Source organism: Xyrauchen texanus, chromosome 26, assembly GCF_025860055.1.
Source record: "Xyrauchen texanus isolate HMW12.3.18 chromosome 26, RBS_HiC_50CHRs, whole genome shotgun sequence".
Taxonomy (NCBI): domain Eukaryota; kingdom Metazoa; phylum Chordata; class Actinopteri; order Cypriniformes; family Catostomidae; genus Xyrauchen; species Xyrauchen texanus.
Window position 1 is genome coordinate 8,393,874 of NC_068301.1, and position 288,358 is coordinate 8,682,231.

General features: G+C 37.7%; 9 protein-coding genes, 1 long non-coding RNA gene and 1 pseudogene across 16 annotated transcripts in view; 4 read left to right on the forward strand and 7 right to left on the reverse strand.

Annotated features, from left to right (window-relative positions):
- Positions 1 to 19,838, forward strand: part of LOC127620224 (ephrin-A1-like) — a 22,150-nt gene extending 2,312 nt beyond the window's left edge. Inside the window, exons 2-5 of the mRNA XM_052093371.1 lie at positions 15,683 to 15,978; positions 16,927 to 16,992; positions 17,109 to 17,198; positions 17,762 to 19,838. Of these exons, the coding sequence (XP_051949331.1) occupies positions 15,683 to 15,978; positions 16,927 to 16,992; positions 17,109 to 17,198; positions 17,762 to 17,886 (577 nt within the window). The 3' untranslated portion in view covers positions 17,887 to 19,838. The remainder of the gene's footprint in view (positions 1 to 15,682; positions 15,979 to 16,926; positions 16,993 to 17,108; positions 17,199 to 17,761) is intronic.
- A 13,780-nt stretch (positions 19,839 to 33,618) lies between these two features.
- On the reverse strand, positions 33,619 to 36,140 carry LOC127620120 (dolichol-phosphate mannosyltransferase subunit 3-like). Of its 2 annotated transcripts, none has more exons than XM_052093224.1 (2): positions 35,180 to 35,405; positions 33,619 to 35,109 (listed from the first exon to the last, which is right to left on the reverse strand). In XM_052093224.1, exon 2 carries the CDS (start codon positions 35,054 to 35,056, stop codon positions 34,778 to 34,780), a length of 279 nt encoding a protein of 92 aa, XP_051949184.1. In that variant the 5' UTR covers positions 35,057 to 35,109; positions 35,180 to 35,405; the 3' UTR covers positions 33,619 to 34,777. The 2 variants fall into 2 exon arrangements, with proteins under 2 accessions (XP_051949184.1, XP_051949183.1); XM_052093223.1 differs by lacking the exon at positions 35,180 to 35,405 and adding an exon at positions 36,093 to 36,140 and having other exon boundaries at positions 33,622 to 35,109.
- Positions 36,141 to 59,808: 23,668 nt separating this feature from the next.
- LOC127619460 (tripartite motif-containing protein 46-like) lies at positions 59,809 to 75,948 on the reverse strand (annotated as a pseudogene).
- Positions 75,949 to 78,757: 2,809 nt separating this feature from the next.
- Positions 78,758 to 80,399, forward strand: LOC127620025 (protein S100-A1-like). The gene is made up of 2 exons (XM_052093091.1): positions 78,758 to 78,948; positions 79,417 to 80,399. The coding sequence occupies exons 1-2, from the start codon at positions 78,808 to 78,810 to the stop codon at positions 79,579 to 79,581; spliced, it is 306 nt and encodes a 101-aa protein (XP_051949051.1). The 5' UTR covers positions 78,758 to 78,807; the 3' UTR covers positions 79,582 to 80,399.
- Positions 80,400 to 83,249: 2,850 nt separating this feature from the next.
- Positions 83,250 to 103,106, forward strand: LOC127620076 (sorting nexin-27-like). The gene is made up of 13 exons (XM_052093172.1): positions 83,250 to 83,673; positions 90,503 to 90,734; positions 91,971 to 92,163; positions 92,431 to 92,495; positions 92,606 to 92,710; positions 92,881 to 92,959; positions 93,621 to 93,784; positions 95,984 to 96,073; positions 96,821 to 96,970; positions 97,233 to 97,361; positions 98,393 to 98,452; positions 98,539 to 98,587; positions 100,206 to 103,106. The coding sequence occupies exons 1-13, from the start codon at positions 83,348 to 83,350 to the stop codon at positions 100,271 to 100,273; spliced, it is 1,710 nt and encodes a 569-aa protein (XP_051949132.1). The 5' UTR covers positions 83,250 to 83,347; the 3' UTR covers positions 100,274 to 103,106.
- A 20,972-nt stretch (positions 103,107 to 124,078) lies between these two features.
- Positions 124,079 to 157,185, reverse strand: LOC127620135 (neuronal acetylcholine receptor subunit alpha-7-like). Its single transcript, XM_052093241.1, has 10 exons — positions 157,044 to 157,185; positions 152,286 to 152,425; positions 152,156 to 152,200; positions 151,843 to 151,952; positions 149,049 to 149,128; positions 140,882 to 141,049; positions 138,826 to 139,020; positions 129,366 to 129,452; positions 128,430 to 128,539; positions 124,079 to 125,071 (listed from the first exon to the last, which is right to left on the reverse strand). The coding sequence occupies exons 1-10, from the start codon at positions 157,093 to 157,095 to the stop codon at positions 124,286 to 124,288; spliced, it is 1,773 nt and encodes a 590-aa protein (XP_051949201.1). The 5' UTR covers positions 157,096 to 157,185; the 3' UTR covers positions 124,079 to 124,285.
- Positions 157,186 to 164,491: 7,306 nt separating this feature from the next.
- On the forward strand, positions 164,492 to 168,288 carry LOC127620372 (uncharacterized). The gene is made up of 3 exons (XR_007967698.1): positions 164,492 to 164,582; positions 165,398 to 165,449; positions 166,508 to 168,288. It is a non-coding gene; the product is annotated as an uncharacterized LOC127620372 (long non-coding RNA).
- A 6,018-nt stretch (positions 168,289 to 174,306) lies between these two features.
- On the reverse strand, positions 174,307 to 179,842 carry LOC127620357 (40S ribosomal protein S27). Its single transcript, XM_052093567.1, has 4 exons — positions 179,799 to 179,842; positions 179,106 to 179,214; positions 178,799 to 178,909; positions 174,307 to 174,540 (listed from the first exon to the last, which is right to left on the reverse strand). Exons 1-4 carry the CDS (start codon positions 179,802 to 179,804, stop codon positions 174,512 to 174,514), a joined length of 255 nt encoding a protein of 84 aa, XP_051949527.1. The 5' UTR covers positions 179,805 to 179,842; the 3' UTR covers positions 174,307 to 174,511.
- A 7,859-nt stretch (positions 179,843 to 187,701) lies between these two features.
- LOC127619884 (ceramide synthase 2-like) lies at positions 187,702 to 209,838 on the reverse strand. 3 transcript variants are annotated; one of them, XM_052092907.1, is made up of 11 exons: positions 209,461 to 209,838; positions 205,289 to 205,462; positions 203,407 to 203,524; positions 201,277 to 201,395; positions 199,814 to 199,871; positions 198,795 to 198,845; positions 198,502 to 198,594; positions 193,472 to 193,600; positions 192,977 to 193,083; positions 192,335 to 192,488; positions 187,702 to 190,526 (listed from the first exon to the last, which is right to left on the reverse strand). In XM_052092907.1, exons 2-11 carry the CDS (start codon positions 205,459 to 205,461, stop codon positions 190,374 to 190,376), a joined length of 1,155 nt encoding a protein of 384 aa, XP_051948867.1. In that variant the 5' UTR covers position 205,462; positions 209,461 to 209,838; the 3' UTR covers positions 187,702 to 190,373. The 3 variants fall into 3 exon arrangements, with proteins under 3 accessions (XP_051948867.1, XP_051948868.1, XP_051948865.1); XM_052092908.1 differs by having other exon boundaries at positions 209,457 to 209,838; XM_052092905.1 differs by lacking the exon at positions 209,461 to 209,838 and adding an exon at positions 207,217 to 207,254.
- A 3,087-nt stretch (positions 209,839 to 212,925) lies between these two features.
- On the reverse strand, positions 212,926 to 250,975 carry celf3a (cugbp, Elav-like family member 3a). 2 transcript variants are annotated; one of them, XM_052092644.1, is made up of 14 exons: positions 250,828 to 250,975; positions 248,994 to 249,271; positions 248,623 to 248,705; positions 232,217 to 232,265; positions 231,136 to 231,261; positions 229,466 to 229,545; positions 229,012 to 229,155; positions 225,458 to 225,602; positions 225,217 to 225,366; positions 223,627 to 223,686; positions 223,143 to 223,247; positions 222,732 to 222,875; positions 218,891 to 219,027; positions 212,926 to 213,941 (listed from the first exon to the last, which is right to left on the reverse strand). In XM_052092644.1, exons 2-13 carry the CDS (start codon positions 249,136 to 249,138, stop codon positions 218,900 to 218,902), a joined length of 1,359 nt encoding a protein of 452 aa, XP_051948604.1. In that variant the 5' UTR covers positions 249,139 to 249,271; positions 250,828 to 250,975; the 3' UTR covers positions 212,926 to 213,941; positions 218,891 to 218,899. The 2 variants fall into 2 exon arrangements, with proteins under 2 accessions (XP_051948604.1, XP_051948603.1); XM_052092643.1 differs by having other exon boundaries at positions 223,627 to 223,710.
- The window catches only part of LOC127619691 (regulation of nuclear pre-mRNA domain-containing protein 2-like), a 38,999-nt gene continuing 1,526 nt past the window's right edge, over positions 250,886 to 288,358 (reverse strand). The window contains exons 2-12 of one of the 3 annotated variants that reach the window (XR_007967594.1): positions 276,890 to 277,019; positions 269,607 to 269,740; positions 269,322 to 269,380; positions 269,067 to 269,193; positions 268,780 to 268,955; positions 265,538 to 265,892; positions 265,122 to 265,331; positions 264,528 to 264,722; positions 259,328 to 261,372; positions 253,681 to 253,812; positions 250,886 to 251,048 (exon numbers count right to left, since the gene is read on the reverse strand). Coding sequence is in view for 2 of the 3 variants with exons in the window: in XM_052092641.1 (XP_051948601.1) it covers positions 259,709 to 261,372; positions 264,528 to 264,722; positions 265,122 to 265,331; positions 265,538 to 265,892; positions 268,780 to 268,955; positions 269,067 to 269,193; positions 269,322 to 269,380; positions 269,607 to 269,740; positions 276,890 to 277,019 (3,050 nt within the window). In the remaining variant the exon portion in view is untranslated. Of the gene's footprint in view, positions 251,049 to 253,680; positions 253,813 to 258,637; positions 261,373 to 264,527; positions 264,723 to 265,121; positions 265,332 to 265,537; positions 265,893 to 268,779; positions 268,956 to 269,066; positions 269,194 to 269,321; positions 269,381 to 269,606; positions 269,741 to 276,889; positions 277,020 to 288,358 lie in introns of those variants that run through there. The other 2 variants (XM_052092642.1, XM_052092641.1) reach the window with 2 other exon arrangements.

Genomic DNA, 288,358 nt, shown 5'->3' on the forward strand with positions numbered 1-288,358 from the left:
CCAAAACGACATTTGCATTTCAAAGTAATTACGAACATAGAAGCATAAAATTATAAACCGTCAAATAAAGTGAAATAACAATAGTCCAATTGTTTAAACTAAATAGGTAAAGTTTGCCAAGACCAACTAGTTTTAAAAGTGTGATGGTTACACCGTAATTGCAGGGACGGATGGATGGATGGATGGATAGACGGACAGACAGACAGACAGACAGATTGATTACAGAATGGATGGATATATAGATTAATTACTGGATGGATGGATTGATTGATTACAGAATGGTTGGATGGATATGTAGATTAATTACAAGATATATAGATGGATAGATACTGATCGATTGCTGAAAGTTTCACTTACACTGTTTTTCTCTATTTAAACCATTTGAAAGGACCACTATACAGCCAGGGATTCAGTGTAATTCATTAATATCAATTCTATGGTTTTTGTTGCTCTTGTTTTTGTATCAGGCAGCTCTCAAAGACTTATAGAGATTCCTTTGGTTTCAGTTTGCTCTTTCTCTTTCCCTTTTTTCTCTTTTTCTGTCATTGGTCTCTACCTGTCTTTGCTAAACCTCCTCCCTTTTCCCTGGCTCCATGCCCTGTACCGCATGGTTTACTGGTACACTCTCTTCTTCTTTTTCTTTAACTCTTTCCCTCAATCATTTCACACTCTTCCTATCCATATGTATCCCAAAACTCTCCGACCTCCTTGTATTTTTTTTCTTTTTCGCTTGTGTGACGTCACCCCCATTGTGTTACTGTTTCACCCCGCAAAAGAGCCCTTTTACACAGTTTAATTCAGCTAATAACAGGGCTTTTTTGCATTTCTACCTAAAATGTCCCATTCAGTGCTATTTTTTTAGGGAACGGGGCCTTGCTTGTTGGGTTTAGCCAGCTAAGTGCTTTTTTTGTTATATGTTACAGCCAAATTAGCTTGCTCCCTCTGCAGATCTGCAGCGGAACAAAATCAGGGCTAGTGTGACCAATCGTGGGGCAGAGTTCACTGGCGAAATGAAGTGCCATTCATGCAGTGTGTCTGTCACTGTGTGCATCTGTGTGTAAGGAGTGGAGAAGTGGAGATAGAAACTGGTGATAAATTGCAATTTTGCTTTTGTCTACATGTCATTTAGCATTAAACTCTTCAGATCTGTGTGTATGCATGTTAGAGCGACAGTAAGAGAGTGAGTGATGTAGTGCCATTCACTTTATGTAGTCACTGGTGGTCTTCAAATAAGGAGGCCGCCACTCAAGCCCACCTCTCTCCCCTCCTTACTGGTCTCTACTTCATTCTTCTGGCCTCTCTGGCTTCACCCTCGTTCCCTCTCTACCTTTTATCTCACCCTTACATGCTATTGCTTTTCATCCTTTTATTCAGTTCCTGTCCTTATTTCCTTTCCCTCTGTGAAAGAAGGATGAATGAAATGAAAGAGGTTTAGATTTTCTTTTTTTCTTTTCCATGGTCTTATCGGTTTTGGCAGGCATAACCACCAGAGCCTGTATCTCTCACTTTTTCTCCTCTCTGTCACTTTCTCCATGCTGTGCTGAAAAAGACCCCCCCCATCTCTTTGACCTAAATTTATTATGACTATACGTTTAAATGCGTGTATGTATGATCACTCACATGGCATTGCTTCAGGTGTTCCAGTCGATAAAGCTCGAGTCAAATGGAACCGTTCCACTTTTCATTCCATTCCCTGATGGGGAAAAACACTTTTTTTCTCTACTTTCCTCAGGTACATTTCTTCTCTAGCTTTTGTACTTCTCTGGTTTACTCTTGAACTTTGGTATTACAGTACTGCTAAAATGGTATAATATATTGCTTCAGGTTTCCCACTGTCATGGAAAACTTTTATGTTGTGTTAATGTTGTGTTTTCCAGGACTGGAAAAGTAATGGAAATGAGTAATGTTTCAGAAGAAATGGAAAAGTCATGGAAATATCTACATTTTTCTAGTTATGCTCTGCACTGATATTTCATTGACAAAATGTTCCTCTTGTGTAGAGCTTATATAGAGTAAAGCTTGCTTCCGATTTGTGAACAAAACATTATTTTATTCAGTTGAAGTCAATAAATGTAAAAAATTCACAAATCGGTCTAGATGATTAATTTGGGAATCAGTGTGAATCAAAATTATTTTTTTAAATCCTGATCTAGTTTTCGCATACAACTGCTAAGCTCATAGAATAGTTGTCAAAATGTCCTTGAAATTTACTGGTTGAAAATTCACAAATCGATCAAGATGATTTGTTTGTGAATCAGTGTGAATGAAAATATTGAAGAAAAAAAAAATCCTGATCCAGTAATCACATGTGACTGGAAAGGTCATAGAAAGGTAATTAAAATGTCCTTTAAATTCACTGGTTGAAAAAAAAACACAAATTGGTCTGGATGATTCGTTTGTGAATCAGTGTGAATCATAATTATTTGAAAATATCCTGATCCAGTAATTACATATGATTGGAAAACTTATTAAAATGTCCTGAGTCTGCTAAATTATTAAAAGTAAAACGTATTTGTCAGATTTCCACCAAGTTTGCACACCAGACATTCAGATAAAAACAGTTAGTCTTTCTTGTTGTATGTTTCCACTGGTGCGTAGTGAGCGAATGTGAGCGAGCACTATCAGTTCCTTCCTACGGAAGACGAGTGTCAAGCTCGCGAGGAGGATTCTAAAATTGATAGCAGCGCGGGGCAAGCGGTTCCTTAGGGTTGGGAGTGGATTTGTGCAGATTTCTTCCGCTTCAGTGGAAATGCAGCCTCAGACTGCATAAAGTTGCTTATGTCCCCGCTACGCAGGTCACCGCGTTCCGGATCCGGACCCCAGATTGATTCCATCTCGACTGAAAGCATCATGACGACGGTTACACCCTCTCCTCGTCTCTAGTGAGCAGCGCGACAAAACAACAGTGCCGGTTACATCATATCTGATCTTTCTGTGCTGTATTCTTGAATATTTTTCTCTAGCACTGAAACACGCTCCACTGATGCCCTGTCCCATGCCGCACCCGCATTCTCTTTTCCCCACATGTGCGTAAACATGACACCACTGGATTGGTGGTGTCTGGGCCCCCAACGCAGTTTTGTAAAGACTATTTAGACTTTTTAGGATTTTGGGGGAAATTAAAAAAAATGTGCAAATGTGATTCAATATCTTGATAAATATCGATATCGAATGATATGAAAAAGAATATTGTTATAATATTTTTTGATATCATGCAGCCCTATTGTCAAATCATGAAAGATTTACTTGACCTGAACTGATTTGCTCACACCATATTGAGATTACAGACCCGATTGAGCAAGCGAATTAGTGAACTGAACCCAAAGGTTTTCACATGGGCATTATGTATATCTGTGTCTCACGAAGAGACTGCCATTTCCTTGTTAAGCGTGAGTTTCCTGGCCAAGTGTTTTCCCGGGAAAACTGCACATCCTGCGTGCACAGTAAACAATACCTTTCTCACACACTCACGCACGCAAGCAGCCTGATTTTTACACAAGTCTCAGACACTTCCTTATACACACGTACTCAATGAGTTATTATTCACACAAGTTAAAGGGCTTGAGAATGTGATAGAGTATTATCAACTGCTAAATATTGGAAAAACACTTGTTAATACACCATTTCCACCATATATCTCTCTCTCTCTGCGTCTTGAAAGAGACTATCCCATTTTTTTACACCTGCAGTAAAGCTGTTATCTTTTTATACTACAACTGCGCTCTAATTTATTTCACTCCCTGAAAATTCCCAGAATCTTTCCCTCCATTGAACCACATTTTTTAGACTTTTTTGACTATCTTTCATATAGGTTCCTCTTGCATTTAACAATACAGATCAAGTTGAATGTCTAATCTTTTTAATAAAGCCCGTCCTACGAATAGCCAAGGTTCCCACGGTCATGGAAAACCTGGAAACATGGATTTTAAATAAAAATTACATTATTCAGACCTGGAAAAGTCACAGAAATCCTAAAGTCAGGGAGAAGTCATGGAAATTTCTATAAGGTATAGACATTTTTCTAGTTATGCCGTCTCTAAAATATTAGGGGTGGGTAAAAAATATAAATTTTCCGATGCATCACAATCTAATTTGAACAATCTCTATATCGATTCTTAAATCCCGAAATTGATATCTTTCTTTATGCGCAACTCTCCCCTACAATGAGAGGAAACCACTCACATAAATGTATATATTTGGCAACTGGCTGGTAAATGATTACATTTTACTCAGCAGTAATTTTGTAGTATTGTGGTGGAGTATTCAGCAGCGAAATCCTTTCACTGTGTGTTGAGTGTAAAAGTTGTTCCATGTAATGCATGTCCAAAGACGAGATCCACGCAAATAATTTTTCATTGAATAATGTCTCTTTTAATACCCAGTTATTGATCAAAAACATAAAAAATAAACATTAAATTCTAATCACACATAGCACGGATGAGATAAAGCCATTAGAGTCTCTCTCGTTAACATGCACTTATTTACAGACAGTCTTTTCAGAAATGCCTGTTTTCTTAAAGAGGCAGTGCCGGTTTTAGTACATGTTAGATGAATCAGAGAGAAAAACAAGAGGGTTAATCCGGGCAGGTGTAAACAATGAAACCATAACGAGCAAACGAGGAGGCGGGGTGTGACGTCAGACCGAGAAGCATGTGGCACTCTAGAAACAACAACAAAGCCACATGCTCTCACAAGCAGGCAAAGCATCCGATTGGCATGAGCGCACATCGCCAAGACAATGAGGCGAAATACACTCATGCCAATTGACAAACAAGACGAGAGCAGATTTTGTGTGAGATTTCGGCCACACACACACCTGACACCTTACCAAAGTTACCGAATCTCAAGTCAAACAAGAAGACAGGTTGCGACGCGGACACGCCCGGAGAAACACGCGCACAGAGCAATGCAAGAAACAGGCAAGGAGTATGAATGTCTCGGTCCCGACACAGACCAGAACTGAACTAGACAGAAAGTCAGGACCCAGACACCGTACTCCAGACATAAAACACAACACAACAGACAGAAGAGCACCCGCCAGGAATAAAACAGAGGCCTCATGCTCACTCAAAGACAGACATGGTCGGATAATGCCGTGACCCCGTCAGACCAAAACCCAGACTGACAGAGAGACAGGACCGTGACAATTGATTAAATACATGGATTTGTTCATTTTTGAAAAGCCAAAATGTGACTCAAATTATGAAAACTAATAAAATATGTAATTAGTCAAATTAATATTTTCGTAATGTACCTTAGCTGAGGAGAATTTCTTCATATGTAAGCAAAAGAGACATTATAACTAATGGTCGATATCGCCAAGGCTGAGAATTGCCTGCTTGCATGGTAAGCGACTGAGACATGTAAACGACCAGTCACGGTTTGTTTTATTGTTATGCGCCATCGTGTTGCTACAATAATAGACCGGTGTGCAACAAAGTCTCATTTAAATGGTCCGCAAATCAGAGCATCGGCAGATGTGTTTGAGCTCATAATGTTAAAGTATTCGCCTGTTTCATTCTCCCTCTCTCTCCTCAACAGTTCCATGTAACTTTTAACTGTCTTGCCTAATGATAAAAATGCAAATATCAATAAAACTAATATCATATACTTTCTACAAATGCGCATATCTCGTTTAAACAGATGTAATAAACCAACCTCACACAACTTCAGCTGATCCAGCATCCTGTGGAACACTCATGAATCTTCATCTGAAGAGTTAACAGTCTATCATCAACAGTTTCCTGTAGCTTTTCTAATGATAAAAGGCAAATATCAATAAAACATCTTTTCTATACCATCTACAAATATGCAGATACCTCGTTTAAAAAGATGTAATTCACGAACCTCATGAAAATCCAGCGTTTTCTTCCCATCAAGCACTCATCTAATATTCCATGAGCAAGAATCAAGGATTAGAAACACGAGTTTTTCTGATTCACAAATCATGACGGTCAGTCCATGACAATCCAAGCAGGCGATTCAAGCAGTTTAAACTGTCAGGGGATTGCTGAGTGAGAGCAATTTCTAAGTAAAAGCGTCACATGTGCTATAAGTAAATGTCTTATTCACTATGAACTGTATGTACAATTGGTTGATTCTGTATATTTGGAGAAAATGCGATTGGTAACGTGGACATGCCATCCATGGTTGCATATTTTACAAGTTATTGCTCTTGGGCTGTCTGATTTGTGAATTAATCTCTCTTTGGAGTTATTCTTTTTGATGAATTGGTCAAACGAGTTCACAAATCGGTCTGAATTTAAGTGACTTTTTTTAAAAAACATTATCCAGACCAGTAATCACAAATGACTGGAAAGGTCAAGCTCAATAACTTTGGAAACCCTGAATACTTGAATACCATTTTACGGTTTATGTGCATAATGATTTTAACAGTCATTTGCTATCATATGCTTAGTTATTTTAGGCAACACAAAGGATGGTAGGGAGCCGTGAAGTTTGTGTGAGTGTATCGGTATGTTTGTGTTGCATTTTGTTGTGTTGGGATCTTGTTGTCATAATCACAGCCCCAGCGTGTGGTTTTGGGTCCACAGTCTTTTTGTTTGTCCTGCTCTTGAATGGGACTGTTTTTTAGATGAAGGTCCATTCCCACGACAAGTCGCACGCATGTTATTACAGTTTGTGGTGACAGGACGGTGTAAGAGGCGGTTAGTACAGTTGAATTGCTAGGTCTCTTATTAGTATGACAGATTGGACAAATAAGGAATTAGACAACAAATTCCAAAGATACCTTAAGGAAAGTCACATATAAGGAGTTAAAAAATGTAGCACTTGTTATCGTACACACTTTATCTTATGGGATTATATTAAGCTAAAAAATAATGATTTGAATTTGTAAAAATGGCAAAACTTTGTAAATAAAACCTGTAAATTGACAGTGCTGTTTTTACGGATCATTGAATGAGAATGCAAAGACTGATCTTTGAGTAGACCTTCATCAGGCACTACTCAGTCATTCCTTAATGAAAGAAAGTAGACTTCGTTTGAAAAGGCAAATCTGACAACTTGATCAATGAAGCAGGCGAACAAAAGGTTGAGCGATTTGAAGGAAAAGAAAAAAGATTGATGAGGATAGGATGTGTGTAAACAAGATGAATTGAAGAAAAAAAACCCTGGTGTGGAATATGGGCTTGTTAAATGGCGAACTGGTCGGATTTGGTTGTCATGGCAATTGCAAGTGCCAGAGTTAGTGTCCATAAAACGTAGGTCACTAACTAACATACCTTGAAATTCCAGCGAGTAGGATTCTGATTGGATGAGAACATCTGGTTTGCCGGGAGAATGAATGGGGGATCAAACTGCTTATTGAGAGCTGAGAGACAGACTGAGGGAGGCAAGAGGGAGTGGACAGAGATGGATGGATGAATGGATGGATAGGAGAAAAGATGAAAGAGTTGGGACTGGTCCGAGTCAGGGCCAGGACAGGCACAAGAGCAGCCTGTACTGCTGTATCAAAGGATTCTTCTCTCTACTTTTTTTTCCTTTCTTCCCCCTATACTCTTTGTTTATCTCTTGTACACCTGCACAGTATAAAGCACATTTTTGAGAAAAGCCAGACATAATATAGTTTTCATTTTCAAACCAAAATTCTTTCCTAATTTTCCAAACCTTCCTGTCTTTTGGTTTCCTTTCCTTTATTCCTTTCAAAACATAACAAAACTTTAAATTTCAAATTTTCCTTTCCTTCAAACCGTTTTACTTTCCTATCACTTTTCCTTTCTTTCATTTTCAAACCAAAGCTTCCCCTTTACTAACTTTCCCCAACCTTTTTTCCTTTGCTATTCCTTTTTAAACCAAACTTGTCATTTTCCTTTCCATTTCCTTTCCTTGCCAAATATTTAATTAATTTTTCTACCCTTTCCTTTGCAAACCAAATCTTTTTATTCCTAACTATTCCAAGCTTTTTACCTTTTTTTCTTTTCAAACCAAAACTTCCCATTTACTAACTTTTCCCAACCTTTTTTTCCCTTTCCATTTGTTTTTTTTTTTTTTGTTGTTGTTGTTTTGTTTTTTCAAACCTTTCATTTTCCTTTCCCATTTGAAACCAAAATGTCCTTTCCTTTTCCAAACCAAATCTTCCCTTTCCTAACTTTTCCAAACTTTTTTATTTTCCGATATTTTTTCCTTTTCCTATTCAAACCAAACCTTTTGCTTTTCATTTCCTTTTCTTTTCTTTGCCTTTCCTTTTTTCTTTTCAAACAAAAACTTTCCTTCCTTTCCTTTTCAAACCAATCCAAACCTTCTCTAATTTTTCCAAACCTTTCTTTCTTTCCTTTTCTTCCCTTTAATAATGTCTCTCTATTCTTTTCCATCACTCTCTTTTTTTATCTCTTTTGGCAGCCTTTGTTCAATTTGCATCCGAACCACTCCAGTGTAATGCTTCAACTGTGTAGCAGTACAATGAAAGTGCTTGCTATGGGCCCCTCTGCTTGCTCTCTCTTTCTGCCTGCACTAAGCCAAATGAGGCCCCTGGCCCCCTCGGCAATCTAGGCAGAGTAATCCTGGAGCATAGAGCACCTCAATGATCCAGCTGCACTGCATTCCAAACCAGTCACCCAGAACGATGTTGCTTGCATTAGCGGTGAATTAAAACGGCACAGAGAAGACGATCGGCATGAGGTTTTTGGGCTAATGACATAGTCACTTTAGCCAGTCAACGCAGGTGTTCAGAGGGGTTGGACAGAGTAGCGTGAATGATGGATATTCAAACAGATTCGGTTGAGAATTTTGTTAATTACCTTTAGACTGTAGTATCAGATGGTAAAAGTTACAAAAGATCACAGATCGGATGACAGGGATGTTGGCAGACCTATTGGTGTGTTTGTGTGGGGATTTACCCAGCTATACTTTGAGGACAAATTGTCCCAAGAAGTTAACTAAATCTGACAAAACCACTCTAGCAAACCTACCCCAAGCAGGTGAATAGGAAAAGAATGTAAACCCTGCATCATTTGGTAATGAGTGTATTAAGGTCTATGCTGCTAACTCCAAACATTTCCTCAACCTCTCACCCCCCACTGATCACCCACCCCTTTGCAAGCTCCAACATTCCAGTGAGTGATAGAGTGTTGAAATGAGAGAGGGAGAGGGAGGAGAGGCCAACAGAAAGACTTAGAAAGGGGGTAAAAAAGAACAACAACAATAAACTTTGAACTAAAGATTAAGAGACCCCAGATTAACCCTTCAGTTGCCCTTTTGGTACCAAATCAGGTCTCTTAACTGGGTGATCTGCTGATGATTTTGCCGGAAAGTGAGTTCAGGATTAAAGAACATTTGCTATTCAAGTATTCTGGTAAGAAGGGACGTGACTCACAATCACCCACATATTTGTCTGCCAGGTTTGAGTTTGATTGAGTTTGATTCTTATGATTCATTCATTCTCATTTCCTTAAAAAAAAAATTGAGATATGGGTGGTATTGAGACGAAGAGCATGTTTGACATCACTACTGCCTCTGACTTTTTTTTTTATAAATTGGCAATAGGTGAATCTCGCAAAACCTACATGTTTGTTTAAATAAAAATTAAGCCTTTTTTTAGGACCTTTGAGATTTTTTGCATTCCAAAAATATTTTCATAACAAATAAGGCAAATAAGGGAGTGCAAAAGAAAGATTTGTTTGAGAATAAAGCAATTAAACATGATCACAATCCAAAATGTCATGGCTGGGGTGTCCAGAATTATTTTATTGTTGATTTTATGCAAGCTGAATGTTTGGGGAAAAAATGTATTATTTAAATACTTTAAATAAATCAATCGATATGTTGCATGCATCTAATCTAATGAGTCCCCATTGAGAATAATGGGAATTACAATTGCAAAAGATGCATTACGATATTGAGAATTTGGGTAGAAATGTGCTTACTTGTAATGAAAATAGTGTCACAATGTAAAAATCCCATTGGATAATTTTCAATTTTCTTTATGCAAAACACATGTTTCCTTCTGATTTTTTGATGAAATGTGCCAGAAATTGTGAAAACACAAAACATGGATGAGCAATGAACATCGATTGCTCTGTATGCAATGTAAGGAATGAATCAAAATGAGCAAATGGCATGACTGCATGAATAAAGCCATTGATAAAGTAACTGTAGCTACAGAAAAGACACTGGCGTGGGGAGCACCCTCTGACCCCTCTATTGAGGGACATTCCATCCCCCACTGATTTCTCCCACCCTCCCCTCTGACTCCCAGCCCCCAGGGGCAGAGGGGGTAGCTGCATAATTGCCCCCCTCTGGGGCAAGTTTAATTCTACTCTTTGTGTTTTAATTACCCACCTTTTGATGAACACATTGGGGCCATACCACAAACAGATTTTAATCAGGGTTTCAACAGGGTGCGTGTGTGTGTGTGTGTGTGCGTGTGTGTGTGCGTATGTGTTGAAGTGCCAGATGACTGCTCTTAAGCATCTGGTGATAGAATGTGAGACATGTAAATTGTTATTGGGGATGGAGTATATTTGCTTCATTCATCAAACAAAGTCATCATCACCCGGATCAGTGTGCGACAGGCGTACAAAGCCCCAAGAGAATTGTAGTGAGTGGCAATGCTAAGTTTGGCATTATGTGTAGAACTGTGTGTAAGTGTGTGTGTGTGTGTGTTTGCTTCTGCAGTGAGTGAAAGCAGCAGGCCAATTAAAAGGGCTGTGTGTATGTGTAAGAGTTGAAGGGGTCTGGAGCCAGATCGTCTGTCCTAAGACCAGGGGGTCCCACCGTCAACAAACGAAAAAAAAAAAAAAAGAGACCCACTTACAGACTTTGATCATAGAGCAGACATGTGGATGTTGTCGCACATGGACCGAAACACCCACTCTAGGTAATAAAGCTACTGTTGTGTCCACCAGACTGGGAGGAATGCTGAAATTCCGCAGGAGGGAAAGTAGGAGGATTCCACTTTGTGTGACTGTGTTTTCTGTGCTTGGTTAGGCCCTTGAAAGATTTTCGGATCCAATATTTCAACATCAACGGAACCATTGCAGTGTTAATTAGGGATGTTGCTGGGGTAATTATCAGTATTATGATTGCTCATAATTAAGGTCAGAGATTTGAACAAATTATATCCATAAGTATTAAACTTAAGGCCTATTCATACCAATATCAAGATGCATTTGCAAACTGAACTGCAGACAAAAGGCCTATTCACACCAAGAATGAGACAGCTCATTTTCTTGTTCGTTTTCTCGGGCTATATGAAAATCAGATGTATTCCTGAACAATAGGTGCCACTTAATTTTAAATTTTATTAGGTGGCAATATTAGTTGGTATTTTAATTTCATGTCCTCCACTGAAACATTATTGAAAACTTTAGTAAAAACCCTGCAAACTATTTAATTATTGCAAGACTATTTAATAAATACATTTTATAAAAACTCACCATTGATTTCGATTTTGTTCTGCAATTCCTTGCCATAATAACTTCTCTTCTGTATTTTTGTAGCCGCTGTGGCCTTTTTAAATAATTCCTTGTGCTCACATACCAAAGACAAGAGCAGCTCCACATCCATCTTCAATACCTGCTTCCAGATGTTCTTCTTTAGGTGTTTAATGTCTGTTTGCTGAATAACTTTTGGTGCATTGGTGCTCCCAACACACTGGATTTTGTAGCTGCAGTGGCTCGGGCAAGGATGGATTAAGAACTGAGAGGCCCATGGGCCGGTACACCATGGCCAATGTTTTTTTTCCCCACCTTTTGCTCTGGTGTGCAGACAATAATTACACAAGTTAAATGCTGAATCATTAAAAATGTCCTATAAACCATATAGTTCGTTGCCTCATGGACAGTGAACGCATTTTCCATTTATTAAGAATGGGTCTACTGTGTTGCAGGTAGTGACAGTGATTGTTTTTGTTTGAATTTAATGTGATTTTATCATTTGAAGATCTGTGTTTTGTGCTATTTTGGCCCATACCTCACTGTGCACTTTATTCCCTGCTAATCTGAGATTGTGTTTGACGCATCCATGGCAATAAACGTTCTTTAGTCCCGACTCCCTACAAATAACAGTAACCATTCGTGAACACTTGCGGTTAACCAAATATTACAAAAGGTTACAATGCACATATTTAGGGTATTAAGGCATCTTTTGCTTTATCAGTAAACATGAAATCCATGCAGGACTTAAACATTAAACCATCAGCTTTGTACACAGCCTGGGTAAATGGCAGTTTATCTTTTTGTTTGGAAGCGATTTGTGAATTAGACGCTGTTCTCTGTAGTCCTTCAAATAAACGCGTTGCACCTGTGAGTTGCAGATTCTCTGAGCGCGCACTGGAGGGCCTATGCTCATGCTGCTGTAGTCCAGCATGCATTCAGCCAAACAAATGGCATTTCACATTTACGTGGATTTATAATAGATATCTCAAAATAAATAAATAATTTATTTAGAGCTTGGGGCCCTTTGGGTTTAGAGACCCCTGGGAAATGGCAACAATCAGCCCAGTGGCTAATCTGTCCTTGGGCTCGGGATATGTGACTAAAACACTTATTACAATTGTCAATCAGTTTTATTTGCAATTCAAAGGAAAATAAAACCCTTTGTCATTGGACAATTTGTTGGACCCACTGTGAATAGCACGATGGGAATCCATTGTTCCTATTCAAAAGCTTCTTCGCAACTAGCATTCTCACCGAAGATTCGGGCTTGGTGTGAATGGTGTTTTAGGCGGTAACTTCTAACGTCCTGTACCATTTGTGCTATGGGTGTAAATGGTACCTCAAATCATGCGGCTTGTTGAGGAGAGTTATATTTTTACATTTCCTAGAGATCCAACTTATAATATTCGCATGGTAGGTGATAAAAAAAAAATCTATTGAGGAAATCTATAGAGATTGCTAAGACATGTGACCAACTGGGCGGCAACGTCATCAGAACGCAAAGAATTATGGGTATGTTTGGCCCGTTTACATAGGCTGGCATCGCATAGCAGGCTAGTGGCATGAAAATAATAAAAAAATTAGCGTGAAAAACAGAATATAATCCTACAAAATGCAGCGGGCTAAAGAAAACATTGTCGGACCATACCGCCTAAAACTACATCCTAATGCAAAGACGAGATATGACGAGAAAATAAAGGGAATCAAAGGACTGGATTCTTACGAGCATAGTGACTGGTCAGGGGAGGTCAACCTGAAAAGGCTGTGTTGTGGTGCTTTTGCAGACAGCCTGAATGTTTGCAGACATGGTTGCTTGCGATAATCAGAACTGTCCTATACAGTGGTTCCATCTAGGTTGCGTGGGATTCAGCAGCGCACCAGCCAGAGAAGAGTTATGGCAATGCGATGCTTGTACATGTCTGTGACTTATCACCCACAACCTACCTCATACATTTCCAGTTATCTTTTCTATGGACTCTTTATAAATGTCTTCATCTAAATGTATTTACATGTTAAATATGTAAAGAAACTGAAATTAAGTTGGTTGTTACTACCATTTAAGTTATGTAATTGTGTATTGCAATCCAAACTGATTTTGCACAATTCTTCCCTAATACAGATAAAGGAGGCAGAATTTCATTCAGTCTTTGTGTATTTTATTTACAGAGATGGCTAAAAATCATTACATGTGAGAAGTGACATTACAAAACCTTTTGAAAAAAAAAACAAATTTACATATTAGATGTGAGCATCGTGTATAATTCTAACACGATGGCTTCACAACATATTGGTCAAAGCACAGCACACAATCACAATTTTATCCAGCAAAGTCTTATCCTCCCCCTCACAAGGCACCACATATCCCAGGCCCAGTCAGGATCACACTCCAACATTTCATAGGCAGGTTTGCCTGCAAACACAGTCACCAAATAAATAGCTATGTAGCCTAGATGTACAACATTTAAAACTGATTAACGTTACGCTTTAGTACATTGGTAACTTAAGCTCATTTTCTAGCCATTTCATTCTAGTTAACGGTTAACATTGGCCTAACGTCAAATCTAATGGTCTGGTTAAATCAAACAAAACACGCTGGTTATTTGTCCACAACATAACATTTACAATTACTCTCTGTAATTTAACTTTGTGAAAATGCTTTGAACACACCATCATGTGTGGTGGAGTGTTATCGAAGGTAATCTTGGGCCTCCTTACTGCTGCTATCCATGCCATTCGTCGCACTTTTTGTCACCTCTGAAACATGGCTTGTACTATTATTTTTCCACGCTGGAAAACGATAAAAGGATTTTCCGTTCTTAAGCTTTATGCCACTTCTATCGTGAGAACGACTATTGCAGTTTATAACACAGCAGGTAGACGGCACCTTGAACACTGCGTTCTTCCCTCCATGCAATCAAGTCTGGCGCCTTCTGTTTGTGCCGCGGATTCCCAAAATGCTTTGCGTTCACCACTGGTAATACGTCACGATGACGTCACATTAGCAATCTCTATTGAGGAAAGGACTCTGGGCTATCTTTACTTGGGAACATTTAACAAACTACTCAACCTGCTGAAACTAAGCTGATCTCAGAAACCTACATGGAATCCGATGATGGATGAATAAACACACAAGGGCATTCTTCTATCAGTGGGCAGCACATAAACCGATAGTATATTGCCTGCAGAACAGAGAATGAACCAAATGATAGAGGGAGGAATAAGGAAGAGCAGACTGTCTCCGTTGCCTCCCTCAGTGTGTCAAATGAAAGGGAGGAGCATGGCATAGATGGGGTGTGTATGACTCTTGTCAGCCAAAGTGTGTGTGTTTATCTATAATAAGTAAGGGAGTGTGTCAAAGGCTGTAGACGAAATGCAGATTTATTTCTCTGTTTGTGTTACTTTGTGTGTGTGTGAGCATGTGTATCTGAGCATAGTCAATAGTCATCACCTGGTAATGCAGCCATACATATTACTGATGCTCAAATAAGTCTCTGCTCTCATGAGACGATAAAACTCAAACATTTATGCAAATGCATCAATGTTCCTGTCATTCCTGCTGACTCTGATATATTCGTGAATACGGACAGCAGTTAAATCGATGTTTAGAATAATCCATATTCATGCATCTGTCCCATCTCTTGTTCTGTAAAGTAATCAAGGTACTCATCTGTCTCTCCTTTGTTCCCTATTTATGCTTTCGGTTTTTCTTCTCTGGCTCTGTCCCTTTGTGATTTGCTGGTCGTCTTTGAGATGTCATCTCGATCAATGCAAGGGCAATTGAAAATGTGATTGCATCAGGCTTGGCATTCAAGTCAGACACTCCATTTAAGTTTTCTAAATGAAGAATTCTTCTTGTCACCAACAGGAGTTTTTCTTGTTTTCTTGCTTAGTTTTAGGCCATCTCTGGTGTTAGATAATCTTGTCACATAAATGTACTTTTTTATTGATATAAAATGCTTTTTTGTTTATATCTCATATTTAGCTTTGAAGCTAGTTCACATTGCCCCAACAAATGTTAACAAATCAAATTTCAACAGTTGTTATGTTTTGTTGGATCAGTGTGTTAATAATGTTGGTGTTTATTGGGGCAGTGTGAAATTGATTTATGTTTCCTAACATTCAGTATCCAAAAGCAAACTTTAAAATGTTTGAAATGTTGGCATTTGTTTGTTGTAGTAGTATAACCAGTGTTTAACCAGAAATCATTGGTATGAGGTTTTTCTTTAATCATACAACTAGGATTTTTCATACAAAAAGTATTTACAGATACTTACTTATTCTTTTAGCTTCCGATGGGACGACTATGCAGTTGAGGTACACCTGAACGACTATCTGGACATTGTTTGCCCGCACTACCCACTGGGCGAGGTGCCATCACAGGACGCAGAGCGCTATGTGCTCTACATGGTTGAACGTGAAGATTACGACTCCTGCCGTCCGCTGTCCTATGACCAGATGCGCTGGGAATGTGGCCACCCTTTCGCCCCGCATGCACCTGAGAAGTTTTCTGAGAAGTTCCAGCGCTTCACTCCGTTCACTCTGGGAAAAGAATTCCGACAGGGTGAAAGCTACTACTATATCTGTGAGTATAGGCTTTAAAAAGTTTTCTGAACTATTTGCACCTAAACTACTGAATGTATGTCAAGACAATATATTTTATGGTGGATTGTCTAAAAAAATAAGTATATTAAGAGGGAATCTTGCAACCAGCACACTTATAACTCCAGTTATAGATTTTATTGTCCCACTAACCATGCAATGAATACTAAGACTGTGAGTCACATTAGAGCTGTATTAGCATCACAGTAATGGATACATGCATTGCATTTGAAGCCAGTCCATGTTGTGGAGGGCTAAACTGGCAACAAATCTGCTATGTGTCTGTTTTGGCAACCCCATAGGCTATGCTTGGGCAGTTGAAAACACAAGGAGCACATTTTAGCGAGCTTGTGGTCTGGAATATGGAATTCTAGAATTAACAATGGCAGAGTCGAGAACCAAAACCAGACCCCTCGTGGAAAGAGTATTACTAAAATTTGTTCAGTTTGCTAATTTAAACATTGTGCCATTTTAAATGGAACAGTTAATGGATTTTGCACACTAGAGGAAGCTTTGACATTTCAGAGAGTGGAACAAGTAGGAATTCGAATTGGATTTCCAAAAACAAAACTAGACCTGCCTATCAGAAATTCTCATTGGTCAATGGATGCCTACACCTGCACACTACAATACACCATCCCAATTGATATCAATGGACATGCAGCATTCTCCAGTGCAGTGTAAAATCTATCACGTAGGCCCCCTAAGAATTGGAGTACAGTTGGTTCCCTGTAGTAAGACCGATCAGACATAGGTCACTTGTCCAGATGGCTACAACTTAAACCTCTAGTAATCTAAGGGGAAATGGATTATCCATTACAAGTCTAACACTATTACTCTTGTTTCTAATTAAGCTGTCTGCAACACTTAACCTCCTTCTATCATCCTTTAATCTACCTCCATCTTGACACTCTTCCTCTTTACATTACAGCCAAACCACTGCATCACCATGGACAGGAGTGTATGAGGCTCAAAGTGAATGTAGTTGCCAATGATGGTGAGTATTGCCTCCCTGGTGGTCTGTAAGTGAATTGCAGATCTCAAAAAAGCATGTCTTGCCATTTAGTTGCCATGTGTTTTAAGTTTGGTGGGTTTTTTTCCCTTTCTATTCAGGCTCTCAAGAAGCCAGGGTTGGCACAGGAGGCAAAGCCAAGGTGGGCACAGGGGGAGGAGCTCACACGCCGTCCAATCGGTTACCAGCAGGTATGGTAACACTGATTAACATTCAATAATCAGTCTCTGTGAGGCCCAAAATATACTCTATGCGAGAACAAGAAAATAGATGCCTCTAGCACCTCCAGCTCAATTTCATGTATTTTTGCGTTGTTTCAGAATGCAATTCAGAAGTGCACTTGGCATTTGTTATTTTAATTTGACTATAATGGTGGAGCAACTGTTTGAAGAATCATGCTGAGCAAGTAAGATTATATTAACAGGTTTATAGCTAGCTACCTGAATAATAAAACCTGGTTTAATGACACAGATATTCGAAAGTACGTTTATTGCCCCCTTGAGGACTGAGATTTGTTAATGTAGAAGTTGTGCAAGAACAGAATATAAGTATGTACATTTGGGTGTGACTGCATGCTTGCAATGCATTGGCCAACTACTTGTGTAAAGTATGTTTCTGGCCTTGAATACTGAGGTTTTTTTACTGAGTTACACAAGAATACAGGTTAAGTATGTATGTTGCATTGGGCAAGATTCTGTTGTTTGTGTGCTTCTCTAACTATAAAAAACTGAAATAGCTGTTTTTTCTGCAACAGATGATCCAGTCGTGGATCTTCCTGAAATACAGAAAAGCATGCGGTCGAACTCCGCCTTGTCAACAGCATCCTGGACCGTTCTCACAACGTTACTTCCCCTTTCATTATTGCTGGTCTTACACTGAGACATTATTGGACTCCAATTTACACTTACAAAAGACTACAATGACAGTGTCCTGTGTTGATAAAAACACACAGGGGAAACCCAGTGCTGGCCATTGGGGGAAACGGACAGGAAGTAGAGCTCTCTAACACAGCTGGTGCAAACTGAGAAAGCGCATCTGGGATGAAGAGGGCTTCGAATTTTCTTACTTATGGACACTTCTAAAGAAAAAAACTATGAGACGTCAGAGTTTTCTGGAAAGATTACTCATGTAAAGGGAGATTTTCATTCCCCTTTTCCTTTTTATTGACGTATAAATGTCTGGACTACACAAAACCTGGAAAAGACCAACTGAAACAATAGCACAATTGGAATTGTAATAGCTTGTTCTTCAGATATGGACAACCCCTTTATTTGAGTGTCATAATTAGGAGATGCTAGCCAAGAATGAGCCAAAGACAACAGAGCTTCTCATGAAGGAGTAGAGCGATCAAAACTTTAATTGTTTTCCTCTTTTTGTTGATCCAGAGAAATATTTGATATATGTATTAATTTATGTAGCAGCAGTTCAGTGGGGTTTATTCTCATTCTTTCATGATTTTACAAGACTGTGTGCTGTACTAGGCATTCAATCAATACACACTCCAATACTGTTTACCAAACCCACTGACATACTTGCTAATCCAGAATTGCTGTGTTGTTTTTGTACATTGATTGTTTAAAGAGTTAGTAAATTATTAGGTTTGCTACAGAACAATTTACTATATATAGCAAACAAAAAATTTGACTGTGCGAAATACAATATATAATTGGCTATCAGCCTTCCAGCTCCCTAAATATCAGTGTTGGCCATCTGCAAACCCATATTGGTCAACCACTAATATATTCCAATATTTAGCTTAGTTCAATTGCAGTAAAACATTTATTTACATTTACATTTATGTATTTGGCAGACGCTTTTATCCAAAGTTACTTACAGAGCCCTTATTACAGGGACAATCCCCCCGGAGCAACCTGGAGTTAAGTGTCTTGCTCAAGGACACAATGGTGGTGGCTGTGGGGATCGAACCAGCGACCTTCTGATTACCAGATTGCCAGTGATGTGCTTAGACCACTACACCACCACCTCTCTAAAACAAATCTGTTAATATACTTCTCTATTTTTACACCATTTGACCTAAATGTTAAATATATATACATACAATTTAAAACTAAAAAAATCACAACAAACTGAAAAGTGCATTATTTATTGAATATGGGTAGTTTGGCACAAAAGCCAATCGGCCAAACAGGCAGATAACGACCATTCAATAATCTCAAAGTGGCTGACTACAATATACACATTCAATAAACAATTTTAAGATTTATGCATTTAAATTTCATAACACACTTCTATCAAATTGAATTGAGTAATCTGTAAAAAAAAAAAGAAGAAGAAAAAATTATTATATATATATATATATATATACACACACACGTCTTATTAATTTTAGTTTGTTAAAAATTACACAAACATTTTTGGCTATGAAATTGGAATGCATAAATAAAAAGAAAAGTGACTAATTTTAGATTTTTTCATTTAGATTTGTTTTACAGTGAATAGCTTAATATGGAGAAACTGGACCAGGTTTAAAATTTTGCAAAGACACACGCGTATAACATTAATCTGCTAAAACTACAGCACTATGAACAAACACAACACACTCTGACTGGTGACAGAGCATTCAATGTAACAGTTTAAGCTCACTTCTGAGCAGTTGTTCATACGACTAACTTTAGATCCCTCTGATTTGTTTTTTCCAGTTTGTTTTTTATTCTCTTATGTAATTCTCATATTCTTATTTTGTACATGTGTTGTGTAAAATGTATATTATGTATATAAAGAAGATTATATGTAAAAAAGAGACATTTGATAAAGAAAAAAACAAGTTAATGTGAAAATTCTTATGTGAAAATAAATGATATTTTTGGAAAATGTGATCTTGCTGACCTTCATGTGTTTATTGCAGATATGTGTGATGTCACTTCAAGTGCCTTATGCTTTGAACCCTTATGTTGTGTTCTGGTCATTTTGACACTAACTTTTTTTTCTTCCTATTCTTTTTGTTGCTTAATCCAGTTGGAATAAAATTCCTTGACTTTGTTCACATATCTGAAAACACAAAAATTATTTGGACCATTTTCTTTTTTTTAAATTTATTTCACTTTTTTGTACTTGTGTTCCCAGTCAATAATCAACGGCCATTGGAAATTAATGGATTAGACTACAAAATACAGAAATTCAGGAGCATCCCAATCCTTTAGATGAGAACATAATGTGTGTGGATGTGTGTTTCCACGCACAAAGTCCTTGGACACGTGCACACACACACACACACACACACATTGTGTGTTAAGCGCCCTCTTGTGCATCCATGTACACTCTTTGAGGAATGTTTTCAGATCTACTTATTATATTATGTTGCGTTTGGGCTAGTTTGAATCGGGATAGTTTGCTGTAAACTATGATATGTCATTTTCTATGTTACATGTATGTTTCAGAATGTAATAAGGAAAAACGTGACAAAAAGACACTATATATGTTTATTATATTTATGTGTCAGTGGGAATTTCATACACTAATACTCCTTGCAGTTTGGTTTTTGAGTGAAAACAAATGCTCATTGCGTTCTACTAAATGAGACCTTTCCAACGATATATAACACATGGATCTCATTTTTAATAAAAAAAAAAAGATTTATGGTTTTACCAACTCTGAATATAATTGTTGTGATAACAAATGTGCAAATGATGAGAGCGAAACAGTTCTAACTTTAGAACTACTTCTAAAGCATTATTTAAGAATTGGCAGGATCAGCTATACGCATTGTGAAGTCCAGATTCTAGGCTTTAAAACGACACCTATTTTATTCAGATAATCAAATGGTTATTCATTTATTATTTTTTTTGTTTTCCGCAGGGAGTGCTGACCCAGTATAAGCTCAGTTCAATTAAACCTATCAATAAAAATATATATATTTATATTAAATGTGTTCAAAAAAGGAGTACAAAACTTTTTGTCATAAATACAAAAAAAAGAAGTTGATAAAAAGATCTAATGCAATATCTTGTGATAATACATGGTATATGCAATATGAAAGATTTATAAACAATATTCGTGGACCGGTCATTTTTGACTGGGCACACAAAACGTGTTCGAGCACAACACAAGGGCTAAAACATAATAAGATTAAGAAAATTAATTAACTACCATTCTTTCATTAGTACATTTAGTCCCTTACATATAAACTTAGGTTAATAGTTGGTTTTCCTGTTGAACACATTCTGCACATGCACTGTAAATTGCTTTGGATAAAAGTGTTTGCCAACGCTATCTGTTTATGTAGAACATTTAGACTTCCCAGGCTGAATGAATGCACATATTTTCCTCTTCGTGTGTCAATAGATGAAGTGTTTTGTCTCTCAGGGTTAATGTTACACCAGTGACAGGAAAAAAATAACAATGGTCGGAGGTCAGAGGCATCAGTTTGACCGTGTGTGGTTTAGGAGGATAATGCACAGGTTTGACTCTTCCCTTTGTACTTTATCTAAACTTGGGGCCGTGCCATTCGCCTCAGTTAACATACACACACCTCTTCTGTTATTGTTTTCCGTTTTTAGAACTTCTCAATCTCTGCAGACTCGCTTTCTCACATCACCTCGTTCTTACTCTTCCCCAATTCTCCTGAAATGTTTCTAGTGACTGTTTTTGAATACAGCTTGTTTTTAAACCATTAAAAAAAGAGTCAAATATATATATATATATTATAAAATAATATCCTATTTTAGGTAAACTTTTTAAATCACTGTAGTAAATATATATATATATATATATATATATATATATATATATATATATATATATATATATATATATATATATTAAAGGAATATTCTGGGTTTAATACAAGTTAAGCTCAATCGACAGCATTGGTGGCATAATGTTGATTACCACCAAAAATTTTACTGACTATTTGCTGAAAAACCAAAATCACACCTATCATTTTCTCCATCTCATTTTGTCTCTCTGCATCTCTTTCAGTCTCAGCTCTTCATTTACCTTCCCTAAAGGTCTCTAAAGCTCTCTCTCTCTCTCTTTCCATCTTTCTCTGTCTCGTACACACCATTGTTCCTCCCTTCCTCCAGCTCATCTCCAGAGGCCTTTTCTTTTTTTATTCTTTTTTTTATGGCTGTGACCGTAAAAGCAGCTGTCACGCTGCAGATGGGTTTCGCAGCTCACACCCTGGCCGTGTGTCTTCAGAGCTTTGACCCTATGACTGTAAATCAGATCCTCTCTTAACCATTTGAACTCCTCTGAAGGGTTTAAGGAGTTTAAAGAGAATGAATGGCTCTTCACTGGAGGACTTTTCCTCTAAATAGTCATTATTATTGAAGAGCCAGTCGAAAGAGTCACAAAACACAACAACAGGAGCCAGAGTGAAAAATGATGTCTGGAGACAAAGAAATCAGTATGTTGTGGGAAAAGGACATCTGTTTAGGTAGAGATACCACAAAAAGTGTGAAATTGTGTGGAAAGTGTGTCTAAATCGATTGTTATTTCTTTGAAGTAGCAGATTGGGATGAAAGTGGTTGTCAATAAGCTTAATAGTTTCAAATTAGAATGCCAGCATGGATTTGAACCATTGTCGGTCAAAAGCAGATCATACTTGACTGTCCTTTGTGAATGTATCAGAACTGTAAGTACTGTTTCCTGATTATATTTTCAATTATACTACAATGCATTATTTTGGGGGTTCAGTTTGTTTTTGCTAGATTTGTTGAAACATGTGAATGAGAGAAAAGTTCTGGGTTTCCACAAACTAGATTTGTGGCATGTCGATTACACTAGAAAAACATTTTGAACAAAAAGGTCTCGGATACGGTATTGCACCAGGATAAACATTCAAATAATTATACAGCCCCGTGCACAGGGCAGCTGTAGCTCAGGTCGTAGAGCGGGTTGGCCGCTAATTGGAGGGTTGGCGGTTCGATTCCCAGCCCACATGACTCCACATGCCGAAGTGTCCTTGGGCAAGACACTGAACCCCAATTTGCTCCCAATGGCAGGCTAGCGCCTTGCATGGCAGCTCTGCCATCATTGGTGTGTGAATGTGTGCGTGAATGGGTGAATGAGATGCAGTGTAAAGCGATTTGAATACCGCTAAGGTTAAAAAGGCGCTATATAAGTGTAGACCATTTACCAAAATACACCAATTTGAAAGTACATGGTAATGAAACTATTGTGAAAAAATAGCTTATACCTTGTCTGTGTTATATCCCATTTTATTTTTCAACTCATGTCATGACAGGACCATATAAAGTTGATACACCCTGTAACTTCCACACAATACGCTTAAAGAAAGAGGCTAATCCACCCACAGTATTTACTTTCGGAATTACTTAAAATACTTGACAAGAATTTCAATCCTCTGAAGTAAACACCCCTAAAAGAACTACTTAGACAACTTAACAGCTCAAATAACATTTTCATATTGAATAATTAATATTAATGCTTTAACAAATATACAAGCTTCACATTTCTGCCTTTAAACCCTCTGGAATACCTTGCCATAGACTTACATTGTAAGTGCATTAGTGAAACATCAGAAAACTGTAAGCAGATGAACTGCAACCGTGTAGCATCCAAGAGACTGAGAAAACAAAAGGGGCAATATATCTCCTTCCTTCCTGCATATTATTCATCTCACTAGTGTGATGAATGTTGGCCCTCTTTTATCAGCTCTTCATGTCTAATAAAGTTTGAGAATGTTACTTTGTTATTTTTGTTTTTGCAAAATGATGTATTAAGTTATTCCAGCACATCTGTTTCTGTGCTTTATGATAAACATGTTAAGCATTTGTCCTTGAGATCCAAATTAAATTTGAAAGAGTGCTTGAATTAAACACGCCAGACACACTTTGTATGCTTTATCCTTTTGCAAGTTGATTGTGTCTTGGTTTTCCATATCTGTTATTTGATAAAATATGCTGTGAGAGACCAAGACAATTCATTAAATGATAACACACTTTATTTATTCTTGCCTTTTTGTAAAATGACTATACAATCACAACAACATGAAATGACTGGATGGATAGAAGCTTGAATGAAAGCCACATAACTTAAAAGTTGTGTTTTGAGGCAGGACTATCTGTTTATTTGACCATGGAAGATGAGTAGATATGTATCTGTAGCCCGGAGATCTCCAAATGGGGGCAGAAACTCCAAAATAGGGTGGGGTAACTCACGAATGGGTCGGGGTTACTCCAGAAGGGGGTAGGGGAAACTATAAAAGTGGGCGACACTTCCACACAAGGCCACTATAGCAGGTCACCTCAGAAATCTGTTGAACCACTCATAATAAATGAATGCATCTATTTTACAGGTAAAATAAAATAAAGCAAAGGCTTTGATTAAAAGATGAAAATAAGGCTCCTAGTGTCACTCAGCCAATTGCATAATTTTAAGCTATTGAGTGAAGGTTAAAATATGTTCTCCTATCCCAGCCTAAAATACAGAAACAAATTGACATAAGCAATTAGTATATTGATTCCATTGAAAAATATAAACACTGTGGCTCTGTGGCATCATCAAAACATTGTTTGTTTGAGAAACCGAGCCAGTTGACACATCAAGAGTTTTGAGGTAGGACTATCTGTTTATTTGACCAATGGAAGATGAGGACAATTAGGTATAGATGCAACCCTTAGCTCACCAAACAGAGGTGGAAATTCATAAATAGGGCAGGGTAAATCCATAAGGGGCGTGGTTACTCCAGAAGTGGGTGGGGCTTACTTGAAAATGGGGCGACACTTCCACACACAGTTAGGGTTAGGGAAAGGATTAGGTTAAGGCAGTATCATTTCAAACCATTCCTGCACCCTATGTGAGATCCTATTGGCAGGGGTAGGGTATGGTAGGGGAGGCCTCCAAAATGTGGTAGCACTTTCACCCACGGTTATGGTAAGGATGAGGGTTGGATTAGGGGCTGTGTATGTCTTTGCTGGCAGTTTGGAGCTCCTGCCGACCTTTGAGGGGAATTGAACTATGAAATCAAAATAGACTGTTCATGTAGGTGCTTCATTTTCTGATCTAAGATTATATAAGCTTATTCCTGAATGGGGCCATTCACACAGGATGCATTTGGCATCCATTTGTGCTGTTGTGGAATTATTTTGTCTATGTAAACATGAGCTAGACTGACATCTTTGGCCCTTGTAGGGCATCTCGCTGCTTTTTCAGTGTCTGGAGACAATTCTGTTCTGGTTTTTGTGCTCTGTCTTGCTTTTTTAAACACAAAATGCATTCTGTGTCAGTCTCCCCTAAAAAGTGATGTTCAGTCCTCGATGGAGGGAGCAGGTTGGAGAACAGCAGCTACTTGTCTGGACACAGCATGGAGATCATGGAGAGAGAAATATGGCACAACTCTTCCTCAGACAGCATATGTTTCATACTGTTATCCAACATGCACAGGGTGTTGGAAAGACTCCTCACTGAGAAAAGAATGATGACATTAAAGTGGAAGCAGGAAAGAGGACAAAACCTCTGAGGTTTCTATTAATCCTCCAAAAATACGATTCATTAAAATGAATTGAACTTCCCAATGCTTCATAGGAGATGGAAGGAAGAGAACGGTTTTGGTGAGCTTCATACACATGAGTCGTCCAAACGAACCGACTCACTAAAATGAATCAGACTTTCTAAATATTCACATGAGAGAGCGTTTTATCAGAGCATGTTTGAACCGTCTAATCAAATTCTGGGATATTTTGGGAATGGAACGTTATTTTCCAGGACAGACGACCAAAAACCGGAACGAACCTGGGAAATCATGGACGGGTGCAACTCGACATGAGCGCTCTTTATAGCAGACGCAGACATAAGCACACATGTGAGAGTTTGAAAGCAGCCCCTACTGTCATTATTCCAAAGCTTCTTTGAAGAGTCCATCATTGTTTCTATGTTCTTTGTATGCTGTGGCTTATATAAAGCTGTGAATACATTTAGACCGCAAGGTTTGCACACAACTAGGGTAAATTGTATCCTATCTGTGCGTTTGGATTGGAAGCGCATTTAGGCTTGTTTACAGGAGCAATGTGTACCATTGACATCAAGTGTTTAAAATGGGTACTGCAGTCCAAATTCTAAATATTGGAGAGTTATCTCCCCCGTCCCCTCCTACCCAGACTCAAAGCTCACAAGGAGACGCAACAGGAACGAGCAAACTGACAATAACAAGTGACAAGCCTTACACTGTAACTTGATCAGCTAATGTATACGTTTGCAATGTTTTTATTGTTTGCAAATTATAAATCAGCTCATGTGGACTTTTTATAACTCTGTCAATGTTAGCTAGATATATTGCTGGCTTCCATTTCTGCAGTGTGCTGTGTTTGCCTGCTAACTTGTGTCAAATCTGGCAACCCGGGAAATGGGCAGTGGGCGGGATCACACAGGCCAAAACACAAACATTTCAAAGTAGAATATACTGGCTGTTGCATTGTTTTCAGAGAAGCCATTATTTCAACTTGCCATGTTTCCTAAATCTCTGATAACATATTATGATAATGTTGTGCTTTAGTACAGTAAATAGATAAATAGATACAAATTACATATTGCACCTTTAAGTTTAGACATTCGCTAAAGACCTTCATAAAAGTGTGCAGAGCTAGTCTGAGACAGGCTTAATGAGCACAAGAGTGTCTGAGCGAGTGTAATATGGGTAATGTGTAACAAGTGGGTCTGTATCAGAGTGAAATGTATTTATTTGTAAAAGTTACAACAAATGTATATTCTCAAGAAAGTACAAGTTTTGAAAAAAGCTACTTAAGTACAGTAACAAAGTACTTGAACTTCGTTACTTTACACCACTGTTTGCACCATTAATCTCATGATTTTTGTAGTTAATCACAGATTTTGAATGTGCTGAAATCTGACTATATATAGGCCTGCTTCTTTTCCTGTCAAACTGCATTTTTTTCCATCTAAGGAAAGAAAAGAACATTTAACAATATAATGCTTTGTTAACATTTTCCAAACAAAGCCTTCCACAGTAAAGATAGATCTGCACTAAAATAGCACCAGTTCAAGTAACATTAAACGTTTCCAAAATTCTAAGTTGTGTCTTCCCATTTGTTGCATATTCATTGCAATGGGCATTAAATCTCTTAAACTGTCATCCTCCACAATATGAATCTATAGGAAGACTGTGGCTATTCGCTTTGCAACAGCAATCTTGAAGCCATGTTTGTGATTTGCATCAGGGCAGTACCGCCCATAGAATGTTTTTGGGACCGCCGCATTATACTATTTAATGCTAAGCTTATAGACTACATTGGTAGAAGGGCTCTGGCACTGTAATGTATCTTCTGTTTGTGTGTATCAGTGTAATGACTCTGGGCAAACACATTACAAAGATTCCACCCTTCACACAAGTGTTTATGCTGTATTAACGGTTATTAACAGATAATCGCAATTAAGAAAAATCAACGTAATAAGCTTTTTAAATTAATCAAATGCATTGACCCGTTAATTCTGACAGCTCATTTTTAAGCAAAAATGTTTTTTTGGTTGTGAGATTTATAAGTATGATAGTCAACTCACCTTACAAAAAAATCGAAACTAGTCGTAAATTTGCCGCAAATGTTTGCCAGAAGTTTGCAGCTCTTTGCTGGTAGTGCTGCACCTCTGGCAAACCTTTGGCAACATTGGGCAATTTGCTGCGAGTTTGCCGCAAAGCTCACCTGCATGTGAACATTTTCAGTGTTGAATTTGTGGCAAGTTTGCGGCACATTTTCCATGAACTCTTGATTTTCGTAATTTAATCATGAAGGAAGTTAGTGAGTTAGATTATAATTATGTTAATGCAACATGCTATCAATAGCTACTACAATCTAAAACATGCCATCAATGCCTAGAAACATGCTAGTAACACCTAGCAACATGCTAAAACTTGTTAGCATCTATCTATCTATCTATGCGTCTGCCTGCCTGTATATCGGTTTATCTAGCTAGCTTGTTCTAGCTAGCTTTACTGTAATGTCTGCATAAACTTAAAACTAGTTTAAACTGTCAAAGAAGTCTTTTTCAATCCAACATCAAAGTTTGGCAACAAACTTTATCAATCTGTTTATGTTGGCTTGACTAAGCCAATAATCTGCTTTACATAGCTAGTTTTGTTTGATATAATCTCACACAGCAATTGGCTTTTAATAGAGTAATATAACATTTTATAGTAGGCTTACATATAGTCTATAGTACTATAGAAATGCATAAAATACAGAGTATAACAATTAGATTTTGTATATGTTGGTGCCTGTTCTATAGATCGTTCAAATTATGATGGGCACTTTATTTCTACCAATGCTATTAATCAAGTAGTTAAAAATAAAAGAAAACAAGGAGCAACTCTGAAAATGCATCAGAATAGCATTAGCCAACAGTTTTCTATTAATAAATGATTTCCCACTGGCAACTCGTCATTTTATGTTGCAAGTGGGAAAAAATATTTGAATAAGCATTTGAAAGCAAATCAAAATGTGTATTTAGCTTAAACATTTCTCAACAACTTATACAAAGGCGAATCTGGTCTCATAGATTAGCATTACTGTAACTGATTTTAAGTCTACCAGCATTTAAGCAAAAGTTAAATGCTGGCCTATAATGAAATGTTACCTAACCTAGATTTCTAAATATCTAAATGCGGTTGAGATATCTGGAAAAATTGAGAAATCATATTTTGACCACATTTGGTCTTAAAAGCAGACAGCTCATTGTACATTGGCAAGCGAGCACAATACATATCCAATGACACAGTTCTCAAAACAAATGAAATATAGTTATGATTCTTACTAATAAGTTAATCCTGGATGAATACCAAAACTGATTTTGCCTTTTTAAATTATGGATGCAATCAGTTCTTATGAGTGTTGAGTAAAACCTGGAATTCTTAGATCATTCTTTGGATTCATTGGGGAATAAGAGAAAGGGAATTTATACAGTAAGTTTCCTATTTCAAACATACAGAGCCAAACACAGAGACATATTATATCCATCCAATGATATAAAAAAAGATTCATTCTTAAACCCCATCATTATTATCAAGCCATTCAAAAACCAGTGACTGTCAACTAGCCTCTCAGAATGGGGTCGAGGGCCACTCTGTCCTGATTAGACAAAAAATCTTCTCCAGGAGAATCCAAAATGTGATTGAATTCCAAGCTTAGCTTGCAAGAAATTTCTGAATAAATTAGCCATGACACTTCTGTGTTTGATACAGCCACTATTGTAGGTCACCTCAGACATCTGTTGAACCATTCATAATACATAAATTCATACATTTTACAGGCTAAGTAAAATGAAAATTTTACTAAAGGTGAAAATAAAGCTAGACTCAGCCTAAAGCTAAATTTGGGATTTTATTTTATTATAGGTAATTGTTACAATGATTGCAGATTTTAAGTCATGGCAACCTGACTGAACTTCAGATGTTTAACATGTTTTTTTATTTTTAAACGTTCTACAACTCTTCACAAGGACCTACTGTATATGTGTTTGATGTGAGCTGAACAGGATGGTGCTCATAAGTTGGTGATCTCATAGTTTCTATATCTTCTATACACTGTCCTCTTGAATAGATGGTCTCTACAATTTCCTGTCTTGAATAAGGACATCTTTGTGTGGAAAGGAACTTCTGGGTTGCAGAGAAAGAAATCTGGAATTACTGGAATTCTGTCATGTTCTCAGATTATTTGACAACCAAAGAAGAAAGGTACATACTGTACTCTCTGTTGAACGCTGCCTCACACATACTAGCTAGCACATGTTACTGACTTTCCAAGCTAATTAGCATAAACAATAAGGTTTACATTCACTGACATACCTAGCTTCAGAGGAGGTCATTTGTTCAGGCATTACTCTACACTTTCATTCATTTTTCTGTCTTTCTTTTACATATGTATTTATTTAACTGACTGACCAAGTGAATATTTGGCACCTGGCACTTCAGATAGTATTTCTCTTTGTTCAGAGTTGAAGCTTGGCAGCACATTGCTGAGACGCTTTTAAACATTTCAAGCAATCCAGAGGTTTGGTGAACTTGAAGTTGTATTTAATCTCATTTTGAACCATGAGAAAGACTAGTATAATAATATATGAAGCTCAAATTGGTTAAATGAGTTATTTATGGGAAAAGGTGTTGCTGTAGTGGTCCCAAAAATATTTGGAAACTTCAAAGAATGTTATGGGTTTAACACTAGTTAAGCTTAATTGACAGCATTAGTGGCATAATATTGGCTACCACTCAAATACATTTTGAAATGATCCTCCTTTTCTTTAAAAAAAAAAAAAGAAAGAAAAAATCTGGGTTACATTATTATTATTATTATTAATGAGGCACTAACAATGGGGCAATCTGTAAACATTAAAATACTCACTGTTTTTTGCAATTAATATTAGTCTACTGGTCATTTTTAATGAATGTGTGAAGTCGCATCTCCTCGAGTTCACGCAGAGTAACCACAGGTGCTGTTCATCACTTTAACTAGAAATTGCTCAAGTACGTTTTAATCTTAATGTTGAACATTATAAACCGTTTTGTAAATTAAAACCTAATAAACTTTGTTTTGTGAAATATTTTTCTTGGAAAGTGGGCTTGGAGTTTCTGTCTTTAATATAAATGCCTCTTGGTTTGATATTTTTGTTATCTAATGCAATGACATTCATATATTTTTAAATGTGACAAAAGTGTCCAAATTGTTATTGGGGTCACTGTAGGTTTGATTGATAATCATTTATCCTAGCTAAATGAGGCTTGAACGGTTCATTCACCTAACAATAACAGAGCTTATGAGGTATTATATTGCATAACAGATAAATGTGAAACATTGGGGCATAAAGGTCTCTTGACAGGCAACAGCAGTATGACCTGCTGTCTTATATTTCATGAAATGTGGTGTCTCTACCCCTAGAGGAAGTGTTGAAATAGGCCAGCATAGACAAATGTGCTTGTTTTTCTATGTTTTGCCGTCCAGTTTAGGCCTAGAAATGACCTATGATGACAATCTGTAATCAAATTCACATACAAATGTGCAAATTCCCGTGCAAATATGTGCTTTTAAAGACACGACAATTTACACTTTACAATAAGGTTCCATTCATTAACATTAGTTAATGCATTCAGTGTCATGACAAACAATAAACAATATATTTTTTACAGTATTTATTAATATGTGTTAATGTTAGTTAATACAAATATAATTGTTCATTGTTAGTTCACTGTTAGTTCATAGTGCATTAACTAATGTCAACTAATACAACTTTTGATTTTAAAATGGATTAGTATATGTTGAAACTAACATGAACTAAGATTAAGAAATGCTGTAAAAGTATTGTTCGTTGTTAGTTAATGTTAATGAAGGTTAGCAAATGGACACTTATTGTAAAGTGTTACTTAATGAAATTAATTATTTCATTAATTAATTAAAATCACTGTTGTTGTACCATGGTTCAGTAAACATATCAGATAGTAATCCCATAGTATTTACAGAGTAAAGTACTACTTCAAAGAGTTACCTAGATGTTTTACCATAGTCTATATTTAAAAGTAACACTGAGATTCTTTATTTTTTTTAGAGGGAGATTTTGAATGCTCTCATTGTAACCAAAACCAACAATCAAAACATAACTTTATCAATACTGGCGCCTAACTGTTGGACTGACAATGTTCTATTGTTCAGATAAATATAACTAAAGGATTAGTTCACCCAAAAATACAATTCTGTCATTACTAGACCTCATGTCATTCTAAAGTCACATTATTATTTCTTCTGTGAAACACAAAAGGAGATATTTTGTAATTTATGTTGCTCTCAAACCTCAATTGCTCATTCAAACTTGGCAACTCGAGACAAACTCAACAGGTTTGACAACAAACATCACCCATTTTCACAAAACTAAATAAAAGGGACAGTTCACTAAAAATTCAAATTCAGATTTCAGCTTTAAGATTAAAAGTGAAAGTAGAGATTTACTATAAAAGAAAATTACTTAAAATTTTATCTGTTTCACACCTACATTTATCATATCACTTCTGAATAAATCGATTTAACCACTAGAGTCATATGGTTTACATTTATGACTGCTTTATGTGATTTTTGGAGCTACAACGGTCTGATCACCATTCACTTGAATTGTATGGAAAAATCTTAATTTGTGTTCAGCAGAAGAAAGTCATACACATCTGGGTGAGTAAATGATGATGGAATTTTCATTTTTGGATGAGCTATCCCTTTAAGGGGTGCTCAGGGACATTGCCACCAGTTGTGATAAAACTGACCCTGTATTGAATTCCTGTTTTTTATTTTTTGAAACATTTGATGTACATTCTTCATGGAATTTTCCAGGTTCAAAACAAGTTAAGCTGAATGAATTGAACAATGTTGACCATCCAAAAAAAGCCATTCCTTTTCTTTAAAAAAAAAAAAAAAAAAGCAAAAATCTGGGTTACAGTGACGCACTTACAATGGAAGTGAATTCATTCACAGTGCATCGTGGGAGTGGGCGGTCGATCCGAGGCAAGTTTTGGAGGCCTGGTTGGCCACGGTTCTCATGTTGAATTTCTCTGCTGGACCATGGGTAAAGTAGTCGTTCACCACGAATTCTGCAATTAAACATGATTTTTAACAATGAAGTTGAAATAATGTGGACCGATGGCTTCTACGGAAGCATATACCATCGAGAGCCTCAGAGCTCACTGTAGGTCTGTCTTTAAAGGTTTATAAGTTATCCTTGAAAATCAATTAGTCTATTGAAAATATTACGGTAATGGGATTTTTACTCCGGAACCAGGCTGTTGCTCTCTATATGCATGCAACTTCATTGCCATGACAACATAACACCATTAACCCTGTAAATGACCATTTAAACGTCTTTACAGCTCAAATAATACACTAGTTTAAACAGAAGAATTTGAAATCATCCAAAAATTGTCCCCATTCACTTCCATTGTAAGTACCTCACTGTAACCTCAATTTGTTTATATTTTTTATAAGTAGAGAAAAGTCAAAATCATATTTGTGGAAATCAACATTATGCCACAAATGCTGTCGATTGATCCTGACTTGTACTGAACCCAGAATATTCCAATAAGATTACATTTTAGGCCTATTTATACATAGTATTGCATAAAATATGAGTTTTAAATTGAAGTACTTGTAAATATGTGATGACATGTGGTATCTTTGATGTTTAAAAAAAAATAAATAAAAAAAATAACCTTAAAAAATGAAATCCAGAATTTGCAGTAATTTAAGTATTTGGAGACTGAAAATGTATGAATTTCATTGCATTACAAAACAAAATATCAAACCATTGGCATCTGCAAACAAACGATGCAAGCCAGTTTCTCAAAGCTGGTCACATGGTCATTTTTTATATTTGTTAGAAATGTGATATTTGTTTTATCGAATACAATGACATACATGTTATAATGTGCCTTGATTGTTACAGTGGGTCCACTGAAAACCACTTGCACAATTTCTTAACAGTTTGGTCTGCATCTCAAAGCTTAAACTTGGTAACAATATTTAATTAACCTGTGGTTTCAATGTCATAAAATGCTGAAACTCTGCAACCTTTGTGAAAAACAAGCAACAGCTTGCAGGAGGTGACATCACAGAGCTTTAAACAGTAGCCAATCAGTATCTGGGCAGAGCCTCATTATATGAGAAAATGCTAACTCTACCTCACTTTTTGGTTTTGAAGCCCTTTATAGGCCTGTTTCGACAGGGGGTAGAAGGGGCCTGAAAAAAAAACCAAGGCTCCAGCAGCCTACTTTGAGCCTGGAAAGAACGAATGAGCTTTGCTTGCCAAAAATATCAGATTAATTCAGCACTATATACAGCACTCATGTGCACTTAGTGGCTTTGGGATTAGTGTTTTAAGAGCCAAAACATGGACACACATCATATTTTAAGCATTTTAATGCACAGGACTCCATTTTTCTTTATCATAAAAAGACAGAACCAACAGTAGTATTCCATAGACAGCCTGAGGGTACGAGCTCACACAGACTTATATCAGTTGAGAATAAAACAGTGTTTTTTGTATCAAAGACACCACTTTTGAAAATGAACTCATTTAGCTGCATCATGTGGAATGTCGTATGTTTAATTCAGGTAAAAAGACCTAAAGATCCTGTGTGTTGTCTATTACCTCAACGTCTATGTCATTGATGGCATATCAACCCCATCCTGATATTTGAAATCAAGATTCTAGTGCTTATCTTAAGATTGCAAATGTTGTCCTACTTTGTAGGGCTGCAGACTTGTACAAATGAGAGTCTACATAGTGGGTTTGTTTCTAAATCTGACTAAGAATTCTGACTCTGCTAAAAACAACTGGGTCAAAAACAGATGTATTAACTCCCATGCCAATGCAAATACACACACTCTCTGGATGTTGCACAAAAATAGCACTGCTCTCCACTGACAATATATGAATCTGTCTGTAAAGTTTAAATGGACTGACATAATGCTGGAAATAGATCATAGGTGTGCAGCAGATCTCAGGGCTTACAATTTGCATGACAAACTTTCAACAATAATTTTAGTAGAGAAAAGAAAAACTTGAACATAAAAAGGCGGGAAGCTTTGTGAACCAACTTCACACATGGATAACTGTAGTTCTGAGCGTATAACACAGTGCTGAGGTCCACATAACTGGGCTAATCTGTATCAATGTGACCCAAAACAAAACATGAGACCAGGTTTGGATCTGTGTATGAAGGTGATGAGAGAGAGAGAGAGAGAGAGAGAGAAAAAATAAACCCTGCTAATATGTAGTAGTATGTGTGAAACGTAGTATTCACAAACACTTCTTACATCTTCAACCCTTTCTTCCTCAAGTCCTCTTTGGCTTCCTGTATCTGTGCCTGCAGCTCCTTTGCTGCGTCCTCACAGTCATTAAACGTGGCCACACGGTAGCCCACAGTCGCCAGTGAATAACACCCAAATGCCACAAGCAGATACACAGGCATCGGCCAGGCCATCTCCTTATACTGTGGAGGCAACTGCAAATCAAGAAGGTCAAAGGTAACAAGTCCCCATGCGATGCCAATCAGCAACACACCAAGAAGCCACTCCAGAAGCTTGGTCATGGTGAGAAGGATAGTGGGACGGTGGAAGGCAAAATTACAACTGGAAAATCCACCTGCAAGGATAATTGTGATTATGATGTTAGACAAAAATACTGATTATTGTTACTGCTTATTATGCCTTACATATGGCTGTGGCTCAGGTGGTAGAGCAGGTTGGACATTAATCGCAGGGTTGGCGGTTCGATTCCTGGCACACATGACTCCACATGCCGAAGTGTCCTTGGGCAAGACACTGAACTCAAGTTGCTCCCAATGGCAGGCTAACGCCTTGCATGTCAGCTCTGCTGTCATTGGTGTGTGTGTGTGTGTGTGTGTGTGTGTGTGTGTAAGAATGAGTCACAGTGTAAAGTGCTTTGAAAACCACTAAGGTTATAAAAAAAAATTGCTATATAAGTGAAGACCATTTTCCTTACAATATTTTAAACGAGTGAAGACAATAGAATGTTTTAAACCCAAAAAAAGGCAATTCAGATTTAGAAAAAAAAAAATGCAAATACTGAGACATAACTTATAAGAATGTTATAAGAATGACATAACAAATAGAATGTTAATTTGAATTTAAAATTACTGTATCAAGTGGATATTAAACAGTTCTCATAACCTGACACGTTGTAGGCTTTTAAAACGATTATTAATATATTCATTAGGACCATTCCTGTACATTCCTGCACTTTCAGAAACATATTCATTCAATGCATCAGATTTAAAGTTGAAATTTATTTAGCTGCCTTCAAAACATACTTTCTAGTAGTTGCTAGATTTGGCTTGATACTGGAAAAATGTATCACAAATATTACAGAGATCCGATCTTTACGACATAAACAGAGAGAGTTGTTATAATATTTACATTGATCTGCAGTCGGGTTGAACAGGTAGCAAGATGGCTAATAGCTATCAGTAGTTACAATTAAAGCTGACAGTCATCGCAAAACAGATGCAATGTTTGTAACTTAGTAAAATTAACAGTCCCTAAATATAACTTACTCAAGATAACCATTTGAAATATACTGATGTAAATAAATCTATACTTTCTCACCTGCAAGCCAAAGCCAGCTCACCAGTTTAGAAAATACGGCGTGGGATGATGACGTCACACTACTGAAATGCATGTTGGAACATGTAGTTGCTCTATCGCTCTCTCTCGCTGCATTTTATTTGGAATCTTTTGATATTATTTAGAACATTTCAAAGGCAAAAAAAATAAATAAAAATTGTGCAAGTCTTACCTGTCAATTAAATTATTATTAAAATAAAGTTAAGTTTATTGATTCTCTTGGGCACATACGTACTAAGAAATCAATATATACTATTATATGTGAAAGAGCTGAAAATATTTTAAGCTCAACGGTTTGTCATTATTTATTTAATAATTTATTTATTTCTTACTTATATTTTATTTAGCTTTTTCGATCATTATTATAGCTTGAAAAAAATAGCAGCCTCTTTATATTGTTATTGTAGTTTATATTTTACCCCACTATAAATGTCCATGGCTTGCATGATTCTTAGTCTATTTTTTAAAAGGGCAATTGAATACAAGATTGTATGTGAAATAGATGTTCATGCCAAATATACGCCCTTGTCTGCACTATGTAAGTCTGTAAGTTGTTTTTGTCTCTATTTCACTTGCGTTTGCACAGGTCAGTGTCTTGTAGATGCCACGGGTGACCTCCTCACCAGCCAAGACGTTGTGAACATTACTCACCCTGAGAGGGCACAAACACTGAGGCTCCTGACAAACAAACATCACCCTTACAGCAAATGCGAGTTTATTCTTAGTGATGTTTACACTCCATGAGTGCCTCTTTCAAAAGCGCAAGTGGTTGTAAAGAAGAAGCATGGCTATAATCAGGCATTTGTGTGAGGGTTTGGGGCACATACAGTCATCTCTTTATTTCAACACTTCAGTGATTGTATTAAATCAATCAATCTATCTATCTATCTATCTATCTATCTATCTATCTATCTATCTATCTATCTATCTATCTATCTATCTATCTATCTATCTATCTATCTATCTATCTATCTATCAGTCTGTAAAGCTCAGCAATGGTTGTGATTCCTTTCATAATCTGTGTTATTTTTTGTTGCCTGGGTGTTTGTGTAGGAGTATGTGTGCAGTGAGCTGAACGTTCACGAATCACAGTTGGAAAAAGGCGAGTTGGCCATTCACAGTGTTTCAGACTGCCAGTCCCCTGTTCTCCATCTCAGGAAACCTGTGATCTAGCAGAGAGCAGTTGGCAGACACAACATAACAGCCTGCACTGAGACACAGGGGGTGGCGGGGTGCAGAGTGAACAACAATGATGCTGGATTGAGAGACTCTATTGCCACAGGACTAGGGCGGTGGACATTGTTGTAAGTACAACTTTAAGACATACATAGACTGTGGGTGAATGTGCAAGTATGCATGTTTGCAATGTACATTCAGTACAACATACACTAAACAATAAAATGTATATATATATATATATATATATATATATATATATATATATATATATATATATATATATACAGAAATACAATACTGCTGTGGTTCTCAACCTTTTTGAGTCCAAGGCAACATTCGAAGACTCCCATCCCCCAGAAATGATATTTTTCATCAAAATGGGGTCTTAATAAATAAATAAATAAAACCTTTAATCAAATGAAAATAGAACAATACATTTTTGGGGGTTATTCTAAATGAGAACGCCCCCAAAGTTGAAAAGGTGCCCACCCTGCAAGATGCCATCCTGGGTGACTGCCCATGTCACCCATGCCTAAATCCGCCACTGCATAAAAGGATTGTTACCTCCTATACATGACCCTTAAAAAGGATCAGACTATAAAACCATTTTTGTTCTACTTGGAAACTATAGAGAGTGGGAGCTTCTTGGATGAAATGACCGAGAAAAAGAGAAGAAATAGTGTGCAATGGCAGTAGAAAGAGAGGAGGGTGTTGGGTTTGGCGTGGAGTGCTACAGGTGCAAGCTGGTCAGCAGTTGACCTTCATGGTGCATTAAATCCAGATGTTTAAATGGCTTACATGCTTAAATGGTGGTCCCCTGCCACCACCCAGCAAGACGAGATCTAGACTATGTGTGTGTGAGTTTACTTAGCAATACTTTTGGGACAAAATTGTCCAGAGAAGGGACAGAATTGTACAGAATATTTGAGGACATCTCTGGACATCCTCAATTGGAAAAAAACTAATATTGTTTCTTTAAACTATAAAAGTGCAAAAAGTTTATTTTTAGGGTTATGATTAGTCATAATCATAGAGCATTTTTTACATGCACAATCTTGATATGCTTAATAAGACTAATGTGTGTGTGGACATGTGATTGCCTAAAAGGGATAGTTCCCCAAAAAGGAAACTTCTCTCGTCATTTACTCACCCTTATGCCATCCCAGATGTGTATGACTTTGTTTCTTCTGTTGAACACAAACAAAGATTTTTTGAAGAATATTTCAGCTCTGTTGGTCCATACAATGCAAGTGAATGTTGGCGGGAACTTTGAAGGTCCAAAAAGCACATAAAGGCAGCATAAAAGCAATCCATACGACTCCAGTGGTTCAATCCATAATTTCAGAAGTGATATGAAATGTTTGGGGGGAGAAACAGATATATTTTTGTCCTTATTTACTATAAATCTCAACTTTCACTTTCACATTCCTTCTTTTGTTTTTGTCTCTTTGCATTCTTTGTGCATTTCGCCTACTGGATTTTATAGTAAAAAAGGACTTACATATTGATCTGTTCCTCACCACACCTTTTATATTGATCCTGAAGACATGGATTAAACTACAGGAGTCGTATGGATCACTTTTAGTCTGCCTTTATGTGCACTGTTTTAATGCGCTTCAGATTTTTGGAATTAACAGATTTTTTGTAATTATCAGTATATGTTTGTGCATGTAAACACACTCATAATTAGTTTTATATCAAAACAATAGATGTCTATGGTATGTCCTCATTTAGATTACTTAAGTAACCGTGTGTGTGCGTGTGCGTCTGTGTGTGTGCGCGTGTGTGCGCGTGTGTGTGCGTGTGTGTGCGTGTGTGTGTGTGTGGAAGAGGTAAGTTGGCAGGAGTGGAAATGTCCTTGAAATTACCAGTGTTCATATAAGCCACAGTAACACTAGGAAGGATGTTGGAACATTTCAGACCCAACTATATAAAACTGCAATTGACAAGCATAAGAGAAGTGCAAAGAGGGTGAAAAAGAATACAAGGTTAAAGATGCGCCTCCATTGTGGGGTTTAAAAGGAGGAATGGCTGTACCATGGCACCAGCATGAGTATTTTAGATGGGACAGACAAAATATGATTTAAATGGAACAATTGCAGATAATGGTGTTTATGAGAGAGAGAGAGAGAGAGAGAGAGAGAGAGAGAGAGAGAGAGAGAGAGAGAGAGAGAGGAGGGAGACAATAGCTCTTAGTTCACAAACAGGAACCCTCTGTTTCCTGTGCCACTACTCTCATTATTATACACACACATAATCAGAGAGAGTCACTCTAGTCATCCGAGTTCATGCAATGACAGTATATTTGGGGGTTATTTATATTAGTCCATGTTTATTTGCAATGTATATTAGCATTGTTTAAACTTTTATAGTGTTGCTTGCTAAAGCAATTATCTATATTACTATTAGGGTAAGGGTTTTCAATAAACCTTAACTCTAAGTATTATACTTTTTTGCATTACTCGTCTCACGCCTTTTGCATTCTCTTCTGGAAATGAAACAATCTATTGTGCGAGTTTTATTATATTAAGATGAGATATTTTTTAAATGTAGCTGACACAAACAGATGTGCTTTAGATGGTGTGTTCAGGGTTGACCTGGTGTTCCAGTATCTGTGTATGTTGGAAGAATAGTGTCATCATTCTTGTCTTGTCTTTGAAAGCTATTCCTCAGTACTGGCCAAACCTTGACACTTTCCAATTCTTTGATGTCATGGAGTTTTTATTTTTTTTGGTCAATGCTTTGATGTCATATGCAATGTGTTTGTAGGATTTTGTTTTACCTAAGCAGTTAAGAAACTTCTATGTACATGTCAAATGCTCCATTAATGAAGACAATTGAGCAAGCGACAGATGGGCTCATAAATATTCACGCTATAGGAGCAATATAAACAGCATAAATTCCAACCTGACATTCTGTGCCTAAACTCAAGAGTCAGAAGGTGTATGTGAGTGTAAGTGAGGGAATTGTGCCCTTCCTGTCAAAGTCCACCTGTTTCTGCTTCAGCCATGGAAAAAGACCAAAGAGAAACAAAGGATGGAAAGAAAGACATGTGGAAACAGGAATGTGCTTTTCTCAGTTGCCCCTGTCAGCATTTTTCTGGGTTATATACATTTATAACATCATCTACATCACATGCAAAAATGAAGCTTTATATTGCTGGGTTAATTCAAACTAAATACACCAATACATGGTTGACAATACATATAAATATTGTGTTCTGAGTCATGCAGATTACGTTTTTATACATGTGAGAAAAAACAAGTGTCACGTTTAATTTACATGCACTTTTTTATTTTTGTATTTGGGATGTAACCCTCTTGTGAAATGACAGCATGCAGTTAAAGTTTATTGGATTAGTAACATAGAAATCTTAAGTATTTTCAAATTTTACATCATAAAATGTTTTTAAATTTTTAGCATGTTGAGTCCAAGATTTTCAATGTGGTCTCACACTTCTGGACCTCACTTTACCATCCATCCATCTTCAACCGCTTATCCGAAGTCGGGTCTCGGGGGCAGCAGCTCCAGCAGGGGGCCCCAAACTTTCCTCTTCCGAGCCACATTAACCAGCTCTGACTGGGGGACCCCGAGGTGTTCCCAGGCCAGTGTGGAGATGTAATCTCTCCACCTAGTCCTGGGTCTTCTCCGAGGCCTCCTACCAGCTGGACGTGCCTGAAACACCTCCCTAGGGAGGCGCACAGTGGGCATCCTTACCAGATGCCCAGACCACTTCAACTGGCTCCTTTCGACGCAAAGGAGCAGCGGTTCTACTCCGAGCTCCTCACCCTATCTCTAAGGGTGAGCCGCCACCTTTCTGAGTAACCCCATTTCGGCCGCTTGTACTTGCGACCTAGTTCTTTCAGTCATGACTCAGCCATCATGACCATAGGTGAGGGTAGGAACTAAAATTGACCAGTAGATCGAGAGCTTTGCCTTCCGGCACAGCTCTCTTTCGTGACAACGGTGCGATAGAGCAAGTGCAATGCCGCCCCCGCTGCCCCCCGATTCTCCGGCCAACCTCCCGCTCCATTGTACCCTCACTCGTGAACAAGACCCCGAGGTACTTGAACTCCTTCACTTGGGGCAATACCTCCTTCCCTACCCGGAGTACGCACTCCATCGGTTTCCTGCTGAGAACCATTGCCTCAGATTTAGAGGTGCTAATCCTCATCCCAGCCGCTTCACACTCGACTGCCAAGCGATCCAGTGAGAGCTGAAGGTCACGGACAGATGATGACATGAAGATCCCCAGCCCACCGAACCACACACCATCCCCACCCCGCCTACGCCTCGATATCCTGTCCATGAATATCACAAAAAATAACCATTTAAAGGAAATTCCAGAAAAACAAATAACACATCATAATGAATCAAATAAGATATTTCTCAAAAAAGTTATGTTTTTGAAACAGGAAATACTACTCCCATCATCAGTTTTTGGCAGTAACATTTTCTGCTGTCATTAGTAATGGCTCATCATCAGCAACTGCACAGAAATAGATCACATGTCTCAGCAATATTTTGAATGTCATATTCTTTTAACTTCTTTTAAAACATCCCTTAATGAAGGTTTCACATTGTTCCGAACCCATTACATTGACATTAAAATCTATCGTTTTTCTGTGGATGATGAATCCAAAAGGAGAAAATGTTTAGAATGTTGCATAATGCAGCACTGACCGTGGCCTGTCAAGCTCTAAAAGGACAAAAAAACAAAATAAAAGAACCTTAAAAGCTGTCTATGCGACTTGTGCACTATATACTCTATTAGCTCGACAAACCAAAAGAACACCATGTCCTGGTGAACAAACCTCAAACTGAGTGAAAAATTATTTCATAGACAGATTAGTTTTTTATATTAATAATAGCTGTTTAAATCCTACTTTGGTTTCAGTTCTGTTCCATGAACGGATACAATGTAAACAAGTGTACTTGTTTGGTGTTTCAAATATTGTGTATAATAATCATCACAGTGCATTGTTTCAACACCTTCAGATAAATACTGTGTTTGGGGACATTTGGAGACAGTGCTCTTATTGTTTGTTACTGATGAATTTGAGGTCAATGCCTGTGTTAGAAAAAGTCTACTGCCATACCAAGAACATTTGAAAGAAATTCAGTATGAAGTACACATACCGTGCATTGTCTGAACATTTTATGTTGGTCATGCATCTCTCTGATGACATATTAAATTTGACAGAACTTGCTGGCTATAGTGCTCTTTGAGCACCCACAATGCAATGTGTTAGTCTCTAAACGTCTGTTTCACATGAAATTGAAACTTTTTTATCAAACTTGGATTATCTCCAGGGATGTGGATGATTGAAGGCCATGTGACAACAGTTTTGTATAGGTGAAAGCATGATTGGTTGGCACACATTTTCATTCTTTGTTGAATATTTAAATTGATCTCGAATTGAACATATTTTCTCAAGTATGTGTTCTAAGTTTTTGTGTGTGCGTGTGTGTGTGTGTGTGCGCGCGTGTGTGTGTGTGTGTGTGTGTGTGTGTGTGTGTGTGTGTGTGTGTGAGCATGTATTTATCACTTTGTGGGGACCAAATGTCCCCATAAGGATAGTAAAACCCGAAATTTTTGACCTTGTGGGGACATTTTGTCGGACCCCATGAGGAAAACAGCTTATAAATCATACTAAATTATGTTTTTTGAAAATGTAAAAATGCAGAATGTTTTCTGTGAGGGTTAGGTTTAGGGGTAGGGTTAGGTTTAGGGGATAGAATATAAAGTTTGTACAGTATAAAAACCATTATGTCTATGGAAAGTCCCCATAAAACATGGAAACACTACATGTGTGTGTGTGTGTGCGTGTGTGTGTGTGTGTGCGTGTGTGTGTGTGTGCGTGTGCGTGTCTGTGCGTGTGTGTAAAGGTAAAGGCTCAGATCTGCTATGAATTGTAGTTTGTTTTTACATTCCATGTTTTGTACCAACCAACCCCAAAACCAGTCTGCCAACCATTCCAACTTCCATTTATCCAGCATTCTTTTCATTTAATCATTTCATTGAATTTGGAGCAACTTCTCCTCTATTGCAAAATTTGGAACGTGAACTGTATTTATCACTGTAAAACACTTGAAACACTTTAAAGTCACAAATCTTTTCAGTGCGATTTGACAGTGATTTTAAAATGTGTTGGCACTAAACGCCATATAAAACACTTTAATATTAATATTAAATTGCTGTAGGAGTCTAAGAGCGTGGCTTGAATGTGTAAAATGCCCCAGAGATGTTTTATTTTATAATTGAATATAACCCGATATGACAGCACGTATCGAGAGCTCTTTTCTTCTGGTCATTTCACGCTGAATGAACAAAAATAAACCCTTTGGAAATGACATACAGTGGGACAGGAAATGCTCTGGGCTTGTACAAATCCTTTAAATTGAAAATCTCATTATTAGCTGCTAGGCCAATCATCTCATTCCATTACTTAGCTGCTCTGGGTTGAGCCCAAAGTCATGCCAGGTCTCCTTCTCAAAACTCAATATCACATCTGTGGTCCTAAAGCCAGCCTTCTCCAAAATAATAAACTAAAACACTGTGACAATTTTGGCTCAAACTTTTGTTTTGATTGGCATAAGCTTATGTGTATAAAGTGACATATTAAAATGGAAAAAGCGAGTTGGGAAAATATGTTAAATTCGAGAAAAATGGAAAGAATAATCTTTGACCAATAAACATTTGCTAACAGAAGCTACTTTGAAATGAATATTATTCATTGTTCAGACATTTTTAATAATGGTTACTATTTAAAAATGTCATATATAGGGTTAATTCAGGTAAAGTGGGACAATTGGTAAAGTGGGACGCTGAATCTTACACTAGTATAGCATGACATTGATATAGCCATTTGTATCATATTTGAAAAAAGATTCAGAAAGTGCCCCACTTTACCTATTTTACCCATACTATTTATTTCTATGCAATTTATTTTTAGTAAACCGAATGTTTGCAATTGGAAATGTTTGCAAATCAAGTCCAATCTGTCCAGCCATTTGAAAGCCTATAAATACTTAGTATGCTTTTAGCTCATTTTGTAAATAGCTAGAATTGATTTTACAGCCAATAGCAAAACACATTAACACGGATCCCTTATTAACTCAATGTACAGTTCGCTTTCTGCTGTTACCAAACGCAACGTGACAGCATGCATATACATAGATTTTGCATAAACTCATGTAGCCCAGACTGCCTTTCATGCCCTATTAATTATAGCAATTGACATCTTCAATAATTGGCAAATGTTGTGAAAGGCCTCTAGCTGGGACAGTTATTTCTAGCATCTGTTAGCACACAGGACTGCAACAGACATCAATTTTAATGAGCTAATGTTGGGAAGACCGCCGTGACCTCTGTAGGTAGGAGTTCACTGATGGCTTTAATCTAGACGGGAAGAAACCTGCCACTGTTAATAAAAGGGTGGGGTTTTTCAAATCTGTCTCGATTCGCGATCGATGGCTTGTGAGGTCCAGTTACTGAACGTTGGTATCTGATTGGTTGACATTTGCATTCAGTGACCTTGATGGAAATGATGTCATGAATTAATCAAATATTTAGTCTCTTGTGTATGTCATGGCATTTATTGTTTGTTTTGGTGCCGTGACCCAGAACCATGGTGGTCAACATGTACAATAAATGTCCTCTCTTGTATTGATTTATAACACAGGAATGCATTGCTGTGGTCGTGTAGAAAGTTTAGTGAATTGAATTAAGCTCTAAGTCCATAACCAGATCAGAGGCTGTTTAACCTGTGATGGAGCACTTGTTTTAAAATGAATTGGAGAAATTGGAACAACCAATATTAAGGATGTAAAAAAGGAAGTCACACCATACAGATAAAAGAGCCAATCTCCTTTTAGATCACTGTCAGTCAACTAGAGAATGAGTTTTTGACGATTCTGGTCCCTTAACGGTTCCTTTAACGATTCTTTTAGTACTTTTAAAAAATATATGTATTTGGAAATAAGAAATGCAATTCTTTTGAACTACACTTTGTCATTTACATTCAGTAACTACACTGCATGAAGTCTCACAAGCATGAAGAACAACATTATATAACACTGCCACAGTTCTTATTGTATTTAGAGTCAGACAAAACTCATTACTTGCCTGACAATAAGATTAATTCAGTAACCGCTCTGATTGATGTAGCTTATAAGTGTATTTGATTCACTAAGAAGAGAAAGCTCATAAGAGTCATTTATTTGGGAATTGGATTACACTGGTCACTTCTGTATTGTTTTTGGTTCACTAAAAAGAACCGGTTCACAAGAGTCGGTTTGTTCGAGAATCAGACTACAATGGTAGCACTCTGTGCATTGCGCTTTAGATTCAAAAGAACCATCTCATAAGGGTCATTCATTCGGGAATCGGACTACTCTGGTCCCCTGTTTGACAGTGTAGATTCAATAAAGGGGCTGGACTGTCACTTAATTGCACTGTATGAAACAATGTCAAAATATTTTAGTACGGCGTTCCATCAGTATCGCTGAAAAATTGCAAGTTCTGGAACGTTAACGGAAACGAAAGTCATGAAAATTTTAAGGTGCAAGTATTTTTTTCAAAATAGAACAGGTGCTGAACAAAAACAAGTAACAACATTACTAATTACTTTACGTATAAATCACTTTGTAAAACACTTTTCCGCTCAACAAATTCAAAATTAGTTATATATTTCGTTCTTGTTCATTGTTACCAGTGCTGGGTGGATTACTTGTTAATTGTAATCAGGTACTGAATACAAATTACATGACAAAAATGTAATCAGTAACGTAATCTCATAGATTACATTTGTGGGGTAATCTAATCTGATTACTTTTGGATTACTTTCAACCTAATTCTATGTTATTTTATGTCACATGCATTTGAGTAGGAGAATCATTTTAACATAAAAGTACAAAAACGAAGATGTATTACATTCTTTATTGCTAACAAAAAGAGCTAAAACGTGCATTAAACATTACATGAATGAAATAAACATTAAATCTAACAGCAATGAAAACAGCAAGATGTTGCCTTGGTCAACACTTTCATCTAAAAACATTAAAACACTTTTAACCCTTACTGCTTACTGCTCATCTATTCCATAACTGAGGTGCAAGATATTATCTTTTGAACAGCAAGAGTATTCTAAAAGAGCAGAACATTTTAAAACAGCAGAGTTCCACCGAGTCACACAAGGAACAATTGTGTCAAATGTCATGCAGTGGACTCCACTGCATCAGCACTATCAGTAGAGTGATGGGCTTTGTTCCATATTGCTGCACATTTCGCAGTTGAACTATTGGGTACTCTGCAGGCAGGACTCTTAGAGATGGCATCCACAAGATCCTTTGAAGCAATTGAGTTCAATGTGTGAGATGCACACTATTGGTGAGGCAGTAAGAAATAACAAAGATTGTATTTAACTGTCACGATTCCTTGTCTGCCCCGTGTTTTCCGTTTCACCCTTCACTGATCATATTCCATGTCATGTTTTCCTTGTTGTCCGCCCCAAGTCTCACTGTCCTTGTAGAAAACTACAATTCCCACAATTCACGGCCTCCCTCACTGCCTGCACTCATCATTGCTCTCACCTGTGTCTCGTTTAGTCTTTATTTTGTCCTTGTGTATTTAAACCCTGTTTGTTCCTCCATTCCCTTGTCGGTCGTTTGTTGAATGTTATCGTTGCATGTTCGCTTCTCCTGTTCCTCTGGTTCTCTGTGTTCGTTCGAGGTTTCCCTGCCCTTCATGGATGTTTTCCCCAACCTGTGTAGCCCCTTTATGTTTTCCCGTATTTAGTTCTTTTTTTCCCCTTGCTTCAGGCAGAGCAGGCGATAGTTGGCTTGCTGAACCGCTGGATTCATTGTTTTGATCGGTTGTTCTGTAATGACGTGAGGAAGAGGCAGACGGGAAGTGCGGATCCAAAAGCGGCTTTATTTGGCAAGCATGAAACAGATAAATAAATAAACTCAGGAACAAATGAAAAGTCCACGATGGGAAAAAATAACAAAATACGGGAAAACATAAAGGGGCTACACAGGTTGGGGAAAACATCCATGAAGGGCAGGGAAACCTCGAACGAACACAGAGAACCAGAGGAACAGGAGAAGCGAACATGCAACGATAACATTCAACAAACGACCGACAAGGGAATGGAGGAACAAACAGGGTTTAAATACACAAGGACAAATAAAGACTAAACGAGACACAGGTGAGAGCAATGATGAGTACAGGCAGTGAGGGAGGCCGTGAATTGTGGGAATTGTAGGAAAACATGACATGGAATGTGATCAGTGAAGGGTGAAACGGAAAACACGGGGCAGACAACAAGGAATCGTGACATTAACATAGTTCATTTTAAGTGCATAAAACAATAGAAACATTACATGAACAAACAGTAATGAACCTGAAATGAACATCAACTACATTTCTAGGTCAAAGCTAACAGCTCAAAACTCTGACACACTTACTAGTTTTAACCCTTACAAGTTAGAAATAGTCCATCACCTATTCCATAGCTGAGGTGCATATCGTCCTGGTATAACATAACATAAACATTTTGGCGTAAGAATATGATGGTATTAATATGAAAATGATCAATAAATTATTTACAATTTACAACCATTGCCTTGGTAATAATATGTTACATGTAATCTATAAAAAGGTAACTGTTGTTCGATTACAAGTATATTAAAATGTAATTTAATCCAATTACAAGTACATCATTTTTGTATTTTATTACATAATCTAGATTACATGTAATCTGTTACTCCACGTGGTCGCTATAATATGGTTGTTGCTCTCGGTGGGGCGTGTGGTGAGTTGTGCTGCATGGATGCCACGGAGAATAGCTTGAGCCTCCACATGCGCTAGGTCTCCGCGGTCACTCGCTCAACAAGCTGAGTGATTAAATGTGCGGATTGACTGTCTCAGACACGGAGACAACTGAGATTTGTCCTACGCCACCATGAGGGCTTAGAGCGCATTGGGAATTGGGCATGCGAAATTGGGTAGAAAAAGGGAAAAAAGAAATTAGCATAGCCCTATTATGTACTTAAAAGTACTTCAATTAATTGAAAGTCAGTAACTGTTATCTGATTACAAGAATTTAAAATGTAATGGATTACATTTATGCATTTACATTTATGCATTTGGCAGACGCTTTTATCCAAAGCGACTTACAGTGCACTTATTACAGGGACAATCCCCCCGGAGCAACCTGGAGTTAAGTGCCTTGCTCAAGGGCCCAACAGTGGCATCTTGGTGGTGCTGGGGCTTGAACCCCTGACCTTCTGGTCAGTAACCCTGAGCCTCAACCACTGAGCCACCACTGCCCTGGATTACATAATCAGATTACAAAAAAGCAGGCGAGAATCACCCAAACCTGTAACTTTCACTTTATACATGTGATGATACTAGGACAGGACTGTTTACAAAGGTTAAAATACTCCGATTAAATACTTCGGAAACTGCATCATGGTGAAGGTGATTTGTGTTTGTTTTTTCTAAAGGACCAGTCAAATTATTGTCTATCAACAGCATACCACAGGTGCTTGTTGAAAGAGCCTAACTTGTTTGAAACCCTGCACATTCTATTTATATGCAAGACACCTGTTGTTATTATCTTGAGTTTTATTGAGTTAGTGAGTTTGACACCAGAACTTCTTTCATTTTCTATACCTTGCTTGCCCTCCCTACTTCTTGCATCTGTCAACCTTTGACCTTTAACCCTACAGGAATGTCAGGGAGGAGTAAAGGAGCATGTGTTGACCGTGAAATAGATATCATCACTCTTTTCTCTGTCCCTCATATTCTCTCCTCTGTAAAGGTCAACTGTTTTGACCTCTTCAGCTTCATTTTATCTCTGTCTCCATCTGCTTTCTGTCTCTCCTCCTGATCTTTATCTGTCTCACTCTCTGTCCATCCATTGGATCACCTCCCCCTCCAGACCTCCTACATATGACAGTGTGCCTTCAGTGTTTACTTCTTTATCTCTTTCACTGTCTTTTTGTCACATCCCTTTTTGTCTCTCCATCAGTCTCTCAGAGACCATTCAGTATTGTGATATATGCACAGCTGTTCTTGACAGAGGGCTGTAGAAAAACATGTGTTTTCTGTACAAACCCCCTGTTGCCAATGTGTCTTGCCGTGCCTTTCTGCTTTTTATGGGACCTGGGATTTTTACAACCACAGTGTTTTTGACAAGTGTTTAGAACAAAGCTAAAATTCACGGTAAAATGAGTTGAAACCACAAACCGTTGAGTTCAAAACTCTTGTGAAAATGCTTATATTGTGTATTTTTCTAATTACATTTTCCCATTAAAAATAATATTAGCACCATAACAATTTGAGTGAAATGTTAACAGAAATTTAGTATACCCCCATTATGTACCAAAAAAGTTGCAGTACAGTTGGTCTGCTTATTTGCAGCAATATTTTTAATGCTACTCACATTATAATACATAGTAAAGAGAGTGTGAGGAAGTCTTATCAGCTATGCACAGAGAATTATTGCCCTGTTCCGAATGGCACCCTATTTGCTTCGAGTCCAGACTTTGGTGACATAAGCTAATACAGACTGATGGGGTGCTAGTCAGCAAGGCCATCAGGTTGCATGAAAACTGCATAAAATACTGTATAAAAGCGTGCATTTGGGACAGACCTCAAGACTTCAATCAGATAATCTATTTTCATGAGTACGCAGAGCACTGCGCAATGTGATACACCCGTGCGCAACGTCTTAACCAATTTTCATGAGAACGCTAATTCTGAGTGCAGTTTTCGTGCCAGCACAAAATGTATGTGGGCATGGGTGGGTGTTTGTGCTATCCGTGGGTGTCTGCATGCAAACTGTGGATGTATTTTATGTAAATTATGTGACGCAAAGCGCATTTTGCTATTTTCCTGAGAAATCTCAATAAAAAAGACATTTCGATACCACGCCTGTTTTCAGCACAAAGTCTAAACTCCCAGCATTTGCAGTTTGGAGATTCCACCAGCAGGTGGTAAAAAAGTTCATGTCCAGACTCTGAAAATATGGTGTAACTTGATATTATGTCCCTGACAATCACTGTTGTAGCCATTTAATGAAACAAAAATGTATGATATTTGTGTTAAACTATCTTTAGGTGATGGTTTATTTTGATTATTATGATATTATGATCTAATTTATACCTGTATTTTTCCACCTGTTGTCGTAGAGTGATTTTGCAAGAGGGGTCGGTGGAAGAAGTTGGAGACAGAAAAAGTTATTGGAAGGATTTGGTATGATCTTTTTGAGCACATCATTATTTTTGATTATATTTTAGTTTCGTTTGATGTATAATTTGAATTCAGAAATATTTTTGGTTTCATTTTTGTATATTTGTGGTTTGATCTTCAAAATCGACTGGTAGAAGTGAAGTATGTGCAGATGCAATCTCTGTTAACACTAGCCATGATTTGTGTGTCAGTAGATGAAAATTATTCATAATACTTACTTTCTCTATAATTTAACAGAGCGTAAATCCAAATTCTGACAAGAACCACATTTTTCATGCGTATAAAAGGAGCGTGTCACTGTCATAGGAATATGACTGACATTCAACAAGGATGCAGTTAATGCACAAAAGAATGCTAATCTACACTCACCTAAAGGATTATTAGGAACACCTGTTCAATTTCTCATTAATGCAATTATCTAATCAACCAATCACATGGCAGTTGCTTCAATGCATTTAGGGGTGTGGTCCTGGTCAAGACAATCTCCTGAACTCCAAACTGAATGTCAGAATGGGAAAGAAAGGTGATTTAAGCAATTTTGAGCGTGGCATTTCACAATCTGCTCAGTTACTGGGATTTTCATGCACAACCATTTCTAGGGTTTACAAAGAATGGTGTGAAAAGGGAAAAACATCCAGTATGTGGCAGTCCTGTGGGCGAAAATGCCAAGTTGATGCTAGAGATCAGAGGAGAATGGGCCGACTGATTCAAGCTGATAGAAGAGCAACTTTGCCTGAAATAACCACTCGTTACAACCGAGGTATGCAGCAAAGCATTTGTGAAGCCACAACGCGCACAGCCTTGAGGCAGATGGGCTACAACAGCAGAAGACCCCACCGGGTACCACTCATCTCCACTACAAATAGGAAAAAGAGGCTACAATTTGCAAGAGCTCACCAAAATTGGACAGTTGAAGACTGGAAAAATGTTGCCTGGTCTGATGAGTCTTGATTTCTGTTGAGACATTCAGATGGTAGAGTCAGAATTTGGCGTAAACAGAATGAGAACATGGATCCATCATGCCTTGTTACCACTGTGCAGGCTGGTGGTGGTGGTGTAATGGTGTGGGGGATGTTTTCTCGGCACACTTTAGGCCCCTTAGTGCCAATTGGGCATCGTTTAAATGCCACGGCCTACTTGAGTGTTGTTTCTGACCATGTCCATCCCTTTATGGCCACCATGTACCCATCCTCTGATGGCTACGTCCAGCAGGATAATGCACCATGTCACAAAGCTCGAATAATTTCAAATTGGTTTCTTGAACATGACAATGAGTTCACTGTACTAAAATGGCCCCCACAGTCACCAGGTCTCAACCCAATAGAGCATCTTTGGGATGTGGTGGAACGGGAGCTTCGTGCCCTGGATGTGCATCCCACAAATCTCCATCAACTGCAAGATGCTATCCTATCAATATGGGCCAACATTTCTAAAGAATGCTTTCAGCACCTTGTTGAATCAATGCCACGTAGAATTAAGGCAGTTCTGAAGGCGAAAGGGGGTCAAACACAGTATTAGTGTGGTGTTCCTAATAATCCTTTAGGTGAGTGTATATTTCTATTCTTTCAATTTTTGCACACAGCCCATTTGCATGATCAACTTCTTATGAATGTGCTGTCTTTGTTTATGTCGCTGGTGCTTGACAGGGAATGGACTATATTATAGGATGCAAACAGTGCCGGAGAAGAAACTCCAAGTTAAATTGCACTTGACCCAGCCCATTAGCGCTTTGCATGCAATTTCGCCAAACCCACTTGCGCCTAGACTTATGACTTATATAGTGCTAGCGCTCTTAAAATAGGGCCCATTATGATTTTCTTATACATAGAATTTTACAAATTATTATTTGATATTGATAGGGTAAACATATGGTCAATGTCACAAATTACCTGATTAATGATCAAATATTTTTATTTTATTTATTATGCTTAGTATAAATATTAACTATAATATTTATTAACAATAAAATGAAAAACTATTGATATCAATCTCTTAAAAAGTAGTTGTTATATCTGCAGTTAGAAGCAGGTGAACACCTCTAAATAACTATTTCTGTTATTGTACACCATGAGAACAGCGTTAACCTGCTCACAGTGAGTTATGGGCCCATATTACCCGTCTGTCTGAGGTTACACCTTTACTCAATCAGCAACTAAAATCTGCCGTAACAGTCTTTTAACACTCTGGGAACCGACTGTATAATACATAAAGAGCAATACAAATAAAGATAAAGATGATTGAAGTCTTCAGACTGATATGTCTGCCTTCCCAGGGGGTCTCTCTGCTTGAATGCTTATCGTTGTGAATTGGTTAACCTACAGTTCTTTAACTCACAATGCTGTTCAGCAGAAAAGGGTTTATGAGGAAAGCAAGCTAAAAATAAAACAGATGCAGAGCTGAAACATAACTTCATAGCTTGATGCCTCCAGATGTGATCCAAGACAAATGAACTTTGGGGGGAAAACTGAAATATTTAGCAGATGCACGTTATATGTTAGAAGATGTAAAACTGGCTTTTTGCAAAGTCTACCTTAGATGGCAAACAGTCAAGGGGCGGTTGACAAAGATTAAGGTATTTTTTCACCAGTTTATCTATGACGACTGATATTAAAGTGAAATGACAGTACCGGGCTTAGTTGGTTCATGGCACCCTGCTTAAAAATCTGGTATCATTTTGGTTGTCACTGAATGTTTGCTCATGTTTACATCACTTTTTAATTCTATCTGCTTTGTAATGCAGCGTTCTGCTATTGAATACCCTCAAGGGAAATCCGAGGCAAAACTCACTGATTTGCAAATCCCGATGCATTCACCCTTTTGATATTCATATGATGGATAGTAAACAAATCTTAATAATAACAATGCAATCTGGGGGCCTGTATTGACGCTGACTACCACCCCTGGATTCACAAGTTTGATTCCAGGGCATGCTGAGTGACTCCAGCCAGGTCTTCTAAGCAAACAAATTGGCCCGGTTGCCTGGGAGGGTAGAGTCACATGGGGTAACCTCCTTGTGGTCGCGATTAGTGTTTCTCACTCTCAATGGGGTGCATGGTAAGTTGTGCGTGGAGAGTAGAGCGGAGAGTAGCATGAGCCTCCACATGCTGGGAGTCTCGGCGGCGTCATGCACAGCAAGCCACATGATGAGATGTGCGGATTGACAACTGAGACTTGTCCTCCGCCACCAGGATTGAGGTGAGTAACCACGCCACCATAAGGACCTTCTAAGTAGTGGGAATTAGGCATTTCATATTGGGGAGAAAAGGGGATAAAAAAAACTAAAACAATAATAATTATAATAATAACAATGCAATCTAAAGCCAGGCAGGATCCTCTCAGAGATGTTTGATGAATATGCAATTGCATAATGTTTAAATAAATAAGCTTGTTAGTATACTGCAGTAAGAACAATTAAGCTCACAATACTGGTACCCAGCCCAAGGATCATTAAAGTCAACACAAAATAGAAATTGACCATATTTACTTTCTTAATGCACATTAACGTGCTCCGTCTCTGAAATTTCTTTTCTTTTTGACACCAAGCCCTCTTATTTTTCAAACCATTCCCCTACAAAAACCTTTAGTCTCATTGAACATAGAACTTGGAAATAGAAAAAAATTACAGAGGCAAAGTGTGTTGCGAATGTCAATGCATAAGTTCATATGTGCTTATGAAAACTGAAAACAGTTTTACATTGGACCCTGCTGTTAAGTTTTTTTAATATTGCTGTTTCCAGATAGACATACCAGACAGCTAATTTTCAAATGTCTGAAACAGCGTATTCAGAGGAGAAAACACCTGGAAGACGTGACAGTCCATTACTGGTCCATACATTTGTATTATATGATCTTACATTGATGATAAAACCATGGGCCACTAATGATGCAAAACATAACAGGTGCATGGAAAATTGGTTACATGTGATGTGGCGTCTGGCTAATTTACCACCATTAGTTGCTCAGCTGTTATTCTAATATTAGCCACAACGAAATAATTTTGCACAAGGGTGGATGGCATTTGTACATAGTTAGTGGCATACCACGTCTCCCGTGAACCATGAAATACAAGTTATGTCATTATGCCCGAGTATCAATATGAAGATAGTGAAAAAGCATTGCTGATCGAGACTGTGATATTTTAGGCAGTTAAGCCCTCTTTGCAATCCTTTGGTCTTCCAATTCTGTACTGAATGTGTACATCATATGAGCTACAGCAAGTCTACAGCAGGCTAGTGCTGGAGATTTACATTTTAAACCACTCAGTAAACATTTTAAACCACTCAGTAAACATTTTACCATGACATAAATGACAGGGAAGCAATTAGAATGGAACTCTCCTTCAAAAAAACGTTCCTTCAAATCCCTGGACGTGGTTAGACTTGCAAAGGATCCAATTATATTACAGTTAAATTTGCCTATCAAGAGTCATAGGCTGACTATGACTCTTGATAGGCAAATTTAACTGTAATATAATTGGCTCATCGTGCTATGAGTGGTCCCTCGCATAAGGTCAGGGCTCTACGCCAGTGCACATGCTCAGGCAAAACGCAAAATTTGGTGCAAGTTTGACAAATGGAATGTTTCTATTAAGGTCAGCCAGTCGTGGTCTCGATCAGACTGTTGAAAACTTGCCTGGGCAATGATCCTCAAAAACTTCTATTTATCTGTAGGGATTTACTAATAGTGGGACAGATGGGATGGGCTATCTGGGGAGGGTGAAGAGTTGAAACAGTTAAACATGGCTTCTCCCTTCATTCCAGTGTGCTGTCCAGCTCACGAGAGGATCCATATGGAGACAGGACAGTATTACTGTAGCATTAATTTACAGTGTGGGGGAAGGGAGCAAGCAGACAGCTTAAAAACTCCAATCTTCCAACTATTCCAAGTTGATTTTCATCACCCAGATTCTCATTTCAAATGGGTTCAGAGACTCACAAAGGTTAATATAAATGCAATTTGCTAATGCATTAGATAATGCACTGAGGGTAAAATGTTTGACATTTTCATTAATAATTCGCAGACAACTGTAAACCTACCTGCCAGCTTTTGGCAATAGAAACATTTATACGTGTTTCACATATGTAAAAGGGCGCTAGCGCTAAGCGCACCACAATGCCTTAAGTCATGCATGCAAAGTCAGTGGGCAGCTATATCGTTACATACGTTGTAATCGTGGTGCTTGGTCAGGTATCACAGACTGAATCTGGGGCTACACAGGAACTACAAAATATAACAGAAGATGCATTTGATGTTCTAGACTCAAGTGTCATCATTGTAGCTTATTTGTGATTTAAAAATTGTGTTACAAGTGCCTCCTGTTTAGGGTAGGGAACCAATAACCCCAAAACCCCATTATTTTCATGACTTTCGGTTCCATTAAAGCTTCTCGAATGAACATTCTTCCACCGATGCGGTTGGGACACCATCCTAAAATACACGGACATTGATTTTTGCGCTGTCCTTTAGTGTCACTACCACACCACTAAATCAGCAGCGCTACCAGTGTAGCCTGAATCCCAAATGAATGACTCTAATGAGTCCGTTGTTTTGAATCTATGCCACAAAAAATGCAGTGCTACCTCCTGAGCGAATGAATCTTATGAGTAAGATCTTTTGAATCTACACCGCAAAACATACAGCACTACACCCGAATGAATGTCTCTTGTAGTGATTGAAAATCTGTGTGTGTTACAAGTGCCTCCTGATTAGGGTAGGGAACCGATAACCCCATTTAAATAAAAAAATACGTTCTTTATAGCGAATATAAAAAAACGTATTGATCCGCAAGTCATTCATTTCATCATGTCCGACTCAAAATGAACCAAAAATGTTTGCAAAGTTATGTGTACTTATGACTTGTGAGACATAAATCAGAGTAATTAAATATACTCATTTTAAGTTTTGTAGTAATTAGTTGTATTTTATAAAATGAATAAATGAATAAAATATATTAATTAAAAAGTCCATGAATCTGTTATGTTAAAATTTGAAATAATTTGGTAACATGTTGCTGAGGGCAGTAAATATTTCTTCGTCAAATGTACTAAAAGAATTGTTAATGGAACCTTTAAGAGGAATTGGCTTATGATTCCCATCCCTACCCAATTGTCCCCTGAAAACAGTTTTATACATGTTTTATTAAAGAGACAGTGGCAAGGAATTGGACACAAAGACAATGTTGCCATATGGCTACACTGTGCGGTAGAGGGTTAATAGATAAGTTGGACCGGATAGGGAAGGAAAAGCCGCCAACACATTCCAAGCATAAATGTTAAATCTAATACGTTCTAACTCTCTCCCAGCATGTGGAGGCTCATGCTAATAACTTTAACCATCCCTTGTGGCATCTTATGAAATGTCTAGAGTGTGCCGAGCTCTAATCTAAGCTAAGGGTGGCTACTTTAAAGAAGCTAAAATGGAAGATATTATTTATTTATTTACCATTTTGTTAGTCAATGCAGGGCCATTATTGACCATTTTGGCGCCATAGGCGAGAGATCCCTATTGGTACCCAATTGGTGGGGGGGACGGGGGGTTAACTGAGGGGGTCATGGTGGCGGCCTCCATATTGGCACCCCCCCCAGCTGGTGGTGCCCTAGGTGACTACCTAGTACGACTTTGACTAAAAATGGCCCTGAGTCTCTATATATTTCCCAAACTTGCTTTTGTGTCATTTTATAGCTTAAATTACTTAATCTGAAATGTGCAAAATAGTAGTAACCAATCAAGCGTAGGTATGTCCAAACATTTGACTGGTATTGTAAATTTGCCTTTCTTTTAAATGTATGTTATTACTTCTGTTTGGTAAGACCATTTTATACGATGCAGTTTATGATACATCATTGATACTCAATTCTACAATTAGTCATTGGACACTGCGGTGCATAAAATCAAAATATAAATGTGTCGTCTATTCAAGAGTCTTTACGTTACAATACCAGAGTATTACCTCTGTCTAGCCCTCCCTTATGGTCTAGTCTGACACAGATGGCAACAACCAGTATAGACCTACAACAGCTGGTGGAGGTCTAAGCTCATAACAAAGTGGATCAGTGGGCACAGCCAACACGACAAGCCACCGAGACTACGGACGGACCCTGTAGGGATATTTTAGTCTGTGGTACTTGGAGAAATGACTGTTCTTATTAAACGATAATCACAGAAGGTTAAGCAGCTGCAAAGCTTAAAAATGTCCCCCCTGACTCTTTCCCCCGACTGTGCATAAGACTTCCTGGTAAGGATTACAGACTGCAGCTACATGTGGTGTTGTGGCTGCATACCTTCAGTCGGTATAAAACCAATCTGTTGCTGAGTTTTCCTTCAACCCAGGCTGAGAATCTTGTTAGATGAGGAAGATGGGGAAGAGAGAGAGAGAGAAAAAAGAAAAAGATAGGAGTGAAAAACGGAGAATTGGAGATGGATCATAGAAAACGATGGTGAATGATGGAGAATGTTGTTTAGATGAGAGCAGAGACGGAAAAGATGGAAGAGAGAGAAAATCAACCTATGACACACAATTTTTAAGAAATATCACTCTCAGCTTCTATTGGGACATCACACTTTTAAGTGAGGGATAAGAATGTGGGAGTGAGAGATAGAAAGGCCACATATTTTCCAAAAGTGAAATCTGTGCTTTCAAAACTTTACATTTGTGAAACATTACATTCCATGAGAGGAAAACATTGGCTAACCCCGTCCTGTGGCTCATAGTTTCTCAAAGGGTCTGTCTAAGCTGAAACATACCTAACCACTCCACATTTTGGTTTCTAACCAATATGGCAGCAATTAAAGACATATGTGCATTTTCATAAAAGAAGCTTTCTGAAGCAGCATGTACACACATGAATATATGCATAACATAGTAACAACCTAACATAAAACTTAAGGAATATGACAGACAATAATGTGCATTGAAAATATGGTGCATGTATCATTTTGATGTTAAATACTGTAAAAAAAAAAATTACAATACAATATTTTTTGTTTAAACTAATATGTCTCAACCATATGGGATTAGGTGGTCCTGATTTTCTAAAATGCCACTTAACCATTTTATATGCATTATAAACATAAATGTACAGCCAGTCGGCCACCAATCCAAATGGAAAGTGTGACATATCTTATTTTTCCCATGCAACCTAAATTTGGTCTATAGCTGTGTTGACAAAAGACATTAATGGTGCCATTTGTAGTAGTCAAAGTATAATCCTCCTTGTTAGAGGACAGGGACTGGTATACAGTATTTGAATAAGCTGCTGCCCCCTATTGATAAAAACCCAGTAGTGCACCTTTTAAAGTACAGTACTATATGAAGTTTGATTTTCAGATAATTATTTATTAGTGAACATAATATTCTGCCAGCAGGCAAATCCACCATTCTCTCCAAAAAGATTTCAAAACTTCACTTTAAAGCCATTCCAGGGATTCACAGCCCTACAATACACCAAACTGAAATCAAGCACTTGGGTCTAACCATCCATCCATCCATCCATCCATCATCAACCGCTTATCCTGTGTACAGGGTCGCGGGGACTTGGGTCTAACACTTAAAAAATATTCTCTGCAAGCTTTAGTATGAATTTGCATAAGGTGATTTACAATAGTGGGATTAGTGCATTACACACATTTGCACACTTATACACTTTTAATTGCATAAATATTGATTAAAGCAATGTACTTCCAATCTATTGCATTGCAGATTTTTATTCTTAATGAAGTATTCTGGATTTAATTCAATTTCAGCTCAGTCAACAACCTTTTTGGCATAATTTTGATTACTAAAAATAAGTATTTCGACTCATCCCTTGCTTATTTATTTAAAAAAAATAAAACGTTGCAGTTACAGTAAGGCACTTACAATGGAACTGAATGAGGCCAGTCCATAAACGTTAAAATACACACTGTTTCAAAAGAATAGCCACGAGATGTAAACAATATACGTTTTAATAAGATTAAGTGTGAAAAAAGTATCTTACTAACCTTATCTGTGTAGAGTTATATCCAATATTACAACGTTGTTGTCATGAGGACGCAAGTAATACAAGTGAATCTTATAATCTGGTAAACGGCATAACACCAGGGCATCCCTGATTTTATTCCACTAAAATCATGTTAACATGTACTGTATAATGATTAAGTTTTGTGGGTATACTTTTGAAACTGTGTGTATTTTAATGTTAATGGACTGGCCGCATTCACTTCCATTGTAAGTGTCTTACTGTAATCGCAAATTTTTCCTTTTATTTTAATAAACAAGGTATGAGTGAAAATTATTTTTTTTCTGGTAATCAACATTAAGCCACAAATGTTCTTGATTGAGCTTAACTTGAATTGAACCCATAACATTTGTTTAAGAGGAAGAGATTCATCATTAGCCTAGCTTAACTTAACTCATTTTTAAATATATATTTTTTCCAATTACACAGGGGAATTCCTAGACAACAATACAGATTTGTGCAAGCTATAGGGTAAGTGTGCCTTAATAATATTTCATATACCTACACCAGCCTATAAGCCACATATTTTAGCATAAAAATCAAGTGTTGTGCATCGAAAGCAAAAGCAAAAGTAGCAAAAAGCATTTGGTCTTGGATTAGACATACATTGGGAAAGATCTTTATAAATGCTCCAGTTAACAGCTGAAAGAGTTTAACAGATCTGTCTTGAAAGCACATGGCTAAAGGGTAAAACAGCAGATGTTTACTGTAGTAATGTGGGTTATAAAACAAGGCCTTGTGTAACAGTCTGCAGTTTCTGCTCTGTTTGGAAATGAATAAACACTGTGAGACACTGTATATTATATTATATTATATTATATTACCATAATATACAAAGTGAAAATCTAGTATAAAAACTTTGAGGCACATTTCCTATACTGGAACAGAGAGGTCACACCTTTTAAGCTGCCTATATGCTACTTTATATATAGTATACGTGTGGATATGCATTTTTTAAGTATTTTTTTAGGTTTATATAGGCTGCATCACAAAAGGAATTATTCATTTGTGAGCAGTTCAGCAATAAGGCAAATATAATGTCAGACAAAAATCAAAAACCGAGCAGAAATATTTAAGAGGTTTAAGTTGGGTACAGTTAAAAAAACTTCTCTTAAAACGTAAATACAAAAACAATACTGAATCTGTCAATCCTGTGTATATCTGTTGGTATTTTCAGTGGCCTCAGTTCAGTTTCGTAACACGTGATTGGATGGTGATTCTTTGTACAGGCGTTTGATTTGCATTGCGATTGGCTACGAGCTCCTGTATCTGCAGAGCTCCGCCTCCAATGAAACAGAATGCAGGACACACAGGGGTGGGGCAATCAACAGGTCCCTCCCACAGTGGGAGGAGCGAGTGGGCATCATAAAACGTGACACGCCCTTTCTCAAAGTCAAGACACACCCCCAGCCTCGGAGGGAGAGGATATGTAACACCAGTAGGTGAACAAGGGCCATTGCCATTAGTGAAGCCCGACTCTCTGTAAATGGCATTTCCGTGGTGGGAGTTGGCAGAGGGGGGCAGGTAGATTTTGCCCATACCCATCGTGAGAAAAGAGAAAGGGGGAGGGGAATCGGATGAGTCTTCAGCCCCACTGTCATGGCCGCTGTCTGGATCATATCTACAAGAAAGATGGGGTGGATTCATTGGTCAAAATCATTAAATCAAATTTGACACTATTTACTTTCACAATACGCATTCCTAGTCTTATTGCGCTAGATTAATCATTTAATATTATTCCAAATAAAACAGCAGTTGTGTCATTCCGTGTCAACTCAACCAGAGATCCCAAGCATTTGTGTGCTTCTACTATTCAATTCAATTCAATTCAATTTTATTTGTATAGCGCCTTTCACAACACACATCGTTTCAAAGCAGCTTCACAGAACATCAGCATTAACAGACGACAAAAACTGCAACGTCCATAAAGTCGATTAATCATCATTGTGTAATTTAGACAAAATTTGATTTTAATGGTTTAAAAATAATTAAATGATAATTATATTAACTCTTTCCCTTCCAAACACGGAATTTTCCGGGTTTATGAAAAAGCTTCCGCCAAACACGGAATTTTCCTGGTATCCGTGTTTTAGGTGGAATACTGGTAAGAAAGACCCATGACGCATGTTTTGAAAGAGTACGTAACTCTTTGATCAAAGAAACAGACTGCGATCGTCTTAAACGTAAAGTGGAGTTTTGAGAATGTAGCTCAAAATGTAGATAGAAATGCCTTTTTCTCAGCTTTTTGTCCGAAATGTTGTTTTTGACAAAGCCTACCTTTAATGCCTTAATGGCATTAAAAATAACAAATGAAGATAAAATAAAATCGTTTTTTATTTGCCTAAAAGCAGAGGCTCAGATCTTTATTTTGATATATAGCATCTTCATATATTCATGGAATTAATTATTCTACGGGCCATTAAAGTTTTGCTAAAATCGTCAAAAACCCTGGCGGTGGCTGGCAACTTTTTTTTTAAAACGCTGGCGGGGAAAGAGTTAATAACCCCAGTGAGCAAGCCGTAGGCTGACTGTGGCAAGGAACACAAAACTCCATAAGATGTAGATTAATGGAGAAAAATAACCTTGGGAGAAACCAGACTCACTGTGGGGGCCAGTTCCCTCTGGCTAACATTATGAATGTAATGTAAATATTAATTATGTATAGGTAAAATCATGTTTTAAAATTATTAAACTAAGTGTTAAGGTGTCAGTGAGTAAAAATCGATTGTGTTTGAACTGTAAGATTAATGACCAAAGTCTTTGAAGTCCATCTAGATTAATTGTAGAGGTTCACATAGATGCAAGTGTCCCTGTCAATTGGCCGACGAAGGCTTTTGTGGGCAATAGTTAGTCTATGCATTGTATTTCACGATCGTAGTCCATCAATCGACCGCATTTAGTCATCATCATTCAGCGACATGTAGCAGTGGAGTCCAACATGAAGCAGGAATGGTGCTGGATCCAGCCGGTTCTGGTGACCTCAGGATAGGAGTCCCGAGGTTGAGACAGGGAAACAAATAAAAAGATGTAAGCGTAGATGCCATTAAATTTATTGCAGAGTTTGAGATCATGCTCAATGTTTCTAGTTCCGGCAGACTCAACTAAAGCAGCCTAAGTGTGGGATAAATTAGGTGTATGCCTGGCTAAATAGATGAGTCTTTAGTCTAGACTTAAACTGAGAGAGTGTGTCTGCATCTCGAACAGTGTTAGGGAGATTATTCCATAGTTTAGGAGCCAAATATGAAAAGGATCTTCCTCCTTTTGTGGATTTTGATATTCTAGGAACTATTAATAGGCCAGAATTTTGCGATCTTAATGAACGTGTTGGAATATAGCGTGTTAGAAGATCACTTAAGTACTGCGTGAGCTAGACCATTCAAAGCTTTGTACGTAGATAACAGAATTTTAAAATCAATACGAAATTTAACAGGTAGCCAATGTAGCGATGATAAAATGGGGCTAATATGATCATATTTCTTGGTTCTCGTCAGCACTCTGGCTGCTGCATTTTGAACCAATTGAAGTTTATTTATTGATCTTGCTGGACATCCTCCCAGTAATGCATTACAATAATCTAGTCTTGAGGTCATGAACGCATGAATTAGTTTTTCGGCATCAGCAACCGAGAGCATTTGCCTTAATTTAGCAATATTTCTTAGGTGGAAGAATGCTGTTCTACAAACATTTGTAATTTGATTTTCAAAGGACAGATTTGTATCAAATATAACACCTAAGTTCTTTGCTGTTGAAGATGATGTAACGGTACATCCATCTAGAGTCAAATTATATTTTAGTGGCTTATTTTTAGAGCTTTTGGTCCAATAATTAGAACCTCTGTTTTGTCAGAATTGAGTAGAAGGAAATTTCTGGCCATCCAATCTTTTATTTCATTGATACACTCTGTTAATTTTGATAATTGTGAAATCTCATCAGGTTTTGAAGAAATATAAAGTTGGGTATCGTCAGCATAGCAGTGGAAACTTATTCCACGATTCCTGATAATATCTCCCAGGGGAAGCATATACATGGAGAAAAGCAGAGGCCCTAAAACTGATCCCTGTGGCACTCCATATTTTACTTTTGTTTGGTTTGACAATTCCTCATTTACATAGACAAAGTGGTAACGGTCTGCTAAATATGACCTAAACCATGCTAATGCCACTCCACAAATTCCAACATAATTCTCCAGCCTATTCAAGAGAATGTCGTGATCTATCGTGGTCGAATGCAGCACTAAGATCTAAAAGCACTAGAAGAGAAATGCTGCCGCGATCAGATGATAAGAGCAAGTCATTTGTAACTCTGATAAGTGCAGTCTCTGTACTGTGATGAGGCCTAAATCCAGATTGAAATTCTTCATATATACTATTTTTCTGTAGAAATGAACATATTTGGGAGGATACTACCCTTTCTAGTATTTTTGACATAAACGGGAGATTTGAAATCGGTCTATAATTAGCAAGTTCTCCAGAATCAAGTTGTGGCTTCTTAATTAGCGGTTTGATAATTGCCATTTTAAAGTTTCTTGGGACATGTCCTAAGCATAGCGAGGAGTTAATGATATTAAGAAGAGGTTCTGATATTACAGGAGATACCTCTTTTAAGAGCTTAGTTGGTATTGGATCTAACAAACAAGTTGTGGCTTTTGATGTTTCGATAAGTTTTGTTAGCTCTTCATGACCTATGATAGCGAAGGATTGAAGATGCACATGAGGGAAATTAGTCGACTCTGATTTCTGAGGTGCTATGACAGATGATTGCATAATTCCAATTTTATTTCTGATTATTTCAATTTTATCTGTAAAGAAATTCATGAAGTCATTACTCTTGAGGTGTGACGTAATATCTGGTTCGGTTGAGGCTTTATTCCTAACCAATTTAGCCACAGTACTGAATAAACATCTAGGATTGTTGTGGTTATTTTCTATGAGTTTACTAAAATATGCTGACCTGGCAGCTTTTAGTGCGTGTTTGTAGCTACAGATACTATCCTTCCATGCACCCTGAAATACTTCTAATTTTGTATTTTTCCACATGCGCTCCATTTTCCGAGCTGCTCTCTTGAGAGCATGAGTGTGATCATTGTACCATGGTGCAGGGCTTATTTTTTTATTTTTTTTAATCGAAGTGGGGCGACAACATCAAGGGTGCTAGAGAAGACTGCATTTAAATTTTTTGTTATTTCATCAAGTTCTTCTGGGCTTTGCGGTTTATTGAGTATATGAGATAGATCTGGAAGAGTATTAGTGAAGCTATCTTTAGTGGTCGAAAGAATAGTTCTACCTAAACGATAGCGTGGTGTAGATTGAGTAACAGTAGCTGATCGCAGCATACAAGAGACGAGGCAATGATCCGAGATGTCATCGCTCTGCTGCAGAATTTCTATATTATCAACATCAACTCCATATGAAAGAATTAAATCTAGCGTATGATTATGGCGATGAGTTGGTCCTGTTACATTTTGTCTGACTCCGAGAGAGTTGAGAATATCGATAAATGCTAATCCCAATGTATCATTTTCATTATCTATGTGAATGTTGAAGTCACCAACAATTAAGGCTCTATCTACAGTAACTACAAGATCTGATAGAAAATTTGAAAATTCACTAAGGAAATCTGAATAAGGCCCGGGTGATCTATACACTGTAGCAAGGGTAAAGGACGACAGAGATTTTTTATTTATATTTGTATTTGACGGTGTCACATTAAGCATTATTAGTTCAAAAGACTTACATTTATATCCTGTCCTCTGAGTAACACCAAAAACTTCACTGTAAATTGTAGCAACACCTCCTCCTCGGCCCTTCAGACGAGGCTCATGTTTATAACAATAACCTGGGGAGTAGATTCATTTAAACTAATATATTCATCCGGTTTAAGCCAGGTTTCAGTCAAACAGAGCGCATCCAATCTATGATCTGTAATCATTTCATTGACAATTAGTGCTTTGGTAGCAAGAGATCTAATGTTTAGTAGCCCTATTTTTATATGATGTTTATTTTTAATTTGTTTGTTTTGTTCAAGTTTGACCTTAATCAAATTTTTTCTAAATGATTTAGTGAGGGTATTGTGTTTGGTAGTTCGGGGAACAGACACAGTCTCTATGAGATATCTAGGTGATACTGTCTCTATGTGTTGTAGTTTATGTGACCTGTGTGACGTCTCATGGCAGCTACTAGACTATTTGAGTGCAAATAGTCACACTGTGTAGCAGGTGCTCTTTACACCTATTGCAAGTAGTCACACACATAAGTTCTTCATCATTTATGTTTAACTTTCCTTAGAAAAAATATAAGCAAAATCACAAATCGGTCCACCAGGGAAGTTTCTGAAATTTGGTTGATTTGACATAGAATTACCCAGTTCTTTTACATCTGAAACGCCTTCATCTGGTCCAATTTAGCTGTGAAATTCACACCTTTCATGATCCAATCAATTTCTGATGGATAAAATCAAGTCCCACCCTGCATTTTTTCTTATTGAATATCCTGTTTACTCTGAAAAATGTCACATTATGGAAACGGGTTGTAAATTGCATTTCATGTTGATTGTGACAATCGGTGGGGTCATGACAGAAGCAAAGCAGGTAGTTGGTGACTTTTTTATCATCAGTTCCTCTTACCGTGGGCTAGCCATGTCTTGAGGCAGATGAAACCATTCCTGAAGTTTGGACTCCAAGCCCACACCAACCTATAGAGCAGAGAGAATAGTGAAAGACATGAAAAATCAATGCAAGTCTACTGAAATGTTTTTGTTGTTTTATAATTTTTGAGGTATCATTAATGTTTGCATATCAAAGTTTAATATTCAGGGTTAATGGTTTGTTTGAACACATTAACAAGTATGAGCAATATTAATAATGCTTAACAGCAAACACCACTAATAACAATGCTGATTTAAAAAAACTAATTTAACAGAAACAAACACACATCTAATTTTTTTTATAGAATTGTTAATGAATAATCGATTATTCGTTGTAAATAATTTGATCGATTAAGCTTATCAATTGTCGATTAATCTAGCACAAATGCGTTCCGTAATCATGCATTCCGTAAACATGCATTCGGTATTCATGCATTCGGTAAACATGCATTCGGTAAACATGCATTCGGTAAACATGCATTCGGTAAACATGCATTCAGTAAACATGCATTCGGTAAACATGCATTCGGTAATCATGCATTCGGTAATCATGCATTCGGTAATCATGCATTCAGTAAACATGCATTCAGTAAACATGCATTCGGTAAACATGCATTCGGTAATCATGCATTCGGTAATCATGCATTCGGTAATCATGCATTCGGTAAACATGCATTCAGTAAACATGCATTCGGTAATCATGCATTCGGTAATCATGCATTCGGTAATCATGCATTCGATAAACATGCATTCAGTAATCATGCATTCATTAAACATGCATTCAGTAAACATGCATTCCGTATTCATGCATTCCGTAATCATGCATTCCGTAATCATGCATTCCGTAATCATGCATTCAGTAATCATTCAACAGACAGATAAAAGACTGTATTTATAGTCATCTGTCACTAAAGGGTGCAGTACTGCTGAAAACATGACAGCTACTAGAACAACGTCTTTGACTGTTGCGCCGTGTCTCCGTTTCTAGGTGTCTCATGCATGAGTGCTGCATTTTTCAAATACTGTGTCACGTGAAAAGAACTTCAACTTTTAAAAACTCATCTCAAGATCACCTATTCTGTTCTAATCTTTGCGATGCATCTAGCTTTTTTACTGCGGGAACGTTTTACCATCTGAACAGCTTATTCACCATCTTTTTAAAACGTACCTTGACCAAGTAGGAGCCGGGCTCTACTAAGCATGCCCAATAGTGTCTGCCCTGTGTTATGGCCACATCGCCCACAAGCAAGTCTACCGTCAGGTGACAGGAAGTGAGGGCGCGATCAGCGGCCTGCAGCAGGGAGAGACCGGGCACACTGTGGGCACAATGCTGCTCCTTACTCACCACCAGTCTGTCCGTGTGAAGACCCCAACGGGAATCTAGGTAAAAATTCAACACTGGCGGAGGGGGGACGGACCAGGACCAAAAAAAGAGGGAAAGGGGAGGAGATGGCAGCAAGGGAAAACAGGGGAATTTTGAGGAGGTTGTAGGAGGAGGAAAGGACACCAAAAACACCAAAGGAATTGGTTGGGGAAAGGAAGAATAGAAGTATAGAACAGGAGATATATGCAAAGGAGGGCAAGGCATAAATATAGCAATCAGGAAAATGGTAAACAAGGAAACATACTCTGGGAATAGCAGGGTGAAAATCAAGACTGCAAATGGAGGAAGATTTTCATTCCAGAAGACAGACAGAGAGGAAAAGACTTACTCTATGATTGTTTTAAAGATAAGGGATACGCACACCAGGAGTGATGCAACGAACGAGTGATTGCACTAAATCTTTTCACACCAAATGTGATGCAAATTTTCTTCAGTCTCTGAGTCTATTTTATTTTTATGCAACATGCCAAATGTTTGTTTTTTTCTTTTCGTCAAACAATATTTTCAAATAAAATAAAAAGGTTTGAAAATGATTTGCAATCAAACACTTGTTTTTATTCATAGCAGCTAGTGTTAGGGTTTAGTCGTGAATGTCTGCCTTTTGTCTGGATGGTACAAACCTTGGATTATTGTTTGTAACATGGCTCTTCACTTACTTTGATCAATAAACATTACACAGCATTAAAGATTGCTTTTGCCCACATTTACAAAACACTTTGGTCAACAATCTCTTCACATCAAAATATTTCACTACGTCACAGGGTAGAAATAAATATACAGTGAATTAAACAATAACTGGCTTGTATAGTGAAAACAAGATGATGGAAATACAAACAGAAAGAAAAGGGACACAACAACATTAAGCATTTTAAAAGGAAATAGAGAAGTTGGCTGTACAGAGCTATCATTACTAGAGCGAGAAACAAAACATGGCAAAGTAAAGAGAGGGAGACATGTGAAAGGATAAAAAAAGAAGAAAAAGAATAAAGAGAATAGAAAATGAGTAAATTAGCATCTTTATGGAAAATATTGGCATGTGGATAATGTCTTGACTGTGTATATGTTCAAGTTAACATTAAGTAAAAATAGACCCATTTACTTTTTAATACATGTTTCTGGTCAAATTGGGAATGTTAAATTGGTGCACATTACTCAAAAAAATAAAAATAATGTCTTTGAAATTTTTCAGCAAAGTATGTAACAACTTGCTCTGCCTCAGAAACAACTTTTCTTTTGGCTGACATCACCAGTCTCTTTAATTTTTTCAACCCTTCAAATTCAACCACTAGTCATATAGAGATGTTTCAATGTTTAATCAAATGTTCCTTCCTTTTTGTTTATTTTTCATTGAATATCCTTGGAAATACATCACTTTACTGAGGTAAAATGGGTTGTCAACATGACTTTAAAGGGGTCATGTCATGAGGAATCAAATTTGTCATATAAGAGGTCCTTCTACTATAAAACATCCTGTAAATTTAAGAACTAAAAATGTAACCCCTAATGCGCTAAAAGCATTTATTGAAACAAAGCTGCAAAAATGCCTTGTTCTCTACATACGCGACTTCCCTATGTCATTTGAGGGCCCGTTATTTCATGAAGGCCTCAATATTGGAAAAACATCAATACTGACTTTGCGTCATCGCATCCTTGGCACCGCCGACTGGTGCTTCAGTTCATAAACTGAGAGAGAGCAGGACAGACAGGCCTAGTGTGACCTAACTACACCAAAGGATCCCATCTGGACTATTTTGAATTACTTTTGTATATAAACATGCACTACATAGACGTCTTTGATCACTGTAATGTATCTGGTGCTGCTTTTAAAAGTCAAATCAAGTTACAACTCTGAAGAGGAGATGCCATCATCAGGTGCTGTGCCTCTAGCTGGTTTGAGCACAAATGCATCATGGATGCGTTCTTTCGCTCATCTGCACTATATTTAGTTGTTAGTGTATGTAAGCATGCACTAGACGGACGTCTTTGACCATTTTTATGCATTTTAAGCGATGTGATGCTGTATGTGTAGGCGTCTATTCACCATGCTTTGGACTATATATGTGGGGGGGATGCTCATATCAGCATAGATTGTATGTTTTTCCAGCTCATATCAGTGTGCATTGCTTGTGAACTATCATTATACGATTTAAGCTTTGCAAAGGAACTGTTACTGAAGGATGGGGCATTTAAAAACACTTGGACCTGATCTCAAAACCGTAAGTAAACCGTTTCATTCATGAATATTTCAAATGTCATGACTGTTTGATAGTGTATGGTGCTGAATGTTAACAGTTGTGCTAGAGACTAACAGTGTAATACTGTATATTCGGATGCAATGTGTTGGATGTGCATTATGTGTAAACCCTGAAATTTCGTTTTATAATGTTGATGGGCTATTCATTCTCTTCCGATTGAGGTTGCTGAATTTGAGGGACTGCATGATGTTAGCCAATCATAAAAGTGGCCATTTATATAAAAGTTTTAAGGAGGCGCTTAACAGAGCGCAACATGAGCGTTTCAGACAGAGGGTCAGAGACAGGGTGGACAAAATGATCATATATTACTAAATTATGACTGTTTAGTGCCAAAAAAAACTTTACTTACATTATCAGTGAACCACATTTCAAGACCCCTTTAAAGAGTCTTCATATGAATGTTCATAGACTAAGCTCATATAAATGTGTTTGTGTGTAAATGGTCCTCACCGGGAGCTGGTGGTGTGTGTAAATATACTTCCTCACTGTATTCTCCGAACCCTGCTTTGTTGCAGCCTCTAACTCGCAGCACATAAACACTGTCCATCTCCAGCCTGTCAATCACCGCACAGGTCCCGGTCACTTTGTCCATTCTCTGCCAGCCCCAGCGAGCGGCAGCCAATCCCCCACGGATAACCCCTCTGGCCCCACCCCCTGGCACAACTCCACGCCGGCGGAATTACACAGAAAAATGCCAGGCGGGAGTGGATTCTTGAGGTAACCGCCAACACAGGAAGAGCTGGTCTTAGGCAAGGGTTCACTGGGTGATTCATATGAAGATTTATACCTTTAAAAATGTGTCTAATTAACATTAAAATGAACATTTTAACATGCTTATATTAAAACAATTCAAATAAATGAACTAATTTCTTGCAAGTTCTTTGGGATAACGTATAAAATAAATATATTTCTGATTATATTTTAATGGGTTTTTTTTTATGTACCATGAATAATCACAGAAAACTGTGCAATGAATTAGTTTAAAAAAATTCATTAATTCACAGCCCTAAATATAATATAATACAGGTATAATATAATATAAAACTTCTATGACTTTCCTTTACTATTCTAGTACTGAACTGAAATTTGGTATGGCAGCACTACTTGAACCTGCCATTAGGTGGCACTGCTGTTGCATTCTTAAAAATGAAACATAATTTATTCACATTTATTTAGATGTTAACTTAATACAAAAAGTATTAAAGGGATACTTCTTCCAAAAATGTAAATTCTATAATCATTTACTCACCCTCATGCTATCCCTGATGTGCATGACTTTCTTTCTTCTGCAGAACTCAAATGAAATGTTTCTGAGAATATTTCAGCTCTGTAGGTCCATGCAATGGGAATTGTGACCAGACCTTTGAAAGTCCAAAATGCACATAAAGGCAGCATAAAAGTAATCCATATGACTAGTAATCCATGTCTTCAGAAGAGATATGATAGGTGTGGGTGAGAAACAAATAATTATTTAAGTCTTGATTTACTATAAATTCTCCTCCCTACCCAGTAGGGGGTGATATGCTCAAAGAATGTGACTCACTAAAAACCAAAGAAGAAAGTGAAAGTAGAGATTGATGGTTAAAAAGGACATTAGTATTGATCTGTTTCTCACACACACCTATCATATCACTTCTGAAGACATGGATTTAACCATTGGAGTCTTATGGATTACATTTATGCTGCTTTTATCTGCTTTTTTCAAAGTTGTGGCCACCGTTCACTTGCATTTTATGGACCTACAGAACTGAGATATTCTTTTAAAAATCTTTGTTTGTGTGCAACAAAAGAAAGAATGTCATACACACCTGGGATTAAATGAGTAAATGATGAGAGAATTTACATTTTTGGGTGAATTATCCCTTTAAAACTAATGCTCTAGAAAAAGAAACTCATGTCAACATGATATGAGAGAGGGTCATGGACCCTGATGCTGAATTTAATACACACCTTGAGAGTCTGATAGGCCAGGGCGACGGGTGCGATCTTGTGACCTCTGTGAACTCGCCGCAATTTACAAAGCGCACAAAGAAGCATCTGACACGACTTGCAGTAAAACTGCAGCCTTTCCTGTTCATGTTCTGGACAAGTCAACACCTAGAGAGAGGGAAAGAGAGAAACTTTATGGTATTCAATGGTCAAATTATGTAGATTCGCATGACCTTTTTAAAGACAAAGTGGCTCACCTTTGGCCTAAAGTTTAGGGTAGGCAGAACATGCTCGTGTTGGGCACGGGGAGTGCCCCAAGGGTGGTAGAGTTTAAAGCACTCATTACAGAAGCTGGCTCTGCAGTCAGCACAACCTTTGGTGGCCTCCAGGGCCTGTGGCGGTTTACAGAACTGACACATAACAGCTACACTACCCAGACTTACTGTGTGTCTGTACCTAGACAGCAAAAGATGGAGATACAGAGAAAAAGAGTGATCCTGCAAAGTGACATTTATTATAATTATAAGCTTTATATTTCTGCATTTAAACACTCCAAAAATAGGCCCCATTCACTTCCATTGTTCACTGTAACCTTGATTTTTTTTTGTCTAAATATTTGTATTTTTATAAATGTTTTTGGTAATCAACAGTATGCCACAAATGCTGTCGATTGAGCTTAACTTGTATTAAACCCGGAATATTTCTTTAACTTTGCATAAAAGTTCAGGTTTTATTTGCTTTCGCTAAAGCACACAAGATGCTCTTTGGAACATTCTCAAAACATGCACAATAACATGGTTCGCCATGCTTACACAAACTTGTCCCATACCACCTTGAGTGTGTCCGGTCATTAAAGTAAAAGGGGGACATACCAATGTAAACTACACTCACTAAGCACTTTATTAGAAACTATTGTCTTATAAAGTGCCTGACGTGGTCATCTGCTGTTGTAGCCCATTTGCCTCAAGGTTCAACAGGTTGTGCATTCTGAGATGCTATTCTGGTCACTACAATTCTTTCTGTTAGCTTGAACCAGTCTGGCCATTCTCCGTTGACCTCTCTCTAGTCTTCCTAATAAAGTGCACAGTGAGTGTATGTAAGCAATCAGATATTTATGCTGATAAAATATTGTTTATTAAACTATATAGTAATGCAATAATGCAATACAGAAACTCAAAGAGGTTTGAGACTTTTGGACCCCTTTGTATTTAAATGTGTTTGTGTGTGTTTTTGTTTGTGTGTATATTACCTTTCCACAATCCTCTCCAGCATAAGGTTCCTGATGCACTCAGCCAATCCTCTCTCACCCAGTTCTACATCTCGCCCACAGGAGGCACAAGGAAAAGCATGAGTGGTGGAGGACCCTCCTTTCGCCTGCGACCAGGGTATGTCCCAGAACCTAAACACACACACACACACACACACACACACACACACACACGAGAGAGAGAGAGAATGATCATGCAATTGATAACTTGGCATCTTCACAAATACAAATATAATTACAACTATGAAAAACAGAATGAATTTAATTTGAGATTATTCAATATGTAAACTGTTACATGTTGCACTGATCTTGTTTTGTTCTATTAAATGCAAGTAAAACAGAAAAGCTTTAAAAGAACATCAAACACACGGAAAGTGTGTTATAATAATTGTAAAATATACCGTATAATTATAACAAATACAATATACACATGATGTTTGAGACAGCACAACGGATTTATATAATCCTTTTTTTTCCTGAAAAGGAAATTGCTGTATGGATTCATCAAAGACTATAAATGTACTTGTATGTTGTAACCTTGATGCACAAACTCTGCCCAACATTTTTTTTATGTAAAAGCACCGCTGTCGTGTAGTGTACGGTGGCTCAGCAAAGAGTTATTTGCAATCTGAAGAAACACATTTATTTCAGCTTTCATAAGCACATATTTTGCCTATTTGCTGCAAAAACAGTTTTGAGTTTTGCTGAATATTTTGTTAAGCAACTTCACTGTTTGAGTAGTAGTTTGAGCAGCTTTTTTTGAGTGAGCAATGTTGCAGACCCCAAAAACTATAGTCTGTACTCCCCCACTTTTATTGAAGCTGCCACTGCATTGAAGTATATACATGCTGTTTCGGAATAGCCAACTACCATGGCACTCTTACTGTTTTCACAGAATATGATATGGCAGAAATGATATGGGTGGTATGCTATTTCAAACCTAACCTCACACTCTCTCGCCTTTACTCACCTGAGCGCAACAAGCGATCAACACGGTCAGACTTGGGCATGGGTCTGCGCATCTGGCGAGGGGACCGTGTGTTGGGGGTGGAGGCGGGTGAGTAAGGCTCTGGGGGCAGCTCGGGCAGCGCTCTGCACCAGCACCTCGGAGGCACACATCAGACACACGCTGTGCAGGCAGGGGAGCACGATGGGCTGCTTTACAATGTCTTTGCACACCGGACACTGCAACTCCTGCTCCATACTCTTCATATTGGACTGAAAAGAGGGATGAGAGAAAGAAAAAGATGAAAATGAATGAGAAAAATGGCTGTAATTTCTGAGCCACTTACTTCACCAAATAACAAAGGCTGTTTTCAAAAAGAACCTCTTGCAACCCTGCATCCTTCTGCGCAGACTTTGTGTTTTGTCTTTGCTACGCATAATTTCATTTAAACTGACTGATTTCAGCTTAGGACACTCTGGGCTGTCATTTAAGGGTTCAACTTTTGTGACAAAACAACATGGCGCAGATCACAGCACAGTGTGTCTTTGGGAGAAACTGCAACAAAACTACATCTGGTAAGAAACCTCATTAAGTTTTTGCACTGAAACCTGTTTGAGTCAAAAGATTAGTGTCTCTAGTTTCCTCTGATATGCCATTTTAAACATTTGAGCACTTTATCGCGAAACGGCACACCGTTAAACACAATGACTGCTTATGAGGACTACATCACATATTTACATATTTGCATTTTCACATTGAGATCAATAGGTTCATCCAAAAGTTGAAAAGTTTTGTTTTCAGAGGATTTGTAAAAAATAAGGATGTAAATAAGGTGCATTTTGAACTGTTCTGAGACCCGTACAGCACACTGGAGGTTAAGTCATTCACTAAATAGGGAGCAAGGGAGCATTCTATAGATTTCCTATGAAGCCAAGTGCATTCAATCCAAACCTTCCATCAAATTTTCAGTTTCAGGCTGCAGATGATGTTTGAACCAATCAACATAGTTTGCAGACATGGGACAATGGCAATCAGTATTTATTCACTGGATATCACTTGTTTTTTTTGACAGTGCAAAGAGAGAACTTTGAGATTTTGTTGCTAAAGTAAAAAGAAAAAAAAAAAGTAAATTCAAGTCAAATAAAATTTGTATTTGTATAGTTTATTTGTGCTTTTCCGAACATGCACTGTTCCAAAGCAGCTTTACAGAAACTCATGCATGTAGCAGTTGCCTATGTTTCTGTTGATCATGGTATAAATGGTGGTGGGGGGGTGTAATGTATTTGCTTGTTTTGATTATTACCCCCCAAATCTGTTGTTTAATATAGCTGGCCACCCATGCACTGGCCTGAATCTTGTAATCTTACCAGTATCGTTATGCATTAGACAAGCATTTTGTAAATGTAGCTTTTTCCTTTAAAATCAGACTTTAACGCGTTAGAAAGGCGTGCATCCGCTATTAGTGCACTATTTGTCTTGTTTCTCACCACGCCGTCATTTATCAAAGTCAACTGGTCTTTTACGTCATCCAAGCTCGCAATGCGATATATTTAACCTGATCTTACTAGAAAATAAACCCAATCAAGGTTTGACCTTAAGAGTTCAATCTGTGATGGGTTGCATGGCAGACCGGCTCAAGTTCAGATCGGCACCGTCCTTACCTTCACCTGATGTCTGTGCGCCATTACGCGCTGCTGTCTGAATGAGCACTACTGTTGCGAGTCACTTCAGATAATGCCAATGGAAAGCATACTTGCAGTATTCAACTGCTAAATAGAAATGTATTTAGACACGAAAGCGCATGCTGTAGAAATATCGAATGACCACATGCGCGATGCTGATTAAATACAAGCCATTTTACTCATGTGAAAAGCAGAATGTACCGTTTATTCTTCGTTTTTTCGCAGCGATGCACATATGTAATTGGGGAGATCTTCCTTTTGCCGCCATTGTCGCTTTCAGGTTGAAATGTGGGTTAGTAGGATGCCGCCACATCCGTGCGCAGCTGGAGCTGTCGTACGCTAACGAATCGTTCTTTTGATTATTTTTAATGACTCGGTCGAACCGATTTGCAAAGTCTTTGTAGAGAACTCAACTTGTAGGGATGGGTTTGTTTAGGAGTAAAACTGAGATGGGAACAATAATGTTAACAATATTGAGAATAATTGATGATATTAATAAATACAATTACTATTGGGCTATTATTGGGAACACGATTGTTAGTGACGTTAACAATATTATTGGAGCCATAAACAACGCAGCATTCGATGCAATTGTTATAATATTGAACACGTGGTCATAACTGCAACTTCTAAACAAAACTTCTGATTGATGGCTCGGTTTTTCGAACGGGTTCATAGAACTGAACTGTCCAAACAAAATGATTCGCAAAATGAGTCAGTCTTCCCAAATGGTCTGTCTGGTGCCTGCATCCCGTTTCCGTGGCAACGAGCACGTCCGCGTCTGCATCAGCAGCACGCTGCAGGTTTTACCAGAGACTATTTAGCAGAGGGTCAATTCAGATAAAATGAATGGGAGCAATTGGAAGCCCCAACGGTCAAAGGATGTAGAAAAGGAAGTCCTTGGTAAAATGGCAAATCACCTTTAGATACAGACATCGCCTGTCCAACTCGAGAACGCGCATGCGCATTAGCTATACAAGCTGGGAAAGATGCGTTTCTTAGCGTTATCTGAGGTAAAGGCACACAATTTATTATACCAGTGTTGTCAGATTTTACTGCTGATTTGAAAAATTTTCTTTGGTTGTAATCTTGGCTAACCGTTTTGTAGATAGGAGCTGCACTTGTATGCTTAGGCTACATAGTTCCATAGAACTCCTTGGTTCCAAAGATGGCTGCCGAGTTGACTAAGTTGCTAAAAAGACTTTAGTATCGTCACAAATGAAATACAATATGGCTGCGTCCGTAACCAAGGGTAGCTGTCTTGTTGCCTCGCTGACCCTTCAATCATGATCTAACACTCCTCTACAAGCGTTTAATATGCTCAAAGTTGCCAGATAAATAGATGTGACCCCCCCGGCAAAATCTGGCAACCATATATGCGAGCCTGGCCCACAAAAAACATCGATAACTATCGGTGGTGCGATATTCTGCTCAACGAAATGTGTGATACAGGCCCGGTTCTAAGGGGGTTCTTGAGGTGCTAAGCGTCTAATTCCAGGGTAATATAAAAATATGCATAATGTTATAAATTTACACTCAATATTTAAAAAATGTATAATATATAAAAAAAATTGCGAGGCGAGATTTACGCTGCTAAATAATGCAGAAACGCGTCATCACAGTCTGTGAAAAAGGTCTATTGCCCAACTTCCCCTGATAACGCCTTCTCTTGCCCATGGGCTCGGCCATATAAAGTCTTGGAGATAACAAACATTTCTCAAATTCTTCTGATGCCCAAACGGTAAGCTCTTCTGTTCAACGTTTATTTTTATTTATTTAAGTTTTAAACTGGCTTAACAGGTTTGAATAGTGTAGCACTAAGTGTTATGATTAAAGTAAATGGTTGGAAGCCAGATTCAGCAAACAAATTTTACATTCATTAATACGAGGAGTGCATTTTCACATATTGATTTTCATTGCATTTTCATATTCCTCAAACTTTTCAAGACGTTTTCAATACAGCTAAACTGATTTAGTTTTCTTTATTTTCTTTTCTTTCTTTTTGACAGTATGGAGCAATTCCTCTGCCGCAGCACAAGCTTTAATATTTAACTATTCTTGACAATATATCACTAATTAATAGCTCACGACTTTGTAAATATATACGTTTTCTTACACTCTGTTTTGGTAATCTCATTGTGATTTTATTATCTTTGCTGATAGTAGGCCTACTGTCTGTGGTTTCCTTAACCATTCATGTTGGTTAATCATCATACAAGAACATGGCTTTCCATAATGTGTTGCCTATAGTTGCTATATTTGAGTTTATGTGTGAACATTATTGTAAACTTCAGCCATCAAAAGACATCAATTAAGGCATATGTGCAGTAGACCTGAAAAGTGTTTGGACAATTAGGCCACACTTTAAAAAGTATGAATGACTTTGCATTTCAAGCAGAACATTTCACACAAAAAAAGTTTACTGTTATATTTCATTATACACCTATATACCATTTATAATAGGTATAGGCTATTGTTTAAAATTATTACAAATATATATATATATGGAATTATAAATGTCTGCTTTTCAATTTAAAATATATTGTTAATCACTGTAGTAACTGCAAAAGGCCACATTAATACACATGTAGAGACACTCACACAAATACAAAACACCAACAGTATAACACATGTGACTAATATAATGCAATAAACATGAACTAAACTACATAAAATATAACACAGAATACCGAATGTACACAACTGATATAAAAATAAGAAGAAACATAACTATTCCCATAAAATATAATGAAATGTGTAGGGTCACGCAGGGACTTCTGGGAACGCCTGATTGTTGTTTTAAAATAATTTACCATTAAAAAGTGCACGTATTCTCTAGTTAAACATAATACAAGTTTTTACAGTTAATTATACATTAAAATAGTATTTTTTACATTTTAAAATATATAAAAATAAAATGACATGTATTATCTCATTAAATATATTATATTTTTTTACCGTGTGTGTTAAGGTAGCTACCTATTAACCAATTAAAGTTGTTTTTACTGTAGCATTTTTACATTCTTTTACTTTTAAAATTATAAACGAAATGTACAATAGGAAGACTACTTATGCTGTCCATCAAGATCAGTAATGTAAATATTATAATGCTTCATGTTGGCTTTTTAAAGTGCTGGACGCAAGCAGTGAGCCGTCATGCCGTCTGAATTAGAAAAGGCCATGGAGTCCCTCATCATGGTGTTCCACCAGTATGCTGGGAAAGAAGGGAGCCCTGGCACCCTGACCCGTCGAGAGCTCCGAACTCTGATGGAGAATGAACTAGCTGGGTTCCTCAAGGTAAACATCTCCTGTCCTTTTCTAAAATATTCTCTATTTCTGTTCTCCTCTTTCCTTTTATACTCACAGTTCAGCTCATTTGTGGAGGGAGGAATAACTGGACAAGCCAAAAGTTTTAGATTTTGTCTATTTTGTTGGAGTTAATTGAAATAAATGTTTGTTTATACCTGTTATTAACTGGCCATAAAGTCCAGCCTACTTAAATCACACTTATAAATCCCGTTACATTCGATACAAAATATCAAACCAATTGGCAGCTGCAAAATAATAAATCAAATGTATAGATGTTAAGAACCATCTTCACTTTTCTTAGAATTTTTTTCAATTACTTCTAACCAACTGGTCTCAATGTCGTTTTAGTGGATTTATGAAGTCCGTTCTCAAATTCACACAGGTGTCCTAGCAGAGTAGATCAAGTTTCAAGCCACTTTATAACGGACTCGTTTTACTTGCTTTCTTTTCCTGCAGTCTCAGAAAGACCCGACCACAATAGACAGAATTATGAGAGATCTGGATGCCAATGGGGATGGAGAGGTGAACTTTGAGGAGTTTGTGTCTCTCGTATTGGGTCTATCCATCGCCTGTGAGGAGTGCTACAGGATGAAATTAAAGAAGACACGAAGCTGGAAATGAACAGAGGGGATTATAAAGAGGAAAATGATTAACTCTGACAAATTACAATATTGATCCTGTTAGCTATTAAAATAACTGTGTTTTGTCCTATGAGTTCGGATTGGTGTTTGTGCATTGAGAAAGAAGGAAGAGGGATAGATATGAACAGTATCGTATGAGAACCATAAAAACACTTTTGCTGCCAAAGTACAATGGGTGTGTATGACTATGTGCTCTTTGCCCTACACACAGTATTCTTCAAGCTTCAAGTGTACTCCTTGTGTTTAAAGCTCAATTTAAAGCTTTTTATTTTAGCCTAAAATCTTCTGAATCTTCATGTGCAGAGCTTTCATTACTATGAAATACTACAAATATTGAAATCCTCGGTTTGGATATCTGGGAATTATGTTTAGTAATGAGTAAAATGTAGAAATTATATAGATGGAAAGGATTCCCCAACTGTTTATTTTTAGGCCAGATGGGTGGAGAGAGAAAACCGAGTATTATTCATACTATATAATTGTATAGTCCCTGCGGTGTCATATCTCTCTCTCTCTCTTTCAGTGTGTGTGTGTGTGTGCTGCATGGACACAATACTCTACTCTTGTCTTTACACTTGGGTGTGTCCTGCAGTTTAGCAAACCACTGTTAATGGTTACAATGCAAACACAAGTCTGCTTGGTTACTGGCAGTTGTACCCCATGTGTAAATCCACTCACATGTTCCAGACATTTTGGGGTCATAATTTCATTTAAGCTATCGAGACATATTTGTCCTATGTTGCAGTTAGTCAGAGCAAGCAAAACTCTTCCATATAATAAACCATTAATTTGGTGGAACCCTTGAGAACATGTTATTTTCTAGCATGTAATGATAATTAAGTTTAGTATTAAATATTGTATTATTTCTAATATATAATATTACTATTTTTATAAGCTGATTTTACACAGCCAAACTAAGAAATAAATAATATATAAAAATTTGATTAATCTTTAACCACTGGCACATGACAAATGTGGTTAATCATATCTTTCTGAAATGCTGATTTACTGTATGCTGGCTACTTTCACTGGTGCACCTCTACGCCACAATATCATTACAGTGTAGTTCACTTAGAGATATGCCAATGCAGCAAACATTCAGACAGTCAGACACTGTTTACACAGCTTTATCTACAGACAGCAAACCATGCCATTGCCCATTCACAGCAAAAAAGGATCCCTGTTGCAGGGTGGCTGAATAAAGGCCCTGATATACTTCTGGAAACCTTCTTGTTCATTCTTCGTTCAGGAGTAAAAAGAAGTTCTAAACAGCCGTGCAACGATTCACTGCTTGTGAGCATTCAGACACGGTCACACCGCAGTGGAAAACATTTAGAGGGGTATTTAAAGGTGCACTCAGTCATTTTTTTCCTCATTAAAAAACATCAATCTAAAGACATAAATTGTCATTTTTCAGTATATGTAAAAAATCACGACCACTCACATTCAAATGAAGACTCCAGTCATATCAGTAACCTTATAAAAGCTGTTTTATTCTACATTGAGGAGCACATTGGGGTGGCCATGTTAGAATCACACAAACAGCCAAATACAACTCGCTTAATCTCAGTAACCATCCTGTTATTGGACACTTTCACTCATTGATTAATGTAATCATGGCTGACTGTGAATACTACATTTCTACAATGACAGAAATGACTGAAAAATATTGATTTTAAATTATGCTGCATTCAGGACTCTAGGTGTAAGTCCAAGATGATACAAAGACAAAAGTTTCCTTTAAATATGAGGATGCTACTTGTAAAACATAAAATATTGTGACATTAAAATGTGTTAATCCTCATCTATGAGTAGAATTGACATGAGCTCAGTTAAAGAAGTTAACGTTTTACAACTCGATGATTTAAAGTAATATATATATATGCAGTAGAACATTTTTAATTTGTCTTGTCTCGATTGTGTATTGAAGATGCTAATGCATTAACAAACTATATGCGGCCATAATATATACCGATTACACTCTGTTATTGGAATTTATGATAACACTGACACAACTGCAAAGATGCGTGTATAAAAGAGTAATAATGGGCAAAAGAATGATGATAAGAGAGGCCAGATTTTACTTTGGGCAGATGTGTGAACGGCTTTCGCTGCTGATGGCTCATCAAGAGTATTTGAGTAGATTTGATTCCTTTTGTAGACTAATTAAACAACCTAAAAAAATCACATGACATTGTCTTGCATGTTGGTGTATTCATGTTGAATACTGACTGAAAAATGTAAACAAAGTAGTTGGTGGAGCTTCAGATCATACATGTTGATGACGTAGACCAATGGTAACAAGGTGTTTTGCAGCCGCTTAGACTGTTTTCTAAAAGTTCACCCAAGCGAGCTGTTCCAAACCACCAAAACGAATGCAAAAGCACCTTCTTATTGGCCAGATTTTGTTTTAAATTACATCATAACCATTCGTTCTTCAATTTGGTATAAAATATATCTGGGCCTTTAAGTAAAGTAATTCACCCAAAAATGTAAATTCTATTAATTATTAGAATAATGATGCAGCTCTGTAGGTCCTCACAATGCAAGTGAATGGGTGCCAAACATCACATAGGGCAGCATAAAAGTAATCGATATGACTCCAGTGGTTAAATCCATGTCTTCAGAAGCGATTTGATATGTGTGGGTGAGAAACAGATAAAAATGTAAGTCCTTTCACTTTCACATTAATCTTCTTGTTTTTTTGGTGGTTCACATTCTTCAGGAATGTGGGCAGGGAAAAGAATTTCTAGCAAAAATAGACTTAAATATTGGACTGTTTCTCACCTACACCTATCATATCGCTTCTGAAGATAAGGATTTAACCACTGTAGTCTTATGGATTACTTTTATGCTGCCTTTGTGTGCTTTTTGGAGCATCAAACAGCATCTGGCACCCATTCACTTGCATTGTGAGGACCTACAGAGCGAAGATATTTTTCCAAACATCTTCATTTGTGTTAAGCAGAAGAAAGTCACACATTTAGGATGGCAAATGGAATGTTGTATGCTCCTTTTTTAGCCACAAGCGAGCAGAAAATATCCATATACATGCACAATAAAAAAAAAATTATATCAAATAATGATAATAATATCAAATAAATAAATATATAGTTTTTAAATAAATAAAATTAACATTTAGTAAAATAAAAAAGTACATCAATAAAACCAAGAAGTATAAAATAAATAGAAGTAAAATAAAATAAAATAAAGCATAAAACACATAGATTGGCATTTAAAAGGGGTCGAATATAATTAATGCCATTTGTGGTTCAATATAACACTTTCATACTTTTAACTCTGCCTTGCAAAAAAAAATAAAATATATATATATATATATATATATATATATATATATATATATATATATATATATATATATATATATATATATATACAGCGGACTATTATGGTTTATATCAGTTTGTTTTTAGTTAATTATGTCATATTATATATATATATATATATATATATATATATATATATATATATATATATATATATATATATATATATATATATAAATGACATAATTACATAATTAACTAAAAACAAACTGATATAAACCATAATAGTCCGCTGGCCCTCTCTGAATTGGCCCAGTCCATACACTGAACACAGTCTGTAAAGGAAAGTGAAAGAAGTCTTTTGACGGTTGGGCGGCTCAAGCGTATTTCTGGCCTGTTGTTTTGAAGGTTCAGGCCTACGGGAGGAGAGGGGGGTGAGGGTTAAAATCCGAGTTAAAGATGGCGGAAATCGAGGGAGATGAGACTACTCGGCCCGCTTCTCCGTCGCTGCAAATCCCAGCGTCCCGCGTTAACGAATCCGATATGGTTGGGTCCGGTTCTGGCAGCCAGACGCCGACCATGGTGACTTCGGGTCCGCGGATGGTTCAGATTGTAAAGTCAGAATCGGGTTACGGTTTCAACGTCCGCGGTCAAGTGAGTGAAGGCGGCCAGCTGCGGAGCATTAACGGGGAGCTGTACGCTCCTCTCCAGCATGTCAGCGCCGTGTTACCCGGGGGTGCGGCGGACCGGGCCGGTATCGTTAAAGGAGACAGAATATTAGAGGTGTAAGTTGTTTATTTCGAAGTTTATTTTCATTTTTGCTGTCTGTCCGTTACAATGTATCAATCTCTCCCAGCGTTCTAGCGTCGCTGTTACAATCACTTGTTACAGTCTACATTGTAACATTGTTGATACATTGTTATCCGTGAAGACCGTGTTCTTTACGTTTTCAACACACATAACAATCTAGCAAAGGGGTCAGTTGACATGTTGAAGCTTTCTTGGCCCTGCATGCCAACACGTCCCCGCTACGTCAATAAATAGATCACTATTATGTAAGAGGATATATGCTCTACAAATCTATCACTGGTGTATTCCGACATTCCTGTTTGCTGTATGTGATCAACATTGCATCTTAATATGTCTCATATAAATCTAAAAGTGTCTCGCGCTCAATGACTTGTTGATGTTCCACAAAGAAGCATGATCAGTGTGATACATATGTGATATATTCAGTCTTGTGCTTGCTTATTGATCACGGCAGCTAATGGATGTATTGTTTTACATGTTATCATCCAAAATAGCTCTTCTGGAGATGGATGACGTCAGTAGTAAGCTATCTTAGCCTGGAAAGTTCACTTGACTGATACTTTAAAAAAAAAAGAGTTTATTATGTTATAGGGCTCCAGACTATAAAAACAATTACATGGGAGCCATTGGCACCTTAACTGAAGCATTAAGGAGCCAAATGGCTGTTTCTAGTTCCAAATCATATAATTGCTCGATTTAGATTGTTGTACAGAAACAAGAAGCATAAGAAAAGTCAGCTGATAACCCACTGATCTGAGGTTTGATAAACAGTATATATAGTTGAGAAGATACGCACGTTTGCATTCCCCTTTTGTCTCATCAATGTTCACACCCATTTCATAATTTGACACAACCCGACTGTGGCCAGTTATTTAAATTATTGTCGCAATCAATTATTTTAGTCGCATTTGTGACCATTTTAGTCGCAGTCTGGAGCCCTGCTATATACAGGATATCAGCTGTTTAATTGACATGGTTCACTGCATTGAGCCACTATGTCAACACTGAAAACAGTTATTATTAGACAACATCTCTACAACAATGATGGTCCCGCTTCAGTGAGTGTTTTGCAAACCCTCTGGATGTTGTGCTAATTTATACGAGTTCTGTGTTTTTTGAGCCAAGCCGTTGATCATAATAAGATGAATCTCACAAAGACTGTAAAGGACATGTACAGGTGATGTTTCATCCCAAAGTACAAAATAAGTTAATAAATAAAATATAGGCTGATTTTTGCGTTGTGAGAGAACTTTAATGACAATCAACCTTTAATCTCATTATTGTAATGTGAAATTTTAAATAATACATGAGTATATTATATACAGTACTGTGCTAAAGGCTTAGGCACATAAGATGTTTCACAAAAGCATTTGTCTTAAGGTGATTGTTTACATCTTCAGCGTTAGTGTGTCAAAAATAGAAAATATTAGAATAGAAGAACAGGGAGCCCTGCAACAGATGTCATGGCCCTCACAGTGTCCCCCACTGAACATCTTGTCAGTGTAATTACATAAAGAGACAGAATCAATTGAGACGGCCTAAAATGAAGAACTGTAGCGAATTCTCCAAGATGCTTGGAACATCCTATCTACCAACAGCCAAGAAAAACGGTGTCCAGGTGAACCTAGGAGAATTGGTGCTGTTTTAAAGGCAAATGTGGTCACAACGAATATTGATTTAGCTTTCTTTTTTTTTTTATGTTTACTGGACTTTGTATGACATTAAGTGATAAATGAAAACGATTTATGTCATTATTTTTGAAGACATCGTCACTATGCAAAATTTTTCACAAGTGCCTAAAACATTTGCACAGTTCTGTACATTTTTTTATTTAAATCATGGTGGTATTTGTTGTACTGGCTTTAATTTATGTGAATTTTCATAAATAAAATCAAGTAGTCCAGGATAAATTACAGTAATGCGAATCTATGAGAATAAGAAGTGCATGATTTTGACAAAAATAATAGCTGATTATTTCTCTTGATATTGTAATTTTAATTAATATCAAGTAATAAAATGTACATAAAAAATTGTTTATTTTGGATGGAGAAACTCCATGGCTTATATTTGTTCTTATGTAGACTATACATCTGAAACAAACTGAGAACTGCTTATGGAGTGCTTTATAGCTGTTTTATCAATAAATGAAGATGGTGCCTTAGGGCTTTTAACAGCGCTGAGAAATGTGAATTATTTTCCTGAAATATTACCATTTTTAAATCGACATTGTCTCCTACGTCCACAGGAAAGTGCAACAAATAAATATAAACCAAGCGGCACAGTCGTGGCGTTAATTTATTTGCAAAGTATATATCTGGCTGTTAACAAATCTGCATAAAATGAAAAAGATTTACCCAGTTCATACTCTCAAATATTAGGTACAAAAAGTAAAACAATAAATGAAATGCTTCTATAGATGGTTTTATGTTAACTTAATGTTGCACAGTAGCCTATACCAGTGTCAGAATACTACCACGGACTCAAGATTCATAATACTGGTGGTACAACTGTTTTTCATTAAACACATTTATACATGCCTATTGCTTGTGCAGCGAGACTCTGATAACAGAGCAAGGCATAGTCAAAACACAACCACTTTCGTTGGCTGTTCACTCCAAATACGACCATCTTTTTATACAAGTATGAGCTAGACCAGAGGTTTTCAATTGATGAGGCACGCCTACCCTGGGGGTTGCCAGAGAGTCCCATGGGAGGCGCGGGTGGGTGGTGGTAACAGTTCACGTCTGTACACTTCTGTCCTGCTAGCTTGTGTGATAAAGTATGTGTTATGCATATGCGTGTTGCAAAATTTATCACTTTGTAGTTTCTACAATACAAAAGTATACTGGAGAGGAGGCAGATTCTGGCCCAAGCAAAAAAAAAAAGAGGAGGAAGTATGATCACGAATATTTAAAGTTGGCATTTTCGTGGACCGGTCCCAATGATGCGCCGCTGCCACAGCGTCTCATTTGCAAAGAGGTGCTTGCAAATGATAGTATGAGACCCTGTAAGCTCTGGCATCACATTGAGGCCAAGCTCTAGTGGCCAAGCCACTGGAATGTTTTGACTGAAAGCTGAAATAATTGCAAACATAAAAGAGAGTAATCCAGACTTATAGCTCTGTTAATACTAAGGTGACTGAAGCATCATAATCGTGTTGCTTTACATACAGGACCACCTCTCTCGAAAGGCTTTTTATTTTTCCTCATCCCCTTCACCTCCACTTACTTTTGTGAGTGCGGGTTTTCCGCTTTGACCCTGCTTAAAAGCAAATACCATTTAAGGTTGCAGGTGGAGGACGATTTACATTATTCCTTTCTAACTTGCAGCCCTGTATCGATCACCTGTGCACATCAAAAAGTCGGACTAATTGTTCCCACTGATGTAGGGATGATGAAAATGAAGAGGCAAAATCGGCAATCAGATTTTCTTCTTTTCTTTTTTTGCTTAACGTAGACCTATATGGAAGTGATTTTTACACATTTGATACTGTGACAAAACAGCGCTGACCATAGCTGATGTTGTTTGATGTCTGATATTGATGTTTTCAAAGTTGATTGGCTTAAGTAGCCTAAAATCTCCAAAATGGCTCATTTCAATTGATATAACATTAGTAGCCTGTGGCTGTTAATGAACATGTTTCCAGTTTAGTTATTTGACCGTCGAGGGTTATCTGTTCAGTGATCAGAAAATAAAGTTGTCCATTTTGTTGGCTCTTTGGTTATAGGGCTGTTGAAAATACTTTGTTTTTTGAATGTGGAGGATTCTGTTCAGAAGGCTAATTTTAACAGCTTCCCAATTGCTTGAATGTGGTAAAAATGTTTGGCAAAGTATGCAAAAATATATGTGTGTATGTGTGTATATATATATATGTATGTATATGTTAAAAAAATATAACATGTTTCAAAATGAAACTGAATATAAAATTGAATGTTGATAGCTTAATAAAAAAGTTTATCTTTATAAAAAGTTTGTGGGTCGGTGGGTTTGTGTGGGTGGGGGGGTGTTTGTGGTGTGTGTGGGAGGGGGACACGGCTGAGCTAGACGGATGTCTTTGACTGTTGCATCGAATCTCGCAGTTTTTTTCAGCATCTCATGCAGTAACAATGGATTTTTAGATGGCGTGGCCATTTAAAATGAAATTCACCTTTTAAAACAGTACTCAAATTTCTAATTTTAATTTGACAACCTTACAGAACCTTTAATGGTCAATTTCAAGTGTAGTCCTTTTAACAGCTTGGAAAACAAACTGTTATTTCATTTTGAATAAATTATACATAGACGCGAGCAATGAACTTGTGATTGATTACAGTGCTCAACCGCTGCAAAAAACATGTTAAATAGAAAATTAAAAAAATTAAAATGTACGCAACAGGAGTATTGACGTGGACCGCTATAATTGGCACTTCTCAAGATCAGTTCATTGTGACAGCTGTAATTGTAATCTCAATTATTTATTAGATTAATTGTGCAGTCCTAATGAGAATCTTCAATGAGAATTACAAACAAACTCAAAAGTGAGAAGTCCTTAAATTTTATTAATTTATTACACAATGCAAGCAATCTTAATGGTCCTAAAAGTAGTTTTTATTTAGGCTACTTTAAACAATTTAATAAACAATTAAAAAAAAAATTTTGGGGGATGTAATATAACCTGGACATGTTTTCCTGAGATTCACCCAATTACTCTTGGAGGTGTGATGGTAACATGATCTGCGTTATAGACATGAGTATGATTAGGGTGTCTCATGGGAAGATAAAGTGTCACCATAAAAGTTGATTCAACAAAATGTGCTTGTGGTATAGTTCTTCATAATATTAGTTCCTGTTGATGGTTTTCTTTTGTTGGTTTCCATCGATCCATTTTCCCAGGCAGTCGTTATCACCTGAACTCAATGTACTATCATCTCATTTGTGTGTAGCAGATAAACTGCTGTCTTGTGTATGTAAACAAATAGACCATTTATCATAGTGTCACCGTTCTTGTACTGCTCACTACTAGTGTCAGGGCACTACAAGTGAAAACGCTATTTTTGTTTTTACAGTCCCTTATAATGTTTTATTCAGTATTATCTGAAACCACCCCATAGTCTTGTCACTCACTGTATTCTTTGAAGTGTAAAAGTTGACATTTATTCACAATTACTTTGAGCTGTATACACAATAATGTACTAGATTAGTTGTTGCTCAATGTATACAACTTCCTCATATTACATTCACTGTTTCCCGAGAAACTCCTTTAAGGAAGGAGTGGGATAAATTATGAGTGTTTGGCTGTTTTCTGTACAGTCTTGGGTTGACTTCTCCCTGGTATGTTGTTCAATAAAATAAGAAAACATATTAAATAAAAAAAACAACATGCTAAATGTGTTTTATTCTGTCACTTTTTTTTAATATGATAACAGTACTTCCCATCTGAAAATGAGAAGTTGGGCCACTTATCAGGAAATCATGCCTTGTTTGTAGTCATTAGTTGGTCATGTGTATGTCATGTTGCAACAGTTTGTTCCTGTTTCATACTCATTATTCAGCACATTCAAGTTATTGAGCATGAGATTTTACATTTGAATTGGATTAAATTGAGATAATAATAAAAAGTGGGAGATCAGCGATAACGCTTGATTCACACATACTCTGTGATTGGGGCATGAGCTGCGTGTTTTGTTTTCAGTGCCCATACTAACAGGTTACAGCCTTTACATTGCGTGCATTTAACTGAACAGCTCTGGTTACGGTAAAACATTATTTTTTTTTAAACGGGAGATTATAGAAAAGACACAAAAGCTAAAAGTTAAACATTTTGATACCTACGAACCTACAATACAATACAATTCATAGGTCTGGATTCAAACAAGCACAAAATGACTAAAAGGATAGAATAAATAAATTGCAGGACTTTTGCCAATGTTATGTATATATAGTTATATAGGATGGGCTTTACAACTTTAACCAATCACGACCAAACGCACTGAACAAAATGCACGTACACGGCCCGACGTTGCCGTTGGAACCTAGAGTTTTTTTTTCTTCACAGACACAGCTCTGACTCGCAGAAGGCCACTGTGAAAGCCCAATGCGACCGCGTTGCTGCTCATGTGCCACTAACGCCTCGCTCACTGAGTTTGTGTGAATCAGGCATAATGAAGCAAAATGTCCCATCTATGTAAAGTTACACTAATTTTCACTCCATTATTTGTCCTTTTAAAAATCCCTATTAAATTGTAAAATCATAAAATGCCTTTATTTCATTTGTATATCACATTTTTGTGTAGCCAAAACAAACTTGAATTTGGTTCTACAGTATTATGGGATGTTGCACTGAACAGTGTTTTAAACCAGAATCAGCTTGTTCAAATGGTCATCTGCCTGTTCAGCCATAGAGGTTTGTCTGTCACCTCTCCATCTATCTGTCTCTATTGGTCACTTTTGCATCCCCTCGTGAAATATACCTCCCCTCACTGTCTCCCTCCATCTGTTGCCTTGCTTATGAATTAGTGATGGTGGAAATAAGTGAATAAGTGACGGACAGATGGCATGTGCTGTGTGTGTCAAGGTTGATGGCTCATGTGTGCATATGCAAACAATGATTTATAACTATGTTGAGCTCCCAATGACCCTTAACCTTTATTATCTGAAACTCCCGTGAAATAAAAAAGAATTCCTTCAAAATTTAGATCATAACCACAGACAGCATACACTATGTCTTGCGAATTTGGAAGGTGCTAGCTATTGCAAATGCTTTTTTATTTGTGTCATAATATTTCACCCCTGAAACATGACCAGTTTTCTTCATCTCTCCTGCAGTAATGGTTTGAGCGTGGAGGGGGCAACACACAAGCAGGTGGTGGATCTGATTAGGGCGGGAGAGAGGGAGCTGATGTTGACCGTACTCTCCGTGCCGGCACAGGAAGCTGATGGGCTCGATGCCGGTGAAGAAGGCACTGCATCATCTAATTATGATTACGCTGACAAGCAGGCAGTCCCCATTTCAATCCCTACGTACAAACATGTGGAACAGCACTCTGAGAAATTTGTGGTGAGTTCGGCATGGGACACTGTTGATGTTATGTGGTTTAGCTGTTAAGTCTCAATTGTTATGCTTGTAAAAAAAAAAAATAAGAACACGTGTCAACATTACCAATTTAATTCTACTGATTGGGACACAACCAATCATGATCTTCACAGGATCAGTTAAAGCGTAAAGCCTTAAAGAGTTTTGATCAGATTTGTAGAAAAGAATAAGAAATACAGTGGAGGTTGTAACTGTAAGACACTCAATACTGGTCATCGGCAAATGTATGAAAAGTAAAAAGCTTCCCACCACATTTAGTTCATCTATGGCAAGAGAATGAAAATAATGAGCTTGTTTACCAGTAAGCTGTTTACTTGGAGAAAGCTGCTTAAAGGACTAGTTCACCCAAAAATGAAAATTCTCATTATTCACTTACCGTGATCCCATCCATATTCTTGCTTCAGCAGAACACAAATGAAGATTTTTAGAAGATAGAGTTCTCTCAGGTCTATAGGTCTATTGACAGCCCTAATATATATATATATATATATAGATATATATATATAGTCTGGGGGACTCTCACTCACACACATATGGGCAATTTAGAGTCTTCAATTCACTTAACCTGCATGTTTTTGGACTTGTGGGGGAAACCCATGCAGGTTTTGACTCGAACCCAGCACCTTCTTGCCGTGAGGCCACCGTACCGCCTTCGGAATGACTCATTACCGGCCATAATTCATGTATTCTACATAGAGAATATATTAGAACTTAAAAGTAATTCAATTAATTGATAGTTTGTAACTGTAATCTGAGTACAAGAATTTAAATTGGAATGCATTACACTACTTTTTTGGCTAAAAAAGTAATTAGATTACAGTAATTTACTTTTTTAATTGGATTACACCAAACACTAGTTGTGATTCTCCTTGGAGCTGGTTTGTTTGTTTCCTGAAGGATTTTATGAAATTCCTAAGAAAAATACTTTCAAAACCAAGACGGCTGAAAAAGTGGACTGTCACTGTTGCGCTCTTTTTGCAAAGTACATTTGTTGTAAGTTGTTTACAAATAATTTGAAATTCTTGTGGCCGACATTTACGTAGTTTGTAAAATGGACATAATTTGTTGGTTTGGAATGATTATAATTCTGGTGGCCGTCATTACAAAGTACATTTATGAAGTTTGCTGAATTTGTGTAATTAACACCGTACACTTGTGAAAGTTGTTTTATGATGTGAGCTCTTTCTCTTTCTGTCTTAGGTCTTTAACGTGTACATGTCAGGCAGACAGCTGTGCTCAAAACGTTACAGGGAGTTTGCAATACTTAATCAGAACCTGAAGAGAGAGTTTTCCAACTTTACTTTCCCAAAGATACCAGGGAAATGGCCCTTCTCTCTGTCTGAACAGCAGCTGGATGCACGCAGGAGGGGACTGGAGGAGTATCTGGAGAGAGGTGGAAATTTAATTCCTTTTTACATATTGCTTTATTTTTCTGATTTATATGCACATGATTTATATTGCTTCAAGCATTTTTTTGTTTAGTCATCTCTCTGTGCACATATGCAATAAACCCCATGGGAGTGGTTTTGTACTCTTGATTTCTTTATAGAGTGTCAGGGAGAGTTTGTGGTTGATTCATTATGTATAGGATATGATGTTGTTGTAAGCATGATTGTTATAAATATATATCCTGTCTCTTTCTTTCTCTATTTCTCCTTAGTGTGCTCAGTGCGGGTCATCGGTGAAAGTGACATTATGCAAGAATTTTTGTCTGAATCAAATGAAGTATGTGTGTGTGCAAATACTGAATGCAGATTTGCATGAATATTTAGTATGAAATAAAGCTAGTTTGCTCAACATCTCTCTCTTAGTTTCAATGTGTTGTTGTGTTAAAGAACCACAATGGTGTAACGGACGTCGAGTTACGGATAGTGCTACCTGATAAAACCACAGTCTCTGTGAGGGTCCGGAAAAATGGCACCACTGACCAGGTTTACCAGGTAAATCCTCACCTTTTATGCATTCATGCATAAATATCCACTCAACAACTCTATATTCATGCAGCACTGAATATGCTGAAACTCAACTCAAACACCTCAGTGGCCTCTACTATGAGAAACATATAGGGTCAATTTAGTGAAAAGTATCCTTTTTTTGCTCTCTTTTTCAGGCTTTGGTCATGAAAATTGGAATGGACAGCATCATGGCCAGTTACTTTGCACTCTTTGAGGTTATTAACCACTCCTTTGGTGAGCAGTCTCTCCATCTTTCTTTTAAGTGTGTGTGTTTTTCTTAATCAGTTGAAGCTTCAAAGGAAGAAGCAAAAACATAATCAGTATCATGAACAATTAAACTTTATACTCCATTTCAATCAATCAATCAATCAATCAATCAACCAAATAAACATTAAGTACAGTTTGACCCTGTTGACAAGCTTTGATAAGGTGCAATTGAAGAGATTTTGCTCATGTTTTTCTGTGGTGTATTTATTGTTTATATATATATATTTGTATTAAACACATAAAGATTTACTGTAATCTTGCTTGACGTTTTTTTGTTCAATTCACTCTTTCTAAAAATGTGCCTTGGTAACCGTTGTTTCCACCTAAATACAACGGGTACTACAGTTACTGTTACGACAATACAACAGTAACTTTGAATTAGCCACAAAAGAAATGACAGTGAAAGTTTAATTTACAGCATATCCCATGTAATTGTTTTTATTTTGTTTTATATATGGCATTTTAGCAAAGTATGATTCTGCTTTATGAAAATACCAAAAGTCCCCGAGACTATGAGAGCCTAAAAGAATAGGATTTTATATTTGAAAGGAATGCTTTACCATTTAAAAAATGTTACTCTCTATTTCTGTCTTTCTGTTTGTCTCACTCTGTGCGTCCCTTTTCTCAGTGCGTAAATTGGCTCCTAATGAATTCCCACACAAGCTGTATGTTCAGAACTACACATCAGCAGTGCCCGGGACATGTCTCACAGTACGCAAGTGGCTCTTCAGCACAGAGGAAGAGGAGCTGCTGCGGGACAACCCCCTGGCCCTGCACTACTGCTTTCATCAGGTCAGTCCTATCAGCTTTAGATAAGTATGGCACTGTTCACTTCATTGTCCGCTTAGTCTTGTTAGATCTGGTTCTACTTCATTCTACAATTCTGAAGCTTTTCAAAATGTTCACTTATAGGGCTCTGTTTTCCTGATTGTGCAAATTGCAGTGCAACACGCTATGACCATGTGCAACGTCTTATCCCATTTTCGTGTGAGCGCTCATTCTATGCACCATTTTCGTGCCAGCGCAACTGGATGTGGGTGGGAGTGTTTACATTACTGTGTGAGAAGTCGTGCAAACTGTGCGTGTATTGTGTACAAATGAAGAGGCACAAAGCACAATTGGCTATTTTCCTAAGAATTTGTTCATTGTGCTAAGATGTTTTAATAGCACCTCTTAACTCTGCACAAAATCCAAATTCAGTTCCTGGATTTGCGGTTTGGAGATTTCACCAGCAGCTGGTAATAAAGTTCCTGTCCAAATTCTGAAAGTACAGAACATCAAATTATGTCCTTGATGATTACCGTTTCATTTCAAATTTTCTCCCCCAATTTGGAATGCCCAATTCCCAATGCGCTCTTAAGTTCTCGTGGTGGCATAGTGACTTCAATATTAGTGACCTCAATCCGGGTGGTGGAGGATGAATCTCAGTTGCCTCCGCATCTGAGACAGTCAATACAAGCATCTTATCACGTGGCTTGTTGAGCGTGTTACCGCGGAGACCTAGCATGCGTGAAGGCTCACGCTATTCTCCGTGGCATCCATGTACAACTCAGAACGTGCCCCACCGAGAGCGAGAACCACTTTATTGTGACCATGAGGAGGTTACTCCAACGTGATTCTACCCGCCCTAGCAACCGGGCCAATTGGTTGCTATGGAAGCCTGACTGGAGTCACTCACCACGCTCTGGATACAAACTTGCGACTGAAGGTGTGGTAATCAGCGTCTTTACTTGCTGAGCTACCCAGACGCCCCCCTATTTTTTCCCAATTATTATTATTATTATTAGTATTATTATTATTATTATTATTAAGTCACTTTAAAAGTGGCTGGTGGAAGGAGAGAGTAAAATGTTTGAATTTGGTATTTCTTTTTTTTATTTTTTTATTTTGTTTATTTTTTGTTTTGTTTGAAGTGTAATTTGAATTTAGAAATATTTTTGGTTACATTTTTTTGTATTTTAATAAATGATTTACATTTTTCAATATCAATGTCGACTGGTAGAAGTGAAGCGTGTGCCGATACAATCACTTTTAATACTAGCCATGATTTGTGTGTCAGTAGATGAAAATGATTAATAATATTTACATTCTCTGTAATTTATCGGAGCCTACATCCACATCCTGAACCACATTTTCCATGTGTATAAAAGGAACGTGTCCCATTTAACATGGATGCAAAATAATGTGAATCCATATTTTTATTCTTCTAATTCATCGCACACAGTCCATTTACACTCAACTACTTATGAATCTGCTGTCTTTATATCGCTGGTGCTTGACAGACAATGGACTGTATAATGGACGGAGATGGTGCCGGAGAAGAAACTCCATTGACCCGATTAGCAACTTGCATGTATATTTTTGCCCAACTCACTTGTGCCAACACTTAGCGCACGCATGCATGAAAATACCAAAACTTCATGGCCATACCCATTGACTTCTTATGAGTTAAGGTATTACGCTGCGCTTAGCGAATGCATGCTTAAAATAGGGCCCATAATGTTAGTGAAGGTTTCTTGCACCAATTACCCCCTTTCTAACCCTTAGAAGAGCATTATTGGCTACTGTCCCTTTAAAAATTCTGTATGTAAATGATCTCTAGGGTAGGATTGGAAATGGTGCCTTGCAGTGTGAACATTGAAGTATGTTTACATGGCACATTGAAGACAGAAGAGCAAGGATACTCATGTTTTCCATGACATGTCCTCTTAACTAGATAAATAAATACAAATAATGGAATTTGTACTGCTAGCAAAGTGTCAGGTTAATGCATTATCTAATACTGCACATCCTTGTTTAGTGCCACTTTTATTTTGCATTTTATTTGCTATATTTGCATAGGTGAATTTAGATAAGATACCTTCATTTGTGGCCTGAAAATATATCACTGGCTTGCATTCAGACTTGACTTACCCCAAACTTAACCTCATATGATCATATCAGTTAATGCCGATCATCCTTTGCTTTCTAATGTTTTTCTCTTTTGTTCAGGCACAGGATGATGTGAAGAAGGGATTCATTAAAGCAGAGGATAAGGCGTACCAGCTGCAGAAGTTGGCAGAACAGAGGAAGATGGCAATGGTCTCATCTTTTATCTGTTGTAGAATTTTAAACCGACCTGATTTTAAATATAATATCACTATTAAATATATCTGAAATATAAAATGCTTATATTTAATATAATATTAAGTAATATAATATATAAATATAATAATAATATATTTATTTAATAAAATAAATATAATTTATATTAAATAACTAATTTAAAATTAAATGATAAAATATAAATTGGTTGTAGCCCAAATGTAATTGTAAAAAATATCTTATAATTTATTGGAAAAGAATAATAATTTATATTAAATATGAAATACTATTGTTCTGTTCAGATTAGTATTATTAATAATACAGAAGTGCTATTGTGGGAATTCCACAAAACCTGTCAAGAACATGTCCAGGTCACAATACACAGTAAATTAAAAGAAAAAATAAATAATATTTTGCTTAAAGAAAATTAAGCCTATTTTTTAGGATGATTAGATTTTTTTTTATTGTATTTTTTTTTTTAGACATTATTTTCATGACAATTTATTACAGTATCCCACCAATTCTAATCTTGATTATAAAAATAGGCTTCACTTTCTCTCGTTTTCTTAATTGTTCCTAATTTTTTGTCTTTTCAAAATACTTGAAATGTGACCTAGACAGATAAAACAGAAGAAATGAGGCAAATGTTATACTTTTTGTCACGCGACAATGCCCGTTAATAATGTGGAATGTAAATGTACTCTTGTTCAATACAAAATAAACAAAATGTTCTTTCTGTTTCAGTATTTGAGTCTTCTGCGCTCATGTGAGGGGTATAACGAGGTGATGTTCCCTCACTGTGCATGTGACTCACGGAGGAAAGGTCATGTGATTACAGCCGTCAGCATGAAGCATTTCAAACTGCATGCCTGCATGGAGGATGGCACTTTGGAGGTGGGTGGGACTAACTTGACTGATTGGTAGCCATAAATATTATATTTACAGTGATATGACGTAGGTGTAGGTCTCACCGTCAAAGTAAATTGATACCATAGAGGGCAACTTTTTTTTTATCTCGGTGTGTGTGTATAATTTGGAAGTTTAGAAGGTTTAGATTGCATGTATGTGTATAAATACTGTATATATGAAAACATATGGGGGTTGCTTGATTTTAGTGTGTTTGTGTGTAGTAACCCTCTGCCTCTCACACACACAGAATCAGGTGATTGTCTTTGAATGGTCAGAGATGCAGAGATGGGACACCGATGAGGAGGGTATGGCCTTCTGCTTTGAGTACGTTCGAGGGGAGAAGAAACCTCGCTGGGTCAAAATATTCACTCCTTATGTAAGTCGCATGCATACATATTAAAAATATAGTTCACCAAAAATGAAAATTCTCATCATTTACTACCCTCATGCTATCCCAGATGTGTATGACTTTTTCTTTTGAGATTTTTGAAGAAAATATTAGTTCTGTAGGTTCATACAATGCAAGTGAATGGTGACCAGACATTTAAAGCTTCAACAATCACATAAAGGCAGAAAAAAGTAATCCATATGACTCCAGTGGTTAAATCTATGTCTTTAAAAGCAATATGATATGAGTGAGAAACGGATCAACATTTAAGTCCTTTTTTACTCTAACTCTCCACTTTCACATTCTGAAAGTGAAAATGAAGATTTATAGTTATAGTTTGCGTTCCCTAGCAAAACCTATTGCGAGGGCACGCAAAACTATTGCTTGGACATGCAAAACTATTGCGAGGGCAGGCAAAACTGATTCTAAAAAAAGTAATATGGATTACTTTCATGCTGCTTTTATGTGATTTGTGGAGCTTCAAAGACCTGGCCACCGTTCGCATGCATTGTGAGATATACTTTATACACATATGGGATGGCATAATGGTGCGTAAATGGTGAGCGAATGTACCTTTAGAGATAGCTTAGCCAAAAAGTAAATAATTTACTCAACTTCATGTTGTTCCAAACATGTACGACTTTCTTTATTCCATGGAACACAAAAGGAAACGTAAGGCAATGTGTAAGCCTCAGTCACCCTTCGCTTTCATTGCACTTGTCTTTTTTTTCCATTCAATGAAAGTGAATAGTGACTGAGAATTACAAGTTGCCTTACATCTCCTTTTGGATTCCATGGTAGAAAGTAAGTCACATATTTGGAAAAACATGAAGGATGTAAATTACGACAACGTTTCATCTGTGGGGTTAACTATGCCATGTCTGAAACAATTCTCAGAATAAAATATTGTTAAAAATTGTTTGCTAAAAATGTAGAGAGAATATATCAGTGCTCCATTAGCTTGAAAACCGAAATAAGCCAGTAATGCTCTGACTGTGTGTATATGTGCTTTCTCTCAGTTTAACTACATGCATGAGTGCTTTGAGAGGATATTCTGTGAGCTCAAATGGAGGAAAGAGGTATTTGTTAACATACACGCATTTCAGCCTTTGTTTTTGTACCTTTCTTGTTTGTTGCTAATGTGTTTCTTTTGGAAATGTTACAGGTTGAAGAAGAGGCCTCAGACAAAGACAATAAGAACTGTAGTAATAATGGTAAGAACCAAAACCTTCACTCTCTCACACACACACACACACACACACACACACACACACTTTTCACACTTTGGGTACACGTTTATGGGATTACTCATGTGATGCGCACAGAAACCTGAAATACTGGTTTCATTCTTACCTCACATACACTGGAGTGTGAATATGAACTCGCATGTCATGCATGTGATCCTCATTTGAACAGAAAGGTCAAATAATGGAAATGTATTCCTTCTATTATGTAAAACAAAACACAGGAAATGCATTGATTTAAATGCACTGTATTATATCACTGGTTAGAAAATACTGCTAATGAATATCGTGAATGTTTATTATTGAAAATTTTTCATTTTGCAAATACAGAATATAATCACTATATTTCTTATACAATAGAGGGTTTTATTGAAGCATGTGTTTAGTGTTACATACGTTTCTACTGAGCCACTTAGAGGACAGGGCGGACATTTTTTCTGAAATAGTTTTGTGTGCCCGCACAATTAATTTACCATGTTTTTACTACAGTAACCATATTTTAACCATGATATTCGTAGTGAAACCATAGTGATAATGCAGGAAAACAAACTATGGTAAAAATCCTAATTTTGTGGTTATTATGGTTTTACTATACAAATACCATAGTTTAACTATGGTTTTACTAAAGTAGTACCATGAATTTATTATATGGAACCATGTTATTCAGTTTTTTCTTTTTGGCAAAAATCGGGCAACTATTTCCAGAACAGTTTGGCGGAAATATGGTTTTACTATAGTAATATTGTTGCAAAACCTAGTGAGAGGGGACCCAAAACCTAGTGCGTGGGAACCCAAAACCTGGGAACCCAAAACCTATTGTGTGGGCACGCAAAACCTAGTGCGTGGGCACGCAAAACCTAGTGAGAGGGAACCCAAAACCTAGTGCATGGGCATGCAAAACCTAGTGAGAGGGAACCCAAAACCTAGTGCATGGGCATGCAAAACCTAGTGCGTGGGCACGCAAAACCTAGTGCATGGGCATGCAAAACCTAGTGCGTGGGCACGCAAAACCTAGTGAGAGGGAACCCAAAACCTAGTGAGAGGGAACCCAAAACCTAGTGCGTGGGCACGCAAAACCTAGTGAGAGGGAACCCAAAACCTAGTGCGTGGGCATGCAAAACCTTTGTGTGCGAGGTCACGTAAAACCTATTGTGTGGGCACGCAAAACCTAGTGAGAGGGAACGCAAAACTATTTCTAGAGAAAATTATTGCCCTGTACTGAATTGAGGAAATTGTATTTTCTTTGTTTAAAAAATTCAGATCTACACAGTAAAAAAAAAACTAAAAACAGGTGTCTTAGATTTTATACTGGTCCTATTGGTGCAGATTCAGCATCACACAAAAAGTTTAGTTAATATCTTTGTTGAACTAACATCTTAAATACCAATCTTTTCTTTTATGGTAAAACCTTTTTTTTTTTTTTTTGTTACAGTGAAAAACATTACTTGCACATTTAAAACATCCCAAAAGAAGGCAGAATTTATAAATCCATACAAAAACTTAACACAAATAAAAATGTAATTATAAACTTAAATACAAAAATAAAAAACATGCACCAATACACAAATAAAACATCTCTTGTTTGCAGATTACCTCTCCCCACTGGAGCAACAGAAGGGATGGTGCCACCTAGGGGGTGAGATTGCAACTTCTTAAAACTCCTCTCTAAGTCCCCCTGTGAAACTGCATAAATGGCGCGGGATTATCACACTATAGAGGACCCCCATAACGACCATGTTACCACGGCAACACCCCAGCAACGCCATACCAACCACGTTTCCACTGAGACAAAAGTGTGCCTTTTCAGATGCAGAGCGTTCCATATGGCAGCCACGTCACCATGGCAACACAAAAGGCCATTATGATCATCACGAGATAGACGCATAATAAGATACCAGGCCGTTTCAGCCAGATTAAAAGCACCAATGGGATCTGCTGTCATTTTATCAACTTGAACACAAATGCATGTAAAAAAACACATAGGACAAGACCTAGAGTTCTTCTATGCCTGCCATTGGTTCAGGAGACAGGCTCTTCTTACATTCAACTGGTTGGAATTTCAAGAGCATGAGCTAAAGAAGGGGTCTATCGACTCTTGATCAGGGCAGCACAGTAAAAAACAACACTTTGTGATTTGGAATGGCAGCCACTATAAAGAAATATTAATATACTGTATATGAGAAGAGGAAAGCCATGCCTTAAAAAAACATAGAAAATAAATTAGTGGAATAGCACGGTTACAAGACGGATGATTGGCATGGGAGTTCTTTTAGGGGAAAGATGGCACTGCGTAATTTTCCCAGTATTGCTGACTAAAATAAACTTGGATAGGGAACACTTTTACATTTATTTTAAAATAAAACAAAATTAGGAGTAAACAAGTACATGGAGGCAGTTACATGGGAGCTTTGTCTTTGCTTTGTGTGTATGATTGTGCATTTAAGGATAAAAGGAGAAAAATAGAAAAAGAAAAAAAAAAGAGAGTCAAGATTACAGACATTTTGTGTTAATTTAAGTGTAGTTTTCGCAAGCTACCTGTAGGGGGCGTCCCATGAAAACAAAAAGGCTTATGTATTTGAGCCATATTCATTCCAGTCAGTATGTGGCTTTGAAAGTGAGTCAGTTTTGTTTTTGTCAGTTTATTTGTATTTTGCTTTCGAGGGAACATGGCTGTACCGTAAACGTGTTCGTTTTAGTGTTATTTATCGTCAAAGAAAGAGTGTAGCGGCTTGCCTGGGATCAGTCAGTTATCCTGGTTCAGTAGCGTACATGTTTATACAATCTGTAAAAATAAAGAGAAATTCAAGGGACAGACTGAGAATATTGTGATCTCAGAAGAGTTTTAACAGTGTTTCCTAACATGACCCGAGGCCATTTGTCGCGATTCATTTATACATTTCCCATAATGTGCTTAAATAACCAATTTATTCAGGGTTTTTTCTTTGTTTACCATCTCTTACTTTTTGTACCACCAACTCAAGAACAGATAACTTGAATTTTGCTTGGTGAAAATATTTCAACAGCTTGGCCAGGGCTGGGGTGTTGGGGCATTTGACTACTAATGACACCCCCTAGTATCCTAGTATCACCCCTTTCTTAACAAACATGCATGTTTAATGCAAACCAGAATCTTTCACATTCCATTCCAGCACAATACTGTGAGAAATCCACTCATCCGCATCCAAATGCCCTGATCAATGAATGAGAATGTTTCTGCGTGTGCTGCCGTCTGATTGCTCTCTGGTTAGAGTCGAGGCTCCCTTTACGACCGCATAGTAGCAAACATAATCTTTAGTCTAAAACCTATTTACAAATTCAACTTCATTTGTGTCTTCAGTCCTGATGATGATTTCCGTGATTAGTTCAACCAGTCTATCAATGTGAATGAAGAAAAAACAGCTTGTGTATATTGTGGTTGTGTAATTTGTCATTTTGTCAGGAGTGAAGGTGTGACACTTTTACTGTTCGCAAATGTCAAAAATTCCCTAAACTGTCCGACCATTTAATGTTCACCAGCGCTATAAAAATATGCATTGTTTGGTCAGTCTTTCTTATTTTGTCACTGTGCAGGAAACTAGAATATGAATGTACCAGAATGTTTTTAACATGGAGAATTATTAATAAGAATGCTTTTTGTTATTAACGTAAAATTGCATCATTTTAAGATCATAATTATACTTAAATTTAAAACTTAAGACACTAACCCACTGTTAGCCTCATTCTGAGTGTTTTTGCTTCAAGGAATGTTCTAGATTCAATCAAAGTTAAGCTCAATCTACAGCATTTGTGTCGAATTGTTGATCGCCATGAAAATTAATTTCAACTTGTCCCTCCTTTTCTTAAAGAAAAAAAAAATCTGGGTTACAGTTCGGCACTTTCAAGGGAAGTGAGTCGAAATAGTTTTTTGTGGTAATCAACATTATGCCACAAATGCTGTCAATTGAGCCACTATTAGTGAACCCGGAATATTCCTTTAACTTTAGGGCTGACCTGAAAAGTATTAATTTGAGTGTTTCACCACGTGTTAAGGAAATCTGTATTTGAGTCAAGAGGGACGACTGATGAGTGAAAGTTTAACTGCTATTTGTCTGTATTCTGCACTTCATCTGTAAATTTACTGTTTATGTGTAGTACTGACACAGTCTTTGTAGGCTTTCTGACAAAATAAAAACATTAATTTATTTTTCTGCTAAATCAAGGGCATTGAAAAGGCCTTTGCTGTTGTGAGTTTCGGGAGGGGCTTTGTATGAAAAAAGATATAGGCCTTATGCATAAGTGAAGGAGATAAAGAGGGTGCATTATTTCATGTAGCCTAGCTAATGGCATAAATTTACAATATCGGGATACATTAGTTTTATATCTAAAGTGTGTGAAGGTTAAACTAACTAGTTATCAAAAAAAATTTAAGAAACATAATGTAGGTTGAAACATTGTAACATACTATTTTAAATAAAATTATCTATTGAGAAATGTGTTTCATTCTGGGGTTTTTTCTGCTTCCTCCTCCTCCATTGTTCAGGGTTCCCAAGGTCATGGAAAACCTGGAAATATCAGGGAATTTTAAAATTTCCAGGCCTGGAAAAGTCAAGGAAGTAATATAATTTTCAAAGTAATGGAAAGATAATGGCATTGTTTTTTTGTTTTTGTTTTCTAGTTCATATATTTGTATTTATTAAACTCTGTCCTAAAATATTTAATCTGGGTGTAATGTTGCTTGCATTTGTTTAAAAACACATTGTGAAGAGTTTAATATATATATATATATATATATATAATGTTATTTATAATACCTGACCAATGCTTTCACTGTTGAACTTTTGGAGCGCACCCGGGTTCGAATGATGTCAAAGTTTGGGTAGTTTGGATAATGTGGTGAACGCTGTTTTCCAAACTCCAGTGTGCACCAGAGTATGCTTGAAAAGGTGATCTGGGGAACAGTTCATGTTGATTATTATGACCTAATGCATTTCTTATAACTGCTTGAGTCCAAATAAATCCCCTTCAGTAAAATATAACCCAAAGAATATGACGTGAATAGTGACCAGCAGGGGGAGGGTGGAGGAAACGAACTTTGGTGTGGTCCAACAACCCTTGTGTGTTCACACTTGGCAGGTTTGGTTCGATTAAATCAAACTCTGTTGCAATTGCTCTGAGTGTGAATGCTGCCATCCGAACCTTGGTGCACACCAAACAATCGGACAGGGGGTCTCGGTCAGCTTCCAAACAAACTCTGGTGCGGTTCGATTTGTATATGAATGCTACATGGATCAAAGACGTCTAATCGGACCAAAAACAGGAAGTAATTTGCCTAATACTGACCTCAAGCATACCTGGTTCTTCTAATCATAGGAGCTATGTTTCCCATTACAGTTCGTACAGGCGTCAGAACCGCTGTCCTTGCAGCATATCTTCGTTTGTGTGTGCAACGGAGGAATTCCTGGTGCCGTTTTGACTTCTTTACACATTTTATTAGCTCTTCGTTTGTTCTCAGCTGGTAAAAATACCACCATATATACATACTGTATATTAATAAAACAAGGGCATTTCGCCCAGCAGCCAGCATTGTTTGGGATGATAAAAAATAAAAGTAGAAAAATCATAAAAGCTATCCAATCAGGTTGTGAGTTTTTCATGATGCCTTTGGTTTTGTATCGTTAGGTTTGTTGTTAAAAATGCCAGTGTGAATGCTAAGCGAACCAGGACTAAATGTATAATTTTCATTATTGGTCCGGACCAGAACAACCGAATTACAAGTGTTAACACACCCTCAGTCGAACCACACCAGAGTTCGTTTGGAAGCGGACGAGACCCACTATATAGGCGGGCTTGGTGCGCATCAAGGTTAGGATAGCAGCGTTCACACTTGTTCAAATGAACCGCACAGAGCAATCGCACCAGAGTTCGTTTTAATCGAACCAAACCTGCCAAGTGTGAACACACCCTTGGAGACAACAACGTGCCGCTAATCCCTGTCCATTTTAGGATTCATGAAATGTGTTTAAATGTAAAATTAAATGTTTTCAATGCAACTTTTATCAAACAAGGGTGTGGTTTTGTTTTTGTTTTTTTGTTTTACAAATTTGCGATTATTTCAGTGTCATTTTCAGAATGAAAGGCTTTCAAGTCATGGAAATTCACTGGCTGAAGAACCCTGATTGTTTGCTTAAATGCAGAAAAGTAATATAAATGTGACTATTTTGCACACGCTTTAAATGAAGGGTAAATCTATCTACTTTGCACTGCATTAAAATTAACATATTGAGTGTGAATAAAATGTCATACTCTTGAGCAGTACAAGAATGCCTCTAATGAAACTTGCAATAAAACCTTGTTAACCCCTAAATGATGTAGTTGCACCAGAACTGCAGTGTGCCAACTGTGCATTGGCACTGAGTTTTAATGATCAATATAGAAATCAATCTGGTCTAGGACAATAAGCTAATTTCTAAAAGTAAAAAGGCATAAATATATTTATATATACACATAGCTCAGAAAAAATTAAGAGACCACTGCAAAATGATCAGTTTCTCTGGATTTACTATTTATAGAGATGTGTTTAAGTAAAATGACATTTTTGTTTTATTCTATCAAGTACTGACAACATTTGTCCCAAATCCCAAATAAAAATGTTGTCATTTAGAGCATTTATTTGCAGAAAATGACAACTGGTTAAAATAAAGATGCAGCATTTTCAGAATAATGCAATGAAACAAGTTCATATTCATTTTTAAACATCACAATACTAATGTTTTAACTTAGAAGAGTTCAGAAATCAATATTTGGTGGAATAACCCAGATTTTCAATCACAGTTTTCATGTGTCTTGGCATGCTCTCCACCAGTCTTTCACGTTGCTGTTGGGTGACTTTATGCCACTCCTGGTGCAAAAATTCAAGCAGCTCGGCTTTGCTTGATGGCTTGTGGTCATCCATCTTCCTCTTGAACACATTCCAGAGGTTTTCAATGGGGTTCAGGTCTGGAGATTGGGCTGGCCATGACAGGGTCTTGATCCGATGGTCCTCCATCCACACTTTGATTGACCTGGCTGTGTGGCATGGAGCATTGTGCTGCTGGAAAAACCAATCCTCAGTGTTGGGGAACATTGTCAGAGCAGAAGGAAACAAGTTTTCTTCCAGGATAACCTTGTACGTGACTTGGTTTATGCGTCCATCACAAAGATGAATCAGCCCGATTCCAGCCTTGCTGAAGCACCCCCAGATCATAATCGATCCTGCACCAAATTTCAAAAGTGGGTGCAAGACACTGTGGCTTGAAGGCCTCTCCAGGTCTCCATCTAACCATTAGACGATGAGGTGGAGGATCGATGATGATCTGGGGGTGCTTCAGCAAGGCTGGAATCAGGCAGATTTGTCACGGCTCATAGCAACAGCTGCTAATAAGGTAAAGGTATGAATATCTATGCAGAGGAGGCTTACATAATGGCAGTGGCAGTGACCGTTTGAACTCCACCCTCATCAACAAGCTGGCAGGAAGTGAACTTTTTTTAGTGAAAAAAAAAGTTTTAAATATCCACTGGAGTCATATGGATTACTTTTATGATGGCTATACAAACTTTTTGGAGCTTCAAAGATTTTGCACCCATTCACTTGCATTTTATGGACCTACACAGCTGAGATATTCTTCTAAAAATCGTTGGTAGTGTTCTGCTGAAGAAAGACACATCTGGGATGGCATGAGGGTGAGTAAATGATGAGAGAATTTCCATTTTTCAGTGAACTATTCCTTTAAAAGGCGGTCAGTCTATTCCTCACAGCCGTGTTTCCTGGCCAAAAATCAAAGATGGTGCTACTGTGAATAAGATCTATTGGACTCCACCTGTCAAAAGACACCTGTAATAATCAGATGGCCTAAACAACATCAGTTTCAAGGCTGTTTATATGTTTTGAAACAATAATAGAAAGCAGATTTCAATAAACCTTTAGTATTCATATTAAATCTAGCCTAAATGCTGTGATGGAGTTCCTGCTGGAGAATTGCCTCTGGAATTACTAAATATCCACTTGTACTCTCATGCACAACCACTTGGGAAATAGTTTTCCTCAAAATGGAGCCAGCTGAATACTTAATTTATTTATGATCACAAGGACTCCAGGGATTTAACAAGAGGATTAGCCACACTTAAAACTTGCCTTAGCCTGAATGCTTGGATGAAAAGTGGGTTTCAGGATCTCTTTATCTGCTATTATTACAATATCACAGAATTACAAATTTAAACTGATTGGCTGGTATATTGGGTTTGACTAATACTTGAGTGAAGAATCTGAAGCTTAAGCTGACAATGACATATCTGTTATTAACTGGATATTTAAGCCATTGATCTAAACCAGTTACATGTAATCAACACACTTATTGACTGATGATAAAGGAAAGACAATATTATGCAAGAACCATTATTTGCAGGCATATTGCATGTTGTGGTGAATGACAGCAAGAATTAATTATATATTTTTAATCTAAAAGGTATAGTTCACCCAAAAATGAATATTCTGTCATTAGCTAGGCCTACTCACATTTATATTGCTCCAAACTGTATGACGTTCTTTCTTCTGTCCAACACAACAGGAGAATTTTTAAAGAATGTTGAGACTGCTCTTTTCCCTCAAACAAAGAAAATGAATAGTGACCGCGACTGTCAGTCCCTAACATTCTGACAAACTCCTTCAGTGTTCCATGAAAGAAAGTCATACAGGTAGGGCCCTATGAAATTAGTTTATTTTTTCCCAAAATTCTGTGTTTTCAGTTTTATTTCCTCTGATTTCCAGGCTTTAACGTTTAATTACATTTTATAATTTAAAACTCTTTCTAATTACAGTTTTTCTCAATCGCTTTGGCTCAGTTCTGGAATGAGAATTATTTTTTCAAAACAATTTGTTTCTTGTTCACACCAGATTTTAATTTCTTATTCATTTAAGCAAATTGCATGTGCTTTGGTACATGTGTGCAAAAGAGTAAGTACAGTTGTCTACAATTGCACAATAACTAAATGCACATGGCTTGCTGATCAAAACTGATGAGTTGATTCTCATTGAAATTGTCACAACTTCTAAACATTCTTTCATTATGTGAGCCATCACATGCAAAATGATCCATTCAATGATCAAAATCTGTCAGACATGCATGTATATTCTATAAATATCCATGTGATGTCTGCTAAATCTCTGGCCTGACCAACAAGAGTGACAGGATGTCCACCAAGAAGATGGGAACTTGTTTTTCACAGAAATACCACAGGTTTTTTCATTGTTGCAGGGGTTTGTTTTGTTTTGTTTTTGCATGGATGTCATTTCGTGGCAATTTTCTGTTATGACTATATATGACTTTACATGTAAGAAATTTGTAAAAAATAGACATGCAACACATTGCTACAAAAATAAATTGACTGTACATACAAGTGTGCATATCCTTTATCCTTTTTCTGTGTACTACAGTATTGACAGTGCTGTACTACGGTGACCGGGAGGGGACATGTTCGGTGCACTTAGTTTTGTCGTGGCCACAACATATTAACTCATGGGAATGTGATAATAAGTCATGGCCATGATATCATTTTGTCGAGGTAACGACATCCTTATGTCGTGGCCTCGAGATCTCATTTTGAGGGAATGACATCCGTCACTGTAACCATATGCTACAGCAGTCGGCAAACTACTACTACATTGAATATGACATTTTACCATACAGAAGTAATATATTTCTGTTGCATTTTTTTCAGTTTCACACGTGTAATTAAATGGAGCTTTTATTTTGGTGGAAACCCGGATGTTTTTGACGACTTCAGTATTCACCTCCGGAAAAGCAGTTTGCTATATGGGCTAATGTGCTTTTTAATCCGCAAAAGGCTATGATTTAATTATAGAAATATATAGTCTGCATGTGCTATTCACTTTACAGTGAATAAAGTGCTTTTGCTCAATCATTAATACACACACATTGTGCACATGATGTTAATGATGCGTCTGGCATATAAGCAGTGGCTTCAGCTCATGCAGACCGTAAATCTCAGCCTTTTGTGGTTTAATCATCACACTAGGACATATCACGATTTAATTTAATTAACTGTGCATTTATACAATAATTTCATCCCAAATATGTTAAATTCTGTGACTCCGCGTTTTATTAAATCTGTGTTTTCCACAAGGTTTAAATCATAGAGCCCTTCAGAGGTTTGAAACAAAAAGAGGATGAGTAAATGAGTAAACAGAAATTTAGTTTTTGTATGAACTATCCCTTTAAAGGAAGAGATAGAAGCATACTTACAATACATCCTATAGACTACAGTAAACAGCTGCATCTTCAGCATTTAAACAGCTTTTTACAGTCTAACCCATGAAGTGCACATAAACATAGGCACTTACAGGCTTTAGCACGCTCCGCCCTCTATATACATAATTACACCATCATAAAAGCTCTGTAAAGTTCAGAGGGATCTAAAACGTAATAAATTGCCATCGCAGGATTGAAGGATGGAGCTGTCCATGGAGTTAGACGTGATCAATATGGCGCTAAACTGCAACGATCTGCAGAGGTCACACTAGATGAAGTGCTGGTCCAAGAGTGCTTGTGTGTCTTTGGGTGTAAGTGGTTAATGCTTGAAAGAGAAGTGAGTTAAGAGGGACTACTGTATGCGTGTTTGTGTGTGACTGCAGTGGTCTCACAGGGACACTTGTGGTCAGTCTGGTGGACTGAAGGTGTCTTAGTGAGCATAATCAGTGCTAACAATTGGTCCTATGAGACTCCGATAGCAAATCAGTCATCAATCTAAGCCTTCTGAGAAGTGTTCTCTGCACCTTTTTATTCTGTCGCTTTTGCTCCTTTCTTATGAATGATTTTTAATAAAAAAAATTCTCACTTTTATTTTCTCTTTGCCCAGAGGTGTCTTATTTTTCCCTTGTATTTGTCTTTCCTCTCACTGCAAGTTTACTTTACACTAATTTGTCATTTATCTGATACTTTTACCCAAAGTGTCAGGGTACGATGATGATAGTTCATGGATCCAGACTGATCTCATTGGGTGTTTCTAAGTTCTAAATTCTAAGAATGCAAAGAACGGGATTGCGTTCTTGTGGAGTCCGGTCTTGTGAAGCCACCTTGGAAGAACGAACTCGGGAAGGACAGGAGGACATAGAACACGTCTATTGCAAGCTTTGAGATGTGCTACGATCTTCCTGTTGCGCAATTAACCGTCACAGTACATTTGAAGTCAGTGAGAGAACTACTGACATTATTACACACCAGTGACAGCATTATTATCATTACACCGGTAAGGTTTAGCAGGACTTGTATCACGTTAAATGTAATACATTTGAAAATACTATTTTCCATCATATGTTTATTACTATAATAAAATGATTCCCAACAAAACAACAAATGTTGACGGAGTATAACGTCTCTCACGAGCTGTCAGACTTACAGAGCTTACAGTGGGAAGCTTGAGGTAAAAACACTGATATATCTGTGGGTAAAACACAACAATAAATGGAAGCGCAGCGTAGTTCTAGCGGGAAGACTAGCAGCTGTACATCATCACATCATTAGCTGGGTAACTCCTAGCCAATCGCATGTAAGCCATTGCTTTAGAAATCTGCTCACAATCTATCACATTGCTGTTTCAGTGTGCTAACCGGCAACCTCCACCACCCCACCTCCACCAGTTGAGCCCCGTCCCGCATAGGGGTAGGCTCCTCTCCCCTGCCTCTTGTCTATGGCAGGATAGGATGGTTCCAAGTACAACTCCCTCGGACCGCCAGACGGGGCCTACGCCAAAGAGAGACATTAATTTTCTGTTTTACATTGCTCAAATAAATGGCATCTTAAAACTCACTCAAGCCTCTCAAGACACTCATGTCTTCCCGATAGAAATGTCCTTCAACTGCCACTGTAGAGAACCCAGGAGTTCTCAAATGTATTTAAAACTAACAATTGAAATGAATTAATATTATCATGAATAGCATAGGCCCAACAGTATTCAAAATAATTAACTTGAGTAGTGCTTGTTTAAATTGTTCCGAAATAGAGGCTAATTTGTTACAATGTTGCATTTTCTTCTTGGTTCAGTTCACCTTCACAAGGAAGCATTTCAAAACGGACCGAAACTGTGTTAATAAATGTCACATGTGAACAAACTGTCCTCTTATTGGTCAAAGTTTGTGTGCTGTTCAGGTACGTATTTAGCTCTTACATGCAAATACCGGTTTAAATTATATACCTGCCAAAATGTGTCAACTGTTACAAATTTTCAACTACTTTTAATGTCATGTTTATGCAAAAAGCTTCTGCGTGGCACAAAATGTGCATTCCAGTCAGGGATTGCACTGCAAATAAAATCCATCCCTCTGAACTTTTCGTCATGGTTATTTTTATCTGTCATTAGCTGCTTTTGCATTATTTCTGAACCAAGGGAGAAAACGTGCCAGGTTCCGAATCAAACGCTCCAAACGAGCCAGGTGTGAAAACACCATTAGAATGAATTACACCTCCCAGGGCTTGACGGATGAGCAGAGTGCTAGATGGCACTATAGGAACCTTGAAATCATGATTGTGCTTAGAGACTGCAATGGCAAGAAGTACAGTAAAAAAAAACAACTGGATCGCTTCAGAAGACATTGATTAAACCACTGAAGTCGTATAGATTACTTTTATGCTGCCTTTATCTCCTTTTTGGAGCTTCAAATGCCTGATCACCATTCAATTGCATTGTAAGGGCCTGCAGAGCTGAGATATTCTTCTAAAAATATTTTTTTTGTGTTCCGTAGAAGACAGTCATGCACATCTGGGATGGTATGAGGGTGAGTAAATTATGAGAGAATTTAAATTTTTGGATGGACTATCCTTTTGTCTTCTCCATTTTAAAAGATTGTAAGCCTAGCCTTTATATATTTGCTATCTTAAATATGCACGATTATATGGTTAGTTGCATTTTATTATTTATTACACAAAACCAGCAAACATTTTTAACTTTCTTTCTTTCTGGATGTCTTTCGGTAGATCTTTCAGCACGTCTACCCTTTTTTCTTTCTTTCTGCATGCCTCTTAGCATTTCTGCATTCCTTCCACATTCATTTACAAACTTAAACCTTTATATCTCATTTTATTTTTCCCTAAACATCCTCCATCACTTTCCTTCAATTACTCTCTCTCCTTCCTCTCCCTATCCCTCATCATTATTATCGATCAAGTCCATCATACCCCGTTAATTAAAAGCCATTGATCACGGCCGCCATCACTAAAGCCATTCAGAGATCAGCTGATATGTGTTTGTGTGTCGCTGTCATGAAAAGTGAAAGGATGAATGAGAGAGGGCAATGGGAAAAAAAATAAAATGTTAATTAACACTTTTAATGAATATTTAGGGAGCTTGGCTAGAGAGACTAAATCAGAATCAGAATCAAAATCAGAATGAGCTTTATTGCCAAGTATGCTTCCACATACAAGGAATTCTTGGTGACAGAAACTTCCAGTGCACAAACAATACAACAAGGCAGAGACAGTAAAAAAAAAAAATAATAGAATAAAAATAAAGAGCAAATAGAAACATAAGTATATATAGAAATACACAATAAGACACAAATATATATATATAGTATGTATAAATACAAATCTGGTATATACAGTGCAAGGGAATATGATGCAGAAGAGGTAGGATATGTTAAATAATATAATTGACAAGGATGTGTCTTGCACGTAATTATAGTATAGTTTTAACTTTTCATGAGATGGATAGCCTGAGGGAATAAACTGTTCCTGTGTCTGACGGTTCTGGTGCTCAGAGCTCTGCAGCGTCAGCCAGAAGGCATCCATTCAAAAAGGTAGTGGGCTGGGTGAGTGGGGACCAGAGTGATATTTCCAGCCTTTTTCCTCACTCTGGAAGTGTATAGTTCTTGAAGGGAGGGCAGGGGGCAACCAATAATCCGCTCAGCAGTCCGAACTGTCCTTTGTAGTCTTCTGATATCCGATTTCGTAGCTGAACCAAACCAGACAGTTATTGAAGTGCAGAGCACAGACTCAATGACTGCTGAGTAGAACTGGATTAGCAGCGCCTGTGGCAGTTGAACTTCCTCAACTGGTGAAGGAAGTACAACCTCTGCTGGGCCTTTTTAACAATGGAGTCTAAATGTTTGTGTATCTCCAAATATGAGGGGTCTTTGATGGGCGCAGATTGCATGTTATCAGCATGGTACCGTCCTGTTACACTCTTAAATGATTGAGGAACTTCTTAATCCAATTTTAAACTTCTTATAGAGTTACATATTATATACAGTGGGGTCCAAAAGTTTGAGACCACATTGAAAATCTGGAATTCAAAATATATTTTGAACCTGGAAATAAAAATGTTTTGAAAATTTGTATACAAAGAAACATTATTTAAAGTAATATTTAAGACTCTGCACTATTTCTAGATCACTAATCAATGCATGCTGATACAACGTCTTACATTTACAGGGTCCCGTGGACAATCTGGAAATATCATTGTGTTTCCTGGCCTAATAAATTAATAAAACCTTTAAAAGTCATGGAATTAATTGGCCAGTGAATTCATGTTCATTTTTCAGTTCAGCTTTTCATTCAGATTGTTATGCTGATACTATAAATTGTAATAAACACATAAATTAGAAGGGTGCAAATTATACAGTTAGATTCATGGCTTTATCTCTCTTACACAGAAACACCAATCTATGCATCTTCAACCCACGCAGTACCTTCATTCACGCTCAAATACACACTAGTTTCATCTTCACACAATCCTAGTTCTGTCCTTCTCCAACTCATAATCACTGTCATCACCTGTATATCTCTGCAAAAATGTGTGTGCCATCACACCTTTTATTTGCCACACATGCACTCTCTTATTCGCCTATATCCTCTTTTTCTCCATCTGAGTGAGCACTGTAAATCTGGACAAGTCAATGTGCCAGCACAGCACATTCACGGAGAGAGGCAAGTGAATTACTCTGGCAGACGAGCCATAGCTGCCGCAGTAATGACAGACACATGCAATCTTTATTCATTGATGCATTGACTGAGTGCCATAGTGCATTTTGGGATAGGAAATTGAGCTATATATAATTTCTTTAAAGCTGAGCTCTGGCCTCTATGCGAATATTTGTGCTCACATCATCATAACATTGCCAAAATAGCAATCAGATCATAAGCAATGAACATTTACTTTAAAGCAATGTCATTTTGGCTCAACATCAAATGGTGTCAAAACATTAGCATTTAGGGTTTAGAAAATAGCAATTTATCAACAGAAATGTGTGTACAAGGATTCATTTGTTCATAGATTCCCATGTCAGTTCATAATCCCATACTGTTCCTCTCACTCAAGGTATCCCCCAGAGTTCTGTACTAGGTCCACTACTGTTCATAATTTACGTTCCCCCACTAGGTCAGATCATCCGTTGTCATGGTCTCAGTTATCACGGCTATGCTGATGACACCCAGATTTATACATCTGCATGTTTTGATGAAACACATGCCAACAGCTCATTAAGTGCCTGTATCAATGATGTAAACATTTGGTCAAACAGTAATTTCCTTAAATTCAATGCTGACAAAACTGAGATCATGATTTCTGGGCCACAAACACTTATAAGAAATATTGACATTTGGGTAAATATTGATGGAAATCTGACCAAACGCTCTAAAACCATGAAGAATCTGGGAATCACTTTTGATCCATCTCTTACTTTTGAAGGCAACATTAGAACCATCATTAAAATGGCTTTCTTCCATCTACATCACATTGTATGACTTCACCCCAATCTCAGTTTGAAGGATGCAGAATCACTAATTCATGCTTTAATATCATCATGTCTCGACTACTGTAACTCCCTCTTTACTGGCCTACCAGCTAAAACTATTGCCCGATTACAATGTATCCAAATCTCTGCAGCTAGTGTTCTCACTAACACCAAGCGTTCTGCACACATTACTCCCATCTTGTTTAGTCTTCACTGGCTGCCTGTTTCATGCCGTAATAAGTTTAAAATTCTTCTCCTGACATGCAAAGGTCTAAATGATCTGGCACGTCGTTATATATGTGATCTGCTGCATCCATACACAGCAGCACGCACTCTTCGTTCTTCTGATTCCGAATTGTTGTCTGTCCGTGTATCACTCCGTTTGTGTTTGTGCCGTTCTAAACTAAAGTGTAAGAGCAGTGCATATGTGTTAAGAGCTAAGAGCTTTTTACATTACATATGTTAGGCAGCAGGAGGTGACAAAATATCATTTTGTGTGTAAAATGAGCCAGTTAGGTGACGAGAATCTGTGTCAGTCAGTGTTTACATACAACAGCTCTTCGTGATCGCTCGTATTACTTCTACACTACTAAAGCTAGGAAATAGCTTTAAATGGCTTTAAACTAATAACTTCAGCATTACAGCTCATCACAGCTGAGAGACACAACAGACTGATTAATTACACACCCGAGGCGCATACCTCTTACCAGGGTCTCCATATTGGAGAGGATGTGCTGTTTAAAATGGCGGAGGACATTGCAGTTTCTATAGTGAAAGACTCTTGCGCACGGCTACTGCGAAATAGGGAGAAATACTCCTGCTTGGATGCTATTTTTCCACTGAGAAAGCTGATCTTCAGAAAGCTGACAGCATCTCTGCTTGGGAGCGGCAATCGCACACGCTCCATCTCTCTCTCTCTCTCTCTCTCTCTCTTTCTCGCTCTCTCTCTCTCTCCCTCTCTCTCACACACACACACACACATCCATCCTTGTTTTCCAATAACTTGTTAGAAACAACACAAGCCGTGTTACTATTTCTGAACTGAAATCTTTGAATCACTAACGAAGGCTTGGACGCATAATTTGTTTTGAACCAGCAACGGCAGATTCTGATCCATTGCGTAAGAAATAGTTCCAAACACAAATGTGTTTTTTATGACTGTACTCAGTTTTTTCTAATTTATTTTTATTTACTTGTTCATTGAACTGTTGTATATAAGCAATATCACACTCGCAATTGTGCTGTATGGCCCTAAATCAGCACTGCTGTGATTACCTATGGCACTCGGCCTGTGCCCGACAAGACAGCCACATCTATGGCAAGTGCTACAGGAATGTGGGGTGAAATGTCACCTGAGTGTCTGGACAAACTGAAAGCTAGATATATCTATATATATCTATATATATATATACACACACACACACAGATGAGCCAAAACATTGTGACAACTCACAAGTGAAGCTAATAAACTGATCATACAATTGGCACACGAGCTTCGGAAATGGACCTTGGAGCAGTGGAAGAAGGTTGCCTGGTCCGATGAGTCCCATTTTCTTTTACATGGATGACTGTGTACAGTATGTGTGCACCATTTACCTGGGGAAGTGATGGCACCAGGATGCACTTTGGGAAGACGACAAGCTGGTGGAGGGAGTGTGATGCTCTGGACAATGTTCTGCTGGGAAACCCTGGGTCTGGCCATTCAAGTGGATGTCAATTTGACACTTGTAACCTGGCTAAACATTGTTGCAAACCAGGTTCGCCTCTTTTAGCAGGATAATGTGCTCTGCCACACTGCACACATTGTTAGGGAATGGTTTCAGGAACATGATGAAGAGTTCATGGCATGGTGTTGCCCTGGCCTCCAAATTTCCCAGATCTCAATCCGATTGAGCATTTTGATGTTTTGGACCAACAAATCTGATCCACGGTGGCTCCACCTCACAACTTACAGGACTTGAAGTATCTGCTGCTATTGTCTATGTGCTAGATACCAAAGGACATCTTCAGGGGTCTTGGAGAGTCCATGCATCAGCGGGTCAGCGCTGTGTTTGGCAGCATGTGGAGGACCAACAGCACATTAGGCAGTTGTCATAATGTTTTGGCTCATCAGTGTATATGTCCATTATATATACAGTATATACAGTGGGTACGGAAAGTATTCAGACCCCCTTACATTTTTCACTCTTTGTTATATTGCAGCCATTTGCTAAAATCATTTAAGTTCATTTTTTCCCCTCATTATTGTACACACAGCACCCCATATTGACAGAAAAACACAGAATTGTTGACATTTTTGCACATTTATTAAAAAAGAAAAACTGAAATATCACATGGTCCTAAGTATTCAGACCCTTTGCTGTGACACTCATATATTTAACTCAGGTGCTGTCCATTTCTTCTGATCATCCTTGAGATGGTTCTACACCTTCAATTGAGTCCAGCTGTGTTTGATTATACTGATTGGACTTGATTAGGAAAGCCACACACTTGTCTATATAAGACCTTACAGCTCACAGTGCATGTCAGAGCAAATGAGAATCATGAGGTCAAAGGAACTGCCTGAAGAGCTCAGAGACAGAGTTGTGGCAAGGCACAGATCTGGCCAAGGTTACAAAAAAATTTCTGCTGCCCTTAAGGTTCATAAGAGCACAGTGGCCTCCATAATCCTTAAATGGAAGACGTTTGGGACGAACAGAACCCTTCCTAGAGCTGGGCGTCCGGCCAAACTGAGCTATCGGGGGAGAAGAGCCTTGGTGAGAGAGGTAAAGAAGAACCCAAAGATCACTGTGGCTGAGCTCCAGAGATGCAGTCGGGAGATGGGAGAAAGTTGTAGTAAGTCAACCATCACTGCAGCCATCCACCAGTCGGGGCTTTATGGCAGAGTGGCCCGACGGAAGCCTCTCCTCAGTGCAAGACACATGAAAGCCTGCATGGAGTTTGCTAAAAAACACCTGAAGGACTCCAAGATGGTGATAAATAAGATTCTCTGGTCTGATGAGACCAAGATAGAACCTTTTGGCCTTAATTCTAAGCGGTATGTGTGGAGAAAACCAGGCACTGCTCATCACCTGTCCAATACAGTCTCAACAGTGAAGCATGGTGGTGGCAGCATCATGCTGTGGGGGTGTTTTTCAGCTGCAGGGACAGGACGACTGGTTGCAATCGAGGGAAAGATGAATGCGGCCAAGTACAGGGATATCCTGGACGAAAACCTTCTCCAGAGTGCTCTGGACCTCAGACTGGGCCGAAGGTTCACCTTCCAACAAGACAATGACCCTAAGCACACCGCTAAAATAACGAAGGAGTGGCTTCACAACAACTCCGTGACTGTTCTTGACTGGCCTAGCCAGAGCCCTGACTTAAACCCAATTGAGCATCTCTGGAGAGACCTGAAAATGGCTGTCCACCAACGTTTACCATCCAACCTGACAGAACTGGAGAGGATCTGCAAGGAGGAATGGCAGAGGATACCCAAATCCAGATGTGAAAAACTTGTTGCATCTTTCCCAAAAAGACTCATGGCTGTATTAGATCAAAAGGATGCTTCTACTAAATACTGAACAATGGGTCTGAATACTTAGCACCATGTGATATTTCAGTTTTTCTTTTTTAATAAATGTGCAAAAATGTCAACAATTCTGTGTTTTTCTGTCAATATGGGGTGCTGTGTGTACAATAATGAGGAAAAAAATGAACTTAAATGATTTTAGCAAATGGCTGCAATATAACAAAGAGTGAAAAATGTAAGGGGGTCTGAATACATTCCGTACCCACTGTATAATGGCTGTGAACAGTGTTGGGTAATGAATTAACCAACTACTGATTATGGTTACTTCTCTAAAAAAATGTATCCGGTTACTTTACCAATTACTTAGTTTGGAAAGTAATCAGATTACTTTACTTTGACATTACTTTCTAAAACCAATCAAACCTACAAAAAAAAAAGAAATGTGACACTAATAGCTCTTTTAGTACTTTAATATTGACTGAAAACAATAACAAAATTACAGCAATATGACAAAGCCAGCAAGTAGTAGTAGATATGCTTGTTTACCTGTGTTTGTGTTGGTGTGAACGCTACTATAATGCTATTGTATTGTGTCGGTTTAATTGTGTACAGTAGCTACATAAAGAACATAAAAGAGCCGATTAATTAGCGACGTATTTTTCAAGACGCCGTTCCGCAAATGTTTCCATCTTGTGAGTGATTTATCCCTCTGTCAGATGGGAACGAGCGCTGTTTTCCATATACACCCGAAGCCGATCCCCTCTCACCCGCCGGCAGCTGCAGAGTGACACCCGAGGGAGGAGCGTGAAGATGGGGTAGAGAGTGGAGATTTGAGGAGGATCTATTGCTGGCCCAGCCTTGCGTGTCTCTCTCGTTCAGCCAGGGCTGGGAGCACGCTTCCACAGAGATTGCTGAGATTGATTGTGAGCGCATTAAATCTTGAAATGCTTTATTTTCATTTTCAATATGAATAAACAACTACACTCCACTGCGTCCACCATAACGCGTGTTCTCTGTGCCATGGTGGTTTGTAAGAGTACTAACATAAAGATTTTAAATGTTTAATCCAAGTAACTTGTTTTATTCATGTCTGTAACTGTAATTAGATTACTTTTCTAAAGTATCGTGCTACTTTACTGTAGCACATCCTAGCACAGAGATTGTGCGGAGCAGTGCATGCTTATTCATTATGCACAACGCATGTCCCAGGCACAATAAACACAGGAGTGGATTTACTGTATGGTGATTGGAGACTTCACCTGCAAGCGGTGAGCCAGGTGTGGGAGAGATACAGGCAAGCTGCCTTATCTCTTCGCATCACCTAAAAACGCTCACTCACTGTCTCTGAACCAGTCTCAAAAGCGAAACCGCACAAGATTGTGTATGATAAAGAGTGAAAGCAGTGAGAGAAAATAATAGTTTTGTATCTGTATGTATGGTGTCTTACAATGCATTGGCAATGCACACTTCAGTTTATCTTGCCAATAAAGTTTGACGTGAATTGAATCTGCCTATTTGATCCTATTTTTTCAAAGTCCACTGGAAAACGTGTGTGTTTAGATTAAATTAGATTAAGTATCTTGCTTAAAACAGCCCAAACCACTGTTCCTAGTTAAAAAATAACGTGATGAAGTGATATGGAATTGTTATGGAATGTCTGTCAACCAATCAGAATTAAGAATTCCAAAGTATCCAACTTTTTTCTGAATGCAAAAGTACAAAAAATGTACACGATTCATAACAGAAGTCTGATTCAGTTTTATGGTCTCCAGTGTTTACGCTTGCATCTGTGTATGTTTTTAGTGGATAATGTGAAGGTTAGATTACATTTGTAAAAAATTGCCACACCAAAAAACTTGTGGCTCCATTGTGCCGAGTTGTGATGACCGTCTTTTGACAGTGCCCTTCCCTCAAAGTTTAAGGAGTGGGTAGATGACACGAAGCAATGACCCAGGGTTAGTTAAGATATTATTAATCATGTGGAGTTATGACATCCAGCAACTTCACAAGATGAGCCTGAACTCATTTCAACTCCAAGTAACACTTTAAATGTTTGTTGTTCCGTTTGTATCACTTGTTTCGGTAGTTTGTACATTGCTTCTGGAACCAGAAAATAGTCCCGTGGAAAACAGATTCATCATGTCCCAGTGTTTGGTCAGGAAAGCTTTGGATAATACAATCATAAAACTTGGTTGGATTTTTTCTTGGTTGGCCTTTGATTTGTACAGTATGTTACCATCTCTAAACAAATTATTAATCATTTTAGATTGTTCAGCTTTTTATCACATGCAATGTCAGGTTCATGGCCATTTGATCAACCATTACAGGCCATTGTGTAGTTTGTAACTACAGGTCTTGCATTCATTGGGGTGTTGTGGTTGTTTTGGTGGTTGAGGCACTTTCAGGCCGGTGTACGTGAGGTGCGAGTGCTGTTCCTCGTAAATCCACCCACAGACTGAGACACTGCCCTTTCTCCCCACCATTAACTCTACACCCTCCCTCGCCATCCTTCCTTCATGAACGAGTGATCAATTAAAACCCAGTCCAGCCGGGACTGCTTGTCAGCATTTTCCCAATCTCTCTGCAGAGTTCCCTATTTCCTCTTCATCTGTCTCTCTGCCTCGTTTTCCGCACTGTCACTCGTTTTCTGCCCTCATTTAAGAAACAGACACTCATAAAATAACAAAGCACAGACTGCATGTTAGAAAAGAACACTTTATTCAAAGATGGAAAATGGTTTGTGTCTGCATCAGAGAGAGAGAGTGAGAGAGGCGGGAGAGAGAGAGAGAGAGAGAGAGAGAGAGAGAGAGAGAGAGAGAGAGAGATTTTGCTTGTAATTTGCTTGGTCCTCTATTAAGATGAGATGGCTGGTATTTCATAAGAGCACAATGGGCATCAGCAACATTTGGCAGCGTGTATTACCAGATAATTTTTTTGGGAATTTACTTTACTAGCAATTAATTAATACTGCAACAACCACTAATTGCTATAATTACTTTAGCAATTAAGTAATAGGGAACAGCAGGGATAAGAATAACGCTCAATAAATATAACATAAGTATTAATTTAATGCTCTCACCATAGCCATATCAGGTACATGTACAATGTACAATGATATCATATACATAAAGTTTATCCATATCAACCTGTTTGTCTAGCTTGACATGTTCACATATAGTCTGATGTCCTGTTTAAAGCCTGTCTTTCGTAATATGAGGACATGTTTTGCATTAACTATATACTTCACATTATACCATTACAGTTATACAGACTGTGTGCAATGAATGTAACATTTGCCTTCATGTATTTTATTATTTTATTGACTCTGGTAATGTCTGCTCAAATATCAAAGAATGTTTCCAAGCTTTAAGCTAAAAACAAATGAGCAAAATGCCAAAACTGTTACAATTATTCCTGCCTCCCCCTACTTGCAGTAAAGACCAAAACTGTTTGAAAGTGCCAAAAATGTGCTGTCATTAGAAATGATTCTTTGAGTTTCCCATCCAAAAACTGGTTTATTGTAAAAATGTACCTGATAGACTAACAGGCCCCAGATGCAGATTTGGGACAGTATTTGCAGTCCATTCAGAGCAAAAAGGACATATGCAAAATGAAACTGTTCATTACTCTAATGAAAGACACTAATTGTAAATTGTTCATTCTCAAATGTATTTGTTTTTCCTGTAAATTCAACCACCCCAATTCAACACCACAATAACCACTTTTTTCTATCAAACTCTACTTCTTTCCACTCAACCTTCAAAAGAAACAGTCCAGGTTATTTACAATTTGAGTTTTATCGACAGCATTTGTAGCATGCTGTCGATTAAAACAGAAAATATTTTTGACTTGTCCCATAGTTTGTAAAAACTAAGGAGAACCGCATTTACTTTACATGTGTTGATCTTACAAATGAAACCTAGTAGGCAAGCTAGTCAGAGGGTTTCTAAGAAAAAATGTGAAGCTTGTAATTTTTACATACTGAGGTGAAATGTCAAATAGCGCTAAATGTGAGTAAAATTGTCTCCCAAACAGATGAGGTTTTTAAGGTTAATGCTCTATCGAGTTTTAAATCAACAAAACCTACCTCCCAATCCTAAACCTTGAGCCTAACAGGAAAAACACAATTGCTGAAGCAACCATTTCATTTTGTGGTGCTTCTATAACACTTCCGGCTCACGTGTCGACTTGCATGCTCTTCAAGACTCCGCTGTATTTGCATCGCAAGTGCAATTCTCAGTTGAGCTTCTGCGCAGTATGATTGCGCTCGAACAAGCTTGTAAATGTTGGTGGTTATGTAATGCAAACATTAACATGTATCGCCTTAAAAGTCAATCACTATAGTAAAAATGTTAGTGTGAAATATAAGTGTTTATGAACTGATAATCTCCCCATTTACAGTACTTGTGATCTGTGCAAAAGAGAATAAAAGTCGCTGTTTTAGCACCTCTAGTATTCATGTTACCAGGAAACTTCCATGATACGAGCCACGTAAATTTAGCTTTTATTTAGCTGCAAGATTTCTAGGCAGTTCTTTTGAAGTGGAACTGCTTTTCTAGGTGGATAAACTTGTAGTTGTGCATTACCAATGTAATTGCTGTGAGTGGAGTTCGCTCCATGGTAACAGTAAGAAATAATTGATGACAAACTGTTGAATTATTGAAAATTAATGCACACCCAAGTTGTAATGGCCACTCCACTTCAGGTTGTCACATTACGTCCTCTGGTGTGCATTAATTTCCAATAATTCAGTGGTCTGGTGTCAATACGTTACCTCATGCTTTTACAATTCCTTTTAGTGGTGCTACTGCCGCTTAAACTAGACAGAGCAGCCTTACTAAAGATTGACAAACCATCCGAAAGTCAAATATAGCTAATGTTAATTCCACTTTGTGTTTATTTGTTGTTTGTGTGTGTGGGAACGACAGAGAGAAATGGGACAAAATTGGCTAATTCATTTACTCTGTATTTGTATCAAAGTTTTTAAATGATGGCAGATAATCTATGCACAGTTACTGTGGTTGTTGTACTGCTATTTAGTTATTCTGAATATTATCTCTCATTTCGGAGAACATCTCACTTGTTCTGACATTTCACAGAGATGGTGGGCGAGGGAGGGAAATATAAAATTCTATCCATGTCGCAGCTGTCTTTGTGACATTTTTCCATTATATCTCAGGGGAATTATCTCTATATCTTTTTTCTCACAACACCCTCTACCACTTCCTATCTGCAATGTGTTTATCTTTTCTTCTTGTCTGTTTTGTGACTGCTTTTTTGGTACATGATGCGCTATTTCTTTCCAACAGCGAAGCCATTTCTCCTCTTGCCAGAAAATGTTGCTGAGTCTCACTTACCCCCAACTGCTTAATCCGTATGTTTCTGTCCATCCTGCTGTAATTCCCCTATCACTCTTTCATTTTCTTATCCAGTTGTCTGATCCACTTCTTCAGTCCATCCTTCTTTTGTTTTGTGCTGACTGTGTCTCTGTCTCAAATACACTCTGTCTCGTTTTGTCTTTCATTCCCCTTGTTTTACTCTTGCCTCATATTCCTAATCCTAGAGTCCTAATTCTCTCCATCGGTCTCTATCTCTGTCCATGTCAGGGGTATTTCATCTTTAACTTCTACTGTGTCTCTCCATTATCTAAACCTCTTAAACCCCGCAGCCCAATGAAGTTATCCAACTATCATATATGTGATGCCTGTCCCTGAACAAAACCTTTCTTTCATTTTTCTTTCTTACAGATTAGGCTGTGTGATTTGGGTTAATGCCAGCCATTCACCGTTCGTCTGCCATTATGGTTAATATTTTCACACCCTCATTATCCTTCCTCATTGCTCATCTTCTTATTCAGTGCCACCTACTCATCGATGAACATACCAAAATATAGTTTGACATCTTAGGGAAGTTTAAAAGTTGTTAGACTGACAAAGTCACTCAATGTTGAGAACAACGGCTGCCCATTCCCTAGAGGTTTATGTCAGGTTATGAAACTGTTGACGCAGTTGAAAGGTCATTATCAGTGTTTTCACATTTTTTATGTTTTGTTTTTCATTCATTCCATAGGCGAACTTGAGTCTAGAACATCTTACCATATAGCGAACCAAACATCCCTCTTCATTTACAAAACACCTTGTGATGAAGGTCTTGAGCATTCCACAAACATCATAGTGCAATACGTTTTTTGAGTTGGAGATGTTTAAACGGGCCTACAATGTCCAGAGTACAAGGACATCAGCCAATCAGAAGCTTTATCTTTCCAGACCTCAAGATCCTGCGTTAATCCAATCACAGTATTGGGAATTGAGTCACTGTTTTAGGGAGATGGATATTTCCCATTTACGATCAAACCTTAGTTTCCCGAATGCATGTTCATTTCAAACACCAAGTCAAATCAGATGAAGTCCTTGGAAACTGCCTCCACAAAGTTAGGTGCTGACATCAGAATGGAGATGGTGCAGATGATGTTGAAAACACTGAATGCTACCAGACAAAGTCGATCGATTACAGCTGCAGCAAACTTCCATTGTTCAGCCACACTCTCGTTCTCATCCTGTCCACGGAACCTATCGGCGACGTAACGCACCTCGTCTAAAATTGCCTGAAGCTGTGGGTCACCTCCACCGCTGGTTCCCGAACAAGAGCACCCGCCTCCACCACCAGACACTGTACTCGGACAACCTGTGGCCTCCAGATTGGGTGTCGGAGGTGGTGGAGGGCTGCAGAACTGTGAGGGTAGGTGAGGTGGTGGGCTGGAGCCAACTGCTGGTGGCGACACTACGGCAGGACGTAGACTGCCTGAGATGCTGTTTCTTTGCACAGACTCAGTCAGCAAGGATGGCGGCAAGGCATCATCCAGACTGGAGAAACCGATGTAGAGCAGGTTGCCGTTGTTGTTGGCGCTGTTGGTCTGGGTGTGGAGATGGTGGGTGTGACCGGCCACAGCAGCAGCTTGAAGGAGGCTCTGAGGATGTAGCGGATGGAGCGTAGAGGACATTTGGTGGTGGTGGTGGAGGTCTGCAGAAGCAGAACCGGGTGCATTAGGAAGGCTACCACTCTGGGAACCTGAAGAACAACGCCGTAAGTGAGGGGCACAAGGAGGACGCTCAGGGTCTTCACCCTCACCAGGCCGCTTCATGCGCAAAAACCAGGCCACCCACTGGAGCAATACTAGCTGAACCTAAGAGAAGGTATATGTAGAGGGAGAAATATTGGTAAGAGAAGGTAAACCTTCAATGGTGGTTTGAAAAATATGCAGATTTTCTTAGTTAACAACATTAGCTTTTAATAGTAAAAGTGGAATCCCTTTAAACAAAGGCTTAGCAGGTCAGATTGTGCTTGGCAAGCAAGGAAGCATGCATTTCACAGTAGTGCCTCAAACTGTTTTGAACCGAATATTGCTTATGCACTACACATACTGTAAAAATAAATGGTTGGATAACACCGGATATGGAACTAGATCAACACTGGAAATAAATGCTAGAGAAAGAATCAAAGAGATTCTTTTCCAAGCCCTGGTTAGCATCTGCTGAGTCAAGAGAAGATACGTTTTAGGAAAGGAGTAGTAAAACATATATGACAGAAAGGACCATGATGCAGAGAGAGATAAAGAGGTGACGTAGTGGAATTATTTAGTTGCACTGCCAAGACCTGGCCAAGGCAACACATAAAGCATGGCAAAATCTATGACTAGTGGGGTTGGCACTGCTGTCATCCCCAGAAAAACTGCAGTTTAAGCAACTAGATCCTTTTTTTTGGCATCTTTACATTACTTTTGGTGTATTAAAGATTAGTCTATCACTATGACAAGTTGATGGATGCTTGCTTGCATACAGCATAACCAAAAGGTGTGTCCCCTTTATACATTTACTACAGGGACAGTCCCCCAGGAGCAATCCAAGGTTTAGTGCCGGGGTTCAAACTAGAGTTGGGGGACTCAAGCCTTTTGGACTCAGGATTTTTTTCTGAGTCCAGCCAAGTCCTTGACATTTGTGATCCAATGAAAAATAAATAAATTAAATAAATAAATAAATGATATATATATATATTCGATGTATAACATCGACTACCGAAGTGGCTAGCATGACGAAAACTTAAAGAAGGGTATGTATCAAATGTACATACAGAAAATGTAACATTGCGTGTGGTGTTTGTGCAGCCACGATGCTCGCATTGCGGTTTCATCGTGGTTAAAACTTAAAATCAAGAACTTAATTGAGTCGAGTCACCCACATCATGTCTCTCACAGTTTACTAAAAAAGAGCATATTGAAATAAAAATACATAAAAATAGTATTAATATTGGATTTTAAGTCTTTTTAGGTGTAATGTATCTACACGTAGGCTTCTGTAGTCTCTTGTGGTCTGTGCAGTGTTGTCAGCTTGAACTGGTCCATAATAGCTTGATGAATTAACTGTGTAACTTTTTAAATAGTCGGGGCAAAAAAGCATTATTGCTAAAGCAGACAGCAACTCTAAACAGATATGCAGGACCTATTATTATTGATTGACTATTTTCAAAGCATTGACGAGCTGCTTAAAATACATTCTTTTACAGCATTTGTCCACCATTCACAACATTCTACCATGCACAAGAAAATATTAGGATATTTTGGGCAGTGACATATTTTGTTTAGAATTTAATTATAGACTATAAAATAAATTTATTATTTGATGTATTATAAATGTATTATTGTTTGTGTAAGAAGCTAAATTTAATGTTACGAGATTAATTTAGTTGGTTATGACATTTTATTTTAAAAAATATATTGTATTTTTATTGTGTACCACCAGGTAACTTATGCACGTCTTTTATAGTCTACATCTCTGATACTTTGAAAGTCAATTCTGTTAAATGTATGACTCAAAATTATTATTCTCCATGTTTCTGTGGTTAAAGAAGAGCTCAATTAAATTTTCTTTAGTTGATATTTAAATATCTGACTGATTGCAGACCAACGCACTTTCTTTAGTCTATGTTTGATTGGAGGAGAAAAAGCAACAAATAATTGAAATGTCAACAGAACGCAATAAGAATTGTGTTGAAGGACAGTTTTGTCTTCATACACCTAAAGCATTTGCTTTCATTCTGAACGTTTGTTCAGCAGGATACTAATCATGAAATGTATATACGTATGAAATGCAACAGAGGTGTTTTTGTTACATTTATATTGTAAAACAGTTTTTCTTAGTTATGAAGTGGACTCGGACTGTTATGGACTCGTTCTTGAGTCCGACTTGGCCCCTTTTGGACTCAGAATCAACTCGGACTTGATTTTTTATAGACTCGGACTTGACTCTGACTTGACTAAGGTGGACTCGAACCCAACACTATCTCAAACGTCTGGGCAGTTGTTTTAGATACCCATTTTCTATAAGAGATTTACCACCTTGTTTCTAGTGTGATGTCAGACCATGCAAGATAAAAAATAACCACAGAGCAGAATTTACTAAGATGCTCTAGACATACACATTGGCTTGAATATGTCTCTCTCTCTCTCAGTTTCTTATAGAGTAAAGAGTCTGTGCCATTAAACTGGACTTGTTATTATTCAGGTAAGTAACTCAAAATATATTGACTTTACGCTACTTACTGAGCTATATTCTCTTCAAACTGTTTCTCCACCATGACAATAGTTAACTTGAAAAATAAATCTTGTAGTAGAAGTGGACAGTTCACACTTATGTCTGCTCTAGCAGTACTTGTGGCAACATTGAGAAAGCAACACATACTTGCGTTTTGTGATGAATTAAGGTGAGCTATTACTTTTCTTTGGAATTACGTTTTTTTTTTTTAACCAATAAGTAATGCGCTAACAACCACTCAGAACACTTGAATTGGGGGGCGTCTTTTGACTTGGACCCTTATGGGAAACCAGCCATTTCTTGGCACCAGAATAACATACTGTAGAGACATTGGAAATAGTGTTAAAATTATAATGCCTATTTTCTGTAGAAAATTAAGAAATCTAGTTGTGCTGTGTTGTGAAATTAACATTAGTCTTCCTGAGTAAATATGCATGTCCGCTTTCTCTCCTTCTTGGGTTTGTCATGGCAAGTGAATGGGATTCGATAAGCAGGACCGAGCTGCTAATTGGCTTACAGAATGCTCAAATACGGTCATTCATCAGCATGGACAGAATGCAGATCTATATCCATCCATCTGCTTCCCATATACTCATTTAGCCCCTTCTGTAAGCTTTATCTCTATTATCACTGAATCAGTAAATTACTGCTTTCAACACTACTGACAAAATGGGGAAATGAGAGAAATGCACTTTAGGATAGATGAAGGCATTTGTAGATTTAGGCACACCATAGGACAGTAAGGCTTTGTTCACACTGCACACAAATCCGATTTCTTTTTCAAATCCGATCTCTAGGGCTGACTGTCCACATTGTCATTTTGCAAGTGATGAAATCTGATCAATTGGTTTAGACAGAGTAGTCAGTTCCAAGTGTCTATAGTATCTATACCGTATCAGTTGCTATAGTAATGTAAGCACAGCCTAAAAAGTGTGTGTGTGTGTGTATACGTACCCATTTGGGCATGTTCCCTCCGTTGGGGTCATGATGATGATACTGCAGCACGACCACCGTTGCAATAACTGACATTCCAACAATGATCATTATACTTGCAAAGTACTGCCCTGAGACAGACAAAGAGGGACAGAAAGAGAATATGGTATGTATAAACCTTTAAATTATTACTCTCTCAGTAGAATGGTCTCTTTTTATCACCCAGCCATTGCGGTAAAAACCAGGGCAAAATGTAAATAATAAGGGCATTGATTTATAAAAGAGTGACGCTGGGAAGGAAGGCAAGAAAGGAAGAATGAGGAAAAGATGAGTGAACCATAAAAACTTAATCATAAAGGAGAGAGAGAGAAACAGACAGCAGAGACAAAGCACTCTGGATGAACACTCTTCCAACAAACACATTTCTGCAGATTACATCTCTGTGTCTTCTGTGGGCCTATAAACAGACGGTGTGAAAATAGAATGTGGGATGGCATTTTTTTATTTATTTATTTTTTCAGAGGATTGTCTCTGGTATCTCTGGTTGGTTTTTATTTTTATTTTTCCCCTGCTTCATCTCTCTTGGCCTGGCCATCATTTCCAGTTAACAGGCTTTTACGATTCACGTTGCAAATTACTATGAGAGGCCGAGCTTGCAGTTGCCAAGACCAGCACTTTTGGCCATGATACAAAACGGTGGACAATTTATTCAGTAGTGGCGCAGTGTATGGATCAGAGCACATTCAAAAGCTCCATCCACACTTGCCATATTTAACAACTCATTAAAAAATATTAACATTCAAATGTTTAAATACAGACTTAAATATTCAAAGAGCCCTGTGCAAATGAACTATGTGAGGCTGAATCTTGCTAAATTACTTAAAGATATTGTAGAATACACACAGAAAAGCAAATATATGCATGTTAATGTATCAAAGGGCACAAAGCATTCTTTACCTATTAGCGGGATGGAGTCTGAGGTTGCTGGCATGATCTCTGCCACCAATAGCATGAAGACTGTTAATGACAGTAGCACAGTTATACCTGTGAATAGGTATAAAACAAAAGAAATTCATGAGGATGCATGAAGTAAACATGCAATTGTGGACAAACTATTACAAATTAATGAACATACCAATAAATTAGCCAGGCCAATCAATCGCCTGATATTTGGCTTTCCACAATGACCAATGACATGCCCACATTTCCAATTAATAACAAGGTTAGTTCACAAATCAACTGATAGCTTTACAAATGGACAATGCACATTTTCTTATTATTTGCATAAATATAATGCATAAATATAAGCAAATTGGATATTTTAAATCTCTTTAATTGATTATCATAAAATTGAAATTTAAACTGTATCTATATTGACATCGCCATTGGAAAACCCCATATCGGTCGATCACTAAATAAAACCACTCTAGTAGCATAAGGCATTGGCACTGTTAATGTACAGCCAGCATAAGATAACCAAATACAGATTCTGATTGGACGTAACTCATCTTGACAGAATTTGATTGTACGGCAGTGATGGGCTTGATGGAGCAATACATAAAGTGAATTACATCAGGCCATTTCTCTTCCTCAATTGCGCTTTAGTTCAGTTCAAGTCATCTCCCTTCCTCTCCTCCTGCTATCCATCTTCACCTCCCAAAGCCCAACCCCCCACCACCACCACCACGCACACACACACACACACACAATCCATCCATCCCTATCTGAAGTTTAAATCTGCTTCCGCTCACTCTACCTCCTTCCTTTTTCATATCTTGTGCTCAGATTTATAAGCGCTATCTTGGCATAATAAACAATCTATAAAATGATTGTCAAAAATAGAGCGGCAAATTATATTGACTGAATTCATCAACTGGATTCATTTTGAAACACTTTTGGCTGTAAATAAATGTTTGTTTTTAAAGCAACATCAATGGCACTTCCCATCAATTTGCAGTACATTCTCATTTCTTAGTCCACATCCACACTAATCTGTTTCCTAACATCATCGTTTCCAAAGTATGTGGTTTTCAGCGGAGGAAAGCACCATTCTAGTGTGGATGAGAGGCATTTTCAAACAAAAATGGTTCGGTGTGTAGATCCACACTAATACGTTTTAATTTGAACATTCAGTTTTTAGTTAATTAACGTCACAATTTTCCAAAATATGCAGTTCTTTTGCAAGTCTTTGTTTCTGGAGAAAGAAAACACCAATCTAGTATGGATGAAAGGCATAAAAGTAGCTAAATCAATTTAGACTGGTCAGTACCTGGATGGGAGACCTGCTGGGGAAAACTCAGCTTGCTGCTGGAAGAGGTGTTAGGAGGTGCTCACCCTGTGGTCTAATGCCCCAGTATAGTTATAGGGACACTACACTGTAAAAAGCCACTAAATATAATTTTGACTTGTCCCTCCTTTTCTTTAAAAGTGCAAAAATCATGGTTACAGTGAGGCACTTACAATGGAAGTGAATGGGGCCAATTTGTGGAGGGTTTAGAGGCAGAAATGTGAACCTTTTTATATATTATAAAAGCACTTACATTAATTCTTCTGTTAAATCTTGTGTATTATTGAGCTGTAAAGGTGTTTAAATCGTTGTTTTAATGGTCGTTTTAGCTTTACAGCATTACGTCGTCATGGCAACGAAGTTGTAAAATTGGATCTATCTTTAAACAGAAAAGGTTAATAAGTGATTTCATCACACTACAATCATGTTAACAGGCATATTGTTTATGTCTCCGTAGCTATACTTTTAAAACAGTGAGTAATGTGAATGTTCACGGGTTGGCCCCATTGAGATTTTAAGTACCTTACTGTAACCCAGATTTTTGCTTTCTTTAATGAAAAGGAGGGAGAAGTTGTAATACATTTTTGTGGCAATCAACAAAAAATGCTGTCACATGAATTTGTATTGAACCAGGAATATTCCATATACTATGCTGAGACGTCTATAGTTAAGCTGATTCCCATGAAAAATCTAAACACAGCGGTCAATCATCTCACTTTTGGTCAATCAATGGAAGACTGGGATAAAACAGTAAATATTTTTGCAATTCCATTTGGTGACACTAGTAGCGCAAAACTTACACACTTCAACTTAAAGGGTCTTATAAAAATATTAGATATCAACTTTTTGGTTTGGGAACTTTTTGATAGTCTTGGATTATTCTATAACTATGTCTAAATACTTTGTCTGTCAAAGAGGTTTTAATATTGCAGCTCTGGTTCCTGGAAAGTAAAATGCATTCTCGCTCTCTCTTACACACATTGACTCATCCCTTCTTTAATTACATCAATAGATTAATTGCCCATATGAATGTACACCAAAGCACTTCCCTTCACCCTGGTTGCAGTGATACGCACTCTTGAATTGAGGAAATTGCCTCTTTTTCTTTCTCTTTGGTCGCTCCAAGCCATTCTCTCTTTTCTTCTCCTCCTCCCAAATATGCTGGGAGTTCACTTCATCCCTTTTCACGTGTCTTGACAATTGTATGTCAAATTCCATCCATTCCATCTGAATAAAATACCTTGATGTAAACCAAGAGTTAAGTTGATATGACACAGTCAGGCACTATCTATAAAGCACTGAGTAGCAGATCCTGTCATAGGTGATATAGGCAGCCGCCTAGGGTGACAACGCTCTCTGGGGTGGCACGACAGGGTACCTGATCCTCCTCCACCCCCCACCCCACATCGTAATATAATGATTCATTGGTTTGTTTATTTTTTAAAGGAGTAAAAGTCTCAATTTAGCCATCTTGTACTATTATTACGACTTCTCACTAGATCGCTCTTCTTGAGTAAAATCTGTAGTAAAAATGTAAATGAAAAATCTCTGTAAAATGACCATAAATGACCAACTTCAACCAGCTGGAAACCTCTAGTAGGGTTTTCCAGCAGGTTTGTAATTTTTGTATTAATGATTAATTTTAAAATGATAAAATCTTAAAAAGTTATGGAAATTTCCGTAGTGAATATAAAGTGTTCGGTTTATGCTCGACTCGAAATATTTTAGTGGCTTGAAATTACTTTGAAAATCATTGGTGTGAAGGTGTGGGAACCCTGCCTGGGAATGGAGTCCACAACCCTGCTGTTCTCTTACGAGAGGTTCTCTCGTATTGCGTAAGCTAGCTTACGCTACGGGAAAGATTCATCTTTTCTGAGATATTGAAGCCAAAAAATTATCCTTAATTTTGTATCCATTGTCAATGCAGTGCGGCAGCTGCAGACCTTGAGCGGGCTAGCTAGCGAGCTCATTGGTTGCTCTGCGGCAACTGCTGCAGCCTATAGACGAGCTTGGGCGAACTCGCATCCAATGAGAGGTGTCCGCGCGCTCACTGCATCAAAGCCCGCCAAAAAGGGTGTGACTAGAGTGCACATAAGCGTAGTTCGTAGGCTGGAACCCTGATTTTCATCTCTTCAGCGAAGCTCTTCGCATCACTGAACCGGAAGCCGCGTCGCCGTTCGAGGGGCATCAAACAAGCGTGGACAGCGCTGGAAGAAGCCGGCCGTCTTCGCCACCTTCAGCCGTCCTGCGAGCTACGCCATCCGGCGACGTATCCTTTTTAAAAGCAAGCTAGTTCTTAAAGAACTTCACAAAAGAGTACGAGCGCCGCTCTCAAAGGCTGCCGGAAACAGTGGTAGAAGCGATTGCCTCGCCGGGGCCCATCCCTCAAGCATCGTCTTCACCCTCCCCGCCCACCCGGGACGCGCAGTTGCCGCCGAGCGGCTGCTATGCTGCCATCTCGGACGAAGAAGCGGAGGATAAGGGCTGTTCCATCATGGCTTCGGACAGCGAGGAGTGGTCAGGCTCACACGCCTCCTCCTCGGCCCAGGACTCCAGCAGGACCCGCGCCGGAGTCGAAGGGGAACTAACACGTCTCCTCACACAGGCCGTCGACCGCCTCAGGCTCGAGTGGTCACCGCCCCTTGAGCAGGCACCCAACAGACTTGACGGCTGCTTTCTACAGAGCCGCTGCCGCGCAGCACCCGCTACCCGGGCCGCTCCCTTCCTGCCGGAACTCCACGCCGAGCTTTCCAAATCATGGAACGCGCCTTTCTCGGCCAGGGTCCGATCCCACGTCTCCACCTCTCTTGCTTTGGTGGACGGCGCCACTGAGAAGGGCTAAGCTTCCATCCCTCTGGTCGAGGATGCGGTAGCAGCACACCTTTGCCCGCCCTCCGCGAGATGGCGGTCTAAACCAGTGCTCCCGTCTAAGGCCTGCAGAACAACTTCCGCCTGTGTTGGCCGCGCCTATTCCGCCGCCGGCCAAGCTGCATCTGCTCTGCACTCTATGGCCGTCCTACAGATCCTCCAAGCGGACCTTCTGCGGGAGTGGGATGAGGAAAGCAGGCATCCAGAGGCGGTTGCAGACATACGTAGTGCTACGGACCTCGCCCTCCGCGCTACCAAAGCTGCAGCCCAAGCTATAGGGAAGTGCATGGCCGCGCTGACTGACCGAGAGACATCTGTGGCTAACGCTAGCCGACATGGGAGAAGCAGAGCGCTCTACGTTCCTCAACGCACCGCCTCTCCATTCGGTCTCTTCGGCTCCGCGGTGAGTGGTATCATTGACCGGTTTTCAGAGGTCCAAAAGCCACACAAGCCATGAATCTCTTTCTGCCTCGTCGCGCTAGCTCCTCTGCAGGTCGCCCACATGAGCCTCCTGCACGAGCCTCTTCACAGCGCCCAGCTCAACAAAGCCAGACTTCTCAGCGTCGACAGGGCGGCCGCCTCGATCAGCGCCAGACCGCCGCCCCGCGGGCCTCGGACTAGAATTGCGCTGAAACCTGAACAACCGAAGTCCTCCTAGCTTTGTTGACAAAATGACGGATCAGTCCCGCTGCGGCCGGACAACCGTCAAAGCTTCGCCCCCTGTCAGTCCCCTTCCTTCAGGCTACTACAGTGGTAGATTCAGCAGCCAACAAGCCGGTGTTAACGCCCGCTTGCCTGCGCTCAAACGCCGTTTTCACGGCGACCCAAATAAATCTGGTAAAGAGCAAGCATGCCATATGTGTAGAAAATGTGCCCACAACCCAGTGTTCACCTCTACACACAAGCATTACACATCCCGTGTCCATACCAGAGAGCAAACATGTCTTATGTGTAGAAAATGTGCCCACAATCCAGTGTTCACCCCTACACACAAGCATTACACATCCCGTGGCCCTATCACGGCACACTCACATAAAGCGGTTACGAACCGCTCGAGTGTTAGGGTTAATAAACGCACCCACGAATCCGTGCGCGCGCCCATTCTCTGGCCGCTCTGTCACACGACCAGCCTTATGTGTAGAAAATGTGCCGACAATCCAGTGTTCACCTCTACACACAAGCATTACACGTTCCGTGTCCCCATCAGAGCACACTCAAAAGCGGTTATGAACCACTCGAGTGTTAGAGTCAATAAATGCGCTCACGAATACATGCGCGCGCCCATTCTCTGCCCGCTCTGTCACACGGCCAGCAAACACTTCTCTGTATGTAAGTCCCGTGCCGGTGACTATGCTTGCGTATCACTTAACAGACGTGACGCTTTCCCCATTCACCTCAATCGGGAAGTCACTCACAGAACAGCCTGTCCATGCTGTCTGCGAGCAGTCCAGCATAAGCACAGTAAGCGCGCTCACACATTCTGTTCAGCGCGCTGTGTGCGGCAATCAGAGCGATTTGGCCACTCACCCTCTAACATTACGCTTCAAAGCGTGGGAAGATATTCCAGGGATATCCGAATGGGTGTTAAGCACAATAAAACAGGGCTATTTGCTACAGTTCGATCGCCGTCCTCCTCGCTTCAGAGCGCGGCTCGAAACTACTGTGAACACGGAAGCAGCGTGCATGCTTCGTTCAGAAATAGCAAACCTTCTGTGCAAAAGGGCCATAGAGAGAGTGCCGCCTCCCTGAGCGAGTCGGGGTTTTACAGCCGTTATTTTCTTGTCCCCAAGAAAGACGGCGGCCTCAGACCAATATTAGATCTCAGGGTTTTGAACAAAGCGCTTGCAAAAAGACCGTTCAAAATGCTTACAACCAGCAAACTCCTCGCGCATGTGCGCCAGGGGGACTGGTTTATTTCTCTCGATCTGAAAGATGCATACTTTCAGATTCAGATAAATCCCCGTCACAGGCCATTCTTGAGATTCGCCTTTGACGGCCAGGTTTATCAATACACTGTCCTTCCGTTCGGCCTGTCCTTAGCACCCCGTACTTTCACGAAGTGCATGGACGCTGGCGCCGCACTCCCTGCGGAGTCAGGGTTTGCGAATTCTGAACTATTTGGACGATTGGCTGATTTTGGCACAATCACATACGGAGCTTCTGTCTCACAGGACAGTTCTCCTCAGTCATCTGAACAGTTTGGGCCTTGCAGTCAATTGGACCAAGAGCTCACTACAGCCCAGTCAGACAATTTCCTTCCTTGGAATAGAACTAGACGCAGTGCCAATGACGGCTCGCTTATCTACACAGCGCGTGCGCCGTGTGCAGCGACTAGCCGCGTCATTTCAGATGAACAGCCTCACACCTCTGAAGAAGTTTCAGAGAGTGCTAGGCTACATGGCCTCAGCCGCAGCAGTACTTCAACTGGGTTTACTGCGCATGCGCCCGCTTCAGTATTGGCTAAACACCCGCGCGTCTCGCCGGGCTTGGTCCACAGGCCGCCAGCCAATCAGAGTGACTCAGACCTGTATTTCAGCTCTGCAGCCCTGGACAGTGGCCGAGTGGTATCAGCGGGAGTGATGATGGGAGCTGTATCTCGCCGAAAGTCATCTCGACAGACGCGCCCAACACGGGTTGGGGCGCGTCTGCGAGGGCTCTCCGGTTTTTGGCCTATGGTCAGTTCAGGAAAAGCTCCTTCACATAAATTGTCTGGAAATGATAGCGGTCGAGTACGCCGCGGCGCTTCCTCCCGATCATTCAGGGTCACCACGCCCTGGTCCGCTCGGACAACAGGTCTGTGGTATCCTATCTAAACCGTCAGGGCGGTGTCAGATCCAGGAACCTCTTCCATCTGATGAAACGCATACTGAGTTGGTCCCAGCGCCACCTGCGCCGCTGAGGGCGACGCGACGTGCCAGGCCACCTGAACGACGGCCCAGACAGACTGTCCAGAGACAATATTCCCCAGGGAATGGTCCCTGCACGCTCAAACAGTCCAGACGCTATGGCGCATATTCGGCAGAGCATTGATAGACCTCTTTGCGCCAGAAGAGAACTCTCACTGCCCAATATTTTTCTCGAAAGCGAGGACGCGCTGGCCCAGGACTGGCCCAACCGCCCGCTTTACGCCTTCCCTCCCGCCTCGCTATTGCCACAGGTAATGCAGAGGATCAGGGAACGCGCCACTCGGTGCTCCTCATAGCCCGCGCTGGGAGAATCAAACATGGTTCCCGGAGCTTACGCAGCTGTCACTGACAGCCGCGGGCCCATCCCAGTGAGAGCAGATCTCCTCTCGCAAGCTCGTGGAACGATCTGGCATCCCCACCCAGAGCGCTGGGCGCTACACGCTGGGTGATCAACGACTACCCGTCGCTTTGCCAGAAGGAGTAATAAACACCATCATACACGCTAGAGCCCCCTCCACGAGAAGACTCTATGCGCCAAAATGGTCTGTGTTTTCAAAATGGTGCACCGACAGAGACCTGGAACCACGGACATGTGGGGTGTCGCCGCTGCTCGTGTTTTTACAAGAGCTGCTGGATAAGGGCAGATCCCCATCCACGCTCAAAGTGTACGTGGCGGCCGTCGCGGCGTTCGCTGAACCCCTGCACGGCCAGTCACAGGGTAAAAACGAGCTGGTCATCCGCTTCCTCAGGGGAGCTAGAAGGATGAACCCTCCGCGCCCCCCATCGGTTCCTATCTGGGACCTTTCTATAGTTCTCGAAGCTATGAAAGCCCCCCCTTTCGAACCGCTTCAATCCATGTGTGAAGAGATGTGAAACACCTCTCACTTAAAACCATTTTTCTAACTGCCCTATCATCAGTTAAACGGGTGGGAGACCTTCACGCGCTATCTGTCAGCGCTGCGTGTCTTGAGTTTGGACCAAGTGACTCCAAGGTCATTTTAAAGCCTAGACACGGCTACGTCCCCAAGGTGGTCGGTACTCCTTTCAGAGCACAGATCATTTCCTTGTCGGCGCTACCAGCATCTGATAGCGAACGCGACGGCAATCTCCTTTGCCCAGTCAGAGCACTGAGATTGTATACTGCGCGCTCCGCATCTTTCAGAAGCTCCGAGCAGCTCCGAGCACCAAAGGTCTCGCCGCCTCGAAACAGACACTGTCCAGATGGATAGTGGATGCTATTGCTGCCGCGTACGCGTCAAAAGACCTACCATGCCCGCTAGGCATTAAGGCTCACTCCACTAGAGGCATGGCCTCCTCGTGGGCATGGTCCAGCGGGATTTCCATTCACGACATATGTGTGGCAGCTGGCTGGGCTTCCCTCCACCTTTGTCAGATTTTACAATCTGGAAGTACCCGCTCTGCAGGCTAAACTGCTAGCGGTTTAATATGCTACAGCTCCCTGGTGAGCTGCATTAATGGGACACAGTCCACACAGACCGGCACCGCCGCTCTGTCTATGTGCTTATGTACTACACACACACTGGCCCGCACTCTTGCCGGCCAAATATTAATTCCCCACTCACAAGGGCTCCCCCGGGTCCCCCTTAATTCCCTGGGGCTCATGCAGTGGATGCTTGGCACGCACGGCATTGACAAAGGGTTCCCGTAGCATAAGCTAGCTTACGCAATACGAGAGAACCTCTCGTAAGAGAACGAATCGGTTACTAACGTAACCTAGGTTCTCTCTAGATGAGGGAACGAGTATTGCGTAACCGGCCGTGCTCGCGCCACGAACGATTTTTCGCTTCACTCAATGAAAACCAGGGTTCCAGCCTACGAACTATGCTTATATGCACTCTAGTCACGGCCTTTTTGGCGGGCTTTGATGCAGTGAGCGCGCGGACGCCTCTCATTGGATGCGAGTTCGCCCAAGCTCGTCTATAGGCTGCAGCAGTTGCCGCAGAGCAACCAATGAGCTCGCTAGCTAGCCCGCTCAAGGTCTGCAGCTGCCGCACTGCGTTGACAATGGATACAAAATTAAGGATAATTTTTTGGCTTCAATATCTCAGAAAAGATGAATCTTTCCCGTAGCGTAAGCTAGCTTACGCAATACTCATATCCCTCATCTAGAGAGAACCGAGGTTACGTTAGTAACCGATTTGTTCCTAAGTGCAGAAACTTGTCTGCACTTTCTCTGCAATTTTGACATAGGTAATACATATACTCTAACTCCAAAGACTGGCAAACTCTTGGTGCCCATTCTGCTTTTTCTTCTTCTCTTGAAGAAGTTGTAATTCTATTCCTGGAAACCATTTCCTTCTCACTTTCTCTGTTTCCTATCTTTCTTTCAGAATACCTAGTGAGATCTTCTCTCCAGAGTCAGCGGGTAGCAGGAAGATAAGCAGGGTCATGGACGAGAGGAGAACGCATGGAACGAGTAGATTCAAGGCGTAGTAGAGCGTCCGTCTGCGGATGGTCACCACAAATGTCACGTCTGGAAATGGCTCCTTACAGCAGTCATAGTACAGCTCATTTCTTGCCCCCGGCACACCTGATTAAGAACAGCACGAGAGGAAAATAATGAGATTAAATAATACTTCTATTCTTGTTTCTGTGCATTGGTTGTCTCATGTTTAAGGAGATACTCTTGTCCTCAAGAGCAGCCAGTGCTGCTATTCCACCTTTGATCTACTACCAAATAAAACATCCTAATCAGCAAATGCAAGCCAGAGGCAAGCTCTTCCCTGTGTCTGAGAATCATGCTTTTGTCTGAACATCACTGTGAGGTTATCAGGTTTGTCTTGCTGTCCTCAACACATCTCCTCAAGCATGTTTTTTCAAAGGGTAGAAATAATATTTCATCATGCCAGCCTTTGGTTGTAAAGCTGGTAAACAAGTTCCATCTGTGTCTTGGAAAATGGTTAACCAGCTCAACCAGGTCCCCACCTGCTTGGAAAAGGTGGGGACCAGCACTAACTAACGTGTGTAACCTCGCTTTAACAACCACCGATTCAAGCTTGGACTAGAAAATAACCGTAAATGATGAGCAGCTTCAACCAACTAGACTTCTTTCTTTTGTATTTTTGTCTTTTTTTTATTTTCCATTCAACATATATAAACATCCTTAAAGCAAGCAAAGTGACAAAAGATATTAAGTGTGAGGAATCTAACAAAAATGTTGTGAGTTTTTTAATTAAGCCAAGGGAAAACAATTTTATCAAGAGAAATAACCCTAATTTAAAGGAAAATTACCCCATTCGCAAGTAGTAGCTACATTGAAAAAATGACTAGTAAAATTGACTTAATTCTTATACGTTTTTGCACACCATTTTTCTAAGTAATCTTAATGGAGTAAAATCTACTTAACTTTATGACATAATATTGATTCAATTTAACATATCATTTTAGTGAATTCAGTAACTTTTTCATAAATGGTGCTTAAATAAACCTAGTTAAATTTTAATAAATATTTTAGTCAAGTTTTGAATTTTCCTTACAAGCATATGTTTAATCATGTACTAAATTATATATAGAATCCTCCCACAGGGGAACATAATGCATGCTATGTGGTGTTTAAGACAACATCAACATGCATTACTGACAATAGAAAAATTAACAATCAACACTCAACAGATAATTTTGATCATAAACAGGTTAAATGAGTAGAAAATTAACTTAAGACCACGCAAAAAAGGAATTACCAATGAAACAACAAAATGAATAATAAAAGCGGTGTGAATAAACTGGCAAACAGTGAAACCATGCAACCTCATTAATTATTCAAGTCCAGTGCATGTTGCTGCAATGATGTATATAATATATTAGGTTAATATATTATGTCTTTTTACTTTTCAAGTAAATGTGGGGTGTTTTAAGGATGCTTAAGATGCTTACTGGAAAACAAGACAAAAATACAGAGTTGGGGTGTAGAAACTACACCAGCTATAAATAGAAGTTTTAGCAGGGTTGTAATGTTCAAGCAACGCAAAGAAAATGAGAAAATGTGGTCAGAAATGTGCAGTGCAAGACGTTTTTCCAGTCCACTTCCACTTATCCACTCAATTTAATTAAATGTAATTTGAATACTAACAGGCTCATCGGATAGAGTAAGAATGAATATGAATGGAAATGAGCTTAACAAGATGGGAGGCATATTCTCCCTTTTGGAAGTGGCTTCCTGTTGTTTATAGCAGATGAGAGAGATTCTAGGCTTTTGATGCAGTTAAAAAGTGTGCATTTTTAATGTAGCTATTTATAATATAATTCTACCTAATTGACCTCTCACAGCCCTGATTAACTTAATAACTAATCATTGCCAGTTACTACAGCAACACAAAGCACTTGTCTATACTGCCTGTGTGCGATATGGTTGATGGATAAGCTTATAGGAGGTGTTGTGTGTACTCACTCACCCACAAGGTCCCACTCTCCGTTGGGCATGTAACCAGAGATATCAGCCTCATTCATCTGGAGATCCAGCAACCATCCATCAAACGTCCATGAGCCGAATTTAAGCTCACACTTCTGGATGTCAAATGGAAACCAGCGTACATCCACATTGCAGGTACTCATGAAGATACCTGAATACAGTGAGAAAGAGGGAACGAATAAGAGTCACCATTCACTTAAATATTATCACTATAATCCATTATCGCTGCATATATTTATAAAAAATGTGAATGATCACAATATCGCGTATCTACAAGTGTGCGTGCATGTCCATTTCATTGAGTACAAATCCTATCAAGAGGCAGCCTTAAAACCACCTTGTTCAAACTGCCTGACAAATGGACCACTTCAAAATGCCACATTGCTTCTTCATCAGTGTCGTATTGCTGCATCTAACTCCAAATTGAATCCAATTGACCTTTTCTCTGGAGCAAACCAGAGAGTCAAAAGATTCACATTCAGAGTCCTATGAAAGACTATTACATAAAGATCTTTATGCACTGTACGTGGACAAACAGGCTAACGCTCGATTGTTATTACACACACACATATACATCAGCTAACTTAATCAAATCTGTGACTAAATGGACTCAATGAATATAATGTTGCAAAATAAACAGATCAAGTTGTTGGTTTCAAAACGGCTAGCAAATAAGCTCTTTTGAACCCTGAAAATGAGGATTTTGATTGCGAATGGTTACAATATAATTTGCAGTTCAGCTTTCTGCAGCACATCAGTTAAACCAGAACCAGCTTCCTTATCTTAGAGTTACATATTTAGTAGAAATCACACTTGAAACGTAATAGAAAAGTATGAAATGCAACATGATGGGGCTTGTGTTGCAACTGAACACCGATTCAACAAATCATGCAAATCCTCCGAAAATGATGCCAGGACCCTTTCAGTCTTTTTTGTAAAAGCGTCACTTGAATCTCATGCAGCAATTACCACATATAAACCCTAAACCCTAAAGCTCAAAATAATGAATTGTTCTAAGTAGGTTAGTTCGAAACCTTTATGAGTGCTTACAATTTTCTCTCTCTTTTGAATTCACAAAACTGGCACCTTTTAAGTAACCTGAATTGTTTTATTGTTTTGAGTTTAATGCACTTGTCTAATTAACAGGAATTCTATTTCCCAGCATGCTTTGGGTGGCACTCGACAGGGAGAGTAAATGTTATAATGAAGTGTTATATGATGTGTCTTTGTGCAAGATGAATGTAAAGGGGGAAACTTGTTAGTGTTTAATGTTTTGTTGTGGTATTCAGAAGAGGTTGTTTTATTTAAGTATTTGGCCGTTACCATTATGGTGAATATTGGAGCTTGAGCTGAGGTTGAGAACAAGTACAGTACAATTAAAGAATACTTTACCAATTGAGAAACTGCTTTGCTAATCTAGGCATAGTGCTTCCAATTCCCATGCATGATGCATACCAGTATTATCTGTGATCGATAGTACTATTAATGTATGTTCCCTCAACATGAGCTATTTAAGATGAACTTACACGGTCATTTTAAGTTCAGCCAAAGAATTACACTAAAGGTTAAATGCCTTCAAAATGTATGAGTTAGCCCACCAGATATTTCAAGTTATGAGCTATTAACAGGCATGTGTAGTGCAAAATCAGAATCTAAAAGTTCTAATAACATGGGAGTTTATTACAGTTTTCCTTAATTCTCAATTTTTCAAATTTCTCCAACCTCAGGTCACTTTTAAGCAATTAACGTAGCCATCTGAACACTTTGAGATTGTCCCAAATAGATTGTACCTTTTTCACGATTTTCATAATTTTCTCAACTCTACACACAAATTCCTCTGATCCAAGATTCATGCCTTTAAAACAGTTAACAGACAACAAAAATAAAATAATATTCTCAAATGCACATGTCAGGTTGTCAAATCCCCTTATATTGAAATCTTATATGTTGGTAATCCACACAGCAAAGAAAATTCAATTTAATCATCAATTTGCTATCTTTAAAAGTGGTCAAATATGAACATTTAGAGAAAACAAACAATGAGGAAGAAGAAGAAAAAGAGGAAGAACAAGACAAAGAAAAAGAGCAAACTGAGAAGAGGTAGAGTGGTTAAAAGGAGAGGAAATCGGAGGAAGAAGTTATGAGAAAAGGGGAAAGTTTTCTTTCCTTTCAGGGTTGAGCAATGCATTGAAAGAGTTGAGGAAAGAAGTGGAGATGGTGTAATGATGGTGAGCAGAGAGAAAGATTAAATAAGACACAGAAGAGGCTCAAATGATCTGATAGTTCCTCTAATTGATCATATTATGAATTATGGTCTCTCTAAGACACAAGGCCTAACGAGAGCAGATCTACAGTGACTTCAATCTCAACAAAAAAGAAGAGGGAGATGGCATTGGTCTGCACACCACAGTCAATGTCTACAATTACTACACTGTAAAAAGTTCCATCATTTTAACAGTAAAAGACTGTAAAAATGCTACAGTAAAACAAAAAATCGTAGTTAAAAAAAACAAAGACAGTACATCTAATTTTATGGTAAAATTTTGTAAAAATGAAATTTTTTAGATGTAAAAAGTATCATTTTCACTGAGCGCTGTCTCTACATGTTTATTGGTCATTGCTAATGGAAGGGCCACTATTGCTAAGCAATACTCCTAAGCAATCAATTGGCCCGGTTGCTAGGGTGGGTAGAGTCACATGGGGTAACCTCCTCGTGGCCGCTATGTGTTTTTTTCAATAGTAGAGTTGTGCGTCTATAGCTGCTATGAATTCAACAGAAAACACATCTATAGTTTTTATTTAAGATAAAAAAAGAATACATTGCTTCATTATACAGTGAAATTGAATTGTTCTGCAAAACTGGTCCATCAAAGGATGCTGAGCCTCCTCAAAAATATATTCAAAATTAACGTTCTTTTAATCACTTTAGCTAATAACATACACAACTCAGATGACTTTAATGGAAAATTAAGTTTTTTTATTTACTTTTCTTTCATGTTTGGTAGACAGGTGATTTTAAATTACTGTATGAATCGGTATAAATGCCAGAGGAGGCTGACGGCATAAAGCCTCCTCTCATTATTAAACTGACCAATTCAAATGGATATTCAAATGGAGCCACGCCATCTGCTTCCATTCAAAAAGCATCCAAAAAAGTCCAGACGGATGCAAAATGAAATTTGCCTCCTTCCATGTTCATGACCAATCATTATCAGAGGAAACCATTCAAGCCAATCAACTTTCAGTATCACATTTACGCTTCACCGTGCCTTCTTGTGGATAGCGCAACAGGTGAAGAGAAAATGACACAATGAAGCAGTGGATGATGGAGTTTGTCTACAAATAGAGTATTACATGAGAAGATTATACAGTACTGTACTGTACAAGGAATTTCTGGGGGAGTATGAAACACTTTGAGGTTACATGGCGGATCAAGGCCTGATGGGGAGATCGTAACCAACAACCTTCTTCAAATGTTCTGTTATGCTGGCGTTGGCCTGTCCTTCTTCCCTTTAAACTACAAAACTGAATTTTTTTACACAAAACTGGCATCTTGCAAAAATCTGCACCATAATCCTAGGTTGCTGTGTGTGGTTGCCAGGGCATTGCTATGCGGTTGACAGAACAAGAGGTGTTTTAAATGTTTTTAAGTGCAGTGCTTTGCAGTTTCCAGGGTGTTCGAAAGAGCCCTTCTTTATAAGTCTTTATAATAATCTTGTCCTTAGATTTGGCATGGGCTCCTCCTTCAATCTACATTTATGGGATTTGTTTCATAAATTTTATCATGCACCAATTTCAGGTATCATTCATGTTCATAGCACAAGTGGTGCAGGATAAATTACATTCCTAATTTTAATACAAAAAGCTAGATTTTTTTTTAAATCCCTAATCCTAAAATAGGAGAAATTGTGATATTGCCCTAGCAAGAATCACTAATTAGATTTAGACCTACAGTACTTATGGAACTGGGGGTCTTCCATATGGCCAAGATCCAAAGGCAGTCCTAATGCATTTGCAAGAAGATCATTTTTCTTTCAAAAAATTGTTTCGTAGGCACAAACTAAAAGACTATGCCTGTTTGCTGACAGTTAAACTGCTGCTAGGAGAAAGGGGCCAATGCATGACTCACTTTTAAAAATCAGCCAATAGTGCGTTTCCAAAGGTTTCCCCAGCCACAAATATCTTTCCACTGGGAATTTCTGGACGTTCAGATTGACATCCGCTTTTGTCTTTGCTAACCAACCCTCCCTCCAGTGTCGTTAAACCACCACTAGTATCTTGACATTTAGCAAACTCTTATGCAAAGCAGTTTACAGTGCACTAACACAGAACACATTGGTGATTTAAAAAATAAAAAAATCAAAATCATTACTTAACTCAGACTAAGTGCTTCAAATCTCGGCTGGATTTTTGCTGCCTTTCAACTCCAGGGAACCAGGTGACTAATCCTAAAAGCTAATCAATAACTAGCGAGCTTGCAAAACCACTATGCAGTCCCACTAAATGGATTCTCTGGAGAAGAGTCATGGGGGCAAGCAGTAAAGATGGTGAAAAATATTGAATGAGATGACGCAGGGAAGAGCAGAAGCCTCTAGCTGAATGAAGCAGTCGGGTGCATGCTGAAAATTTTTTTATAGGCTCTTCTTTTGATTACATTTATATATGTATGGACTGATAGTTAAGTCCAAATGTAAATGATATGTAAATGTTTACTCAATCATTTATTCTCCCTCAGTCACCCCCCGGTCCTTATTTTGTGGAACAAAAAAAGAGATGTCTCAGTAACCATTCACTTTCATTGCATCTGCTTTTTTGTGTGCCACGGATGAAAGAAAGTCATACCAGTATAACATAACATAAAGGTTGGTAAATGACGACAGATTTTTTTTTTTTTTAGGCAAATCAAGTTTCACTAGTTCCAGAGTACATAGCAGATTTGTAATATCCAAACCTTCTTTATTTATTGAGTCCAATTAACCTCTTTGTATACCACAAATGTCAAATGAACCAAATATGCTCTCCCGTCCAGTGTACAACACTGTAGTGTCATTTAGATCTGTAAGGTATATGAGTCACCAGCTCTACAGGCATCTGTTGTCATTACCAAGAATAGCACAATATGACAGATGAGTCAATATTAGATTCTCTATTAGACTTTGCTCAACACAAGCCTGATAATGCAGACTACCTCTAATTAAGCTTTTGATCCACTTACAACATACACTTACAGTAATCATGTTGATATTGAAAATCAGAGTGTGTGAGAATCTCATAAAAGCTGTCAAGGACATGTCCAGATCACATCCCTAATTTTGCTTAAAATAAAATGAAGCCTGTTTATAAGACCATTTTTTTGCATTGTTTTCATGACAATCCTTTCTTATTTCTCATTACTTTAATGCAATAATACTCATACTAATATTTGATATACTGCCTTAAAGAGATTATCTAAAAAATTATCTCATAATTTACTCACCCTCATGCTATCCCAGATGTTTAGAAGAATATCTCAGCTCTGTAAGTTCTCACAGTGCAACATAAAGGCAGCTTAAATGTAATCCATGAGACTCCAGTGGTTAAATTCATATCTTCAGAAGCGCTATGATAAGTGTGGGTGATAAACAGAGCAATATTTAAGTAATTTTTCAATTTCACATTGTTCTTTTGTTTTTGGCGAGTAACATTCAACTTCATGCATATCACCACCTACTGGGTAAGGAGGAGAATTTATGGTAAAACTTGACTTAAATATTGATCTGTTTCTCACCCACACCTATCATATCTCTTCTGAAGACATGGATTTAACCACTGGAGTCTTATGGATTACTTTTATGCTGCCTATATGTGCATTTTGCACCTTAAAATTTTTAAACCCATTCACTTGCATTGTGAGAACCTAGAGAGCTGAAATATTCTTCTAAAAATCTTCGTTTGTGTTCAGCAGAAGAAAAAATGGCATGAAAATGAGTAAATTATGAGAGAATTTTCAGCCCTTTAAACATGAACTGATTGAAATAAATACATTTAAAAAATGATTAAAAAATTACTGTTTTACTGTAATAAGATTCTAATAAACTAAACATTTAGAATAATGGCTTCCAAAGTTTCCAAAAAAAGAAGGGAAAAAATGAAGCTCAAATTACAAAGTAATTCATTCAGATATTACAGCAATGAGAATTGGTTGAAAATTGCTTAATTGTCATAAAACTTATGGTGATTTTTTTTCCTTATATATAAACAATTTTAAACTAAATGTAAATGTACTCCTTAAAAAATTAATTGTAATTTTGAAAAATATTTATAAATTCATGACCACTCACATAAGATGAAAATTCCCCTCATGGGGTCTTCCATGTTAGAATCACATGACCAGTCGAATACTACATGCTTAATCTCAGTAATCACCCTGTTAATGATGCTGGATCCAGGCCTGTAGGTGTCAGTGTAAGTCCAAGATGACATAACAAAAAATTAGCGCACCTTTAATTGGTCCTTCAGTTAGTGGGGTGTTTTTGTGAGATTGACCCATTTACTAAATTACAATTATTGTTGACCTAAAATGATTGCATAGGTTATAGTTAATGCAAACAGGGCAGCTTTTCAGTTGCTGTAGCATCTTTCGAAGTATCTCCTGTCAGCATCCATGTGCTCAATATCACTGATACAGATGCTGGGTCAGACAATTGCAGATATTAAAAATAAAGCTTTCTTTTTGGATCAGACTGTGCCTGCGTGTGTCCTTGGCATCTGCCCAGACCACTGGATTACTAAAATCTATTTACACCCCACAGCCCACTAATAAATAAACATATTTTCTGAAAACAAGATATGAGGATTTCTCTCTCTCTCACTTTCTTTTTATGTCTCTCTGTTTGCACCCTCCCTCATTCTCTCCTCTCTGCTCTGCCTGACTTCAAAAAGGCATTTGATTTCTGTTTGGTACTGAGGGATTGGATGACATTAACGCAAGGGAGACAGAAGCAGTGCTAAAATGCGATGAAATCTGTGTGAGCTCCAAATATGAGCCGTCAGGGCTAGATCTGTTCACAAAAGTGTTTGTTTGTTTGTTTGCATCTGCTGTGACTCTAGAGGGTTATTTAAAGACTACTTTCAGTGCTGAGCGAGTTATTGTGTATATGAGACTGTGTGAAAGAGAGAGAGGGACTGAAGCAGAGAAAGTAAATTTATTTTTAGATGTTTTCCTTCATAGACCCGAGCTGAAGGATCAATGAGGATTGCGACTGGAGAAAAACATGTCATTGCTCCAACAAATTTAGAACATCCATGGCTACATTTACACATGCAAAGAATACGTATTCATCTAATGGGAGATGTTCAAATTTACTTTTTTCAATTTTATTCCAGAAACAACTGCAATATGCATTTATTCACAAAACCATGACATTGCTCCAACAAATTTAGAACATGCATGACCGCATTTAGACACGCACAGAATACAAATTTACCAAATGGAAGATGTTCGAATGACCCATTCTTTATTATTTTTCTTTCAGAAATCACTGCAATGTGAATGCATTATTTCTCCAACTAATTTAGAACATGCATGGCTTTATTTACACATGCAGATAATACATATTCAACAAATGGGAGACGCTCGAAGTCCCTATTCTATCATTTTCCCCAAAATAAATGCAATACGCATTTGCAGTGCATACATTATAAAGCACTATTGCCCCTCAGAGGAAACAGCTGAAACATAATTCATGAACACCTTATTTCCTTTTGCACCATAAATGTCTCTGTTTCATTGGTGCAAATCTATAAATCGATGATCCATGAACTGTCATTTACTGTGGAACATGCCAGAGGTTTCTTTGCTTTCCACACTCCACACATTTTAATAGAGCTATTTAATATTTAAAAAAAATCTATTCTACACATTGCACTTTTATTGACAATATTCATGTTCATGTTCTCCTAAACCATAGTAGACTTTTTCCTAGTTCCTTCTTATGTTTTAGCTCTGTGTAAAACTTTTATAGCTTAACGTTTTGGCTTTGAATACCACTGGTGTTTTTGTGTTATGAACCACAGCAGTGTTCACTTATCCTACTATTGGTTTTATCACTCTATACACCATATCTTATTTCAGAGCACCATAAACCTTAAGCATGTGCATTTACACTGACCTGGAGGCAGGTAGTTGCAGTGGCCACTGGAGTTCACCACCACATTTGACTTAAAGGTGGAGTCAAACTTGTCATCTGCACTACAATGGAGAGAGAGGGACTATATTAGACATTCTGCTAGAAACAAGGGTAATATGTTTAATTTAGTTTTAAGTTCAATTCTTTTTTCAATTTGTCGTTAGTTTTCACGCTTTTATTATTGTTGTTTAACATTTGATCCTTTCAGTTCTAAAATAGCTAAAAAAAATCAGTTTTAGTTGTTCAGTATATATATTCTTTTTTTTTTTAGTTTTAGTGCTTTAGAGTTGCCAAAGATAATGGTAAACTGTCATTTAAATAAGTTCACAAATATAATTAATTTTGGTGTCATTTTAATTTGATTTTAGTTCGTTTTGGAGTCATGAAAATGTATTTACAGTAAATGTAGTTTTTCCAATTAAGTTAATTTTAAATAACTAACAATGATCAATTCATTATCACAGAATGTATTAATCTTGATTAATGTTAATATATCAAAAGGTGGCCTGGTTAGCTTAGCGAGTATTGGTGCTCACTAAAACCCCTGGAGTCGCAAGTTCAAATCCAGTGCTGAGTGACTCCAGCCAGGTCTCCTAAGCAACCAAATTGGCGTGGTTGCTATAGAGGGTAGAGTCACATGGGGTAACCTCCTTGTGGTCACGATTAGGGGTTCTCGCTCTCAATGGGCCACATGGTAATTTGCAAGTGATTCGTGGAGAGTATGAGCCTCCACATGCAGTGAGTCTCAGCGGTGTCATGCACAGTGAGCCACGTGATAAGATGCGTGGATTGACTGTCTCAGAAGCGGAGGCAACTGAGACTTGTCCTCTGCCACTCGGATTGAGGTAACTGCGTCACCACGAGGACCTACAAAGTAGTGGGAATTGGGCATTCCAAATTGCGAGAAAAAGGGGAAAAAAATTTATAAATGTTAAAATATCAAAATGCTATTGTTTATTGTTTGTTCATGTTAGTTCATATTGCATTAACTAATGTCAATGTTTTCAACTTTTAATGTAAAACAAACATGTATTAGTATGTAAAAATGAACATTAACTAAGATTAATAAATGCTGTGGAAGTATTGTTCAGTGTTAGTTCATGTTCGCTATTACAACTAATGTTAAATAATACAACAATACTGTAAAATGTTACCGTTTTTATTTTTATTCCAGATAATAACACTGCTAGCAAATAGGTGGGTTATGATTAATAACAGTTCCCTGTAGAGGACAAAATAATGATGAACTTGGACTGCAAAAGACTGTTTCTGCTGTCACAGATTGTACCTTTTAACAATCCAACTGCGAATCCGATTTAGGGCATTGATTAACTCTATGTAGATGAAGTGAAAGCTAAATATGAGATGAGATTCTTTCAGCTCATAAGGTTATAACTCGGTGTGAATGAATAATGTCCCTTTCAAAAATTAGCTTTAGGCCATGATTAAATTTAATGTATAACTAAGCAGTGAGCTCCCATGGGTATCAGCTCTGAATAAAAAATGAAAGTGTACGGGCCAAGGCTGTTGATAGGGTGTTTGGACACAGGCACATCGACTAAACGATCTGCTTTTGCCCAAGGACCAAATTTTCAGTTCATGGACCTGTAGTTGCTCCTCTGTTTAGCCCCGCAGTTTGAATTATGGCTTTGAAACTGCAATTTTAAATCACACGTGGACAAACGAATGTCTGAGGATCCAGTTCTTAAGAATTATTTACTGCTTCACCCAAGCACACATTGGTGGGCCATTTTTTATGTTGCAGTTAAAAGTAAATCTTCTGACAGGAGGATTTTCTTAAGTATCTGCATGTTGGGGGCCTGGGTAGCTCAGCGAGTAAAGACGCTGACTACCACCCCTGGAGTCAGGAGTATGAATCCAGGGTGTGCTGAGGGACTCCAGCTAGGTCTCCTAAGCAACCAAATTGGCCCGGTTGCTAGGGTGGGTAGAGTGCTCAACAAACCACATGATAAGATACGCAGGTTGATGGTCTCAGACATGGACGCAACTGAGATTTGTCCTCCGCCACCTGGATTGAGGCAATTCACTACGCCACCACGAGGACTTAGAGTGCATTGGGAATTGGGCATTCCAAATTGGGGAAGAAAATGGGAGACATTTTTGTTTTATCTGCCTGTTGATGATCACCGTAACTATAGGGTTTCAGATCTATTATTTCATGTTTTGTTGAGGGATGTAGATTACATTTTTTTCATTTAGCAAATGCTTTTATCCAAATCAAAGAGGAATGCTAATTTCTGATGTTTATGGAAGATGTGGATGGAAATATATAACAGTATGTAGGCAGGTTTTGCTTTTATTCCCATAGAGACCAATCAATCAACAAACTGAATTTCAAATCTATACAGAAATCTTAGCTAGCCTATTTTTAGCTAGAACATTGTTTGTTAGTTCGTAATTTTATCTCTATAGAAGTAAAAGTCGTACGTATTTGTACGAGCCAACACGTACGATTTCTTACAATTTTGCTATCTCGTCCTATTATTATGACTTGTCATAAGACTGGGTTGTGTATATCTTAAATGCTCTTTGAGTGTCTGCTAAATGAATACATTTCAATGTAAATGAAAATAAGCTTCAGAAAGGCACTAAATAATGGTGAAAAAAGTCTAATTTCATAACTAAAAATGCCCACATTTTTATTTTAGGGCTACAGTTAGTATAGTAAGAACAGTACATGTGAAACCAAAACGTTTCCACAAAGATTGCAAGAGTAGAAATGTATGAGTGAAAAGGGGAATTTTATATAACCTACCTATTGTACAGCAGAATATCAGGAGTCCATATTTGGTCTGTAGTGAAACGAAGGTTTTTGACACCTGGATACTCAGACTGGTTCCACTGCAGATAATGATCATACCAGCGCTGAAGAACATACACAGAAAGAACTGTTTAGTTTTAATGCACTTGCATGTAGGCTATTAAAATGGCATGCTTTATAATACCAGATTCAATTGCTATGTTACTAATTGTTGCATGTTAGTCTACGCTTTAAGAAGGATTAGTATATGCCTAAACATATCATTATATAGTTACCAAGATACAAAGTGAACAAAGATCTGGCTTACCATGTTAACCCAGATATTGGAGGTCAGTACTTGATTTTTCTCATCCTGTACGAGCAAGAGAGGAGATTTGAAATCAATTGTGACAATTCGGAGCTCATTATTACAGACCAATGCATATGAACATACTTACCACATCCATGATCTGCACCAAGCTCAATGAGAGAATGACAGTGAGTGGCAAAGAGTCGTTGGCAACAGGCCTCTCCATGGGGTTATAGTCCTTTAGGAGGTTCTTCAACAGGGTCCTCTGGTACGGGCCTTGCACCGACACTGATAGAAACACATGAATGTACTGTACCACTCAGAATACTTATGATCAAGTAAAAGACTGAACCAAGATAAGACTGAAATAATACGTACAGAGAGACAAGTTAGGAGGACATAGAGACAAATGAATGAACAGAAGATTACCTGCTGAAAAGACAATCATAGCTGGTCACCAGCATATGTTTCTTCTTAACTAGCTAACTAAGGCTTCTTAACAACAAACTAACCAGCAAGACTAGCAACAATCTTCACCAGCTATTCTTCCCCAGTGAACAGCAAGGCTATATGGAAATGTACGCATATCTATTGCTGCTTTCAAGTTCTCAATTTCAAACTTTTTTCTCTCTAGTTTTCTTACTGACAAAGAGTGACACTTTCAGCACTGGCAGCACAAAATGAAGAAAAGTATGAATGTTAAGTGTGTAATTGATAGCTGTATATTCAAATTCTCTTGCTGCCACAGAGAATGATGGGAAATTTAGTTTTGCTGCACAATCTTGTCGCCTGCTGGCGAAGCTGGCTAATGACCACTTTGTTTGGTTGTATATAGAGGTTTTGCTGGTAAAGCTAGTTAAAAAGCATCACTTGCTGGTGACTAGTGTTCAATAAGTTGACTACTACTACAAATTGCTTATTACTTATCTAAAAGATTTCATCAGATTACAATTACTTTCTAACTGATTACTTAATTGAAAAAGTAATCACATTACTAATTACTTTAAACTTGCTCTCTGAAACACTTCACAGAAGTGTCTGTTAAGCGAATTAAAAATAATGTATATTGACTAACTGAGATTAAATAATTCAAAGAACTAGTCCTCGTTGTTTGTGTATTAATTGGAATGGACATTAAATCTCTTCATTAAATCTCATCCTCCACAATATCAATCGTGGCTATCCACTTTGATACAGCAATCATGAAGCAGCATTTACATTTTTTTACATTCATTTACATTTACATTTTTTAGCAATCATGAAGCAGCATTTACATTACATTCAAAGCAGATTTGCGCTGCTTTGAACTCCACATGAAAAGCACTTGAAGAGAACATCTTGTTCTACTTTCAGCACTGGCACTGTCCATGTAATGATATTTAATCCGAACTATCCAGTAAGTAGGAAGCGCAAACCGACGCCGGGAAACGCTGATGCTTCAGTCCAGCGGGAGATGTTATTGTGTACCACTACATCTGCTTTTGTTTTGTACAAAAAAATTACGGTTAAGCACAGGAATCTGTGTGTGTTTGTGGTGTGTGCATCAGTGGAATAATATGCCCTGACACATTGCATTGGTTCCACCCTATTCCCACCAATGTTCAGTGATTCAAAGTGTTCAATGTTTTGTAATGATATTACACCCAACACTGTTGGTGACTAGGGGCCGGTTGCACCAGCTATACGTAAGTTACAACTTAGCCTATTTGTGGCATAAATGGGCACTACATCACAATTTACGCACTACTAAATATGTGACAGTTGCACCATTAAACTTAGGTAGGACACAACCCTACGTATAAACTCAATATTTCCGGAAGCCTTCGACCAGGAGTAACAGATGGAATAAAAAAACAGACTGATATTTTATGACATCAATGAGCTCATGTTTTGCATGACAGGCATCAATCATTTCGACATACAATATGATGTTGACATTTACACTCATTTACATTTACAAGAGATTTACGGCCGTTTTCAGGATGTGTCGCCCTGGTGTCAAGTTTCAACACATTCAAAATATATATATATTATATTATATATATATATATATATATATATATATATATATATATATATATATATATATATATATAGGATATTAAAATGAATAAATGCCTATTTTTTCAGCCTGTTGTATTAGTATTTATTTATCACCCCCTTATTTATTTTAGATACAGTTCCTATATATTGTTATTTAGGGCAAATATACTATTTATCAAATCTACTTTTAGTACGTATCGAATTTTAATGAGGATATAATTTATAACAGCTGCCAGTTACGTGAGCAAACAAGGTTTGAACATCAACCGTAACAAGATCAAACTGAAATTCACGGCTTTTTAACACTTCTGTGTACAAATTTGAAGGCTGCATATTGGATAAATACAGATAAACGTGATATTATGCGACTATGCATTACTTTACATAGAGCTTACGACCTACACGTTAAGTCTTAAGAACAGGTGGTGCAACCAAAATAAGCACTGATTTAGTTACTAACTAGTAGTTACTAAGCCCTTAGTGTGAACTTTACGTCCTAACTTACGTGAGAACTTACGCAGAGCTGGTGCAACCCTACCCAGCATCCAAAATGACATATGCTAGTCACAAGCTGTTTTTAGCAGGCAAGGCACTTTTAAGAGACTAGCAGATTAATAGAAATAATCTGCAATAGGGGAAATAATGGATTTACCACTAAAATAAACTACCTTTAAGACTAATCATAGAGGTGTGAGGGGATGATAAAATAATAGGCCTCACACATGGACTTTGCCAAATATTAATTTGAGTAATTAGCTTTTAGCTACAGTTTTGCTGTGGTACATTTTTAAGCAATACCTCAAATTTGCGAAGGACCAAAAAAAATTCAATTATTTCTGCCTAAAAGCCTCAGAAAATAAGTTTAAAAGCACTGTGAAAGGAGTGTGTGCACGGACAAGGCATAACTAAATGGAAAAACATTAATTCAGCATGCGCTGAGCTGACAGTTAAAAGCAAGAATGGGCCCGCTCTTTAATTTATTGCGCTCTCTAGAAAACCTTTGTCAGCCTCAAGACATACAACATGTTTAACATTGTTCGTTTTCATTCAGGTTATCAAACACCAGGCAGTTCTGAGGCTGAAATTGTTTCCACAAAATCTAGGTACAACTGGCCAGCAAATTCCCTCTGGCATTCTGACCAGACTGAACTCGTACATACAAACACTTCAGGGCAATTCTGATTTGTATAAGAAAAATGTCAAGCATTGTTTTTCATGTAACATGCTATTGCCTCCAGCTTGCCAGACCAGCCTAAGATGTTATGCTGGTCTTAGCTGGTTTAAGATGGTTTGGCTGGCCTCTCAGCTAGCTCAAGTTGGTGTTCAACTGGTTTAGCTGGTCATCCAACTGGTTTTCCTGTCTAACCATCTGCCAAGTGCACAAACCCCTTTCAAAATAGAAAACCAGACCAGCCTGAGAAGGGAGAACAGCTAACAAGCTCAGGCTGGTTTAAGATGTTTTTCAGCAGGAATAACGTTAAATGTGTTTGATTTATACTTTAGAATTTTTGCTGGCCATGAAGGTCATGTTTTCACCAAAAGCAAGAGACTCGACCAAGAATGTTGATTGGACTCCAGAAATAATTTATATTCATGGATAATTAAATGTTAAAATGCTCCCTTACCAGTTTTCAAAGCTAAACAATACTATGGACAACCCCTATCTTTATGGGAAGTGGCATATTTTACATGCTTTTGATCATCAAAAACCAGAATGATTAACCATGGACACTTCTTTGTTCTCCAGTCCCTATGCTTTTCGATATGAGGAGGTATTTGTTGCTTTAGAGGTCTTGGAGGTTTAGGCTCTATAACATGTCTCTTAAACTTAATAACAATCAGACTATCAGTTTGTGCGTAGAAGGACAGACTCATCATACAAAGTGCATTGATTTCTAGTTGAAGGATGCACATTCCTCAGAGTAAATAAGAAGAAGTGTAAATGTCTTTTAAAGAATAAATGTTTTTGTTTTAACTCAGAAGTAGAGCTGAATTCAGACAGTAAACAGCATTCTTTACTTTCTTTTGGGAGCTTAATAAAATTCATTAAAAAAGCTAAATCAAATGTATTAAGTTAGCCAAGAATTATAAGAACATACAGAATAATTTACCATATTCAGGTTTATCAACAGTCCCACCATCTAAACCATAGACATGCTGCAACCATAAAAACATGAAGACTATGAATATTCCATGACATTCCGTGGTATGCCAAAAAATGGCAGCATGATAAAGATTAGTCATTATGTATCATTAGAATGTACATGAAACAATCCTGCATGATGGGAAACTGACAACCAAGATAAAAGTTCTCTATTGCATGACAGACAGGTGAACAGAGAGATTTAAAGAATAAAAAATGAAAGAGAGACAGGTTTTCCATGGCAACACACTTCCTCTTTCCCTTTCTACTCCACTGCAGCAATGTGTCCATAACAGCACCAGAGAACTGGATTTAAAAATGCATTCTGTGTCTGCGATACCCCAATGCAGTCTCTGTACTCATGGATTTAGAAGAATGAACGAGAGAGGAGAGACAGAAGGGGGAGTTTATGAATGCAGCTTCTAATTCTTCATGGCAAAGCATTTTTATCTCCTTCCCTGTGTTTTTTTCTGTGATTAAATCAGATTTTCCCTCAGATTTCCTTCTGTATCTTTCTTGACTGCAATAGTGGTTAAAAAAAAATCAATTTGGAACATCTGTAGGTGCAAGGTAGCCCAAAGGCAAACAGGTTTGCCGATCGCACACAAGAAAGAAACAAAAAACAACATCTTTTGTTGCTCTTTCTGAAATGTTCACCTGCATTCAATGTCATTCTACTTGAATAAACACACATACATGTAAACATACTGAGGAACCTACCATGGATCAAAGCGGAGATCCCACACAGAGTGAAAGCCAAAGAGTGCCACATTCCAGGAGATATGAATAAAAGCAGGGCAGAAAATGTGGAATGTGCTCAGTTATGAAGTGAAGGAGGGAAAATCCTGGTGGAGAGAAGGAGAGGAAAGGAAAGCTGCCTGGATGCAAGCAGTGAACGGAATAAATGTGGATGGGAGAAAGAGAAAAAGAGAGAGAGACCCGGTGCTGTTGGCAAATTGCAGTGAGTGAGAGAAGGGGAAAAAAAGACCTGATTGATTCAAGACACAAGAGTCAGCTCTCTCTCTCTCTCTCTCTCTCCACCAAAATCTCAGAGATTCCCAAAGAAGTACGGATAAATGGGAAGGCGGATTGGACATACAAAAGGGAGAGAGATCAAGGACAAAAAAAGAATGAAAGGGCAAACCGGTCTGCCTGTCTACCTAAATAAAATTGGTTTAATCGTCTCTCTCTCCTTTCTTTGTCCTATTTTTTTCTTCTGTCAATCTTGTTTTCACGGACAGGTTTACTTTAAGGATTGTTGTAGTGCGACTATCATGTTTGTCCCGTGTTTGTGAAGAGGCATCGATGTGGGTAGCCTGAGCAGGTGTTTAAAGGTGTGAATGGAAAACATACAGTATGTTCTTTTGTTGTAGATTATAGTGTTTAGAGTATGTGAAGGGTGTAAAATTGTATTGTAAAGCAATGTTGAGAAAAGAAAAAAGAAAATCAATTAATGCATTGCAATTTTTTCTCTCTCCTAATTTCTTATATCATGATCAAGTGTATTTAAATGACATTTAAAGGGTAAAATCTGTACTGCCTCTAAAGGAGAGACCATCTTGGAAAGCAATTATTTTCTATAGCTTAAGGTACAGTGGCAAGAAAATGTATGTGAACCCTTTGGGATTACCTGCATTTATATATAAATGTGTCTTGAAACTGGGCTGAGCTTCATCTAAGTTACAATAATGAACACACACAATCTTTTTTGACAAATAAAACTAAAATTATTGTATTGATCTTTTGAACATTCACAGTGTAGGTTGGGAAAAGTATGTGAACCACTAGGCTAATGACAGCAACAAGAGGTGTGGGTTAGAGCTACTTTGATTTATAAAAATCACTCAAACATTTTGAGTTTGGTGTTCACAAGAAGCATCTGCTGCCGTGGACCATGTCTCACAAAAAAGAGATCTCAGAAGACCTACGAACAAGCATCATTGCATTGCATAAAGCTGGAAAGAGTTCCAAAGTTATCTCAAAGAGTTTAGATATTCATCTGTCCACAGTTAGACACATTCTCTATATATGGAGATGATTTGGTACTATGGCTACTCTCCCTAGAAGTGGCCGTCCAGCCAAGATGACTCAAACGGCAAACTACAGAATGCTTGATGAGGTAAAAAAGAACCGTAGAGTGACAGCTAAAGATTGAAGGAATCATTTGAAATGGTTAACATTTCTGTTCATGAGACTATTATATGGAAATCAATAAACAGGAATGGTGTTCATGGCAGGACACCGGAAATGCTTCCGCACCGGAAACGCTTGGTTGAGGTTATTGCTGCCAAAGGAGGATCGACCAGTTATTCAATTCATGGGTTCACTTACTTTTTACACGTCACTGTGAATTTTTAATGGGATCTGTTCAATAAAGACATGAAAGATTGCAATTGTTTGTGTGTTGTTAGCTTAAGCACATTGTGTTTGTCTTAGGGCTGTCGATTTAATGCGTTAATTCAGTGCGATTTATTTTATTAAAAATAATGTGTTAAAAAAAATGTATGCAAATAATCGCAATACCCCCGGACCATAATAAGGAAGTTTCCTGAGAAATGCAAGCTTGTAGTACCACCTGTTTACTCCAGAGGGTAGAAAGTGGGTGACTTGATTTGACTTGACTTAAGTGAAACTTCAGCGGTATGGGTAACACGCAGTTTATAAAGAAAACGCACAGTTAGTGAAGAAAACAACCCTTCAGCAGACAGCACAACACAGACATGCGTTATGTTCTTGCGTTCACAACACTTGATGGAGAGCAAATTCAAACTAAGGGATCTCAAGATGTGTCATCTCAAGTATTAAACTATATTTAACTTGACACAGTGACCATAAAAATGTTATGTTTATGACGCAACGCACCAGAGACGCTACAAAAGCATGTCTGTCGCAGGTGTACATTGACGGTCTTTAAACAAGCCCTCATAATAAATCTCGAACTGATTGGCAAATTCACTTATGAAATGGATTGCTGTGAACTGTGTGTCAATGATTGGCTTATGTTCAATAATATGGTAGTAAACAATACACTGTATTCTAAAACCACTTTTTGTATTATCTTATCAATGATTAACTCTTCTGCCACAAGAATATAATGCATTTTAGTTATCTGAATATTTTTTATTTTATATATATATATATATATATATTTAGAGATAACTATGTCTAATTTTTTCATCATTATATATTGATTTATTGTTATATGAGGGGCTTTCTCAGCAAATATTTGTTTATGTGATTAATTGTGATTCACTGTGATTCATTAATCGGGACACCATGTAATTAATTAGATTAAAATTTGTAATCGATTGACAGCCCTAGTTTGTCTACTTGTGACTTTGATGAAGATGTTATATGTAGGTGTCAATGTTATAAAACTTTCTCCAATCTCAGCTTAATATGCAGAGTCATCTATACATTTGTTGGTTGATTTCCCCAAAAGGTTTAAACACTGTGAATCTTTGGTGCTATCAAAACATTCCTGTTTGTTTGAGAATCCCAACCAGCCACACCAGCTCTGACTCAAAATTATGGTGTGAGCTTGGGGTGGGACTATCTGTTTGTTTACCCAATGGAACATGGGTAAAGTGTTCGGGAAACATAATTGAGAACCATGACAATCCTTCAAATATTTGCCCCATTCAATTCCATTGTATGTGCCTCACTGTAACCTTGATTTGTCCTTATTTATTTATTTTGTTTTATTATTATTTTTAACAAAAGGAGGGACAAGTCGAAATTTGAAATCTGACATTCTGTCTGTCTGACTGTAAAGCCTGTAAAACCCAAAAATGTATAGCTTTTAAAAATATTTAGGCCAGTTGACAAACTTTACCTACAGTAACTCCTTTTTGCAATTCCAGTTGGTGACGCTAGTGGCAAAATTGCACACTTCAGCTTTGAGACCAACAAAAACCTCAATGATGGTAACAATCAATATACAGTGAGGAAAATAAGTATTTGAACACCCTGCTATTTTGCAAGTTCTCCCACTTAGAAATCATGGAGGGGTCTGAAATTGTCATCGTAGGTGCATGTCCACTGTGAGAGACATAATCTAAAAAAAAAAATCCAGAAATCACAATGTATGATTTTTTAACTATTTATTTGTATGATTCGGCTGCAAATAAGTATTTGAACACCTGAGAAAATCAATGATAATATTTGGTACAGTAGCCTTTGTTTGCAATTACAGAGGTCAAACGTTTCCTGTAGTTTTTCACCAGGTTTGCACACACTGCAGGAGGGATTTTGGCCCACTCCTCCACACAGATCTTCTCTAGATCAGTCAGGTTTCTGGGCTGTCGCTGAGAAACACGGAGTTTGAGCTCCCTCCAAAGATTCTCTATTGGGTTTAGGTCTGGAGACTGGCTAGGCCACGCCAGAACCTTGATATTCTTCTTACAGAGCCACTCCTTGGTTATCCTGGCTGTGTGCTTCGGGTCATTGTCATGTTGGAAGACCCAGCCTCGACCCATCTTCAATGCTCTAACTGAGGGAAGGAGGTTGTTCCCCAAAATCTCGCAATACATGGCCCCGGTCATCCTCTCCTTAATACAGTGCAGTCAGCCCTGTCCCATGTGCAGAAAAACACCCCCAAAGCATGATGCTACCACCCCCATGCTTCACAGTAGGGATGGTGTTCTTGGAATGGTACTCATCATTCTTCTTCCTCCAAACACGGTTAGTGGAATTATGACCAAAAAGTTCTATTTTGGTCTCATCTGACCACATGACTTTCTCCCATGACTCCTCTGGATCATCCAAATGGTCATTGGCAAACTTAAGACGGGATCTTGACATGTGCTGGTTTAAGCAGGGGAACCTCCCGTGCCATGCATGATTTCAAACCATGGCGTCTTAGTGTATTACCAACAGTAACCTTGGAAACGGTGGTCCCAGCTCTTTTCAGGTCATTGACCAGCTCCTCCCGTGTAGTTCTGGGATCATTGAGACCCCACGAGGTGAGATCTTGCATGGAGCCCCAGTCCGAGGGAGATTGACAGTCATGTTTAGCTTCTTCCATTTTCTAATGATTGCTCCAACAGTGGACCTTTTTTCACCAAGCTGCTTGGCAATTTCCCGTAGCACTTTCCAGCCTTGTGGAGGTGTACAATTTTGTCTCTAGTGTCTTTGGACAGCTCTTTGGTCTTGGCCATGTTAGTAGTTGGATTCTTACTGATTGTATGGGGTGGACAGGTGTCTTTATGCAGCTAACGACCTCAAACAGGTGCATCTAATTTAGGATAATAAATGGAGTGGAGGTGGACATTTTAAAGGCAGACTAACAGGTCTTTGAGGGTCAGAATTCTAGCTGATAGACAGGTGTTCAAATACTTATTTGCAGCTGTATCATACAAATAAATAGTTAAAAAATCATACATTGTGATTTCTGGATTTTTTTTTTTAGATTATGTCTCTCACAGTGGACATGCACCTACGATGACAATTTCAGACCCCTCCATGATTTCCAAGTGGGAGAACTTGCAAAATAGCAGGGTGTTCAAATACTTATTTTCCTCACTGTATATCATTACACTAAAAAAGATGAGCTCTGAACTTAGTTACATGACACATAATAACAGTGACAACAAAAAATAGTACAAAGATAATCCAAACAATAATCCTAAAACTCCACATTTTGATGCTCTATTTAAATTTACTATATTTCTTAGCATCTGTGACTTAAAAAGCCTAGTATACTCTATCAAATATAATTTATATTTTCAGTGTGTGACTGACTGGAAGGTGCACATGTACAGGCATGCGTGTGTGTGTGTGTGTGTGTGTATGAGTGTATGAGTGTGTTAATGGCATAATGGAGATTATGGTGGAGGAGTTTTAATTGAGGAAGTGCTGGTATATGCAAGCGGCACTCAGCAATGTGCTTATTTAAACTCCTGCTCTCATTCGGCCTGACGAAATGCTGAGACAGGGGCCGGGGAATGGGAAAAGAGAGAGCCTTATAATAGATTACCCTATTACTTCAGATGCCCTTCGGTAGCCTCTTCACACGGGATGTGAGCCGAGGTGTGTAGAACTCACAGTTAGGCATCTGGAAAGATTTTCACACCCCACTGCTCTCTGAGAGAAAGTGTAACAGTGACATAACACAAGAAACGTGTAAGAGTAAACAAGCATGGCATATTTCAACGGAAGTCAGTGGCCTTAAAAATCCTGTTTTTATATCTTACAGATTACCTGTATCTTACTTGAAGCTCTCTACATTTCACCAACAAACTTGCTTTTCGCACAGCTTTTCTTGAAATAGCTTATATGAAATATCCAGAGCTGAGTAGTTTGGGGCGGAATCGCACCTACCGAACTGAAACTAGCCACACAAGCCCTAATTACACTGAAGATGGAGCAGTAATCAACACATAAATGCAAACATGATTACATAATTATTATATTGCAGTAATGTTTAGGTTTGTTTTGCGAATTGCGAATTTGGGCGACGCCCAAAAAATGTCGTTCCTATTCGTACGAGACAACTCGCACGATATCATACGATTTAGCCAACTGGTTAGTGGGACTGCGTTGTTGTTATTAGGTCGAACATCTATTCAACGTCGAAATGAGGTTGACTCATCAACATATAGGCTACCGCCGACCCATTTGGTAATAATCATAACGTCTCTTTTATTTTGAAACTTGGTTGGATACGTTTGAAATTCTGTGCATCATTTGAATGGACAAGTTACCGCCGCTGGAAAAAGGTAAGCATAAATGTATTGGCATTCATCATTTTACACAGCAGTTTGTCCATCTATCTTTGAATTTCAGTTTTGAGTTGCGATGTTTTATATGGAATGATTTTCCGGACATTATTCAAAAGGAATTGCAAATTGTATTTTCAAATTGTATTTGCAATTGCGTTTTCAATTTGTGGACGCATAAAATGTGACATAATCCAAACGCAATTGCGGACCAAATCGCGCATTACCGTTTGCATTTTCGTTTAAGCGAACGCACAGTGACTGCCAGATTTCAAATGGAAAAGCAAAGTCCGTTTGCAACTGTGTTTCCCATATCTTACGAGTTTTGGCCCTGTCATATGTAAATAGCAATTTCAATTACCACGTCTGCTTTTTCACTTTCTCAGCGTCACGTATGTAGCCAGCCAAAACTCAAATGGAATACTAATTCCCTTAGTATTTCCATTTCCGATGCCTTACACAGAAACCTGTCAATCAGGGTCAAGGGTGGGATTATGCTATGGGGCGTGTTTGTCTTGGGAAGTGACGTCACTCACAGTCCACGGTCAAGAGTCATTATATAAACAAGCATTAAAAGTAATGGACCAGAAATCTGTAAGATGGCATCACTGCATCACTCTAAGGAAGCATAATATCTTGAGTTTTGACAGTTTTGTAAATTTTTCTTTTTAAAACTAATTTTTAAGTGTGTGAACAACGTTGCACCAGAAATATTCTGTCAACTAGTACATAAACAAAAGAGCTGAATAAGAACTAGAGGCACAATAAGTGGAAACTATAGCCATAAAACGTAGAACAACATTTGGTCAGACATCATTTTCAGTAAGAGGCATACATTTGTGGAATGCATCTGAAATTAAAACATTGACAGACTTCAAGGTTTTTAATACACATTTAAAGCAATGGCTGAAACTGAAACAATTTTGTGAACACTGACTGTACAGGACATAACACAATGCATACAAACATAATGTTGCATATGTGAGCACGCACAGACATATGCACCCTTTTGTGTTCTTGTATTGTTAAATGTGTCTAGACTTTGATTTATAGTGACTTCTACATCTACTTAAGCCCATATCTTATTTCATATATGGGATGTATTTGTTGTATGTATTTTATTAATTATAAATCTTAAACTCAATACTCTGTAATTTTTGTTTTAAATTTATAAGCCTAACCAGGGACAGGGGTTGCAAATTAGTCATGGCTAGAAACATGTATGCGTGGCATCTACTTTGTATTCTTTATAAAGCAATGTTCTATGCATTTGTCCCTGTCAAATAAACATTAAAATAAATACTAAATAAATAAAGAGGTGATGCCCTGAACAGACGCCGGTTTATTTGATCTTGACCGTCGACTGTGAGTGACGTCTCTTCCCAAGACAAACACGCCCCATAGCATAATCCCACCCTTGACCCTGATTGACAGGTTTCTGTGTAAGGCATCGGAAATGGAAATACTAAGGGAATTAGTATTCCATTTGAGTTTTGGCTGGCTACATACGCAACGCTGAGAAAGTGAAAAAGCAGACGTGGTAATTGAAATTGCTATTTACATATGACAGGGCCAAAACTCGTAAGATATGGGAAACACAGTTGCAAACGGACTTTGCTTTTCCATTTGAAATCTGGCAGTCACTGTGCGTTCGCTTAAACGAAAATGCAAACGGTAATGCGCGATTTGGTCCGCAATTGCGTTTGGATTATGTCACATTTTATGCGTCCACAAATTGAAAACGCAATAATGTCCGGAAAATCATTCCATAGTTTTATCCTTCAGTGTTTTAAAAACGTTCCTCGTAATTTTGTAATTAAATGCCCTGTTTGCCAACGGCAAGTCTTCCGTGAGGGCAGCTGGTAACTCTGAGGTGAATTTACACAATTCACCTTGTTGAACAGTTATTGTGGAGTGTCAACTTCAAGATGGTCTTCACAGTGATAATTTTCACATGTATTTCAACTTTAAGTTTAGTCTAATAATTTGTCTGTATTCCGCTCGCGAATGTCGTAGTGGCGCTTGACGCGAGCCTGCAGATGTGCTGCGCCATACTGAGTAAACTGTTATTGCACTCTCAAATAATGTGTTTTCATTTCTGGCACAAACCCATTGGCATTTTCTGCACCATTGTTCACCACCGAGTCCCAGATAAGCATAGCAAAGATAGAAGTGTCAAATTACCACATAACGTACATTTAAAAATGCATTATCATCTGCCGTTCCTACCGTAATTGTGGTTTGTTTGTGTTTTAAGCTTTAATGTTTTGATGATGATTTTATGATCATGATCAGTAGAAGGACTCTTTTAAATGACTGTTTAATAATGTCACTTGATGTTTTTCTCTATTTCAGAGAGACATGTGCAGTGCCTTACCCCTGTTTCATTTGCTTCATGGTTTAGGAGGTAATATTTTTTAGACACTTTTAACTTTTGGCTGCAATTGATTTTTTTTTAGGGTCGATCTTTGCAGTAAATCCACCCAAAGAGGTTCAAATACAGAACAAAGTGGTGTTCGTTTTGAGTATTAAGTATTGTAATGCCATATACCACAAGACAATGTTTGACAGGGTGGAGTTCTAAAATAAATAAAGAATAATCTGTCATTTGTGTATAATTATAGAATTTACATTCTTAAAGGAATAGTTCACCCAAAAATGAAAATTCTCTTAGCATTTACTCACCTTCATATCATCCCAGATGTGTATGACTTTTTTTCTTCAGCAGAACACAAATGAAGATTTTTAGAAGAAGATCTGAGCTCTGTTTGTCCTTACAATGCAATGAAAGAGCTCCCAAACTTTGACGGTCCAAAATGCACAATTGGGCAGCTTAAAAGTAATCCACATGACTTTAATGGATCATTTAATGTCTTCTGAAGCTAATCGATCGGTTGGTGTTAGAAACAAATCGATAATTAAAACTTGATTAAATTATAAAATATCGATCCCTGCCAGCACTTGACACATCACGTAGCTGTCAAGTGATGTAAGCACATTGGCGTGTTCACACGAGAAGTTGGATGCACCGCTTTTGTTTACGACAGAAGAATGAAAGTAACATGAGACTTACGTCAATTCAACCAGCATCCGAGCGCTGGCCAGAATTGCCATTTTAAGTTAAACACTGTTTAATTATCTACTTGTTTCTTAAACAAACATATCGATTCACTTCAGAAGACATTAATTGACCAATTGGAGTTGTGTGGATTACTTTTATGCTGCCTAAATAATCCTTTTGGACCATCAAAATTTTTAAATCAGTTTACTAGCATTCTATGGACAAACAGAGCTCTATCATCTTCTAATCTTTGTTTGTGTTCTGCTGAAGAAAGAAAGTCATATACATTTGGGATGATATGAAGGTGAGTAAATCAGAGAATTTTCATTTTTGGGTGAACTAACCCTTTAAGACTTTACTTTTACAGTTTCACTATTATTAATTTATTTTTCTTTTACCTTTAGGGAGGAACTCCTCAACAGAGCCACATCGCAGCACATCAGTAAATGGTAAAGCTTATTGTGGGTCTGGGCAACAGGACGATATAATCGGATATCGACGATATCTCACAAATTTCACGATGCTGATTGCAACACTCATTGACACACAATGATTGACAATATCAGGAAATGGCAAAACCATGGATCTGTGAAGTCGCCAAATATATTAAACAGTAGCCCAGGACTAGCACCCGCCACCTGCCAGATGCGACAAAGCTGAATCCAGTTTGCAGTCACATAAGAAATGCTGTTTGTCACAAAGACACACACTTGGAGAAACACACTTTATTATATTTTTAAGCACAGACTGTCAATTAAGGTTGGGCGATATATAGAATATTAACTATGTAATCGAGATAATTTTGCTGACTTTGTAAAATTGACCAATATCGTTAATATCGGGAATATTGGCCATAAAGAGCGCATAAGTAGTTTCACGATCTTTCAGGACTGCACAATTAATCAAAATAGCATCAATATGGCAAGTTGGTCATATGTGATTATTAATCCACAAAAGTCTGCGATTTAAAGACAGATAAGCATGGTCTGTGTGCAATTCAGGACAAACCAGTGACTCGCTGATCTGAGTGCATGGTGGCGCTCTGAGATCAGTTCACATGCATTGTGAAACCGAAGTAATACAGGTTCAAGCATTCGAGCACTTACAAACATTAGTAACCGCTACAAGTAAACAGAAAAGGAGGAGATTACAGCATTTCAGGAAATGCAGAACATTGTAAACTGTCAAATAAAGTTCAAGTAAATACGACAGCACTTTTGGTGTCAAAATAAAAGCCCCAGGTGGAGGTGAGTAAACAGGACAGAAATGTATTATTTTTAGGGCTGTCGATTTAACGCGTTAATTCAGTGCGAAGAATGTTACAAAAATAACGCGTTAAAATTTTTGACGCACTTCCCCCAGACCATAATTAGGAAGATTCCTGAAAAATGCAAGCTTGTAGTACCAGCTGTTTACTCCAAAGGGCAGTAAGTGAAACTTCAGCTGTATGAGCAACGCACAGTTTATTACAGTGAAGAAAACACTTCAGTAGGAGTTCTTGCGTTCAAAACACACAAAGGGATCTCAAGATGTGTTTAAAGATTGAGTATTAAACTATATTTAACTTGACACAGTGACCTAAACATTTTATGTTTATGATGCAACACACCCGAGAAACTACACAAGCATGTCTGACACAGGGTGTGGCTGGGTTGAGATGGTGCAAAATTTGGAAATTACCCATAAATATTTAATCACAAATAAAATCTAAGAAATTTCCTTCAAACTTATTTATAAGTACTACCTCACTAATTATTTTCTTGAAGAGAGATTTAATTTTGTGGTCTGAAGGCGGAAATGTTTTTTCATTTATTTTGAAGTTGTCCCTACTCGACTTGTTTTTGGTCTGATTCCTGCAAGATTGTTAGAGATCATATTATTCCCAGCTTTCAACTTTGTTTTGAAAATGTTTTATTAGTTTTTTTTAGCTATGATATGTCTCTTCATAAGGAATATTATTTGATTAATTTTCTGCTTTTGTTGGCAAAGTTTAGTAATTCATAAATGTAAGTATGATGTTTATAAACAATTAGTTTTAATTTTTAATTCAGAGGTTCAGCAATACCTAAGAACAATTTCCATTTTGAGGAACAAGAAAGCTGTAAAGTGTATTGAAATATGTAAACAATTTGATATTTTTATTAAACTGTTTATTTATTTTCCTTTTTGATGTTGTTTGTTTTAATATACCTCTTGGCTCTAGATGTAAAAGTTTTGTAAGCATAAATTTAAAGAAATCATAATAAATCTCAAACTGATTGACAAATTCACTTGTGAAATGGATTACTGTGAACCGTATGCCAATGATTGACTTATGATCAATAATATGGTAGTAAACAATACATTGTATTCTAAAGCCGCTTTTTGTATCGTCTTATCAATGATGAACTCTTCTGCCACAGTAATGTAATGCATTTTAATTATCTGAATTTTTATATATATATATATATACAGTGAGGAAAATAAGTATTTGAACACCCTGCTATTTTGCAAGTTCTCCCACTTGGAAATCATGGAGGGGTCTGAAATTGTCATCGTAGGTACATGTCCACTGTGAGAGACATAATCTAAAAAAAAAATCCAGAAATCACAATATATGATTTTTTTAACTATTTATTTGTATGATACAGCTGCAAATAAGTATTTGAACACCTGTCTATCAGCTAGAATTCTGACCCTCAAAGACCTGTTAGTCTGCCTTTAAAATGTCCACCTCCACTCCATTTATTATCCTAAATTAGATGCACCTGTTTGAGGTCGTTAGCTGCATAAAGACACCTGTCCACCCCATACAATCAGTAAGAATCCAACTACTAACATGGCCAAGACCAAAGACACTAGAGACAAAATTGTACACCTCCACAAGGCTGGAAAGGGCTACGGGGAAATTGCCAAGCAGCTTGGTGAAAAAAGGTCCACTGTTGGAGCAATCATTAGAAAATGGAAGAAGCTAAACATGACTGTCAATCTCCCTCGGACTGGGGCTCCATGCAAGATCTCACCTCGTGGGGTCTCAATGATCCTAAGAAAGGTGAGAAATCAGCCCAGAACTACACGGGAGGAGCTGGTCAATGACCTGAAAAGAGCTGGGACCACCGTTTCCAAGGTTACTGTTGGTAATACACTAAGACGTCATGGTTTGAAATCATGCATGGCACGGAAGGTTCCCCTGCTTAAACCAGCACATGTCAAGGCCCGTCTTATGTTTGCCAATGACCATTTGGATGATCCAGAGGAGTCATGGGAGAAAGTCATGTGGTCAGATGAGACCAAAATATAACATTTTGGTCATAATTCCACTAACCGTGTTTGGAGGAAGAAGAATGATGAGTACCATCCCAAGAACACCATCCCTACTGTGAAGCATGGGGGTGGTAGCATCATGCTTTGGGGGTGTTTTTCTGCACATGGGACAGGGCTGACTGCACTGTATTAAGGAGAGGATGACCGGGGCCATGTATTGCGAGATTTTGGGGAACAACCTCCTTCCCTCAGTTAGAGCATTGAAGATGGGTCGAGGCTGGGTCTTCCAACATGACAATGACCCGAAGCACACAGCCAGGATAACCAAGGAGTGGCTCTGTAAGAAGCATATCAAGGTTCTGGCGTGGCCTAGCCAGTCTCCAGACCTAAACCCAATAGAGAATCTTTGGAGGGAGCTCAAACTCCGTGTTTCTCAGCGACAGCCCAGAAACCTGACTGATATAGAGAAGATCTGTGTGGAGGAGTGGGCCAAAATCCCTCCTGCAGTGTGTGCAAACCTGGTGAAAAACTACAGGAAACGTTTGACCTCTGTAATTGCAAACAAAGGCTACTGTACCAAATATTAACATTGATTTTCTCAGGTGTTCAAATACTTATTTGCAGCTGTATCATACAAATAAATAGTTAAAAAATCATACATTGTGATTTCTGGATTTTTTTTATTAGATTAGGTCTCTCACAGTGGACATGCACCTACGATGACAATTTCAGACCCCTCCATGATTTCTAAGTGGGAGAACTTGCAAAATAACAGGGTGTTCAAATACTTATTTTCCTCACTGTATATATATATATTTCATATTTAAAGATAACTATGTATAATTATTTATTGATATAAATATGTATAATTATTATATATTGAATTATTGTTATATGATGGGCTTTCTCAGCAAATATTTGTACATGCGATTAATCATGATTAATTAATTGGGACACCGTGTAATTCATTCGATTACAAATTTTAATCGATTGACAGCCCTAATTATTTTGTATATGCAAATCTTATAATCAGAATAATAATGATATTTCAGCATTATATTAAAATAATGTCTCAGTATTATAAAATGTTCAACTGGGATTTAAAAAATAAGTCAGTAAAGTAGCTTTCACACCTTGTTCAGTCACAAAAATGTATTAGTAAAAACATTTGAAGGTAAATAATGCTTTCTATTAAGCTAATATGTATCATTGAATGAATGAATGAATGAAAACTTTATTAAACAACAACAACAATCAACACGAAGTGTTCAAAAGGATAAAAACACAAAAAAGCCCAAAGGCTTGTTTCCATTGTGGTCCTTAAGATGGAAGATGAGTAACAGTACATGGACTAAAAACATTGAGAACAATGAAGAAAGGGGGCATAAAAAGATACAGAGAAATAAAACAGATAAAAACACAATAAAAAGAACGAAACAAGGGCTAAATTCCCAGATAAACAAGCAGACACACAAGCAGACAATATAATATTCCTACTACTTCAAGGATTTCTATTTCCTATTTTATATTTTTTTATAGGTTTAATAAGCAATCATTGTATATGAAATACAAATATAAAGTGCATATCAATTAAAATTATGGGATTTCATTATTCCTTATGTTTATTTAATGAAAAATTAATTATTTTTAAGTATAGAATCTACTTGGCTACAATGGCTGTTTGGATGAAATGATGGTTCTTCTGATTAAACAAAAAAAAAATTATAATTTTGAGCCATTTCAGAGCAAATATATAACTATCGATATATATATAGAATATCATCAATTGGCTGAAAAATATAGATATAATTTTTTACGACTTATCGCCCAGCCCTACTGTTAATACTCGTGTCTGATTTGCTGTTTGTTCAGAGGCGTGCAGCACAAGTGGAACAAGCGCATGTAAAGAGTTTTCACTCTTTTTTCTCAGTTTCATTCGTCTGAAAACTGTTTGCAAGAATAATGTTGTCTATAAGAATGCTGCAAATGATCTCCGATCATCTAAGGAGGTGCTGTGAGTTTAGTTCACTTTATTTCACATGGTTAGCATGCATTGTGAATGCTGCAGGTTCAGTAATATATATATATATATATATATATATATATATATATATATATATATATATATGAATAAATCATAAAAAAATAAAAGACACGTTCACCTAGAACCTAAAATTGAGTTCTATATAATTTTCTTTAGGCAGCATTAACTGTATTACCAAAACGCAATACAAACACAAATTCGATAAGAACACACACATGTGGCAGCATTATTTTAGGAACACAAGGGAATTTACTAGGCTTATATATTTTGATTATTATTGTCTTTACATTTATAATTGTCTTTAGTTCTTAATTTGTAGGCTATTAGTAATTTTCCACCTGTTGTCATTGACGGATATTTGCGTGATGGCAAATGGTGCTGTTGACGGTAAATGTTTGGATTTGGGGAGGTGGTTATATAAGATATTTTTTATCATGTCATTATTTTAATGGCTTTTTGGTTTCATTTAAAGTGCAATTTTAATTTAGATTTAATAATTTAATTTAATTTTTTAAGCAAAATCAATAACGTAAAAATATTCACCAACCCTCGGCATGGGGGGTTGACGATATAATCGGATATCGCAATATTTTTAGGTGATTATCGATAAAATATACCAGGATGCAATGGTGTTGTTGATGGTTGCCAGGGCGTTGCGACAGGTATGCTAGGCCATTCTTGATGGTTGCTTCCCTTGCAAAAAATCTAGTTCAGGTAAACTAGTCGCAAACTTGCCACAAATTTGTTTAAATTTGCCATTCATTATTTTCACATGCAAATGAGCTTGTGGTTCGCTGCAAATGTTTGCCCAAAGTTTTTAGCTCTTCGCCGGTAGTGGTAAACCTGCAGCAAACCTTTAGCAACAATGGACAATTTGCCGCAAGTTTGCCGCATAGCTCTATTACATGTAAAAATGATCAGTAGCAAATTTGCCATGAACTGGTTGTTTTAGCAAAGGTTAGTGGCCCAGTTCAAAAGAGCCCACCTTCAAGCCTCTATGATATTCTGTTCCTTAGATATGATTTATGGATACCACCAGGGCTGGACTGGTAATCTGGCATAGGCTAATGGTGGGCCGACGCACTTTTGGGCCGATCAGGGGCTTAATGGCCATCAGGAGAACCGAGCGGGACGGTGATTCGGACGCAGAAGGGGCCGAATGGGACGCGATAAGCAACAATGTGCCACCGTGTTATGCAGAACGGACAACACAACGGCACCGCAATATGCAGAAAAGGACAAACCAACAGTTGGGCAAATTGCCATGTAAAAAAATCCTGTGCTGATTTCTCTTCCCAGTCCAGCCCTGGAAACCCACATAGAAAAGTAATTGCACTCAACAAGCTGCATAAATGTAAGTATTAATATTAGTAGCATAAACGGTGCTGGATCATTTACATGCCAATTCACGTGGTGTAAATAAACAGGCTTGCTCTTAGCCACATGTTTAATACATACAGAGCACATGTATACTTCAAGGTTTTAGAGCTTCTGACACTATGTGGTCATTTCAGGAACTGCATTGTGGAGGATGATAGAAGATGGGCTCTTGCTCTAAAATGAAGTGAGGGAGAGAGAGAGTGTGATATTTAAACTAATGTTCTCTATAATGGGAAAACTGTCATCCATAGAAGGGCAGGATTTTTCCATAATAGGATACAACAGGTTAAAGGCACACCTTAAGGAAAATGTGCACATTTTTCTGATTTTTATTTTTAGGAAAATTTGTCAATTTAGGAAAATACTTTTGAGACTGCATATTGCTTTTTTGAGTAAGAGATGAAGATTAGATTTGGGCCTGTAAAAGGCTTTTAATTATTTATATTTATTTAGAATTGAATTATTTTAGAATTGTTTCCAACCAATTGCATTCACTCAGATTTTGATAGTCTGACTAATGCATTTACAATTAAGTAATTCTTATTGTAACGTATGTAATTTTATTAAGTAATTCTTGAGATTAAAAATGAAATCATCCCATGGCCATGTAGTTTCATTCTCATATGACATCATTTGGTGAATTTGATCAGTAGTTGGTTAGAGGACACAGATTATTTATTATGTATGTCGAAACTAAATCGAACTGATTAATGCGTAATATTATTCAGGAACCAAAAATAGCAATTAAGCAGGAAAAAGTAATAAACTAATGCTCCCAGAATATACACTGGAATGCAATTGACACTCCACCAGCACTTCCTGCAGACAAAAGCTGTTATCAATGTGCTGCACTGCGAGATTTAAAACGTTGCACAGCTGAGCTTGAGTAGTTTGCACACACATTACTGTGTCTAATAGGGAATTATTGACAGCTGATCTCATGTGTATATGCAGCCAACAGCTTTCAGATTCTTTTTTCCAAGGTGCTGGTTATTTAATCTGGTGAGTGTATGGTTATTTAATCTGGTGAGTGTATCATTTGGTGTACCTCTTGGTTTTGTGGTTCTTCCCTTGGTTATTGCTTAATAAAACTGCCATACACTGGTACTTTTCAAACACTTTCCATTTTGCACATTGTGGGTTATTGGGTTCAACAGAAACCCACTATCTGTCCCTTGGCCTTGATAATCAATGCTATTTGTCATTCTATGAGCACTAGAAGAACTTATGTATAATAACAGTTTGGAAAACCATACAAAAATCTTTCTGCATTCTTGAACTCTTTAAAATGTATTTAACCTGTATTTGAACCTCAATTTAGTTATAAAGCACCACTTTCACAACTACATACTTCAGACAAGTAATTTTATGGGAATTATTTTAGAATAAGTACATTGAAATGTGTAGCCTCATCCCACAAGTCTTATGATTTTGTACCATTATAATTTATCAGTTTGGTGGCACAGAAATTACATATCACCTTTAAACCAACTATGTGAATGACATGACAGTCTGAACAAATGATGCACCACAACATTATTTTAGCTCAAACATTTTATTGAGACTGAGACAGAGAGAAAAAGGCACATTCGGGTTAGCGGGTGTTCCATGGGGGTGTTTGGTTCAAATCCCTCATCCCTTCTGTGAAATAATCAGGTTGCGGTCACTGAGGCCAGTTCATCTCCCTATTTCTCTCTCTCTCGCTCTCTCTCTCTCTCTGCGGAAGCATGCAGAAGATATCTTAATGCTGCTTCCTCCTGAAGGAACACCCTGGAGAGATGAGAACATAAACAGATTATTCTCAAAAAACACATCTCATATCATTAACATAACAGCCCTGTACATTGCAAGTAAATCACTCGCATATGCGACCAGATTTTGTGCTATAGAACTAAAAATAATGTGTTATTAGCCACTGGCAAGTAAATATTCAGATTTCACCTGCTAGTGATTGAGTTGTGTAGTGGCGAAGAACTTTAGCACAGAGATATTTTACTACATGTCGTGTCTCATGAGCGTGCACCAAGGATATTGCCCTTATTTGACCGTACACACCATATTAAATGCCATCAAAATATTTGGAAAGGAACTTGTTCAAGTCATTTCTATATTGTACTTTTTGGGTTTCTTAACATACAACGCAGTTCTTTGCTTGATGCTTTTGAATCTCAGTTCTTCTGGCACAAGATCACAAATGGACCACGAGAACTAATTTATATTAAATAAATATAATCTTTGAATGATGTCCTACTCTGCAGCACTACCATGACCCATTCATCCACTCTGAATGAAGCCGAAAATCAACATCTGACAAAACTTTCCAAGATAAGCAGGATATCAGGAGAGATTAGAGAGCGCTACCAGAGATACTGTTTATATTATATATGCATTTGTTTATATTATATATGCACTGGGGGCCAAAAGTTTGGAATAATGTACAGATTTTGCTGCTTTGGAAGGAAATCGGTACTTTCATTCACCAAAGTGGCATTCAACTGATCACCAAGTATAGTCAGGACATTACTGATGTAAAAAAACACCATCACTATTTGAAAAAAGTCATTTTTATCAAATCTAGACAGGGCCCATTTCCAGCAGCCATCACTCCCAGCACCTTATCCTGGAGTAATCACTTGCCATTATATCAAACACAGTTGAAAGCTATTTGGTTCATTAAATGAAGCTTTACATTCACTTTGTTTTTGAGTTGCCACAGTATGCAATAGACTGGCATGTCTTAAGGTCAATATGAAGTCAAAAATGAATGAAAAAAGGAAACTCGTCAGTCAATCATTGTTTTGAGGAATGAAGGCTTTACAATGCTTGAAATTATAGAAAAATTGAAGATTCCATACAAAGATATACACTACAGTCTTCAAAGACAAAGGACAACTGGCTCTAGCAAGAACAGAAAGAGACGTGGAAGAACCAGATGTACAACTAAACAAGAGAATAAGTACATCAGAGTATCTAGTTTGAGAAATAGACACCTCACATGTCCTCAGCTGACAGCTTCATTGAATTCTATCAACTCAACACCAGTTTCATGTACAACAGTAAAGAGAAGACTCAGGGGTGTTGGCCTTATGGAAAGAATTGCTAAGAAAAAGCCACTTTTGAAACAGAAAATCAAAAAGAAAAGGTTAAAGTGGTCAAATATATACACACATATATATGAGAGAGAAATATACACTGCATTCAGAAAATATTTAGACACCTCAATTTTTCACATTTTGTTATGTTACAGCCTTACGCTAAAATGAGTTCCACATCAACCTACACTCTATATCCCATTATGACAAAGCAAAAGACAGATTTTTGACAACTTTGAAAATGTATTAAAAAGAAAAAAACTTGAATATCACACTGACATAAGTATTCAGACCCTTTGATATAACACTTGAAATTTAGGTCAGGTTCATCCCTATGATTGGACATGATTTGGAAAGAGAGACACCTGTCTATATAAGGTCTTGCAGCTGAAAATGCAAATCAGAGCAAAAACCAAGCCATGAGGTCAAAGGAACTGCCTGCAGAGCTCAGAGACGGGATTGTACTGAAGCACAAATCTGGGGAAGGCTAAAAATGTTTTGGCTGCATTCAAGGTTCTCAAGAGCACAGTGCCTCCATAATTCTAAAATGGAAGTTTGGAACAAGCAGGACATTTCCTAGAGTTGGACACCCAACCAAACTGAGCAATCGGGGAAGGGCCTTGGTAAGAGTGGTGACCAAGAACCCGATTGGCACTCTGGTTGGGCTCCAGATATCATGTGTGGAGATGGGAGAAACTTGCAGAAGGACAACCATCACTGCAACACTCCACCGATCTGGGCTTTATGGCAAAGTGGCCAGATGGAAGCCTCTGCTCAGTGCAAGACACATAAATAAAAGCACCGAAAGGACTCTCAGACTTGAGAAACAAGATTCTCTGGTCTAATGAAATGAAGATTGAACTATTTGTCTCCATTCCAAGCAAGCTTCATGTCTGGAGGAAACCAGGCACTGCTCATCACCTGCGCAATTCCATCCCAACGATGAAGCATGGTGGTGGTAGCATCATGCTGTGGGGGTGTTTTTCAGCAGCAGGGACTGGTCAGGGTTGAAGAAAAGCTGAACGCAGCAAAATACAGAGATATCCTTAATGAAAACCTGGTCCAGAGTACTCAGGACCTCAGTCTGGGCCAAAGGTTCACCTTCTAACAGGACAATGACCCCAAGCATAAAGCCAAAACAATGCAAGAGTGGCTTATTGACAACCCTGTGAACGTCCTTGAGTGGCCCAGCCAGAGCCTGGAGTTGAACCCAATCTAACATCTCTGGAGACCTGAAAATGTCTGTCCATCAACGGCCCCCATCCAACCTGACAGAGCTTGAGAGGATCTGCAGAGAACAATGGCTGAACATCCCCAAATCCAGGTTTACAAAAGCCTGGGCAGACCAAAAATAACTTGAGGCAGTAATTAGTGTTAAAAGAGTTAAGGGTCTACTTATGTCAATGTGATCAGTTTTTTTATATATCAATTTGCAAAATTTTGCAAAGATCAAAAATCTGGTTTTTGCTTTGTCATTATGGGGTATGGAGTGTAGATTGAAAACTAAATAAAGCATTTTAGCATAAGGCTGCAACATAACAAAATGTAAAGAAAATTAAGGGCTCTGAATACTTTCTGAATGCACTGTTTATATTTATATATATATATATATATATATATAGCAAATGTATTATGCTCCACAAAACCTTTTACAGCAATATTGTAAACCATAGACAGCAATCCAGAAAAGTAAAGAACAGCATCAGCATCTAAACAAAATAATGACTGAAAATTGTGTCAACCACAATAAAAAATTATTTTACTTTATCATTACATGAAGTCATCCACAGTCATTGGCAAATTAACATTTGCACCAGTCAGCGACACAAAAGTATTTTGTCGCTCTATACTAACATCAACATTATTCTAGGTCACACTATAAAGTGACACTACAATGGCATCATTGATCTTCTAGCATTAGAAGTAAAACTCAATATAAGCCAAATTGCTCATTTCCATTCAAATGGTTCCACTAAATTGCAATATATTGAGGAAACTCAAAATCCTTACTCACACACGACATCTCACTTTATCATAGCGCACAATAAAGTCTGTTTTTCTTGAAGACAGTCTAAATTTTTTCAGAAACTCACAACTAAAATAATATGCATTTAAAACTTTTACTTTTTTACTATTATTACTTGCAACCAAATAACATGAATAAAAACAATGCTAACTTGTATTAACTATATGATAATGATAACCTCAAAACAATTCCCATCATTATACCATTTGATCAATTTTGCCTTGAAAACAGACGAGAGGGTGATAAAGGTCAACTGAGAATGAGCAGACTGGTTCGAGCTGACAGAAAGGTTACGGTAACTCAGATAATCACTCTGTACAATTGTATTGAGTAGAATAACATCTCAGAATGCACAACATGTCGAACCTTGAGGCAGATGGGCTACAACAGCAGAAGACTACGTTGGGAACATTATTAGGACCATAGTGTTACTGATAAAGTGCTCAGTGAGTGTACATACAGATACAAATCAAATTGAATGCTTAAGTTTAAAATGTCAAAACTATTTTTTCAGGCTGCCGTTCAGTCTCTCTCGAGTGGTTGTGTTGTTTCGCTTTTGAGACTGGTTCAGATGACAGTGTTAACATTTTAAGGGGATGCAAAGAGACCCATTAGGCAGCTTGCCCGTATCTCCCCCACACCTGGCTCACTGATTGCGGGTGAAGTCTCCATACTTCGTACAGAATATCCGCTCCCTTGTTCATTATGTGCATAATGAGTAAAGGTGCACTGCTCCACACAATCAGTTTCTGTGCTAGGATGTGCTGTCGATTCGAGCGTGTACCTCCTTGAAATGTATATGTGCCAATTGTATTGGTAAAGAATCTTAGTGACGTTTCAGGAAGTAAAAATAAATGGATACTGAATTAATTGCATTTTTTTCCCCATGCCCTAGTAAACACAAACTAACCTTCTGTAAGTCTAGCTTTGCCTCCAGTGGGCTGACAGAGCACAGTTGAGCAACCAACACAAAGCACTACTGTCTGAGCGTGGCTGAACACAGTTGTGATCTTATAGCATCCTGAAACACAAGGAGACAGAGATACATTATACATTTCTGTCATTAAGACCACAATCAAGACACGGATGTAACCAAATATACAAAATTGAAAACCCCATACTAATCTACCACTTCCCTCAATGTTTTTGGTTATGGTACAAAATCAAAGACATTTACGAGAATACATTTACACCTAAAATATGTGATGGACACGCACCTGGACATTTGACATCCATGAAATAAGAATTAGGACACTGTACGAGACGCTTCTTCTTGTGCATCCTCCTCTCCTCTTCGGGGGTTGGGTGCAGCAAGTCCTTTGCGAGCTGTTACATAATAACACATTAGATATTAAATAATTGCCAACTATGATAACGTAACGAGCAACATTACACATCAGTAGGTCTCAAAAAGTAGGGTTACCTAAATTTGTATCATCTTAGGGCATCACAAGCGCTTAAACGTCTATGATGCCCAACATACTGTCTAGATATAAACAGTTTGTTACCAGTTTTTATTATCTTTATCATTTCAAGCTCTCTTGTTGAAACTCTACAGCTTTATGGAATCGTTTAGTCATAAATCCATAAGCCTCAAAGTCTGGCGGTTTCAAAGTAAGGATTTAATCATGCCAGTCAATAGAAACACTTCGATCATAAACATGCGTCATTTCATAGTTAAACCTCCATGTTTTGAGCTATGCGCGCCGCCATCTTCACACGGGACACGAATGCATGCTGCCGAACCATTCAACAATAGACGCACATTTCATCGTTTTTGGCCTCGTAAATGTCATAACGCACACATGAAGGTGAACTATATGGATATGTTCGTGAACACGCTTCGACAATAACATATTAATGTCTTGTAGGTGGTGTGTATTAATGTATTTTCGCTCTCTCGTACTCACTGGCATGTTGGCGAAGATTTAGCCGCTGCCAGAAAGGAAGTTGCAGGCGGAAGCAGACGAATATCATTAACGGGGAGCGGACATGGGAAGGAAGTGCGTCATTGGACAAAGAGTGCGGACATGTTAGTTGAGTCAAAACAAGTCAAAAGTGTTTTAAAGCTTTTATTTTGAGCTTAGAAACGTTCAGGGGATATTATTAATATAGCAAGTTCAAAACTGAGTCCATGCCATATAAATAGATTTTAGATGGGATACATATTTTACACATAATGGAAATACCATGTATTCTTTGAAGTACAATGCAAAAATCATTGTACGTTAATATGGTAATTAGGGTTGCCAACCATCCCGTAGAATACAGAATCAAACCGTATTTGAGGGAACAAAATTGCATTCCATATGAAATCCATATGGGATGCCGTTTGTCTTGTACTTTAGCGTCTCGCATCCAAACTGCTGGGAATGTTTCTCAATCAAAGACAAGTGGACCTGAAACACAGACACCTTTCACATGAGTTGTGTGAGATATTGGCTGTTAAAGGTTGGGCTACACAGATGATCGATAACAATCAGCAAACATTTTAATTCAGAAGCAGGAGAATTTTGCCAAACATAGCATTCGAGTGCATGATTTTGCTTCTCACCTTTGTGATTCCCAAAACACCTGTAATCAATGACATTACATTGCATTGATGTCAGTGCTAATTCTGGAAGAAAAACTCAGCTAAATAACAGCAGCAATTTATGTACAAAACTAGAGTACAGTCTAGGTTTAGTTCAAAAGTATTAATATGATTTTATTTCATTTCCCTTGTGATAAATAGGAGAAATGCAATATCTAATATTAAAAATTTGTCTCCCATTTAATATATTACAATGCATGGTTACTTAAAACAGTACTACGACTTGTACTGAGACAGTGGCCCTGGAGGGCCAAATAATATTTGTAGTCATGTATAAAAATGTTAACCCATTATTCATATACTGTCTATTCTTAACCGAAATTATTGTATTTCTCAATTGATTCCAGCTTTATTCATTTGGAAAAAAGTAGTGTTCATTAAAAGTAAAGATGGATAAACATTTAGTTCTTCCTGTCCATATTAAATCTGTTTTCATTTTATGCATGTTTGGGGCCGTTCACACTAAATGTGTTTTTGAATGCGTCCGTGCTGTTTTTCAATAGTTTTTCTATGTAAACAAGCTCTACGTTGACCTCTTTAATCATTGCACAGCATCTCACACTGGAGCCCCACTGTAAAAAAAAAAAAAAAAGTACCGTATTTAGAGCTGGAATGTCCCGTATTTGGCTGGTAGAAAGGTAACCCTAATGGTAATCATTCTGGAACTTCCCATGGTATTATCATCTGATATCATCACTGTACCATAATTTCACAGATCTTTTTGTAAGTATTGTGTTCTATATAAGTATTATCAAAGGTGTAATTGATGGGTGTGATGGCTTAAAAATGTATTTTAATGCAGAAGAAACATCTCTAGTTCTTGAGCAGGGGTTTCCATTTCGGTAGTATGTATTATAAGTGGAGATCAAGCACTGGACTTGTTATTTTAGAACGTTATATAATGAGTGCTTGTTGCGGCTGTTATCAGTGGCATTGACCGTAGCCAGTGATGTTCTCTCGTGCATCCAGATGTGTACTCCTCTCACTCTGCTGCTTTCCCGTTTAAGTAGCTGTAAGTGTATTTTATATTAAAAAAAAATTCATGGAATGGTATGCAAAAAAAATTTACTACTCCCTGAGAGATCTGGTATGTTTGGAGTGCAGGGTTTAGAAAAGGGGGGCGTGGTTAATCCAATGGCTCAGTTTGCAGAAAATCAAGAATGGCTAAAATCGCTTACAAAACCTTTCAATCACAAAGCAAAATGCAAGTAGATGTGTCCCATCTCATGATATACATCCGCTGTACAGATGCAATCTTTGTTTATCAAAATATAAAATTATAATATGGATTGGAACTTGGAACTCCTTGTACTAGAGGTGAAAACTTTCACTGACTAATAAGTGTTAGATAAATGGATCAAGTTATCAAATTAATTATGTAAATATTTATTGTAGCACTTGAATCACTCATCAAAAGTTACTATTTCTCAAAACAGTAAAAGATTCTAACATAATCTGCACGCAACCTAGTTAATATTCATGAGTTTCATCAAACTGTCCCTACCACTTTTTAAAACAAAGTGACGCCTTGTCTATTATACATTTAAGCTTTGAAAAACACTGGTGGTTATAGCATGATTATATTAAATTAGAAGTGTTTGGTAATCTGCTATAATATGTTTAGAAATAGGAGTAGCTACATGCATTATATCTTGATAAAATTAATGGAATATTGTTCATATATTAACGTCATTCCATGTAATTTCAGTTCACAGCCATCAAACTTTTTGCATTAACAGTGTTACACAACAAAATAAAAAATGTTAAGTGTTTAAATGCTAAGGAATGTGCAGCTGGTGAAGGGGGCCCAGAGGGTCTTCTTGTACGCAAGGCAGTTTTTCACATTCCATTGGCCAGGTACAGTTTTTTTGCACCTTCACATAAAGTCAGTACTGAACCAAGAGTGCTCAATTCAACCTTATCATGAGAGACAAGTGTCTGAGAAGTGCTCACCCACAGGCTTAAGATGCTGGCAGCTGGGAAGCACTGTCTTGTTGGCTCACCATGGTTCACTGACTGCAGGTCCTGATAAGCATTCCAGTACAGGCAGTTTATTATAGGGCTCAAGGGCAATTTTGCCTACAAAGAATGATGAGATCTTGCTGATAGTATCCTGTTGGCTGCATGCCCAGGGTCCACAAAATGTAAAAGAGGACATTCAGGAGAAAATTTGGTTGGCTGGCTGGTTTAAAAATAATTGCCTATTATTCTGCTGTAATCATCTAACACATTGCATAAAATAATTGGTCCAGGTGTGTTTCTTCAGATAAGAGTATTGCATTGTGTTAGAGCAAATGGCTTTTATGCAATAAAAACTAGAAAGATTGATAGTGTGTATTGCCAATAAAATACAAATCTACTGATTATAATAAAAAAATAATAATTTGTCTACATTCATTTTTGTTCAGTAAGCTTTTCCTCTATTTTCTTATTTGAGCACAAAAAACATCATGTCAATCAGAGGGTCCAAATGTATTGTTTTCCTAAAAACAAATTACTAAAAATGTAAACATAGTTTATGGTGTTAAGAAAAGAGCTTGTTAGACATTTAGAATACGTTTTATAGTTTTAATACAACATTTCACCATTTAAATACAGCTTGATTTAAGGTCTAATGTTTCTATCGTTCAGATTTCTCCAATAACAATGATTTGAATCATAATAACACATTTCTATCATTTCTGTTAACAGTTTAGGATGAAGTGGGAAACATTTTACTGATGTATCAGGTTTTACAGCCTGTACAATCCTGCAAATGTAGCAAATGGCCGTTTCAAATACGTTTCTGCAGTAAAACATTGAAATGACATAATGAAAGGGAACATTGGTACATCACACATTTGCATTCATCATGCATACTGGCTCATTGCTCTAGGGGTATGATTCTGGCTTAGGGTGCAAGAGGAACCAGATTCAAATCCTGGCTGAACCCAGAGTTTTAGCACAAATGCTAAATAGTGCTCAAGCCATGAATGTTCTTGATTACGTGTTCAGTCACGTACAACAGCTCAAAGTGCCAGTCGTCGGATGTTGCATGGAATAGAAGAGCTTAGCATAATCTCCATCTGATGTTACTAAGAAGTACCACTGCTTCCTTATGTTTATTTATACTTCAAAACTAGCTGGTAGCTCAAGGTATCGACTTGTTACCTAGCATTAACATCATTTGTGCTCTGTATTTTTAATCCCTTTGGTAAGAAAGCTTCTGCTTAGATCCTAAATGTAAAAAAGAAAGACATGACAAAAAACAATGCTGCAGGACACAGTGGTATTGTATCAAACTTTACATAAAATCTTAAGTTGCCTTTGTTTTGTATTGTATTTCACTTTTATCCATTGTGGTATACGCAGTCCTCATTTCACGTCAAACATGTTTCAATGATGTCCTCTGATTTCCATGACTGGCTCTCAAATACCCATGGGCTATCTTTGGCATATTTTCATACCACTCTTACTATTTCTGCAGTGCACATTATGTATTCTGAGCATAGTACAGTATGTGAATTTTCTGCAGGAATACCCAGATAACCACCTACGTTTGCCAAAATGTGCAGTACACTACATGTATTTCACAATGCAATGTGTTTGACTTCATCCTCCATTTCCAGTGTGACTCATTACATTTTAGAACAGTAAAGACTTAATGTATTTTTACACTAAAGCAGATTAAAAATGACCAATTTGACCAAAATAACTAGACGGTGCTTGTGGAAAATAACATGCATGGAACGATCTCATGTGACAAATGTAATAAGCTAATGTATATCGTTCTATAATGTACACTGTTTCACATGTTTTAAAAACATCTAAACGTATTTTCAGTTTATAGTATGTATGCAGTAGTCACGGTTTTCAACAAATCCATTTTTTGTCCACTGTGTTGGATTGGCCAGTGCAGATTTCAGTTGTTTATCTGCTCCTCCTGATAGGTGGAGGTTGAGATGGCACCATACGGATCCACAACCGTTTGAGCACAGCGAACAACAGTTATAAACAAGAAGAAGCAGAGAAGAAACAGGAAGAAGAGGGCAAAGCCCAAATCCACATCTACCTCTAGTTGGGGCACTCGTGATAATGGCTGATCCATCTGAGAAGTGTGTTGCCGTGCAAAAAGTCAAGTAACCACCAGTTCTGTTCACTTGCAGTCTGTATCAATTGTGATGTTGTCTACACAGTCAGTGGTTGTTTCTTTGTAACGGAGTCAGCATTCATAGAATTGGGGCAGTGTACCGTGGAGATCACGTTGGTCTAGCAAATCACAAGTTCAGTGTTTCTTGAATGGAAGTCTTCAGTGTCTTGAATAGTCTTCAGAACTGGATCCAGGAATACATGTAGAATTTTATGGTATACATATTTGCAACCTCCCCCTGGCACCCAAGCCTCTATAAATAGTTTAACAGGAGTTGAATGACTATGGGTTTAGCCTGGCTGTGGATCAAGCTTTGCCCTTTACGGAGGGCTGTGGTCCAGCCAATTGCTTGTTTTAAATGCATTCGTAATTCAAGCAGGCCTCAGACCAGAAGGTAGAGCTCCAACACGTCACCCAGGAAAAGGAGATGGATGGACAAAGAGGACCATGACATAGAGAACGACTATAGAAAGACAATATGCAACGGCAATTAAGTTTGCCACCAGGGGTAGCGTGAAGGCAAATTGAGTCTAACAGCGCAGGCAAGCTATAACTGTAATTTGGTTGGTTTCCAAGTGTAGAAAGAGGAGAACAGATAGAACGAGGGAGAGTGGGTGATGTAGTAGAGATATCATGCTCTCCAATTAGCTGTGATGGTTTTGCAAGTCACATTCAGGAGAATGAGAACTTGGGAAAGGGTGGGAGAATCCAGGAAGCAGTAAGACATATTAAGGTAAAGTAGAGAGATGGGCGAATTCCAAAACCACTCATGTATAATTCACAACCGCAATGAGAATTGATTAGGGGTAACTGAATAAAGCTAAGCCAATGCACAACTAATCTGGTGACCCATGGATGTAGATCTCATTTCAGAGGCTTAAAAAACACATCCAAAGCTGCTAGAAATGCATAAAAATGATCAGGGTAACAATTTGACTGAAAAGTTTTCAAACATTTTTAAATAATAATAATAATTTAAAAAATCATAATAATACAATTTCTTCAGTATTTTGTATATCCTTGCTTTTATGACAGCATGCACTTCAGTTGGTATAGACCACACAAGTTTGACACAAAATTATTTGGACATACTGTATGTGTGGACATCATCTTTAGACAATCTTTCAAAGTCTTTACTTTAGAATTGTGTATATATATATATATATATATATATATATATATATAGTATGAACATAAATGCACATTTCTAGAAATTCTCACAGCCATTTTTTTTTCATAATCTGTATTTTTGTCTAAATGTTCAGTGATAATATTTAAACATCCTTCAATAAATGTAGAGTGAAAATGTGTAGACAATATAACTTAATTTAAGATAAATTCTCTGAAAAAGTTTATTTTTCATATCCATTTGCCAATTGTTTTTTCCTGAGTTAAGCATAAGCCTTAATACATTTTGTTAGGTTCACGCTTAAAGAACGTTAAAAAAAAAAGAACAATTTGTAAAATGTGAAAAATACATTTAATATATATTCTCAAATAAAGTCCTATTATCTCACAGCGTTTTTTCTTAGGTAAATGTATCTTATTTTAGGAGCATTAAGAATATTGTGTCTGGAAAACAAGAGGAAAATTATGTTCAGGAAAACTATTTTTTTTTTAACTATTATTTAAAGCATTCAAATAATGAAAATACCCCTTAAAGTTACATCCAACCTGCGTTTTGTATTCCCAGCTAAAGTTGGTGTTGTGCCCTTACCTGTTTGGTACACGTCCCATCCTAGGTGTACAGCGGAAATTAAACGTCAGTGCATGATTAAAGTGACCCACAGGCCAGAGTATCAGAGAGATATGGAGGGAGAGTGAATGTGGAGGTTGCGGCCACTCAGTCACCCTCTTTCTGCAAGAGTTGGAGAACTAAACTCCAAGCATACAGTCGCTGGTGACCTTTATGTGTGGAGGTAGAAAAGTGACACGGCCACATTATCATATGGGCCAATTACAGTCAGTGTGTGATCAAGCTAATTGCTGATCTGAGATCCGATTTCAGCCCATAACCCTACATTAAGGCTAAGAGTCATAGTGTGGTTGGTAACTGATCTGAGATATTAAAGTAACAGTTAACCGTAACGTGGTCAAAGGTTCATTACACAGGGGAGAATCAGGTAGCCACATTAGTGAGGAGTTTCAACTGAGGTATTAGATATGTGTAGGAAAAATATTTGGAGCTGATGAACATGCAAAAACCTCAAAACAAAGACTTAGGAAAAAAGAACATGGGAAGAGGATTCTGGTATTTTTACATTTCACATACATTTATTTAAATGACTGATGCTTTCTTACAAAAGCAACTAAATGTGAATTATGGTGAGATTTGGTGCTATTTGTGTGACAATGACTTCTATGAGTAGCATAAGTCAATATTTAAGTGCTCTTAAGCATCTAAGATTTAAGCATTTATTTCAAGTATATAGAGTTTCTAATTTTATGAAACCATGCTTTTTTTGGTTTCTACAAATAGCCCCCAATCATCATATGGCAAAAGGACCCCTCCCCCTCTTTCAGACGAGGAGAACACCTATTACCCACACTAAAGGTCAATAGCTCCCCAAAAGATCACATCCTAGTACCAACCCTGATTTGATAGAATAACGAACACTTTCTGCATCCATTTATATATTTTTGGATGTAAACTTGTGGTAGATGGGCATTTGACCATTTCGGCATATTTTGCCATTTTATCAGCATCATGCGCAAGACCCCCATGTTTCTGTTTTTTAGACATATTGTCAGGTAAAACAAATACGTCAACTTTTAAGATCACGTTTCGATACACCGGCGTTTTGTGGCAAAGTTCGGAATATTACTTCTTCCATATCTATATAATTGCAAAAATAGTAAAAGTATGGTAGTATGCAATTCTGAACCCAACCTTATATTTTTATAACGCATTCTGTGTGAACGGCCCCATACGCTTTAGCAATATCACATAGATGATTCCAAATCAGATAATCACCTTAAATCCTTTTAGACCCTAAACAATTTTGGAAGATACATACAACTGTGACTATTTTCTATATTGGGAAATCTATAACATCATAAATATAAATAATGTACAAGATTGTTTGGACGGTTTTCCAGTTTGATAAACTATTTCAAAAACAAGCACCCAAAACAAAAGTAGTTTGTCATCCACAAGACTCTTTATCTTACATCTTTGAATAATGACAATACAAAATATAACATAAAAACACTGGCAGTTGGGACACGGATCAAATTAAAGTTTGTAAAGTGGACACGCATTTGACAGGACTTGGTCTTGGCACCAGGCCGTAATGATAGATGAATGATGGTTGTAAACAGAGACAAAGAGAGAGAGAGAGAGGAGGAGGAGGAGGATATAGTTTGAAAATATTCTATAGTGTTAAGATGATGAGGTAAGAATACAGAGAACAAGCAACTCAAATATACATGTACAAATAAGGCATTTGCAAAAATATTTGGAAACTTAAAATAGCATTGTAAAGCCAATCCAGATGTCCCATTCCATTTGCAAAAATGCATTTTTTACATAATGAGCACTTGCATTGACACAGACTTTGAGATAAAAAATAAATAAATACTGGACCACAATTTTAAACAGTCACTTAAAGGGATAGTTTTCCAAAAAATGAAAATTCTGTTGTTCCAAGTTGTTCCAAACAAAACGACGGTGAGTAAATGATTACAATTTTCATTTCTCAGTGAATATACTATACCTTTAAACTATAAGAGATTTTGTGGAAAGAGGATGTTACATCTGACCTCATTATTGAATCAAACACTTTAGGTTTAACACACTCATGTAAAATTGCAGATATAGAGCAAACAGTACATATCTACAGTACATATTGGGCAAATACCTTTTTATTTTTGGTCTATTTCCCATAACTACTGAACTGCAAGTCTAGATTCCTATGATGTCAAACAGTTTGCCAATAACAGAATTATTATAATAAATGCATTTTACAGTCTTTATATCAACACAACAGATGGATGGAGAGCTACAAAGTGCATCCAGTACTAAATACTGACCATTAACTGTAACCATTCATCATAAAAATGGAAGAGACAAAAACATTGGCTTAAAGTTCTCCTGCCAAGTACTTCGTTTTAACAAGCAAATATCCATCTACTACTGCATAATTGTTTGGATAAGAGGTATTAATATAAGAGGTAATTCTGACTTTATATCTCACTAATCTGAATATATTACTCACAATTGTGACTTGATCATTCTTTATAACAATTGCTCGGAAGAAATGTGAAATTGCAATATATAATGTCACATTTGCGTGAGATAAAAACCTCACAATTGCAATTTCATATCTTTCAATTTTTACTTAATTTTTTGCGATTGCGAGATATAAACTCGTAATTGCGCGCTAAATGAAATCGCGAGTTTTTATCTCGTTATTATGAGAAATAAATTCTTGATTGTGGGATTCAAACTCACAATTGTGACTTTATTTCTCACAATATCAAGTTTATATCTTGCAAGTCAGAAATGTGAGATATAAATAAGTATTTCGATTTTTTTTGCTGTTGTTGCAGGATCAAGGCACCATGATTATCAGCTTATCAGGTTTGTTGAAAAAATCTGGACATTAAATAAAAATAATCTTAAATGAAAACCAACTGGAAAACAAATAAAACAAAAATCAATAAAAAAAAGAAACAAAGTATCTTTCTGAAAATTAAAAAAAAAAAAAAAAACACTTGTCTCTAGGTGTAACTGCTATATTTAAGGATACACCTTTAACAGAAATGAACAGGACACACACACACACACACACACACACACACTTACCGAAACAGAATTATTACATATTAGATTTTTGTTGCTTCTTAACGGACACAACAGCGAAGACACATGACAAATGTTACACGCAAAAGGCGACGCATTGATTCAGTGCTTCTAAGACAGGATATCACTGCAATACAAATGGTTCGTCCAAACAGAACCGTGCAAATTAGTTTTAGATGGTTTTAGAATCTCTAGGTGGTAGTGTAACAGGAACGGGTCAATAAAGTTTAATAACAGCAACTACACTGGGAAAAGAGGAGTGAGGCCCTCTGCAGTGTCTGTCCACACATGCTTATAACGAAGGTCACGTGTGTGCGTGGAAAGGCAGGGTGTAAAAGGTCACTTGGTGAGACTGCGATTCTGCAAGGACGTGAACTAAATGGTGAACTCAATTTCCAGTTGGTTTTTTGAAACCTCTGAATTTGAAATTCAAAAAGGAGTCAAGCACTGAAAGTTGAAAATCTGAAAGTTGATCAGCAAAATGTGCAAAAATGCCCAAAACTGACAACTAAAAGAGGAGTATAGTAGTGTGTTTGATGCCCAATAAAACAATCAGAAAGTAATATGTAAGAAACACAGGATGGCAGAAGTAAGGCACTAAACACAATACACTGGAGGAAATATTTTCAGTTAAGCAAGTGAATGTTGGATTCACTACTAATAGAAATCCTGTATCATCTGGATGGTTTTTACATATTGCAAAAAAAAAAAAAAAAAAAAAACATTATTTACCAACATAATTTCTTTTAATAGTGTTTTGAAGGTTTTGGGAGCCTTCCTTGTTTTTAAAGTGCGTCTGTTTAGAAACAATCTGCATCCCATTCAAGTGTGTAGAATGTGTGTGACTGTTCTGGGCCTTTATTCAATCCATCAATCACCCCTCTCTTTATTATGTTGGTCTCGTCCTTGTGTACATCGTGAAGGGGAACGTTGTACCTCCTCACTCGTGTCGTTCGGCATCACTCAGTCTTGCGGTGATGGTTGTTGTTTAGGGGGGAGTAGCCGTTCAGCACTGGTCCGTTTTTAGTTGGTGCTCTCCCGTCTTTCTCACCTTCCTCTTCGTCCTCTGAGTCTGTTTCTTCTCGGTCACTCCTCTCGTCCTCCACAATATTCTGCAGCGTGGCAAATTAACTCTGATGAGCTTTCAATTTAAGTATTTAACAATGTTTGAAGTTTGAGCAGTGTAATAAAATCCCTCATACTTCTCAGTATTATATGCAATTAACTCAGCTCGAGCTTAACGTACAGAAACCATTCAAACTTCATTCTATAAATCATTTCAACCTTGTTTTTATTAAATTCATTCTTAAAGAAATATAACATTAAAGTTAGAAAGTTTCCCTCTGACACCGTTCAAATGTATTCATGTATAATAAATAGGGTTGAGTATTGACAGAGATTTCCCAAATCGATTCCGATTCACAAGGTCTCGATTCGATTCATATTTCAATTCATTTATATTCATATGGGTATATTTCTGTTATAATGTCCTTTTGCTTGCATATGAAAATAAATCCTGTCTCAGCTAATGCTCTTCATTTTAAAAAGGCACCTTCTAGGTAACCCTTCTTGGTACCATTTGAAAATATACATTTTACAAATTATATTTTAGCATTAGTTTTTCCATCAAATTGAGACCGTTTCAACAGTCGGGGTAGATCAGTGGTAAAGACGATGGCTACCAACCCTGGAGTTCACTAGTTCGAATCCCAGGGTGTGCTGTGTGACTCCAGCAAAGTCTTATTGGGTAACCTCCTCGTAGTTGCTATAATGTGGTTCGTTCTCGGTGGGGCGCATGGTGAGATAAGCATGGATGCCGCAGTGGATGGCGTGAAGCCTCCACACACGCCGTGTCTCTGTGGCAACTCGCTGAACAAGCCACGTGATAAGATGCGCGGGTTGACGGTCTCATACGTGGAGGCAGCTGGGATTAGTCCTCCACCAACTAGATTGAGGTGAGTCACTACGCCACCACGAGGACTTAAAAGCGCATTTGGAATTCCACATTGGGTGGAAAAGTAAAAAAATAAAAAAAAACTATTGGTGTCTTAATTGCATGTATTATGTTGCATGTATTCTTGTTACATTTTTATTGTTTACTTGCATAATTTGTACTACTTGCAAGAATTTACATTGATATGTAGAACACGTGCTTAATCTGTACCGTCTCTTTAAGACTACCGGCATCAGCCAATAAGCACATATGACAGGAAAAGATGTGCATAGTTTCTTTAGCGCATCCATGTGTGATTAGAATAAAAAAAAATTTATTTATTTTTTAATCAAACAACTGACTGTAAAAAAACAGAAAGAGTATTAAAAGAGTCATTATTCAATGACATATGGATCCGTGGATCTTGTCTTTAGGCACACAAGGACCTCTGTGCTAATACCTTCTCCACTACACTACTCAATCACTGGTAAGTGAAATCTGAACATTTACTAGCTAGCCAGTGGCTAATCATAGACATTTTAATCTAGTCTAGCATAGCGTGAGATTTGGATGTGCATGCGATTGATTTATTTGCATTATAGAGGATTGCCACAGAGTATAAGATCAATTTTGGGATTTAAAAATGGATATAGAGATCGTTCAGACGAAGATCGCGATGCATCGGAAAATCTATATTTATTATTATTTTAATATGTTCCTCGACGTTCACTTATAATATTAGTAAAGTACTTTTACTAATTTACTAAACAGCCCTATATTTGTGAAAATCATTTTCCACCTTAATTTTGACCCTCTGTCAGAAACGCTCGGTTTTGGTGCTGCTTCTCCTTTAAGACCTGAGAGAAATGCCTACTGTTATGATTGGCTTCGAGGTATTGAAGGCATTGATGTGTTGTTGTAGAGGCGGTCAGATGCAAATGTCTTCCACAGTGTGAACGTTCTTGTGTCTGATATTGTGCAACTCACATTGCCTGGCAGGAATTTGATGGCCATACGCAGGATGAGTACGGCCCAGAAGATGTGCAGACACTGCAGCACAAAAAGCAGCCCATTGAAGAAGTAATAGCCAAAGAACGGAGGATATACAGTCACTGGATACACCCAGGTACAATGCAAGATCCTGAGAGAGAGAGAGAGAGAGAGAGAGAGAGAGAGAGATTAGCTACTAATGAAGAGAAAAAGTCATAGTTAATTTTCACCATATTTAAAGAGTGTTACTTCTACCATACTGTGAGACAAGCTCAAATAACTATTTATAAAGACTTCCCTTTGATATTATAGAAGCAATTATAATTTGGAATATATGACAAATACAGAAAGTGGAATATTTAGAATGATATATAATTAAAGCAATAAGCCTTTACAGTGATAAAGAAGAGCATTACAGTGATTTTACCACTATTAAGAGGGTAAAGAACACCACATATGCCTGGTAAAATCACTGTACTACACTGCTTCTATTGGGTTATTGCTTTTAAAAAATGGTGGCAACAGCAATTAACTCCACTGGTCAATAAACAGTTACATTTCCAATAAGAATTTCATTTTGTAACAATCCAATCTTATCAATAAACATTGGGATCAAAAAAATGCAATTATTCAATTCACCAAAATGGGAGGATTATGAGTCTGGTGATGATGAAGATGACAGCAAATACGATGAATATGTAGTTGCACATCTTTCTCCAGCCGGCGTAGTTAAACATCTTGGCAGACTGTTTTAGGAAAGAGAGACAAATGGAACATACAGTATACTGCATCTTTGTAACTTGCACAAAATCATCACTAGTGGTCAGTATTCAAAGACAGAATTGACAGTAAATTTGACTCCTATTGCTTTAGGCATTTACTAGCTCAACATGACAAAACTGAAAGTCATTATCAGAAGGCAAAAATGATACCCTGCAATTGTGACCAATGTCGAATCTTGTGATTAAAAGGAAAGCTATCCAACTTGACAAAATTTCACTTCTAATTTTACTGAACAAACTGATTCACTGCTTTCATTTGATGTACGTTCATTCTAGTTTGCAAATAAACTTTTTTTCCAATTGAATCAAGTGTTACTTTGAGGCTTCTAATGTTCTTTAAATGTCCCATTACCTCAAGCAGATAGTCGGCTGAGTCATGCACCAGCATAATGAGCGTTCCTGCTCTGATGTAGTTCACACACCATGAGAAACTAATCAGCAGAATGGTGGCAACATGGTGAACGATTTGCTCTTTAAAGTCCTGAGGCAAAGAGACAGAGACATTATCATCTTACAAAAAAAAAAAAAGTACCACATTAATACCATATTATTTAGTTTTTTGCACATGTGCCAGTTATACCATGGTATTATGTGAAATGTCTTGTAGTATCATGTAAATGAATATCTCTATCATGATATATGTGCAAATTAAAAGGGACAGTTCACCCAAAATTGAAAATTCTCATCAATTACTCACCCTCATTCAATCCAAGATGCATGTGAATTTCTTTCTTCTGCTGAACACAAACGACGATTTTTAGAAGAACATTTGAACTCTATAGGTCCATACAATGCAAGTGAATAGTTGTCAGACCTTTGAAGATCCAAAAAGCATATAAAAGGAAGCATAAAAGTAATTCATATGACTCTAGTGGTTAAATGTATGTCTTCAGAACATATGATAGGTGTGGGAGAAAAACAGATCAAAGTTTTTACCATAAATCTCCATTTTCACTTTCACTTCCACATTCTTCCTTTTTTTGGTGATTTGCATTCTTCGTGCATATCACCACCTTCAGGGCAGAGCTTGTCAAAGGTGGAAATGTATGGTAAAAAAAAATTATGGACTAAAATATTTGTTTCACCCCCATCACATTGCAACTGAAGATATGGATTTAACCACTGGAGCCGTATGGATTACATTTATGTAAATGTTTGTAAATGATGAGAGAATTTTCATTTTTGTGTGAACTATTCCTTCAAAGTCTATACCCAAATACCATCCCAACAAACAATTTTGGGTCCCCAGATCATTTTGGTAATAAATAAATAAAACCAACAAATAACCTTTGGAATTAAACCATAAACATGAATAAGAATAAGTTTGAATGTGGCCGTCACACCAAAACCTCATTACAACATTCTGGGAATGTTAGTTTCAAACGGGAACATCCACAAAATGGTATTACCATCTGATACAATGACTGTACTTTGGTACCACCACATCACATTTTTTAGTAGGGCTATTGTTTTTATAAACACTTTTGCATTTCTTCACAGACAATGAAATATATCTGACATGCTAAATGATACTAAACTGCATCATTATCTTTATTTAAAGGTATGTTTTTGTTGTGTATAATTATTTACGCTTTCTTAAAAATAAAAAAGGCACTACAGTTTTTGTGCAATTCATATTTGCTAGGAGCGTGATATTAATAAATTATTACCAAAGCTTTAGAATCAAAGTTCAAGATGAGCACCATAAACTAAGTGACTGATTTATCGAATGATCATGGCAAATAGGTGATCTATTAAAAATTTAGTTGGTGAAAATCAATTTCATGGCAATATTTATTCTGATACATTCTATTATCTCAAGCAGGTGACTTTTTTTTGTTATGTTGTACAAAGCTGGAATTAACACACAGCCCAAATGCAAAGACATTTTGTGTGGATATTTCATCCCATTGGAAAAGTAAAATGAACCAATATTGATGCATCTTCTCTATTCAGTTCAATTATGAGGCAAGAAGTTTAATGGATAGCACTAAACATGAGAAGCACTTTAGAGAATTTTAAATATGACTTTTTTTAGCATGTCACTAATGCTTCAATGAATGGCTAATGTTTTTTGTGGTGGCAACATACCAGTCAAAAAAACCAAAACAAATTATTATTATTAGCAAAGGGTTCTTTAAGATAAGAGATTTTCCAAAGATGTCCAAGTAAAGCCTGCCATACACTGTAGGATTTTTACAGTCCTTTAAGATTTCTGCTTGTCAGATTGTACGATATGAACGCATTGATATCACCATGGTACACTGTGCGACATTATGTCAGACTGTAAGATACACATTGTCCCAATCAGTGAACGTAACTTGCGTTACGGGAGTGTTGCGGAATAGAAGCGAAATGGCGAGATTTGCCCGGAGAAGCATTTGTTTTACTGAAAGTCGGGACATCAGTACTTCCGTTGCTCCAATACCACTTCATCAGGATCATAGGCTAACATATAAAATGGATTTTGTCATATAGGCTTTAAGAGAGCCTGATCCCAAATACAAAATAGTATAGATGTTGAGAATGAACATGAGTGCGGGAGGTAGCCTATAGTAATAATGAGCTACCACATGCAAATATTCATTGTGGAAATAAAAATACTCGTGGCCCGAAAAATTACAAACTTCTCCATTCACATTGTTGAAAACAAAAATGGTGGGTTATAGTACTTTCATACTCCATCGCGTTCATTATGATCGCAAAATTCTGGCCTGTTAATAGTTCCTAGAATATCAAAATCCACAAGAGGAGGAAGATCTTTTTCACATTTGGCTCCTAATCTATGGAATATTCTCCCTAACACTGTTCGGGACTCAGACACACTCCCTCAGTTTAAGTCTTGACTAAAGACTCATCTATTTAGCGAAGCATACACCTAATTTATCCTCCAACCCACAATTAGGCTGCTTTAGTTTAGTCTACCAGAACCAGAAACATTGATCATGATTTATAACTCTGCAATAAATTTAATTGCATCTGTGCTAATATTATCCTATTTGTTTCCTTGTCTCAACCTCGGGACTCCTCTCCAAAGGTCACCAGAACTGGCTGGATCCAGCACCATTCCTGCTTCATGTTGGACTCCACTGCAACGTGTCGCTGAGTAATGATGACTAATAGAAGCTGGTGCCAGCCAAACATCACATCAGTCTATTAACGATGGACTTCAGAGGATAAACTGATGCCAACTCCAACCATAACACATGGGATACTTCATGAACCTTGGACTTAGGATAGACCTCACCAAAATTACTGGCCAGGTTGAAATGCGATGCACCTCACTGATCTCTGCCTACATCACCTTGGTCTATTGATGGACTACACTCTTATAATGGAATACATAGACTATCAATTAATTGCCAACAAAACCCTTCATCAGCCAATTAACAAAGACAATGTGAACTTCTGCAGTTAATCCAGGATGGACTTCAAAAGACATTGATCATTAATCTTACAGTTCCTACACAATCTTTATTTAAACACTGACCCTTAACACTTACTTATTTTAATTATTTTAACCCATGACTTTAACTATACACAAGTAATATTGGCATTATATTCATGATGTTAGCCAGAGAGGAACTGGCCCCCACAGTGAGTCTGGTTTCTCCCAAGGTTATTCGTCTCCATTAATCAACATCTTCTGGTGTTTTGTGTTCCTTGCCACAGTCGTTTTCGGCTTGCTCACTGGGGTTATAAATAAAATTATTAATTAATTACTTCTTTTTAAACACGATTAACAATCTTATTTTATCTAATTACACAATGATGACTAATCGACATTATAGACATTACAGTTTTATCGTCTGTTAATGCCTGATCTTCTGTAAAGCTGCTTTGAAACAATGAGTGTTGTGAAAGGCCCTACACAAATAAAATGATTTGACGTCTTTCTCCGTATGTCTGTCACGCAAAATTTAGAAAATTCATATAGGCTGATAATATATTGTGCTTACAAATTCCCTATGGGTAATGCACAAACATGACATAGATTTCCATAATTGTATCCAATTGTTTCTGCTGATTTGGATTAAATGTCCCATTGTGGGGATGGGGGGCATGGTTGTGGTAAGGCTCTCATTATAGTGATGGTGGAGGGAGACCTATTAAAGACATCTTTACATTTACATTTATGCATTTGGCAGACGCTTTTATCCAAAGCGACTTACAGTGCACTTATTACAGGGACAATCCCCCCGGAACAACCTGGAGTTAAGTGCCTTGCTCAAGGGCCCAACAGTGGCATCTTGGTGGTGCTGGGGCTTGAACCCCCAACCTTCTGGTCAGTAACCCTGAGCCTGAACCACTGAGCCACCACTGCCTGCCCCTACAGATGCATCAGTCGGCAAAAAGAGAAAGCAGAGAGAGAGAGAGCTGTGGGTGAAGTGAACTCTCATTGACTTGCTTATGTTTATTTGGCCACAAAATCCACACTTTGACTGTTTCCGCTGCCTCCTTACTCCTCCGTTACACCCATAAATAATTACCACTAATAAATAAATAAATTATATATATATATATATATATATATACACACATATACACATATACACACACACACACACCACTAAAATATATATATATATATTTTTTTTTAACATTTTTTTAACATATATAATTGGAGTTGTGTGAATCTTAACTAAAGAAGTTTACATACGTTTAAAGTAAATTTCTTAAAAGTAAAATAGTAATTAAAATGAAGTTGTAAAGAAAATGCATGATAAATGTAAAGAAAAAAACCTGTTAAAAAATGCAATCATTTATTTATTTTCATTTTGTAAGATCTTTAATTCAGGAAATAATGCTTTCATATTGAGGAAGTGTTACACTTTTATTTCAGTAAGTATTTCCTGCTTATTTATTTATTAAAACCTATATAAAACGAAAAGCAGAAAAAGCATTGAAAGAGCTCGACTACAGTGATAACTGGGCACAAATGTTATGCTTGCTATGGTGCAGACGAGAAGCAGATTATCTTTCCAAGTGAATTAGGGTGCGAGAGAGGAGCGGACCATCTTGTCTGGCTGTCGTAATAGCGGTCACACTGAACGTTGTAAGATTGCTGATTTTGCCCTACGACAATAGAAATCCTTTAGGATTCCTGAAATTTGTCTCAAACAACAAAATCGTGGCCAAAATCGTACAGTGTGCACAAGCTTAAAATATGAACTACCCTCAAACACACACAAAGCTGGTAGCACCTCACGTATAAAGCAGAGATCTTGTAGAAATGCTTTCCAGTGATCAGGACCATGTATTGTGCACATCAATGATGCATTTCAGCATTCCTAACCCAATGTGGGGTTTTCTTTTTCTGTGAAATGGATTCTATCAGGTATGTTTTTAAGTTCAGAGTTTTGATATTTTTGGCACACTCACTTTTCGCTTGACATCTGACGCGACACTGAAGAGAAGCGCGATGTAAAATCCCAGTTCAATCATGTAATACCAGTACTGAGATGGCAGCAGCGTCTGAAAAAAGAGAGAGAGGGGTAAATCTAATGCCAGGTCAGTTGTAATCGTTTGCATATTTTTAAGGCATATTTACATTTCTGTGGTTACATATGCCTACCAGATTGGGAACTGAAAGTTCATTTTAGATTTTTGTCTGAGATACTTAAAGTTCACAGACTGAAGACGAATGACAGAGGAGAACTTCATTGTGAACATACCAGCACTGGAAACCCATTCCACATCTCCTCCATTTTGTAGAGCCAGGGTTTCTACAGGATAAAAACAAAGATGTTTTTTGATATAATATACAGTTCATCTTGAATGCAGTTTAAAACATGACAGAGGAGTAATGGTTGGCCAGTGAGGGGTTTTCAATAGCCAATAACAAGATATTGATATAATGCCAATACACTGTATACCCAGGGGATAAATTGGGGCAGAACGGTCTGGAACAGTGTTCCGGCATCCTGGCATAGCGTTCCAGCACCTTCGATTCCAAAAAGAGTCCAGACTGTGATGCATCAGAACCTTTCCACCACCTTTAAACTCCTAATTTAACCCCTATATATACCCACATATACAATAAAATACAATTAAAGGAATGTTCAAGGTTCGATACAAGTGAAGATCAATAAATTCGTGGTATATTGATTACCACAAAAAATTATTTACATCCCTCATTCCTTTAAAAAAAATAATAATAAAAATGTAAATTTAATTAAAATGTAAGTGAATGGGGCCAATTGATTAACATTAAAATATATACAGTTTTAAAATTAAAGCCATAAGACACAAACATTACAGATACAAAACATTTTGTGTGATAAAATCAAGGATTTACCTGTGTAACCATGATTGCCATATTACATTATTGGTTACGATCTGGCCCCATTCACTTCCATTGTAAGTGCTTCACTGTAACCTATATTGGGTCCTTGGAGATAATTGGCCCCAGGTCATAATCCATCCCTGCCTAGATTATTGCTTTTGGGGATGAGTCAAATTATTACTATTATTTTTTAGGTAATCAACAGTATGCCACAAATGCTGTTGATTGAGCTTAAATTGTACCGAGCCCGGAACAATGTTCACTGAAAACATGCAACAATATTTGAAAACAGAAAATGTGCATTATCCATTGTCAAAATTGTCCATAGGTTTTGGGACTGACAGAAGGGGGAACTACAAATTCTCTCAATCACTAACGGAGAGGAAGAAATGTGTTCGAAATACTCACATCAATAAGAGCAGCAAGGCCAGCAATGAAAGCAAGAAGGTAAAAGGTAAATCTCCAACTGTAAGAAAATGTATTAGCAACAAGAAGCAAACACATTAACAGCAACAAAACATACAAAGCCAGGAATCTATCGTAATCATTAAGAGACACCTTTATTGTTCTTACATTAAACATTTGATTACCGGCTTATTTAATTTGAGGGCATCGATTCAAGTAAATGCACATATAAGTGATGTCACAAATACAGGCAAAAATGGCATAGCAAGACTGACACAGTCCACTGACAATAGTAAAACCTTCAGCAACAAGCCCACACAATGCAAACTTAAAACACACTGTAACAAACAGCCTGTACACCTGTATTTAAAGGGTAACTAAACCCTAAACCAACTTTTTTTAGTTAATGATCTGTAAGAATGGGGCTTTATTAGTACTGGCCATTGATTCAAGTAATTTTTTTGACATTTGTGTATAAAGTGTTTTAATTGTACAATATATGGTGTAAAAACGTCTGAGTGCTGCCCTCTTCAGGTTGAACGGTGGCTACTGCAGTTGAATTTTCCTATTGGCTGTTGCTGTACTTCGTGACGTAAGCGGTGACAGCTGACGTAAGCAGGTTCCAGCTCACCACGCCAGATTCATGTACATGTCATCTTGCGACCGTGTGAGGAATAATAATAACAGAGTCTGACAGCAGCTGTCAATCCGTCACTACGAGTCTCAGGTGCCCCCCCCCCCGCTCAGCCCCGCACTCGGTTCGTTCCCTCTATCCCCGCCGGGGTGTGCCCACTTTTCCAACATTTTCAAATATTTCTAGTGGGTGGAGTCAGACTCTGAGCAGGTGTTTACCCTTTAAAGCAGGGGTGTCAAACTCAATTCCTGGAGGGCCGAAGCCATCCAGAGTTTAGTTCCAGCCCTGCTCCAAAATGCCTCCTTGTAATCTTCAAGCACTCCCGAAGACCTTGATTAGCTGCTTCATGTGTGTTTAATTAGGGTTGGAGCTAAACTCTGCTGGACTTTGGCCCTCCAGGAACCAAGTTTGACACCCCTGCTTTAAAGTGTCCATGTACTACTTTTGTGATTGACAGTTGGCCATGATAATGAACTACTTTAATTACATGCATAGGATTGTATCTGCAGTAAAAATAAAACACAGATGTTGAAATGTCAAGGATTAAATCTTAAAACTCAACCCACAGATAGTCTCTATTTATTAATCCCACAAAAGGTGTTCAATACTGTAAAATGATTGTTTTCCCTCTGTTGTAGTGAATGGTGTATATACTACAACTGTACTGCATGTTGTACCATTCAATGCTCAGATTATAAGCAAGCTTAGTTACTCCGTAGTTATTTTGTAATATTTACAACATTAGGCAGTCAATTGCTTTTTGCAACTATGCCACATTATCTAATTTATGGTTATTTATGGCAGGATGTAAAAATGGTGTATTGTTCTTTACCTGGCCTCTTTGAACTTCTTGAGCTGGTTGGGTCTCTCTTCATTTCTTCGTCTCTTGAACCATCTGTGGATTTGTCTTTCTGAGTAGCCTGTCTTTTTACCTAAACTCACAATTTCACTCTGTAGAGAACAAGAGGATGTAATGAGATGTAATGTACTACCATATATTATAACTACAGATGCACCAATATGACATTTTTTGGCCAATACAGATACCAATTTTAACAACAAAAACAACAAAGCTATAGCAGATAAGGATATTTTGCCATGGAACTCATTTAGTCATAAGGTCACGGTTTTACTTAGACATTCGTTTTACTGTGTGAACAATAAAATAAATTCCATTGAACCTGACATTTTAAAGACAGCCTTAATGAAAGAAAGATACACAGAACAAAAAAAAGATACAAAAAAATAACTAAATAAGATGATTTATATGAAAAAAAAAAAAAATGTTGGGTCTCCCAAAACGTTTTTGCACTACTGTTGCAGTTCAAAACAACATAAAATCATACCATGCATATGTTTGGCAATTGCACGGAAATGCCAACCACATCATGAATAATATAAAAAGTTAACCAAAGTAACAAAATCCCCTTTTAAATTCTGTATAGTGGTATAATGGATAATGCCATCCAGACCGCTAGAGGGTGCCGCTTGCTCGCAGAGCACAGACTGAAGCCCTTTACTGAAGCGCTGAATACGGACTATATTTTAAAAGGCAGTCTTTTAAAGTTTAGTAATTGCACATTCAGCATTAATAGATGTTTAGTTTGTTTGTATTTGAGTTTATTGCCATATTAGCTTCACATTTTAAGGCAAAACAATCGATAAATATAACACATTTCATAAAAAATTATAATATACAGGAAAAAGCAGGTTAATCAATCCTATACAATTTGACAATTATATTAAAGATTCTTTAGCTGTACTTGTGATCATTCTAAAATCTTTTCTGGGCACACCTTACAAAACAGGCCCTTCAAAGTATTTTCTGATAAAAAACAAATGTCCCATGACAGACAAAAGGAATATGTTTTAAAGTCAAAGGGATGTTACAATATTGTCATTTTGGGGTTTTTTCACCCTTCAATAAATACACATGGGTCAGTCTGGTGTGGCCTACATGACACCATGTGTACACCTGATCATGTCTAGATTTGAGAGGATTAATACATCTTTTTCCAACCATAGGATTTATTAAAAAAAAGAAATAATGTTATTGTGACACCCTTCCCATTCCGCTTGCATTTATCTAACATATAGGAGTTGAATAAGGGCTTGAGGTCTGAAGGTGGAATTTGACACTCTTTGTTTGTTTCCATGAGAGCTTTTTTAGCAACAGTGACTGCTTGCTCACTACAAAAAAAACCATTATGTCCCAGAATCCAACAAAAGATTATGCTGTAATATATCTCTGTAACTGATCTGCTTTAACTAAAATATCAACTATAATGGGATTCCAGTGCTTGAAGGCAGGATTCTGAGTCAGTCAGTAATATGAATTTCTGTTCTTTTGCATCTTCAATATGTTCCAGAGCCAGAAGTAGAGCAGTAGAGCGTGGGATGCGAATGCTATAGTGTCCGTGGCCAATCACTGCTGCTGCAGATACTTGATTGTCTATTTTTGACCATTTTAGATGTAGCATATAGGCAAGCATATAGACCCCTTTCACAACTGTCAGGTCTGTTTATGGCGGTTTTTCCACATTAGCGTGAAAATAAGAACATTTTAATATTACGTTCTTAGGACTGCCAATAGTTCTACATATTGTTTATTATTATTATTTCTGGATTGTGGGTTTCAATTCACAGATATTTCAAAAACTGTGTTACTAATTAATTATATATAAACTATCAGTTTTTCATATTCTGTGTTCATGCTTATAACCGATATGTCAATGGTTTTAATTTGGTCAATAATTGGTTGATAAATATCGGCAGCTGATACATTGGTGCATCCCTAATTATAATGCAAGTTTCAACTTGCACAATGTGCTGTTGGATGTACAGTGGCCCTAAAAATATCTGGACACTTAAGCCACACTTAACACACTTAAAATCCAATGGAATCAGAAAGCAAATGATGCTAGGCCTTTTCTCAGAACTAAATTCACTTTTATTTTTGTACCTGTGTGGGATTTTTAGTCGTGATGCTGAAGTATGACTCCAAAGTGGGGTTATATGCCGCTTGCACTCTGACTTTCTCCTTTACACCCAAAGCTGTGGCCAGTCGAATGGCCACTGTCCTAATAACAGACAAAAGTAGTTTAACACTTAACATTTTAACCCAACACTAACTTAAGATTTTAAAAAAGTGCATCATTGCAAGATTAAATGGACAAATCCAATTACAAGGCAGACATAATGACAACAAATGTCCTTCTTCTGTACTTCTGTATACAGTCATGGCCAAAAGTATTGGCAGTGACATCAATTTTGTGTTTCGCAAAGTTGTCTGCTTCAGTTGTTGTGGTGTTGATTCGCATTGTTTCTAGATTATTGTGCAGAGTGATCAGATGCCTTTTAAATAATTGCAAAAAGCTTCATTGGCCAAAAAAATTTACTTTAATCACAAAAAGCCAAATTTCACAGTTTTTTGGCCCTGGCACAAATTACCAGCTAACATCATTTCACTAATCATATCAGCAGCACCTGGAAAGTGTAAATGAGTATTGGTCAGGTGAAATCACTCTATCATTCTGATTGGACTATAAGAGCAGACTGATTGCTATAAAAGGAGGGAAGAAGTGCTTCCAATCATTGTGTTCTTGTTCACAATGGTTACCTCTAAAGAAAGATGTGCAGCCATCATCGCTTTGCATCAAAATTCCCTAACATGCAAGGAAATTGCTGCAAAGAATATTGCACCTGAAAGAACCATTTACTGGATCATCAAGAACTTCAAGGAGAGAGGTTCAACTGCAGTGAAGAAGGCTTCAGGACATCCCAGAGTGTCCAGCAAGCGCCAGGACCATCTCCTCCTGAGGAGACAGCTACGGAATCATGTCACCACCAGTGCAGAGCTTGCTGAATATTGGCAGCAGGTTGGTGTGAGTACATCTGCACGCACAGTGAGGCAAAGATTTTTGGACAATGGCCTGGTGTCAAGAAGGGCAGCAAAGAAGCCATTTCTCTCCAAAAAAACATCAAGGACAGACTGAAATTCTGCATGAAGTACAAGGATGGACAGCAGAAGACTGGTTCAAAGATATTTTTTCTGATGAAACCCTCTTCCGACTGTTTGGGACATCTGGAAAATCGATAGTCCGGAGAGGAAAAGGTGAACGCTACCATGAGTCCTGTGTCGTGCCAGCAGTGAAGCATCCTGAGACCATCCATGTGTGGGGTTACTTTTCATCCAAGGGAGTGGGCTCTCTATTCTGCCCAAAAACTCTGCCATGAATGAAGAATGGTATCAAAACGTCCTGCAAGAGCCCAGAAGCTGATATCCAGCATGCCAGAGCGAATTGCAGAGGTCATCAAGAACAAGGGTCAACAATGTAATTATTGACTCGTTGCATATATTGAATGTTTTCGCCAATAAAAGCCTTTAAAACTTATGAAACGCTTATCATTGTTTTCCAATATACCATAGAAACATGTGAAAAAATTATCTACAATACTGAAGCAGCAAACTTTGCAAAACACAAAATGTATGTCACTGCCAATACATTTGGCCATGGCTGTACAGTTCATCACAATAAGGTCTATTCCTTCAAAATTAAATACAATTGTTTAGCCTTTTCATAGGCCATATTCATGAAACACAAGCAGATAAAATTTTGCGCAAGTCATGCGTATAAGTAAACTGTTGCATTCAATTCAATGGGACAATTTACGTTGAAATATTCATTACTAAACTCTTTGTAATCTGCTCGAGTTTCATGAATAAGGCCCAATGTGTCCACAGGCTAACCTTTGATGCAAGTCCATTGCATAGAACAAATGCTACAATATTGACTTAAGCGTTTACCATATGTTTAAGGACTAATACTACATAGCACGCTAACCTTTCAAAGATCTGTCGTATAATGAGGAAGGCGAGGGCAATGGGCAGGGTCGCCCAGAGGTCGGTTGCTTTGGCATAGGTGAGTCCATCACGATTCTCCAAGTCAGCCCATCCCAGGTCTCCTGGAAACCATAGTCTCTCGTTCCAGAACCACTCACTCAGCCTGGATAACATCCTTATGGAAGATATAAAAATGGAACATACAAAAACAATGGGCTTTATTAATTAAACATGCAGAATGAAGAATTCATAAACCTGTTCTAACAGAAACAATGAAGGAATGGTTTTACTAACTATTTTACACAAATTCATTCCGCTTGTGTTTTATTATTTAGGTTCAATGCGTGCATATTTATGAATAATATAAGCTATTAAAGGGATTTTCATAACACATCTGTAAGGATATAGAATACAAAGCAAAATAAATAACACAATAAATTAACTTTAGGCTAGTTTTTACAGTTTCAGAGTTGCCATTCCTTTAGTAAACAATCATCACACCACCTTCAATATTGATAGCCTGCGTTATTGAGAAATGAAATATGAGCTCAAGACCACTGATAAGCTATCAGCTTCAACCACAAAGTAAACTTGAAAACAAAATTAAAAGATATTCTCTCCTGACAGGCACAAGAATACATTCCTGGTATAGATTGGTAACCCATTCACACGGGTCCAAAATAAGCCTCTGCTTATCCGAGCTCTGTCAGTAACACGGATTGAGCAGATAGACCGCAGCTGTACTAAACTCTTTCTCAATGGCATCATTCTGAGAGGTCAGCATGACATCATGGCCGCTGTCATTTGGTTGCAGCGTCTGAAAGGCCATACTGTCACCATCACCTGTGCTAATTAGTACTACTTGGAGCCGGCCAGGCCACAGAATGAGATCGATTATCTTTCTTACTGTGCCATTCTGTGTGAACGGAGCTAAAAATGCACAGAGTATTGCCAAAGAGTGAATACATTTTGATAAAGACTTGACACATGTGACGATATGAAAACTGTTGCTAAATTAAGTAATGTTAGAAGTTATGACTAAATACAGCAAATCTCAGGCTTTAATAACGAACCTCGTCCTCATCTTATTTTTAAGATGTGAGCATTGTCGCTTCATAATACTATTTAAGATTTTTTTAAGCAACTTGCATTCCATTATACTGTATATAAAATCAATAATTCCAATGTTCATTAACAACCGTGTAGAGACAAAACAGCTTAAACAAGTCTAAGATGGCTTACTGGTCTCCCAGCCTGGTCAGGCTGATCTGGTTTGCTAGTTTTTGAGGGTCTTTCGGCACTTGTCAGCTGGTCAAGCTAAGAGACCAGCTGGCCGACCAGCTAAACATTAGCTTGCCCAGGTTGGGAGAACAACTAAACCACCTTAAACCAGCTAAGAGTAGAAAACCAGCTGGCAAAACAGGCAAGTTTAAGATGATTTTTTTTAGCTACCAAAGAGATGCATCAGTAAGAACCAGATTAGCTTAGATTAGTTTAGATTTATTTTTGTACCTGTGTGGGATTTTTAGTTGTGATACTGAAGTATGACTCCAAAGTGGGGTTATGTGCCGCTTGCACTCTGACTTTCTCCTTTACACCCAAAGCTGTGGCCAATTGAAAACGTTTTTTTAAACTGTGATTTTTATGGTTCAGATAATTCAAGTTATTTAGCAACCTCCACAGTTACTAAATTATCCAAAAATTGAAAGGACATGGCGTTTCTCAAAGAAAGAACTTAACTTGCTAGGCATGAGAAAAAGACAAATAGACTTTGAACGTTGCAACTAAAGAATGTCTGACAACGTCAGCTTTTTGTTTGCATACACAAAGAATTTGGTTAGCAAATGTCCAAACTAGCAAAAGCTGCTGGAGTGCTCATATCTTAAAGTAAAACACTAGTTCATTCTTTTGCAAACAGGATTACTTAACTGTTTTTGCAATAGTGGTTTTCATCTGAACACCATGATGTATGCCTGTGTATCCACCTTTACCCTGAACGCGCAAGTGTTCCACGATTCATAACGGAAGCCTGTTTTTGTTTTCTGGTCTCCAGTGTTTTCACTTGCATCATGGTTTTTAGCAGATAATGTGATGTTTAGCATACTACATTTGTAAAATTTGTAAAATTAAAAACAATCATGTTGCTTCATAGTGAAGATACTTTTCAGAATCGTGACGACTGCCTTTTCACAGTGCCTTACAAAAATGGGTAAATTATATGGTGGGGGGCCTGGGTAGCTCAGCGAATAAAGATGTTGACTACCACCCCTGGAGTCACGAGTTCGAATCCAGGGCATGCTGAGTGACTCTAGCAAAGTCTCCCAAGCAACCAAATTGGCCTGGTTGCTAGGGAGGACATAATGTAGTTTTCGCTCTCGGAGTTGTGCATGGATGCCAAGAGAATAGCGTGAAGCCTCCACACACGCCATGTCTCTGCGGTAACGCACTTAACATGCCACATGATAAGATGCGCAGATTGACGGTCTCCGACGTGGAGGCAACTGAGAATCATCCTCCGCCACACGGATTGAGGCGAATCCCTATGCCACCATGAGGACTTAAGAGCACATTGGGAATTGGGCATTCTAAATTGGGGAGGGAAAAAAAAACATTCCAGTGGCATTTAGAATCATAATGGCGGCACCCAGTGGTTGGTCAGGAAAACTGTGTGTTATACTGCCGTGACGTCATCCGGTGGCACGAGATTCTTCTCCAAAAGCGCTCAATGACACAGCAATCACAAGTTAAAACATTGTGTTTACCATGATATGCTGACTGTGTAAACTGTCAATACACAAACAAGCTACTTGATGATATTTTTACAACAGGCAGTTTTACAATAAAGCATGTCGTGTCTAGCTGACATCTTTCAGAGTGACAATATCAGAAAATATATGTGCTTTGTGTTCAATTTGAACACACCCAACCCAATTTGCTCCAAACATGTCTTCAAAATACACATTTAGCACTAAAATTTTATAGAGAGCGTGTAAGAATGCACAATCTTAACCAATACTAAACAGCCGAAAATGCATAAGGTCATGTAAACGCCTTAAACTGTGTTGTTATATCTGTGTAAGCTCAAACAGTTTAAGCTAAACTGATCGACACAGGTAGATTTTCGACCATTACCCCGATTGTGTGTACCATGTAAACACCTTTACAGGTGCTGAGCCTGAATCTGACATACCCCTATCTGATTGGTCCACATTCCTTAAGCCCATCCACAACGCTAACCATGGTAGGGAGTCATTGGTCCCTCGCCCTAAAGGCCACACCCACATCTAATCATAACTATACTGGGAGTCAGAAATCGGCATCCATAACGGTTTACATTTTGACCTCAAATGCAGGGAATAATCATCACTGGTGATTTGAAATCTCATGTAAACACGGTCTTTTTTTAATCAGATTAGTTTTGGTAGTTATCAGCATATTGGTGTGCATGTAAACGCACTCAGTAAAGTTTTAAGGAGGTGTTCACACCGAAAACGTCACAGCGCTAATAAAATAGCTTGTAGAGTTATATTTTAAGTTATTTATTTTTTTACTTGAAAGCGACTAAAACAACGCGGTGCTCCTGCGTGTGACGCCGGAAGAATAAAACAACAGCGAAACGCGTCACAACCATAGACTGTAAAAATAAATTAAAAAAAGACTGTAAAAAGGTCACAACTCTCAAAAAAGTCCATCTAGCGCACGTTTACATACAAAAACTATTGAGAGAAACAAAAAACAGCGCAAACGTAAAACGTCTTCGTTGTGAACGGCCCCTATAACATTATACGAGAGGGTTTTAAACATGGAAACTGCCACTAAAACCAGGAAAGTTATTATTATTTTATTTTCCAATCTATCAAACCATTTCAGCGGAAAACTCCGCCAATTGTATCTGTTTAAAGATACGCTTGTGAGTAATCATAACTGTGCATACTTAACATCACGCGCTACAAAATGTAAGTGTGCACTTCGCCCAGAGTAGGCCGAGTGAGTGTAAGTACGCCTGTAAACATCAAACCACTGACTTCAAAAAGGAGATCACGTCAAAAATACTAGGTAAAATAAATAATAATAAATAAAAAAAAAGATAAATCCTTTTATACATGAATATTGGTTTTGGGAAAACGATACTACATACATAGCTCCGTATAACGGTATAGCTTACTTACTTACTTTCAGCAGTACGTGGAAACACAAGGGTGTGAGCGCTTGAGTAGATGAGATGAGATGGATTTAGCAAAGGTGCATGAAAGTGAATATACTCTCGCAGTTATTCAGGGCCATCTGTACAATTGTGACCGCTCTTCATAATCCATAATATGGTCTCGTGACATAGTTTTCATAAAATCCAGTAATAGAGAAAAGGGGGCAAGTTTGAAGTTAAAGCTGAAACTCTTCCAATTAAGTCGGCTTTTTCCACCGCGTTTCGTTCACTGCTCGGTTTTAATCGTATTTTTGGCACTGCATCGACAAATAATCCAGACATCCAGGATTATATACTTTGCAACACTTTAATCTTCACATTGCCGAGTTGAGAGTCGAATCGAACAAGGCGAATGAACCAGAGAAGAAGAAGAAGACTATACAGAGGAGTGCGGTCCTCAATATCGAGGGCGGGGCAGAAGCTATTTAAAGTGACGTTTTACAGCATGTGAGGTGTGACGTCTTCACACGATGACGACACTCTTTAGGGAGCTCTGTTAAGGGTAAACGACAGCAGTAATCTGATAGGGGTGATCATTCATGGTCCATTCATCGCACTGACCATTAAATAGCAAGTGCACAAGCTACCTGAAGTACCAGAATTGTATTGTAAAGGAATTACACGACAGTAAATTAATCACAATTCTAATAAGACTAAATATAGATTGTGTATCGGATCAGTATAGGTTTTAACCATTATATTGATCTATAGTATGTAGATTTAAATGCATACAGTATGTGCTTGTCTAAGGGAAGGATGTCCAAAACTTCTCATTGAGACTACTGAACCTATGTATACTGTGTATAACACAAAACAGTATTTAAGTGTTAGCCCACTCAAAACTGAAAATTCTCTTATCATTTACTCACCCTCCTGCCAAGTTGTGCATGACTTTGTTTCTTCTACTGAACACAAAGATCTTTTGAAAAAATATATCAGCTCTGTTGGTTAATTTGCAAGGAAATGGTGACCAGAACTTTGAATCTCTTAAAAGCATATAAAGGCGGCATAAATACACCCCTCACATTTTTATAAATGTATGATTATATATTTTCATGTGACAACACTGAAGAAATGACACTTTGCTACAATGTAAAGTAGTGAGTGTACAGCTTGTACATTTGCTGTCCCCTCAAAATAACTCAACACACAGCCATTAATGTCTAAACTGCTGGCAACAAAAGTGAGTACACCCCTAAGTGAAAATTTCCAAATTGGGCCCAATTAGCCATTTTCCCTCCCCGGTGTCATGTGACTCATTAGTGTTACAAGGTCTCAGGTGTGAATGGGGAGCAGGTGTGTTAAATTTGGTGTCATCGCTCTCACACTACCTCAAACTGGTCACTGGAAGTTCAACATGGCACCTCATGGCAAAGAACTCTCTGAGGATCTGAAAAAAGAATTGTTGCTCTACATAAAGATGGCCTAGGCTATAAGAAGATTGCCAAGACCCTGACACTAAGCTGCAGCACGGTGGCCAAGACTATACATCGGTTTAACAGGACAGGTTCCACTCAGAACAGGCCTCGCCATGGTCGACCAAAGAAGTTGAGTGCACGTGCTCAGCATCATATCCAGAGGTTGTCTTGGGAAATAGACATATGAGTGCTGCCAGCATTGCTGTAGAGGTTGCAGGGGTGGGGGGTCAGCCTGTCAGTGCTCAGACCATATGCCTCACACTGCATCAAATTGGTCTTCATGGCTGTCATCCCAGAAGGAAGCCTCTTCTAAGATGATACACAAGAAAGCCCGCAAACAGTTTGCTGAAGACAAGGATTACTGGTACCATGTCCTGTGGTCTGATGAGACCAAGATAAACTTATTTGGTTCAGATGGTGTCAAGCGTGTGTGGCGGCAACCAGGTGAGGAGTACAAAGACAAGTGTGTCTTGCCTACAGTCAAGCATGGTGGTGGGAGTGTCATGGTCTGGGGCTGCATGAGTGCTGCCAGCACTGGGGAGCTACAGTTCATTGAGGGAACCATGAATGCCAACATGTACTGTGACATACTGAAGCAGAGCATGATCCCCTCCCTTCGGAGATTGGGCCGCAGGGCAGTATTCCAGCATGATTACGACCTCAAACACACCTCCAAGATGACCACTGCCTTGCTAAAGAAGCTGAGGGTGAAGGTGATGGACTGGTCAAGCATGTCTCCAGACCTAAACCCTATTGAGCATCTGTGGGGCATCCTCAAACGGAAGGTGGAGGAGCACAAGGTCTCTAACATCCACTAACTCGGTGATGTCGTCATGGAGGAGTGGAAGAGGACTCCAGTGACAACCTGTAAAGCTCTGGTGATCTCCATGCCCAAGAGGGTTAAAGCAGTGCTGGAAAATAATGGTGGCCACACAAAATATTGACACTTTGGGCCCAATTTGGACATTTTCACTTAGGGGTGTACTCACTTTTGTTGCCAGCGGTTTAGACATCAATGGCTGTGTGTTGAGTTATTTTAAGGGGACAGCAAATTTACACTGTTATACAAGCTGTACACTCACTACTATACATTGTAGCAAAGTGTCATTTCTTCAGTGTTGTCACATGAAAATATATAATCATATATTTACAAAAATGTGAGGGGTGTACTCACTTTTGTGAGATACCGTAAGTCCTCTTTTTTTTACTATAAATGTCCACTTTCACTCTTTTCTCTCCTAAGAGTTCTTGGTGATTCACACTCTTTGTGCATATTGCCACCTTCTGAGCAGGGAGGAGAATTTTAGTAAAAAAAGGACTTACCCACACTTATATCGCTTTTGAAGACATAGATTTAACCACTGGAGTCGTATGGATTACTTTTACGATGCCTTTATGTGCTTTTTGTTGCTTCAAAGTTCTGATCACCATTCACTTGCATTGTAAGGACCAACAGAGCAGAGATATTCTCCTAAATATCTTCATTTGTGTTCCACAGAAGAAAGTAAGCCAGACATATCTGGGATGGCATGAGGGGGGGAGTATAATTTTTCTGGTTAACTATTGCTTTAAACAATGAATAAAACCGTGATGTCAAACTGAGCATTTAAATATCGGTTCAAATAATTTGGGGCATTAAAGTTCACAGCCACATACACCAACTTTGTTAAAGAAAAGTGTATGAATTTGAAAGTTACTCAGATTTGAACTCAATTAATGTTTTTACAAAAGGTAATACAACCAGTATCTCAATAAATAATCTCCACATATGTAATCTTGATTTTGAACTTTCACAATTATCTGATGACTTCACAAAGACGCACAGACCCATGCATAAATATTGTTTAAAATTTTATTCGAATTTTTTTATTTTATTTTTTTAAATTGAGAGATTGTGAAACAACAGGTAAAGAAAATAAATAGAATAATAATAATGATTGTTCAATAATGGTAATTCTGTAAATAAAATGTTTAAAAATACACAGATTCATTGGTACATGAGCCGATGATCCTCTATCTTCATAAATAATTTAAAAAAATGTCCTTCATCAAGAAATTGATAAATTAATTGCAAACAAATTAAAATAATAATAATAATAACAACAACAATAATTGTAATAATAATAATATCCCAAATGTTTAAATCTTGACCTTCAATTTAAAAGCATGATATATACAATGAAATACATTTTTAAATGTTTTTAACTTTCGTGAATCTTCTTGAATCATCAACAATTAAAAAATAAAGAAAAACTAACAAACCTAAAAATAAAACTCTAACTACAGCCTTTCTGTGATCAACTATATTCAGTTATTTTAGGGATGCTTGCAATATAGGACCAGCATCCTATACCACAAGTCATTCATTTCTGTAAGTATTCAAATTGAAGAACTATGTATAACCAGACTCAGATTAGAGACCAGAGCAATATCTCCAAAATCCCCAAAGGACATTCTTTCTCTAGCTACATACCCATGATTCCTTGCTTTGATCACATTGACCCAGTCCCACCCTCCCAACCGTTTCGATATGTCTACACATGGTCCCCTTGAATTTCTATATACACATTGTAGATTGCTGCAAAAAAGACCTCTGCGGTTAGCACACATCATTTTTACCCAGAAATGAAACTTTGCAGTACTGACATATTTGTGTTGGTCCCATTTGTGTGTGCAGGGCATTGATGTGTGGGCTGAGGGAAGAAAGGTCATGACCCCCAAGCACTTGGCACAATAGCGTGTGAAGCAGAAGAGCGGGTGGCATTGCATCCCTAGCACGTTAACTGGCTGGCTGTGCCTGTTTCCATCATTTGCAGAAAATTATTGGTCCTATATTGTATACTGTTAAGGTAGTACATTTTATATTTAGCCGGCACCTTGTGTGATAAGTCTGTCTCTATTAAATGTATATTTTTGTTTAAATAATCTTGGTAGGCTTTTATACTGTAGATTTGCGAAAGTTGTTGGTCCCACAATTTGCAGCGGCAGAAAAGTGACTCGCATATGACTCCGTTAGTCCTCTCCTTTCATACCTGGGAGAAATAAAAGAGAAGGAAAATTATAGTTTAGATAAGGTTTAGTTCATCAAAAACATTCCTACTTCCACAATGTTAAACTATTGTGTGTTTGGGGAGGTTGAAGGGATAGTTCACCCAAAACATTACTTTTATTTACTCACCCTCATGTTGTTCCAGACCCATATGACTTTCTGTCTAACAACCGTATACAAGTTTGGAACAAGCAAATGATAACTGAATTTTAATTTTTATGTGAACTATCCCTTTTAAAATGGCCGTCTAATGCTTACCATTCTTTACTTCCATGCAACCTACAGTACGTTGTGAGTGGGTTTTTGTGCAAGTATGTGTTTTTATGTTAGTGATTTTTTTTGAACTGGGCAAAACATTTCTGGCAGGCAAACAAATTTCCAACATGCACCATAGGAATTCTGGGCTGTATTGTGAATTGATTGTGACATAACCTCACTTCATCTTGTTTAATGTTTAAATCAATAGCTGAACATAAATTACCTGCAAATGAGAAAGTTTAACTGTAGTTTTTCCCTAAATAACCCAGAATTCCTACAGAGAAATGCTGTTCTTTGGTCAGCACAATGTATCACTTATCACCATAACAACTAGAGGTAGACCGATATATCGGTTTTACCGATTAATCGGTGCCGATAGTTGTTTGTTTGGGAGTTTTTTACTATCGGTTATCTGCAAACAAATCTATGCCGATAGTTTCCGATATTTTTTTAAAATTATTAGTCCTCTGTGTTCCTCAATGGCTAGCGCTATTTTGGTTCGATAATCAAGTAATCTATATTGAAGTAAGGTCATGCAAAAAATATTTGACTATATGGAAACGTGCCCTTTCATCAGCACATACAGAATAATAATACTAAATCGTATTCCTCATTAAACTTCATCTGGTTATATATTTATTGCCGCCAAAGTTTGGAATAATGTACAGATTTTGATCTTATAAAAAGAAATTGGTACTTTTAATCACCAAAGGGGCATTCAACTGATCACAATGTATAGTCAGGACATTTTTTCAGAACTTCTTAAACTACTTCAAAGAGTTCTCGTCAAAAAATCCTCCACATGCAGCAATGACAGCTTTGCAGATTCTTGGCATTCTAGCTGTCAGTTTGTCCAGATACTCGGGTGACATTTCACCCCACACTTCCTGTAGCACTTGCCATAGATGTGGCTGTCTTGTCGGCACTTCTCATGCACCTTACAGTCTAGCTGATCCCACAAAAGCTCAATGGGTTTAAGATCCATAACACATAACAGTTGCCCACTTTAATCTTTTCTTTTTGTTTTTCTGTTTCAAAAGTGGATTTTTCTTTGCAGTTCTTCCCATAAGGCTGCACCCTTGAGTCGTCTCTTTACTGTTGTACATGAAACTGGTGTTGAGCGGGTAGAATTCAATGAAGCTGTCAGCTGAGGACATGTGAGACATCTATTTCTCAAACTAGAGACTCTTGTTTAGTTGTACATCTGGACCTTCCACATCTCTTTCTGTCCTTGTTAGAGCCAGTTGTTCTTTGTCTTTGAAGACTGTAGTGTATATCTTTGAAAGGAATCTTCAATTTTTGGCGGTTTCAAGTATTGTATAGCCTTCATTCCTCAAAACAATGATTGAACGATGAGATTCTTCAGAAAGCTGTTTCTTTTTTTGCCATTTTTGACCTAATATTGACCTTAAGACATGCCAGTCTATTGCATACTGTGGCAACTCAAAAACAAACACAAAGAAAATGTTAAGCTTCATTTAACAAACCAAATAGTTTTCAACTGTGTTTGATATAATGGCAAGAGAATTTCTAGTACCAAATTTGTAATTTAGCATGATTACTCAAGGATAAGGTGTTGGAGTGCTGGAAGGTCTAGATTTGATAAAAAAATGACTTTTTTCAAATAGTGATGGTGCTGTTTTTTACATCAGTAATGTCCTGACTATACTTTGTGATCAGTTGAATGCCACTTTGGTGAATTAAAATACCAATTTCCAAATCTGTAAATATTACAAACTTTTGGCCACCAGTGTATATACAAACTCTTTACCTGGTGTAAGCTTAATTTGGTAAATACTTAAATACGGAGAATTTTCACAGAGCAAAGTCTTCATAATTTCAAAATAAGAGTCCCTTATGTGTTTTGGGCATGTTTACAGTTAAAAGTTGTGTTTAGTCTCTATGTACAGTATCTCACAAAAGTGAGTACACCCCTCACATTTTTGTAAATATATGATTATATATTTTCATGTGACAACACTGAAGAAATGACACTTTGCTACAATGTATAGTAGTGAGTGTACAGCTTGTATAACAGTGTAAATTTACTGTCCCCTCAAAATAACTCAACACTCAGCCATTAATGTTTAAACCGTTGGCAATAAAAGTGAGTACACTTGTGAGTTCAAGTGAAAATGTCCAAATTGGGCCCAAAGTGTCAATATTTTGTGTGGCCACCATTATTTTCCAGCACTGCTTTAACCCTCTTGGGCATGGAGTTCACCAGAGCTTCACAGGTTGCCACTGGAGTCCTCTTCCACTCCTCCATGACAACATCACGGAGCTGGTGGATGTTAGAGACCTTCTGCTCCTCCACCTTCCATTTGAGGATGCCCCACAGATGCTCAATAGGGTTTAGGTCTGGAGACATGCTTTGCCAGTCCATCACCTTCACCCTCAGCTTCTTTAGCAGGGCAGTGGTCGTCTTGGAGGTGTGTTTGGGGTCGTTATCATGCTGGAATACTGCCCTGCGGTCCAATCTCCGAAAGGAGGGGATCATGCTCTGCTTCAGTATGTCACAGTACATGTTGGCATTCATGGTTCCCTCAATGAACTGTAGATCCCTAGTGCTGGCAGCACTCATGCAGCCCCAGACCATGACAATCCCACCACCATGCTTGACTGTAGGCAAGACACACTTGTCTTTGTACTCCTCACCTGGTTTCCGCCACACACGCTTGACACCATCTGAACCAAATAAGTTTATCTTGGTCTCATCAGACCACAGGACATGGTTCCAATAATCCATGTCCTTAGTCTGCTTGTCTTCAGCAAACTGTTTGCGGGCTTTCTTGTGCATCATCTTTAGAAGAGGCTTCCTTCTGAGACGACAACCATGCAGACCAATTTGATGCAGTGTGAGGCATATGGTCTGAGCACTGACAGGCTGACCCCCCACCCCTTCAACCTCTACAGCAATGCTGGCAGCACTCATATGTCTATTTCCCAAAGACAACCTCTGGATATGATGCTGAGCACGTGCACTCAACTTCTTTGGTCGACCATGGCGAGGCCTGTTCTGAGTGGAACCTGTCCTGTTAAACCGATGTATAGTCTTGGCCACCGTGCTGCAGCTTAGTGTCAGGGTCTTGGCAATCTTCTTATAGCCTAGGCCATCTTTATGTAGAGCAACAATTCTTTTTTCAGATCCTCAGAGAGTTCTTTGCCATGAGGTGTCATGTTGAACTTCCAGTGACCAGTATGAGGGAGTGTGAGAGCGATGACACCAAATTTAACACACCTGCTCCCCATTCACACCTGAGACCTTGTAACACAACGAGTCACATGACACCGGGGAGGGAAAATGGCTAATTGGGCCCAATTTGGACATTTTCACTTAGGGGTGTACTCACTTTTGTTGCCAGCGGTTTAGACATTAATGGCTGTGTGTTGAGTTATTTTGAGGGAACAGCAAATTTTCACTGTTATACAAGCTGTACACTCACTACTTTACATTGTAGCAAAGTGTCATTTCTTCAGGGTTGTCACATGAAAAGATATAATCAAATATTTACAAAAATGTGAGGGGTGTACTCACTTTTGTGAGATACTGTATGTGTATAGTAATTCTTCAAATAAAATTTTTACATTTGAAAAACTATCGGCTGATTAATCGTTTATTGGCCTTTTCCACCACCTTAGTTATTGGTATCAGTGAAATTCACAATCGGTTGACCTCTAATAACAACCCCCCCCCCCCCCCAAACACACATAATCATTCACGCAAGCAAGTACACAAGCACGCTCGTTTGCACGAAACAGCATACCCACTAGCACAAACTCTCTTGGAATCAAATACAACCACACAGAAACCCACCCACATTCACAGTAACTATAACACCACCAGACTACATATGGGAGTATTTTCTTAAGAAATAGAGTCATGACCAAACAAAACACAGACGAGACTGATCAAAAACAAAATCCACCCAAAATGAGCACATTTAGCTAGCACATGAATTAATTTAGGTTTTAGTAACTCCGTGAGCAACGAGTTACATTAGAGTAAATCACAAATGTAGTGTCAGTTATTGATCAGTGTTTGTAAAAACAAAAAGAGTAACAACGCACCAAACACAGTCCATAGTCACCACGTTAAACCGCCATGCACTCTCAGCATGGAGGATACATGACAAAGGGCCAAAAAATAAAAAACTGCTAATGGCAACCAATCACAGGCAGGAATATCGCCACAGCAACCAACACAGGCCAATCAACTTACAAACCAATGCTGTGGGAGGAAGGGGGAGCTTTATTGGTTGCTAGGCCACCGTAGCCATAGCGACGTGGTCTCCGCACGAGTTATGATTGGACAGGGCAGCCTTGGGTGTGGATGAGGTTGTGTTTATTTGTTTGATTGTTTTTTGTTTTTCAGGAGAGTGAACAATGACACAGCACAAAAACAATAAATGAAAGTAAAAATTAATGAGTGTTTTATCGACTACATTTTTAAGATCTAATGCTTATGAGTTACAGTAGAGATACAGTATTTCATTTTAAAATGTTAAGTTAATTATTAACTATTACTCAAAATAGGAAATTCTGCATAGTTTAGATTACTTTACATACAATGAGAAAGATATTTAATGAGGAACTTGATACCTTTCCTACTATTGTAAAGACATTTTACTGTTTTCCATTGACACCCCTCTTACACCAGCTTGTTTTACTGACCTGTATGACTCAGTATGGGCGGTTGGCGTCTTTAGGCCTCTTCAGCTGAACTTTAAGCCTCTTCATGCCGATTTGAAAGCCGTTCATGGACTGGATGGCGGCCTGAGCGCTCGCCGGGTTGTCAAAGCTTACGAAACCTACAAATTGGAGGACGTGATCCGCAAACAAGAAATCGAGGGTGAAAATTCTGTGTAAAGACTCTGGACGAAAAAAAGGACTTCATTCAGTAAATGAGTCTTTCTAGATCTCATTGTCATACTAAAGGGATTGTTCACCCAAAAAAGAAAATTCTGTCATTTTTGTTCACCCTCATGCCACCTCAGATGTGTATGATTTTCTTTCTTCTGGAGAACACAAACAAAGCGTTTGTTTGTAGGTCCATATAAATGCAAGTGAATGGGGCCAGAACTTTAAAGATCCAAGAATCACATAAGTCAGCATAAAAGTAATACATACAACATCAGTAATTAAATCCATGTCTTCAGAAGAGATATGATAGGTGTGGGTGAGAATCAGATAAATATTTAAGTCCTTTTTTACAATAAATCTCCACTTTCACTTTCTTTTTTGTTTTTGGTGATTTGCAGTCTTTGTGCATATCGTCACCTACTGGGCAGGGAGGAGACTTTATAGTAAAACAAGACACACACACCCATCATATCACTTCTGAGGACATGGATTAAAACACTGGAGTCTTATGGATTACTTTTATATGCTTTTTGGACCTTTAAAGTTCTGGCCACCATTCACTTGCACTGTAAGGACCTACATAGCTGAAATATTCTTTTAAAATGTTTCGTTTGTGTTCAGCTGAAGAAAGAAAGTCATTCATCTGGGATGGCATGAGGAGGAGTAAATTAGATCATTTTCATTTTTAAGTGAACAATCCCTTTAAAGAACTTTAAATTCAGTCATTTTTATTCAGCCTCATCGTGTTCCAAACCTCTTTGACTTTCTTTTTAGCCTTGAATGCAAAAGGAGATATTAGGCAGATTGTTAGTCTCAGTAACCATTCACTTTCATTGTATGAAGGTGCTGTGAAAGTGAATGTTAACTGAGACGAACATACTGTCTAAGGGCCCATTCACACTGAACATGTTTTTGTGTCTAAAATTTGTTTTCACTTGCATTGTATGGACAAACAGACATCATATCTCTATTAAAATATTTTTTCCACGGATGAAAGAAAGTCATACGAGTTTGAGATGTCTGATGCACACAGCATGCCAGAGCAGCACGTGAGCAGCACTGAAGCAGTGCGTCAAGACAACTTTGCAGCAAACAATGCTTGTGTTTTTACACCATTTCTGCTGCAGAAACTGCTGCATTCTACACAGAAAATAAAGTTATAAAATGGTTATTAGGAATGAGCTATTGATAAGTATTACAAACCTAATGTACTCTTGTAGAATTATGTCACGCAGTGACAGCCAACACAATTAGATCTGCTCGTTTTAAACATCATCATTCAGTGGAATGGGAAGGGGGAGCTCAATGAGCCTTTGAATTTTGTTTTGCAAAATAGAGGACGGTTTCATCACTCGGTTTGGCTCAACCACTCTTAATAATATAGTAAGAAATAAGTAATTATGTACAACCATTGAATAGTGAATTAGAGATTTCTCTTTGTTTATACACCAGCCAAAAGTGCCAAGTGTTGAGTTGTTTCCTCTAAAAAGGACACACCCCCAAAAATATGTTCACTGCATCTCACGCTTTTTACTTTAAATAATCCTTATGAAAAGAAAGTTGAGGGTCATAGATCATTTTGTTTCTCCACAATCAATCTTGTGTCATCCATCATCAATAAAAGACTGAGGTAAGCTCTGAACCAAACCAACAACCACACAGGTTGTCGTATGCATTTATTTACCACACCTGTTAGCACTCAGCTGTGTACATCATATGGGTGTTGCTGTTAAGCCTGTAGACCTGCTCTTGATTTAAAGGAACATTCCAGGTTTAATACAAGTTAAGCTCAATCACCTGCGTTTGTGGCACAACGTTGATTACCATTAAAATGTATTTTCACTCGTCCCTCATTTGGAAAAAAATCTGGGTTACAGTGAAGCACTTACAATGAAAGTAAATGGGAGCCAGTCTGCATACATTCAAATAATCAAGTATTTCCACAAAATGATGACGTAATGCCAAAAACTATGATTTAAACTCATTTACAGCTAATATAACAAAAGTTTCAACAGATGAATTCATGTAAATTCTTTTATGAAATTATAAGCTTCACAATTCTGTTTAAACTCCAAAATTGGCCCCCTTCACTTCTATTGTAAGTGCTCCACTGTAAGCTCCATTTTTTGCTTTTGTTAAAGAATAGGAGAAACAAGTCGAAATACATTTTTGTGGAAATCAACATTATGCCACAATGTTGTCGACTGAGCTGAATTTGTATTAAACCCGGAATATTCCTTTAATAGTATATAATAGGCAATTTTATTTTGTTTGTTTAAGCCTATGGCTTCTAGTATATTGTAGATGAAAATGATCCGTACATCTGCTTAAGCTATATCATTTAAATATATTTCACTTTGTTTTTGTTATTTGATATTTATTTCCAATTTTTTTGGTTTTCCTACAAAAACACACTAGCCCAGTGGTTCCCAACCCTGTTCCTCGAAGGCCCCCAAACACTACACATTTTGGATATCTCCCTAATCAAACACATCTGATTCAACTCATCAGCTCGTTATTGGAGACTCCAAGACTTGAACTAGGTGTGTCAGAAAAAGGAGATAAACAAAAAGTGCAGTGTTGGGGGCGTCTAGGAACAGGGTTGGGAACCACTGCACTAGACTACAAACATATGCTCAGTGAGCAATTTCTAATTTTTCGTGACGATGGGCCTGGGTAGCTCATTGGTAAAGATGCTGGCTACCACCCCTGGAGTTCGCTAGTTCGAATCCCAGGGTGTGCTGAGTGACTCCAGCCAGGTCTCCTAAGCAACCAAATTGGCCCGGTTGCTAGGGAGGGTAGAGTCACATGGGGTAACCTCCTTGTGATCACCATAATGTGGTTCTTTCTCGGTGGGGCACGTGGTTAGTTGTGCGTGGATACCGCAGTGGATGGCGTGAAACCTCCACACGCACTATGTCAACATGCTCAACAAGCAATGTGATAAGATGCGTGGGTTGACAATCTCAGACGCGTCTTCCACCACCCGGATTGAGGCGAATCACTACATGACCACAAGGTCTTAAAAATGGGAATTGGGCATGCCAAATTGGAGAGAAAGGGGAATAAAAAAATAAATAAAATAAAAAAAAATAAACAGTGCACTGTCATCTTAATCTAGCGTGAGCAGCGCAGCAAAAATAGGCTTGGCGCCAAAACGATCTGCTGCTTCTGCTTCCAATGTGAAAACTCAAACCTGTTAACATGTGTGCCAGAAAACATACGCAATGCTTCTGCTTTGCTTCGGCATGCAGTGTGTGTAACAGGCGTTATGGATCATGTTTATGCTGCATCTTTTTGGAGCTTGAAGTTTTGGTCAGCATTCACTTGTATTGTACTGGACAAACAGACATCATAACATTAAAATAACTTTGTTTGTGTTGTGCGGAAGAAAGAAAGTCTTTCGAGTTTGAGATGACAGAAGGGTGAGTAAATGATGAGAGAATTATCATTTTTGGGTGTACTTTTCCTTTAATATCTCCGTTTGTGTTACATATAAAAAAAAAATCATACAAGTTTGAAACAACATGAGGATGAGTAAATAATGACAATTGTCCTTCTTGTGACCTATCCCTTTAACAGTCTCTTTAAATGGCAACATTCAGCTTTTGCCAACTTTATCTCTCCAAGTCTCGTTTTCTCTATTACTCACCAAAGCATTTGCTCTGGTTGGTGGCTCGGTCAACAAACACCTTGGCTGAGATGACGTTACCGAAGGGCAGGAACATCTGCAGCATCTCTGAGTCCGTGAACTCCTGAGGCAGATGATAAATAAAGATATTGCAGCCTTCAGGACCTGGAGAGAATCAAAGGAGAGAAGGTACAGGAGCATGAAAGAGATATTTTGAGGGTGAGATGACAAAACCCAGGGAGGAAATAAAAAAAACATCAGACCGCTTCTTGACTCCTGGAAGAAAAAAACATTGTTTTGGATCTTTGAATGGCGCAGCATGAGATATGGAGAACAATGCGCGAGAAATATATCCAATAATAGGCTATGATATAATGAAAACAGGATGCCGCTGATCGTAGAATCCAGTGGGACATGAAATGACATAATTACCTTCTCGTTGTTGCAGCTGCTGTGGCTGCTGGGGATGCTGGGCTACCAAAGTGTGCTGATGTGGAAAAGGTTGACCGACCAATCCATAAGCAGCAGGATATGTAGCTGTTGGTGGAGTAATGAATGAACAGTTAAATACTAGAGAAATTACTGTGTCAAACAGCATTAAAAAAAACAACAGTCTAGACCAGCTAAAATGGATTAGAATGGTGACTAGCATAAATGACCAATTAAAACTTTGGGCAGTTGGAGGTTTTGGCTGGTCATCCAGCATGTCTACGCTGGACTAGGCTGGTGAGCCTGCAACAATGACATAATAAGCAACAATAATGATCTTAACAAGCTTGTGCCATTAACAGACCAGCAGACAAGCTCAGTCTAAATTGGTCTAGGTGTTTTTTATTTTTACAATTTGTACAAATGTATTAAAATTCTATTTTGTTCACAAATGTCAAATTAAGTTTCAGTTGTTTAAAAGCCTCACCCGTGTAGTGTTGCATGCCTGTGTACGCCTGCTGTAGAGGATCCAATGCGGGACTCTGAGCTAAAGGGGAAACAGATAATAAAACTAAACAAAAGAAGCACAGTAATGAACAAGGGCAGAGAGCAAATGGCAAAGCATACATAAAATAATTTGTAGAACATTAATCGATAATATGAATATATATATATATATTTATTTAGCTACATATTTTTGTAAAAAATTATAATTTTTTTTTTAAAGGGATAGTTCACCCAAAAATGAAAATTGTCTTAACATTTACTCACTCTCATAACATCCCAGATGTGTATGACTCTCTTTCTTCTGCAGAACATAAATAAAGATTTTTAGAAGAATATTTTAGCTCTGTAGGTCCATACAATGCAAGTGAATGGTGCCCAGAAATCTAATGGTCCAAAAAGCAGCATAAAAGTAATCCATAAGGCTCCAGTGGTTAAATCAATAAATCAATATTTAAGTCAATTTATACTACAAATCTCCACTTTCACGTTCACATTTGAAAGTCACAAGAGGCTCTTTTTTAGTTTCACTTTCACGCTTGAAAGTGAAAGTTGAGATTTATTGTATTTAAAAAAAGACTTAAATATTGATCTGTTTCTCAACCACACCTATCATATTGCTTCTGAAGACATGGATTTAACAACTGGAGTCTTATGGATTACTTTTATGCTGCCTTTATGTACTTTTGGAGCTTCAAAATTTTGGATCTTGCATTGTATGGACCTACAGAGCTGAGATATTTTCCTAAAATCTTTGTTGGTGTTCTGCAGAAGAAAGAAAGTCAAAAACATCTGGGATGGTATGAGGGTGAGAAAATGATAAGGCAGTGGTGGCTCAGTGGTTACTGACCAGAAGGTCGGGGGTTCAAGCCCCAGCACCACCAAGATGCCACTGTTGTGTCCTTGAGCAAGGCACTTAACTCCAGGTTGCTCCAGGGGGATTGTCCCTGTAATAAGTGCACTGTAAGTCGCTTTGGATAAAAGCGTCTGCCAAATGCATAAATGTAAATGTAAATGTAAATTTTTGGGTGAACTATCCCTTTAAAATAATTAGTAAAAGATAAAAAAATAAATAAAAAAATTACAAATAATAAGTAAAATATAAAAATAAAACAGGGTTGTTACAAAGATCAGGACCATCAAATTTGTATGTTTTTTAAGACCTGAATGGATAAAATTAATACCATATGTCCATACAAATACAAACAAACATACTCAAAATACATCATGCATCACAGACTCTTTTACGCAGCAGTTATTCAACAATATTGCACAAAGCCACATCTCAGTTTCGATTTTATTTAGATAAATTGTGCAGTTTATTGTCTTATGTCTTTCCTTTCCCAAATGTAAGTCATATGCAAACAATAAATAAGACCTCTTACACTATTTAATATATACTTTTAAAAGCCTTCAATTTTAAAAAGTGAATTTAAGACATTTTTTATACTTTTAAGGAACCATGGGAAGCCTACAAAAATTATATTTCTGAATATTAGTATGTATTATTGACTAGACAGTGTTACATAGTATTATAAGCTAAATTATTTATTTTCAGGACTGGAGGAGTTACCCTGATATGGGTGGACACCATTGGTGTAGAGGGCTTCAGAGGCTGACTGGCCATTGGGAGGTGCGGGAACTTGGGGGTAACTGTTGACTGCGATTGGTGGAGGCAGAGCAGACACTGGCGTGGCAGCAATGGCTGGAGGAGTGTTCGTACCTACAGCAGAAACACCAATCATGAATAAACTAATGAAGAAATAGGAAAGCAAGATATAATCATCTCCTTTGCATGGTAGAATTTTATGCACCTGAAGAGGGCGTGATTGAGGCGATGGGCGTTGCAATGATGCTGTTGGGATTAAGAGCAGCCAACTGCTGCATCTGCACCGCTGCAACTGTTGCCACGGGAGACAGATATGCAGACTGAGCCACCAAGGCCTGCTGCTGGACAAGCTGGAAATGAAAAAATAAAAAAAAAGTAAATCCAAGGCTACAGGCTTAGTACAACAGTACTACTACTCAGTGTCGGTGCCAGGATGAATAACATAAGGAGGGGAGGGGGCACATATTAACTTTACCCTGACTATACTAAGACGTTACTAAGAAACGACCTGTATGACCCTAAACACACAACAAATATTAAAAATAACATTACCCTGATAAAAAATTTAACAAAAATAAGCAAAATATTTTTTAAGGAATATTCCGGGTTCAATACAAGTTAAGCTCAATCAACAGCATTTGTGAATAGTGCCAGTCTGTAAACATTAAAATACTCACTGTTTCAAAAGTATAGCCACAAGATGTAAACAATATGCATGACGATGTAAGGTCAACAAACCCTAAAACTAACGTAAAATTGATGATTTAAACCACTTTACAGCTCAAATAATACATGAGTTTTAACAAAAGAAATTATGTAAGTGCTTTTATGAAATTATAAGCTTTGCCCCATTCACTTCCATTGTAAGTGCCTCACTGTTACCTCAATTTTTGGGCTTTTTTAAATATTTTAAAGGGACAAATAAATATTTTTTTTTGTGTGGTAATCAATATCATGAAAACATTATGATGCTGTCGATTGAGCTTAACTTGTACTGAACAAGAAATATTCCTTTAAGAAACTGAGAAATACACTAGTGGTGGTCTGTGTGGGAATTTTCCAGCAAGGCTGAAATGTAAAACTGATTGATCAAACCAGGTTTTATTTGATATTTTTTGCTGATAATTATGCTACTATACACAGATGAGCTATTCTTGATATTTTAAAATAGTCTTGATAATTAATGATGCATTTGATTCTTTCCGATCCTCAACCCAACGCCTGTCAATATAGCAAGCAGAATGGAACAAATCAATCATACAGTCCCATCTATAGATTGACCATTTTATAAATGAATGCAGAGCCCCATTCCAGCTAACATCAACTCAACATGTGAAAAGCAACTGCACGGAACAGAACATATTTCCTTCAGTCTTTCACCTTTGAGATCCTCCAATAATTTGGATTTCATTGATTTGGGTTAAATGTCACTTTCTTCTCACCTGTCAGTGAATGTATATTAGGCACTGGGTTAATGATTTGGGATTATGCTTGGCTTTCAGCAGGTAAAGACACTTTTTCTGTGGGCAGACCACTTATCCTATTTCTGTGATAGCAGGTGAAGTGAGATAGGCTGACGAAATAAAGCACATGGAGCTGCCCAAATGTTATTCACAAGATTCATTTTAAATAGAAGGGGTGAGCAGAATGGAGAACTAAACTGTCCCGAATATGCTGCATGTTTCTCCTGCCCTGCTTGCACTACACAAACTTTTAGCACAGTTGGACTAAATACAAGTCCTGTACTGGGGTTATCAGGTCAATGCTATTTCAAACTTCCTGTGTGTAAAAAGGAAAGTAATTATGAAAGTATTTTTGGTACCAAACCTCCAGTTATGGCTTTAATTTCAGTTCAATTTGATCCCAATGTATTTTCTTTGGACTAAATCTTGGTACATACAGTTTTTGGACACTTAAGTCACAGTTAAAAATGTATATGAATGCCATTGCATTGGATACCAAACTCTGAAACAGAGTGGCACTAAGTTAACTGCCTTTAAGAAGCTTGGAAAATTCTAGAAAATGATGTCAAGCCTTTAGACAATTAGCTTCTGATACGAGGTGTACCTGTGGATGTATTTTAAGGCCTACCTTCAAACTGCCTCTTTGCTTGACATCATGAGAAAATTAAAAGAAATAGGCCAAGACCTCAGAAAAAAAATTGTTGATCTCCACAATCCTGGTTCATTCTTTGGAGCAATTTCCAAATGCCTGAAGGTACCACATTCATCTGTACAAACAATAGTACGCAAGTATAAACACCATGGGACCACACAGCCATCATACCGCTCAGGAAGAAGATGCATTCTGTCTTCTAGGGATGAATGTAGTTTAGTGAGAAAAGTGCAAATCAATCGCAGAACTACAACAAAACCTTTTTAAGGTGCTGGAAGAAACAGGTCGACAAGAATCTATATCCACAGTAAAACGAGTCCTATATCAACATAACCTGAAAGGCCACTCAGCAAGGAAGAAGCCTCTGCTCCAAAACTGCCATATAAACTACAGTTTGCAAGTGTACATGAGGACAAAGATCTTACTTTATGGAGAAATGTCCTCTGGTCTAATGAAACAAAAATGTAACTGTTTGCCCATAATGACCATCATTATGTTTGGAGGAAAAAGGGTGAGGCTTGCAAGCCGAAGAACACCATCCCAACTGTGAAGCATGCGGGTGGCAGCATCATGTTGTGGGGGGTGCTTTGCTGCAGGAGGGACTGGCGCACTTGACAAAATAGATGGCCTCATGAGGAAGGGAAATTATGTGGATATATTGAAGCAAAATCTCAAGACATCAGCCATGAAGTTAAAGCTCTGTTCCAAATGGACAATGGTCCCAAGTATACCTCCAACGTTGTGGCACAACTGCTAAAGGACAACAAAGTCAAGGTATTGGAGTGGCTATCTCAAAGCCTTGACCTCAATCCGATAAAATATTTGTTGGCAGAACTGAAAAAGCTTGTGCGAGCAAGGAGGCCTACAAACCTGACACAGTTACACCAGTTCTGTCTGGAGGAATGAGCCACAATTCCAGCAACTTATTGTGAGAAGCTTGTAGAAGGCTACCCAAAATATTTAACCCAAGTTAAACAATTTAAAGGCAATGATACCAAATACTAACAAAGTGTATGTAAACTTCTGACCCACTGGGAATGTGATGAAAGAAATAAAAGCTGAAAGAAATAATTCACTCTACTATTATTCTGATATTTCACATTCTTAAAATAAGTAGAGATCCTAACTGACCCAAGACAGGGAATGTTTTAAATGATTAAATGTCAGGAATTGTGAAAAAGTTTAAAAGCATTTGGCTAAGGTGAATGTAAACTTCTGACTTCAACTATATATATATAAATTATGTGTTAGGAAACTTTTATATTTGTTAACTCGAGGAAACCGACATCCACTAAATGGACTTTGGGATCAGTAACTTACAAGTTACAAGCAACTTACTACAAGTAATCATGAGTTTGCAGATGCCACTGAGTGTCATATTTTGTTATCTACTGCAATGACATTCATACATTTTTTAAGAGTCCCTTAAGTGTCCAAAAACCTTTGGGGGCTACTGTTTAACAATGTGCACTTCTATGGATATTCAAAGCTGTAAGTATTACAATAAAAATTGTAAAGCTTTATTGTCATTTTAAATTGTTATATTGTTTAGGGACACTGTAATCTTACTCAGTTTATATAATGTAATTATATGAATGGGGCAGATTTTGCTGTGTACATGTTTTGTGTGGCATTAGTACTCACTGCCTGTGTGTAGGCGTTGTATGCGCCCAGGTGTAGACTCATGGGACTTATGACACCCAGTTGGGAGGCCACCTGCTGCATACGCCTGATCCCTCTTTCCTTCTCTGTGTCGGCAAACTTCACCACCAAACTCGAGGACGCACCCTGATGGTCAAAGAAAATCCTCAAATTCTTAAAGAACAACTAAACGAGTAAAGTTGAGTAAATGATGACAGAGTTTTGATAGATGTTTGGGTTAAATATCCCTTTAAATAAGAGACTTCTCATGGAAGTCTCATGGTAAAATAAGTTGTGGGTGGTGTTAAATCAAAGCACAAAGACACTACATTCTTTCAGCAAGTGAGTATCAATGAACTCAACAATGTTACACTGTTCTGTATTATGTTTGTAGGTGTGAATGTGGGTGGAATCTTGAATTTTCGGACTTCTATGACCCACATAGGAATATACTAACCGGGAGTGTGCGGCTGCCGTGTAGCGTGCTGATGGCCGCTTGCGCTTCTGCATTATTCTGATATTTTACAAACGCACAACCTGCAACACAAATCACATTATTAGACACGGCCAAAGCGGTACAGCAAATGCATTACGCAAACATTTAACAAATGTAACAATGCATCATCAAATGGGAGTTTTTAAACGTCTAATTAAACAAATCAAATGAAAAAAAGAAAAAGAAAAATAAGCTCCAGTTAGTATAAATGTCTACATTATTTCCCATGGCCTACATAAGTACATATGGGAGTATAAAGAGAAGCACTGTTAATGATTTACTATGGCAGGTGCATCTGTTCCATTCAAACTCACACGTAATTACCCTCAGCACACACATCCATCACTTTACAAATCACAGTCAGTGCCGAATGGACTATCATTCATTAGCTGACATACGTGTGCATGAATGAACACTCACTGCTCCAAAGGACGATGCAATGTTGTTCTACAACAATGCTGGTACAGATGTGCTTTATTTTTCAGTAATCTTAGTAACAAAGCTGTGTGGCCTGTTTTTATAACTAGTATTCCAAGTAAAAGATAACTGACAAACCTTGCAAAACGACTTATTTGTTAAAAAACAAAAAGTGGTTAATTTGCTTTAAATATTTTGCCACAAAGCTCATTTGCATTTGTAGTTGCAATTGAGTAAACTACTGTACTCATTTTAGCAAATATGTAACAATGTTAAGTAAACATTTGCGTTTTGCAAGAGCACAATTTTTATTTATTCTTTGCAAAGGCAATTAAACACAGAAATTGTGGAAATTAAAGGAATATTCCGGGTTCAATACAAGTTAAGCTCAATCAACAGCATTTGTGGCACAATGTTGATTACAGCGAAAAATAATTTAATCTTGCCCCGCCTTTTCTATATAAAATAAAGCAAAAATCGAGGTACTTAAAATGGAAGTGAATGGGGCCAATTTTTAGAGAGTTTAAACACAAATGTTAAGCTGTTAATATGTTTATAAAAGTGCTTACATTAATTTTTCTGTTAAAACTTGCGCATTACTAGAGCGGTAAAGTTGTTTTTATGGTCGTTTTTGGGTTTACAGCGTTACGTCATGGCAACAAAGTTGTAAAATTGGGTTTTAGTTCACAAAAAAAAGATTAGTAAGTGATTTCATCACACAAAAATCATGTTAACATGCATATTGTTTACATCTTGTGGCTATACTTTTGAAACAGTGAGTATTTTAACGTTTACGGATTGGCCCCATTGACTTCCATTGTAAGTGCTGTAACCCAGAGTTTTGCTAATCAGCTAATTCATTAACTCGGGGGAATAATTCATTAAACTGATTCAAACAATAAACTCATGAGTATTTAAGAATGATTCATTTAAAAGAACCATCTTATAAGTTTAATTAGTTTGAGAATCGAAGTACTCTGGTCGCATTAAGTTTGTGTTTTGCATGCAGCCAGCGAAGAAAAGCGCAACAGATAGATGTCTTAGTAGTATTTCACTGTACTCAGTATTTTGTCTCATCACATTCAACTTTAAACGGAAGCTTACAAATAGTTTTTAATACTATTTTTTGTATTGGATTTGTAAATCCATGAAGAAGCGTTGCAGAAAACACTGATACATGCTTAACCCCGTTACTAGGATTGCGATTTACGCACCTTTGCTGGCTCCATCAGGTCCTCTAAGTACTGTGCATTCCTCTATACTCCCGAAAGGCTCAAACATTTTTTTGACATCCGTGTCAGACAGCTGCTTCCCCAACATCCCCACAAACAACTTCCTGTCTACATACAAAAAGGCAAAATGGTATCACATATACAGTATATCCTTCTAAAGTGGTAATACCTTCAATTCAATGCAATATATGTCACTCCATGTTAGTGTTAATTTCCATGGTTCATATATTTTGTGGTTATACAGACGGCCACTAGAGGACCCTAAAAGACTGTCACTTCCTGACCACCACAGTGACACAGAGTTATGATTTGTGTGTGCATGTTATTAATGCAGGATTATGATGAAAGAAGCATTCTTGCAGTATACAGCATGACGTTTTTTTATTGAATTCAAATGTTAGTCATATTTATGATCTTATAATGGCTTATAATTTTTTAATTCTTGAAATATAGATACATTTTCATGTGTGGAATAAAAATGTGCTAGAATGTTAAAATGGATGTATAAAGATATACGACTATCATAAACAACACTATGTTAGGTCCTGGGACAGTGTGTGCACACAATAATGTATGTCGCTATATGTAAAATGTATACTACTTAGCTATTCTTTGGGGACAAATTGTCCATAAATGAGCTAAATCTAAAAAATATTCCCATTGAGAACATTTGGGGATGTCCTCAATTAAAAAAAAAAAAAAAAGAAAGAAAGAAAAAAAGAATTTTAAAGATTTTAATGGTAAATAGTCACCATTACTTATATGTGTTTTACCATTTGTAATTAACTTTTAGTTCTTTTTTATTGATCCTGCATGGCAATATTCAATGTAGTCTCTCAATTAATATGTGTTCATAAACAGCAAAATGCAGTTTAATATTGTTTAGATGCAATACGGCATGTCACACCTTAATTTTCCCAAAGTATTTAATGTCAATATACACATGTACACATACTACATGTGTGTATGTTTGTGTGTGTGTGTGTTTATATATATCAAAGCTTGTCCTACAGAAGTGTATGCATGTGTGTGTACGTGTGAGTGTGTCTGTGTTTAGTCATACCTCCTCGGCCCTCACTGTCTGCTGGCTTCACTTGAATGGGGCGGTTCATCTGAAACAGAGCACATCACATGACATGATCAACCACACTTCATAATGCTCCAGCCCTCTCATTTCCTCTCGTGTATGTGTGTGTGTGTGTGTGTATACTGCAGAACACCAGCTAAAGTATGCACATGACCTTCCCATCTGTCTCAATATTCCTGTTTTAAAAGTAAAATCTCCACACTGAAACTAGCTCCTGTCCCATTTACCTCACTTTATCTGCTCTCTCATCTCTCAATGTAGCCATTCTACTTGTTTGCATTTATTTCAGGCCTAATCGCCATCTTTCGCTCTCTCCCACTTTTATCTCTCATCTAGAATCAGTTTTATGCTCTTTCTCTCTCGATCACACCTAATCCTGTCCCTCTCTCTCTCTCATTCTCTCTGGCTCCAGGAAAAGCACACATCCACGTGGGATTGGGGAAGTGATGGGATTAAGCACGCTCGCCAGCTAATCTGGATTACAGATGCACGGCAGATTAAAATGGTGAGAGATTCTGGATTTGTGAAACAGAAGAGAGAACGAGGCACCAGGGGAGATAGAGGAATGGATGATGATAATAGGAGAGGAAAAAAGACACTAAAATAGAATAAATATAACAGATTATGCAAATACAATGACTTCCTCCCGCGTTGCTGACACAGCGCGCATCCGGTCGTGCTACTAAGGAAGGTAAATGTGGTCGAGCCGACGCAAACATGCCTGACTGAAGATGGTGCTTGTCAGTGATTTGATGTAATGTCGCCGATCCTAGGGTAGCGAAAGTTTCAAAAACAACATACCGACTTGATCATGTTGTAAAATTAAGCAAAAATTAAAGGCAGTACGACGGTAGTACTACTATGAGTTATAAATACTTACAATTCAAATAGTATATAATTCTTTCTAGTCCTGTCAGTCAATTACCTTTTTTATCGCGATTAATTGCATACTTTTTTGAAGTTAATAGCAGATTTTGAAAGTGCCCAAATTTGACACTATATATACACTTATTTTCTTGTCTAAATGTATTTATTTCCATCTTAGGAAAGATTTAGCAATATAATGCTTTATTAACATTTTCCAAACAAAGCCTTCCATGATATAAACTAATTGAAAGAACTAATCTCCCCATAGGTTGGATATTCATTGCAATAAACATTAAATCTCTTAAACTCTCATCCTCCACAATATTAATCTGTTAGTAGACTGTGGCTTTCCGCTTTCCTACAGCAATCGTGAAGCTGCGTTCTTAATTTGCGTCAGAGTGTCAACACCAGCGTCGAGCGCCACTTTGAATTCACCATGTGCCTTACATAGGCTGAAAATACTTCATTTCTATCACAAGTCCCATCTGGGCTTGTTTTCTACGTCAAATAGCACTAAGAGCTCATTTCGCCATCATTTTATCACTGACAGGGAAGCGCTATCAGGGTTTATTTGATTTACTGAGATAACAACCTCATGATATGATCTCTATCATTGGAGAGAGTATAACGGTCAACTAGCATGTTATGACTGTACAGCCCATAGAATGTCTATGGGACCACCGTGTTATGCTAAGCTTGTTGGCTCTCTTGGTAGAAGGGCTTGTGTGTGTTTTGAAGTGTGAGTCAGTGTAATGACTCCAGGCAGACACATTTCAAAGGTTCCGCCCTTCACACCAGTGTTTAAGCTGTATTAAAGGTAAATGTTAATTGCGATTAAGAAAAAGTAATGCGTTATACTTTTTAATTAATTGCATGCATTTATGCCTTAATTATGACACCCCTACTTTTTCACATTGTGGTAGAATAACATAATGACCATGTTTTTTCACAATGAGAATTGGGGGTTAAATTGTGCAACATGCATAAAAAATCTAAATGGACCTAAAAAATATGCTTAATTTTCTTTAAGCAAAATATTATTTCTTGTTTATTTCTTTTTTATTTTGGAGTGAAATAAGACCAGGATATTTACTTGAAAATCACCTTCTTAATTCTGATCACTTGGAAAAGTGATAGCACAGCCCTCCACAAAAATCCACATGACTTGGCTGACATAAACATCTACAGCACAACCAGTGCAGGATGATTTACAAGAAATGAAAACAACAGGTAATGGTTTTAGATGGTGGTTAGGACTAAATTCTTATATTTTACAACAAACACATTTTTCACATTCAACATAAATAAACTGAATATTTGAAATGAACACAGATGGTAGATGCCACAATATTGTAATTCAAATGACACCACATTCCCACATAGAATTGTTATCAGTGCAGCTCTAATTTAAATAAATGCAATTAGTAAAACAAGTGGATGAGAGGCAGGGAGAGACGCTGTGAGCTAAATTGCCAAAATCAACATAAAGGCGTTAATTAAGCAGCAGGTGACATTTCGGCCCAATCCAGACTGCTTCGTTTTAACACTCCAACCGCGATCGCTCATCTGGGGTCCTTATTGATCACACACTTGCTCACAATCACTCTCTCACACACACACACACACACACACACACAACACACACACACACACACACACACACACACACACGGGTATAAACCATACATAATGACTTTCACTATATCGCAGCATGAAAAAAAAAAAAAATATATATATATATATATATATATATATAAAATTATATGACTCGCAGAGGACGACACAACAAACAGAAGGGCATTTATTAGGATGACTAATGAAGCAGGTCTTCATTGATTGTTTCAGTAATGTAAAGCTTTGTAAAGATCTACTACACCCACCATACGTCTGCTCCGGATCAGTTCTGCTGATTTCCTAGTTGAACTCCCGCTGGTGATTACTAATCTGATCTCAGCTGAAAGAGCTTGTTTTGCAGAGCTTAAATTTGATTTTCCCAAATGTCTTTGTTTGTCTTCCAAAAAAAAAACACCAGCAATAATGGAAAAATCACTTTTGAGGACATTTTATCATTGAATTGAGGGCTCTCAATTTGGTTCATTCACTATTAGAAATAAGTGATATTTGTTCTTTAATAAGTTCTTTGCAGCCTCTTAAGTTTCATAAAGAGCCATCTTGTTTTCCATAAGCATTTTCACAGTGTAGATGTCATATGGTTCTATGGAGATTACAAAAAGATTCTTCAGATCTGTGTATTGGTTCTAGATATCACCTGTTACCAGTAGAAAGGAAAGCCTGCAAACGATCGACTAATCAGAGAATAACGGCCAACAAAGTGCGCCAAAAGAGCTCTGAAGTGATCAACATTTTTGCTTCAAATCAAAGTTTGTAATGTTTTCATTCACCTCAGAGCTACACTGATACAACTTCAAAGATGCATGTATAAAAGAGTAATAATGGGCAAAAGAATGATGATAAGAGAGGCAGATTTTACTTTGGGCAGATGTGTGAATGGCTTTCGCTGCTGATGGCACTTGAGAGTATTTGAGTAGATTTGATTCCTTTTGTAGACTAATTAAACCAACCTAAAAAAATCACATGACATTGTCTTGCATGCCAGTGTGTTCATGTTGAATACTGACTGAAAAATGTAAACAAAGTAGTAGGTGGAGTTTCAGGTCACACCTACCGATGACGTGGACCAATGGTAGTAAGAAGGTGTTTAGCAGCCGGTTAGACGTAGTTCACCCAGGTTATGAACTACGAAACGAATCCAAAAACACCTTTTTTTTGCCAGATTTTGTTCTAAATGGCATCACGTTCATACTATGATTTCGTATGAAGTATATCTGGGCCTTTAGAACTCTTATGAAAGATTTTATTAAATCCCAAATAATAAATGAACAATGTATTTTTTTTAATGAATATTTCAGTGCTTAATTTTATTATGTACTACTAACTGCACCTTGAAATAGAACATACACATTTTCTTCCTATTGCATCAGGTTGAAAAACGTTTTAAAATATTTACTTTTAATAATGTACCACACACATCTGGTTCCCGGCCAACTGCTGACTTGATGTGCACATTGAAATGATCACCAAAATGGATTAGGACTATGATTGTGCCATTTTAGTTTCATTTTCATAAAGGTGCCAAATTACATTGTGGTTAAGACAAAGGAACAGCTCACATACTCATTTAATACTCATGCACAACTGTATCATCAGGGAGTCGTGGCACACCAAACCTAAAAAGATGTGTCATAAAATACAAAAAACACCATATCAGTTCAAATATACTGGGTGGTACAGGCTACAAATCCACCACAAGGTATGCCAGTCTATGAGCAGCTTTATTCACGCCTTGTGCTGTGATGAGTCACGTAGCTTCAAGGATTACAGAAAGGAGAAATAGAGATAGCGGCGGAGAACAAAAAGGAAGGGCGAGGAAAAAGGGTACAAAGGGACGAGAGAGAGACATGAAGAGACAAGAAAGAGTGGGAGAGAGAGAGAAAGAGAGAGACTCGTAACATTGGCACTTTAGGTCGGCAAGGCAACCAACCCTCTGTCACCATGACAACGGCGAGATGAGCTACCCAGCAGGTAAACAAGGTTGCCGTGGACGATGAAGGGAGGGGAAGGTAGTGATGGGAAATGAGAACAAGAGGGACAGAGACAGGAGAGAAAAAAGGACATTGGAGGGGTAAAAAAGGATGAAAAGCGAGTCGTGAGTCGAATAAATATACATATACAAAGAGAAGAAAAGGAAAAAGAGAGAGAGAGAGAAATGGAAAGAGATGGACAGATAAAAGTGGATGGTGTAACTGCTCTGTTTGCCAAAGCAACAGGCAGCAAAGATTCGTCCTCCGTCTAGGTGAAAGAAACCTGTTGGCTTCCAATTAAAATTGAATGGACAACCTAACCTACTGCAGACAGTAATGACAATTGGGGTCAATACAATTGCGGTGGCATTTCAAGTTGAAATATTTTCTAAATTTAATTAACTCATACATTATTTTTAGTATACAAATTCATAAACCCTTACATTAAATGTACCAAGCTTTATTAAAAAAATCTTCATACATCCCTAACCCTAAAATGTTAAAACTTGGAAGATTAGTGCTCAGTGAGTGTGTGTGTGTGTGTGTGTGTGTGTGTGTGTGTGTGTGTGTGTGTGTGTGTGTGTGTGTGTGCATGTATATATACACATTTATACATTTACCATTGGCTGGCATGCTCTTTTGTCTGTGATGTTACTCCTAATGAAAGGTAATGGGTACCAGTTAAACGGACGAACAATTTTTGATTAACAAAATTGTATTAATGGCATAAAAGGGTAAAACCACTGACAATTCAAAATCGGCCTTCTTTTTATTATATTTTTTTCTTTGGCTATCGCCTCATCCCATTTGACCTTTATAGACTGTATTAGACATAAGAAAAACTTTTAAGTATTTCCATAAAGTCCTATTGGTGTTTTTATATTTGCGTTAAAACCACTGACATTCCAAACAGTGATATTTGGAATGTATATAAATAATTAATGCTGTATTATACGTTATTTACTTATTTCAATTGTGAAATGATTTTCCATACATTAAAGCCACATCCACACTAATACATTTTCATTTGAAAACACATTGGTTTTGCTACATTTAAGCCTCGAATCCACGCTAGAATGGCGTTTTCCTCCATCGAAAACGGAGACTTTCGAAAAACAATCTCCAAAATGACATACTTTGGAAAGCTAATGACATTAGGAAATGGAAAACGGCCTTTATCTTAATCGGATTAGTGTGGATATGGCCTCAGCAATATCAGGAAACCGAGAAATGCTGTTGACACTCTTTATGTACGTAAAATACACAAACCAGGGCTGTGTACGGATACAGATTCCGATTTACAAGCTCTCGATTCGATATCAAATCATAGGGGTATATTTCAGTTATAATGTCCCTTTTGCTTACATATGAAATAAATTCTCTCCCAGCTAATTCTGTGAATTATACAGGGGACCTTCTAACTCGGTACGTTATGAAAATATTAATTTTACTAATAATATTTTATAAATTTTTCATCATTTTGGTAACATTTTAGCTTTTTAAAAATAAACAAATCCATGTATTCAGTCAAGAAATATGATAATATATTGCACATTTGCATTTTTTGTTACACGTTTATCGATTAATTACATAATTTGTATTATTAACATGTGTTAAAAACTGGTACTGTCTCTTTAAGAAAGCCGGCCATTTCTTTAAAGAGCATCTGTAATAGAGCACATGTTGATGAGATAGACTCGATGCGTGATTAGAATAAAATATTTCTTTCAGCTTTTTTTTTTTTTAACAACAACTGACTGTAAACAATAAAAATGGTATTAAAAAATACATTATTAAATGACTAATGGGTCACGTGGATCTCGTCTTTGGACACATATACACACTTTTACTCACACGCAGTGAAATTACCTCACTGATGAATACTCCACCACTATACTACACAATCACTAGTAAGTAAACTGTAAACATTAACCAGCCAGTTGCCAAAATACATTTTAGTCGCATAGCATGAAATATGGTTGCTAATGCGAGCGATTTACTTTCATTTTAGGGGAGGACTGCGCATAGAGTAAAAGATCGATTTTGGTACTTAAGAATCGATATCGAGATCATTCAAACGAAAATCGTAATGCATTGGAAAATCTATATTTTTACCCACCCCTAATGCAAAACATAAAATCCATCCCAGCACAAATAAGTCTAATCCTTAAATCTGTATTTTACAATGCAAATAAAATCTTATGCTTACAAAAATCTAAAATACTGGAGAAAATATGCACATATTAATGTAACATCTATCCACACATGCCATTAAAAGTACAGGTCATCATAATCAATGTTTGGTTTGTTTTGCTGGCAAAACCACTACAGCATTTCCACAGACATGATGAGCACATACAGACTTAATCTCCGCCTTGATCTGTGGCCAGGGATTTCAGTGGGATTATGGGATATTAAATCCATAGATTATTCAATCAACTGACATTTACTCAGCTGTTACCCTCCATGTAGTGCTTTAAACACGTATACAAACAAATCGTGATGTTTGACCTGTAAAACATCTAAATCGTTCCGGGACACCCAAATATCCCGAACATGAATCCACATCAGAATGACCATTTGTCTTTCCAATTCACAGGTGTGTACATTGTATGAGCAATATTCAGGAAGGCGGGGTGACTCATAAGAACTTAAAAATCAGGTTCAACCATTCACACACTCTTTTTATTTACACTGCACAAGTTCCTCTGTGCACGGAAAGAATGATTGTTTGAGTGTGATAAGCACTCAAGCTAGCTCAAGAGGATATGTCTTGCGACTTGTCAATGTGTGTGTGTAAGTGCGTGTGGTGGCAGATGTTAAATTAGTTGTGTATCTACACAAAGACTATTCTCAATCTTGCCTGTGCCCATCGTGCAACGCTGGCCATCGCATTGAGCTGGTTCCCTTGCAACCCAGCATCCCTTGTCCCAGCCGTCTCCTGGCAACAGGACCTGCGACCGTAATCAACCTGCACGCCACCCCACCCCCAATATTTTCCACTCTCTTTCTTTCCAACATCCATTTTTTCTCGCTTATTCTTCCAGCTGCTCTATCAATCTCCCATTTTATATCATGCAACACATTTAAAACAAAATAGCACTCTGAAATCTGTAGATTCGTGCACACTTTACATGCAAAATATGACGGAAACCTAATAACCTACTTTCAATAATACAACTGATGTTTCTGAGACTCAAATATAAAAATTTAAATTGCATATAAATGCATTCAGTTGGATTAGATTGAATTGAAAATTAAGATTTATGTCTAAAATTGATATGTAAAAGGAAACGTGTACATTTTAGGGACTGCAAATAGTCATCTTTTTGCTTTGTATTATTTTTTTTATCACTTTTTTTGCACATAAATTAAATAGCCCTGCAGGGTGACAAGTATAAAGTATAAATATTCCATGTAGTATTTCAATTAAATGAATGTAGGTATTATAAAACCTGCATGTATGATAATTATATAAGGATTAGAAAAAACTTCTTTAAATAGTTTTACATTTATTGGAAGGTCCACTGTGGCGACCCCTAACGGGAGCAGCCGAAAGAAGAAGAAGAAGAGTTTTACATTTATTTAGCATGTCACACGGCTGTCATTCCTTGAAATGTTATTTCAACTGCTCTAAGACAATGAAACACCATCTTGGCTGGACGATTAAACCTTCGGAGAAACTGAGAAAGTCATTCTTGAAATAATCAATAGCCTTTAATCAATCGTCCTGTTTCAACAGTGCCAGTCACTAGACCTTAAACCATTAAACTGGTTACACAGACTTTAAACTGTCATTAGCCCCTCCTTTTTCAGGACAATGATTGACATAGTGATAAAAGCTTGTGCAAAGCTTAGGAAATAGCAATGTGCTTTGTTCGGGCTTGCTCACAATCGATGTTCATATCAAATTTTGAATGTAGCACATTCAAACAAACACATACTTTTGTTTAGTTAGTCAAGATACTATTTTAGACTTGTAGCCAAGTCTGTAAAAAGAAATAAAAAAAATGTGTTCATAATTATGCACTCACAATGGAAGTCAATCAAATATGCCAGAAATGCATACCGACTTCCAATGCCAGCCCATTTCTGTTTTTTGTAATGTGTGCTTGTTTGTTTTTACAAATTGAGGTACAAGTCTAAATTATTTTCACTGTCAATGCACAGCATGCTTATATTTACTTTTATTTAACCTGGAATATTCTGTGTGAAAAGTGAATAAGAAATGTCCTTGGTTAAAACAACTGTGTTGGGAATATTTATGTTTAAAGAAATGACTATGGGCACTCTAAATTTGAAATTCGATGAGTCCTTATTCCTCATCAGGAAATCTGCAAATGCCATATTCATCATTTAGTACATTTATGGGTTTTCCTGAGCAACAATATTGATCTGGGACACATTAAGATTACTAGCAGCAAACAAGCTCTAATAACTTTGTGATTTGTTCCAGACAACAAATGGGGTAAAACCAACCAATTAAGAACAGAAGTAAAAAAGGATCCATGACAGGATTTTGCTGTTTGGGGCTTTATCATAAATCAGTTTCTGTCTTTGTATTCTAGCGAAACACTAGCACAAACAAATGCCACATTAACATGTACCTAAGAAAGTGGTTTATTCCGGGGTTTTTGCAGAAAGCGGAGTTCTTTAACGTCATGTAAACTAGATCGCAGATTTCTTTATGCTTTTTAAGGGATTAAGAGAAAACGGTTTAACACACCCAGGTTTCTCCTCGTGAATGCAGCTTAAGGTGGCCATGTAAACACATAAACGGCGTTCTGATGGGTGTTCGATGATTGCGCATCACCGAATAACAAACGTCAGGATGGAGCCCAACAACACGTCAACACAGCGGAAAGAATTACAAATTTCTTGGACACAGTGAGAAAACACATACACTAGTATAACCTATACTCATTTACACACATCAATGTAAAATATCGACCGTCTCTCACGTTCGCGCATATGCGCTTGGGGGAATCCCAGAGTTTTACATAAGAGGAAAACCCCACTATTGTAGCGCAGTTCCGCTGTAGATCCCGATGCAAAGTTAAGGAAACAAAAACAGCAACAACTCTGGAATATCTGTAAATAAAGCACAGCAACAGTGGATAAAATAAAGTTTTCATCGGATACCATGTTTTTTTATTTACACAAGCATCGCAGGGAATTACATTGCTGTGGAGAAAGCTGCTTACTGACCGAGCTGCATGTTTGTCATTAAAAATCCCAGGGCACTTCTCGCAAAGATTAGGGTTGTACCCGGGCCTCCTTATAATCCCCATCCCTGAATTGGCTACATCACTCTTCACCAATAGCTGGTGTGTGGTGGGCATTCTGGCGTACTATGGCTGAAATTGCATCATCCAGGTGGATTCTGCACACTGGTGGTGGTTGAGGAGATTCCCCCTATACTATGTGAAGTGCTTTGAGTGCCTAGAAAATCGCTATATAAATCTAAGGAATTATTATAATAGGGGAGTAAAGAGTACGCCGCTTATACAATGCTTGTAAACCAGAACGCTACTTTAAAGCAATAACCCGCTTTCTAGTGTCTAGGGTATTTCTGGGACGTTCTCAAACACTTTATGTGGTTGAAATGTACTAAAACATTAACTACAGAGACCCAAATTTCTCTTAAATATTACTTGTAATTAATATCATATATTGCCAAATGAATGAACCCAAAATCCATGAAGACAATATTTTTATGTTAAACATTTTAAACCCCATAGAAGCCTTTATAAGGACAGCTTATGTATAAACTTGTAAGATTCAGAGCTCATAAGTATGTCTGAACACAGTTTTTATTATCAATAAAACACAAAATAAATAAGCTATTAATGGAAAAAAGCCTAACGTAAAACTTTACAATTTGGGTTTAGATTATGGGCTCATACGTTTTACTGTAGAAAATATTCAACAGCTCAGTGCAACGTTAAGCTGTTTCCATAAAGGTATGTTTCTATGAGGTAAAAAGCATTTATTGTAAAAAAATTGTTTTGGCAGTAGATCATGTCCAATCAACCTAAACAATAAATATGCTGGCCTATGTTGTAGCGGCATTGTTGTGCCTGTTATTCACTTTGATAGCATTGTTAAAGATAAATGTTACTTTGTACAACCTTCACAATGCATTCCTTCAAAAGCTACAGGACGTTTACTCAGAATTGCTGTCCGGCGGCTGATCACGAGGACAACTGCGTTTCAGACCATAAATGGAATGGCAATTTTGGGGATTTAAGGGTTTTCAAATGTTTCAGTGTGGACAAGCAACTTTTGGGAAATGCGTGAAAATGGCATGGATAGTGTTTCCAAAATGGAAATGCGGATTAATGCATACATAGCCTTATAATGTCTCCATGTTTTGCCACCAACTTTTATATTCTACCATAATAAAAAAAAAAAAAAAAAGAATAGCTGATATGTTTAAGCAATACAAACTCTAATTTATCCAGTTTGATTTCTTAATGCTGTGAAAAAATCTGCTCTGCCTAGTGGATACATGTCCATCAGATTAAGTACTGCTTTCATGGAGTGTGTAATCATCAAAGGCCACACACACACACACGTGTACGCACACACTCTTGCTAGCAGATGTCTGTCTTTAAGCTCATGGACGTCCACGGCCGCCTCCCATTTCAACAGTGGCCCCTCCCCCTCCACCACCCATGGCTCATTATGTCAAATTTTCTTTCATATCCCCCCTTCCCCCATTCACCCCCATCTTCCCTCCTTTTCACATATCCGTCCAATTTCTCTTTAATTAGACCTACTTTCACCTCTCTCTCTCTCTTTTGCGCTCTCGAACCCTGTAACCCTTTAATTCATTTGAACAATGGACTCATCCTGTCTGGATGTGAGTATAGACACTGACACCAAGTCAAATATACTTAATCTCGTAGCTCTGAAAAGAAAACATAAGAGTGTATCCGCACGCACACACAATTACGCATTTTATGTGTCTAATTGGGTTAGTCTGATATGATTAGTAGTTTTTTGTTCAAAAGTACATTAATATGAGTTTTACACACACACACATTAATCCACATGGATCTACATGAATTGTCATATACGTGCATTTTCGGATATGCACTGTGTCAGTAGGATTTCACCCGATTAATTGTAGTGCATCAGAAATGGTAGATATTTATTAGCGGCGTATTTGTGAAGTGCATGTACTGATCATAACATGATACACATTTTAAGTGTACACCCCCTAAAATGTACCAAAACCACAAACAAACATCCAGACATTTGCTCTCTCTCTCTCTCGCTCTCTCTCTCTCTCTCTCTCACACACACACACAAACACACACACTCCATCCCCCTCTCTGAGTGATAACACCTGCCCTACCCTCCCCCACAACAAAGGCACAACAGACGCTCTTTTAAACTCATGCGTTCAGACGCACAACTCGTCTCAAACATGAAAATGTGAAAAAAGTGCGCGCAGACACACATCATAGATAGCTTAAGCAGCCAATTAACTGAACGTACAGCCATTGCAATATCAGTATCCATCAGAAACACAGTTCCACAGAGTAAGAAGCTTCCAATCTACAAAAATGTATTGTAAAAAAAACTTAGTAATAGTGCAATTATATTTCAACCAGAAGCTGGCTTGTCTGCCCTGCTTGTATACTACGTTTTGCCTTCTTGTAACAATTCCTCTGGCTGTGGCAAGAGTACAAGTGTTCCTGAAACAGCAACTAAAATAACTTAAACACAAAAAAGAGCAGAGCTCACTACAAAATGCAACAACGCAGCTGATATTTATCTTAACTGAACTCAGATAGTATCCAGCTGACTCACATTTCGCCATAAATTGCCAACACAACAACTGTCTTCCAAATTCATCCATTTGTCCCCTGTAGCGCACAACCCGCTGTTTTTTTTTAATAGTCTAGTGAGAAGGAGGTCATATGGGAATAAAATCTAAGATGAGGCAATGAGCAAATAAGAAACTGAAGAGAGGCTGAGAGTGTGTATGTGAATACAGCGTGTCTGAAGTGTCTTGGATGATGCCCGGCACTTTGTTGTGCTTGTGCAAGTGGGGCCGTGTGATAAACAGAGCTAAGCAAACACGTTGGGATGGCAACGATAGGCAAGAGATAGGAGAGATAAGAGGGGGAGGAGAGGAGGGGATTGAAAACCAGATTGAGGACTCTGGGTCTCCATTCTCCTCCTCTGTCCACAATCACTGTGTGGCTCTCACCTGAAATTAAACATAGGGCCAGGTGCCACTCCAGCCATGCCATCTGTTCAACCCCTCCTCCCTGTTTCTCCATCTTTTACTTTACCTTTACCTTTAATTCATTGCTCAGAGTTGTTCTTTTATTCAGTGTTTCTATATTAGCGAAATGAGATGCACTTTTTTGTTAAGTACAAATGGAAAGGATACTAAAGCGTCCTGATTTTTTTGGCATATCAGACTTAAATTTATACATTTATTTGCTTGTAGTCTGAAATAGGGCCCCCCGTCAGGCCTAATACATTTCTGAATGGAGGATGTGAAGCTATACAAAAGGGTAATCCTTTCCAAAATTAAGTAAATACATGAATTTACTACAATTTCCATACATCTTTAAAAAAAAAATGAAACTCCATTGAGGACCTGAGTGCCCTCCCTCCTTGTCATCAGGCCTGGGAAAACACTGAAAATGTGTGAAACCCCAATTCAAATATGGAAACCTGATTCAAACTATTCAAATGTGGTTTAAATTCTGACTAAACACATTTTTGGACAGACAGATTGGATTTACGTAGGGCTTTTTTCCATCATTTAGGACATGACATGTACATCACATACATACATATATATATATATATATATATATATATATATATATATATATATATATATATATATAACCATTGCAATTTGTCCGCCTGGTGTCACTACACTGACGAACACTTCACAACACACAAAGCAGTGATTCAGTGTCAGTGATAAATGATGGAGAAAGGAGCTCTTAACACTATTTGTTGTACAAAATAGCCTAGAAGGAACTTAGAAGGAACTTTATGTATTTTCCAGCCTAAGTAAGACACATTTTAATTACTACAGAAGCACAGCAAGTCTTAACTTTCACCAAAATGCAGAATGAGATGTTTTTGTCTGCAAGCGGCTTTCATGTGGAGTTCAAAGACGCGCTTGAGGCTGGCACCCTGACGCAATTCATGAATGCATCTAAATGATTGTTGTAACAAAGCGGATAGCCACAGACTACCGGGTGATTAATATTGTGGAGGATGAGAGTTCAGATATTTAATGCCCATTGCGATGACAATGCAACCAATGGGGAGATTAGTTCTTTCAATTAGTCAAACTCCCACTTAGACTTTGGGAAACTTTTAATGTTACTTGTATTGGTGCTATTTTAGTCCATTTCTATCTTTATACTGTGGAAGGCTTTGTTTGGAAAATGTTAATAAAACAATATATTGTTACACATTGTTTTTTATTCCTTCTTAAAGAGGAAATAAATGCATTTTTACAGAAAGAAGTTGATTCAGAGTCAAATTTCAGCACTTTCAAAATCTGCAATTAATCACGATCAACTACAAAAATGTATTCGATTAATCGCGAACGAAAAGTTTAATGACTGACAGCACTAATATATATACATAATATGAAGTGGTGTCCATTCACTCACAATTTATTTATTATCTCTTTTCCCATACATAATTCTATGTAGTTAATAGTGAATGAGTGAGGAGTTTTAGACACAGTATGCATGAATGTTTCAATGCAGTTACACCTCAGACGATTTTGTTGTTTCATGCACATAGTGAGTTCATCACCACAGTGAGATAGACATGAACAAAGGCAAACATTATCTCTATACACAATGACAGCTACTCTTAGTTGCTGCAGAAGAAAATCTTTTGCAATCCTGTTGACATTTAAGTCATTACTATGGACCTTATTCACAACAGCACCATCTTTAATTTTTGATGGGAATGACAATGAGGCATTGAGGGATAGACTTACAGTCTCTTTAGCAGGTTATACAGTTGTTCAAAGTGTTTTGGAACGTTCCACTGACGAAACATTGAAAAAACATCCTTCCCAAAACTTTCTGTTAATAAAAAATGTGATGTGATCTAGGAGCTTTACATAGTGGATGCCACTGAAAAGACTGTAAGTCTATCCCTCACAGTCTCATTTTTATTCACGTCAAAAATCAAATATTGTGCTACTGTAAATAAAGTCCATTACAACAGCTGCGATATACCAAATATTTACTACACTATCTGAACAAACACATCCGATTTTATCACTAGCAAAATGCAGTCCTAAAGATCGGCTTTGAAAACAAATCAGAATTGGGTGCAGTGTGAACAAATCCAAAGAGAAAAGGTGAGAAATTACATTCCAAATTCAATTTATCTCTTATCTTATACATTCTCTCCCCTCATCACAGTTACAATTCCTATCTCAGCTGCACACACACTCTAAACTCACATCATGCTGCGTTGATGGAGCGATTCGCTATGATTGACAGGCTGGGGGCAGGGCCTGATCTGAATGGCAGCTGCCACGAACTGGTAATAATGCCACACAGCTGGGCTGTCCTGGCTCTGTGTGTGTGTGTGTGTGTGTGTGTGTGTGTGTGTGTGTGTGTGTGTGTGTGTGTGTGTGTGTGTGTGTGTGTGTGTGTGTGTGTGTGTGTGAGAAAGAAAGAGGTTTCTCTTCTGGAGAGTGGTGGGGGGGCTGTTTTTCTTAATAACGTGGTTCATGTTGTACCTCAGGGGGAGGTATGAACACCGTCTTACCAGGCTTAGGTGAGGGGGTAGACTAATAGAAGGATGGAGGGATTGAAAAGGAGGAGAGAGGGGATTTAAAGCTGGGGGAACCCACTGATGGAGAGGTCACAAATGTCAGACTACTTTCATGCTAATAATGGGATCAGTTGAGAAGTTATTCTTCAACAAACACACATAACGTTAGTCACCATAAGGAAAAAACATCTAAACAGATGCTGCCCACAAACATTGACTTTCACAAATCCATGCCAAAACGTTGTTTACTTAAAATTGTTTTGGTCCAATACTACTTAACCTGACTTCAACATTACGTGACATGCAGTTCAATAAAGCCATATATCCCTTCATTAGCCTACATCTGGTGCAACCACAGCTGGCCTTTCAGGGTCTGTTTAGCTGCACCAGAAGGTCCTGTTCCTCTGCTGTGATTGGTCACTCACTCGACATCATGCCCCTGCTTTTGCGACATTTCTCTCACACCACCTCCTCTCGTGCAAATTAAACTTGCTTAAATACAATTTGAGGAGAAGCAAAGATTCCCTGCGGGTCTTCTTGATCTGAGTCTAATCAACAGAAAAACATTACCATTGATGCAAGCATTGATGTATAGTCTTATTAATTCCTCATTCGAAATTGAGCACCTGTTTGATCCTATCTATGATCATATGATCCGGTTTGGGACAGAATATTAAGAAGATATGGAGGTTTTTGAATGTACAGGTTGCCAGTCAAGGTGGTGGCGAGTCAGATGGCCTAACAGCTAATCAATGACTTCAGATAGATAGAGAGATAGAGAGATAGAGAGATAGAGAGAGAGAGAGAGAGAGAGAGAGAGAGAGAGCGACACGTTTGCGGATCTCTTCAAGGATCGCGCCCTCCTACATACCTAATTAAAGTCTGTTCAGTCAACACAGATTTCCAAGGATCCCACTTCCTGAACCGTATAATGCATTGCTTCCATTTTTAGAAATTACTTCTTAGTCCTCAGAGTTGTTCTAAACTCTTCATGATAAAAGCTTTATCCTGTATAGAGTCAGCTATAGCCTGTCTATATATAGACAACTAGAAATGTTGTTTAAATCTATTTTTATGCAGCCTGTCTCTGTGTTCACGTTATTAGCAGTAACAACTCACCCCCGGCAAAGTCTTCTGTTCGTGCAATGCATTCTGGGCCTTCAAGGCAGACTCCCTCGCACAGTACGTCAAGAATGCACATCCTGACAAAAGAAGCAACAGGAATACAACGTGGGTTGTGAACATAAAACTGTAATAGCAGACAGAAATGATACATTGAATATAAAGCCGTTTAAAATATAGAAGTTTAAAATAGCAGGGTTAAATAAAAGCAAAATGAAAAAAAAGAAAAATGCTTTAAATAGTCACTAAATGTCTTAAGAGAGACTTGCAGTACTTTTAATATAGTAAGACTCATCTAGAACCATTAGACTCCCATCTCCCATTGAGACTGTCCGTTCAATTGAGTCGCGTCAATCTCGTTTAATTACCTTTGTGCATTCCCGTATACTTGTCCTTGATCACTGTAAGCTCATAGATCTTTCCAAACTGCTCAAAGATGGGCTTAAGGTCCTTTTCCTCCAGATTCCGTGGGATCTGGCCAACGAAGAGCTTGATGGCGTCGGCCTCCTTCATTAGGACAGCTTCCGAAAGGGAACGGAGCGACAGCTGCGCCCGGGATTTCAGCACTGGAGAGCGGCTCAGCGGAGGGGGAAGAGTCGCGATGGTATTTACGAGTCCCGGTGGAAAGGTTTGAATCGTGAAAGCTCTGAGTAAAGAACAAATAAAGCGCTATGTAAAACTGTTTCTTTAAATGACACGTTAAATAACCGGTATCACACGGTATACTGTATATACGTGTATATTTCGGTACATTAACTTTTTGTTCAAAACGATTTGCCTTTTCAATGGGAAATAACAGTGTAGGCCTATCAAGCAGCAAAAGAACAGTTATAGGAACCATAAGGTTTTAGGAGCCGTTTAAACCGAACTAGACACACGAACACAACGCAAGTGTCTCAAAAGGTTTTTAAAAAGTTATTTTTAACTTGACAATGCGACTTAAAAATGTGCTTAAAAATAACATTTAAAAAAAGCAAAACGCATGTTTACATAGATAATTGAAAATCAAGGACCAGTTGTTCCATAGAAACAGCCAATAAATCCAGCTTCTTAATTAGATAAGAAAAAGCCCAATTATGTATGCAAATAAATGCAAGAAAGAAGACCAATCACGTGTCAGTATGCGGCCTATATTCAAATCAGTCTTGGCTGTCGTTTCGATTTTGAATGGCGAACATTCCAACTCAATCCGATATATTTAAACTTTAATCTTAAATGTCTTGATAAGTGTAAAGTTTATAAACATTAAACAGTTCTGATTTTAACTAATTGCAGAAAATTGCTTAGCGCAAGAGGTAAAGAGGATGCAGTAATTATGAATGAACATACAATTATTAACGTGTTGGTCTATGTGTTCATTCCAACTGGAATGTACCTGAAAGAATAAATGAATAACATTTTAATAACATCTCTATTTGATTGTACATTGAATAATTATGTGTTAAGCATTATATAATGCATTTAAGCATTTGTTAATGTTATTAATTAAAGTTATTCTAAGACGATAACACACAATTTAAGGTGCTTCAAGCAGCATATAATATAGAACGAGATTCAGTCAATCTCTATAAAGGAATTTCCAGACATTAAAATGCTAGTAGACAAAGAAACGTGTGTTTCATGCGATCCAGCACATTAGAAGTGAACAGTGAACACAATAAAATGAAATGCATGTAAATATTGACGTATATCTCCATTGATTCTTTGTTTAATCCAGAGTGGAGGATCAGGCGTATGTGGCTCTTTGTCACGACACCAACTGCACATACGCACATACATGACGAAGAACAAAAACATGCCACTGTATGTGCAACTTCACGCCTTTAAATCAATAAAGACTGATACAAGTGTGTTCAAATCTTACGAGTTCCCTGGCATAAGCAAAGCAGAAATTTGATCTAGTTTTCGTCTCGCGCTCTCTCTCTCTCTTTTGTTAAACCCAATGGGATGTTTATTTGCTATATTTCTGGTTAGAATATTGTCTGATAATCGACATACTCAAATAAAGAGACCTTTCAGAGAACGGATAGCTTAAAAGCAGAACACTGTAGCCTACATTCAACTAAATCCGTGCATCTGTCACCCTTGGATCGTCTTGGTTTTTGTCTCTCTGTCTGTGGCCTCTCAAATATCTCCTGTTGACTAGAATGCATGCATGAATCAATTGAAATATAAATGCCAATAAAGTGTATTTCCACTTACGATTTAATACAGAGGCAGTGACGAAGACGCACGGAAAAGCTGTAGCCTATATTCACGGTGTTGGCACTCTGTATAACCCGTAGCTTTTGACGTTGAAAGCCGGTGTCCCCCTCCCGTCCATCTCCTGTCCTCCCTCGGGGTGTGGAAACCGTAATGCTTACTCGACTTAGGGGAGCGTCAATATTTTACTTCCACAAGCCCAGCCGCAAAACCACTGGGTGCTGTCAATGAAGAGCAGTTGTCACTTTCGTTTTCACTATGATGCACTTCACCGTGAGTAATTCAGTTAAAGACTTACGTGAACATTTTCATACACTTTATTTTATAACACTGACCGGTGGCTATAAAGACTGAAATGCTACATCACACTTCCCTTAACCATGAAAACCAACGAGCGACATAAAACATGGCAAGCTAGATTCTTTACATAGGTAAATAAATAAAACAAAAAGGTCATGTTTTGTTTGCTGGGAATGTACACTGGAACAAATAGTGTTACTGTCCGGTGTAGGCTGCCGCTTCCTTTCATTCTTCGTTTTTCGCGTTGGATTGTAAACTATGGACGGTCCCTGATATCAAGGACGCTAATCCGCCTTTTGTTCTCGTCGAGCTCTGACCACGGTGCTGAAACTACAGCGAGCCAAATCATGTTTTCTCGCAAATCAACACCCACATCAACTACGTGATTTTTAGGCTATGTGGTGGTCGAGCAATTTAGTACGCGATCAAGCAGAAAAATAATCATATTTATTTGTTATTTATTTTCAATTATTAAAAAAATTAAAAAAATAAATCACATTGAGGATATACATTAGATCACATCATACACCGTGTGAGCTACTTACATCTCCCAAAATATCACGTGCATCTGTATTTTGAAGTTGTTATAGGAACACAGCCTATCAAAGTTTGCTCTGAGGTTTAAATTAAAGTTAAAGACTCTGTATAGGATACTACTTCTGAGTTCATTTGCAGGGATTGGCAACCATCTGCTACGAGCCCCTAAATCCTCTTTTGGTTTTCCTCGTGACCCAAAATATGACCTATATTTATGCCCATGGGTCCTAAACACTCACCTTCCCGACCTAATTTTAGGACAGAAAAATCATATTCTCCCCTGTACACCAAAGCAATAGCAACTCATTCACGTACACATGAGTACACACATCCAAAACCCATGAGTTGAATTAGGCAGTTGAATTAACCACGACACCTACTGGTTATTAAAGTACTGGCTTTTTTTTTTTAGAAAGCATTGAAAACTTGTCAAATGTCTGTCAGCCAATTAGTGAGACAGACTTATGGTCAAAGTCTACATCAATAATGCTGGAAGACCAATTAAAACATGTAAGGCCCAGGTGCTTAAATGATACATAATAACTTGTATGCTTCTTCCAGACATTTGGCTGATAATCTTTTGATGTATACACTAAAATTGAATAAAGGAACAGTAGTTGTAATTAGTATAATGATATGACCTGTATAACTTTGTGAGGAAACACATGATTTTGTAGACTACTCACAAAGTAAATTGGAAAAAAGGTCGACAACCGATATACCCTGACCTTTGGATTTGCACATTCTATTAAGCAACAACCCTACACTCAAAAATAGAGTTTTACTATGTGTTCAATTTACCTAATTAAAATGATCTAAAGCAACACAATTCTAGAAAATTGTCACAACTTGACATCACTGTGTTCTATACATTTTAATTAGTAAAAGAGAAGTTTACTTAATCCCTTTGAGTTGGGACTGCATGAATATTTTTGTGTTGTTAATGGAGCATTAATGAAACTGGGTTGGGGATATCCAATTCTATTTTTTCCCCCCATGGCAGTGATATGCTAATGATTAATGCTAATGCTAATGATTAATCAAATTAATTAAGTTTGACCAACACAAGAAAATGTATTAAATTAACCTTAAATAAATTAAGTTCAACAAACCCAATGAAGTTGGCTCAATGAAACTTCTTTTGAATGAAATACTTTCAATTTCGTGTAAAAACTTTCTATAATTAAATTAAGTTATTTATTTATTTTTTTTTATTATTTTTTTTTTGTTGAGTGTATTTGTTAGTTCTATGTTAGGGACTCTTAAGAGTCCATGTGAAATTTACTCAATATTTATATATGATATATTTAATTATTGGATCATTCCGATGGTCCATAATTAAATTGATTGATCAGTTAATGGAAGTCATTGCATTCAGTCTTTATTTTGTGCTTTAACTTGGCTGTCTATTCACCTGACTTTTAAACCATCTCATAAATAGATTTAAGATCCTATCCAATGCTGTACAGTAATCCATTTTCCTTTTAAGAATAACAGAAACAGAAAATGAGGCCTAAATAAATACCTCCATCCAGAGAGAAAGCTCATGCAGGAAACCTATGATAACTTTGCCTACAGCAATTAAGCTCACAACCCATTAAGATCACTCTTTACCAGTAGAGGGTGTGAGAGTTCTAACATTGTACTGTGTTTATAGCATTTCTGAAGAAGGCCTGAGTAGAGACACCTCCTTTGCACAATACTCCTATAGGTGGTTGGACCATTTCTTTGTTCTTGTGACTTGACAGGTGCATAGACAACATGACTAATTAACTGACTAGTTAACAAATTAACTGACATTACAGTGCAGCTTTAAAAGTCTGTACAATTCTTTCCCCTGTCGAAGACAAAAAGTCAGTGGTTTCTGCATTTTACCACTGCTTTGAAAAGCATCAGTGACTTCAGATGCTATGTTTTATATGGAAGTACAGCCTTGAGTCGCTTTAGAGTCTTTTCAAACAAATAGAGATAAAGAACATGTTCTGAGTGTGCTTTGTGCAACAGCATATGGTTTACCTTAATTTGCAAGCAGATGGGATACAAGGGCATTGAATGTGCCCTCAACTACTGTTGCTGGGCAGACACAGTCCTTTAAGTCCTTCAGCACACTGGGGATGGACAGGGTTGTAGAATGAAATGAAAGGGCGTCTGGATTAGAAAATAAAGGGACAGAAATCAGAATAGTGGGAGAAGAAATAAAGGAAATATAAAACCATTTATAAAACCCCAAGTTAACTAATATAAACAGTATCTACAGCCTAAACACCAACATTTCCTTATATTAAAGGAATATTCTGGTTTCAGGACATAATGTTGCTTATAACATAAATCTCTCCTTTTCTTAAAAAAATAAAAATAAAACACACAAATCTGGGTTACAGTGAGGCGCTTACAATGAAAGTAAATGGGGCCAATCTGTAAACTTTAAAATACTCACTGTTTCAAAAGTATAAACACAAATACATAAACAATGTGTGTGTTAACATGATTTTAGTGTGATAAAATCACTTACTAACCTTTTCTGTGTGTGCTTTTATAAAATTATAAGCTTCACATTTCTACCTTTAAACCCTCCAAATATTGGCTCCATTCACTTCCATTGTAAGTGCCTCACTGTAACCAGGGCCAGCCCAACCCAATAAACAAACTAAACATTTGTTTAGGGCCCCGTGATTGGTTCGGGGCCCCACCCACCACCCCAATTTATTACATTTTTTGCCCATCAATTTCTCTAATCAACAAAACACACAACCGTATCAATGAAACGTAGTTTCATTTCGTATATTTTTTCTAAATTAACTAGAATTTTCTAGAAACCTGTAGGGCCCCATACACTATTTTTGTTTAGGGCCCCCAAAAACCTAGGTCCGGCCCTGACTGTAACCATGATTTTTACTTTTTTTTTCCCCCCCAAAGAAAAGGAGGGACGAGTTGAAATAAATTTTTTTGTGGTAATCAACATTATGCCACAGATGCTGTCGATTGAGCTTAACTTGTACCCGGAATATTCCTTTAAGTGAGAAATTCTATTAAATCGTATTAGTTCTATTTTATAATGCATGATCATGCAAGACAGTAAACATTAATCTATGTGCCCAAAATGAATATAATTTTATTACAGTTTTAAATATTTTGCTCAGGCAAGTTAATATGGATTTTTGGCTCGAAGAAAAGGGCGATTCATTTCATGAGTCGCGTCCCACGCAATACATGTTATTCCATGTCAAAAGTTTTGCATGGCGCGGACGGCAATCATTCTATTGTTACTTCATACAAACTGTTATTTTAATTTGAATAGAGCGCGCTTTTAGCGTGGGGGCGTGACCCACAAATCTGGTCTGTGACGTAACTGATCAAATCAACTGTTGAATTTCAGAAGTTACAGATAACTGTAAATCTCTGCATCACTGTTATTAAACCTACTCTTTCGGGCGTTTAAAAGGTAATTAACATGGTGGCATTACTCATGTCACTTAAAATTAAATTAGGTCTATGTAAATTAAATAAAGCTACAAAGACACGAAATACCTAGGCCTATTCCATTTCTCTCGGGGGTTATTTTGGAATAAAGACTGACTTTACATGATCTCTTATATGTAGGTTATATATATATATATATATATATATATATATATATATATATATATATATATATATATATATATTAGTTATTATCGGGCTAATTATTTCTAATGATTTGCTTATAATTATATTGCCAGTGTAACTTACTTTAAAAATATTTCAATACGATATATAAAATATAGACCTATATTATATAATCATAATTCATGAAAAGTAATTTTCCTGATAGCAACTAATATATAAAATATTGTGTGTAAATATACAGTATATAGATGGATGGACGGATAAATGTAATACTGTATTTTAATGTAAAAAAAAAATAAAAAAAATAATTATAATATGTATTAATATTAAATGTGTAATATATTTTTAGTTATTATCAGGCAGATTATTTAGTTAATATGATGATTTAGGTATCAATATATATGCCTAGGTATTGTATGTACTGTCTTTCACTGTTCAGCTAAACAAAAATATCTTAGATCATTTCACTTTGATAGCTAAACAGTCATAGTCCTAATCTGCTCTAACAGAAATATTTACGCATTTCAAATTAATTAATTAAATTAAAAGTAAAAATGTTTATTTATTTATTTTTTATTTTTTTAAGATTCAATGTGACGGAATCATATAAAATAGAAATGCTTACGTCTTAATTTTATTTTCCTGGAAACCTTGTAGCATAAACGACTCGCGCGCAACTTATCGACATTTGTTCTCGACTACACTTCTAACGTGTAGCTTCTTCTCAAATGGCTATTTATGAAGAGTTACTCCACAGCTTTGCATATATGCATACGAAAGAAGCGACGAAAAGAGAAAACGCGCATTTGGATTTGGTGCAAATAATAACTCAATAACTTAACTATCAAACGTCATATCACCCCTTGAATGACCATATGTGTATCTATTAGTACGTATTAACAGAGTCAAGAGTTTATAACACGAATAAGATTTTGTTTCAGCTACAACCTGATATAAACCTCGATATTAATTTAATCTGATAAAGGGTGATCATAAGATGCTTTGAATTCCATCATACAAAGTTTTAAAGAGCCAAGAGGGTTCTTCCCACAAAGTCTCAAATTTAAATCTTATTTAAAGGGATAGTTCACCCAAAAATGAAAATTCTCTCATTAATTACTCATCCTCATGCCATCCCAGATGTGTATGACTTTCTTCTGCCAAACACTTTTTCAGAAGGTACATATGATGCAAGATAATGGTGACCTGAACTTTGAAGCTTTAAAATGCACATTACAGCAGCATAAGTATTCCATACGACTCCAGCTGTTAAATCCATATCTTCAGAAGCAGTTTGATAGATGTGGGAGAGAAACAGATCCATATTTAAGTCCTTTTTTACTATAAATTCTCCTTTCTGCCCAGTAGGTGGCGATATGCACAAATAATGTGAATTGCCAAAAACAAAAGTAGAGATTTATAAAAAAAATTAAAAAATGATTAAATACTGATGTGTTTATCACCCACCCCTATGATATTGCTTCTGAAGACATGGATTTAACCACTGGAGTCATATGGAGTACTTCTATGCTGCTTTTATATGTTTTTTGGTCCTTCAAAGTTCTGGCCACCATTCACTTGCATTGTATGGACCTACAGAGCTGAGAAATTCTTCTAAAAATCTTAATTTGTGTTCTGCAGAAGAAAGAAAATCATACACATCTGGAATGGTATGAGGGTGAGTAAATGCTAAGAGAACTTTCATTTTTTGGGTGATTATCTCTTGACATAAAATATGTTTAGATATTTAGCTTATGCTTTACTGACAGCAGTTTGTGCAGACATTTAAAATCTGCTCGCCCATGACAGACAAAGAGGGGGTCAAACGTATGACACTCCTGATGCAGGTGCCTCTAGGTGTCATGCTGCAAAGTGATGCCCAGAGCTCAATTTAAACCTTGGTCCTAAGAGCACTGTGTGGAAGTTTAAGCTTATTGAACTTGCAAATTCTCTTACGATGCTGTATTCCTTTCTAAAGAAAATGTCTATGTAGGCTATAGATTTGATAAGGATTAGTCTAGCAAACAAGGTCAGGGAGGCTGATTATGGCATTACTTTATCATTGTTGCCTAGTTATTTTTGCCCCTTGCATGCATGCGTGTTTTTCCATCTTAAAAAAATACTTTAGATAATTTAGCAATATTTTTCTATTATTTAATGAGCAATCTGACAATAAAGTTACTTTTTGCCTACTCCATTCTCTCCGTTCCTGCATTAAACATGTGACATACTGAGTCTCACGAAAAGTCCTGGTATTATTTATTTTTGTTCATTAGAACATTTTTGAAACAGAACAGTTACACTAATATAACTTCAACTACATTTCCATTAAACTGTCTCTGATTAAAATTTTGGCTCCAATTAGCTAGCTGAAGGATGAGGTGAATTTTATATGGAAGTCACCACAGCATACAGTTCAAGGATATATGAGGCTATTCTGCCATTAACTTGAGTCAATAGTTACCCAACCAAAATGAAACTTCTTTCATCATTTGCAAATCCTCGTGTTGTTTCAAACCCATATTACTTTTTTTCTTCTTCTGTGGAACACAAAAGGAAAAGATGAAAATGACAGTTTCAGTCACCATTCCTTTTCACTGCATCTTTTTCCATACAATGAAAGTGAATGGTAACTGAGACTGTCATATGGGTTTGGAACATTAGGGTCATAAATGCCAGAATTTAAGTGAATTCTCTTAAAATTCTGTCTCCTACAGTACTAATTTTATTTCAGAAAAAGATGGTCACAGCATGATGCAACATCTGTCACTGCCACCATTGAAGTGTGACTTGAGATTAAAATGCGGATAACTATAATAGAAACATTCCTGCCACACTTCAAATGCAATTTCTTAATAGAAATGTTCAATGTCGTAATACATTTTATAATACAACTAAAATCATAGATAAATATTTATCGCTCATTAAATTGTTTTACAATTACATCCTGATAACTATGTGGGACGTATACTTTTTTACATCCTGCACTGATATATTTTGTGGCAATGGAGTGCAACAAATGGTCTATTGATGTAATATGAATATACCCAAATATTAAAATCTACAAAAATGGACCTTTACCATGCGTACTGGAAATAGCATGCCATAAGAACATCCTACATTAACCCATTCACTCCATTCAAATGTAACTTTGTAGTATTTCGGTACATTTTTCATTTTCAAGAGTCCAAATACAGTCCGTATATTTACAAAAGTTATTAACAAAATTTTCATTTACAGGTAAAATGATTTTGGACATGGATAATAAACATAACTTGGTGCTTGGTTTAGGAGAAACCATGGAGTCATGGGTTGCAGTAATGTAACTTCAATAAAATCTCCCATAAAATGTGTTGATCATATTTTATTGATCGCGTTTTATTGATGAGAATATATAATTAATTATTAATTAATAATACTGTGAAAAGCAAAAGAAATCAGTCACTGATGCAACTGAGATGAAAAGACTCAAAGACATGATGGTTAAGACCATTCTCCCCCACTGTGGTTTTTTCCAAACACATCTTTATTTAAGTCAGTACAGTAAAAGCCTCAGGGATCTGAGGGAGGCCACGATGTTCCTTCCCGATAATAAATCAGCTTCTTGTCTTCTGCATCTTCTGCCAGTGTAGGCAAAAATGGCTCGCCTCTTTATACCTCAGCGTGTTCCCTCAAAACTGTAAAGGTTACTTTTTCTCTACATTGTTGTTTCTCCATGAAAGACGATAATGAAGCTTAACTACCTGTTAGAGGTACATTTAATTTCATGTACAAAACAACATGTGGTGAAAACTACCAGCTTTGCATAACAATATAGCTTGATCATCAGTAGAACTAAACTACGGAAGTAAAAAAAAAATCTGTCTTAATTAAACGGCGAACAAAAAAAACAAACATTGTGTTTTTTCCCAAAATATATATGCAAGACATGTGCAAATGCATTCTGAGAAAGGGAAAGGACATTTTGTGTTAAACTTTCATTTTAACTGTACATAGAGCTGGACTAAAAACTATAGGGAAATAAACAAGAATGAATGAAACGAAGTAGAATAACCACCTCTTGTTTTGTCTTTGTCTTCAGACTCCATGTCAATCGACCAGCAATTATTCCTCGCCAGAGACACTTTCCATTTCTCTGCTCCAGTGCTGCTTGACTTCATCTTGCCTCTCTTAATTGCTTTTTCCTCAGATCTTGCCAAAGTCACTTGTAGACCAATGAGTTATCTGCTTGCATATACAGATGCTTCAATAAATTAGCACTTATCTCTATCGTGATCTTGTGAATGTGTTCAGCATCCTCCCCATTGTTGTATACAGCAACATTTGTCTTGCTGATAATTTATTTTGTAACAGCACTTGGACTTCTACACCTTCATCTCAGATGCTCATTGCGACATGCACAAAACACCTGAGCTTAAGAACCACAATAAGAAACATTTCAATAATGTGGAGGCAGGTAGGGTCTTTTAGGAGGATACAAAGGACCAGCACCTCTAGGAGGCCCTCCAAAAGGTGGACCAGGACGCTTGCCTCTGGGGAAGGGCGGTTCATGTTCATATGGAACTGGTGGTGGTCGACGGAGGTGCAGAGGAGGTGGATAGTGCCCAGGGTGAGGTGCATGGACAAAGTGTGGTGGTGGAAGCCTGTGCTCTAGGTGAAGGTGAACCCTGTGTTCTGGATAGTGAGGTGGCATCTCTTCAGGGTAATACTCAAGTGCGCAAGGGGAAACAGGGTGCATGTCATAATGAGGAGGAGAGGGGCTACGAGGTGGATGATCATGATATGGGTCAAAGTACGGATCATCAGGTATGGGTTGTGGAGGACTTCTGTCTTCATGGTAGCCCCTTACTGGAGGAGGAGACCCAATGTGGTGACGTGGCATACTTGGAGGGTGCTGCAGAGGCACTCTTGGTAGATGTTGATGGTTGTAATCCACCGTTTCATTTGGTAGGATTTTGGGGACATGGTGTGGTGGAAGAGCAGAGTAAGATGCCCCATCCCCATGTGGATGGAAAGGCTCCCTGTTTGGAACCTCATGAGACAAACACTCATCATAATCAGAGTTGGCCGGGCCATAAGAGCTATCAACACCTGTTTCAGCTTCACTGTAAGGTTCTTGCAAATCCATGTGAATGTGAGAACCACCTGGCTTTAAGGAAGAAACTGAAGGCAAGAAGTCTTGAGGTGGGGGCGGAAGATTTGGGATAGGTGGTAGAGGTGAGGTGAAGAAGGTTGGCTCGGCAATATCCTGTCTTGGTTCTTGGGCATGGTACGACTCTGCTCCGTACGCATTTGAGCTGGCCATCACTCGCTGCTCTTGACCATGTTGATACACCTCACCATACAAGTTACCTTCTTGTCCTGCATCACTGATTAAAGGGTTCTGTATTGGCAACTGATGTATGGCACCAGGTCTGTTGCTTGAAGGTTGCTGGTTGCTGGGCACAGAAGTGGACCGCATAGCTTCAATGAATTTATACCGTTTGGCTTCTGCCTCTGCAAGAGAGGGCACTGAGCTTTGGGAGACCTTTTTTACTTGTCCATTGTTCTGATTAATTTCTGTACCAGCTTGCGATCTTGGATCAGCATGAAAGTTTTGCTCCACTCCAGCTGTGGCTGTAGACACCATTTGTCCCTCTTGATATAGTAAGGGCTCTGATTTTGGGACATCCATAATCTCATCTTGAGTTGGTGTGGCACCAGCCTCGTCCCTTATGGGAGTTCCACCAAGGTTTTCTGCACTTGTTAAGGGGCTATCAACAGTTCCCTTTGGCCATGGCAGAATAGATGGAAAGCCCAAATTCAATCCTTTTATACATGGTTTCCCTTGGAGGAAGTTATCGATCTTGGAGTCCAGATTGGAGTTGAGTTCAGAGCTAGGATTTAATTTCTCGTTCAATATATCTGATTGGGAAGACTTAGGAACCACACATCCTTGAGGGATGGCGTCTCTGGCCAATGGGACACCAGATGAAGTAGGTATGACTTTGGGAGATGCTTGAGACTGTGCTGTATATGGAGGGGTGAGGGATGGCATTTCAGGATTTGAAGTTGAAATTGCAGTGGTTTTTACAGCTTGGTTGTTTAGTAAAGATGACAGACCTGGGGAAAAAATAATAGAAAGAGAAAAATAGGGGGTAGGGACGCAAGGGTAAGCAGATGGATAAAAAAAAATACATTTACTAACACGCTCATGCAAGCCTTTTCTAACATTATAATAAACATAATATAAACCATAAAATTGCAAATAACTCGTAGAGAAACATTGATTTTTTTTTTTTTTTTACATCAGTTGTTCTTTGGCACAACACTTCTTCGCAGATTAATCTTATGGTTTAAGGCACAGTGCTTCACTTTTTCCACATAGTGTTATGTTACAGCCTTATTCCAAAATGGATTAAATTCATAAATTTTCCTCAAAATTCTACAAACAATACCCCCATAATGACAACGTGAAAGAAGTTTGTTTAAATTTATTAAAAATAAAAAACGGGGGAAAAAAAATAAAAAAAATAAATAAAAATCACATGTACATAAGTATTCACAGCCTTTGCTCAATATTTTGTTGAAGCACCTTTGGCACTAATTACATCCTTAAGTCTTTAAGCACACCTATTTTTGGGCAGTTTCTCCCATTCTTCTTTGCAGGACCTCTCAAGAGATGTTCAACCGGGTTCAAGTCTGGGCTCTGGCTGGGCCACTCAAGGACATTCACAGAGTTGTCCCGTAGCCACTCCTTTGTTATCTTGGCTGTGTGCTTAGGGTCCTAAGGAACATGTCCTGTTGGAAGATGATCCTTTGAGGACTAGAGCACTCTGGAGCAGGTTTTCATCAAGGATGTCTCTGTCCATTGCTGCATTCATCTTTCCCTCGATCCTGACTAGTCCCCCAGTTCCTGCCGCTAAAAAACATCCCCACAGCATGATGCTGCCACCACCATGCTTCACTGTAGGGATGGTATTAGCCAAGTGATGAGCGGTGCCTGGTTTCCTTCAGACATGACACTTGCCATTCAGGCCAAAGAGTTCAATGTTTGTTTCATCAGACTAGAGAATTTTGTTTCAGGTGCCTTTTGGCAACACTCCAGGCGGGCTGTCATGTGCCTTTTACTGAGGAGTGGCTTCCGTCTGGCCACTCTACCATACAGGCCTGATTGGTGGAGTGCTGTAGAGATGGTTGTTCTTCTGGAATGTTCTCCTCTCTCCACAGAGAAACACTGGAGCTATGTCAGAGTGACCAACAGGTTCTTGGTCACCTCCCTGACTAAGGCCCTTCTCCCCCGATCGCTCAGTTTGGCCGGGCGGCCAGCTCTAGGAAGAGTCCTGGTCATTCCAAACTTCTTCCATTTACGGATGATGGAGGCCACTGTGCTCATTGGGACATTCAATGCTGCAGAAATTTATCTGTACCCTTCCCCGGATCTGTGCCTCGATACAATCCTGTCTCGGAGGTCTTCAGACAATTCCTTGGACTTCATGGCTTGGTTTGTGTTCTGACATGCACTGTTAACTGTGGGACCTTATATAGACAGGTGTGTGCCTTTCCAAATCATGTCCAATCAACTGAATTTACTACAGTTGGACTCCAATCAAGTTGTAGAAACATCTCAAGGATGATCAGTGGAAACAGGATGCACCTGAGCTCAATTTTGAGTATCATGACAAAGGCTGTGAATACTTAATGTACATGTGATTTTTTTCATTTTTTATTTGTAATAAATTTGCAAAGATTTCAAACAAACTTCTTTCACGGTGTCATTATGGGGTATTGTTTGTAGAATTCTGAGGAAAATAATTAATCAATTTTGGAATAAGGCTGTAACATAACAAATTGTGGAAAAAGTGAAGCGCTGTGAATACTTTCCGGATGCACTGTATACTCATGGTTGCCTATGATCACCATATCCAAGAAATCTGACTAGCTAGACCAAGAATCACTGATAGTAAGGGTGCTTTCACACTAGCACTTTTTTCCAAAGTAGGGTGCGCACCCGCAAACCTCACCCAGTAAGCTTGAAAAGGTGGTCTGGGACACTGTCCATGTGAACTGAAATGAAATAAATCATACCAAATCATGGAAGTGAACCGCTTATGACATATAATTCATGTCTTTGCAGGCTCCCGATATTTTCTGGTATAATGCATTTGCCATACCTGCTTGTCAGGGAGGAAGATCACATTCTTCACATCTTTTGCACGCATACGCGGGCTCGTGGCAGACACCCTGATATTCATCACATCATTGCACATTTAGTTAATCCGTGGCAGACAAATATAGATGTCATTCTGTGCATGGCCAGTTTTGATCGTAAATCCAAAGAGACATACTTTAACACTAACACAGTGAAGCCGATGTCTTCTTGAGTTGTTAAATATTTTGAGTAGTAAACCAGCTGCTGCGTGTCCTTATGTTGATGACGCAATCGGTCCGTGGTTTGAACCCAAATAATATGATGTGAACAGAGACCAGAGGGGACAGGGCATGGTGGGAGAAAACAAACTCTGGTTCGGTCCAAGCAATTGAACCAAGTGTGAAAGCACCCCAAGTAGAAAGTCCTATAAAACATATATCCTAAAAATACGTCATCTGAACAAGTTGCATTTCTTCCACTGAAAGTAAACAGGGATGTAAACACGCATGGACGATCTGATAGAAGCATGACATTTCCTGCCAAATCAAACAGGACAGCTCTTAGGCTTACCCCAGTGACTCAGGGTAAGGCATAAATTTTTATTTTTTATGTAACTGGCTCAATAATGATATTTTGTTCATTCAAAATAAAAATTTAAAAAAGAAAGAAAATCCTCCAGAGTGTACCTTTAAACAGCCTGAACATACAACAATCTTTAAAGTCAACATGAAATGGCATTTGCAATCAATTTTACTTGTGAAAATGCAGGTTAGGAATGGATTGGATCATGAAAAGTGGTAATACATGCCAGAATGTACAAGTGGCGCTAGCTGGCATGAACTATATGACAGGTGGTTGGAGGGAAGAGGCTAAAAAACAAAAAGGCATGGAGATGTAAGCAGAGAAAAAAAATGTTTTTGCGGCAGAGCAATTTATTACCTATCTTGACGAGATTCTAACAAGAATTAGTTTTTTCTTTGGATTGCATGCACCAAAGAATTCGTGCACAGTAAGACCAGGAACATGTCTTAAGAAGTTAAATAGCATGTTTCATGTTGACTTTTTACTAAATTAGCAAATCCTGATTCTTTTGTTTCTCAAAACAATTTGCTTTCCCATTTCTCACCCTGAAGACCACCTTGGGTTTGTGTTTTGGATAGGACGCCAAGTAGGGTGTTGGGGTTGATGTCCACCCTAGACAGGAAGCTGGCCAGTGGGTTGGCTGAAGGAGAAGTGGGCATCTTCGGAGTTGAGGTTGTAGTTGAGGTTGTAGTTGAAGGTACATTCGGGGAAGCTTGAGACATGGGACTAACTCCTACAGCTGCAAAGGAAAAACAAAATCTTTGAAAAGAAGATTCTACATACATATGTAAACCTGTTTCTGCTGTTATGCAATAAGGATTGGTGTATTTTTGTTGTGTTTTTTTTTTACACTTTTGGGTGTTTTGCCAATTACCTCACGATACGGTATACGTACATCATGTATATCAATTTATCGATATACATGATGTACGCCCTACTTTTCATTGACAGACAGAAGAGAGGGGACAGAAAATTGGTTTGGAGACAGTGGTAGAATTGGATCGGGACACAAAACAGGCCATATTCAAACCTGCATGTTCCACATAAGCACCATGGCTTACCACAGTTCTAACCAGTTTGCACCAACTCAAACCTATTATTTATGAAGTGCTGTAAAATACTAACTACATAGTCTCACCTGAGTTTTTCATAACATTTGTGATTGTGCTCAGGATGGAACTGATCTTGCCTAGATCAACACCAGCAAAGTTCACTGGCAATGACTGTATTGATGAGGGAACCGTCACTGTGGGGGCTGTGGTCTGCTTTGTTGGAGTGCCTTCCTTAGCTTGTAAGGATTCGTCCAAGGACGGCTTGGACACAACAGCAGGAACCACACTTTCCTCTACTGTTGGAAGGAAACAAAAATTTAAGTAAAAATAATTAGATTGTTTAAGATTCTACAATTCTTTATATTTAATCTTCAAGCTTCATAACCTTCAAACCTACTTTCATTTTTACTATAAAACTTAATATAGTCAAAAATAATCAAAAGCACAACCTCTGAAAAACATACTCTATGTCAAAAATAACTTAGTACAGGCCATATTGTACCTATGATGGCAGGTGTTTCAGTCTCCTCTACATCTGAGAGATCCATGTCCTCTACGTCACGATTGTCTTTGTCTCCCAAAGGTTCACTTGGTTTTGGGGAACCCCCAACAGAAGAAAGGGGGCTGGGAGCATCTCCCAGAGCCATCAGGTCCTCCTCCATTGCCTGTCCATCCAGCTCTGAGTCAGGGGTACCAATCTTACCCAGGGAATGAAAGGGTGAATCTGAGCCCGTGGGTGAAGGGGCATCTTCAATGGGGGAGGGGATGGGAGAGTCATTTGGATCAGGCACCATAGCCTTCAGTGCATCAAGCTTTCGCTTAAGGTGTGAAACTCGGTTTGCAAATGTCTCATAGGCCTGCAAAGGAATGTTTTGAAGAGAGGTTGCACTATTAGCTTAAAAAAAACAAAACAACACACTTTCAGAAAATTGCCACATATTTGTCCAAAATTAGAGAATATAATGATGTACCTTAATAAAAGCATGTTTAAAGTAAGCATGAAATTAAAAGTGCCCTATTTTCTTAAATACACACCCCTGGTCTAATTGTAAACAATTAACTGGTGCTCGTTATTTCAAAAGAAAAATGCTCGTCTTCGTAATTTTGTGTAAAAAATACTTAAGGGCCGTTCACACCAAAGGTGTTTTTGCTTTCGTCTGTACCATTTTAAAAATATTCCAATGTACACATGACCTAGATGGACGTCTGAGACCGTTGCACCACATCTCATTTTTAGATGCTATGTTAAGTTAAAAGAAACTTTTAAAATGCACCTCGAGACACCGACATGTCTAGCTTATTAAGCCCAATAGTGCATTTGGCCTGTACAGCCCCTTCTACGGTTTCTGAAACAAGCTCTTTTATTTTTCATCCCCTCCCGTAATATAAAGACTACAACATGAACACAAATTTCACGAAAATATAAAATCAAGTCCCGCCGTACTTTTTGTCCTTATTAAATAGCCTGTTTCACTTAGAAATACGTCACGCACGCTGTTTCCTGTTAACTTTAACTTAGCGAAACAAACAACAAATTAATATTTAATTATCTTAAAAATGTGTTCATATTCAACATTGATATGTAGAGAGGTGAACTATGAACTGAGTTAATACAAGACCCTGCACATCTGCACCCTGCACAAATGTGGCCCTAACATAGACAGGATCATAACCCTAAACCGTGTTCTATTCAAAACAGATAAGGAAAATACGATCTGGTCTGGACTTCTGTTTTAGTAAAATCTAATTATGGCAAAGGGCAGTTAAACCACTAAATGCATTAAATGAGCGTTTGGTCATTATTTCTGAAAGGGCTATTTGGTGCAAGTTTCAAATATAAAGATATTTTATGTCATAAGCCACAAAATAATGAGTCTGGTAGATGGCCTCAGGCTGCTGTGAGCGAGGAGATATTAAGAGCTCTTGTTGAACCAAATGCAAATAATTTGATTTCATAAAGTGCTTTTTGGAAATATAATATTTTACTTATTTCCTACTGGGCCATTTCATTTAAAATGACCTGATTGTTCTATATATTCATTCTAGTCTCCCACAGTGGGAATTTTCAATGGTTAATGCAGGGCTCGATATTAAGCATTGCCATGTGCTTGTAAACTGGTCATTCAAAGTTACTTAAAGAAAAAGAAAAAGAAAAGCCTCCATCACAATAATTACAGCTAGTAAGTATCACATTAAGAACAAAGTGTAGAAAGTATGTTAAATTATTACTCCACCTCAAGCCTGTATGAACACAAATGATTTTTAAAGAATGTTAGTCACAGTCAATATTCACTGTCACTGCATCATTTTTTTGTTAACAGAAACTAACTTTGTTTCTCATTAGTTCCATGGAAAATAAAACTTTGATAATTTAGAACAACATGAAGGCGAGTAATGGTGTAACAGGTTTTCAGGATGATGCATAGGTCTGATTTAAGTGTTTCTCTTCACTCTACAGATGGTAACAAAATGAGTTTTTGCAGTTTCTGCCAACGATGTAAAGAGACAAAATTATCGCTCCAACATTGTGCACTTACGATGAAGACATCTTTGTTTATTTATAAACAGGAACTATAGTTTTATTGCATCTCTCACTTACAGAGAAGCGATAAAACACTATTTGCATTTCCAGTTAACAGATTTATACCTGTTAAATATGTAACATCGAAAGTTCACTAAAAATGTGCTTTCCCACTGTGTGCGCTCACAAGCTGCTGAATGCTGCACAAGTGAAGACGAGAGGGAGAGAGAGCGATACGAAAGAGGGAACTCCCAGCATTTTGAAAGTGAAACATGCAGGAATTATTAAAATTGTGCTGGATCAGCCCCCTGACCTAGAGTTTAGAGCAGGTACGGTGACATTATTGACTGACCTAAATGTATTGTTATTTTATTATTATAGATTGCTAGAGCTAATGCTCCTATTATTGTCATGAATTATCATTATAAATATTATCATTGATACTATCACCACTAATATTAATATATTGCTGTTGTTGTTGTGATTGTTGGGGTGATTAATACCCTCACTAAAACTATACTGATACTACCGGACTGCCCCTATCTATACTTGCGTCACAGAAAGGATCTCATGTGCCTACATACACCACTTTATCGATGACTGTGTTGGGCTGTTTTGTATTTCGTTGTTTTTGTTTTGTTTTGTCTTCTGTATTGTATATGTGTCTCACTACCTTGTATGTGTTACTCTTTTGTTAATTTGCAATAAAAAAAATAAAATAAATAAAAAAAAAAAAAATTGTGCTAAATCCCCTCAATCCAGTGATATTGAGATCATTTTTGTTATTGAGGTTTTAATCAGGAAACTTGTCTGTTTGTGCAAGTAAAATTCTCTTTAACTCGCCCGCTCAAAATTTCACTTGCCCCGGACAAGCGTTCATGTCGAGCCCTGCTAATGTATTACAAATCTTTTTAAATCAGTACTTACCACCAAACACAGCAAATTGCACATTATTTTGAGAAGTGTCAGTAACCTGTTTAGCTTATGTTGGTAAGAATCATGTTCAATGACTACAACTGAAATCTCTAATTATGTTACAATTACATTCATGCATTTGGCAGATGACTTTATACAAAGCCACTTGTTTCAAGGTATACATTTTATCAGTATATGTGTTCCCTGGGATTCAAACCCATGACCTTGGTATTGTTCGCACCATGAAAACTTGAGTGGAACCCAAAAATGATCCATACTTAAAAATTAAATAAATTCCTAACACTCACTTTAGCAACAATCTTGACCTCTTTGTATTGCATCTCGTAGAATATGTCTGCGTTCTCCAGAGCTTCCATCAAGGGATTGCCTTTTTTGACCTCACCATCCAGAAAGGAAATGAACTCCTGAAGCTTTGTGCTCCCATCTTCAAAATCTCTGGAGAACCTCTTACCTCCTGCCTTGTCTGAGAAATGAGATGCAGAAAGAATGAAAACATGAACATTTTGAAAGATATAATAATGCATGTCTGTCTAACACAAATTCAGAATACTAAAAAGCTTCTTGGTTTAGTGACCTTTTAATTTCTTAAGAGCCTCTGTACTGCATACATCCACTCGCATTGCTGCTAACTGTTTCTCTTTAAGCTCAATTTCATCCATGGATTTCCTGTACTTGGATAGATGCTCGATAAACGCTGAGGGCTTGATGGGTAAAAACAGAGGAAATGCATGTTAAGAGTAATACAAATGGGAATTTCCATTTAAAATGGGCCCTACTCAAGGGGCCCAAAGATTTATTCAAATGTAAACACTTAATATTGAATATTTACCACAAACTCAGCCACAATCTTGGATTTCAGGGCAGCTTTGGAGTTGACAGGAGCTGAAACTGGGGAAAAGTATATCAGTGCCATTTTTATTTCATATCAAGAAATTCTGAAGCACTCATGAACTCATCTTTTATGGTTTTTAAAGGTGCTAGACTTTAAAACATAAAAGACAAGCCCTGAAATATACTTCTAAGGGCAAAATTAACTTCACAAGTTTTGTTTACTGTAATTTTCTGTGCTGATGAGTAATTCATTTTAGTAGATGGCTTGGTGTGCAAGTCTGACCTTTTGGTGGTTTTGCTGTCTGAACTAGTCCTCTTTTGAGCTGACTGATGAACTCTTCTGAATAGACACTTCTCTCCTCCCAAATGGACAGGGTCCTTCCCACAGACTTGATCATTTTAGAATCCTTCATGGCACTGGAAGGAAATACAATTTCATGAAAACGAAGTTCTTTACAGACATTCAGAAACAGCCAAACTGAGTGCTTTGACACTATTTTAGACAATTTTAGTGCAGTCCTCTAAATGGCTAAATGTTGCACTATGCAAATAAAATATGCCTGTTATTAGCAGGGCAGGATTGGTAATCTGGCATACCACTTTGGGGACGATTTTCTCTACCTGGGCAGAACGGTGACCAATACGCCAAAATCTGCATTGTATTATTTCATCTTTTAACCAAGATTTCAAGAGAGATGTTACTTGTGACTGAGAGCTTGTCAGAGCTTGTGGTTGAACTAAACAAACAAATAAACCAAAAAATCCAGGGTTGTTCTGGTTCTCAGAGAACAATTTAAAGAAATATGTTTGTCAGGCAGTCAGTTACTGAAGAAACAGAGTTTGAGAAGCTTGAGTGTGCACACATGGAGAGCACTTGTATTGTTTGGCTAATCATTAAAGTTCTTGTTCATGGTCAACTATGACTATTAGAGAGCAGTAAGTGTTAAATTATGTTAAGATATGCACTGGCAGCCAGTTCAGGAATAATGTACAGATTTTGCTGTTTCGGAAAGAAATTGGTACTTTAATTCACCAAAGTGGCATTCAACTGATCACCAAGTATAGTCAGGACATTTTTGATCAAATCTAGACTGGCCCCATTTCCAGCAGCCATCACTCCAACACCTTATCCTTGAGTAATCATGCTAAATTGTTTATAATTGGTTCGTTAAATGAAGCTTAACATTGTCTTTGTGTTTGTTTTTGAGTTGCCACAGTATGCAATAGACTGGCATGTCTTAAGGTCAATAATAGGTCAAAAATGGCAAAAACAAAGAAACAGCTTTCTGTAGAAACTCATCAGTCAATCATTGTTTTGAGGAATGAAGGCTATACAATGCTTGAAATTGCCAAAAAAGGAGGTTTCATACAAAGATATACACTACAGTCTTCAAAGACAAAGAACAACTGGCTCTAACAAGGACAGAAAGAGATGTGGAAGGCCAGATGTACAACTAAACAAGAGGATAAGTACATCTCAGTAGTTTGAGAAATAGAAGCCTTATATGTCCTCAGCTGACAGCTTTATTGAATTCTACCCGCTCAACCCCAGTTTCATGTGCCTTATGGGAAGAATTGCAAAGAAAAAGACACTTTTGAAACAGAAAATCCAAAAGAAAAGATTAGAGTGGGCAAAGGAACACAGACATTGGACAACAGATATTTGGAAAAGAGTGTTATGGATCTTAACCCCATTGAGCTTTTGTGGGATCAGCTAGACTGTAAGGTGTGTGAGAAGTGCCCGACATGTAAGCCACATCGATGGAAAGTGCTACAGGAAACGTGGGGTGAAATGTCACTTGAGTATCTGGACAAACTGACAGCTAGAATGCAAAGGATCTGCAATGAGAACTCTTTGAAGTAGTTTAAGAAGTTCTTAAATTATTATTGCAATTTGAAAAAAAAAAAAATCACGTTATTAATGTCCTGACTATATATACATTGTGATCAGTTGAATGCCACTTTGGTGAATAAACCATTTATTTCCATAAGAGCAAAATCTGTACATTATACCAAACTTTTGGCCGCCAGTGTAGTTCACCCAAAAATGAAAACATTGTCATCCTATACTCACCCTCAGGTAGATCAAACCTGTATGAATTTCTATCTTCAAAAACACAAAAGGGGATGTTGGACAGAATGTTAGTCTCAGTCACCATTCACTTTCCCATTCACCATTTTTTTTTCATACAATGAAAGTGAATGGTGACTGAGGCTATCGTTCAGCCCAAAATCTCCAGCAAGAGGTTGAGCAAGTACTGTGACAGAATTTTCATTTTTGGGATGGACTATACATTTAATAATTTAGAGACAGACAGAATCAGTCAATAATACCTAGCAGTATTTCATGGCCAATTCAGTGAGGAATTCAGACTGATGATTCCTGCGTTCAATTTAGACTGATTTACCAATTGGTTTGACCGATTCATTTGCTTTAAAATAGGGCTGCACGATTTGGACAAAAAGTCGTATTGCAAATATTTAGAAAGAATTACAATAATAATGCTAATGTTTTTCCCATGTTCTATTGCCAATAAAAAAAGGCAACTCTTTAAGGGTACACACTTCATTCCTCTTAAAAAGAACAAAACTTGGACCTTTATCAATTCAGCCACAAACAAACAAACAAACAAACAACACTGAAACAAATGGAGATAGAGAGATTTTTGTATTAGCATTTACCTGTCCACGAGGGCTGAAACGATTAGTCGACGTTATCGACAACGTCAACAATAAAAAATTGTTGACAAAAATGTCCATTGTCGAATAGTCATTTGATCTCATTTAACGTAACATGAGATCACATTAAACTGTAATGATGATGCACGAGAGCAGCACTGCAGCTCGTGTCTGACTGAGGAGAGGAAGAATTACACAGATCACCGTCCATATGCACTTTAAACTTTCCAATCAGCTTCAGGTGATGTAGATCGCAAAGTACAAGGGAATTATACAAAAATACCAAATAAGTAAATGCAGAAGCACTCTCGTTGTGGAATAAGCGGAGCCGGAGCTCTTTAAAGGAAACATCCGGTGTTACAAGCTTTATTAAAGTTCAAATAATACAGAAGCTTGTCATGTAATTAACTACAAACTCTGAAACTGGCATTTATCTCTGTGGTCAGCTCCTCTTCTATGAGTTGCGCAAATGTCCCGATCTAAGGGGAGAGATTGAAACTGCACCCGGCTGATGCACACTCTGTCACGGGGACGCTCGTCCCTCGAGCACGCACTTGCTAAAGCTAGATTATAACGTGATGGCTCGTGACTTGTTGAATCATAATATATGTCACTGTGCATTTCTTATCGTGAATAAAATTGGCAATAAGCAGCTTTATTAATACGAGAGAGTTTGTTTTTTAGAGAGTTAAAGATGGATAAAGTGAACAGAAAGGTGAGAGAGGGTAGACTTCGCCCCATTATACACTGCAACAAAATACATTTATGATTTGTTTTGGCTTGTATTCCAATAATTAATATATAAATCTAATTTAAAACAATGTACATTTTCTTTAGCAGCTATACTGCAGAAGAAAAATTGTTATCTGAGAATGTTGAATATAATATTAAAAATACAAATATTTTAAAATATCTAAAAATATAAAAAAAAAACAGCATTTAAAATATTTAGACTTGCTTTAGAGAATAGACCTTGAATATATTTTGTCTTTACTCCACTCGCAAAAGTATAACCAAGTGAAAAAAATACACGAATATACAAAATACTCTAAAATAAAGTCTAAATATCTTATATGTTGCTTCTCAAGTACATTTATATTGTTTTAAGGATTTTTAGATAATTTTACATGGAAAACAAGACAAAAACACTTGATAACAATATTTTTTTTACAGTGAATTTCTTTACTGAATTAAACTTAATAAAAAGTATTTTTCCCTCTTTAACTCAGTGAATGTCATTTAGAAGTATTTTCAAAAGATGATTTTTGTCCTCTTTATTGTTAGTAAGCACATTTAATACAACCTTTTAATCAGGGGCACAAGCGGAATAATCGTTTAAGAGCTAATGATTAACCGTTACAATAATCGCCGAATAATCATTCTGATAATCGTTAGATTAATCGATTATCAAAATAATCATTAGTTGCAGTCCTACTGTCCACTTTGTGATAGTCTATGCCCACTAGTCATCATTATTATTTTTGGACCCTGTCAACTTGAATATTATAGGCTATTATTATAATACTATATTGATGATTATTATTATACAATAGTAATATATTTCTGTAATATTATGTAGTATTACTGTAATAAAATCTTAACTTGCACTATAGAGCTATAAATGCAAACCAATGTGTTGGCCACTACGCGGCGCCTACGCAATAGGTTTAACGCAGAAATATAAATCAGCCTTAACACTGCTTATCAGCAAAACTGGATATCTACAAGTTTAAAATACTGAAGACATGTTTCCCCACTTATATATATATATATATATATATACACACACACACATTACAATTGGTATATGTACCAATTAATAAAAACTAGAGCTGTCAAAATTAATGCGTTAATGGATGCGATTAATTAAAAAGCATTAATGGATGCGATTAATTGATTGCTTTCAATCAATAATGATCATTGATCAACCATCATTGATTGTCATATTCATTGATTGTGAACCACTCAAGCTGCTGGACACAGTGAATCTTGAGTTTCCCGCATGCTTATCACTTTGAAGCCCACAGTGCATGCACACAATATGTGTATTACATTTCATCGTATCCTTTTAAAGGTTAATATTCACTTTAGGTCATATTGCAAATGTGGACTTTAAGTCCCCAACTTTAAAGCTGAAGTATTTAACTTTTTCAGTTGTAAAATACTTTCTTCTTTCCCAGCTTAATATGCAGAGACAAATATAAGAAATTCATCAAAATACTATCTCTGTTGTGCTATGAAAATTCCATCACTCAAAGCAAACCATTTGTTGTTAATAATGTCTCTTTTAATATACTTTCTGTTTTCTACACTCAGTTATTTATTAGAAAGAACAAAAGAAACATTTAATTCTAATCACACATAGCATGAATGCTGTAAAGATGCTATTCGATCCAAACAAACCCCAAACAAGTCCCTGCCACAGGTCTTAAAGAGACAGTACCATTTTAGCACTTGTTCTACATATCTAGGTAAATTCTTGTTAATAGTACAAATAAGGCATGTAAAATATACTGTATATTAAATATAATATATGCAATTTCAATACATCATATTTATTGATGTAATACATGGACTACATTTTTAAACAAAAGCTCAAATGTCACCAAAATGATGAAAAACTAGTGATAAAATAATATTTGTAAAATTGATATGGCTGTAATTTAACAAGTTAGAGCTGAATGATCATTTCATTTATACAGTAAGCAAATTGTAAATTATAACTGAAATATACCCAAATTAACTCGAGCTCACAGAGTATCGATAAAAAATATTTAAAAATGAAATATCATTCGGGCACAGCCCCAAAAAGATCAATGTAGGAGGAACCGCCTTACCTCTCTTTGAATTGTTAATTAGTTACTATCAATTACTTAGTTATTTAATCAAAGCGACAAAGTACAATAATCACAGTCAATCAGCTGTAAGCAACCTGGGGCTCTAGCAAACTCCAGGGGTAGTAGTCAGCGGCTTTACAACTGAGCTTCCCAGACCCCCGGGTTGAAAGATCATTGAACTTAACCCAATCACCTTACGTTCACAAGAAAAGATCCACCAATACAGATTCCAAAACTGCTCTTTTACTAACAATTGCAGTGCTGACAAACATTTACTCACCTGAGGACAATTCCCACTGACCCAACAAACTCGGTCAATGTATTCAACCCATTGGCGTTTGTTGGGCCAGTCTGATAATGTCAGTTATGCATCTCTACATTCTAAATCCAACTCCATCCAACTGTCAACTTTAGAATGTTAGAGTTTGTTTGGGCAGTGTGAATTGTTAGGCATCAAATCTATGTCTGCTCTAAGATTCTTGGAGATGAAACAAAGCATGATTTCAAAGCACCACCTAAACCATCCTAAAACCATTTTGTATGAAAACAGAACATTTTGCAACTGGGTCCTTATAATTTTTTGGGTGGGGTGGTGGTGTAATATGACAACATGGCTAACTACATATTGGTTGCACAACGTGACTTGAATTTGGTGGATAAAAAACAATTAAAAGAATATATTAAAACAAAATTGCTTTCCTGCACTACTCATGCCAGCATTTATTTTTGCAAGAACATATTTTTATACTGTCTCTTGATAGTTACACCACATTAATCGCATATACAAATATTTGCTGAGAAAGCCCCTCATATAACAATAATTCAATAATGATGAAATAATTATACATGGTTATCTTTAAATATTTAAAAATGATATATATATATATATATATTCAGATAATTAAAATGCATTACATTCTTATGGCAGAAGAGTTCATCATTGATAAAACAATACAAAAAGCAGCTTTAGAAAACAATGTATTGTTTACTACCACATTATTGATCATCATTTTGGCATACAGTTCACAGCAATCCATTTCACAAGTGAATTTGTAAATCAGTTTGAGATCAATTTACACCTGCGTCAGACATGCTTGTGTAGCGTTTCGGGTGCGTTACGTCAAACATAAAATTTTTAGGTCACTGTGTCAAGTTAAATATATATTATATTTTAATACTTAGAACGCATCTTTTCGGGGGCAGTGGTGGCTCAGTGGTTGAGGCTCAGGGTTACTGACCAGAAGGTCGGGGGTTCAAACCCCAGCACCACCAAGATGCCACTGTTGGGCCCTTGAGCAAGGCCGTTAACTCCAGGTTGCTCCGGGGGGATTGTCCCTGTAATAAGTGCACTGTAAGTCGCTTTGGATAAAAGCGTCTGCCAAATGCATAAATATAAATATAAATATAATATAAATATAAATATAAATATCTTGAGATCCCCTAGTTCGAATTTGCGCTCCATCAAGTGTTTTGAACGCAAGAACGTAACTTACGTTTGTGTTGTGCTGTCCACGGGATGGTTGTTTTTTCACTGTATAAACTGCACGTTGCGATCCAGCTGAAATTTAAATTACTGCCCTCCGGAGTAAACAGGTGGTACTACAAGCTTGTATTTCTCAGGAATCTTCCTTATTATGGTCTGAGGACATTGCGATTAGTTGCGTTAATTTTTTTAACGCGTTATTTTTAATAAAATGAATCACACTGAATTAACACGTTAAATCGACAGCCCTAATATATATATATATATATATATATATATATATATATATATATATATATATTTAACTGATTTAATAGATATGAACAAAACGAACAAGTCACGTCATTGACAGAACTATAACAAGTAACATAATTAGTTTCAGTCACTGCAAACTGTTCTGATGTGAAATGCTACACTCATTGTGTCCATGCATTGCTGTAATCAATGCTGTATCACTGCAATTACAAATGACCAAAGACAGAGAGACCAAATACATAAACATCACACCATTATACCAGAGATGCTTGTTTAAGAACAAACTTAAGTTTATAATGAAAGCAGTCTTACCTGACAAGCTTGATAGCTTCTAGCAGCACATCAGTAAAGGTTGTGCGGTAGACTATGGCATTTTTCCTTTTACAGTTCTGAATGACATCATTAGCCAGATAGAAGAGATTGAGCTTGTGGGACGCTTCCGCTGGGAATAAAGAATAAAGACAGAGGAATTATTAAAGACAACCTAACTCTCAGTTTAATTATAAAACAATCTGTTCATCAGTCTATTAAAAGGGACACAACCTTTGTCTAATTAGGTTTTGGGGGGGAAATTATTCACTGGTGCAGAATTGCGATTCTTTGCACAAAAATGTATAACCTGAATTATGTAAATGGACAGCAATTTGAGAAGATTCTTGCCTAACAAAATACAAACAAGCAAATACAAAAGCACACTCCTCAACTGTCAACAAGTTCACTCCACCACATCTGGTTTCGTGGCACCTAAAAAACTCTTTCGCCCCCTTGTGGTCCAAGGTCTGTAAACACAAGAGCAACGCACAAGTGAACATACAGTATGTACAACGGGACCATGCGTTGGCAAAGCCCTACTATCCCTACTAGGATTACGGCCCAAACATACTTCATGAAAGTACGCAAACACGAGCGCTTTGCCAATACATGGCCAATGCTTGGTCCCGTTGTACATACATTACATGCACTTGTGCATTGCTCTTGTGACTACAGACCTGGGACCACAAGGGGTTTTTTTAGGTGCCGCGAAACCAGATGTGGTGGAGTCAACATGTTGACAGTTGAGGAGTGTGCTTTTGTAAGATGAGCATGCAACTCAAAGAATTTGTTCAACTTCACGCTAAACAACAATGAAGAATTTCATAAAATCTCAGCACTTTGTCTAAAATTCATCATACTGTGCTAACATCATAATTTAAAGGATCTTAGGATCATTCATAAAGTACTACCTTTGCTACACAATTGTAATATGTCATTATCATGATCCTTCTCATTAAAATTTAGGCCACATCCACACAAATACATTTTCGCTAATCTTTCTTCTCTATGTTTTGGTCTTTCATCCACACTAATGCACAGGGCTCCAGACTAAAAAAATTACTTAACTGAAGCATTAAGGAGCCAAATGGCTGTTTCTAGTCCCAAATCATATAATTGCTCGATTTAGATTATTAAACAGAAACACGAAGCATAAGAAAAGTCAGCTGATAACCCATTGACCTGAGGTTTAATAAACAGTATATATACTAGAGAAGATACACAAGTTTGCATTCCCCTTTTGTCTCATCAATGTTCACACCCATTTCATAATTTATACAAACATATAAGGGATACATTTTTATTTGTTTTTTTTTATTTTATTTAGGACCACCCTTCAGAATCTACATAAGCAGATATTTACATAAAGCACAGTATGCATATAGTAGTGTGTTGCCTTCTTGAGTATCAATGAATGTTTGCACATTGGGTAATAGTTGAGTCCCCTCAATTGTGTCAAAAAAAGTGTCAAAAGCTGGGACTGTGGTGCAGGACTTGTAATTATAAAGAAGCCCGAAATACACAAGGACCTCTTATTTTGAAATGTCTGTGCTCCCAATTGTGAACACACTGACGGATGATCCGCGGAGAAAGAAACTTTGATTCAAACTGCTAACCTGAGCTCCTGAGTTCAATCCCTCAGTTCTTTTTGGAATCGGGTGATTCATGAAAAAGACCCGGTTCAAAAGGTTCATTTGTTCACAACTCTCTCGCTCAGGGTTTGTTGTTGCGTGCTGTGCAGCGAGCTCATCGGAAACAGAATAGGTGAAAAGCGGTGCGAGGCGCACACAACCCGACCGTGGCCAACGGCAACTAGATTTTAAACTGTCGCAATCAATTATTTTTGGTCGCATTTGCAACCATTCGAATCCAGGGCGTGCTGAGTGACTCCAGCCAGGTTTCCTAAGCAACCAAACTGGCCCGGTTGCTAGGGAGAGTAGAGTCACATGGGGTAACCTCCTCATGGTTGCTATAATGTGGTTCTCGCTCTCGGTGGGGCGTGTGGTGAGTAGTGCGTGGATGCCACGGAGAATAGCGTGCCTCCACACGTGCTATGTCTCCGCGGTAACAAGATGTGTGGATTGACGGTCTCAGATGCGGAGGCAACTGAGATTCGTCCTCCGCCACCCGGATTGAGGAGAGTCACTACGCCAACATGAGGACTTACAGCGCATTGGGAATTGGGCATTCTAAATTGGGGAGAAAAGGGGAGAAAAAAAGTTTTGTAATACAAGGAATTTATGTCTTCTTGTTTGTTTTGAGTCCAGATATAGCCTAGTTAGTATCAATTATTGGATTGGATATATGTCTCTAAAAAGTCAGCAAACACACCTTTTACAAGAATAATTACATTTATTTCTGATTTGTTATATCTGCTCTGAAATCTTAAAGAATCTCATCATTTGGCAACAGACTGCAGAGGAGAGTAAATCCAATAAGAATTGCATTTCTCATTGTCCAATAATTCTTCCTCAACTGTACTAGAAGTACTTCTGGAATCATTACTGGAACCGTTTCAGTCCACCGAAATGTCCACTGACATTTCAGTATGGACAAGCAGTTTTGGAAAACATTTGAAATGGCAGTGTGAAAGGAGAGCTTTTCTCCTATTAATTAATGTGGACGTAGACTAATTTGTACTCTAAACAGCAAAACAAGCGGTGTAATGTCACAGCAAAATCTCACTTATCTTGTGGTCGATTGTTATACAAGCAGTGCAAAAAGCTGACATGATTAAGAAACAGGACATCCTGAACCATTATCAATGACTCATTCTGTGCATTTTAAAAAGAGTTAAAAGCACTTGATGAGGCAGACAGAAAATGGACTACTAAACATAGATCTACATGTGGATATAGAACACAAAGCTATTATGGCGAGCATAGAACATATTTAGCTACATCATTTTAGAGAAATTCCCAAATAAACACATCCCCAGATGCTTATTAGGACAAACTATTGTAAAACAAGACACACCTGTATACAGAGCACCTCGGCAGAAAATGTACAGAATATGCTAGCTAAAGAAATGGAAACCTGCATTTAAGTTAGTAATTCTCTTTAAAGCAGATGGATCAAGTATATTTATTCATATAGAAGATTCCCTGAGCTAAAGAATTACATGTCTTCAGTTTACATTGACTTTTTATTCACAATATACTTAAGGTAAGTATAGTATACAACAGGGCTAGTCAATTGGCGGCCCAAATCCGGCCCACCAATCATCTTTGTCTGGCCCTGCGATATGAGTGCAAAACTCAGCATTCATAAGCGCAAGCCTCAGCAATCAGCAGTGAGTTGAAAAATGCTCAATCTGATTGTGTGGAGTGCGGCCAAATCTACAGATGTAAAAATTATCACCAAAGTTGTGACAGAAATGTTGTCAGCACATATGCACATTAGGCAACAAAAGCAATCGATTATGAAAACTGAATGTTCAAAGAAAAAGTGGTGAAAAGTTATCTTCACTTTTACTCACTATACTTGAAGTGTCAAATGATCGTGTCTCATCTGTTCAGGGTCTGTAGGGCTTAGAAAAAAATTATACTGTGAAACTGAACCTGCAAATATCCTGATTATATTTGTCTCTATACAGCTGTGAGTCAGCCCTCTCAATCACAAACAGCATCAGTGTATGTATAATAATAATAATGTAAAATATTCTTTGATAAAAATATTTAAGAAAGCAGCCTTCTGAGTACCTTTGCATAGTCATATAGAACAATCCACATAGAAAAGGTCTGTTTTCATTCCAGCTTAAAAATGTACTAGTTCTGACTATACATTGTGATCAGTTGAATTAAAGAACAAATGTCCTTCCAAAACAGAAAAATGTATACATTATTCCAAACTTTTGGCTGCCAGTGTGTATATATATATATATATATAGATAGATACACATTGCATGTGTGCTCTTCAAATGTATCGCTTGTGAATGTGTGGAGCCGGTGTTGTGCTGACGCCTGATGCTCTTACGAGCTCCTTATCTCACACATGCGCGCTCTGTTTGTAACAAGATGATCGCGAGCACTAATTCCCTTCATACACATGTTAATGTGTTTATTTAAACAGCAGCTGTTTACAATTTAATAAGCACTGAGTCGCACAGCAACTGGCTTATCCAGTAGTGAAACTTCTGTTAAAAAGCTAAAAAAAAAAAAAACAGAAAGGCCTTCAAAACAAAATCTCAATTTTAATGGAAAAAAGAACGATAGAAATATATCACTACTGTAGAGTTAAGTCATATTTACTGTAATACTACTACTATTATTACTAATAATAATAATAATAAATCAATAGTAATTGTATAGTATTCAAGCAATATCTCACAACTGTGATGCTCTTTGATGTGCAGCACTTTATTTGACAAAAATAACTCCAATATTGTATTTTGTGAGTGGTGGTGGTGTAGTGATCTAAGCACATAACTGGTAATCTGTTAATCAGAAGGATGCTGGTTCAAGCCCCAGAGCCACCACCATTGTGTCCTTGAGCAAGGCACTTAACTCCAGGTTGCTCCAGGGGGATTGTCCCTGTAATAAGGGCTCTGTAAGTCGCTTTGGATAAAAGCATCTGCCAAATGCATAAATGTAAATACATGTACATGTATTTTTGGATTGTGCTGTGAGGTTCTGTATAAAAGCATTAGATAAAAATAAAACAATATGATATTGAACATTTCTTTTCGTATTTTCATTTGAATTAGGTTTTAAATTCATTTATTTCGACACATAGAGACATTTATAAAAAAAAATTTGTTTTGCTTGTTTGTTTCTCATGTCTGTAAAATTAACTAGTAAAATGCAATACATTTTTTTAAATGGCTGGTAAGAAATCGGACTGGCTGGTAAATGTTTTCATCTACCAGCCACCTTGACTAAAAATTTTATTTCAGACCCTGAACAGATAAATATTTAAGTCTTTTTTTACTATCACTCTCCACTTTCACATTCTTCTTTTGTTTTACCTACTGGGCAGGGAGAATTTATGGTAAAAACTGACTTAAATATTTATCTGTTTGTCACCCTCACTAATGATATTGTTCTGAAGAAATAGATTTAACCATAGGAGTCGTATGGATTATTTTTATGCTGCCTTCATATACTTTTTGGAGCTTAACATTTTTGGTACCAATTCACTTGCATTGTGAGGAAATATTGAGCTGAAATATTCAAAAAATCTTTGTTTGTGTTCAGCAGAAGTAAGTTATGCTCATCTGGGATGACAAGAGGGTGAGTAAATGATGAGAGAATTTTCATTTTTTAGTTAACTATCCTTTTAACTCTTAAGTTGTTTCATGTTACATTGAGTTTCATTCTCGTCTTATTTTTATTTTAGAACATGACAGCATAAAATTGCTTCTATGACCAAGTTTGACCACAAAAACATTAAAAGCCACTGACATTTACATGTACCGTTTTATTCTTTGTAAACTCTAATTGTACATAAACTTAGCTTGGTAAACATATTTATAGCATTAACACTACATCTATCAATGCTTTAAATCCAACAAATTGCATTGTGTATGACCAATACCATAAACCACATCATACCGTACAAACAATTTTACAACGCAATGTCATAAAAACTCTAAATAACACCCAAGATACCCCCAAATGTATCAACTATGAACTAAAGACTAGGTTCTAAATCATAGCGCCATAACATTTTACAATGAACTGCTTTATCAAAACATGCAAAAACTGGATTTATATACATTTAGCCAATTTATAAATATGAAAAACATCTAAAGGAATGGCATACATGTAAACAAGTAAAATACAGCTGATAGAAAATACCTGGATAGTAGTTTGTATGACTTTTTACACACTGGTTATTAAACCCATCACACTGTGAGGGTCCTTCAACAGTCAAGTAGTCTGTCAAGGGAGCATGCTGACAGTTAAAGTATTGTTTTATATAAGGGTGTGTAAAACTGAAACACAAAAAACATAAAGCAGTGCCTGCAGCTTGACATAAATGTCTGTTTGTTCCTTCTTTTTATCACAACAGAACTACTTCTCAAAAGACAGTCCATGCCCACAGATCCAGCAATATAGAGATCCCATAAATGGATTCAACTAAAAATGTACAACTAAGACATATAAACAGCATGAGCATATGAGAACAGAGTAAACCTCCTGCCCCAGATAGCCTACAAAGCAGCACACAGTGCCTGTCATAAAAGCTAGGGTGTGCAATCATTTCCAAAATATTTTTTTTTTATACTGGTTGAAAGTCTCTTCACATCCTGTTAGCAATCAATAATTTAAGTGGTCTAAAAGTAAATAAAAATAATAAAAAATTATATATATATATATATACACATACACAGGTATATATAGCCTTTATACTGAATGGTTTTGAGACCATATTATTTGTCAGCACTTCTGCTACAAGGCTATTATAAAGTAATCTAACCCATTTGCAATAATTTTCTCCAAAGCCAAATCTAGATAATAAATCAAATAAATAAGACCAACAACCCTATCAAAGGCCTTTTCGGCATTCGAACATTGTGAAATCCCTGCCTTCGTTGCAGTGGTGGACGAAGTACACATACCATGTACTTGAGTTAAAGTAAAGATACTCAAGGTAAAATATTACTCAAGTAAAAGTAGAAGTGCTGCCTTTAAACATTCACTTGAGTAAAAGTACAAAAGTATTTGCCTTCAAATGTACTTAAGTATCCAAGTACTATGATTTTTATGGCCATAATGTCCTATTATAATTTGTCACAAGACTCTTGCTTAACTCAGTCTACATGAAGACTAATGTCACTCTTGGCACAACAATCTATTAATAAAATGACATTAATTAGTCAGATGTATATATATATATATATATATATAGATATATATATATATATATATATATATATATGTATATATATATTATTTATTGAATACATTTTTGTGTGTTTAATTTTGGAGGAAGGGACTGTTACCCCATAAGGTATAATACATTTACAGTATTTACTGTATATATTTTTCTCGAGTGTCTATGGTCATAATTATTAACATCCTAATGTTATGATACATTCACATAAACCTGCACAATGCCATTAAATATATATATATATATATATATATATATATATATATATATACACACACACACACAGCACATACATATATATATATATATATATATATATATATACATATATATATATATTCTATGTTATGGGAGCAGCCAATTTCCCTCCAAAATTAAACACAAAAACGTATTAATGCAGTGTTTCTGCTACTCAAAAGAAAAAAATGCTATTATATGCAAGTCATTTAAGTGACAACATAATAAGCAATGTACATTATGCGTCAATATTTACCGATAATTGCTGCAATAATAGCTGCTGCTCTCTGCCCCGCTTAAAATCATTGGCAACGCAATTTTTTTGGAACTATTGAGAGCTACACGAATCACGTGACCGCGCGGCGGTGGCGAGATCACTGTCGCAACCGTCTATGTTCGCAACTCTCATATTTAACGGCTCTGGGGTGCGTTTCCCGTACAATGACGTAACTTGCTGCTCCACTACCATAGTACGATGCACTGTTGAAGAAATCAACTTGCTAGTCACGACTGTTTCCCGAAACCGCATTGTCGCAAATTGGTTGTTCAACCACGTTGGTTAATGATGTCACACATGTGGTGGAGTAACAACTACTTTTAATGAATCTGTTTGAAATCGAATTAATGCTAGATGTTTTGCTATAAATTACGGACATGTCATCTGAGGACTATCTCATATTTTTCTCAGTTATTTGCTTTATTTCCAGATTCAATCATAGGCTCGTTCTTACGCACTAGAGCACGTTCACACATGCGCACTCTTCAAAAACGGTGCTTTAAATCTATTGACAAACTAAAAGACATAAAGGACATTTGTATGTCTTCTAAATAAAAGATACTGATTGTACTGAATGTCATCTTGCTTATTTGGCTCAAGATAATAATTTATTAAGCCCACATGTTATAATAACAAGAAACTCTGCTTCTAACCACAGGTCGAGAGCTGTCGTTTCAACCACACAACTCTGCGATGCTGTTTGCGAATGTTCGTTGGAACGATGGTTTCGGGAAACACCGACTCGTTGAACTATGATGATAACGACGGAACTTGCGACCATAGTTGGCTAACGATGCTTTTGGGAAACGCACCCCTGGTTCGCGCTTAGTAGATGCCGCCTAGGCAAGTTCAAAACAAAGCGTGCGCGCTGTACTGTGATTGGTGGCTCGTTTGACCAGTTACGTTTTTATCCAATCACCGCAGCCGGTGTATCAAACACCCTTGATTTCTCCTGGTGTGTAACAAGTAGACGAGCAGGGTAGATGATCCTGTGCTTACTGATTCCTCTTTCTCGTAGCTTCGGGCTCGCTCCATTGTAAGCTCTCTGTTTCCTGTGACCTTCAGCAGAAACATCTGGATGGAAACGAAGAGAGTGCTCCTTGTATGAAATCATCCCCTTCGACCTGGCTGCTCTAAGCACCAGTTCTTTTTGTTTGAAGTTCAGGAACTTCATAATTAGTGTTCTTGGTGATGCATCTCGCCTTGTGTTATGGTCACCGGCATTTCTCTGTGGACCCACTCTATATGCGCGTTCTATGATTAAAGATGTACTTTTGTCCATTTCCAGTATTTTTGGAAGCCAGGCCTCTAAAGACGCACACGCATCATTCCCTTCTTCTTTTCCAGTAAACCCACCAACCTCAAGTTGTTCCGTCTGTTTCTGTTTTCCATGTCGTCAACCTTCTCTGTCATTTTTTTTTATTTGAGATTCGAGAAGATTCGCGTGAGCCCTTAGTTGAACGATCTCGACTTCCGAGCCCGAAAAGCGTTCTTCAGCCTCATTCATTCTCTCCTTTACCTCTTTAATCGCTGACATGACACCATCAATTTTAATCAGAACTCGTTTGTCCATTTCTCTAATGGCTTATAAACATCTGCATTGCTGGGGTTCGACTCATTTATTTTGGTAGATTCACTGTCTTCATCTTCTGAGAATCTTTTTTCTGTGACATTTCCGTTATTGGACTTTTGTGCATCGATTACAAATGATGTATTAAAGTTTTAAGTGTGCTTGAAGAATTACTACTCAACAAATATAAGAGGGTCGTTAACTTGCATCTTCTCAGCATCACTCCATAACATTTACGCATTTGGCAGACGCTTTTATCCAAAGCGACTTTCAGTGCATTTATTACAGGGACAATACACCCGGAGAAACCTGGAGTTAAGTGCCTTGCTCATGGACACAATGGTGGTGGCTGTGGGGATCGAACCAGCAACCTTCTGATTTACAGTTATGTGCTTTAGCCCACTACACCACCACCAACATAACCGGAACTCGAGACAACATATTTAAACAATTACTGAGTGCACCTTACAGTTAAGTAAAAGGAAACATATGCATTGCATTTGGCCTGAATATCATAAATTATGGATGTTCCGATCAGCTTTTTTGGCCCCCAATCTGATATTTAAATATTAAATATCTGCCGATACAGAGTCCCCATCTGATACTTGTATTTGCCTAGATAATAGAGCTGCACACTGTTTTTTTTGTTTGTTTGTTTACAAAAATAACAATGTAAACAAAGTAACTAAAAGATGTCTTCAGGTTAATGCATTTAACTTAGTGCAGATAGCATTTTTATAAAACACAAATATAAAATCAACTTCTACTTAGAATGGTGTAATAGCTTATTTTAACTTTAATATTCAGGTACAAAAATAAATTACAAATCCACTGAGTTCAGTATGGATGAATAGAAATCTTACATACACTTACAAATGGTGTAAACAGCTTGACTTGAATAGTGACAACAAAAAATGTATTCTATAAAAACTTTTCGGGACATCTCCATCATAAATCATGATATTATCACCATGAGGTATATTGAAATAAAACTCTCTGAAGCTTGTGGAATACATAAACCAAAATGCCAAATGTAGTAAAAGCAGCATAAATATGACAAATTCATACTAGGGATGAACCAAAATTTTGGCAACCGAAAATATTCGGCCGAAACAGCAAAAAATAAATTTGGTTTTGGACTAAATAGTTTTTGAGGGACGCATCATTGACCGAAACTCTGATGTTTAATTAGTGCTTCTCCAATGATGCGTTTTGACAGTGTCAGCGTCTCCTCCCAATTCGTGCACACAACGTGGTTAAGCTACAACAGTTAAACATGTGTTCAGTGTGGATGCACTTCACCATGACCAGGTTTTTCTCAGCTTTTTTCATGTCCATTTTTTCACATCCGAAAGATATTTTCCCAATATTACCTGGAAAATAAAATTTGTCTACACTGAAAATGTAATTTTTTTTTTTATCTGCAGGGGATAATAATTAGGCTATACAAAACAAATTGTTCAATATACAATGAGTACTTTCAAGAAAAACTTACTAAATAACTTTATAGCTATACTTCAGAAAAATTAATATGTTCAGTGGAGGTATTTTGCAATTTTCTTATGTTATACTATTATTTTTTAACATCTGGGTTATTTTAAATAAATGTGATTTTAATTTATTTTACATTTACACTATGTTGACAACTTCCTGTGTGGTGCAGCACAACTATGTTTCCTATACTGAAAAGAAACTTGATTTCTCTAACCAGGTCGCCTTGCATTCTAATAAAGAACATGTTATTTGAATCATGTTTGAGTTACTTTTTAGTTGAGTACATTTAAAAGTAGTGGTCGACCGATATGGGTTTTTTAATGGCCAATGTTGATATCCAGAGAGCAGGGTGGCCGATAGGCCGATTCATCACACAATTGAATATAGTATAACTTAAACATAATATTGCTAAAAAAACAACAACAAAAAAAACTCTTATTTGGCCCTATATTTACTCAATTTCACACACACACACACACACACACACACACACACACACACACACACACACAAAAAGAGAATCCTTAAAAAATAAGATTGTATTTTAAATGGTAGACAGCAGTATCTTTAGATTTTTGTTTAGTCATCACATTTTAGTAATTTATTTGCTCATGAAGAAACTGATAATATATTAGGAAGAAGGATATAACAGTACACACAGTAGTCCAGCAACCATGTATGGCACGTGCGCATTAGTAATTGCATTTTCTCACAAAAGGCCAAATCAAACGCATTGTACAGTGCATAGTGAATAAGACATTTACTCATAGTGCACATGAAGCACTTTTACTTTAAGGTGGATGTTTTCTGCTCTGATTTGGCCACAATATTACAAAAATCTGTGATGATCCCAACTGTATTCATGTAAGAGCTGCTTTTACCTCATGAAGAATAAACAAAAAGCAACTGAGGCATATTAGTGTATATGAATAATATGTTTACATTGTAGTCTGGTGGTGAGAATAAATTCTGCACTTCACAATCTTACGATGTGTTGTTTATTGACTAACATATACGCAAAGAATATATACTAATATATATATATTATATATTA

Coding starts and splice junctions, on each gene's coding strand:
- LOC127620025 (XM_052093091.1), top strand. CDS start 78,808: ATGCCGTCTGAATTAGAAAAGGCCATGGAGTCCCTCATCATGGTGTTC. Junction 78,949..79,416: donor AACTAGCTGGGTTCCTCAAG/GTAAACATCTCC, acceptor CTTTTCCTGCAG/TCTCAGAAAGACCCGACCAC.
- celf3a (XM_052092643.1), bottom strand. CDS start 249,138: ATGAAGGAGGCCGACGCCATCAAGCTCTTCGTTGGCCAGATCCCACGG. Junction 225,367..225,457: donor CTCAATCACGCCCTCTTCAG/GTGCATAAAATT, acceptor TTTCTGCTGTAG/GTACGAACACTCCTCCAGCC. Junction 222,876..223,142: donor GCAGCTGCAACAACGAGAAG/GTAATTATGTCA, acceptor GATTCTCTCCAG/GTCCTGAAGGCTGCAATATC.
- LOC127620135 (XM_052093241.1), bottom strand. CDS start 157,095: ATGTGGCACTCTTTGGCTTTCACTCTGTGTGGGATCTCCGCTTTGATC. Junction 139,021..140,881: donor CGGAGAGTGGGACCTTGTGG/GTGAGTGAGTAC, acceptor GTTCTTAATCAG/GTGTGCCGGGGGCAAGAAAT. Junction 129,453..138,825: donor TGGAGAGAAGATCTCACTAG/GTATTCTGAAAG, acceptor ACCTATTCACAG/GTATAACTGTGCTACTGTCA.
- LOC127620120 (XM_052093224.1), bottom strand. CDS start 35,056: ATGACCAAGCTTCTGGAGTGGCTTCTTGGTGTGTTGCTGATTGGCATC.
- LOC127620357 (XM_052093567.1), bottom strand. Junction 178,910..179,105: donor CATGGATGTCAAATGTCCAG/GTGCGTGTCCAT, acceptor CTTGTGTTTCAG/GATGCTATAAGATCACAACT. Junction 174,541..178,798: donor CAAAGCTAGACTTACAGAAG/GTTAGTTTGTGT, acceptor TCATCTCTCCAG/GGTGTTCCTTCAGGAGGAAG.
- LOC127620076 (XM_052093172.1), top strand. CDS start 83,348: ATGGCGGAAATCGAGGGAGATGAGACTACTCGGCCCGCTTCTCCGTCG. Junction 93,785..95,983: donor TGCACTACTGCTTTCATCAG/GTCAGTCCTATC, acceptor TCTTTTGTTCAG/GCACAGGATGATGTGAAGAA. Junction 98,588..100,205: donor TAAGAACTGTAGTAATAATG/GTAAGAACCAAA, acceptor TCTTGTTTGCAG/ATTACCTCTCCCCACTGGAG.
- LOC127619884 (XM_052092907.1), bottom strand. CDS start 205,461: ATGTTATCCAGGCTGAGTGAGTGGTTCTGGAACGAGAGACTATGGTTT. Junction 199,872..201,276: donor AAGAAGTTCAAAGAGGCCAG/GTAAAGAACAAT, acceptor ATTTTCTTACAG/TTGGAGATTTACCTTTTACC. Junction 192,489..192,976: donor CTCATAATCCTCCCATTTTG/GTGAATTGAATA, acceptor TCTCTCTCTCAG/GATCTTGCATTGTACCTGGG.